General features: G+C 48.5%; 4 protein-coding genes and 1 long non-coding RNA gene across 8 annotated transcripts; 3 read left to right on the top strand and 2 right to left on the bottom strand.

Annotated features, from left to right (window-relative positions):
* Positions 1-39065: 39065 nt before the first annotated feature.
* On the top strand, positions 39066-48554 carry CFAP161 (cilia and flagella associated protein 161). Its single transcript, XM_004594583.4, has 7 exons — positions 39066-39138; positions 39678-39767; positions 40674-40906; positions 42049-42139; positions 45496-45654; positions 46719-46792; positions 47793-48554. Exons 1-7 carry the CDS (start codon positions 39070-39072, stop codon positions 47986-47988), a joined length of 912 nt encoding a protein of 303 aa, XP_004594640.2. The 5' UTR covers positions 39066-39069; the 3' UTR covers positions 47989-48554.
* Positions 48555-103418: 54864 nt separating this feature from the next.
* Positions 103419-184439, top strand: IL16 (interleukin 16). 3 transcript variants are annotated; one of them, XM_004594666.3, is made up of 18 exons: positions 103419-103831; positions 144725-144833; positions 151346-151491; positions 153676-153786; positions 156021-156135; positions 158252-158325; positions 159344-159563; positions 160535-160652; positions 161910-162042; positions 164311-164398; positions 166647-167146; positions 171685-171856; positions 174582-175698; positions 177093-177258; positions 179322-179423; positions 181756-181999; positions 182146-182268; positions 183981-184439. In XM_004594666.3, the coding sequence occupies exons 1-18, from the start codon at positions 103520-103522 to the stop codon at positions 184166-184168; spliced, it is 4038 nt and encodes a 1345-aa protein (XP_004594723.2). In that variant the 5' UTR covers positions 103419-103519; the 3' UTR covers positions 184169-184439. The 3 variants fall into 3 exon arrangements, with proteins under 3 accessions (XP_004594723.2, XP_058521527.1, XP_058521528.1); XM_058665544.1 differs by having other exon boundaries at positions 182143-182268; XM_058665545.1 differs by lacking the exons at positions 103419-103831; positions 144725-144833 and adding an exon at positions 144968-145101 and having other exon boundaries at positions 182143-182268.
* Positions 184440-187285: 2846 nt separating this feature from the next.
* STARD5 (StAR related lipid transfer domain containing 5) lies at positions 187286-197368 on the bottom strand. The gene is made up of 6 exons (XM_004594667.2): positions 197195-197368; positions 196545-196594; positions 195888-196020; positions 192742-192859; positions 192020-192113; positions 187286-187564 (listed from the first exon to the last, which is right to left on the bottom strand). Exons 1-6 carry the CDS (start codon positions 197291-197293, stop codon positions 187417-187419), a joined length of 642 nt encoding a protein of 213 aa, XP_004594724.1. The 5' UTR covers positions 197294-197368; the 3' UTR covers positions 187286-187416.
* Positions 197369-199046: 1678 nt separating this feature from the next.
* On the top strand, positions 199047-212592 carry LOC131480447 (uncharacterized). Its single transcript, XR_009245534.1, has 3 exons — positions 199047-199238; positions 200364-200514; positions 212163-212592. It is a non-coding gene; the product is annotated as an uncharacterized LOC131480447 (long non-coding RNA).
* Positions 205340-239574, bottom strand: TMC3 (transmembrane channel like 3). 2 transcript variants are annotated; one of them, XM_058665314.1, is made up of 23 exons: positions 239486-239574; positions 238136-238282; positions 234077-234152; positions 229656-229737; positions 227388-227494; positions 226644-226742; positions 226409-226551; positions 224871-225018; positions 224076-224119; positions 221829-221976; positions 219682-219791; positions 217180-217258; positions 215255-215500; positions 214470-214598; positions 213583-213650; positions 212907-213035; positions 211891-212001; positions 210798-210923; positions 210036-210114; positions 209391-209433; positions 207787-207803; positions 206960-207270; positions 205340-206249 (listed from the first exon to the last, which is right to left on the bottom strand). In XM_058665314.1, the coding sequence occupies exons 1-23, from the start codon at positions 239572-239574 to the stop codon at positions 205430-205432; spliced, it is 3351 nt and encodes a 1116-aa protein (XP_058521297.1). In that variant the 3' UTR covers positions 205340-205429. The 2 variants fall into 2 exon arrangements, with proteins under 2 accessions (XP_058521297.1, XP_058521298.1); XM_058665315.1 differs by lacking the exon at positions 207787-207803 and having other exon boundaries at positions 206960-207197.
* Positions 239575-285715: the final 46141 nt, after the last annotated feature.

The raw sequence follows: 285715 nt of genomic DNA, 5'->3' as shown, positions 1-285715 counted from the left end.
CTGTTTCCCTTTCTTTATCTCTCAGCCTTTCAAATAAATTAGAAGACAATTCTAACACAAGCAAGTCCCACGCTGTCTCTGCCTGGAGCCTCTGCTGCAGGCAGTCATTCAGGGACCCGGGCACCTTGCAGGGGAAAAATGACTGAGCCTGGCGGGGAGCAAAGTGCTTTCTCAGGCTCCAGGGCTCACACGGTCGCAGTGCCCACCCCGACCTGAGAGCAGGCCGAACACGAATGGGGGAGCCCCGGGAGCCCCTGCCTCCAGCCCCGTTAGAGCATGGCACCACAAAGCTGTGATGCTCAGAGGTAGCAGGTGATTCTCCGGGGTCAGGTCCAGCAGATGCCGGCAGGAACCCAGGGAGGACAGGACAGCAAGGTAGGGACAATGAGGAGACCTCCGGGAGAGATGGGGGCCACGTTAAAAGTTTGCAGGAAGACAGAAGACCCTTCCTATGTGTCAGGGGACACTCCTCTCTCACACTGGGGCTTCTCAAAGAGGCAGGTGCGCCCTCTCTCAGGAAGCCCTCTGCCACCAGCTGCAGCTGAGCTTGCCTTCCTCATTCCCCCTTGCTTGCTGCATGTCTCCTCCCCCTTTCCTGCAGTCTGGCTTCAGCCCTGCCTCCCCTTTTTGCAGCTGCTGGGCTATTCCGTGGGGGTACTGATTTGAGTCCTGGTTGCTCCACTTCTGATTCAGCTCCTGCTGGTTGCCTGGGAAAAGCAGCAGAGGACGGCCCAAGTGCTGGGGCTCTGCCATCCATGTGGGAGACCTAGCTGAAGCTCTCAACAGCAATGGTGGCTCAGCAGGTTGAGTGGTTACTTGGGGCACCCACATGTCATAACCATAGTGACACTTTTGAGTCCTGGCTCATTTGTACTTCCTGTCCAGCTTCCTGCCAATGTGCCTGGGAGGCAGTGGAGGATGGCCCAAGTGCTTGGATTCTTGCTCCCCATGTGGGAGATCTGGGTGGAGTGTGACTTGGCACCAGCTCTTGAGAGGTACATTTGGGGACAGAGCCAGAAGATAGAAGATCTCTCTCTCCTTCGTTTTCTCTTTCCCTCACTCTGCTATTCAAATAAAAGACATCTTAAAGAAGAGAAACAAATTCTCTTTGCAGACAAAGTAGTTGAGAAGCCGCAGGCTTTGGAGTTGGCACAGGTTCAGTGGCAGCGGCTGCTGTGGCAATGCTGCGTCTGTCTGTCCTTCAGTTCTGAGTCCACCTGGGGTTGACCAGAAGGCCTGTGCGAGAGAGGCCTCTGCCAGCTGGGTTTCTTTTCTGCAGAAATGAAAAGAGAAGGGAGTGTCCTTGCACTACTGATGGTCAGTAAGGAAGGCAAGCTGTTCAGACAATGACTATCTAACATCGTGTCCAAACTCATGCAAGGCCGAGCAAGCCACAGGAATGCTAGAATTGTTGTTTGCTCTGGGGTTTCTTGCAACATCTCTTGGTTGTAGTTTTGAAGTTAAAGTACACAGTAAGGAAGTGATGACAGAGGAGTTCTGCACCAGCACACAGAGGAATAAACCATGAAGACCTCCAAGCAGATAGGACAGCATGTGCAAGGGTCCTGGGGTGAAAGTAGCATTGTGAACATGAGGGAGTGGAATTGAGGCTGGGGTCTGAACCAAAACAAGACTACAGATGAGGCGCACCTTGTGGGTCACGGTGAGAAGTTTGGGTTTTACTTGGACCAATGAAAGAATCTGAAGGCATAGGAAGCAGGGTGTGTGTGTGTGCTGCATTTTGAACAGGTGTGCTGGCTGCAGCATGAGGCGTGGACTTGGGTGAGAAGAGGAGGACAGGAGAGTACCGGCCCACGCAGAGCCCCTCGCAAGCACTTGCTTAGATCTAGTTTTTTGGCTGTTAGGTAATAACTCAATGAGTGAATAACCCAATGAATGAGACCACGTGGTCTGTTTCCTAGCAGGGGCACTTGGAAACAGGCTTGACCCCTAACCTTCACCTGTGTCCTCCTCTACCCTACATGCAGAACAACCTCTCCTCCTAGGGAGCTGCAAGTCCAGTCTTGCAGGGTGGTCTCTGAGTTGGAGGCCAGCAGGCAGCAAGTTCATTGTGGGCTACACTCTTGGGATTGGGGAACCAGGGAAGGAAGGTGCACTTTGGGGTCTCCTGAGGTAACCCTCACAGGAGGTGTGATTAATTCTTTTTTTTTTTTTTAAAGATTTATTCATTTCATTACAGCCTGATATACACAGAGGAGGAGAGACAGAGAGGAAGATCTTCCATCCGATGTTTCACTCCCCAAGTGAGCCGCAAAGGGCCGATGCGCGCCGATCCGAAGCCGGGAACCTGGAACCTCTTCCGGGTCTCCCACGCGGGTGCAGGGTCCCAATGCATTGGGCCGTCCTCAACTGCTTTCCCAGGCCACAAGCAGGGAGCTGGATGGGAAGTGGAGCTGCAGGGATTAGAACCGGAGCCCATATGGGATCCCAGGGCTTTCAAGGCGAGGACTTTAGCCGCTAGGCCACGCCGCTGGGCCCAGAGGTGTGATTAATTCTGACCAAGAAGGTGCTTAGAGTGAGTGAGTGAGTGAGGCTCTGGGAGGAGTACCCCAGCTGCTGAGAGGAGGGGGGTGTGGCAGAGGAGAGGGGGGTGTGGCAGAGGAGGGGGTGGGGCGGAGGAGGGGGGTGTGGCAGGAGTGGAGGGTGGGCTCTGAGGTGGGACACGCCTTGGGCCCAGCCCAGGTGGGTGCTGGTGCTGGCTGGTAGGGATTCAGGTACCTGGGGCCTAGGACTGGCATAGCCCAGCTGGGGAGGGTTGTGGTGGGGAAGAGGCCTGGGAGACCACCTGCTGTGGAGATGCCTGGAGGGAAGGCCCCCCCATAGGTAGTTGTGGGGGTACCGGGAGCTCCCTCCTCCTCCCTCCTCCCACTTGGTTTTGCCCTGGTCAATGTGGGGAGCCGGGATGGGGTGGGGTGGGGGGCCGGGGTGGGAGGGCACGGGGTGGGGGGCGACGGTGTCGGTGCTCCCGCCCCGCCCTGGTTTGTGCACTCGGAGGACCCTCGGCCTACAGCCTATGTTTCCTGCTGTTTCGCTCAGAAGCCTCCCTCTGTTCAATCGCTTTGCCTCCATCATCCTCACGTCCCCGTGGTGGCTGGAAGCCCCCTTTGCCTCTTTTTAGCAGACTCTCATTTTATGTGAGATGCGGAATTTCCTTTGCTTGAGCACAGACTGCTCTTCACACTCTTCTCCCTTTATTGATATTTTGGCAGAGCCCACCCCGGGGCTGTGTGTATTGGCCTTGATATTATCCCTTGAGAAACCAGCGTTAGCTAATGAGCTCCAAAGCCTGGGCGGCCCTGGGAGGCCCACTCACCCTGGGCTGGAGTGTGTTTGTTTTGGGGGGAGCTCTTTCTGTCTTTTTGAATCACAATACAAGCTGGGGATCCTGGCAAAGTGAACCCCTGGGTGTGAAGTAGTGGTCCCCCTTCCTTCCTGCCTCTTCTGGGCTCTGCCCAACCTATCTCAGGCAGGAGTAGGAAGCATCGTGTGCCCTGTGGAACGCCTGTGTCCTGGTCGAACAGTGCTGATCCTATGGAGTGGAGCGGCTTCAGGAAGTCCCCAGTCAGGATGGACATGTCCTTAGCCTTTTGAAAACTGGTCTTCAGATGACCCAACCATCCCATTCCTGGAAATGGACTCCAAGGATGTGGGATGGGACTACAGGATTACTGCCACTCAGCTCACAATGGTTAAGATGTAGGATTAACCCAGATGCCCGCCAGGGATGACCAGATAGAGAAAACATTGTTGGTATCTATACTGCAGAGTGCTACTCAGCTGGAACTGGGAATGCAGCCAGGACTTCAGCCCAGGTCCTCAGAAACAGGATGGGGGCATCCCCATTGGGGCCAACTCCGTGTCCCAGATGTCTGCAAAATCTGTGTGCCCGATGTCTGCCTAGCACATCATTTGCCTTTGTCTGGGCTCAGCATCCATGTCTGCAAGATGAGTAGATACCCCAATGTTCTCATTCCAATTTCCCTGCGTGCTTTCTTCTTCTGATCTTCGGGCTCAGTGGCTTAAACTCCCAGAGAGTACACTGTGAGAAAGCAAGAAGTTCCTCATAGTTTTTCTCTCTGTTGATTCAAAAAACTTTTTAGCGATCACCTACTTTGTGCCAGGAATTCCTCGGAAAGTCAACAAGGCAGCCAAAGGTATCTGGTAGGAATTCACAAACCCTCGCCCCCATCTCTTGTTCTAGATCACCCTTCCAGCAGACCCAGACTTCTCTGGTTGGATGCTGCCAGCTGATCAGCTTCATACTTGCTAGGACTAGCTCCCGTTGGCTCAGCTCGGAAGCCTCTATCCTGTCAGGCTCCTCTCTGCAAGGCATGCCCTCCGCAAAGAGCCATCACTTCTCAGGAAACCCACAACTCTTCTGGAAGGCCAAAGTGAACGCAAACACTTCATCTTCAATGGAAATAGAGTTTCCTAGGGATGCCAGCAGCTCACCTGAGCTAATGAGAGGGTATGAAGGCAGGGGTAAGCTTGACAACACACCTTCCATCTCTTTTCCAGAGTTTGATGTTTGTGAATCAGTTTTCCACATCCTGAGGCTGTGTCTCACCCTCCATTAACACTAAGCCAGGACACTGAGTGTGCCAGCGTCAATGGAACCACAGGGTACAAACCTAGCCAAAAGGAAGCTTGAAGGAGTGGGTGGTGTGGGAGAGCTTAACCTCTAGCCCCAGAGGGATGTTTAGTCAAGCTACTTCTTATGTCTCCCAAACAAAAAGAAACAGACTGTTCTAAATATTAGGGGACCTGGAAGAGTTCACAAGCAGCATTGCCACTGTGGTGCAAGGGGCTGGGTGAGCTGATGCACTTGCTACACTGGGATCCTGTCTGAGTGTGCCGAATCCCGGATTAAAGTCCTGACGGCTCCACTCCTGAGCCGTCTGCCTGTTCACGCACCTGGGAAAGCAGCAGCCCCTCCCCGACACAAGAGCCCTGAAGGGAGATCCCAGCTCCTGGCTTTGGGCCAATAGATTTGGGCTGTTCCAGCCATTTGGGGAGTGAACCAGATGATGGAAGAGTTCCCGCTGCCTTTCAAAGAAGTAACTAAAAGGAAAATTAAGTTCACAAGAAAACAGAATCTGGCACACCTGCTTCATTTTTGCACAATAAAGTGTCCAGGAATTTTCTTCTTTTTTTATGCAAAAAGGGAGTGAATTTTATGTATTACATATGTACAGTTTTCTTTTTTCCTCCGTTATAATAGCCATCTTTATTTGTAAAAATCCAGATATAAAATGTATTCTTTCAGTCTTTCCAGGTTCTCCTTTTTTACAAAAACAAGCAGGCACATGAAAACCTTCCCCGCTGCCATCATTCCCTACACGGCGTTTTTCAGACAGCCCTTCCCCCTCCCCCTACAGCTACATGCTTTATCCAGGACTTCTGCTTCCCGACATGCTCTGGGGCTCTCCTGCCCGGGTGGGGTTCCGAATCCCAAGGCCGAAGTACGCAAAGGGGGTGGGTGACGGATGCAGAGGCTGTGACGTGCTCCACGGCGTGCGGGACAGGGCCACTAGTAGTAGGTTTCCTTCTCCACCCAGCCACCAGGACATCGCCTGATGATGAGTTTTCTGATTTCATCGTACATGAAGATGAGAAGAGAGTAGGGGAAGGCACATGACTGGTTGTACCTTCCATCTGTATTGAGCTAGTCTCTCTCTCTCTCTCTCTTCCCCATAAGTAGCTGTTGTGTTGGAGCTGCCCTATGCAGAGGCCCCTGTGATGAGGAGCTGAAATCAATCAGAAAGCAACTGAGGCCTGTTGATGGCCATAAAGACAAACTTGGAAACGGATCCCTCAGCTCCAGTATCTTCCTAGCATGGCTTTGGACTCCCTGGGCAATTTAAGTGGCAACACTTCCAGGCTAGGCCTTGCTCAGACCTCTAAAACTCAGAAATCATGAGCTTCTGCTATTTTAATCTGCTAACTGGTGGGGGTAGTTGAGTGGATGATAGAGACAACCAACAACCTTCTCTGACAGATTTCTCGGGAAAACAAAACTCCAACAGCCTTGAGTGGAAGGAATGAGGACTCATTCCTCTGGCTGAAATGATTGGTTTTGTGGTAGCTATGTGACCTAGGGCGGGTCCCATCAGAGCGAGCTCGGAGATGTTGGTAATGCAATTCTCTTTTCTGATAGAAATTTGGTGTAAGATTGTGAGTCCTAAGACTCGAGCTCAGGGCGAGGTTTGGAGGTGAGAGGGAAGAAGGGAAGAAAAAGAGAACATGTGAAGACTGTGAAAGCAGACCTGACATGAATTCTGAGCATGCGTGTGTCCCAGGTCCAACTGCACCTGAACTTGACGCTTAGCTGTATAACCAGGCAACTCCCATTTTGTTTGCTTAACATTTTGAGCTTCATTTTTTTTCCCGCTTGTGTCCTAAAGATCTCTATCTGGTTTAGTGGCTCTTATTTTAGAAGTGAGGAGATGGAAGCTCAGAGGGTTAGGTTATTAGCCCAAGGCTGCCAGCTAATGAGTGGCAGTCAGAATCCATGCATGCTTAGGTCATTATGGCGGTAGAGTGTCGCCAAAGCAATGGACTTCTGGGGATGCTGGCTTCCAGATTCCTGGAAAGGAACGAGGCAGGTGAGGTTCTTCCAAAATGAATGGGTGGTTCTGTCTGTGCTCTGCATGCTGTGCTCTGCTGAAGGAAGGCCAAGGGCCCAGAGAGCCTGTGAGTTCGTATCAAACCCATAGCCTTTCCTGCAGGTTCTTGGCTGGTACTGGGTGCAAGAGAGGGAAGGAGTACATAACAGCTAGGTGAGTTTCTTTCTTTTTTTTTTTTTTTTAATTTTTATTTATTTATTTATTTATTTTTTTAAAAGATTTTATTCATTTTATTACAGCCAGATATACAGAGAGGAGGAGAGACAGAGAGGAAGATCTTCCGTCCGATGATTCACTCCCCAAGTGAGCCGCAATGGGCCGGTGCGCGCCGATCCGATGCCGGGAACCAGGAACCTCTTCCGGGTCTCCCACGCGGGTGCAGGGTCCCAATGCATTGGGCCGTCCTCAACTGCTTTCCCAGGCCACAAGCAGGGAGCTGGATGGGAAGTGGAGCTGCCGGGATTAGAACCGGCGCCCATATGGGATCCCGGGGCGTTCAAGGCGAGGAGTTTAGCCGCTAGGCCACGCCGCCGGGCCCAGCTAGGTGAGTTTCTAAAGCTGCTTATGGGCCCGGCGTGGTGGCTTAGCGGCTAAGGCGCCTGGCATTAGGCAGTGAAAGACGGCCAACTACTTGGCCAGGCAAAGCTTTTCTTTGTGGATTTATTTGGTCTTCATTTGGCACGCACCACCCTTTCCTCTGAAGCTCTCTAACATGGAGCATGGCCCTGCTGTACCTGTAAGAGTGGTGGTGATGAAAACAACAAACAAACAAAAACAACACACCAAAAACCTGTTGACTCTCAAAGGCAGAACTAGCTGGAATCAGGGATCCCCTTCCTCACCCAGACTGCTTCTTTGCTTTTGATAAATCATCTCAATAGAGTGTGTGAGAAGTTAGCATTTGACTGATTTTCAAAGTTGAGAGGTTTAGCTGTGAGTTGACCACTAGCTAGTAAAGCAGCAAGGTTACATGCACTTAAAAGTTCTGCGCAAGCAGGGTGTTGGTGACCAAAAGAGAGGAAGCAAATTCTGGGAGGATTGTAATCCCAGGGTGCTCAGCCAGCGAGGATCTGGGGAAAGGGTCTGCAGGCAAAGAAACAAAGAGCTTGCTGTAGACCATCCTAGGTGAGCTGGTCCACCAGGCACCCAGTCCTGATCCTGCAAGATGGTTAGTAAAGTCTCATGTTCGCTGCGCTTCCTGAATCTGAGTCTATCCTTTGAGTGGACAGGTGAGGCTGTTTCTCACAGGTGTGGTGGAAGTCAAAGGCGAGGCCAGTTATGAGTCTGACTTGTACTCTGCCTGCACTGCCTGAATTTTTTTTTAAAGATTTATTTTATTTTTATTGGAAAGGCAGATTTACAGAGAGGAGGAGAGACAGAGAGGAAGATCTTCTGTCCGTTGATTCACTCTCCAAGCGGCTGCAATGGCTAGAGCTGAGTCAGTCCAAAACCAGGAGCCCAGAGCCTCTTCCAGGTCTCCCATGCGGGTGCAGGGTCCAAAGGCTTTGGGCCATCCTCGACTGCTTTCCCAGGCCACAAGCAGGGAGCTGGATGGGAAGCGGGGTTGCTTAGCCACCAGGCTACTGCGCTGGGCCCTGCCTGAATTGTTACAGCATGCCTCGTGGTGCTTTTTCTGCGTTAAGCAGTTGACATAAATACAATGAAAGAAACCGATTTCCACCCCATCATTTAGGAAACCAAGTGTGTTCGGAAGGAATCTAGTGTGAGTGGATTGATCAGTGGTTTCTTTTAGATGTGGGATATGGATCCAGCAGCTCCTCTGATGGCTCGGCTGTTGCCTGACCATCTCTAGGGCTCTGCAGTAACTGGGAGCTAGCAGCAGGTGTTATCTTCATGTCTGGTAAGAGATTCCACCAGGTATTAGGAGCATGCTCTGCCAGGAGAAAAGAAGCAGTAGGTTCCTTGTAAAGAACCCATTCATGCGAGATCAGAAGAAGAAGTGAAAGGAGTGAAAGTTTGACAACGATTAGGATGTTAGTTTGATTGTTAGGTGATATGAAGGGGCCTTCCAAGTTCATACTATGGAGAGGCTCTGTATGATCTGCAAAGTTTTGGCATCAAAATAAATGTGAGTTGCTACCATGCGGCTGGGTCTGTTTGTAGGAGGTATGTCTCCTTCTATGCTCTTCTTCAGGGTTGGGGACCCCACAGCCAGCCTTTTCTCTCCATCCCCGAGGGAGTGATTCCCAAAGTTCCATTAGTCTGCCCTGCAGCTCATTTTCTATTTGGATTCACCACCCAGAGCTGAAGAAAGCTCAGCAGTGTTTCCAGAAACACCCAAAATCACTTCTCCTTCCATGAATGGAGGGGACTCAAATGGTAGCCAGCTTGTAACAAGCGACAAGTGGCTTGCCCTATGACAAGTGGCTACAAAGGGGCTTTGATGAGTGCATTTTGTCAGTGGTTCCTTTTTTTTTTTTTATAAAAAAAGATTTATTTTATTTATTTTTTTTTTAAATTAGAAAGTCAGATAAACATAGAGGAGGAGAGACAGAGAGGAAAATCTTGTCTGATGATTTCACTCCTCAAGTATTCACAACTGCTGGAGTAGAGCCAATCCAAAGCCAGGAGCCAGGAGCTTCTTCTGGGTCTCCCATATGGGTGCAAGGTCCCAAGGCTTCAGGGCCATCCTCGATTGCTTTCCCAGGCCACAAGCAGGGAGCTGGATGGGAAGCGGGGCTGTCGGAATTAGAACCAGTGCCTATATGGGATCCTGGCATGTGCAAGGTGAGAACTTTAGCTTTAAGGCCACCACGCCGGGTCTTTATCAGTGGTTCTAAAGCTGCTCCTGGTCCCACCACAAGAGACATCCTGCTTTACTAGTTACTTTCCATTTTCAAGGTTCAATTTCTGTTCTGAAGGCCAAGTGGGGTTCGTTCATACATGAAATAATACAGAGAAATTTTTGATTACACAGTACACATCTTTTATTCACATTCATTTGATATTTTTCTGGGCTTCCACTCATGGCAGGGATAGTAACAGGTGTTGGCAAGGCAGTCATAAAAAGTTGATGTTGTCTGTCAGAGCTACTGAATGGAAAAAGGGAGACACGCGACGTCATGGTGACCGCTAAAACATTTGTACAAAATTCATTTGGAAACGAAGACCTGGGTTTGAAAGCTCGGTCTGCCTCTCGCTGATCTAGAAACCCTACAAGTGAATTAAATGTGTTTGCAATCAGCATCATGTCCTCTGGCTTTGCTTTTGTCAACACATCACATTCTTTAAGACTCAGGAAGGCGTGACTCAGAAAGGTGACCATCATAGGGTAGGACCTAGAATCCCTGTGTGCCCGTGGGGCCATCCATGTCTCTCTCACTGGACTGTATGGCTTCTCACCTGTTGGATGACCAAGAGAATGCAAAAAGTGGAAGAGTTACAGGAAACTTGACCTTGCCCTTGGAATCCGAAGGCTTATATGTCATCAAAGTTAAACACACCTACTTTCTTCAGTGTTATTTTGCACGACTATCCCTCTGATGAATAAAACAGAGAGTTCAAGATGAATAGTTTTCCACTAGCTGGGGAAATCATTAGCTTCGGGGTGGGAGTGGCCGCTTCTTGCCAGTGCCACTGTGGGTTGGGCAAGACAGCTGACAAACCATGGGAGGAAGGATCCTTGCTGCATTGTCAATTTTTCAATTCTTCTCTTATGTTTTCCGGTTCTCCAGGCTTATCGATAATTTAGTGGTCAGTCTAAACTTATATTTGGGACAACTTTCTAAAAGTTCTATTATTTGCTTGCAGCTGTGCATAGCAGATCTCTCTGTGCTTGTCCTTAGCCATGGCTTAAAACGTGAGTATCTGGTCCACTTGGACATTTCGCTTCCTCCTTGCCCAGCCTGACTGTAGCCTGAGACACCTGAAACGGCCAGGCATGGATTTCTCGTTGGCATTTCTTTCCGCTTAGTCGCTTCCTCCTCTGTTATGCTGGGGGTGAGTGGTGGGTGCTACAGTCCCATCTCTGCTGCTGTCTGCATCTCCCATGCTGTGGCCACCTGGGGAGCAGCTCCTCTGGGGACCCGCATGAGAGTCCTGTGGAAGGCCATGGCAAGTGACTTCTTATCTGCCCCCTCTCTTGCGGTGGACGGTCCCCTGTGGTCCCACCAGACCTCTCCTGAGTGCCATCAACTTCCCTGTTGACAGTTGTTCTGGAGCTACCTGTTACTGAGGTTTCCTCTCCTGTGGGCGGAGCTTCATAGTGGCAATTCAGCAAGAAGGCTTTAGTTCTACCCCTGGATACTTTTGTGTCCATTACTCCTTGGGAAGACCATGTGGTCTTGACCCAACTGGTAGTGAGAAGTCAGACTTCCACTGACTACTCTACTTTCCTACTCTCGTTTTTCTTCCTCTCTGCTCTGGGAGGCATGAAAGCAGGTCACTGCTTATGATCCTGAAGAACTAGCTTCCCCTTCTGTCTGTCTGTCTGTCTGTCTCTCTCTCTGTGTTTTAAGTAATTTATTTATTTGAAATGGAGAGGGTAAGATTGAGATATCTTTCATCTGTTGGGCCCCAAATGGCCAGAAAATCCAGGGCTGGGCTGGGCCAAAGCCAGGAGCTTCTTTTGGGAATTCCAGTGTCCCAGGAGGTAGTCTTATCTGCTATGCCACAGCGCCAGCTCCAGTTTCCCCTTCCTTAATGTCACCCAGTTACTTGATATCAGGAGTGTAAGCTCCCAGAACTTCCTAAAAGGTTCAATATCTTTTGATTACAATAAGTAAAATTTCCTCCCCTGTTCCTCAACTTATGGATGAGGTTATGTGCTAATAAATTCATCCTAAGTTGAAAATGTCATAGAAAAAAAAAAAAAGAAGAAAGAAAAAAAAGACATGCATTTATGAGTGCTCATTGCGACCTAGTGAATTAAGCCTGGGATCCAGCCTCACCCCCACCTTCTGAACCATCTAGTGTTAATGTCCAATCTGGGAGGCAGCAGATGATGGTCAAGTACTTGAGACCCTGCCACCCACGTGGAAGACTCAGACAGAACTCCAGGCTCCTGCCTTTGGCTCGGTCCGGCACCAACTGTCGCACTCTACTAGTTTGGAAAATCGCTCTCTGTTGGTCTGCCTCTCAGTCACTCTGCTTTAAAAATAACTTTTTTTTTTTTTAAAGAAATGCATTTTACACAGTCAACCCATCCAGCCTCGTAGATGAGCAGTGCAGTAGTCTGTGTAAAATGTCTTTTGTTTGCACTGTGATCTCTAGGCTGGCCAGGAGCTGCAGCTGCAGCTCAGTAAACACACATGCTGTCCTGGGAAGAGGTGAAGTGTATCTACTGAGTGCACGCTGTTTTCACATCCTTGTGTTGTTGGTAACATGGGCGCCATTGGTATAGACCAGAGTTGGGGGGGAAGACTGGGAGTGGTTGGAGCTCAGCTTTTCCCGAGCATCTTAGGGGGGAAATGATAATGACTTGGGCTGCAACAATCTGTTATTCCTTGGTGTTATTTCTCCAGTTGGAATCAAAGGAAGTCCACACAACACCCTTTTGTAATTGGGGTAATTAGAAATTCTCACTGCGTTGGGGCAAGGGCTCAGCCTAGTGATTGCTGTTGCAGTTAACATTGCCCTTGTTTCTTATTGGAAGTGTCTGGGTTCCGTACCTCGCTCTGGCTTTGGGCTCCAGCTTCCTGCTGATGGACATCCTGGGAGGCTCAAGTGGTTACAGGCTCAAGTCGTTGGATTCTGCCTCACAGATTTGATTTTTGTCTCAGTTCTGGCCCTTTTGGGACAGTGGGAAGCGAATCAGTAGAGGAACTCTCACCAGCTTGCTTGCTCTATCTCTGCTTCTGCAATAAATAAATAAACAAGAATAGAAAAACATATGAAACCAGTGTATGAATTCACTCAAGGCCTGGTGCGATGGTTCAGTGACTAAATCCTCGCCCTACATCTGCCAGGATCCCATGTGGGCACCAGTTTCTGTCCCAGCTACCCCACTTCCCATCCGGCTCCCTGCTTGTGGCCTGGGAAAGTGTTAGAGGATGGCCCAAAGCCTTGGGACCCTGCACTTGCATGGGAGATCTGGAGCAGGCTCTGGGCTCCTGACTTCGGATCAGCTCAGCTTTAGCCATTGCAACCATTTGGGGAGTGCACCAGTGGATGGAAGATCTTTCTGTCTTTCTCTCCTCTGTAAAAAAAAAAAATCTGATGCTGGACTCTATGTTTGGTATACGCTTGCAATGGGGAAATCTCAACTGAACTTGAGCTGTGGTTATGCAATAAGGTGGAGGAATCCACCATGGTGGGAGGGTTTGGGGAGGGGTGGGGAGAACCCAAGTATGTAACTGTGTCACATAATACAATGTAATTACTGAAGTTAAATAATAAATAATTAAAAAAAAATCTGATCTGTCTTTCCAACAATTTTTTTTTAAGTTTATTTTTAAAAAGGTGATGCAAAGATGAGGAGAATGAAGCTTAGGTCTCAACTGGCTTGTGCCACAGACACCAGGGAGTCTACCCAGGTTAGGAAAATAAACCCTGGTTTCAGTGCTGACTTAACACGGATGAACCTCTCTCATCTGCTAAAGACAAGTGACCGAGCTTTCCCCACATTTGACAATTCGCACACTTAGTGTGGTGTTAATTATGATGCACTGCGAACCCAGAAATAAACACTTAGATTCTGTTAATAATAACAAAACTTGATCAACCTCGCCAGGGGAAAGCCTGAATGCACTTTCTAGTCTTTCTGTGAGGATGGGTAGTGGACGTTGTGATCGTATGAAACAGCGGCCCACGAGTCAGCAGCTGAAACGCAGAAGCGCATGCTCCAGGACTGCCAGGTAGGTAATCACTGGAAGTGGTGGTTCTTGTCCCATTCTGTGAATTCAGGGCTTTTGAAACATTCATGATCCACCAAAGTGGCGTTCCTATCTGCTTTTATGTTGGTGTTTTTGTATTCTTGCTCTGGAGGACATTTCTTCTTGAGGGTTTGATAGCATCAGCTTGGATCAGCCCTGGGTTACCTGCTATGTATTCTGAATGCACAAGTCGTCATGGGAAACATCGGACTTGGTGACAAAGGGAAAAATTTGTGTTTTTTGGTGCCAGTGTGGTGGCATATGAGGCTAATCCCATGTAGCAGCTGGTTTGAGTCCTGGCTGCTTCCCATCCAGCTCCCTGCTGATGGCCTGGGAAGGCAGCAGAGCATGGCCCAAGGCCTTAGGCAACTACACCCACATGGGAGACCTGGAGGAAGCAAGCTGCTGGCGCCTGGCTTCGGATCAGCCCAGCTCTCGCCATTGTGGCCATTTGGGGAGTGGACCAGCAGATGGGAGATCTCCCTCTCTGCCTCTGTCTCTCTGTAGCTCTGATTTTTAGATAAACATAAATAAATCTTTAAAAACACAGAAAGCCAGAGAGAGGAGACAGAGTGATCTCCTGGCTGGTCTGCTCCTTGAATGGTTGCAACAACTGGAGCTGGACAAGGCCAAAGCCTTGAACTCCATCCAGGTCTGTTTTCCACTGCTTTCCCAGTGCGTTAACAGGGAGCCGGATCGGATATGGAGCATCCTGCACTTGAAGTGTTGCTCATACAGGATGCCTGCATTGCAGGTGGTTTAATCTCTGTGCCACAATGCTAACCCCTTGCATGTACATTTTACAGCCTCCTGGAAATGATAGCTTTCACCATGGAAGACAGTCCTAATGAAGTTGGCTCTGTCCCAGGCTTTTCCACACTTTGTTGCTGGCTTCCTATGTGGCTCAGGGAGTGTCAGTGGCTGGAATCCTTTTGTACTGGACTGCACTCTTGAGGATCTAGCCTAAGCAACCACTTCCTCAAAAAACGTTCCATCCCTCACTGTGTGAAATCAGCGAGGCTGCTGAGATGCCCAGTCCCCCAGGGCACCATTTGTTAGGGCAGACTGCCTCCATCCCATCCCCACCAACGTGAAAACTCACCTGTGAGATCTTATGGTGCATGGAGATCATTTGGCAGATGGCAGGGCAATCCGCGCCCTGTCCCAGCAGCCTGCCAACAGTGCCTGCCCTTGAGCAGTGCCTGTGAGAAATCCTGAGAACCAGGCTGTGCAGCTCACTCTGTTTCTGTCTGTGCTGCCTCTGGGTTGCCAGCCTGTGTGTACAACCCCTCCTCTTCCCCAAAGGAAACAGAATCCAAATGCATGTGGAGCCTGCTGCCTGGGTTCTTCCTACTCCACTCTTGGTCTTCTCTACATTCTGGTATTCTGGTGCACACGCACAATGGCTTGCTTGCACACACACACACACACACACACACACACACACACACACACACACGTACGTTCCTACCTTCAGTACCTCACATGTGCATGCTTTCAGAAGTATGTGTTCACACCTGTAGACACTCTTGTGCCTCTTCCTGCATCTTCACCCTCCCCAGTCTCTGACGGCTTCAGAGTTTGCTCCAGTAACAGGTCTGGGGAGCTTTGCGCCTTTGCACCCAGCCCTGCAAGGACCGAATTTTCTGTCTTGAGCTGGACTTTGTCTGCTTAGGTATTTTTAGCTAATAGACCTCTGGGTATCCAGCAGCCCTTGCAGGAGCCACTCTGGGTTCCATCATTGGTCTGCTGGGAACCTCTGATTGATTCCCTCATGGCCCCTTCCCACCCATGCATACATAAACCTGCTTTTCTGTGTCCATAAGTCTCCAGAATATTCCATCCCCCTTTCCAGGCTGTCAAAATCCACAGAGTGTGTCTGGGACTGCATGCTACTTAAAGTGATGGCTTCATTAGGTGAGGGTCAATCAGACAAGTGCACGCTTTACTCCGTGACCCGGGCCAGTCATCCGCCCTCAGGATCTTCCACAAAAGCATGTAAGAGCTGGTTTCAAGTGTTTCGACTAGCCTTCTGGCTCTGAATCAATGAATGAGAACCTCTTGCCAGTGCTGTGCAGTCTGTTGCTGCATGCCATGGGCTGGCTGGGGTGTTGTGAAAGGTTTACCATGTGTTTGGTCAGGGCGACAGCCTGCGAGCTGAGGGGGAGAAGGTGTGAATGCCTATTGCATGAGGTGTGGAGCTTCAGGTCAGCTGTGTTTAATACAAAGGGCACTTGTTCAGTCTCTTGACTTTTGAGCGCACAGTAGACGCACAAGGCAGGAAATCTGTTCACGGGAACAAATCCACCTGCTTCATGAAACTCAGGAGCACTTGTGAGGAGAGGCGCCAGGATGGGGCCGCAGCCATGAGGCAAGCAGAGGAGATTTCATTTACCCACTGAAGATGCTGAGAACTGAAAGTCGAGGTTCTAGGAGCCCAAAGGGAAACTGAGCAACACAAGGAGGAAGAACGAGGGCTCAGTAACGTGTATTTCGCATTACAGATCATCATTAGGATGATGGCTGAAGAACACAGTGTGAGGAGCATGGGAGGCCTGGGGAACTCAGGATTGATTTGCTTCCTGAGAAGTCCAGCCCAATGAACTGGGCATGCAAAGTAATCCTAGGGCAGAGATGGACAAGAAGGTGTTGGAAGGGGACTCAGAAAACACTGTCATGACAACCCAGGGCTGGCAGGTGAGAAGTGAGGGTGGAGGGGGAGTCTGAGACAGTCAGCAGCTAAAGGTGTTGGAACAACCAAGTAGGTGACATTTTCCTATGGTTCTCTCTGCCTCGCATTGGCACCAAGATCTACCAAGAAGGGGAAGGGGCTTGGTCCCGGAGCCTTCAGATAGTTTGCTAAGGCCTGAGACCCAGGAAGAGAGCATCCTTGTTCCTGGGGGAGCAGGGAGCTGATGCTTCAGGGGGATCTGTGTTTCATTGGCCGCTAGGTTGAATAAATGCATTATATTGGTTCATTAATTAATTAATGATTTTATGGGAGAAGTTTTGAAAAAAAGGTTTGTTTATTTGAAAGGCAGAGTTAGAGGGATAGAGATGGGGCTGGGGGGCAGGGATTGGGGGAGAGAATCTTTTGTCCTCTGGTTTGCTTTTCAAATGGCCGGAATGGCTTGGGATGGGACCAGCCAAAATTGGGAGCATAGAACTCTGGGTTTTTCATGTGAGTATAGGAACTTAAGCACTTGGGCCATCCTCCACTACTTGCCCAGGTGTATTAGCATGGAGTTGGATTGGAAGTGGAACAGCTTGTGTCACAGATGACTGCTTAACTGGCTGTGTCATAATGCTGGCCCCTTTGAAATAGAGAGAGAGAGAGAGAGAGAGAGAGAGAGAGAGAGAGAAGAGAGAGAGAGAGCCCTTTTTCCACTGGTTTATTCTTCACATGCCCACAATGTCCAAAGCCAACCTGGGATAGTTCAAGAACCCAGAACTAGGTTCAAGATTTCTGTGTGGATACTAGGGACCCAATCATTGAGCTATCACATACTTGCATCAGCAGTTAAGATGGGACGGGAACTCAGGTACCTAGATGACTTAACACTAGGTCAAAAGCTCACTTTTAGTATTTTAATTTTTTATTGAGCTGGGCATTATATCATGCTAGGGACATAGCAGTGCTGTGTGTTTTAAGTGGCTCTTGAGCTGTTCTGAAGTTTACAAAATCATAATATCAAGGACATGGAAGCCAGATAGAGGCAAGGTTCACTGGTCTGTTATGGGAGCTCCGCGTGCAGGCTACCCCAAGTGAGACCACCCCTAAGGGGGCTCAGCTGGCCAACACACTTGTGTGGTGACTAATAAAGCTTCCAAGGACACACAATGACAAGACTCAAAAACTCAAGTTCAAAGGTGACAGAACACAAACTTACATTTAATCCCAACACTTTCAGAATGGGTAAGGACAACTCCTGCCTGGTGGGTTCACACAGTGAAACACAGAGCTGTGCTCTCCTTCAGTTCACTGCACCACTGATGGACTGCCCACAACCTCACTGAGGGGCAAGGCGGGATGTGAAGACATGAGCTTGCATTGTGACGCGGGAGAAACCAGGTTCCCTGTAGCATAACGAGTCCTTCTGTTGTCGCTGAGAGGTCTGCAGACTGCTCCAGAAGTGGGGGCAGGATGCAGCCAGAGTGCTCAGGTGTGTATACCTCCCTCCTGGCCGGAAGCTGGGTTGAGTCACTTCATTTTGACAGCATCTCAGGTTTCACCGTGGCCTTGCTTGTAATCTTCAATGCCATGGGCTTAGGGGACAGAGACCCAGAGTTGAGGATTCGTCCCACTCAATTTAGCTGGAAGGGTCTTGGACAAGGGAAATATACCTGGGATCACCTGGAGAAAGTCCTGAGGACTGGAGTCTTGTCCACTTTCTGGACGCTGTGAGCCCATTGATCTGACGTTCAGAACTAACTAAATGAATCTATTTATTTGAAAGAGAGAGAAAGTGATATCTTCCACTTGTTGGTCTACTCCCTCATTTCCCAAGTGGTCACAACTGAAGCCAGGAGCTTGGCACTCCGTCCAGGTCCTCCACACGAGTGTCAGAGGTCAAAGTACTTGGGCCATCTTCTGATGTTCTCCCGGGTGCATTAGCAGGGAGCTGTAACAGGAATGGACAGATAGCACTTGATCCAGTAACCATATGGGATGCTGGGTTTACAGGCAGTAAGTAGCTTAGCCCATTGCACCATAATGCTGGTCCATAGAATGAAGCTCTGATGATGAAATTTAGGATTAAGTTTGCTCTACAGAGCAGGTTGGGAGACTACAGGCAGAAGTGCTCTTTAACCTGGCTTATAGAGCTCTACAATTAGATACACAAGAGCTGTGCACCTCACTGTACACAGGTTGAACTCACTAAGATAGAGAAGAGGAAATGTTGAAAGCATTCCAACTGACCCATGCTTCAACAGAGAAATTGTATAGCTGTATTAGCTTTCCGTTACTACACTTAAATACTGGGAGTAAGTAACTTTGTAAAGAGAAAAGGTTTTGAGGTTCAAGTCCAAGACCCAGAGTTCCCATTGGTCTGACATTGGTGGTGGTGGTGGGGCACTGGTGGGGGCTAGTGGGGGAAGGACCACAAGTGAGCCAGGATGCAGAGAAAGAGGCTCGACCCCAGTCCTGGCTTTCTATCCAGTCCTAGCATGAGGGACACCTTCCAACATCAGTGTCCCCAGGACCCTACAGATCCCCCGACTTGGCTCATCTCAACACTATGATTGCATTGTCTCCCTCTTCCACTCTAGTACCATTAACTTATGAGCTTGGGGCCTGAATTATATTCATTCACGTCTTTGTCTAAAGATTTATGAGCTTATTTTGAAAAGCAGAGTTAGAGAGAAAGATAGAAACAGTGATAGTTATCTTCTGCTCGCCTCCCAAATGGCCACCACAGCTCAGGGTGGGCCAGGTCAAAGCCAGGAACCAGGATCTTCATCTGTGTTTCTCATATGGGTGCAGGGGTCTCAGCACTGGGACCATCCTCTGCTGCTTTCTCAGGCACATTATCAGGGAGCGAGGTTGGAAGTGGAGCAGCCTGGACACTAAGCGGTGCTCAGGTGTGATACCAGCATTGACTGTTACCATGCTGGGCTCCCAAACTACATTCATGCTGTACAAGATCCTCAGGCTACTGAACCAAACTTTGATGGTGACATCACAGAGAACAGGCAGGATGGGATGTGAGAGGACCTGACCTTGCATGTGGAATTGTTTGCTTCCTTTATGTCTGGCTCTGTTTGGTCTGTAAGCTAAGGGAAACTTCCAAGGACACTGCTCAACTCGGGAAGGCGTGTCCCCACCTCCCCAGATGGAGACTGCACTAGATGACCCAGAGGTGTGACCTGACTTAACGATTCTTGTGATCTGAATCTCCTCCACATGTCTGGTGTCAGCCCGATGCAGGCAGCAGTGGATGGGGAAGGGGGAGCACTGGCAATCTGATACCTCCAGGAAGTCTGCTCGCTCTGTTTTTGCTAAAATTAGAACCAGCTTGAAGCTGAGATCAAGGCCCTGGCTTCCCCCTGGCTCTCCGTGAGCTAACTCTTCTCCCCCACCCTGCACTGTGCAAATGTGCTGGTAATTATAGCAACGTGAGTGCCAGATGATCCCGGAGCCTTGAGATATAGAGCAGAAACTGAGGCAGAGGCTCCCAGAGACCTTTGGACAAAGGGCGCAGAGAACGGAGGAGAAAAGAAAAGAGGGAAGGAAGAAAAAAAAAATGCAAGGATCAGGGAAGAGAATTCACTCCCCAGTCTGCAAGGGGATGCCAAGTGGGTCATCAGTCAGGACTTGGATTTCGCTGTAAGCTCACAAAGAGAGCAACCAGAAAACCACCAGCATCACAACCACCACCACCACTAAAAGCTCAAGTCTCCTTGCGAGGAAGCTGTGATCTTCCCCGGGAATGTGTTTCAGTAGCTGGGATCTGCCTGCCAGCCAGCCGGTCCTGGCTTTGTAACAGATTAGCCACGCTCTGCAGCCAGTGTCTCTAACACTCCGCACCACATTGTTTTCGATGAGCTCACCAGAGAGAGCTTCCCCCCCACACCCACCCCGCCAGCCAGCCAGCCCAGCACAGTGTGCAGAGGAAGCGGGGTGAAAGGTGTGAGAGCACCCTGAAGGCAGATTGGCTCATGCTGGGCTTCAGCTGCGAGTGTTTACCCAAGACTTTCTAGTCTGGGTGGTCGCTGGGTCTGCCTCCAGCCTCCCTTTCTGAGTTGGTGCTGCAGGTTGCCTGCGGCGGGGCGAGTCTCTAGGTGCGTCTGGTACCGCCCCTGCCTTTCTGATTGACAGGGGAGCCTGGGCTGTGCTGCCCAGCTGTTTTTGCCCACTGGGAGAGGGGACCTTGGGGTTGTTTGCCCAGCCCAAATGAAATATCAGCCGTGAAGTGCCTGTTACTGAGACATGCAGAGGAAGTGTTACTCAGAGGGAGAACAAACGAACATCTCTGTCTCTCACACACGTGAACCTCACACTGAGAGATGTCTGTTATGGCTGGGCAGTGGACTCAAAGGGAGAAAAGCACACATGGAGAGTGGCCCCCAGCTCTTTCTCCTTTGGCAGAAAAGAGAGCAAGCTGCTGCCCCAGATGTTGGCCTCCTTGGTGAGGACGCAGAGGGCTACCTCTACAGACACAAAGCCACCTGAAGGTTGTGTGATACCTCCATAAAATTCCCCTTGGATTCTTAAAACACATGTTTCAGTGGTGCTGTCCCCCATGTCCTGGATGACTGGAGCACATGCATTCTGGGAAAGGAGGTGTTTCTGATGGACAAGAAGGTTGAGGACTACAGGGTGAGGACTGGGGTGAGGGTTGGAGGCTTGAAGGTACTCCCAGCTCAACAGAGCCTCCCTAGCTGCCTGCACTTCCCGTATCAAGCTCATGACCCAACAAAGTCCTTGCACGCATTCAGGGAGCGTCTGCTCCCTGAAGAATTCTATCAAGGCTCCAAGGAAAACTTTCATTTCCAACGTGTAGACCCTTGGAAGGTGAACAGGATGCATGAGTTGAGCTCTGGGGGCTAGAAGTTGATGCATTGGGAAGAAGGCAGGGCTGACGATGTAGGAAACTGGATGCCAGGGGCTCGGGGACAGGCTAAGTTCAGTTTGATGTGGGTGGAGTGGAGGGCGATGCAGACATGACATCCCATGCTACATGGCGTGAACTCTAGTGAGATACACGTGCTGATGCCCTGTGGAGGGGCAGGTGGCCAAGGCCTGGAGGAGGCCGCAGTAGCCAACCTAGGAGGAAATACAGCCGCTTTTAGGACCTGCGTGGAGGCCTCACTGGCCTGGATGGTTATTTGGTCAGCTGAAGGCATCCTACTGAACTGTAGTGTTCATCAGTTGGAGAAGGGCTAGCGTGCAATGTTGCTTTCAGGAGGGTCCACGAACAGAACCCACAGAAAGACACCCTGCCACTGAGAAATGTCCCCATGGAACACCCGTCACAGAGAAGAATAATTGATTCGGCACTGGGTGCCGATATTGATGTACTGAGAAATTTGAATGATATCTATGGGGCGAATACAAGTCATGGTTTTCTAACTGATTGCCAAGTCATTCACACAACATATCATTCTCTCTCTCTCTCTTTTTAAAGATTTATTTATTTTTATTAGAAAGTCAGAACTACAGAGAGAAAGAGAGACAGAGAGAAAGATCATCTGTCTGCTGGTTCACTCCCTAAGTGGCCACAATGGCCGGAGCTGAGCAAATCCGAAGCCAGCAGCCAAGAGCCAGGAGCTTCTTCCAGGTCTCCCAGGCTGGTGCAGGATCCCAAGTCCTTGGACCGTCCTTTACTGCTTTCCCTGGGCACAAGCAGGGAGCTGGATGCAAAGTGGAGTGGCTGGGACACAAACCAGCACCTATATGGGATCCCAGGGCTTGCAAAGGATTTAGCCACTAGGCTACCGCACCGGAACTGTATACACTATTCTTACCATTGTTGTTAAAGGGAGTAACAGCCATAGTGACAAATGACGGGTGGAGGTTTGCCCTGGAGTATTGGGTCACTTCCAATGGGACAGGGCCGAATTGGCATCTTCCAGTGACTGAGACACAGCAGGCCTAAGGGCCCGCCCTCCTGTCTGGGGCTGCCATTTGCAGGGGGTCTTCAGTCATTTTGCGTGGATCCCCTGCTGGACAAATGTCAACAACTGCGCTTCCCTGAGGGACCCTGCAGGGCTAGGAAATCCTGCATAGAGTTACCCTAGAAGAGGGGAAGGGACACAAGTACCCTCCTTCAACCCTGACACCTCGAAAGGCCGAATTACAGGACGAAAGGGAGGTATAGAGAGAGAGCTCCCACCTGCTGATTCACCCTTGCAAATGCTTGCAACGATAGAGCTGTGCCAGGCTGAAGCCAGTCCGCCCAGGTGGGTGCAGAGAACCAGGGACTTGGGCCAGCTTCTTCTGCTTTCCCAGGTGCCTTCCCAGGGCACAAGCAGGGAGCTGGATGGGAAGTGGAGCAGCCGGGACTCAATCCAGTGCCTACACAGGATGCTGGCACCACTGGCGGCAGTGACTTGACCCGCCATGCCATAGCACTGGGCCCCTGAGTTGATGTTGCAGTAGCAGCAAAAACAAGGAAGAAAGACTGTCAGGAAAGAGACAGCTTCTTGCGAAGATCAGTCTCATGCTGAAAGCCAGGGACACTTAAGCAGCTGGTTCTTGGTCCTGGAGGGCCAACAGGGACCCCTGATGTAGACACAGGCAGTCAACTCTGAGCTACAAATGCCTCCTTGGAGCAGCTTCGGAGGTGGGTGCCTGGGTGTAACTCTCTCTCTCTCTCTCCTTCCACTTCTGCCACTACACAGTAGGCCAGACCCTACCGTTTTTTGCTGCCTCTGCATCTCGCAGGTAGACAGACACCGTAAGGTCCCTACATTTAGGTTGAGCCTCACGGGAAATAGGAAGGTCTCTGTCCTTGTCTTCCATCTTGGTTGCCTGGAAGCTCGCGCATTCCCTGCTGGCTTGGTGATTTCATTGGGAACTGTGTCACTCCTCCCTCATCCATCCCCCAAGATCTTCCACTGCCGGCCGTGTCACCTACGAGGCGTCGATGTGCCCTTCTGATGGGCAGCAGGCCCCCGGATGTCACCTGGAGCTGGCTCTGTGGAGGGACAGATGCCAGCTACTGTGGACACAGAGCCCTGCCTGCCTCACTGGACATCAACCCCTCTGGAGCCTGCTGTTTGAGGAGCTGGTCCTTGTTCCTCTCCCTGCTTGCTGGCTGGCCACCAGGATCCTTAGGGGGAAATCTAGAGGTGGACATTGAGGATGGATATTAAACAGACTCATGCCTGCTTTTCGTTTTCTTCTGGGCTCTGCCGGCGCCTGCTGTACTTGGAGGGAAAGCCCTGGATGGGAGCCACGTGGGCCCCTGTGCCTGCGGAAGCCCCCACCCTCTGGGCCGCGGGGAAGGCGGGGATCACCCGTGTGCATTGTCTGTACCTTTCTCCAAACCCCCCACCGGAGACCGACGCTCCTTGTGTTACCTCATGTGCGTTATGTAAGGACACGCTTGATAAATTTCTCCTTGAACACACTGCCAGGAAAAATTTCACTTTCCAATCTGATTCCAACATGATTGTACAACGAGAAGGCCGGGAGCCAGCGCGTTTGCCTTTGATCCAGGACACTCGGAGATAAATCCAGCATCAGCTGCACTCAGCATCGCATCCCAGGTGCCTGAAACAGCCCTTGTTGTTTTACCCGAGCGTGCTCTGCTCAGAGCTGTCTTCTGCGTTGAATGCTTCCTTGGGGGAAAGGTGTGACATTTTCTCCAAAGCAGTGCATGCATGTAAACACATACACCCCTCAGTTCCTTTATTTATTTATTTATTGAGTTTGTAGATTTTTTTTCTAAATTTGAAAGGCAGATTTATGGAGCGGAGAGTCTCTCTCTTCTCTCTCTCTCTCTCTCTCTCTCTCTCTCTCTCTCACACACACACACACACACACAGACGGAGATCTTTCATCCACTGGTTCACTCCCCAAGTGACCGCAATGGCCAGAGCTGAGGTGATCCGAAGCCAGGAGCCAGGAGCCAGGAGCTTCTTTTGGGTCTCCCACATGGGGACAGGGGCCCAAGGACTTGAGCCATCCTCTGCTGCTTTCCCAGGCCATGCGTAATGAGCTGGATTAGAAATAGAGCATACAGGACACAAACCGGTGTCTATAGGGGAGGCCAGAGCTGCGGGTGGAGGCTTAGCTTACTATGTCACGGTGCTGGCACCTGCAGTTCCCCTGTTTACTATCACCACTGCCATGTCCTCCCTGGTGCAGCGAAGTGCCGGGAGTGTTGTGAGGCGCTGGCCTTGCGTCATTTACTGGGTTGGGGGACAGACTGGTGAAGAAAGAACCTGACAGTCAGACAGAATCGGTTCAGCGCCGAACTCAGGGAACACAGAAAAGGCAAGAGAGTTCTGGAGAGACTGATCCTGGAGAGAGCTCTTAGAGTGTAGCTTTCTTAGAAGGAGGGGACTTTCACCTGGACCTGGAGGAAAGAAGCCGGCTCTGAAGGGCAGTCCAGCGCCTCTAATTGTGACAGGGCACATCGGTGGGGCTCCGCATTTAGGCAAAAAGACAAAAACAAAACTATTGGGAACGGAGTGTAGCTGGCACGTAGGAGTGCTTGGGAGCTCAGGAGAACACACTTTGCAGTTCAGAAACCAAATCTGGGTTTGTTCCATCTTCTTGCCCTCCAACGCTGTGCAGCAGGCAGAAGAGCTATTTCCTTGAATGGGTCACATCACCAAGCGCCTGAGCAGGTAAGGGGCGGCTCCTTAGTTACAGAATCTCCAAGAGAAACAGTTCTGTGCTATAAGACACTCGATCCCGGGGCGTGTAGGACGGGTCTACAGAGCCACCCAGCTGAAGCTGATCGGATAACTGAGTGGTTTTCTCCCCCTAACGAGTGGGTGTGGTGGTGTGTGGTGGTGTGTGGTGGTGCTGGGGAGGAAGGGGAGGAGACACAGGAGTACCAGCTCAGCACCAGTTCCCTAGAAACACCCATAGAGGGCTGATTTCTGAAAGGTCTGGCTCCCTGCACCTTCTCTATCCTCTTCTGAACAAGGAGGGAGCCAGGGATTTGCCGGCGATGTTTGTGTTTCCAGCTCTGCACTTGCAAACCCTGGAATCTCCCCTGGCTGGGGAAGGGTGGGAAGAGGCACTTCCCACCGCCAAGGGATGGGAGAGGCCGCAACTCCCATTCGGGTGTGGGCTGTGTGTGTGTGGTGGGCGGGGAGGGGTAACTTCCTCCCAAAGAGGAAATCTCTCTTCTGAGTGGTAGGCCACAGAGGGTCGTCAGGGACTTATCTCTTGCAGCAGGCAGCAGTCAGGGGCCCCGCCCCAGCGTTGACTCCAAAGGGGGATGTTGCAAGCTAGAGGGGAATGAAGAGGGTCATAAGCTGGGAGCCAGCCACAGGGGCAGCCTCCATCCTTGAGGAATGAAGATATACATCTTCCTCAACTTGGACACAATGCTCTAGGATTCCGGGAGCCCCTCTTTCCCAAACTCCCTGGGGACCCAAGGGACGTCTTTCTGGTGATGGAGTGCCAAGGGGAATTTTGGTCCAGACTTGGATGGGGTCCAGGATTCTGGAACAAACATCTCAACTCTTGTACAAGATGCCGAAGAGCTGCCTCCAAACTCCACAGACGGCCCCTCCCTGCACAGCTCTTGGTTCTACAGCCCGATAACTGTTCCACAAGAAGCACGGCCCATCTCCTTTTCTTTTTTTTTTTAAGATTTTATTATTACTGAAAAGCCGGATATACAGAGAGGAGGAGAGACAGAGAGGAAGATCTTCCATCCGATGTTTCACTCCCCAAGTGAGCCGCAACGGGCCGGTACGCGCCAAACTGATGCCGGGACCAGGAACCTCTTCCAGGTCTCCCACGCGGGTGCAGTGTCCCAAAGCTTTGGGCCGTCCTCTCCTGCTTTCCCAGGCCACAAGCAGGGAGCTGGATGGGAAGTGGAGCTGCCGGGATTAGAACCGGCGCCCATATGGGATCCCGGGGCTTTCAAGGCGAGGACTTTAGCCGCTAGGCCACGCCGCCGGGCCCTGCCCATCTCCTTTTCACAGGTGAGGAAACTTCAGGCCAGAGAGGCCAAAGACACATCAGGGAACTTCAAAATGTTTCGTGAAAAAAAAAAAAGGAATTAAGTGATGTGTTCATTTTGGTGTGAAAAATTCAGAAATTCGTGCAGGTCAAAGAGCTTCCAAAAGTTCATGGAATATCCATGCTGAGAAAATAGACATCAAATGTTCACTAAAATGAGCTCATCTTTTAATTCCATTTTCCAGGAACATTTTGAGGTGAGCTCATGTCACAGGGCGCCTTTCTGGCACTCTCAGTCGTAAACAGTGAGTGGCTTCTTGCATTTTGAAGTCTTGTTTGGCCAGAATTTTATTGATCTGCTAGAGGAGTGGTTTGTGGCCAACTGAATTTTTCTTCTTTTGCCTGCAGTGATATTATATGCCTAGGTGATTATAACCATCTGCCTTCGTCATGAGATTAAAATAATTCAAATGTATACCCACGTATTTTTCACAAGGCGGGGGGGAGGGGAGCTTCATGGTGGAGCAGAGGGTAAAATGACTACCTTAAGATCAGCACCCCGTAACGATGTGTGCTCACATCCAGCGGTTCCGTTTCCAATGTGGCTCCCTGCTAATGCACCTGGGAAAGCAGTGGCAGATGGTCCGAGGGCTTGGACTGCTGCAGACATGTGGGAGACCCAGAAGAAACTCCTGGCCCTAGCCTGGCCTAGCCCTGGTCATTGTAACCATTTGCAAAGTGAACAAACAGATGGAAAATTTCTGTCTCTTCTCTTCTAACTGGCTCAAGTAAAGAAACATTTTAAGACCAATTGATAAAGTTACCTATTCTCTCCTGTTCTCATTCTTCACAGAAAGAAGTCAGATGTGGCCAGTTGCTCCCATACCTGCCTTAGCAATTCACCTTGGTCCCCCAGTGGATTTATTTCCTGTCAACAGTGTTGGCTCCATGCTTTCTTTCCCCAAGGAAGAGGATTGAGTGGCCAAGTCTGTGTTCCTGCCTTTGATGATTTGTTCTGGGTTGTCTTGAAGAAGAGAAAATCCCCAAATCTGTACATCTTGTGTTGCTTTGGATGCTGCTGCTGCTCCGACTGGGGCAAACGTTCCTCTCTGTGGTTTCTGATCAGTCCAGTCTTCCTTCTGCAAAGGGATGTGGAAGGGGCTGGGAGCTGAAGTCCTTAGCAACCTGCCCTGACTGATGGGGAAGACGGCACCCCTGTGACACACACTGAACATTTTTTGTTGTTAAATAATGCTGGTGGTGGATGGGGGTGACGACTGGAGAGGCTGGGTGGGGGGTGAGTGTCAAGGCATGCGTAGCTGAAGGTCGGTCCATGCCAGTGCGTCTTGTGTACATCAGCCTTATCAGTCTCTAGGGGGTTCCCCTGGAGTTGACCACCCCCTGGCTCTCTGACTGTTTGTGTTTGCTCTTGATCTTTTAAGCAGGGACGCCTTGCAACCAACACAGCTTGATTAACAGTGGCATCCTGCATGGCTCACGATGACAATGAGTGCACATTGTCCAGGACGCTAAGCTTGTGTCCGACCATGTTGCTGCAGATCGTGCCTGGGCTGCTTTGTGTGACAGAAGGTGCTGCCGGGAGGGTGCACTTGTGGATGTCAAGTGCCATTGGTGGCAGTACCGAAGCAGGTTTGGCACTGATCGCTGCTGTTTCTCATCATACCCTAGAACAGAGCCAAAGAACGGCTCCTGCACGTGGCAGCCAAACTGTTGGGAGATCGGTGCCAGGAAACACAGATTGGTTCAGCTCGGAGTATTCTCACACAGGGAGAGGACCAGGGAAACGGACGGGGAAACAGTGTACCTGAGCTGCTGGGTGACTGCTGGGTCTGTGAAGGTGTTGGGACTAGGCCAAGTTTGAGTTTTTTAGGTCAGTCCCTCCACAATCTCTCTTGTAGGATATTCAAGGGGAGGTCACAGAGACCTATTCATGGAATTGGGTCATAGGAATTTTGTAGATAGTGCAATTGCTGCTGGAAAGAGCAGATTGGTGTCCTTGACACACTAACCCAAAAGGACATTGACATAGTTCACCAACACCTCAAGACCAAAGGCCCACAGGCTAGGGTCGGTGATGGGGCAAGAGACGCAGTTGGATGTTGAAGGTGCACGTTAGCTTGTAAGGGACAAGTCTGATTCTTGGCGTTGAATTAGGTGAAGTGTTGCTCTAGGGGTGGAGCTTCCTGGAAGGAGAGAATGCAGGAGGGTTCCTGAGAGTTTGCCACATGAGCCCTTAGGGAGGTGCCAGGTTGAAAGGTAAATACCCTGGCCTTGGCAATAGGAAGTGGGGGCTGAGGAAGTGTGCGGTGATGCTGATGATGGCAGTAACTCTGACTGAGCACCCTTCCTGGGACTCTGCTACTGCTCGAAGACATTATTCCTTCACTAGTTGCCACTAGTAAACAAAGTGCCTAGTGTCTCTGTCTCCCCTTTAAGGATGAAGAAAGCAGAACCATGGAGAGAAGGAGAAGAAAAATCCACTCAAAGTCACAAGGCTAGCAAGCGATCCAGCTGGTTGTCAAGTTCCTTCTCACTGGCACAGAATGGACAGGCCAACCAAATGGCAGTAGAATTCAGCATGAAAAGCAGGGGCTGGCTCTGTTAAGTGTGGCCAGGAGGCATGCACAGATTGGAGCTATTAACCACCTCCCATGCATTTGGTGAAGCTGGTGGCGGCCAGAAGGCCACAGCAGCATGCATGGGGCTGTGGAGATGGCTCCTTCAATCTTACCCAGACTTGGGTGGACGCAGGAGCTGTGAAATGGAGACCAGAGGGAATGCTGCAGGTGCTTTCAAGTCAAAGGGACCCAGGACCCCCTTCTTGAAGAATATTACTCCCACCATCATGAGAGGGCAAACTGAGGCCTCGAGGTATAGATAAGGCATGTCTTTTCAGAAAAAGGCTTTGAGTCAGGGACTCAGCCCAGGGTCACCCCATGGTAGGTCGGGCTGTGCTCATTTGCTCTAGGAATTCCTGCCTCCCCAAAGCATCTGCTCCAAAGACCTATGCGTGTCCCTCTGGAGTTGGCGAGGTTGAGGGCAAAGACCCAAGAACGGAACAGGCAGGGAGACGCAGCCTGTGGGGCTGGAAGGTGAGTATGCCCACTTCTTTCTGGAGACAGAGACTGGACCATTTTTCCCTACAAGAAGTTGGTGAGCCTAGAATTTCTGGGAAAGTGGTCGGAGGGAGAGGAAGGGTGGGTGCCACGTGCCAGGGGTCTGATAGGAGCAGCTGAGTCCAAGTTTTTGTGAACAGTTTGCTGCACCCTCAGGCTGGGGAGTGGGGGCAGCCTTGCTGCCAATTTGTGTATGACGGGGCAGTGAGAGCATGGGGTCGAATGGGAGGGGAGGGACTGGGTCTCTGTGTGTGGACTGGGTCTCTGTGTGTGTGGACTGGGTCTCTGTGTGTGTGGACTGGGCCTTCTTGGAGCAGCAGCAGGAGGAGATAAATGAGAAAATGCGCAGAGCCACAAACGAAGGAGTTTTCTCTCCTGGCTGGGGCATGTCGCACAGGCATGCGACATCCATTGACTTACATGGCACCCTTCCAATCTTAAATGGAACATTCTGGGGTGACTGTTTGTGGCTCTCACACCACAAAAAAAACACACACACAGGAGTTATTTTAAAACACCATACGTCTAAGGCTCATGACTAATGTTTTCATGGTAAGGACTGGGTATGAACAGTTGTGGGATTCCACAGGGACCTGGGAATGTAGAACGGCCAGGCAGGCTGCTCACCGCGGATGAAGCGAGGGAGCAGGGTAGCCCAGCAGCCCCTGTGAGGACCGGGAAGGGGCTGACTATTGAGACAGTGACCTTGGAGTATGGAAGTGTGTAAGGAGTGCAGGAGGGTGACAGCCAGCCATGCCAGTGTGACCCGCTTCTACCCTTCTTAGCCAGACACCTGCAGTGGAGTCACTATATCCATGAGACGGAGTTGGTAGAATTATTATATATTTTTTTCCGATCAGAGCAAAGCTGATCGGGTAGGTTGTTGGAGCAGGTGGTTCCATTACCCTAAGGGAAGCTGTGGCTTAACTTACCATGCCGCAACACTGGCCTCTTTATCCCAGTTTTGTAAGCAGAGACTCCTGAGGCTTAGAGATCCCAGGACTTCAACTCAGAATGAACATGGACTTAAACCCGGCTCTGTCTAACTTTAACCAACGCTGCTCTGTTGTTTCAGAAGCTTTTCATGTCAATTTACTCTACACGCAGACAGCATCACACACGATAAGATTTCTTTCCTGGATGGAGGATGGCCAGGTGGTCTTCATGCCTTAATGTTGATGTGCACCCCCATTCCACCATTCATGGAGTCAAGTCCCAGTCCCCACTGTGAGAGTATTTGGAACGGGGGCCGTTGGGAGGTGATTAAGCTTAGGCAAGGTCACATAGGTGGAGCGCCGATGGTGGCACCAGAGGCTTCCTAAGAGGAACAACAGAGAAGATGGCAGCCTGCAAGTCGCAAGGAGAACCCTCACTCAAACCTGCACACTTTGGTCCCAGGCTCCGGAAAGGCCTGTAATACATTTCTGTGGTTCCAGTCACTCAGCCATATAGTGTTTCATTGTAACAGTCTGAGAAAGAAGGGAAAATGGGCCCCGAACCCCATGGCTTGGAGGTGCTCTCCAGTGTCAGTGAGGCTAATATTGTTACAGGCATCCCTTCAGGCTTCCATACCTGATGCCAATTCATATAAAATCTTACCTCAAAAGCTTCCTCCCCTTGTATGGTCTTCTGCTGATATGGGATGTTGGTTTTGTTTTTAGATGTATTGATTTTTATTGGAAAGGCAGATCTACAGAGAGGAGAGACAGAGATCTTCCATTCGCTGGTTCATTCCCCAAATGGCCACAACAGCTGGAGCTGAGCCGATCCGAAACCAGGAGCTTCTTCCAGGTCTCCTATCGGGTGCAGGGTTCCAAAGCTTTGGGTCATTCTCTACAGGCCACAAGCAGCGACCTGGATGAGAAGTGGAGCAGCCGGGATACGAACTAGTGCCCCTATGGGATCCCGGTGCTTGAAGAGGGAGGATTAGCCAATCAGGTATTGCACTGGGCCTGGGGTGTTAGATTTGCACAAGGCAGCCTCAATGAGTTGCCACAGAGGGTGGATTAGAAGAACTGAAATTTCTTGTCTCAGCTAAATGGAGTCAAGGTGTCTGAGGGGGGCCACTTCCAAAGGCTCTTAGGAGAGTCTATTGCGGCTTCATGTGGCCGCTGGCCATGCTGAGTGCCCTTGGTTGGCAGCTGTGGGCCCCCTCTCTCAGCCCTCACACATGGTCTACTCAGTGTGTCTCTCTCCTCATTTCTCTATTCCCAGGACACCTTCATGGCGTCAGGATGTTCCAGTCTGACCTCATAAACAGGTCTGAGAAAAGCATGGGGTTTGGGGCTCAACCCCATACAAATGGACACATCTTGGCATAGATAAGCAAGTAATAAGTCATTGAAAACATGTAAAGGTTTTTCAGAATGCATGTGGAAAATGGGAATAAAAGATGACCTCTTTTTGGTGTGCAAAACTGAGATCGATGCATGCAAGCAGCCTTCAAAAATGTGTGTGAAATGCTTATCATAAAAAGGATGAACAGATTAAAAAGAAAAATATTTTTGCACCAAAATTTAACGTGTCTGTAATTTTTTGTATTAGAAATTTTGTTGATTTATGTATTTGAAAGGCAGAGATGAGAGAGAGAGAGAGAGAGAATTTCTCATCTGCTGCTTCATTCCCCAGAAGCTTGCTATCGCCGCGGTAGGGCCAGGTCAAAGTTAAGAGCCAAGAACTCAATCCAGGTTCCACATGGGTCGCAGGGATTCTATCTGAGCCATCGCCATCACCTGCTGTCTCCCACTGTGCACGCTTGCAAGGTGCTGCCAATCAGCAGTGGAGCCAGGACTGCAATCCAGGCACTGTTAGACATGCGTGTTGTAAACACGCTTTAGACCTACCTACCCCAAAGTGATTATCTTCATTTCATTTTCCCACAAACTTTGTAATGTATTCTTGTATAACAAGGGTTTATTTCAGACAATCTTCTGTGGTTTGACATTTTTTTTTAGCACCTACTGAGAGCGTACCTTTTGTCCCTGTGTTCTTATGAAATACTGTGAATAGGGCTGGCAACCCCAAGGGTGTGCACCTGGGTCGTTCTGACATCCTAGCAATGGACAGAGGACCTGGAGCTGGAGGCTGTCCTGGAACGAACAGAGAACAGCAGTCCCCAGGAGGCTCCTCAACCCTAACCGAAGGCCGTAGAGTCGTATGTCTGCCACCCCGCAGGCATTCAGCAGGTTTCTATCCTGAAACCACAGGTGTTCGCAAAGAACCTCTCCCCTAGGAAATCATGGCGGGTCTTCTCGAGAGAGTCAGTGGCTTGTGTGCAGGTTCCATTGGGTTTTCCTTTGCTTGGGATCCATGTGCGTGGGAATGGCAGGGGCAACGCATGTTTCAGGTCCCATGTGTGCTGGTGCTGCCATCACAGTGGGCCTGCAGCCAGCATGCATGAATGGCCAGTAAATGCAGCTTCCCCAGGGCTGGCATTATGCTGCAGCACGTTAAGCTGCTGCCAGTAATGCTCGCTTCTCAGACGGGAGCACAGGTCTGAGTTCCTGCTCTAGTTCCTTACAAATGCACCTGTAGAGACAGCGGAAGACAGTCCTAGTGCTTGGGCCTCTGCCGTCCACATGGGAGACCAAGAGGAAGTTCCAGACTCCTGACTTCGGCTTGGACTAGCCTGGGATGTTGCAGCCACTTGGGGACTGAGCCAACAGGTCTTTCTCTCTCCTTTCCTACTGTGCATTTCAGATAAATACATCATTAAAAACATTTTGATCCTCTTAGATCTTAAGGTAAGGGCCTAGCGCAATAGCCTAGTGGCTAAATCTTCACCTTGCATCCACCGGGGATCCCATATGGGTGCTGGTTCATGCCCTGGCTGCTCCACTTTTCATCCAACTCCTTGCTTGTGACCCGGGAAAGCAGTGGAAGATGGTTCAAAGCCTTGGGATCCTGCACCCACATGGGAGACCCAGAAGAGGCTCCTGGCTCCTGGCTTTGGATTGGCTCAGCCCCAGCTCTTGGGGCGGCTTGGGGAGTGAGCCAGCAGATCTTCCTCTCTGTCTCTCCTTCTCTCTGTATATCTGCCTTTCAAAAAAAAAAAAAAGGTAAGGTGAAACCTTTAGTATTAAAAGGAATAAACCTAAATATTACTAAATATTATCACAGACTTTTGCCATTTGACCAGCTACAAAACTTAGCATTGATTGTGGCATGGGGAGGGCTACAGGAAGTTCTAGAAGCAGAAACTCCCAGACTGATTCCAGAGACCTCCAGCTGTTACTGCGAGGCTTTTCCTGTTATAGCTAAAATGCTGTGCCCCAGACCGGCCACACGAGGGCAGAATTGTCCAATTAAGGAATTCTTTCTAGAGAAGGTCACCATAGCCCTCACACTGCTAACCTCTTTTGGCCGTCTGGACCGGACCACAATGTGTGGGGGGACAGTCCCATGGGGGTCTATGAGGGCTGCAGACACCTGCCAGCCCAGGGGCTGGTGTCAGAGCCTCTCAGATGAAGCTGCTGCCTGTGACCTGGCATTCCATATGGGCAAAGGTCCTGGCTGCTCCACCTTTGACTAGGCTCTCTGCTAATGTACCTGGGAAAGCAGTGGAAGATGGCTCAAGTGCTTGGGCCCCTGCACTTGAAGTTCCTTACGAATGCACCTGCATTTGGATAGTGAACCAGCAGATGGATGATCTCTGTAAGTCTGCCTCTTAAATACGTCTTTAAAAAAACGAAAAAAGCAAGAAAGAAAGAAAGAAAGAAAGCAAGAAAGAAAGAAAGAAAGAAAGAAAGAAAAAGAAAGAAAAAAGGAAATCAAGCAGAATGCTGGCTCCTGGTCGTAGGCTGATAATTCATCGCTGGGTTCAGCAGCTCCTGAAGTGTTGCAGCAGTAGCCACATGGTCAAACCAGGAAGCGAGCCTCCTGGTCTCTTTGGCTTATGGTTGGGGAGCCTGAGTCTCACAGGGGCTGTGACTCCACCCGGGGATCGCCCAGCAGGCTGCTCCGTGACTTCTGCTGTTGGGAGTGAGGAGGTCTGACTCCAGCACCTGTGACTGTAGTCGCAACAATGGTTTCCTGATCTCTCGGGGGCGTGGCAAGACTGGAGGGCAGCGAGGCACAAAGGCTGGGAAAGGGCAAGGCCGTGGTTTGTGACGTCTTGGGCTGTGGCTCTCACACTAACTTGGACATTTCCCATCCTCTCCCCGGGCTTCCGTTTCATCTGTGCAATGAAGATACATCCAGTCTCTTCCCAGCAGCTCCAGGGGAACTGGAAAAGCTGCTGTTTAGGGGGAAATGTGCCTTTGTGCCGATAACCTCGTGTGTGTGTGTCCATATCTTCAAGTTCCCGGAACCCTGCCATGTCTTTGCGTTGATGTGCGATAAACATTGCTGCGATGATATTGTGAGCAGAAGCCTTGAATCACTGGCTCTCACGCTGCAACAAAACAAAACAAACAAACATGCAAAAAGAAACAGGCATGAACTCAGGCTGGTTCATCTGCACTGCAACCTGAATCCCTTAAGACAAAATCTTCCCCATAGCTGAGAATCCATAAAGACCTTTTCAGCATATTTTAATTCACTAATTTGCATATTGGCCACGGAGACAAGAATGCATGGGTGGCAGGTAAAGGAGGTGCTGCAGCCAGGGGCCGGGTGAGGACTGAGAAGGAATGACGGCTGAGCACCCCGCAACATGGATCCAGACTCCAGACAGGCTGGGGACCCCTTGTTTTTCATGCCCTCACTGCCTTTTGCCTCCCAGGGTCCAGGTGGGTGATGGGGGGCTCACTATTGAAGTTCATCTTAAGAGCGGTCGCTTTTTTATCTTTGTGTTTTATGTAGTCGAGTGCTGTCCTCCTTTGTTTGAGAGGGGACCCCCTTGCTTTCAAGAGAGAAACCAATGTTCCATGCTTTGAGAGATTTTTTTTCTGGTCATTTAAAGAGAGAATATTTGGGGTCCAGGATTGTGTGGCATTGGGCTTGCACCACTTGCTGTGTTGGGATCCCACATCAGAACACGTGTTGGGCCCTGGCTGCTTTACTTCTGATCCAGCGCCCTTCTACGGCACCTGGGAAAGGCAGCGGAGGATGGCTCAGGTGCTTGGGCCCTTGCACTCACGTGGGAGACCCTGATGAAGCTCCAGGCTTTTGATTCTGGGGTGGTCCAGCCCTGGTGGTTGTGGCCATCTGGGGAGTGAACGGGTGGATGGAAGATATATTCCTATCTCCCGTGCTAGCTTTAAATACAATAAATGCTGTTTTTTAAATAGTCTGTTTAAAATACAGGAACAATTGTGTTCACATGAAAAAAGACCCAAGAGTCAAGGTCATCACGCAGATAATTACAGGAGAATACAATCGTGTCTCTTCTGACTGCATAAAGCCATGCATGTCATGCTGTGTCTATACCATACAGAAATGTCATATTCATGTCAATAGGAGCCCCAAGGCAGAAGGAGAGCCAGCTGTCACATGGCAACGAATCCCCGAGGAACTGAATACAGAGAACCGTTACTGTGGAGAGGTGTGAGGTTTTGGGTAAGATTTACTTATTTATTTTTTATTTGAAAAGTATGTTTACAAAGAGAAGAAGAAGGAGAGAGAGAGAGAGAGAGAGAGAGAGAGAGAGAGAGAGAGAGAGAGAGAGAAAGAGAAAGAGAGAGAGAGAGATATTTTCTATTTGCTGCTTTATTCCCCCAAAGCTGGGAATGGCCAGAGCTGGGCCGGTCCAAAGCCAGGAGCCAGGAGCTTCCTTCAGGTCTCCCACATGGTGCAGGGACCCAATGTCTTGGATCATTCTCCGTTGCTTTCTCAATTGCATTAGCAGGGAGCTGGATGGGAGGTGAAGCAGCCAGGACTTGAACTGGTGCCCATGTGGGATGCTGGCATCGCAGGCAGAGGCTTAATGTGCTATACAACAGTGCCGGCTCCAGGGTGTAAATTTTGTGGCCTGGCAGCTGGGATGCCCGCATCCCCCACCCGAGTGCGTGGGTCTGAGTCCCAGCTGTGTTCGTGACTCCAGTTCCCTGTTCATGGAGACCCCGCGAGGCAGCAGGTGATGGCTCCGACACATGGAAGACCTGCATGGAGGCCCCAGCTCTTGATTTTGAGCTGGACTTTTTAGTGTTGGACATTTGAGGCATTTGGGAAGTGAACCAGCAGATGAGAGCAGTGCTGGCTTTAGCAACGAATGGACACACAAAGCTTCAAGAGAGGTAAGCCACGTGGAGACTACGGCCGCTTTGTGCTATTCTCTAACTTTACAGGAATTATGAAAACATTTACTTAAACAGGGAACCTTGAAGTCAGCAGGTCTAAGCTGAGGCCCGGCTCTGAGATGCAGCCTCACACGGTTTAGCTGCAGGACTGCGCTCTGAGAAACGTATCTTTAAGTGATTCCATCACTGGGCACGTTTCAGAGAGCGCGTCTGGTCTTCAGGTTGGGTCACTGTGAACCAGGCCCCTCTTAGGGTTTTGCGTCATGGCTTTTTGGGAAACAGGGCCTTGAATGGCATCTGTCACTTTGTCCTTGTCCTTCAAGTTCACGCCATAACTGCCACGAGAGACCAGGACAGGCTTGTCCATCAAGCAAGAACCAATGAGGTTCCTGCTTGTAATGTCATACAAATAGAGTGAATCCATAAGCTGGTAACACAGTTATTCAATCCTCCTCAAATATTTATTAAGCACAGAAAATGAAGTACAGATAATTGTGCCCGCTGTGCTTTGAAATCACTCCTGCCACATTCGGTTTGTTTTGAAAAAGTGGGAACCTTTTTTTTTTTCTGCCAAGGGTCATATGCACCGTCATTTGAAGACCATGCAAATGTACTGAGTTTAAAAATCAGCCTGCTGCAGACGTATTGGATTTCAAGTTCCACTTGTAGTTGCCTTGGCAGTGCCAGGTCACATGATTCTGCCAGCCTTCCCGGGCAGCAAGGGCCAGCTGTTCCCTCCCTCCCTGGAACAGTCATGTGCTTTGTGATGACATCAGTAGGTGATGGGAATCTTCCAGTCTGTCCTGGTCTGCAGGAGTACTGTCACAGATGCCACCCACTGTCAACGGAAATGTCTCCAAAACGTCCGCACCTGGGGATGCTGCTGGTTTCTCTGAGCCTCACGCTCTTTTTTTTTTTTTTTTTTTTTTTTTTGTTTGTTTTTTTTTTTCTTTTTTTTTTTTATTTATTTTTTTTATTTTATTTTTTTTTATTGTTAATTATTTTGCATTATGTGAGTTTCATAGGCTCTGGGAATCACCCCCTCCCTCCCCCTCCCCTCCCCCCGGTGGATTCCTCCACCTTGATGCAGTATTACAGTTCAAATTCAATCAAGATTCTTTCATTGCAAACATATACCAAGCATAGAGTCCAGCTACTTATTGTCCAGATTGGTTGAACAGTTTCTTGGGGAGACCTTTTCTGGTCTGAAGTTTGAGCTGGCAGAATATCATCACAGTCAATTAAGAGTCCCAATATAACATCAACAGCAATTTGCAATGTTATGGAATTGACATGGTTTTGAGTACTCAGAGCCTCACGCTCTTGATCAGAGGCAGTGAGTGGTGTAGCAGCCGACCTTGCTCTCTGCTCTCTGCCTCACCCTCGTGGTGCAGCCTTGCATGTGGGAATGCATCCGCAATTTACTGAGTCACAAGTAGGTGAGAATGTCTGTCCATCTCCCCCCTGCAGCCTGTCAGCTCCGATCCATCCCAGGTCAGCTCTGAAACTGCTGCCCCTCCACCTCCCATCTCCAGCATGAGGTTTTACCGGTCATCCGTGAAAGAAAAATACAGGCCTCTATTCAGCAACAAGTCCGTTCCCAGGCCTTTCCCCACGCAGTGGAGAGGAGGGGACCGTAAGTGGGAAAGATAAGCTGGGTAGTAGCCACAAAGGTTTTATACTCCTTCTGACGTGAGTGCTGGCATCGGCCCTGCTTGGGCCCTGATAGGGCAAGGGATGCTGGCCTTTGTCCACCACTGGCCTGTATGTGGCCTCGCCTGCCTTCGGGGCATGCCAGGTCGCTGGCTGAGGTCACTGTGGTGTCCACCCACTTCCTGTAACCGTGGTAACCATCACTCACCTGCCTGCCACTCTCTCTGGCTTATCTGTCTGCCAGCTGCCCAGTTTTCATGGCACTTGGGATGCTTTTCCTGAATTATCATCTCTCTTCTATTCTGGAAGCTTTTGAGCTTGCCTGATCCATCTCCGGACTCTCCTTAAGAGGCACCAAATCAGGTGAGTTTCCCAAAGGCATCAACCCCACAGCCCCACAGCGTGCTCATCCTTCTTGCTCCATAACTTCTCCTAAGGTTTAACCCATGCCGGCTGTAGTGCATTCCAGCATTGTCAAGAATTCTTGGGAATCACCAGCTAGCTCATGAAACGTTTGGGGGTTGGTGGAGAGAATGCTACATAGCCCATTATAAAGGCAGGCAAGTTTGGAAACAAAAGTAAGAAGCAACAACAACAGCAACAAAGTAACAAAAGCCCCTGAAGTTCTAAATAACTCCCCTCCTCTTCCTGCCGTGTCGTTTTGGTTTTCAGATTTCTACACGGAGCCCCCGCTGTTGGGATTACAAAAAACAGGCCACAGGCAAACAGTGCTTTCATGTAAAATCTCTCTACTGCCTCCATAAAAAAATCGCTACTTTCGTGTCAGTTATGATTCTCCTCATAAATAGTCCTTGTTTTCTCTCTGGCGAGCACTTGGGACCATGTTTGCCCTTCTGTTGAGTTTTTCTCTGCTTGCTTTGCAACGGAGGGAGGCCGGTTGACCGCGGACCGCCCACCGGCCAGCGGAACTGACCAATCGCCCCCGGACGGCGTCGCCATGGCGACGGGGCAAGCTAACGCCAGGGCGGTACGCGGCAGACTCGTTGAGAAGTGCAGGGACGGACCATGGCGCAGAATCTGTACGGCCCACGAGTGCGGATGGGCAACTGGAACGAGGACGTGTACCTGGAGGAGGTACCGGGGACTGAGGGGTGAACGGGAGGCCTCCCGGCTGTGAAGGGTTCTCAACACTGCCTGTTCTGCCCCCAGAACCCACAGCCCCACGCTCATCCAGCCCACACACCTGCATCCCTGCTTTTGTATGTGCCCCTGTCATGCCCCAGACACAGGTGCCTTGGCTCTGGAGCCCCTGGTATGAGCTTCCCCCTTGGGGTCCCGAGTCTGAAGAGGAGGCAGGCTCTGCTCCCTTCACCCCCACCCCCCGCAGCCCACCCCGGGGTCACGCATGCACTCCTTCAGTGTCCCCTTTGCTGGGGTATCAGACCACCTTACAGTGGTGTCCTGTGGGCCCTGAGCCCCGCGTACACAGGTGGGGCAGGCAGGGGGGAGCTCCCCAGATCGCTACCTGAGACCCAACCCTTAAAGCAGTTCCCCAGAAACGCCGGCCTTTCCCATGTGCCTCAACTTTTTCCTTCTGCTCTCAAATCGTACTTTTTCAACTTCTGGCCGCAAAGCTCGATGCTCTAGGGGTCCTGTGCTTTCTCTTGCACCAGGAGCGCATGAAGGATTTCCTGGACAAGCGAGCCAGGGGTCAGCTTCTCATCCAGCGAAACAGAAGACTCAAAAGTGCTCTTCTGAGACCGGTAATTCTCAATCCCGACCTGCTTTTCATGGTTCTGTCGAATGAACCACGCACGAGTAGATACAAAACAGGAAGAAAAAAGTCCGTAAGTTGCCATTGAGAAAATAAGAAATGGCGTTCTCTTTTAAAAACGAAAGCCACAGTTTTTAGGATTCTTTAAGAATCAGACAAGAAACTAGCTCTTAACCATCGAGTCCCACGTCTTCAACTGCAAATAGTCTCATAGTGTGTACTACAAAGTTATCACAAGGGGCATGTTTGTTCCTCAGTGTAAGTACTAAAAAAATATTTATTTGAAAGAGAGAGCACCAGAGAGAGTGGGGTGGAGACAGCGAAAGTGAAAGAAATTTCTGTCTGCCAGTTTACTCCTCAAATGGCTACAACCAGGACCAGGCCAAGCCAAAGGAAGGAGCCAGGACTCCATGTGGGTCCCCCACATCAGAGGCAGGGACCCAAGTACATGGGGCATTATCTGCTGCTGGATCTGGAAGTGGAGCAGTCAGGACTTGAACCAGTGATATCTTGATCTACTGTTCCACAATGTCTGGGTATGGGATGATGGAACATAATGAGCTAATTGTGTTTAACTGCATTTTCCAAATAGAGATGTGGGTGGATTAATACATGAGTAAGTAGGATAAGTGGGTAAGAATTTTTAAAATGGATATTGAAGAAATTAACGATGGAGTCTCCTGGTGAGATTTCTACCCACTTCATGGGATGTTGTTTGGGATACTTGGGAACTTGCTTTGGCAAAGTGGAAGCAAAAGCCGGGGGGGGGGGGCGGTAGGTGAACGGAAGGGACTTTGAGGGACTCCCAGTGCAATCCTTACTGTGCTGGGATTGCATTAGAGGATGCGACCTGGGACACCAGGGCTGATTTGAAAACTTCCTGTGAAAAATGCAGACACAGCTGTCCGTGCCAGAGGACGGCTACATCCATTTTGGAGACCACGTGATGCTGGTGAATCCGGACTACCCCGAGACGGAGGCGGAGCTGGTGCTGGCCGGCGACCTGAGCCTGTGTATGACCCCGGATGAGATCAAAGTCTGTCTGAGCGATGAGTTAGAGGTGCCTTGTGGCTTGAGCGCAGCTCAAGTGAAGACGCCGGTGAGCAGAAACACCTTCGTTGTTTTAAGGTAGAGTGACCTTGGCATTCGGATCGTTTGCATCTGAAATATCTGATTACACATGCCTTGTAAGAGTGCCCAGGGCTTGGGGGTGGGCCCTGGGATGGAAGCCAAGCTGGTAGGATTCATGCCACAAGATACTCTCTGCTTACTTGGGAAGCGCTGTCAATCTTTTCACTTTAGAGGGCGGGGTCACTGGCATTTGCATACAACTCAGAATGCTGAACTCCTAGATAATAGATGCAGGGAATTCGATGAATATTGTGCCTGGAAGCAAAATGAGTTTTCCAGAAACATCTTGGGAGCTCATTTGAATGCTTTTTGTTGATTTTTCTGTTGCCATGCATTTTTTTTAACATTAGAAACAAGCAGTTTAATGCAAGGTGGATCTGCTTCGAAATGAAATGTTCATTTAAAAATACAGTTGAGGACGTTCTGGAAATGAGTCATGAACTCGTTAGATACAAATAGACACCTTGCTTTTAAAAGAAAAGTTGTTTTCACTTTTTAGTTTATGACAGTAGCGATTAAAGGAAGGGAGTCCAGGGTGTGAGTCCTTCTCCCAGCTTCCTTTAGAATTTCAGTCATTTGTCTGGTGACTAAAGATAACTACACATTGGTCACAGTGTCTGTTTCCTGAAGGCTTAAAAGAAAGAAGGTGTGCAAGCAAGGTCTGCAGTTGCGTTTCCCTGTCTCAGAAGAGGGAAGTTGCTTCCTGGCCATCGGCCACAAGAATATACCTTTCATGTAGCCATATTTTGAAGATTTATTTATTTTTTTATTTGAATGGCAAATCTTACACACACAGAGAGATAGAGAAGTTTCTTTGTTCATTGAGTCTTCCACGCCGGTTCAGGGTCCCAAGGACTTGGGCCACCTTCCACTGCTTTCCAAGGTCATAAGCAGAGAGCTGGAGCAGAAGTGTAACAGCCGGGACACAAACCCGCACCCATGTGGGATGCCAGTGCCACAGAGTGGAGGATTAGCCTGTGTACCACTGCGCTGACCTCTGTGTAGTCATTTAAGGCAGTGACGATATGTGAATGTTCATTATGGAGGAGACAGATAATAAATAGAATTGCATGTTAGCAAAAACAGAGCTGCATGATGAGTCTCCCACGGGGGCTCATGTGTCTGCTCTCCTCTCACAGTGCCGGAGGAGACGCCACGGCCACTGGTGAAGTCCTTCGCTATGGGCAGAACTTCTGCCTTGGGATAGCAGGAGGCGTTGAGAACATGATGGTGAGTGGTTGCTCGGCAGGGCCACAGTGGACTGGTCACTTTGCTTTCAAGAAATGGGATGACAGCTATCAGCTGCGGTGGTCAGGGGCCCTGCGGCCATGGGCCCCCTCCCTGGCTGTGTTCTGGTTTGAGCCATGGCTTTTTCAATGCAGGTGTGGGTCTCTTATGGTCTCCCCACTTTGACAATCGTAAAACATTGTCCCTGGAAAATACAAGACTAAGGGACGGGCAACTTTTCTATAAAGCAGTTGGCAAAAGGCAAAACTTGGCACCACCTCCACCTATAAATTAAATGCCTAGATCAATGAATGATTATAACACCTTCAGAGGTCACCAAGGCTAGCTAGAAAAGGTGTATGAACTAGATGAGCTTTTTCCTTAAATATTTGAACAGTCTTCCATGCATTTTTTTTAAAGATTTATTCATTTTATTACAGCCAGATATACACAGAGGAGGAGAGACAGAGAGGAAGATCTTCCGTCCGATGATTCACTCCCCAAGTGAGCCGCAACAGGCCGATGCGCGCCGATCCGATGCTGGGAACCTGGAACCTCTTCCAGGTCTCCCACGCGGGTGCAGGGTCCCAATGCATTGGGCCGTCCTCAACTGCTTTCCCAGGTCACAGGCAGGGAGCTGGATGGGAAGTGGAGTTGCCAGGATTAGAACCGGCGCCCATATGGGATCCCGGGGCTTTCAAGGTGAGGACTTTAGCCGCTAGGCCACACCACCGGGCCCCATGCAATTTTTTTTTAAAAGATTTACTTGACAGACAGAACAATAGGGAGGGAAAGACAAAGATGAAAATCTTCTATGTGCTAGTTTCCGCCCCCCCCGACCCCCGACCAATGACTGCAGTGTTTGGGCTGAGCCAGGCTGAAGTCAGGAACCGGAAGTTGCATCTAGGTCTCCTGCATGGCTGCAGGGGCCCAGGAATTTGAGCTTTCTTCTTCTGTTTTGTCAGGTGCATTAGTGGGACCTGGATCAGGAGTGGAGCAGTTGGGACTCAAACTGGTCCTCCTATATGTGGTGGGGCATCACAGGCAGTGGCTTAACCCACACCGCCCCATCATGCCAGCCCGTGACTGTGGGAGAAGGACAGCATGAAATGGTGAGGTTTTCCCAGGTCAGGAAGTAAGGGTCTTTGAGGTTCGCTTTTGCCTTGTGGACAAGGAAGTATTGTTGAGTCAACGAAGTTGGGGTTTGAGCCATAGGTGCATCCCTATGGGATGGAAATTTGAGGAAGTTTCTGAACCTTTTTGGGTCTGTTTCTCATCTATAATACAGAGAAGTCTCTTACCTCCTTCTTTTGAGCATGCTTAAAAACTGAGGGAAAGGGTCCGACACAGTGGCCTAGCAGCCGAAGTCCTCACCTTGAATGCATTGGGATCCCATGTAGGCACCGGTTCTAATCCTGGCAGCCCCACTTCCCATCCAGTTCCTCATTTGTAGTCTGGGAAAGCAGTCAAGGATGGCCCAAGGCTTTGGGACCCTGCACCCTTGCGGGAGACCTGGAAGAAGCTCCTGGCTTTGGATTGGCTCAGCTCCAGCCATTGCAGTTACTTGGGTAGTGAACAGGAGATCTTCCTTTCTGTCTCTCCTCCTCTCTGTGTATCTGCCTTTCCAATGAAGGTAAATAAATCTTAAAAAATGGATAAGCAAACAACAACAACAAAAAAAAACTGGGGTAAATGCAATGAATAGACTGATCATTTTCTACGAATGTATAGAAGACCCCTTTTACAAGGCTGGGTAGTGTTGTAAATGCTTCCCGTGTGTTGCCTCATTTAGTCCTCCAACCAGTTCCATCAGGGAGGGTAGTTTTGCCCCTTTTCTCCTGATGGGGAAACTGAGGCACAAGGCAGTTGAGTGATTCAGCCTCAGGTCCCTCAACCAGTAAGTGCACTGTGTGATATATTCCACTGAATTTAAGATTTCATGATTGCATAATGTAACGTTATTATCATGATTCTTTTGACTTGGTACTATAAGGGAAAAAAAAGGTGCTGCTGGCTTAACCTATGGCATACCACAGGTGGCAAGCGACAGAGCGATGGTCAATGCAGAAATGTAAAATGGGAGGGCCACCACTGGGGCGCAGCAGGATCAGCTGAGCCTCGTGACACCAGCACCCACTCGTTCAAGTTCTACCTACTCTGCTTCCAATCCGAGCTTCCTGTCAGTGCACCTGGGAGGGAAGAGGGAGACGGCCCAAGTACCTGGACTCTGCCACCCATGTGGGAGACCTGTGTGGACTTCTTCGTTCCTGGCTTCTGCCCGGATCAGCCATTGTGGCCATGGGGAGTGAACTAGTCGATAAAAAACAAAACAAAACAAAACAAAACAAAACAAAACAAAACAAAACAAGAAAACCAGCCAACCAACCAATCAAACAAAACTCTTCCTCACTCTTTCTTTCTGCTTTCAAATAAATACCATCCATCTTAAAAAGAAAAGGGAAATGCAATGTTGAATCCTGGAAGGAAGGGAGTACCCAGAGGTAGATGCGTTGACTTAACATTTTGGCTACCTGTATTTTTGTTTTCCTCTATGTGTTTTTTTCCGGCACAAAATTACTGAACCAAGAGACTTTACAAATGAGAACATGTTGAAAGCCGTGGGCAAGAGAGCAATTTTTTTTTTTTGGTAAAAGATTTTACCAATCTCTTATGCAAGCTAAGTAAGAATAACCACCTAATACTTCATGAATCAAATTAAATATCACAATTGAAAACATTGCAAATTTGACAAAGATAATAAAAAATACACGAGTTTGCTTCAAAAGTTTGTAGGAAATGGAATTAAAAGATGTTTATTTTGTTATAAATTTGATGAAATCTATGTGTAGTTCTTCCTAGTACATAATTTCCACAAACTTTTTATGTATTTCAGATTTCTTTTTTTGTTGGTAAAGTGAACTTAGTTTATTTTTTGTTGAATTTGTATTTATTTGAAAAGTAAAGTTACACATAGAGAAAAAGGATAGAGATTTTTCCATCTGCTGGCTCACTTCCCCAAAGGCTACAACGGTGGTGTAGGGTCCGACTGCAGCCAGCGGTCAGGAACTTCAACCAGGCCTCCCACATGGGTGCAGGGGTCCTAGCCCTCGGGCCAGCTGTGGCTGCTTTCTCAGGGAACATCAGCAGGAAGCTGGACTGGAAGTGGAGTAGCTGGAACTCAAACATGTGCTTATATGGGATGTGAGTGTTGCAGACTGTGGTGTAACTTGCTGCACCAAGACACTAGCCTCTAAGCTTAGTTTCTCATGTCCTTATCCACATGTTTCTGGAAGTACTGTGTATTTTCCAAGACCTTGGGGTGACTGGATCTCGGTTTACCTGAGCACTGTCGTTTCCAGTTATATTTATCAAGTGATCACAGGACCCTTTTGAAGTCATCCAAGAGGTCGTGGCTGCAGGAAGTGACCCTGACTGATGAGGTCTCCCACCTGAACTGTTGGCAGGCTGCTTTCCTCGACCCCCAGCTACGGCTAGAATATGAAGGCTTCCCCATCCCGGTGAGTACGACCAGGGAGGATGGGGGTGCTGGAATTGTGGGCAGGGAGTGAGAGGATGTTCTCATGGCTGCAGTGCCCTGGGCTGCTTGGAGCTGACCTACCAGGCAGGCACAGGGCACGACCCATCTTGTCCTGAGCCAAGGACTTAGCAGTTCAAGCAGGTAGAGAATGGGGGCTTGTTGGAAGAGCTCACTGGGCCAGTGTGGGATTGGAGGAGTCCCAGAGCCGGCCTACTGAGCCGGCCTTCCGTGGCCACAGCTCCCTGTCCAGGAAGTGACCACAGTCATGGGCCACCCTGAATCTACCTGGTTCACCAGTTCTGCCAGGACTGATTTTTGGGTTCTTTCTCTGAGCTTGGCAGCTTTGTATAAATGTGCATGTATACACACAGATATGCACACAGTGCACCCACACACAGAAACACACACACGTACATGCAATGCAATATAATACATACACACATACACCCTACACACATCTATTACAATACACAAAACACATACACACATGCCCAATATCACAACACACATAAACATGTAACACAGCACAACACACGTGTGCACACATGCAATATATACATGTACATAGGCACGTAAACCCTACGCACCTATCACACGACACACAAAACACATACACATACAACACACACATATACAATATCACAACACACACATAAACACGTTGCACAACACATGTGTACACACATGGATACATACAATAAAATGCATGCATACACAATATACATAAATACGCACTTTCACACATATAATACATACACACACTCAGGAAGAAGTTCCTGGCAAGTGAAATTAAAAATGTACAACAGTGCAAAAAATTTCTGCACATTCAGGTTTTCCAAAAATTCACAGAAAATGTGCCTCAGCAATAGCATATTTTTTCTGCACCAAAGTCCATATCCCACGAATTTTTAAAGTGTCCTTGCGAACATCCCCCCGCCCCAGATCTTTTTAAGCTGACATGACTATAGAGGGTGTGTTTGCCAGTTCTGACTTTGAGAACGCTGGAGGCTGCATTCAGATAACACGTCTCCTTTCCCGGAAAAGGCCAACACGAAGCTCCTCATCAGCCACTGCTACACGAACCGGGCACTGGCGGCCCACCGGCATCTGTTTGTAAGGTACTGTCTTCCTGGGCATGCAGAAGACTGGCATTGGTCTCCTGGCTGTGCATATAAGTAATGGAATTTAATGAATCATTTTTTAACAGTTTTATTTATTTGAAAGGCAAAGAGAGAGAGGGAGAGAAGAGAGAGAGAATATCTTGCATCTGCTGGGTCACTCCCTCACTCCTCCAATGCCCGTAACAGCTGGGCCGGGCCAGGTTAAATGCAGGAGCCTGGAACTCCATCCAGGTCTCCCACATGGGTGGCAGGAACCCAAGGACCTGGACCATCTCCCATGGCCTTTTCAGGTGCATTAGCAGGGAGCTGAGTGAGAAATGGAGGGGCTGGGACTCGAACTAGCACTCTGATATGGAATGGAGGTGCTCCAAACGCTGGCTTGACTTGCTTTCCCATAACCTGCCCCAGGACTTCAATTTAAGGGATATGACCACACACACACACACACACATAAATGTCCTTGAATGATGAGCTGTTGTTATATAGAATGTTTATAATGAGAAAAATCCTATGGGAGTCCCCCTTTTCATTGATTGATGTATTGATTTGAGGGACAGAGAAAGATGAATAGGCAGAGAGAGACAGCACTTCCATCTTTTGATTCCTCCAGTGCCTGCAACATCTATGATTCATCTGGGCCAAAGCTGAGTGTCAGAAGCACCCTCCAGGTCTCTGGCAGCAATGCAGTGACCTGAGGTGTAGCTGCTGCCTCCCGGGGCCTGCATTGGCAGGATCTGGAGCCAGGGGCTCTGATGTGGGCCTTGGCATCCTAGCTGGTGTCCTAGCTGCCAGGCCAGGCGCCTGTTCCTGGACAGCCTGTTTTCCGCAAGTCCTTCCCAAGATCACCCTCCTGTCCTGATGTCTGTCCAAAGCACGTGAAATTCCCTGCAGTTTGTAGCCAGCTTCAGGCCTCCCTGGAACTTCCAGGATGAAACCCATAGCTTTCTGAGTGCTGTGAACTCCATGTCCAACTAGAATTCATTCTCTCTTGCTCCAGCACCTACTTCGGGAAGGAAGCTGAGGTTGTGGCTCACACCTACCTGGATTCGCACAGGGTGGAAAAACCTAAGAACCACTGGATGCTGGTGACCGGGAATCCCAGGAATGATGCGTTCACCATGCTGGATCTGCCCAAGCCACCAGCCGAGGACACCCGAGCCGTGGAGCAGGCCATGGACCTCAACACGCAGTAACACACCAGGCACACACATGTTCGCTGGGGGCCATGCTGTCATCACACATAGCTTACATGGGAAAGAAACCACCTTGGTCACATCTCAAGGTATCTTTAAGTGAGATAGAGAACTCTCTGGATGTTCTGTTTAAGTGAAGGCTGTATGAAGATCGTGGAGTTAGTAGCTCTAGGAAACACACAATATTTGAAAATGGCTTGATGGACTGTCCGAAGAACTCGACTGCTTATCCTTCAGCCTTCCAGCTTTGGTAAAAGAGATAGATTTTGGGTGCCACCCTGGAGGTCGGGTACCACCAGTTCCCCCTGCACCCTGCACAATCCACTGGAGAGTCCATGGCGTGTGGCTGTGAGCTGTGGCCTTGTGAGACGGCCCGGGTGTGTTGCTCCCATCTGGCTTAGGGTCAGGTTCCTCCCTGTCCCCCACCCCCAGCCTGGAACCTGCCATTGTGTGATGATTGGCAAGCTGCAGAATCCTCGTGTCTCTAGCTCATCCTTGAAACTCAGCACCCGTGTGATTAGAGTGCTCCTAGCAGAATAAATGTATGTTCCCCCACTTGCTGCATCTGCGCTGTGTTTTCTATTGGAGGTGAGGCATCCCCTGGCCCATAGCACATGCTGGCCGGAAGGCTGATTCATAGACAAATAGGTGAGAGGCAGGAAGTGGGCCTCGATGTCCTCCAGCGAGTGCTGCAGGACCATGCGAGGGCGGCCCTGCCCTTGGCAGTACCCGAATGGGCTCCATCTTAGGTGAACTTGAACAATTGCTGATATCTGAGCCCCAGTCTGGAGAGGTTCTGCCTGGGCACTAGGCTTGGACAGATGCTTCTAGCATGCAGTCAGGGTAGAGGCCTATAGCTTGGGCAGGGGGAAGGAGCTGGTCCCTGGGGGCTGTCGGAGATGGCTTTTCTGGCCGGGTAGCAGAGACGCGTGGCGAACAGTGGAGGAGCCCAGAGCCCAGCCTGCCCTCCAGGCCATTCATGAGTGGGTCTGTGCCTCACACCAGGGCCCTGCTTCCGATTTGGAGTTCAGTCTAGGCATCGGCATTTTACTATTTTAAAACTCATTCACCTATTTATTTATTTTAAATTGACTTAAGAGAAAGAGCTAGTTCGGGCCCTGAACCAGCAATGGCCTGGATTGGGCCTGACTGATGCCAGGAGCCAGGGACCCAACCCAGGTCTCCCAAGGAGGTGGTGGGAACCCGTCTAGCTACTCAAATCATCATGTGCTGACTAACAGGAAACTGGAATTGGGAGTGTAGCTAGGACTCGAACACAGACCTTCCAATATGAGATAGTGGCATTCCAAACAGGGTTTTAGCTGCTGTGCCAAACACCTGCCACCTTATTGTGAGGTGCAGCTGGGTTGAGAGCCTCGGGGAGGACAGTTAGGGGTGTCTCCAGAGCTCTGGACTGGGGCCAGAGGTAAGTTGGGGTTCTCCCTGGAGAAAGCCTTCTTTACAAGGCTAACCTCTCCGGCTTGCCTCTCAACAGCCTTCAGTGCTTCAGCTCTCACAAGCCTGCCTCGCCTGATCCTTTGGGGACTTGCGACTCAATGAGCGGCTTTCAATCTGCCAGACATGAGGGTCACCGACCACTTGGGGCACAGGTGCAGTCAGTGACTGACAGCGAGGCCACCACCTGGCTGACCTTGACTGTGAAGGGTGTCACTTGAAGGCATACACCTTGTCCAGGGAGGGTAATAGAACAGGGAAGCTCAGTGCGGCCTGGATTAGATGTAATGCAGCCAATCACCGAGCACTGAGAAAAGCACCTTACATAGTCATCAAAAAGTTTTTACGCTTATTTAAATAAAGTTGTACATGTCTGTACAGTGCAGGAGAGGATTTTCTGTCCACTGTTTTGCCAGGGATGGGTCAGGGACTCCCAAGTGGGTGGCAGGGACCCAACACACATGAACCATCATCTGCTGCCTTCCAGGCACATTAGCTAGGACTTGAGATGGGAGCTGAGGAGTGGGAAAGGGTCGGAGCCTACCTGAGCACAGGGGTCTGTGCTTGCAGGGCGCTGTAGGTAGGTGCCCCCCTCCTCGCCCTGCCCCAGCATTCCACCGTTTGCAGCAGCTGCAGGGATAGCTGGGGCCTGGTGGAGGGTGAGTTCAGAAAGGGCTGATTGCAGAGACCTTGGGCCTTGGGCATCAGCTTCCCCTGACAAGGCTGTGCTGTAGCAGCAGTCCTGCCGTGCCCCTCCCTGGTTGGCCGATCCAGTACCCAAGGTGCCCACTGCAGCTTCTCCCAGCTCGCCCCATACAGTCCAGCAAATGAAGAGTTAGTGTCTGGCCCTCCAGCGGGCCTGCGGGACCTGCCCCATGGTGAGGTCCAGGGGGAGGACTCAGAGTGTTGAGTTTCAATGTCGTGTTGAATGGGACGGGCAGCCTTGCCGAGACTCTCAGGAGCCAAGTGGCCTGATTCCCCCGTAGGAAGATGCGTTAGAGAGGCTCTGGCTGGAGGCAGAGAAGGGAGGCAAGGGGAGGAGGACGTGAGCTGACCCCAGGTGAGGCCCTGGGGCAGACACTCGGATCATAGGAAGGCGTGTTTCTCACTGAGAGCAGGTGGGTGCTGACTGACCACCCCAACCTTCAACAAGGACCTGGGAGTGCAACTGGTCTCACGCACTTCCTGCAAGTTTTCTTTTTTTTCTTGAATGTGACAAAGTGTGAGCCTTGGGAAACTGTGACTTCTGTTTTGAGAAATTCTAATTTTCATTTCAAAGTTTGAATTTCAAACTGAAGAAGTGTTTCTCACCTGCTGATAGGACGTTGCAATGCTCCCAGACGGCCACACGGTGCCAGTGTTGCTAAGGCCAGCCAACCTGCGTTGGCACTCAACGGTGGAACTAAACGGCTTTTGCCATGTCGTGGTTAGTGGTGCCTTCCGCCTGTGATTGTACTGTGGCCTGAAATTATATCTTTGCAAAAATTAATGAAAGGAAGGAAGGAAGAAGAAGTAAATGAAGGATACATAGGGAGGAAAATATGAATATTTTATACTTGTGCCTATGAAATACATTGAAATCAGTTCTCTTTATGTTCTTAAGACTTTAAAGAGATGCAGTCTACAAAAATAAGATAGGAGCTTCCACTTTTCAAAATGTGCATTTTAGGAGGAGAAAAACTGTACAGGCACCGTGGTCAGGGTATATTGATCAAAGAGTGATGGGTCAGGCAGGCATACGACCACTTTCAGCAGAGCTCCAGGGAGGGCTGTCAGGTTAGAATGTGGCACCTTTGGGAGTTGCACGGACCTCCCACTGGAGGTCTGGAGTTGCCCCCCTGGGGATGTGGTCCCCTGAACCCCGGGGCTAAAGCGTTCTCTTGGGGTTGATGAGGAAAATAAGCCAAAGGGGTAGGAGGAGGGTGGACACACATCTCCTGTCCTTGCACGCATTAGGGCCTCTTTCGCTCATAGGTTAAAGAAAACACGACCCGTCTCGTAAGTGAAGTGATGCCTACTTACCTCTAGCGCACATTCTTTTTTTTTTTTTTTTAAGATTTATTTATTTTTATTGGAAAGGCAGATATACTGAGAGGAGGAGAAACAGAATTCCTTCTGTCCGAATGTTCACTCCCCAAGCGGCCGCAATGGCTGGTGCTGCGCCAATCTGAAGCTGGGAGCCAGGAGCTTCCTCCGGGTCTCCCATGTGGGTGCAGGGTCCCAAGGCTTTGGACCGTCATCGACTGCTTTCCCAGGTCACAGGCAAGGAGCTGGATGGGAACCGGGGCCACCTGAATTAGAACCGGTGCCCATATGGTATCCCGGAGTGTTCAAGGAGAGGATCTCAGCTGCTGCGCTATCGCACCAGGCCCTGTCATGCACATTCTAATTGGCCAACCTTTCCACTCTACATCACCATGAGCGCCGAGAGGGAAGAAGCAGCCACCCGCGTCCGTGCACGAGTGTGACTGCTGCAGCTCATGCGTCTGTCAAGGACGTGGCTCCCAGTAACGAGCATCGCATCGGCGCTTGCACAGGTGAAGTCAGTGGTTAGTGTGGAAGGGAGACCCGAGCCAGCAGGGCGGGGCTGCGTGAAGCAGCGAGCAGGGGCGTGCAAGGGCACCGACCCTCTTGGCTCTGTTCTGGGGTGGCAGGGAGCAGCGGTGGGAGCCATGGAAGAGGACGGAAAGCCAGCCTTGCTGTAAATGCGTGCGGAGGGACACGGCAGTCACACTCTGTGAAATAATCCAGGCGCCGTGGGACCGCGCTGACGTGTGCAGCCTGAGCAAGCTGAACTTGTAGAAGCAGAGATTGAGTTGGGGCTTAGCAGGGGCAGGGAGGATGGGAACTGGGGAGGCATTGGGACCCAGACTACTCCTTTTTTGGTGCCAAAAGGAGCCGGAGTAGGGGCTGTGACAATCACCATCCAGTGTTTATGCACACCGGATCCATTGCCTCATTTACCTTGTCAGCTGCATATTTAGCAAATACACACCAAGGAGAAGGCGGCGCCTGCTGCTCTGCGGACCCCAGAGAACCGGGTTTGCGGGGTTACCTCTGTTCATCCCAGACTCCAGGTGCTTCAGGCACAAGAACTTGGTCATACCCAACAGCTCTGACCACAAGCTGGGCGGGTTCCAGGGCAAGATGCCCAGTGCATATGCAGCTGTATGTCAACCAACTTTGCCCATGCCCTCCTTCTTGGATGGATCTTGATTCTCGCAGCTTCTCCAGGTTTCCATAGGCAGCCAGGCTGCACGACACTGGCAGTTGTAGGCTGTGCCCTGAAAGCTAGGCTGCCCGGTCCATTAGACTGCTCTTCCACATCCTGGCACCCTTCATCCATCCCCTGCATTTGAGTCATAAACACCCCGTCCTCCACCAGCCTATCCCCCTCCTGGCCCCAGAGTTCTCGCCTCCCATCTCTCAGGGGCCAGGGCCTGTGTCCTTCATGCCTGGCTGTCCCAGGCTGCTGGGCAAACCTCCTCCCTGTTTTGTCTCTGTTGTTGTTGGCTGCTGGGAACAGCACTGAACCCGTGCCAAACATCTGGTCACATCTCCCGAGAACAGCCAGGCCGGAAACAGCACCGCCCTTGGGCTGCACTGCCAGGGCCCCAGGCCTGCCACGCCAGGACACCACTGGCCCAGCCTGGCCTGGGGACTGATGATTTCCCTCCTTCTCCCTACCCACCGCTATCCTGTAGGGGAGAGCTGGCCCCTTGCTTTGGAGGGAGGGAGCCACGGAGGTGGGGAGGCTTGGTTCTGTCTTTCTGCAGAGGTTGGTGCTGTGCAATAGGGAAATGCCATAGGACTAGGAAGAGGGGGAAGTTGGAGTTTCCCCTGGAGACCAGGAAGGCAGGAAGTGATGGCCTTGACCCTTGGGTAGACACAGGGAGGAGTTCAGTGTGTGAGCATGGGCAACTCTGAAGACCAGTGGCGAGATAGTGAGGGTCGTGGGTTCATAGGTGCTTCATCATGCTACCTTGACTCCACTCCTTAGGGAGGTGGATATGCCCCCCGCCACGGGCCAGTGCCCTGGTACCTCCAATGCCTCAGCTTGACTGACTGAGTGCTGACTGGGGCTGCCAGCTCCCTGGCATTCCTGGCCTGCCGGGTGGAATGAGGCGCATAGGATGCACCGCCCCAGGTACAGGTAGGTGGACCTTAAGGTCAAGTCCAAGGACAGCAGGTGGCATAGGCCTAGCACTATGGCCTGCTCCCTGTCTTTCTGGTTTGCTTTTCCTCTCCCTCTCCCCTCTGCTCCCAGCACCCTCGCTCCTGGCACTACTTGCCTTCTGGCAGCCCCTCTGCCTCTCGCTTTCTTGGCTTCTACTTGTCCAAGCACAGACTAAATCCCCAAACTTTGCCCTCCCATCTTTGGAGGAGGCCCCTCCTCCTGCCCCCTGGATGACCACTGCTCACCTTAAGAACACAGACTGAGCAGGGTGTAACCCAAGTGCTGTTTTCCAGGCAACAGCCAACTTCTGAGTTGGCTGACAGGAGAGTCTTTCCATCCCTCCAGGCTGCCTGGCAGGAGGCCCTGCTATACCCTGTGCCTGTCTCATAGCTCCAGCCTTGGGCATTTTGGGGGCTGCAGCTCCCAGGAAAGAGGCCACCAGGAAGGCTTTGCACTTCAGGGAGATCCAACTTCTGACAAAGTGAAGGTCCAGCCTGAGTGTTGGGGGGACTTCCTCAGGGACGGTCAGGGTTCCTTTGGAAATCAGATGGGTCTCCCATCCTGCCCGATGCTCGCTCTCAGCTCCAGGTGTCCCTTGTCCATTTGCCTTCTTCTTGCTCTCTGCCTGCTCCTCCCAGGACACCACATCAACCAGATCTAAGGTAACACCTCCTCACCTGACCACAGCAGACACCTCCCCACCCCTAGAGTCTGGGAGCAGACATTACTCCAGTGCAGCTTGACCTCCTTCTTCCCAGGCTCCTCCTTTCCTCCTCCTCCTCCTCTTCTCCTCCTCTTTCACTTTACAGTCAATGCCCAACTCTGTATTGATTCTTCCTGGCTCCCTATCCCCCTCCATGCTCTCATCCCTCCTTTAATCTCTCCATCCTACCCAGGTAATGTCAGTAGTAGCACTAGTCTCCCCTCAACCCCAAGGGTTGCTGAACCCTAGCCCCCTCATATCTTGAATTTGAAGAGCTCCCTCCCTGCCGGGGATGCAGGACACCTGCACTTTTCTGTAGATGACCTATCTCATCCTCTGACTCTTGAAAAGCCTGCTAGCAGCAGCAGGAGTTAGCTATTGGTAAATATTTCCAATAGAGGATTATAGAGTACCGAGCTACCCAGAGGTCAGTGCCACAACAGCATCAGCACTAGCATCTTATGGACACTGGCTCAATCCAGCTGCTTCACTTCCTATCCAGCTCCTTGTTAATGGCTCTTGGGAGAGCAGCAGAGGATGGCTCAAGTCCTTGGGCCCCTTCATCCATGTTGGAGATCTGGAAGAAGATCCTAGCTCCTGGCTTTAGATCAGCCCAGTTCTGGTTATTGAGGTTGAGTTCATGGAAGATCTATCTCTCTGCTCTTCTCTCTCTCTGTCTCTTTCTCTCTGTCACTCTGCCTTTTGAATAAAAATAAGCTACATCTTTAAAAAGGGGATTTATTTATTTAGTTGACAACATGCCAGAGAGATGAGAGAAAAACACAGCGAAAGTGAAAGAGATTGTCCACTCATTGTTTCACTCCTCAAATACCTGCAAGAGCCAGGCCCAGGTCAGTCTGAATAGAGGCCAGTAACTCCATCTGGGTCTTCCACGTGGGTAGCAGAAATTCAAGCACTTGAGCTGTCATCTTCATTACCCCCAGTGCTGCGGGCACATTAGCAGGAAGCGGGATCAAAAGCAGAGCAGCCAGGTCCTTAATTGGCACTCCTGTGGGTTGCTGGTGTTACAAGCACAAGCCTTCTTTGTGCTGAGGCTGCCTCTATCCAAACCTGGCGAATCACTGGGATCTTGCAACATCTGGAACATGAGAGGTGTATGCATGGTTCTGGGGGCTGCTGTTGCTCCCCTTGCCCTCCCGGGCATTCGTTCAAGGTCAGGCGAGTTAGCCCATCCTCCAGGGAGCAATTGTGACTTTCCTCAGGACAAGGCACTGCCTCATCAACATCCCTGTTGTGCCCAGACATTGCATGGCATGAGCTCCCCACTTCTTCTGCCCAGTGTTGGATGGGTCAGAGTGAGTTGCTGGACCAGGGCTGTGCACCTAGGTCTGGGGCCTGTGCAACCAGTAACTCAGTTGCCCTTCATTTTGTTGCTTCCCATTGGGAGAACTGGAAGAGCTGGTCTGAAGCATGAAAGCTCAGCACACTTCTGGTGCACTGGTTTGAACTCTGTTGGGCTGACTGGTTTTCCTTCACCCTTCACTTGGTGCAAGTGTTTCTTTAAAGCGCATTTTTACAACTTTGTTTTTCAGAACACCGAGATGTCTTCCAAGAGTGTTCTCTTTGCCAAGTCTTCCCTCAGTTCCTCTTAAGCTTTCTGGTTCCTGTTCTAAGATCTTGTCAAGTAGATCCATTTTAAGGAAAAGCCTCATGCCTGAAGGAGTACTGATCTGATGGAGCAGCTGTGTCCCTGACCTTGACTGTGACTTGTGTGGCCTCTGATGATGCTGGAAGCAGGGTGGTCCAAGGGAGGGTGCAGGAAGCAGAGCACAGTGGGAACCTGCCTGACGTCCATGTCGTTGGAAAGCCGATGGCAGAGCCAAAGCTTCCCCAGTGTCAAAAGCTGAACAATTTGCTTCCCTATTTTACCCATCTCTCTGGTCTAGCCCCTTCTCTCCCCTCAGACTGCCTAAGATTGGAAAAAGGAATGCCACAGAGGAAGGCACGTTGACATGTTTTAAAACATTCCAAATGCGAATCTTGCCCAGTAGTGAGTTGGTTGTGGGGGGCTCTGACTCTGCTGCTGGCTGCTCCACTCCCCATCTGGTTCCTTGTTCATGTTCCTGAGAAAGCAGTAGAGGATGGCTCCAGCAAGAGGGCCCCTGCCACCCACGAGGGAGGAGTGGATACAGTCCCAATCCCTGGGCTTCTGCTGGGACCAACTCAGTCGATTGTAGCCTTTTGCAGGGTGTGGATCAGGGAATAGAGGATCTCTCTCTCTCTCTGCCTTCAAAATAAAAGAAAAAAACAATACTTTCTTTTCTCTTGTCGAATCATTGCTGGCTCATGGATTACACGGTGGCATCATTTTTCCCAAGAGACTTTCGTGTTTCCTTTTTGTCACCCGTGTGTTGGTTACTCAGTGGCACATTTTTTCATGGAGCTGTAATTTGTTGTTGTTGTGGCTGTTTTCTAATTCATACCAGTTGCTGACCTTATATCATGGCTTCTCATTTATGGAAATGTTTAGTGCTGGAGTACTGGGGACGACCATATCCAGATGAGGGGGTATAATGCAACATGCATTCCTGCTTCCAAACAAAAGATGGACTCCCAATGAAACTGTTGGAAATGTGTACACAATGGGATGCTGGACTGTCTGACACTGTCTGTACCAGCAATGTCAGGGCACACTTAAATAAGAGACTGGTGGAATTATGACTCCTTATGAAGGACTAGACTATTGTAGCAACATGGGGAAAATCTGTCGGGGGTGTGAGGTTGTGGGGGAAGCCCAGTGTATGCAAACGTGTACCACAAAATTAAAAAATTCAAAATAAAAATAAAACAACAATAACAACAACAACAAAGAAATGTGACACTGGAGATGAAAGTCTAAAATTTAAAAAAAAAAACAAGAAAATCAAAAATAATTATCTAATAGCACTGTGGGAGACTATAACAAAGAGAGACCTTTAGATGTTTGGGAACTGAGAACATTTCAGAGAGAGCTCTGTGAAGGCCAGCCCAACAGGGAGAGGAGTCTACATTAGCATAGTAGTCACAGTCAAATTTTTCATTTATTTGGCAGGCAGAGAGAGAGAGAGAGAGAGAGAGAGAGAGAGAGAGAGAGAGAGACACGAGAGGTACACAGAGATGGACAGAGATCTCCCATCTTCTGGTTTAGGCCTCAAGTTGCTTGCAGTGACCAAGGTCGGGGCCAGGCCAAAGATAGACGCTGAGAACTCAAGTCAAGTCTGTCATGTGGGTGCTGGGGGCTCAACTATTTGAGCCACTACCTGTTGCCTGCCAGGGTGCACATTAGCAGGAACCTGGATCAGAAGCAGAGTCGGGACTCAAACTTGGGCACATCCTCCAATATGAGATGAGAGTGTCTCATGTAGTGTCTTAACAAGCATCCCTGTCATAGTGTCGTAATGCTTTTTTTCCTTTAAAGATTTATTTATTATTTTTAGTGGAAAGTCAGAACTACAGAGAGAAGCAGAGACACAGAGAAAAATCTTTTGTCTCCTGGCTCTCTCCCCAAGAGGCCACAATGACCAGAGCTGATCTGATCTGAAGCCAGGAGCCAGGAGCTTCTTCCTGGTCTTTCACACATGGGTGCAGGGTCCCAAGGTTTTGGGCCGTCCTCTGTTGCCTTCTCAGGCCACAAGCAGGGAGCCCGAAGGGAAGTGGAGCAGTCAGGACATGAACTGGTGCCCATATGGGATCCCAGTGCATGCAAGGCAAGGATTTTAGTTGCTAGACTATCACGATGAACCCCATAATCTTTTTAAAAAAAGATTTATTTATTTTGAAAGAGTTACAGAGCAAGAAATGGACAGATGTAGAGAGAGGGATCTTATGTCCACCAATTCATTCCCCAAATGGCCACAAAAGCCAGGGTTGAGTTAAATTGAGATCTGGAACAGGAAGCTTCTCCCAGGTCTCTCAGGTGGTGCAAGGCTTTGGGCCATCCTCTGCTGCTTTCCCAGGTCACAAACAGGGAGATGGATGGGAAGTGGAGGAGACAGACACAAGCTGCCACAGGATGGAGGATTAGTATGCTGTGCCCCTAAATAATTGAGTTTTCAGTGAGAGAATTTTCATCTGTTGATTCATTTTTCAAATGCCTGCAACATAAGCCTGGGCCCAGCTGGAACCAGGAGTGTTGAAATCAATCCAAGTCTAGCATGAGACTGGCAGTGGTCCAAGTACTTGAGCCCTCCTTGTTGCCTTTTAGAGGCTGCAGCACCAGGAAACCAAAGTTAGGAGCTAAAGCCGGAAACCAAACCCGCAACATGGGGGCAAGGAAATCCCAATTGCCAGGCTGGTGAAATATTTATCAGAGTAGCCTGCAATGACGTTGGGAGTTCATTTGCTTCTTGACAACCAGGCTAAGTGTTAGGAAAAGATCACTGGTCATTTGGGCTGGTTGTTGATGGCTATGTTGAACAAGATGTTGCAAGGAGGAAGTGAACAGAGAGCATCATTGGCTCACCTTGAAGAATATTGAAAGGGAGAATAACTAGAAACAGCAGGCGAAAAGCAACTTGCCTCTAAATGATACACAGTGTGAGAGATAAGACGAGGCAAGACGTTGAGTGTCCATGGAAAAGTCTTAGCTGTGCTGTCCAGGTAGGCTCAGGCCAACAATCAAGCCGAGAGTGTGGATCTTTCACTCAATGCTAGCATTTTCCTCTGGCTGTGAACCCATGGAGCAAGCATCAGATGGAAGCTGGCTCATCTGTGCCTAACTGTTCCAGGCTGTCCCAAGGGGGCCGCCATCCCACCAAGCAAAGGAGGAGTGGGAACACAGAATGGGAAATTAAGGTCCATCTGGGAAGCAAACATGGAAAGAACAATGGGTGTGGTTTCTACAAGAGGAACTAACAAATGGTGAGAGCCATGGCCAGCTGAGCCCCACAGTGTTCCCACTGCTCCTGTGGTTCTGACCTTGGAAAGCCAGTGGTTACTTGGAACTTACAACCACTCTTGAGACTCTTAACAATCCATGTGCAACAAACAGCCTGGGAGAGCTCAGGCAGCTCCCAAGCCAGACAAGATTTTATTCCAAAGCCCACTTTAGTTGTGGCCAAAGAGGAAATGGAAAAGGAAGACACTTTTACAGTGTGTCCTCAAAGAGCAGCAAGCAAGGCAGGGCTGTCAGCCAGCAGGATGAAGGAGCAGAGAGGGAACGCTCTCCACACCGACAGTGGGGTGTCACATGCATGATGGGTCTGCCATCATTCCTTTCTTTGAATGGGAATGTTTGTGGCTACTGCCCTGTCCCTGTTTCACCACCGAGTCCCAGGTGTACAGGAAGCAGGCAACTTGAACTTGTCAACTAGCAGCCTGCCCACAGTTCTAGAGCCTGCTGTCAGCTTTGTGAAGAAAGATTGACTGGGACATGGCTGACTTTATCACTTGTATGTTGTCTGAATTGTTTGTAGGTTTCTATGCTTCAGCAGCGAAACCAAATGTCTGTGTCAGCAGAATGTCTGTGTTGGCTTCCTGGTCCTTTAAGATAAAGTTGCTGGAAGGGCACTGGGGGTACAACCAGGATTAAGTCACATGCTTGGAATGCCCACATCTAAATTGGAATATGGATTCAAGTCTTGTCTCCTCTGCATCCGATCCGGTTTCCTGCTACTGTGCCTGGGAAACAGCAGACGATGTCGTCCAGGCACTTGGGATCCCAATGGTCCATGTAGGAGATAGGGATGGATGTTTCTGGTTTTTGACTTCGGCTGGGCTCAGTCTGACTTTTATAGATGGAAGATAAGTCTGTGTGTGTTGCTCTGTCAGACAAGTATCAGACAAATAAATATAGATATATTTTTAAGTTTTCTGGTCCTTGCCATCCTGCTGTGCCCAAAGGAGCCATGGTTGATCACACGGTGGATTCTGCTCTTTACAGCTGGGCACTTTGATTGGATGAGACTTTACCTTGCCTTCAATGGAGCAAAATTGAGATTTTTGTTTGTTTCTGCCTGCTCCCCCACTCCTGCAATGACGGGCCAGACAGTGGCTGAGATGTTCAGTGTTTTTTGACTACTCATGTGCTCTTGTAATTGGCCGTAGTCAGAGGATACATTTTTAAAAAGATTTATTTATTTTTATTGGAAAGTCAGATTTGCAGAGAGAAGGAGAGACAAAAAGAAAGATCTTCCATCCACTGGTTCACTCTCCAAGTGGCAGCAATGGCCAGAGCTGAGCAAACCTGAAGCTAGCAGCCAGAAGCTTCTTCTGGGTCTCCCATGCAGATGCAGGGTCCCAAGCCTTTGGGCCGTCCTCAGCTACTTTCCCAGGTCACAAGCAGGGAGCTGGATGGGAAGCGGGGCCACCGGGGTTGGAACCAGCACCCATATGGGATGGGTGCATGCAGGACGAGGACTTTAGCCATTAGGCTACTGTGCCAGGCCCAGAGGATAAGTTATCTTACACAAATTATAAAATTTACTCATTCTATTTGTTTGAAAGGCACAGAGATAGCGAAAGAGTGAGAAAGAGTGAGCCAGGAGCTGATCTTCCAGGTGAATGGCAGGGACTCAGGTGTACGAGCCATCATCTGCTGCCACCTTGGATACCAGAACTGAGATTAGAGCTGGGGCTGAAACCCAGGCACCCAGACAAGGAATCTAGGCTCCCTCAGGGGTGTCTTAAATGCTGTGCTAAACACTGTCTCTTCCTTCCTTTCAAAAAAAAAAAAAAAGATGTTCTAGGCAATAGATCAGAGTAAATATGGCACAAGTCACTTATGACCCGAGATGTTGAAAAGCCCCATGTTCTCTTCTGTTGTTTCAGGCTGTGGCGGCATGAGATGTGGAAGCTTGCATTCCTGATCAGCACTTAGCAGGCTGCACAGACGCAGTAGGCATCACACTTAGGTTGCCGCTCAACGAAGATTTAACTTAGGCTTGTGTTCAGTTTCTATTCAACAGTACAATTTTTAGTATTGATTATATAGCTGAAGGGTTGCAGACTCATATGGGCCTCCAACTAGGGTGGACTAGGGTGGAGAGCTTCAGAATGTTTGGGGAAGGTGGGTGAGATGAATGTTTCAGTTCTTTCTCAGATGTTTCTGGCAACAGTGTGGGGGGGGGGCGGGAGGAGGGAGCGTGCTTCTCCTTTCTGTCAAAACTGCATTAATTCTCTGGGGACGAACATGGTAGTTTCATGTTGCTTTGGAGACCCTGACGGAGGAAAGAATGTTCCAAGGGTGTTACTGGAATGGTCTTTATTGCTCTGAGAAGTTGTCAGTTTTATTGCTCCAGAGGTACAAAATTCTAAGGCCTGTTGGCTGTCCTGTCTTTCAGTGTGCCCACAGACCTGGCTGCCTGTTGTAGAACCTGTCGTAGTGTTCAACTTGTCCTTTCCATCTTCTGAGGAGCTACTCGAAGTCTTCTGTTAACTTAGATGAGTTGGCTATTTTTTCTTCAGCATGAATCTGGGTTTGCACTCTTTGCACGTGAGTCAGCAATGGAAGTGGCTCAGTTTTATCTGGCCCAGTCTTATGTCAATATGTGCTCCAGGATCAGACCACATATCTGTGTGAGTTTCCCTGAGTTTGGGGATTGAGTGCAGCAGTCTAGTTGGGGAGCTCGCTAAGAAACCCCCCTGGAAGGTTCTAAGATCTTGGTCTTGTGTGCACCAGTTAGTGCAGAGTCAGGTTCAGTCCATCCCCTTCATTAACCAACGCATGTACCAGTGGGTGCAGCTGCCTGGTCCATCTTGCCTCTAGCCCTGGCTTTCCTGCGAGCTGGTAGGTGCTGTGGCATAGCTCAGCCAGACCAGTCTGCTCCCAGACCCTACTCTGATACATACCAGTAGATGCTGTGGCATAGGCAGGGAACCCAAAATAGCCCCTCCTATGCCTACCCATAGCTCCAGCTCTCACTCCTGTCAGCATGTGCTGCAACATAGCAGAGACATCTTGAAAGATGCCCTGTCAGGCCTGCCCCCAGTGGCAGTTCTCATGTGCTGGCAGGTGCTGTGGCCCAGCACAGCATGGCTAACCATCCAGCCCTGACACTTGCCAGTGGATGCTATGGCCTAGCCCAGCTTGGTCCATGGCCCCAGACCTGGCTCTTGCATACACCAGAAGGTGCTGCAGTCTAGAGAGATGACCCTAAAGAACCCTTGCCAACCAAACCCCCAAGCATGACTTTTACGATAAGCAAGTGGTACAACCTAGCCTGGGCTGGGCTGCCACCAGACCTGGCTCTTTTGTACACAGGTGGGTTCCTTGGTCTAACCTAGGTAGGCCCTCTGGATTCCCTCTTCTGATCTACTCTATTTCAGAAACCTCAGTTACCTGTGGGTGCAGTGGCCTGTCTCTATGGATGCCTCTAGAAGTCATTCCGTACATGTCAAATAGACCCTCAAAGGCCTCTGTTCCAGTTAGTCCCCAGACTCTCTTTCTCGAGGCAAAACGTCTCTCACCTCCCACCCTGCCAACAATCCTACCTCAGTGGGGTCAGTGGTGTGGCTGGCATGTCTAACCATACAGTACTATATTTGTATTATGAACACTTTATCATACTGTACAAACTAGTCCTTGAAAAACATGACTTTCAATAACCTTATAGCATTTCATTCGATTATATCCCTGACAATGTTCTCTGCTTGGCCAGACGTGGTGAGAAAAACACAGTTCATCCACATCTTGTGGGAGGGCCACTGAGTGCAATTTTTCTGAAATGCAAGTTAGTAACATGTTTATCCTCTCACATTCAGTCTTTGTATTTCTGGGAATTGATTCTCAGAAAGCAGTAAGAGATCTGGGCAAACATTGCTATTTCAGCTTCATTTGAATTTCAGAATTGGAAATAACCTACATGTAGGACAATGACCAATCAGCGAATGACAGGACACTTCCAGGCATCGGGTCTTTGTTGATGTGGCTTGCTTGGCACCGAGTGCCTGGAAGTTGAGACGGAGAACATGGGCCTTATCCAGCAGCTGGCAGCTGGCCTCCTCCATCTGCCCTGCACCTCTTGGATCCCTGCTGATGACCTTGGAGGGTGGATGCAGCTGGCGGGGGATTTTCCTTTTCTGAATTTCTTTGGCAGCTCCCGACTGCTGGCTGCGAAGACTCTTCAGATGATCTCTTGGACATCAAACAGCCACAGCCGAGCATTTGGTTACATAAAGTGCAAATGAATCACAAACATGAGGGTTGCGTTTCCGTTCAAACACACTGGGATTCACATTATGGGAAGTAGATGATGGGCGGTACAAATTGGCAGTGGATTTGAGGCATTGGTGGAACTGCTCAATGGTCTTCTGTTCCTCCCCACTCCTCAAGCACCCCAATCTAGAAAGAACAGGGACTGTCAAGAGCCAGTCCTTCCTTTGAGGGGTGGGGGTGAGGAGGTGAATTTGCCGCAGGATGCTGTGACACTCACGCTCTGTCTCAGAGCCAGCAAAGTCCAAACAACACACACACTGGATCCTCCAACTCCCTTGGCCTTTGTGTTGGAACTTCCTTCATTTTTATCTTCTTTAGTTTGTTCTGTCTTGAAGGTGCCATGTTTCTTCAATTGCTACACTGGGCTGAAGGACTGGGCTTTTCTAAGGCACAAAGTTAGTTTGTATTGAATATTTCACCTCTGTTGCTTTCTGCATGTTGATGAAGTTCAGGTCTCTGTTCCCACCCCAGATCCCTCTCCTGACCTCCAGTTCCCACCTCTGTCTACCCACTGGGAACCGCTACCCTTCGAAGCCCTTTAGGTCCAAACAGAATTCATTACCTTCTCATTCATGCCCAGCTGTTCTCCCTCCACCACTATTTTAGTAGCTGAAAGTATAAATGATTCAATCAATGCCATGCTTTGGATGTGCTTTGTTCCCCCAAGGCTTTCTGTCACTGGGAGTTGGGTCTCCAGAGTGGCAGTACTGGGACGTAATGGAAGTTTTGAAAGATTTATTTATTTGTATTGGAAAGGCATAGTTACAGAAAGGAGAGACACAGAGAAATATTTTCAGTCTGCTGATTCACTCTCCACATGGCTGCAATGTCTGGAGCTGAGCTAATCTAAATTCAGAAGCCGGGAGCGTCTTCCGGATCTTCCACATGAAGCAGGGTCCTAAGACTTTGGGCTGTCTTCTGCTGCATTCTGTTGGATGGGAAGTGGAGAAGCCAGGACTTGGAGAGATGCCCATATGGGAGAATTAACCAGTTGAGCCATTGTATGGGCCCCAAAAGTGATTACATTTCTAAGAGGAGTGGTCTAATAGGAGGTTCTGTGTTGGTTGCCAACATTCTCTTGGCTGTATGTTTCTTCTAGGACCCTTGTTAGTTCTTTCTAAAGGCTTTGTGCAGAATCCTGAACCTGGCTTTCTGTCAAAGCTGGGGTAATTTTCTTCAACATGCACTGCCACCTTGGGCAGTGTAGTCCAGTGGGTGCCCACACCATGACCATCACCAGGCTATTTTGAATTTCAGCCTCTAAAGCTGTGAGCTCAGTAGACCCCTTTTCTTCAGAATTAACCTGCCTCAGGTATTCTGTTATAGCAAGAAGAAAAAGAAAGTTGACCATCATCAGTACCATTTCGTTCAGAGAATTCTGCATTTCTCATAAGAGGCTAGAGACTGAATTAAACAGGGTGATAATATAATATGAATAATAATATGAACAAGACCTGGAGCAAGGGAACCTGGTGGGGAAGAGGGACATGGAAATGAACATGTACAGGAGAAGCAGGGCACTAGAATGATACAATGTGCACCACATTGGCAGTGGGGGCATTTAGAGCGGAGTGTGGTAGAGTCATACCTGAGCTGGAAGTCCAAAGGTAAATAAAGCAGAAAAGGAAGGGGCGGACAGTGGGTACAGAAGCATGAAAATGAGAAGCAACATGCTTGACCTGACTTCAGAATTGTCGATCAGTGGGGGTCGACTCCATGATGCAGCACCGGCATCCTATATCAGAGATGGTTTAAGTCCTGCCTGCTCCACTTCTGACGCAGCTCCCTGCTTATGGCCTGGGAAAGCAGTGGAGAAGATGGTACAAGTTCTTGGGCTCCTGCACTCATGGGGGTGACCCAGAAACTCCAGGCTCCTGATTTTGGACAGGCCCAGCCCTGGAAATTGTGATCATTTGAGGAGTGAACCAGTGGATGCAAGACCTTTCTCTCCGTTTCTCCTTCCACTGTAACTCTGCCTTTGCAATAAAAGTGAATAATCTATATTTTAATGATTTATTTATTTTTCATTGGAAAGGCAGATATACAGACAGAAGAAGAGGCAGAGAGAATGATCTTCCATCTGTTGGTTCACTCCCCAAGTGACTGCAATGGCTGGAGCCAGGAACCAGGAGATTATTCTGGGTCTCCCATGCAGGTGCAGGATTCCAAGGCTTTGAACCTTCCTTGACTGCTTTCTCAGGCCACAAGCAGGGAGCAGGGTTGAAATGAAACAGCCAGGACATGAACCAGTGTCCACACAGGATGCCAGTGCATGCAAGGCGAGGACTTTAGCCACTGGGCTACAGTACTGAATTGCTGATTGCTGCATTTGAGGAGGATGAGCAATGAGATGTGGCTGTAGGAGTGGACTGGGCCAGTTGATGAGGGCCTGAAATTCCTTGTGTAACAGGTACCTATTTTACTGTGGAATTAAAGGTGGGAACTCAGAGGAGCGAGGAGTAGGAAAGAGAAAAATAAGATTAGCCTAGATTGGGGAGAGAATGAACTTGGGAAGAATAAGACTTGGGCAAAGTAGAAACATGAGGAGGCTCTAGGAATTGTCCTGACTGCCTCACATGCGTACATAAACTAGGAAGTGGTGGGGGAGAAGATCCAGCATTGGAGGGGTGTCCAGGACATGCAACCACCAAGGCTTGAGTTGAGAGCTGAGCTAAGCAAGGGAGTGGGGAGGAGCCCTTGCATTATGATGCACCCTCATTTTTGTGCCTCTAGCCTGCTCACCCTCCTTCCCTTCTGGCAAACTGATCTGACCTTCTCCCTCATCTCCTACCCAGAACTGCTAGGATTGCACTCCCTGCTGACCCAGTGGTAGGCTTTATCTCTGAAACTACCCTATCACGGGTTGCCTACTTCTACCTTTCTCTGCCACTCTGAGATCTGTGCAGGTGCTGTTTGCACCCCAGGAAGAGATGCAGTCTGTTCTTTCTGTTTACAGCATTGAAGTCTAATGCATCCAAGAAATAAGAACAATTTAGAGAGCACCTAAACTTGGAGCTTGGGATAGCTGTTACCATTGTGGTGTCAGGGGAAGGGGCAGGGTAAGGGAGGTGAACAGTGTGGTCTGATAGATACTTCTGCACTTACCTGGCAAATGGCAGCTTCACTTGAGTGAGTGAATGGCCAGTACCCAGAAAGTGAAGTCCAGGCACCACAGGGTGTACCCTCAGCTGAGAGGAGAGTGGCAGTGGTAGAAAACGTAAGATGGCAACAGGAGATCACCATGACAGGAGCTCAGTGGCAGGTTCTTGGGCAGCTCTTTCCCACAGCTTCTTGGCAGTACAGGAGGAAGGCTAGAAGCCAATGAGGTCATTGGCACAGAGTCAAAGTTCAGAGGGAGGGAGTGGACTGGAGCAGGGGAAGGAGCAAGGGAAGGGAGTAAAGCTTCTGTGTCCACTACATGTGCAACCCACTGGAGCTCCACGTCCACTGGGAAGGGGTGATGGTGGGGAGCCTCCCAGGTGACTCCTGCTGACCTGACAACCAGTGTAAGGAACGGAAGTGTGACGTGGCCCTGGGAAGAGCTGGGAAGTGTCCTTGGGTGCCTTTAAGGCTTGGCTTCAGGTACTGGTTTCTGAGGGTTGGGTTTCATCTCTCTTGTGGAGCTCACACCTGCCTCTGAGGTCGTTCAATTCACACCCACGCTGTGTTCTTGGCTCTCCAGTATTCTCTCTGCCTTCCCTCTTGACATGGAGCTGAGGTAAGGTTTTATCACTTGATTCTTGGACCTCCCTTGGGAAGGAAGTGCTGGCCTTTGGTGCCAAGGCTCTGTTCATCATCAATTGCTCATGGAAGAAACCTGACCTTGGGTGGACAACTGACCTTTTTTTGGGTAGGTATCCATCCCAGAACAGCCAGTTCTCCCTAGAGAGATGGGATTTAGATAATGGTCCTTTGTCCTCTTGCTGAGCATTCTGGGTCAATGTTCCTCTCAGGATTGCTGCAAACCTCTGCCTTTTCCAGCTTTCCTTTAATGGATCCACTGAGAAATCCCGAGACCAAACTGGCTTAAGTCAAGGAGAGCAGAACTCACTCCACTCTCTGGCTTAAGTCAAGGAGAGCAGAACTCACTCCACTCTCTGAATGGTACACCCATTGTTTACCCACCCACTTCAGGGGAGAGCAAAGACAAAGTGCCGTAGGAATTTTCCCTGGATATTTGTGTCGGTTCTGGCTCCCCAGGCATTCCAGAGGCCCAACTGCCACTCTCTAAACCCCAGGCTGCATCTCATGCCACAGACTGGTTTGAATACAGATTCATTTTACTTCTTGTTCTTGTTACTATGGTAATTGACCATTTGGTTGCATTTCCTGTGATCTCTTGGTCAGTTAGAGGGTGACAATTGGATGGCCTGTGGGTTCTTTCTCTACCCTCTTGTTTAGATTGGAGGAGACACCCAAGCTTTAATGACATTTTGGAATGTGCTGGTGACCACATCTTGTCTTAATTAAGAGGGATAATATACATGAAGCAATTAATCAGTTGCTGGCTCTGAAAGTGCAGTTGGGAAAAGATTCTTGTCGTTACTATTACCACTACCATAATCATCAAAATTACCATCACCTCCATCATCATCACCACTACCTCCAGCACCATCATGATCTCACTACCACCACCACCATCATCATCATCACCACCACCATCAACAACACTGTCACCATCACCACAACCATCACTACCACATCAACACCACCATCATCATCAACACCACTATCATCACCACTGTCATCACTGTCATCACAGCCACCACTACCATCACCATCACTATTGCTACTGTTGTCACAGTCATTTGTAGATGGTCCCTCCATCTTTTGCTGTCCAGGTCCCATGTTGAGCATCACATCCTCTTAGAAACCTCAGTCAGGGCAGATGGTAACTTTAACTGGAGAGTTAAAGGCAGGCTTCATCCCTAAAGAGAGACAAGCTGGAGTCCAGGAATGAAAGTCCTGAAGTTCAGAGGGTCACTGGGTCAGGCCCATCTCAATGGCTGCTCTTGAAAAGGGCAAAAGATGGAGAGGAAGAGTAATGATGGACTTATAAGGACAGAGCTGAAGAGGAGTGACTTGGAGCAGGATGAGGAATGGCTGGGAGCAGGAGTGGACAGAATAGGGCTGGCCTGGGAGTAATCCTACAAACGCCGTTGCTCATTGTCATGGTCTACATGTGGCTGGGAGCAGGAGCGGACAGAAGAGGGCTGACCTGGGAGGGCAGGTGTAGGGCTTATCCACACTGGTAGCCCCATAGCATGGTTCCCAGCCCACCGCAGTTACCCAGGTTGTCTCTGCTGTATTGGACTTGTTCCAGTTGATGAACACTACAGGATGTTTCTCCTCTGTGGCCTGTGCTTGCTCCATGGGATACATATGTAGTCACTTCAGCATTGTGGAATTTTCTCTATTGGCCCTAGAGAAATAATAATGATATCTATGTATATACCTTAGAACAATAAAAGGCTTCCAGAATAAAAAGTGACCTATTTATGCCTGGAGGTCTGCAGAAAATATTGATGATAAATTAAAAGCACAAGATGAGATAAAGTATTCATGAAAACGTTTCCAAGCATGCAAAGTGCACAAGAGATCAACAAAGTGAGTTGCCTTCCTGCTTGGAGACCCCTGAGGGCGGAGGAGACCCTGCCCAGGGTGCCTCTAGGCTCAGCAGAAGGATCACACAGGGAGGATGAAGTGTACTCTCTACTTGTCAGCCATCAGTTTGGGTGCCGTGCTGGAATCTGGTGGTGGAGGCATGGTTGGTGTGGGCCATCTTCCAAATCCTCAATAGTTTCATAACTGTTGTCTAGAGTGACTCAGTTTCCCTACTAGGCCCCTTGCTTTCTCATGTGTGTTGTGGTAGGGCTGACTGGGGAAAAGGATTTCCACTACAATGTGCTCAGCTGAACTCCAGGGGCCGGGGATGGAGAGGGATGGGAGGACAGTTAATGCCTACCTTCAGCAAGGATAGTTTCTCATTGGTTCATGTAGCTCTTGGGTTCCATGTCAGATATTGGCTGGAAGACCATACAGATTAGCTCATTCTGAAGTCCTTCCAGCTCTGAATTTCACAGTTCCAAGACTACACTCGTAGAAAGTTTGGATGGATACCCAGGGTCATTGCCTTCCCGTTCCATGGATGCAGCAATGCAGTCCTTGGTTGAGCAGGTGTAACTGGCACTTTTCCGTTCTTTACACAAAAGCCTGGGGTGTCAAGCCCACCTCTGTCAGGTCTCACTTCTGCAACACCAGGCAAGTTCTTCCCCAACACATACGCCTGTGAGCCTCTGCTTCCAAAGGGTGAGGAATGGGAATTCAGTGGTCATGTGCCTTTTGGGCAGTCCTAGGCATAGTAGAACATAATAGTCCCACACAGTATTAATAGTGTGTATTGATAGTGTGTATTGATAGTATTGATTAGTGTGTTTGCTAAGCAGGTTTGCTGCTTTCCAGCACCAGCCCAAGACATCCCAATGAAATTTCAGGACTTTTCCCTAAGATCTGGGGTTGCTCCATCCCATGTATGGAGCAACGGCGGGGGGGCTTACCCTGCCCCCGTTTCTTCAGAGGAATCAAGAGGCTCACTTGGTCTTTAACATGAATGCTGAAAAGCCTCTGAAATATTTTCAATGCCACACATTGGCATGGCATCCTGAGTTGTCTCTGTAATCTTCCAAATGCAACAATAAATGATGGAGGCAGTGAAGATTGGAAAATGAATAGGTTGGCTGAATAAGAGCATTGTTTTTTTTTTTCTTTTGGTGCATTCACCATCCGTAGAGTTGAAGGTGTGTCTGAGTTAATGATTACATGTTAGACTGAAAAAAATAGCTCATGGCTGTCATTGAGTTACCCCACAGAGGGTCATGGTCACATAAGCCATCATGTGTCATACCACATGGTTTGGCCTGTCTCCAAGAAGGTGTGGGCTTGAGGGACAATATTGACGTCTTCTGTCTACAGAACTTGGAGGGTCCTGGGGCCTGGAGGATAAGGAAGAAGGTCTTAGAGGTTAGTGGCCTTGGGTACATAGCATCTTCCCTCCCTCTGATGTTTCAGCTGTGATATTACATAGGCCGTGACCTCAGAGACCTAGCCATGGGAAACAGGAGGAAGTGGGCTGTGGGAATAGTCTCTGAGGCTGCTGTGTCCTGGCCCCTCGAGAACACCATGGAATCTGATGGGCATGCTGTGGCTGGATTCCATCTGGGCTTTCTGCCGTTGGGGAAGTAGTGAGGCTGGAGTCAGTGAGACAGTAGCGGGTGGATTTGGGAGAATGGTACACAGTTCTGTCTAGTAGAGGCCATCAACAAGACAGAATGTGCTGCCAAGGGATAAGGATGGGGATCAGGGCAGGCCCAGGTCCTCAGGGTATGATCAAATCAAGTGAGAGGCAGATGTGGATCGCACAGGGGAGTTGGGTAGACACAGGGCTCCAAGCATTGTAGCCCTTATGCCCCATGGCAGTGAGGGTCCCCAGCCCAGCTGTCTGAACACCTCATCTCTGCAACCTCCTGACTGCTGCTCAGGATGGACATAGGGCTGGGGAGGAACCCATGTGCAGCCAGAAATATCTATAAGCCTATAGGAAGGCAGACAGTGTGGCAAGGTGCGTGGCTGAGATTACATCTCTTCCCAAGTGGCTTCACCTATCAGAGATGGGACCTCTCATTTTTTCCATGTGGTCTCTTGGGTGTGACAGGGAGAGGCTGGCTCCACCTCCTGGATACAGAGGAGGGACAGTAAGGATTTAATTTGGGGATGGTAAGAGGTCTCAGAGAAAGAATGGAGGAAACAGAGAAGACCATCCCTCCTCAGAACAGAAAGAAGACCTCCACATTCTAGCTCATCTAGAATCTGTGATCCTAATCCTGAGGGTGCTGTGTGACTCCTTCCCCTTCTCCCAGGTTGGGCCACATTTCAAGAGCAAGAGGCTGTGCAAGAAAAGCATGAGGTGAGCGTGACATAGCAGGTGAAAGTCAAAACATGCAGCACCAGCATCCCATATGGACACTGGTTCATTCATACCCCAGCTGCTCCACTTCCAATCCAGCTCCCTGCTTATATGCCTGGGAAAGCAGTGGAAGATAGCTAAATGCTTGGGGTCCCTGTGCCCACACAGGAGACCCAGAGGAGATCCCCCAACTCCTAGCTTTTGCCAGTGTGGTCATTTGGGGGAGTGAATCAGTAGATGGAAGATTTTTCTCTGTTTCTCCTCCTTCCTCTGTAAATTCTACCTTTCAAGCAAAAATAGATACTTAAAAAAATCTATCTATTTTATTGGAAACTCAAATATACAGAGAGAAGGAGAGACAAAAAAGAAGATCTTTCAACCAATGATTCACTCCCCAAGTGGCCGCATTGGCTGGGGCTGAGCCAATCTGAAGCCCAGAGCTTCTTCCAGGCTTTGGGCCCTCCTTGACTGCTTTCCCAGTCCACAAGCAGGGAACTAGGTGAAAAGTGGGGTCGTCAGGATTAGAACAGGTGCCTATATGGGATCGCGGCACATTCAAGGTGAGGACTTTAGGTGCTAGGCCACCACACCGTGCCCAATAACTAGATACTTTTAAAAAACCGTGGCGTGAGGCAGCTCTCCTCCTTTCCCACCCAAGCCCCGAGCTTACAGGGCCAAAGACTTGAACAAGGCTGAAACCTGTGCTCTTCCATTGTCTTGAAGGTGTGTGGGCTGAGGAAACCCTTCAGCAAGTGTTGCTTAAGCACCCTTTAGAACCAGGCACTGTTCTAGGCATGTGGGAGTTCTAGGGGGCACAGTAAAGGTCTCCTGTCCATTAGGAAATCAGTGGAGATGGAAGTCTGCATGGCAGGAAAAGGGCAAGGTCCAAAGGCTACAGGTTGGGGCTGAGGAGGGACTCTGCCCCGTGCTGAGGCTGCCTCCAGGACCCTCCACCCCTACTGCCGATCGTACAGGCGGGAGCTCTGTCCCACTGCCTCCCTAAAGTCCTGAGCGAGAAGAGCCTCATTTGAAGAACACAGATGTTCATGTAGGATATTTGCATAAACATTTGGGGTGTTGTGCAGCTGAGAGCTGAGATGCTCAGGGCCTCCTGGTGGACTGGGAACCACACGGAGCTCTGGGTGAGAATGAATCCTACCAGGACACAGGAGAGGCTGGGCGTCCAGCCCATTTGCCGTGAGTTCCCGTGGAGAAGCCCCTGAGGATTGCATGCGCCTGCCCAACATCACCATCTCACAGCACAAGGAGGTGGGACAAATCCTGAGCTGCTTGTGAGGTGCTCCAGAGGAGTGTGAGTCTAGAGTCAGGGGTGACTGAATTTGGCTTTGGATGGGCAAAGGGACTTTTCCATCGTCTTTGGAAATTGGCACCTAGAGGTTAAGTTCAATGATAGAGAAATAAAACAGCTCCACCTGCACCTGTGTCTTCTTCCGAAGTGTCTACCGAGCACATAGGTGCTGTGGTGTCTTCTTTGTTTTCCCTGAACTGGGTGTTCTGGAAGGAATAGGTTTCACTTGGGGAGGTTGGGGTGAAAGGAGAAAATATTTGGATAAATGGGATGTCCTAATCCTTGGAAGTTTACCCCTGAGTAACATCCTGAGCTCCATCTATAGCCTTCACATCCCCTGGCATGTGATGGAGCCTTAGCACCCTGAGCTCAGGATGTGCACATGTTTGGAGAGATGATGACTCTGCCCATCACTCCAGACAAGCACTCCCTTATTCACGTGATCAAAGCCACAGCTTTAAAGATTTCAGTTTTCACCCATCACGGAGTTTTAAAAGGCAGCTTCAGAATTTGCAGTTAATAATTTGACTATTTTTTGAAACCTCCAGCCGATTTATTTTTTTTTTTGAAAGATCGTTTATTTTAAAGACAGAGTGAGAGTAAGAGCTGGAGTCTCCACTCACTGGTTTACTCCCCAAAGGCCCACAAAGAGCCAGGACTAAGCCAGGCTGAAGCTGAGAGTCAGGAATTTCATCGGGACCCCCCAGATGGGTGACTGGGGCCCAAGTCTGGGTTCCTGGGTCATCTGCTGTCTTCCCAGGAATATCAGCAGGGAGCTGGATCAGAAGCAGAGTAGTTAGAACTCAAACAGAAATTATGATATGGAACTCTGCTGGCAGCCTAATCTGCTATACCACAATGACAGCTCCAACTGTTTTTTTTGAATTTAAAAATCTTTCGGCATAATAGCACAGCAAGTTAAGCTGCTGCTTTCAAAGCCAGCATCCCTTCTGATCCAGGTCCCTGCTAATGTGCTTGGGAAAGCGGTGGAAGATGACCCAAATACTTGGGTCCCTTGGACCCACATGGGAGACCTGGATGAAGCTTCTGGCTCCCGACTCTGATTCGTCCCAGCCAGGCCATTGTGGTCATTTGGGGAGAGAACCAGCAGATGGAAGACTCTCTCCCTCTCTGTGAACTCTGCCTATCAAGTAAATGAATATATCTTTTAAAAAAATTTACATTATTTTAAAGATGACATGAGTAGGAAGCAACTGCTGATCTCCGAATGGTGGTGGTAAGCAGAATGATGGTGGGAACCCCAAAGGGAAGATAGGAAGTTAGTGATGCAAATAAAAAAGGAAAAAACGGGCCCCAGCGTGGTAGCCTAGTGGCTGCAGTCCTTGCCTTGCAAGCGCTGGGATCCCATATAGGTGCCGGTTCTAATCCCAGCATCCCTGCTTCCCATCTACCTCCCTGCTTGTGGCCTGGGAAAGCAGTCGAGGATGGCCCAAGGCCTTGAGACCCTGCAGCCACATGGGAGACCCAGAAGAAGCTTCTGGCTCCTGTTTTTAGATTGGCTCAGCCCCAGTAGTTGCAGCTACTTGAGGAGTGAATCATTGGATGGAAGATATTTCTCTCTGTTTCTCCTTTTTTCTGTATATCTGACTTTCCAACAAATATAAATAATAAATCTTAAAGAGAAAAGAGAAAATGACTTTATAGTTACTTCTCCAGATCTAATCTCTCCCCTTTGAGGATCACACTATACACCTGCTTTTATAAACAATGCTATTCATCTGCAAGATATTTTTTAAAAAATATGTTTTGAGAGGCAAATTTACAGAGAGAGGAGTAGGGGAACGAGACTGAGAGAGAGAAATCGAGAGAGGAGCTCTTCCATCTGCTGGTTCACTCCTCAGATGGTCACAGCTGGCAGAGCAGATACGAAGCCAGGAGTCAGGAGCTTCTTCCGGGTCTCACACATGGGCTCAGGGGACATGGATGCTGGGGGCCCAAGGACCTGAACTATCTTCTGCTGTTTTCCTGGGCCATATGCAGGGAACCAAACTCAAATCAGCCCTCTGTGATGCCAGCGTTGCAGGTGGAGGCGCAGGCTCCTCACCTGCAAGGTAACACAGCTCACCTGCACGGCTATTCATTGCACTGTGTCATGCCATCATAGATTCTGCTCCTCTCTGCCTGCTTTGCAAGAAGAATGGATGAGACCCTAAGTGGTTTTCACCTCTTTGCTCATCCTGTTGTCACATGGCTTGGGCTGTTCAGGAGCTAACTATGATGACAGCAGGGCTGGTGGCCAGAAACACCTGCTGCATATCCTGTAGCTCCCCTGATGTGAGGGTGATGGGTGTTCTGGTATTCTCACTACTTCTCTCAGGTGTGTTTGGGGACAATGGTGGGTAGGGACCACTACTGTGACTGTGGGACCTGGAGTGGGAGGAGTGACATCAGTCCAGGGGTGGCCACCCAAGATGACCCTGGGGCCCTTGGCAGGGAACAGGTGATGCCAGAACAAGATCAAGGTCATTGGCATTCCTTGCTGTCTCTGCCTGAAGAGAGGTTTTCTCTGCCAGTCCATGTCCTGAAAACCTTGGCAGTCTTTAGGGCAGGGTCAGAATCATTCTCACCTACCATCCAGCACTAGCTGCCCACTCACTCTGTCTCTTCTCTGGCTTTTCAGTCTGATCTAAGCCAGCAGCCAAATCGGCTGTTTAAAGTAATAGCATGTCTTGTTCAGATCTGAAAAATCAAGTCTGCTGGGAGGAGAAGGCAGGCGGAGAGCAGGGGAAGTGGGCTGAATAGGGCAGTGGCCATTCCCCGCCTCGGGGTGTGGGTTCTCCAGCTCCTGGCCGCCATGGGAGCTCTTGGCAGAGCTGGGAGTCAGGGCGTCTGGACCGGAGTCGGCCTCCCACCTTCCACTGCCCTTCTCCGGACACAGGCTGCATTCACCAGCCGGCGCCCGGTCCACGCCCCACGGACAGTTTATGAAAAAGCGTTTTCACTGGAACTCTGCAGGGGCTGGGTTTGTGTGTGTGCTTGTGGTGTGCGAGGGAGAGAATGAATCACTTGGACTCTGGGCAGGCAGTGGAGGTGTTGTGTTTGTCCCCTGTCATTGCCGAAACACCCGAGGACTCATTAAAGAAAGAAGTAGGGGTTGGGGTGGTGAGCTCGGCCTGAGTGGCACCCGAGGACGAAAAGGCTTCCCATACCTCGGGTCTCAGACGGAGCTCCCGGCTGCGCTGTCAGCCGGCTCCCAGGCAGAGCCTGAAGCTTAGCATTTCTGTTTGTGGCGCAGAAGGCTAGATCCAGGGAAATAACATCGCCTTTCTACATATTGGCTTCCCAGCCAGGGCAGGAGTTGGAACCGGCCGTTGTGAAACGTTAAAGATTTTCTGGCAGACAGAGAAGATTTTTTTTCCTCCCTCCCTGCTGAGGAAAAAAAACCCCAGCTCTAACCAAGAGTTACTTTGTAGTTTTAACTCATATTCAAATACTCCCCACGCTTAGAGTCAGGACACCACCGCAGCAACCGCTGGATCCTGGGGCGCAGGGACCTTACTGGCTGTCCTGCCCGGATCCCACCCCAGATCATGAGTCTGCAGAAGAGGGTCTTCCCGAGAAGGGATCACGGTAAGTGGCGCTGCCCACCGCTCCTTCCCTCCCCCTGCCCGTGCCCTGACCAATAGGGGAATTCGGAGGAGGTGGGATACAGAGACTTGCTCTTTCTTCCCAAGGGGAGGGAGCCTGGTTGTGGTTGTATGGTGGTGTGTGAGTGTGTGCACACACGTGTGAGTAAGGGTATGCACACGTGTGAGCCTGGGTGTGTACACACGTGGGTGGTGCAGCAGAACATGAGTGGCGCTGTCTGCCCTTTGGAGACCAGCGGGGTGCTTGCTATGTGTGCTTGGCAGAAGGGCGAAGAGCAGACTGCAGCATCTGGCAGGGAGATGAGATGGACCCTGAGGCCAGAGGGCAAGCGCTAAGCGCCCTCACTTCCTCCTTGAGGGTGGCTGGGGGTCTTCATGGTGCAGCTCTCAGGAGGGAGCAGAGTTGGGGAGTAGAGCTGGGAGGGGACACCGCCCACTCCTCTTCCCCAACCGCGGGCACCCTGGTTTCCGGAAGGTACAGACCAAAAGATGAGTTGGTTTCTTAGAAAAGCCCCTTTCTCTCTCCCTCCTACACTGCTCCCCTCCCCTTTAATTTTTGTTCAGGGAAATGTAAGCAGACATCAGGGCAAAGGATTTTAACCCTTTTGTGCAAGCTTTCAAGTCCCCCCTGGCGAGATGTCAGTGCTGTTGTAACTTTGGCAACCGAGAATAAACACATGGTTTTCTTTAACTGGGAGAGTGAGGCAAGTTGAAGGCACAGCCTGGCTTTCCCAGCTCCAGGAAGATAGGGCTTGAGCCAGGGGCGATTTGAGGAGCGTCCAATGGAGCCTCCTGTATCCTCGGAAGGCAGGCCAGCGAGAGGAGGGGTGGGAATCAGGGCAGTGAGGGTGGTGGTTGGAGAGGGTTCTGGCTCTGGAAACGCCCACTGCCAGAGTCTTCATCCTGGCAGTCGCCCCCTTACATTTTCTCTGCGGCCCCTTTCATTTGCACCTGCCAGGAGATGAAGCTGGAAAGCCATACCCTGAGCTGTCCCCTCCTCCATGCAGCAGGTGGTGTAAGCACCAGGACTTGGGGGCCAACAGTGGTTGTGGCAGCAAGTGAGGTCAACATCCAGAAGGTCTCTACAGATGACATGTGTGGATGCACTTACTGACCCCAGGCAATCTTTGAGGACTGGCTGGAGTTGGTATTCAGGAGGTACTCAGTGTTTGATGGGAAGCAGAAAGATAGAGAAGGAGACAGAGATCTGTCCTCTGGCTCACTCCCTAAATGTCCTTAACAGCCAGGAGCTCCCATGTGGATGGCAGGGACCCAAGTGCTGGAGCCAGCTCCTGCTGCCTCCCAGGGTGCACATGCACAGGAAGCTGATTCAGAAGCAGAACCGGCACTTGAATGCAGGTACTCCGAGGTGGGATGCAGACACCTCAAGCAGCAGTTTAGCCCTGTGGTGGAAGCTTGGTGTCCTCATATCCACAGGGAGGTTGTCCCACTTCCTGCCCTCTGTAGTGTCAGCCCTGGACAAAGTTCCCCAGGCAGCAGATGGGTGCATGTGTAGGGGTTTCCCCAGAGGGTGCCATGGGGCCAAGGGCACGGGAGATGACTCAGGCAGCACTGGACAGGGCAGTGGGCCCAGTTGTCCCACAGGGCTGTGTGGCTCTGCAGCAGGCAGTCATGGCACATGGGGCTGAGGTTCTTGCCCTCAGTTGAGGATGGTTCCTGGAGAAGCACTCGTTAGGAGCTATGCAGGCAAACTCATGTCAGCTGTGAGAATGAATGCATCAGTTGTAGCTGGGGTGGCACAGTGCATTAAGGCACCGCATCCTGTATCAACCCTGGTTTGAGTCCCAGATACTCCACTTTATGACACAGCTCCCTTCTAATGCACAGGAGAAGGTAGCAGATAAGGGTTAAAGTCTTTGGGTCCCTGCCCACCCACGTGGGAGACCCAGATGGAGTTTCAGGCTCTCTTATCTTCAGGTTGGCCATTGTGGCCATTTGGGGAGAGGACTTGCCGATGGCGTTCTCTCTCTCTCTCCCTCCCTCCCTCTCTTTCTCACTCTGTAAATGCCTTGCAAATAAATTGTTTAAAAGGCAGAATTGATCAAATGCCTTCTTTTCTCTGAATTCAGAGAGCCAGGAGATTGGATATTCCATGCTAGGACAGACACCTGACTTACCCAACAGTTTTGCTGTAGGGAGGCCCCCCTTCCTGGGTGCACCATCTGTGCTCAACGATACCCTAAAGACCCTGCCAGCTCTGCCCTTGCACAAGTGCAGGTTCTGAACATGTCACCACGGGGCTGGGTGTGTCCCCAAGGGTCACAGAACCACTGGTGCCCCTAGCCCCCTCCACTGGAAAACCCTTTGGGGACCTGTGACTGGGTCACCTGTCAGCAGGGAAGGGCTGCTGCTCATTTCTCTCTGGGTCTTGACATTCTCTGTGGGGAAAAGATAGCACCCCCTAGACATTGCAATGGGGGCCTGATGCTTAAGCCTACATAGTGTTGCTATGGGACAACCACCAATGCAGCTGGCTTCATTTTACTCCCTTGCCCTCTGCTCCCCCACTACGGTCTTCTCTTTATTGTTCAGTACGCGAAGGATGAAATCACTTTCTCACACACTTGGAATTCATTTTCCGCAAATTAGTTATTTAGAGCATTCCATGCTGCAGGCACTGGGCTGGGCGCTGGGGATCTAACGGGACACATTCAACCAACAACGGCACACATGTGGATGTAGTGACTGAGAGGGTTTGGTGCTATGGGTGGCTCTAAGGGGGTCGACGACAGGGGGACATAGGGGGTCAGAACTGAGCTGGTGTGGTGGACCAGGGTGGGCTTCCTGAGGAGGAAGCGCTGTTGGAAATGGGTGTGAAGGCCTAGTGGGGGTTGGGTCAGGGCAGGGTTGGAGAATCAAGCTATGGGATGAGGGGCAGAGCAAGTTATTGGAAGGGGCTTATTTTGTGCGTTCTGTCAGTTCTCTTCCAGCTGGTCTGCTGCTTCTGGCCACATCTTTTCCCATAATGATCACAGTGGTGTCTTAACCCAGCAGGCAATGCTTCAGGCTGGTTGGACAGAGTTTGCCTAATGACTCAGCAGCTGCCTTAACACCTGCTGGCATGCCAGCATGTCCCTGGCTGGGATACTCCCGGGGAAGCCACCCCTGGCTTCCCAAGGGCTGGGACTACCAGGGGCTCATCCAATGTCCCTGGAAGGCCAGTGCCATCATCTTTGTTTTATAACTGAGCTGAAGTAGACAGTGACAGGCAGGGTGGAGAGTTAGCATGGAGTGCCAGTGTGACCCTGATGTGCACACGGCTGTCCCAACCCAAGGTTGGGTCAAGATAATGTCTCAATTGCTGCCACCATGCTCCTTGGCTCAGAGAGGCACATCAGGTGCCTGGACCCTAACTGGTTGAACCATTGCCTGCAGCAGAGCCTCCTTAGCTTTCCCTTGAAGTGATCGTGTTCCAAATATAGATTTCCAAGCAGAAATGCAGGAAACAAGGTAGCCAGCATGCATGTTTGTGCTCTGTGGATTTTCTCAGGTGATGTTTACTGTATACCCCCACAACTCCACCTCTTCCCCATCTGTGTAGCCACTTAGTTTTTTCCTGATGCATTTCCAGATAAGTCTCAGGCTGCAGCATAGGATGAACTCATGTGTGATCTTGGTTTACTGTTGTTCTTTTAGGTAGGATTTGCCTACAGTGAAATGTGCCTGTCTCACACGCATTGATTGGTTGAAGTTTATACTCCTGTGCAAGGCAAACCTCTAAAACATTGCCATCACCCCCAGAAAGTTGTCCCAGGGTCCTTCTCGGTCAAATTCAGTGCTTACGATGGCACATAATGTGTTGCTGGATGGAAAGGCATCCTGCATTAAAGCCTAGTGCATGTTTTGTCATCTTGTGGCTGTGAGGGTCCCAGTTATGGCGCACAGACCTAGAAATGGGTTCAAGTACAGACATCACCTCGGGTCTAGGCCAAGGGGGCAGCACCAGGCAGTGGAAGCAGGAGGGCTGGGTACACCAGGTTAAGCTGCAGTAGTGCCTGCGATGGAGTCCCATCCCCATCTCCAACCCAGCTCCGTGCTAACGCACTTGAGAGGTAGCAGATGATGGACTGAGTGCTTGGCCACCTGTGTGGGAGACCTGGATGGAGTTCTTAGCTCCTATTAAGGGCATTTGAGAAGTAAACCAGTGGGTAGAAGATTCTCTGTCTGTCTCTCTTTCATGCAAAATACAGAGAAGGGTCTAGATTGTCACTGGCATGGAGTCAGGGGTACAGCTCTGGGTTCCGACTGAGGGGTCAGGGTCAGGCTGAGTCGGGAAAGGAAGCAGGTGCCTCTTCGTAAGAATCAGATGTCTGGGCAATGAGGGAAATGGTCTCAGGCTCTGGATACACTCAGGTGTCCCGGCCTTCCAGGGGCCCCGTGGATTCCCAGGCAGGTTATGGTTGCCAAGCTGCTCATTCTAGGGCTGCCCTGCATTTCCTGCCATGACTCAGGTTGGCCAGGCTTTGGAGATGGTGAGTGCATCTCTCCCTGGCCAGAAGAACTTAGAGGCAGCCAAAAGTGGGTTGTGGGTATATGTTGGATGACTTTGGTGATATGCATGCAGATGGAGGGGTTTCTGGCTCCCTGCCCCACATTTCTTCACTTGCCAATGTAGAGAGCTTACATGAAGAGACTGTAGGGGGTGGACCGGCAAGGGAGAACTGGTATTTGCTGAACCACCGTTGTGTCAGGCTGCTAGAGTGTTTTTATTTAAGTCTTGTAATGACCCATCTGAGAGACCTGATGCTTTTCCCAGGCCACACCGCCTGGGAGTTAAGAGTTCAGGCCACCGGACTCTTGGACCTGTGCTCTGTCCAAAGTATGCTTTGCTCCTGTGCTGGAGTATGCTTATTCAACCCATTGAGCTGTGTCCCTATCTACCACAGTGCTTCAACACGTTCATGGAAAATGGAATTAAGCACTAAGTGTATCTGGGTACAAATTATTTTGTAAAGATTATTTATTCTAAAGACAAAGTTAAAGAGAAGGAGGGAGAGAGATACAGATAGAGAGAGAGAGAGAGAGAAAGAGAGAGAGATCCATTCACTGGTTCTAAACCCAGGAGCCTGGATCTCTCTACAGGTCTCCTACATGGGGAGCAGGGTCCAAGCACATAGACCATCTTCTGCTGCCTTTCCTGGTGCATTAGTAGGGAGCTGGGTCAGCAGTAGAGTAGCTGGGACTTGATCCAATGCCTATATGGGATGCTGGCACTGTAGGCACTAAACTGCTATGCTATGATGCCGGCCCTCTGGGGGCAAATCATTTTTAAAATCTATTTACGAGAGGATACTTCTAAAAAGTTTGTGAAAAGTATGGAGTATGAAAAAAAAATCCCAATATGTGAATTTCAGCATTTTTGCACTGTCAGTTTAACTTGATTGAAATGTAACTGCTTTCTACCCATTTTTGGAAGACCTGACCAATGTGTGCATCTTGTTGCTGAGTTTATGCCTCTGGCCACACAGATCTCTCCCTCCTGCCCTGCTAGGTCCACCTACCTCATTACTTTTGTGTTCCTGCTCCTCCTCTTCTCGCCCCTTCCACGGGTGGCTATTAGCATCCACAGGTCTCAGCTAACCAAGAGACTCAAGGCACAGTTCCAGGTTTCCGGGAGCTTCCAGTTGCAAGGAGCAGCAGACTCACCAGTGAGATAGCCCTGCTCCAAGTGCTTTGAAAATCCAGAAATTCAATGTCCACTTGAATGGGTGTGAATTGAAGGGGATGAGGTAGGGATCTTGGAGAGCTTTCTGGAGGAGGTGGTTCTGGGGACACCCTTGAAGCAGGTGACCGTCAACCAGGAAGCTGGGGCAGAGTACCCTGAAGCTGTGGGGAGGGAGGAAGTGCAGGCCTGTGGATTTCAGCTGGGTTTGGGCATTTCTGTCTATTTTGAGTCGGCCCTGTCACGAGAGTATCAAATTCAGGAAAGAAGAGGAATTTCTTCATCTTTAAAAATGTGGCTTCTCCAAGCAAGACAGGAAGTGGCATTGCCCGCATGCTTGTGTGGGCAGCAAGACACCAGGCACAGAGAGCTGCCTGGTACGGCCTGGGAGGGGCTGAGCCCCGGCCTGAGGCATCCCCGGCATCCTGGTAAAGATGAGGGACTCAGCTGCCTCCACCCCTTTGTAAAAGGCAGGACTCCAAGCGGAGCCCTGGGTTCCCACCACTGTCCTGCAGGGTGGAGACCAGGGACCGTCCTGCACCCCGAGCCAGGTGTATCCTTCATCAGTAGCTGCCCATTCCCTGTTGGATGGCAGCTGGTGCCCTGTGAACCAACTGAACCTTGGACTTGAAGTAGCACAAGGCAAGCACAGGTCACTCCCTGTAGCTCAGATGTTTAATCCTTGCTGAGTCCATGTGTGTGATGGGCTGGGGAAGCCCTCAGGCTCCCCAACACCCACTCCTTCCCTACCCCCGTGCTCAGCGTGGCCATGTTTATAAGGAACCTATATAGCCCTCATGGAAGATGTATGTGTTGCAGAAAATGTTCTAGACTTCCAAATATTTTTGAAAGATTTATTTTATTTAATGGAAAAGCAGATTTAGAGAAGGAGATCCATCTATTGGTTTACTCTCCAAATGGTTGGTAATAACCTGGACTGAGCCAAGCTGAAGCCAGGAGCCCAGAACTTCATCCAGATATCCCGCATGGGTGCAGGTGCCCAAGCACTTCTGACATCTTCCACTGCCTTCCTAGGTGCCTTAGCGGGGAGCTGCACTAGAAGTGGAGCAGCTGGAACTTGATTCAGCACTCGTATGGCATACCTGCATCTCAGGCAGTGACTAAACCTGCTGTGCCCTGAGTCCAGCCCCTGAGTTTCAAAATTTTTGGCACTAAAATAAACCTACCTTTTTGTCTGTTTCCCGTGGACTTTGTAAGCAAATGATTTATTTTGCAAGGCAGGCAGACAGAGAAAGTGACCTCTTGTTTGCTGACTTGCTCCTCTTATGATTGCAACAGCCCCAAGCTGGAGTGCAAGTGGAGGCCAGGGACTCCATGCTGGTTTCCCAGGCTTTTGATGGAGTCTTAGTACTGGAGGCATCATGGTTGCCTCCCAGGGCGTGCACTAGCAGGAAGCTGGAGGAAGATGCAAATGAGAGCCTTGAACATAGGCACTCTGATAAAGGATGCAAGACTACTGGGAAGTTGTCCAAGGTCCCTGGACAAAGAGGGGGAGAATCCTGCAGGTTAGCTGTGGGGGCATCGTATCTGATCCCTAGCAGGACCTATGCACGTGGCCCTTGCTGCTACGGGTCATCTAAGGCCATGTGTCTCCAGCTTCATTCCTTTGGCCCTAGAGCTGTGAATGAACCATGTGGCCCTGCTGTCTCCTTCGTAAGGTCATTGACGCTCTTGGAACCTAACCCCCTTCCCTTGGAGAGAACATTCTGGTTGTGTGCTTGCTCATTGATGGCCTTGAGGAGAGCTGGGATGGAAAGTGCAGATGTGTTTTTAAGGCACCATTTAATCTTGAGCCTAATCACATAAATTAGACAAAGGCAATGTGTACAAGAGCTCTTTGCAAACGCTTAAACACAAACAAATGTAGCCAGCCACTGCAGGGCATTAGTCATTTATTTATCCACTCAGTTATGTGTTGATTCACTCACTTCATGTTTGTCGAACACTTCTGGGCCAGGAACTGCTGGGGACACTGCTGTGAACATGACTCAGAAGTCCCTCATGGCGGAGTTCATATTGATGCTGCGAAAGCACCCTTGCTTTCTGGGCGTGGCTTGTTCAAGAATGAGCTAGGAGTGGTCGGTGTGGGACATAGCAGAGGAACTGCTGCTAGCAAACATCCAAGTGCCAGTTTGAGACCAGCTGCTCTGCTTTCCATCTCTTCCTGCTGGTGCACCTGGGAAGGCAGATGATGGCTGAAGTCTCTGGACCCCTGTCAATCATAAGAAAGATCTAGATGGAGGGAGTTCCTGGCTGTTGGTTATATCCTGGTCCAATCTTGGCCATTGCGGCCATTTGGAAAGTGAAACAGCAGTTAGAAGATCTTTATATCTCTGCTTCTACCTCCCCTTCTCTGTAACTCTGCCTTTCAAATAGGAAGTGATTTTTAAAAAGATTTATTTTAATTTTATTGAAAAGGTACATCAGATTTATGGATAGAAGGAGAGACAAAGAGAAAGGTCTTCCATCTGCTTGTTTACTCCTCAAACGTCTGCAATATGTGGAGCTGAGTCACTCTGAAGCCAGGAGCCAGGAGCTTCTTCTGGGTCTCCTCTGCAGGTGCAGGGTTCCCAGGCTTTGAGACGGCCTCTGTTGCTTTCCTGGGCCACAAGCAGGGAGCTGGATGGGAAATGGAGCAACTGGGACAGGAACCAGCGTCCATATGGGATCCCAGCACATGCAAGGTGAGGGTTTGGCCATGGAGACATCATTCCAGATCCTAAAAAGCTATTTTCGAAAAGAAAGAAGAAAGAAAGGAAAGAAGGAAGGAAGGAAAAAGAGAAGGAAGAAAAACATCCACAGGATAGACCCCTGGGAAGATCAGCTTGGCTAATTCTAATTCTGCTTGGTCCCTGCCTCTGTTCCCATCACTTCTGGTTTTCCACATCTAACAAGAGATTTTTCAAATCTACCTGCTACTACTTGCTGCATTTCCATTTTACTCACCTTTTCGCTTGTGCTCCTGGTCCCTAGGAGGGCTTCCATGACACATTCCCCACAAGAGACCAGTTGGGTTTGAGATGGCAGCTTAGCTCAGGATGTTTTCCTCTGTATGACTTTCAAAGGCCTCTGCAAGTGCTGTTGAAGATTTCTTCCTAAATGTTCAGCAGACCTGCTTTGTTCATGGCAGATTCAGGCTTGCAGAAAAGTGGCCCAGAAAGCACCCTGATTCCAGAGAGTCAGCCCTCCCCTCCCCGCCATCCAGCTATATACCATGTTTCATCTTCAGCGTCCTTTGCTGTTAGCGGGGTGGTCTTACACCCTGTGCATGAACCGCTGAGAGGCCTGTTCTCGTCTATGGGCTTTGAGCAGTGCTCTGCACAGTGTGTCTGCTGCAGGCACAGAACCCTGCAATGCCCCAGGCTCTGCCTCCACGTCTCTCCTTCAGGCTGTGTGTTGCTTTTTCAAGTAACATTCATTTTCCTTGCCGGCTCCTTTCTCTCTTCTTTCTTTCTTGCTCCCTGCAATCCACAGTTATCCTGGCCCTCCAGTTATTTTTTTCTTTTTAATATTTATTTGCTGGCTCACTCCCCAAATAGCCACAACACCCAACTTTGGTTCAGGTTGAAACCAGGAGCCAGGCACTCTATCTGGATGTGCCATATGAGTGGTGGGGACATAAGCACTTGGGCCATCCTCGGCTGCGTTAGCAGGGAAGTGGGTGCTCATGTTCTGCTGAGCCTGGGGGAGATCCATTTCGTTTTTTACAGGGAGTCCAGAAAGGCAGAGGTGCAATTGGTTTCTGCCTTCAGGTGCAAATCACACAGTTCCCTGGAAGGTCAGGGTAGTCGCAGCTGCACTTTGGAGCAAAGTGAGAAACGACACAGGCATCACAGGGCTAGGTGAGGGGGAGAGACATGCCTTGGATTCAGGTGCAGGCAGTAAGAGGGCTCAGGGCTGGCAGAGGCGGGAGGGTGTACGGCCTGTCCAGACCCCAGGGTCCAGGCAGGCCGGGACTGGCCTCCCAGGGCCATCACCCCCCTCTGCCAGAGTGAGACGGCTAGGGGGTGAGATGTCTGCACAACAGCCAGGGAATGGTGAAAGGCACAAGGTGTGGGCAGGCATGATCATCCATACATGCCATGCATATAAGGAATTCCTGGCCTACAGGCCAAACGCCCACCCTGTCATGGGGCACTGTCCCCAAGTCCTACGGACACAAGTGGCTTTGTCCTCCTTTCCGCCCCAGGCCTTGCTTGTGACCTTGGCCTGGGATCCCACAGAGGCTGGCTCTAGTGGCCTGACCTGGCATTACAGGGCATCCTACGGGTTGTACCTACACCCTCATTAAGCTCCACCCACTGCTGCCACCCCCAGGAAGGCCCTGAGAAGAAAGGGCAGCAAGAAGGTTGCCCCCATGGGGATGTGTGGTGGGTCCCTGGAGGGAGCGGGGCTACAGACACCCAAGGGACCTGGATGAAAAGGCTTTCTGGGTCCGGGATGGTACTCCCAGCTTGATGGATGTAAGTGTCCCCTCTCTTGATGCTGCCCTTGTCAGAGCATTTGGGAAGAGTCAGCTCATGCCCGGGTTCTCGGCCTTGCATGTGAACCATAGTCCCCAGGAGGGCTTGAGCCAAGATTCTGCATTTTCAGTAAATTCTGCTGCTGTTGTGGGCTTGAGATCCAGGCTTGAGAACTGCTGGGCTCCTCACGCTTGCAAAAGCCAACCTGGTGGTGCAAGTCATGTTGCCCCAGGAGACCAGGGTCATGGAGACCGGTGGACCTGGTTGGCTGTGTCACCTTGGGGGTGTTGCTTGACTGTGCTTGAGCTGGCCAGTGGCTGGCAGCCACCAACATCACTTGCTCCCTTCCTGCTCTTCCAGTGGCTTCCAGCATGACCAAGCAAGGCCATACAGCCTGGAGCTCTGTCGCTCAGGGCTGGGGCTGCCTTCCGGGTGCGTTCTGCAACCTAGCAGATGGTGGCTGCATCCTGAGGCCCAGCATGCCAGCACTGGCAGCTCCCCCCTTTCTGGACAGAGCCTTCTCACGTGATGATGGTGGAGGGAGTCAGATGGTCTCAGCAGGGAGTCCCTGAACAAGCCCATGCCAGCTTAGATGCATTTGCTCAGCGTCACCTGTCCAGAGCAGGTGGTGAAAGGCAGCGAGTGGTGCAGAGTCCGAGGCTGGCCTCTGAGCACAGGCGTTGCTTCTTGGGCCTCAGGCTGTGGGAACGATGGTGCTGCGCTCCTTGCTGGGCCACTGGCGAGAGAAGAGAGGCAAGAGGCAGCCCCAGGGGGCTGTGCATGGGGAGGTAGGTGGGCAGCGGGTGAGTGAATGTCTCCCTGCCCCAGGTGGCTGTTATTTGAGGCAGCAGGGTCTCAGGGTCGCCAGACTTGCTTTCATATTGGGGAGCTGGGCTGGGTTGGTTGGCACAGGAGCAGAAGTGGCAAGTAGGGGTTGGGGGGCTGTGGTGCTAGGACAGGGCTCACCCTCTGGAGGTTGGGGCTGGCAGGAGGTGCCATCTGCCTTGCACTTGAAATTGCGGTGGCATGTGGTCCTGGGGTTTCTGACTTCCAAATAACTATAAACAATTTTTTGTTCTAATCTTCCATGGAAACTCATATAGAAACAGTTGAGGCAGAGTTGCTCATGTAGAAGACTTCCAGCAGTGAGCCGTCCTGCCCCTTGCCAGGCCTCCAGGCCTCCTGGGGTCTCAGCACAGCCCAGGGGGTGAGCAGCAGAGAGGTGCACCTGGAGCTGAAGCCCACTCCCTGGCAGGAAACAGGGCTTGCTCTGGGAGCCAGGGCAGGCAGTTTCTCCCTGGCTGTTTGTTAGCCTGTCTTGCTCCTCTCTCCCCCTCCTCTCTGTGCTCACCCCCAGTCTCCATGGCCTCAGGAGATGGGCTCTGAGCTGAGATTCCCTTTTCTTCCAGACCTCAATCCAGCTCTCAGGGACTTGGGTCCTAGGCAAGGCTGCCTATAACGCCACTTCAGTCTGTGGTGCATGACTCAAACTTCTCTTTATTGATGTGTTTCAAAGATTTACTTATTTGAGAAGCAGAAAGACAGCTGAAAAGAGATCTTCCAGCTATTGGTTCACTTCTCAAATAACCACAATGGCTGAGGCTGGGCCAGGCTGAAGCCGGAAGCCTGGAACTCCACCCAGGTCTCCCACGTGGGTACAGAGGCTCAAGTACTCAGGTCATCCTCTGCTGTTTTGTCAGGACATTAATAGAGAGCTGGATCAGAAGTGGAGTAGCCAGGACTGGAACTGGTGCTCATACAGGATGCTGGCCTTTCAAACTTTTATTTATTCAACACTTCAAAAAATATATTTCCTCGAGAGAAGCAACAGGAAGGAGGAGAAACTGTCTTATCTTCTGGTTTACTCCCCAAACATTCTCAACTGGCTAGGGGGCTGGGCTGGGTTAAAACTGAGATTCTGAGAACTCAATCCAGGGGTGCCATTGGGGAGCTTCTGGCTTCAGATCTGCTCCCTTTTGGCCTTTGTGGCCATCTGGGGGATGAGCCAGTGAATGGAAGATCTCTCTGTCTTTCCTCTCTATAAGCCTGCTTCTCAGTCAAAAATAAAATATTTTTTTGAAAGAAATGAATGTCAGTAACCCCAGCTCCCACACAGCGTGAACACCTGTGTTTGCCTTGTCCATTGGGGTGACAATCCGTTTTTATAGATGCTATCTTTATTGAAATGTAAAATTTACATTGACCTATGCTAATTGCACAGACTTATAGGTGACAAATTGATATATGTGTATGAGGTATAATGATGACATGTTATCACTGATGATAATGATGATGATGATGATATATTATATTATCAAATCCAGGGTATTGAGCAGATCTATCTCCTTAGACATTTATTTCTTCGTGTTAGAAAGATTTGAACACCTGTTACATAAAGAGAGTCTTTGAAAAGTTCACAGAAAATGTCTTCTAAAGGCTCTGCATGGATTTCAAAAGAGGTTGGCATCAAAATAAATTTACTTTTTTTCTCCTCCAAGGGTTTTTTCCATGAACTTTCTCAACTACCTTCCTATAGTAAAGTGCTGTGTCTAAAGCACTCTATGGTAGAACTCATAGTGCTTAAGTTTTTTTCCTTTTTTCTGACAACACCATTTGCTGTGAAAGGCAACACACTCTTCTATAGCAGAAAAAAATGTACCTGTGGCTGTAAAATCAATACAGGATTCCATGTTTGAGGGGGCGTTTGAGTGAGAGAAGCAGCTTGAAATCAAGCTGCTCCGCCTTCTGAATCCAGGGCAATTCCACGTCAACCTCGTGAGCCAGGCGCGGCTGCCTGGTGATGCCAGAACCATGATCGCTGCATGAGAGCTCACCGAGCAGATGGATGAACTGAGCACACAGCTTGTGTTGGAGCCCACCGCCTGCGCGGAAGGGCAGAGCCCGTGGGAACCACGGTGCTCGCTGGCTTGCCACTCTTGCAGAGGTTGGATGAACAGCTCCAAGGGCCGGGATGGCCTCCGAAGCTGGGGACTACTCAGAGGGGAGATGGTCCATAGGTTCGGCCTCTGAGCTTAGCTTTGGCACGGGTCGTGGGGCCAGAAATATTTCCGTGGTGACAGGGCCAGATGCTAGGATGTGGCGGCTACCCCTGACATGCTCTGCAGCCCACTGCAGCTCTGCTGGGATGCTAGCTCCAGGCAGCTCGTGCTGGCTGAGTAAAGCTGGATTCTGTCTGAACCCTGCCCTCCATCTTGTCTGTGCACCTGAAGGATTCCAGCAGGTTTCTGCGGCCATGACTTCCCCCAAACCTGGGGAAAGCATAGGCCACTCGAGTAAGGATGTGCCTGACAGCAAAATCCTGGGATACACCGTCAGGTTCAGCGGCTCTGAACGAGGTGACTGGATGAGGAATCAAAGAAAATATCTCATATGAAATTACTGCCGGAAGTTGGGGAAGTCCTTAAAAGGGTAGTTTTTCAAACACGACCTGCCAGAGGGCTGAAAACCAACTTAGTGGACTGAGATCGACAATTTTCAAATCAAGGCAAATGGAGTATGCCAGAGCACATCAGATCTTTACAAGAGTCCTATTTTATATGATCTTTTTCCTATTCTAGCATAATAAGCATATTTTTTATGAAGTTTTTGTTTTAGTCTCATTTATGCACATACATATATACTTTATATGTAGCATAATATATAGCATAAGTGCATATTTTATATACAGCACACACATATATAGTATGTATTTTCCTTCATATTTTTAAAATTGCATAAATGTGTTGTATAAATATATTTACACAAGGGTACTACAAAATGTTTGTGGAGACTGGAAATCAAAGATAGGTTTATTTTGGTAAAAAATAGTTTGAAATCCATGCATGAGAGGTCCCAAAACAATCTGTGGAAAATGCACAATATGAAACAGTTGCTTTTTAGAGCATGGCTTTAAAATTTTTCTGCACCAAAAAAAAAAAAAAAACCTGATGATAAACTTTTCATTCCGTGTTTCCATGAACTCTTTGAAGGGCATGGATTTATTTGCCAACGTTCATGTGCATGTATGCCTTCTGTGAATTTGTGTGGTGTGCAAAATGAAAATTCTCACTATTAGGATTTTAAAAGCTTCAAAAGCAGGTCTGTGGGACATGGGGAGGGTTTGGCATGGAGATGTAAGAAGAGCGTTTCCAGTTGAAATACCTCCAGTGTTCTCTTCAGACGCTATGGTCTCCTTCCCCTTGTCGGAGGCAGGTGCACTCCACTGAGTCAGCCATGAGCTGATGACTTCTCTCTTGGCGTTCTTGTCTCTTCACAAGTGGATAGTGAAGCCACGAGCCATGGTAAAGGTTGCAGGAGGTGGACAAACGGTGCAGCCTCCTGTGCCCGCTCTCTTTTTCTTCCTTCTGCCGTGGCTAACCCCAGCCAATCCTCAGTGGCCTTGGTGCACCAGCAGCGGGTGCTGCAGGGGAGTTATACACCTGCTGAACTGGTAGACTAAACTGCTGTTCTCACGTGAGATCTTCAAGCAGCTCACCGGGAATGGATATTATGAAAAAGCAACACATGACGAAAAAAATTTTTTGGCAAAAGTAACTTTTGCTTTAATTCCATTTTTCATGTGCTTTTGGAAGCACCCTTGCTTAGGACAAGTAAGGACCCACGTTTGAGAGATGCGATTTCTAAGTAAGCCATCTGTTTCCCTATCAAGGTGAGGCCTACCATAGGAATTGAAAGGATGTAGCTTGAACTTTGATACTTTCTGTCTGGGTGGAAAACACCTTTAACCACTGAATGGCACCAGTTATTCAACAGGTATTTTGTCGAGCAATTGATAAGAGGCATTTGTGGAGCTGGATGAGGAGGGTCAGGTCTCAGCTAGCTTTGAGTCTGGTAGAGTGATCTTTGATGACATGGGCATGGCGTAGAGGAATGTTCTGCTGGCAGAAAATGATGAAGCAGCACTCAGGGTCTGGACAGTACTGTTAAGTGCTATGTAAAGATAGGATCTAGAGAGTGATGGCAATTGGGCCTGGAGGGTTACAGAGGAGGTACGAGGCTGTGGGACTGTCCGTGTCCACACATGGAGGTAGTGATCAATGGGACACTCAGGAGGGTTTCCAAAGTGCTGTGCAGTGGTCAGGTGCAGGTGGAGTTCACAGCAGGGGGAGAGCTGGAGACTTGAGGTGCTGATAAGGCTGAGAGAAGTGACATTCTGGTCATGAAGGGCTACCTTGAAGTTAAAAAGTCTTCATCATGGTTGCTAAGGTTTTATTTATTTCGAAAGATTTATTCATTTTGGACTTGATGTGATGGATCAATAACTAAATCCTCACATTGCACACACAGGGATTCCCAAATGGGCACTAGTTTGTGTCCCAGTTGCTTTACTTCCCATCCATCTCCCTCCTTGTGGCCTGGGAAAGCAGTAGAGGACAGCCCAAAGCCTTGGGACCCTACACCCATGTGGCTCCTGGCTCCTGGCTTTGGATCAGCTCAGCTCCTTCCCTCTGTAAATCTACCTTTCTAATGAAAAATAAAAAAAGATCTATTTATTTTTATTGGAAAGGCAGATCAGATTTGGAGAGACACAGAGAAAGATCTTCCATCTGCTAGTTCACTCCTCAAAAGATTGCAATGGCCAGAGCTGATTCTATCCAAAGCAAGGAGCCAGGAGCTTCTTCCAGGTCTCTCGCATGGGTATATCCTCTACTTCTTTTCCAGGTCACAAGCAAGGAGCTGGACAGGAAATGAAGCAGCCAGAACATGGTCTCATACCCATATGGAAAGTTGGTGCTTGTAGGTAGAGGATTAGCCAATTGAGCTGTCACTTTGACTCCAGTCACTAGGGTTTTAAATAAAGCAAATGAATGAAAATGAGCTTGGGGCCCAGCATGATAGCGTAGCAGTTAAAGTTCTGGCCTTAAATGCATTGGGATCCCATATGAGCGCTGGTTCTAATCCCGGCAGCTCCACTTCCCATCCTGCTCCTTGCTCGTAGCCTGGGAAAGCAGTAGAGGATGGCCCAAAGCTTTGGGTCCCTGCACCCACATGGGAGACCTGGAAGAAGTTCCTGGCTCCTGGCTACGGATTGGCTCAGTTCCAGCCGTTGCAGCTGCTTGGGGAGTGAACCATCGGGTGGAAGATCTTACTTTCTGTCTCTCCTCCTCTCAGTATATCTGCCTTTCCAATGAAAATAAATAAAATCTTTAAAAAAAAAGAAAGAAAATGAGCTTGAAAGAAAGGATATTTAATGTGCTCCCTACCCAAACAATGATTTCATCTGAGAGTTCCTACCGTTTCTTGCATGGGTAGAAAGCAGTGAGTGCAGTCTTTCTTGGAGTAGGTGGAAAGGGAAAATTGAGGGGTCTTCAAAAACTTCATTGGATAAGATTATCAGAAAAAGTCATTTACGCATGGATTTCCAAGAAAGTATTTTTTCTTGCATCCCAAAAATCTTATATTTTAATTCCATTTTTCATGAATTGTGAAAGTCCCCTCTATAGACACAAACATCGCTTGAAGATGCTTGGTAAATAACTACCAGGATTACAAAATAGAATCTATAGAATCAGGGTCATTAAGATGGAAAAGAAAGCACCACTTGCTAGTCTGGAGAGCAGGAAAGCAAAGAGCCAGGGTCAGGTAGAAAAGCAAGTGACATGTCCACAGACACACGCCAGGCTATACATTCAAAAGAAGACTTTACCATTTAGCTTCAACTAGGAAGACAACAACAAAAAAATGGTAAATTCTCCCTCCCGATCCAGTGATATCCCACTCCCAAAAGACATGCTCAGAACTACACCATACATGAAAAGCCAGGGCTAACCCTGTGCACACACAAGGCGGGCAATGATCACCATGTTGATGTTGTCAGACGAAAAGTGAATAGACTAAGAAGTGCCCTTTTTTTAAATACAAAATGAGAAGACAAAAACACAGTGAGATATGAATATCAGAAAGCCATACATACTGAGTAAGCACTTTGATATGTATAAAACAAGACCATTCTGGACCTCTGCTACAATATGGGGTTGGATTCCAATGTGCAAGCTATGTTTTAGATGACTTAAAATAGACATAGTTTAAGAATTTCAACTTTGTGCCTCATAGAGTAGAATATGTAGCTCCCAGATGTATTCTGATAACGTGTTTGAATCCATGCACATTGCAAACAGGGAACTCTTTCCTAACAGTCACTCTCTTTTACAAATGCTCAGGGCACTTAAATATTTAGTCACGTCATTGGTGTGCAAAGTAAATTTCCATAAATTCCAGCAAGCAACAAGTGTCTGAGACACATCCTGTGGCCATAAGGCAATTCAACTGGAATTTTTCTAATAAAAAGTTGCGAGAGCAACAAGACACAATCTTGTAACCGTCACCAAATGAAAGGAGCAACAGCAACAGCAGTGTCGTGAAGAACCGAGTTTAAACTGAAATCAAAACTGCAATTACAGCCTGTTTTTAAAATAACAACTGTCAGGACCTCATATTTCAGAATCCATGGGCTGTGATCAAACGGACGCTTAGAGAAGAATGCTGCCTTCAAACCACAATGACAATGATGACCATAATGCCCTGCGACAAATTGTGCTAAGAGCTTGACATTCATACTTGCAATTTATGATCACAAAATTGCTGTGAGACCGTGTCTGCAGTCGCTTCATTTGATGGATGACAGAACCGAGTCATGAAAAGCTCAGGGTCGGGGCAGTAAGGACTGCAGCAGCAAAGATCTGGGTTCTTGTTTGTTTTTCTTGGAAAGGCAGATTTGCAGAGAAGGAGAGACAGAGAAAGATTTTCTGTCTCCTGGTTCACTTCCCGAGTGGTTACAATGGCTAGAGCTAAGCTGACCTGAAGCCAGGAGCTTCTTCTGGGTCTGCAATGTGGGCGCAGGTCCATGGACCGTCCTCCACTGCTTTCCTAGGATACAAGCAGGGAGCTGGATGGAAGTGGAGCAGCAGGACATGAACCAGTGCCCATATGGGATCCTTGGGTGTGAAAGGTGAGGATTTAGCCACTGCGCCATTGTGTCGGACCCGTATCTGTACCCTTAATGTGACCCACACTTGGTGTACTGTTGTTTTTAGAATAGAAAGACTAAACTCAAGGGAAGCAGATACTAAACTTTAGAAGACAGAAAAATGAGCAAAACAAATATGAGAAACATATGAAAAAAGAGAGGAACTAATGTAGAAATATGTATGTTGGAAAGCACACTAGGAGATTAGAAGATAGTTCCATTACTTCTGAGAAAAGATATGCAGGAATATCTCAAGAATTTTTGTGGAAACTGGGATTAGCAGATCAGTTTGTTTGGGTCCAAAAACCTCGCATATCTGCACACATTTTCAGCATGAGCTTTTTGAAGACCCTTTCACAGGCATTGATTTCAGAATGTTTTGTATTCTGAAATACTGACCTTTTTACTCCACATATTAGGGAATAGAAATGCAGAGACACTAAATAGTCCACGTTGGCATGCTGAGCCCGGTTCCCTAGTCAAAGAAGCTCACATTGCAGTGTTTTGGAATTTAATAATGAAATGTAGGTGGCTCAGTTTCTATAAAGCCATTCACGTGTTCCTTCCAGTCCATACAGGGAAAGCACTTACTGAACAATAGTCTGCTCTTGGTGAAGATGCTTCCAAGCCACAATTTAGAAAAGGTTTCCTTAATCAGATAAAGAGTAAGGTTACCTCTGCATCGCAGCTCACATCCTACTCACTAGAAAATGCTGCAGGAATTTCAATCGATGTCTGGAAAAAGATGGAAAACCTTTATTGCTTTCATCACTTAATAATGTTCTGGAATATCAAGTATGATGAAGTTAGGTGTACAAATGCTTTTATAAATGAAGCAAGTTCATTAATATTCAAAGGCATGTGCTTGAAAATTCAAGATTGCTGTGGAATAGTTTTTGGAACTGCTAGCAGGCATCTTTGGTGTTGTCAATTAGGGAATACTCATTCAACATAAGATATAGAAGCAGCAAGCAATTAGAAAATACACATGGAAAATGACTTGGTTCAAATTGTGGATACAAATATTCAGGAATAGATGTAACTGGGGAAATGGAGAACCCACGCAAATATGAACATGGCCTTTGCTTTAGAAGCAAATGTGAACAAACACAAGCATTTTCTCTCCAAATCTGTTAGCAATCCAAGGTGATCTCAATAAAAATCTCAACTGTGTTAGAATCTAAAAAACTTCAGAACTATCAGTTGACAAAAATTGGTCATATGTTTCTATTTTATTCTGCCAAATGCAAAATCTTTCTCTTTTTTCTGATTAGGATTATGATCCATGATTATTGTGGTAGAAATCAGGTGTGGGAATTTATGAAGTATGCAGGAAAGACCCCTTGTAAACATCATTCTCCCAGAAACTTGTATCTTCCACAAAATGACTTGTGGTTTAGCTCTTATGTGTGCAAGCCAATTTTTTTTTTCTTTTAGGAAATCAGACTAGTCTATTCAACTGTTTAATTTTCTTCAGCTATACAATATGTGCCGCTCTCATCCCATGATAATCCACAGACATGTAATTCACTTTTGCTGATGGCAGCATAGTAAGCCATTGCATAACTGTCTCATATTCTGGTGAATGGAATCTCCCATGAATGTACACACAGCAGGCTGTCGCCCCACACTTATTTCTGTCTATTCCAGGCAATACATGAAACGTTTCTCAAGATTCCTTTCACTAGTCCTCACAAGTGGCGGCCATGGTTATGTCCATTTCATAGATGATTAACTCAGCCACAAGCATGATACACGCTTTGCTTGAGACTGCCCAGGTGGTGAATGGCAGATCTGGCAAACAGATCAAGGTCATGTCCTTAACTGTGTTATGTGAGCTGCTTCCAGATTCATGCAATGCCGTGTGGACATCCGTGGGGGGCGGCTGTGTGTGCTTTTCTTCCTTCTGCTGTGGTGGTTGCTGAGGGTCTGGGATGTGCGAAGCCCTGCTCTGGGCCCTGCCACGACCTAAGGACTGATCTTTAGTTCCTGCAGGACAGGAAGAGCGGTGCTCAGGCCCATCCTGGTTGGACCTGGACCCTTCTTAGAAGTTAAGTGTGGATCCAGTCCCCACCCTACTGCCTTTGTTGCGCACCTGCGCACTGGTGGATCAGCACTGTGGTCAGGCTCGCCTATGGTCATCAGTCCCCAGTGGTCTTGTGATCTCAAGGGCTCTTCCAAGGAACAGCTTCTGAGCTGTTTCTCCTGGTGGCCCTGTCCGGTCTTAGCTGGGAGGTCAGCCTACCTGGCTCTGTCCTGGGCACTCAGATGTCAGTTGTTTACCTGAAGTCCTCTGTCCCATGGTCTCGGGTGGGGTGGCTTCTCTGGCAAACAACAGGTGGAAGGGGATGCTGAGGGGGCTCTTTCAATGTTCATTTGTTGAACACAGGCCCTTGCTTTGTGCTGAGGCCCCTGCAAACTTTTGGGGCACAAAATGAGTGAGACACAGTTTCTCCCCTCCAGCCATAAAAATGAACTTCCACAGAGTCTGCTCTGGCTGGGAAAATGAGGTCCAGGGGTGCTGTGGACAAGCACACAGCCAATCCCAGTTGTGGTTCCCAGGGGTCTCTTCTCAAGGGATTCTTTTAGAAGGAACGAGAAGGAGCCATCATTTCTCCTTTTCATTGTGTATCACTGAATCAGCTTGCTGGGCTTCAGGGACCAAAGTTGCAAGCCTGTCTTTGCTGTAGGACACTACTGGAGGAGGCAGAAATGTAAAGAACAGTCTATCAGCGTAGTCCCCCTCTCTTCTCAATGCTCCCAGGAAAATTAATTGTGTTTCCTCCAGATGGAAGCACTGTGGCCTCACCTCCGGCAGGACAGCCTTCACCAGCAGGACTGTAACAGAGCAGCTTCCCAACAAGTGTTAGTGGAATGAAAAAGCTCAGAGGAAGGACGAGGAAGAGGGAGGGCACTTGACTTGCTGTGCCTATCTTTGTGCAGGTCACAACTACCCTGCAGGAATGGAAGGGACAAGAAGGCAGGGGAAGGGAGGGGAGGAGAGGGAAGGGATGGAAAGGGGAACATGTTCCCTGTGCTCCCCAGCACACAGCGTGAAAGGTTTGCAGATTCCACTAAGCAGAAAATACTACTCATTACATTGCAGTTCAGCTCCAGCCTTTTGGCCCTGCATTCCTAGCTAAGCTGAGAGCCCTGCAGCCATCAGAATGCACTGAGTGACTGTCCCTGAGCTGGTCCTCATCCCATCTGGCCCTGGAGTCAGTCCAGTAAGATGAGGTGGGGAGGTTCCTCCCTGTCCCAGCCTCCTAAGGAAGATGCAACCAGAAGGCAAATGCTGTCTGGGGTTGGGGTAGGAGTGCAGGTTCCTGGGGGGAGAAAACAGATCCTTTGGGTTTTTATGTGGGGAAGTAGAAACAGGGAGTTGGTGCTGGGAAGCTTCTAGTTGTTCCAGGTAGCCCCAGGAGCAGGTTCCCCAAGTTTTGAGCAGGAACCACCAAAATACAATAGACATTTGGTATTGTTCCCTGGGCCTGGGGAAAGAGCAGGGGAAGTTTCCAGCCCCACCCCCTGGTGGACAGCTGTAATGGAGGGGCAAGGTGCCAGCATGCCCCCCAGCCCTGTGGACCAACAGACCCGACCCTGAGCTCCTTCAGGGAGGCACAGTTATGTTCGATCCAGAGCACATCACCCAGGTTCAGCTGAGCTGGCGGACCATGGCTGTCTTCCACAGAAGTCCAATGCAGGATTTGCTACAGCTCTTTTGTGATTGCTTTATTCTGCTTGCACATTTTCTGCAATGACAAGGCTCTTAAGAATGATGTATTTATTTATTTGAAAGTCAGAATGACAGGGAGAGAGAGGTCTTCCATCCACTGGTTCACTCCCAAATGGCTATAACAGGCCGTGGCTGGGTCAGGCTGAAACTCCATCTAGTTCTCCCACATGAATGCAGGGGCCCAAGCCCTCAGAACATCTGCTGCTGCTTTCCCAGGTGCATTAGCAGGGAGCTGCACAGGAGGTGGTGTGGCCAGATGCTGGCCCCAACAAGGCTTGTTTTGCAAACTGTTTTGGCTCTCAATCAAAGGCTTAACAACTCCTTGGAGACTGTGCCTGCCTAGGTTCTTCCCAGCATGTGAGAGTCCAGGCTGCAGAGTGGATGTTCCATGTGGAAATGCTTGCTTTCAAAGCTGTTTGGATCCCAACAGAGCCTCCTACAAGTGGTGGACTGCCAGCACCACAGATTCCGCTGGGGAATTCCATCCTCCTGTTCCCCAGGCGTAACATGCGGGCGACTTTCCCCACCAAGTGGATCTCACAGACTACACCTGGTCCCAGAGGTCCCCAAATGTGATTTGTCCTACAAAATGCCTGGGAAGTGACAATGCTGTTACATTTATGGCTGAGCCTCAAACATTTTTGACCCCAAAGAAGCTTTTAAAAAATGATTTCTTTATTTATCTGAAGGGCATAGCTATAGAGGACACACAGAGAGAGGTACAGAGACAAGAAGAGATCTTCCTTTCTGTGGTTCAGTTGCCAATTGCTGACAACAGTTGGGGCTTGGTCGGGTCAAAGTCTAGAGCCTGTAACTCCACCCAGATCCCACACATGAATGGCAGGAGCCTTAGTACTTGGGCCATCTTCCACAGCTTTTCCAGATGATCAAAAGGATTAGATACTGAGCAGTGGGACTCCGATAGGTACTCATATTGGATGCCTGTGTCAGAGGTGGTGGCTTAACTTGCTGAGCCACAAAACCAGTTCCAAGAAACCTATGCTGTAATTTCATCTTTTTGTGAACTTCTTAGAAGTCTGATGAACTCCTTATTGGCTAGGAAATGGCTCAGAGGAGAAAGAGAATTAAGTTATGTCACAGGGATCCATGAAGATTGTAGCAGTACTTGGTGGATCAAGAATGGCAGAGCCTGTCAAGGGGAGCTTATTTTTTAATTAATTAACTAATTAACTAATTAATCAATCTTCAGGTTGACATAAAGTAAGATCTTCTGTCTGTTGATTTCTTCCCCAAATGTCTGCAGAGACTGGGGCTTGATTGGGATAGATTTCAGGAACCAGGAACTCAACATAGGTCTCTCACATGGGTGACAGGGATCCAGTCCCTGAGTCATCACTTGCTGCATTAGCAGGAAGTTAGAGACTGAAGTCAGGTCCAGCACTCAAGCTAAGGAGCTAGGCTGTGGGGATGTAGTCATCTTGACTTCTAGGATGTACCAATCCTCCTTCCCTCTCTTCCTTTCTTCCATCTTCTCTTCTTTTTAGTCAACACAAGAATTTCTTGGTTTCCACACATGAATAGAAAGATGAAACTGGATGACTCCTGGCCCCAATCCCTTCCATGTTTATTTTGGTGTTCCTCCCTTCTTTCTATCCCTACCTTTACAAATTTTGTGTCTTCTGTGAACCCAATACTCTCAGCCTCTTTGCTTCCCCTTTTAGCACTGATGAAAGTCTAGGAGGATCTTAACACAAAACTGATCATTTTTCAAGTGTCTGAATGCTCACTGGGCTATTGCTAGCTGTGACCAAAACACACACACACACACACACACACACACACACACACACACCCCTAAAAACACATGTCTTCATCTATGATTTCCAGGTGGACTGCAGGGTGGGTAAAGATGCTTGGGGGTGTTCATATCTGAGTTCATATCTGACCTTGAACTGCTGGTCCTAAGAAATTGAACTTGGCAGAATGCAAAGGAACTCCCCTACTGGGAACTTGTGGCAGAGGAGCATTCATGATTTGCATTTGCAAAATGACGTTGGAGGTAAAGATGGGTAACAAGAGAAACAAACTGCTCCAAAATTTGAACGCTATGTATTCTTCAATCAAGACATTCTCAACTGAGATACTGGCAACAAATATCAAAATGCATCAGGTTGAGCTTCTGCCTGTGACTCTTGTCTCTCCCATCAAAGTATTCTTTTTAGGTCCCAACTATTCCACTTCCGATCCAGTCTCCTGCTAATACACCTGTGGAGTTGCAAAGGATGGCTCAAGTGCCCCATGTGGGAGACCAGGGTGGAGCTGTAGGCTTTCTGGCTCTGAACTAGCTCAGCTCCGGATGTTGTGGGCATTTGAGGAGTAAGCTAGAGAATGGAAGATCTTTCTGTCTCTCTTTCAAGCCAGTGAAAATAAGAAAACGTCTTAACAAAATGCAGCAGGTTTTAATCAAACAGATTGTTCCCCCTAGACTTGAGTTTCAAAACAGAGATCAAATAGAACTGGCTGTAGGGGAAGGAAGCTGACTGGACTGTAGATGAAAGAGAAGGGAAAGAAGAGAGTACAGAATGTTCAAGAAGATCTGAAGGACATGAAAGGAAGGCTGGTCACAAGGGGAGGGCATAGAGCCAACATGCTGCTTTTATTTATTTATTTTTAAAGATTTATTTTTTTATTTGGAAGGCATGGTTGCAGAGAGGAAGGAGAGACAGAAAGAGAGAGATCTTCCATCTGCTGGATCACTCCCTCAAATGTCTGCAAGGATTGGGGTTGGATCAGGCTGAAGCCAGGAGACTGGAACTCCCTCTGGGTCTCCAACAGAGGTCCCAGGGGCCCAAGCATATGAGTCATCTTCTGCTGGTTTCCCAGGTGCATTAGCAGGGAGCTGGACTAGAAGCAGAAGCAGAGAAACTAAGACTCAAACTGGAGCTTGTATGGCTTGTTGACATCACAGGCAGTGGCTTAACCTAATCTTCACAGTGTTGACTTCAATATGTAGTTTTTTTTTTTTTTTAGGGCAAAAACATTTGAGTGTCCTCACATGCCAGTGCACAGAAGGCCAGACTGGGACTAGTGGTGAGATGATGCTTAGTGGCCATGTAGAGTCAGGGTGAAGGGTCCAGTGTCCAACTGTGTGGCTCAAGTCCTAGTTTCATCAAGTCCCAGCTGGGCTGTGTGAGCCAGGCAGTGTTTCTACCTCTCTATGCCTCCACCAACTCTCCTGTAAGACAGGGTAGCCTTCTTACAGCCTTGATAGCCTTCAACAGACTGCATGAGAATTCAATGGCAATGCCACTGGAGCAAGGTCTTTCACTCTAAAGTGAAGGTTTTTGCTTGATTTGTTTTAATTTTTAGTTAGTTAAAAAAAACAATTAGTTTTTAAAAAACAGATTTAATGCGATTCCATTGTAGATACAATTGTAAGAACATAATGATATCTGCTTACTCCCTCCCTTCTCTGTCTGCATTTGACTTTTTTTTCACTGAGAATGGCATCCTCCCGTTGGGCCCATTTTGCTGCAAATGATGGGATTTCATTCATGTTTTTTTTAATACCCGAATAATAGTTCATTGTGCATAAATGCACCATGTTTTCTCTACCCATTTATCTCATAGTGGACACCCTGATTCATTCCAAATTTTGGCTCCTGTCAACAGTGCTGCTAGAAACATGAAGATGCAGGTAATCGCTTCCATGGAATGTGCTCAAGTCTTTGGGATATATGCCCAGTAAGGGGATTGCTGGATCACATTGCAACTCTGCTCCTCATTGTTCCCTCTGGTGGCCTACAGAGAAGTTTTGAAATAGTTGTGGTTCACAATTTGGGCTTGAGCTACTCAGGGAAGATGCCTCTTGGTGGGACACTGGTGGAAGCCCAGGTGGAGTCTGGGGGTGTTTCTAGAGGTGCAGATCTGCTCAGGAGCCAGAGTGTCTCTAGCAGCTCCCGGAAACCTGCCATCAAGCATGGATGTCAGGAGTGAGTTGGATCCATCTGTGGTTAGACATAGAGACTAAGAGTGCAGGAGAGAGGGTGCTGAGTTGATCTATGCTAAAGCATCCAGCAACTTGTCGGGCAGTTCTGATGTTCACTCATTCACAGTTGCTCTCCAGTTCTAGAGACGGTTGGTAGACACTCTGAAAACATTGTTGGACTAATAGGGAGAGCAATGTCTTTGGTATAACTTGTGGAAGACACAGTCTCCTTTCAAGAAGACCTTCTTTACATGGGGGCTGCATGAAAGGTTTTCCCTCGCGTGAACCCTTGTATGGTTTCTGCTGTACAAGCAGAGAGATCAGTGAGCTAAGAGCGGCCCATGGATGGTTGCTGTAGCAACAGATGGTGCCTTGTGGCTTGGGTCTGAGTCACAACTTCATTGTATACAGCCTTGGAGCCTCTTAGGCCACCTGACTCAGGGAAGCTCAACCCAAGGAGGAGGTACCTCTTGGCTCACCCATGGCTACAGTGGAGTAGGTGGCAGTGAGAGCGATGCTGGTGCCTTGAAATGGGAAGCCAGGCTTTGAGCCATCAGAAGCAAAGTTTGGGCCAAGGGGATATGCAATGGAGCGCAGGTTCTTAGACCTGGCTGGGGTGCCACGAGCATGGTGGGTGCTGAGTTTAATGGTATCTTCTCTTCTACTCACATCAATCCTGGCAGGTTGGTGTTGGGGAAAAATCTCCCACAAAGCCCTTCCCCCAGGCTTCCTGGGCTGTGAATGAAGCATATGGGACATCATGGGATTTCTGGTAGGGCTTCCTGGGTTCTGGGGTTTTTTGGGAGCTGCTATGAGAATTCCCAAAGGCAGTAACTAGGTGCCTGGCAGGCAGGTTTCAGTCCTTTACCCTCTCCTGGGGGAGGTGGAGCTTCATGTAAACTTCTGTTTGATTAGTTCCCAAGTTGAAGAACCTCTATAGCACTAGACTCTGTGTGGTTGGTCCCTGAGTTCCCTTTCACATGACTCTGACTGCTGGCTCTTCTGCTGGCACCAGGTTAGTTGACACATCCTAGGACTAGGTCTCCATAAGGCTAGTAGTTGCAGGGGAAGCATGAACCGTTGGGACTAACCAAGTCCCTTTGACTGGCTAGCTGGAAGGGCCAAAGATTCTACCGGACCACTTGCCCTTTGGCGGCTCAGTTCCAGTGCCCCGTGTTAGCAACCAGTCACATTGCTTCTTCACGTTTCCTCTTTTCTCCAGGGACTCACGAAGTGGCAGCTAAGCCCAGTGCAATCACCACCCGTCAGCCACGGGCCCGAGAGCAGGAAAGGAAGAAAGGCAGCTTGACTTCCTCTCTGAGGATGGAGCCACACAGCCGTGCCGGGAAGAGCAAAAAGTCCGCCAAATTCCGGTCCATTTCCCGCTCCCTGATCCTCTGTAATGCTAAGACCAGTGACGATGGCTCTAGCCCTGATGAGAGATACCCTGATCCCTTAGAGATTTCGCTGGGACAGGGCAAAGAGGGAATTTTCCACTCATCTGTGCAGCTGGCAGACACGTCGGAGGCTGGGCCCAGCAGCATTCCTGATCTAGCACTGGCCTCAGAGGCTGCTCCACTGCCAGCAGCTGGGAGCGATCAAGGCAAGAAGGGTAGGAGGATGTTCTTCATGAAGGTATGCCCAGCCTTGGAGAGGGCCTGGGGTTGGTTTCTGGTGCTATGAACTGAAGTCTTGGATCCATTTGGTCTTTAACATGCAGGGAGCCAAGGAGTTATGATTCTCAACAGTAAATAGCAAGGGAAGAGTTGAGGCAGATCCAGCTGGAACTGGAGCAGTGAGCGTGGGAGGGAGTGATTCAGGCCCAGCAGACACTTTTGCTTGTAGGACTCAGGCACTATATCAAAGGTATACTGAGTCTAGATCCCTAAGGGGAAATATTGAGTGTAGAAGTCAGTACCCCAAGAAGTTCTCATCATGAGATAGGCAATCTTGAGAACACCATGGGCTGGTCAAGTTACACATACCTGAGACTTAGAGGAATGAGTGTACAGGGGTCTGGCACTGATCAGGTAACAGGTAGAGCCACCCCTGCAATGCCAGCATCCTATGTGGATGCTGGTTCGTGCCCTGGATGCTCTACTTCCAATCAAGTTCCCTGCTAACGGCCTGAATAATAGCAATGGAAGACGACCTTGGCGTTTGGTCCCCATGACACCCACATGGAAAACCTGGTTAAAACTCTTGCCTACCTGCCCCAGCACTGGCCATTTGGAGAGTAAAATAGCAAATGAAAGATCTGCCCTCTGTCTCTGTAACTCTGTCAACATTCTTAAAGAAGTCCTTTGAAAAAAAGAAATTAGAAATGAGTGTATAGGGCCCAGGTTGGGAGGAAGCCTAGTAGCAAGCAGGGTCAGAAGTCAAGGTTATGTGCGCCTGCTCTCTGAGTGCTGACTGTGACCCTGGCGGGATGCCCTCTGCCAGTTTCAACACAGGTTTGGGTGGTGCGGTTAACAACCTAAAGCCAGAAGTAATAGTTGTGACCTGCCAAGATACATAATGCTTCCTTTCTGTTAGACTCCCTAATGCTGTAGTTGTCCTGATGACATGGAGGTGACTGGGTACCCGTGAGATGCAGGTGGACATGAAGGCTTGACTCAGCTGAGCCCCTCTGGTGTCTTCTACCGAGAAGTGATCTCTCAAGGAGCTTTGGCTCATGACTGTTCTCTCCGTGATCTCCCAAGTGGCTGTGCCCTGCAAAGAGGGGAGCAGCTCCAGGGACTTCGGATGGAGTCAGAACCTTTGTCCCTCTCTCGTCCTGTAATGCTGCCAACACATGGAGACAGCTCCAGTGACCTCCAGACAGCATCCTCACATCCCCTGCCCAACAGCCCCTCTGCCACCATCCTGGCAGCTCTCCTGGGACATGGCACCTCCTGACCTGGGCTACTACAGGAGAAGGAGAATGTAGTCACCCGATGGGTTTAGGGAAGCCAGGCACCCTAGGAACCACGAGTGCAGGGAAAAGCACATAGCATTTCAATCCAAAAGTCAGATTGATTTCCTACACTCCAACTTTCGCCAGATTAGAACTCAACCACACAGAACTCAGTCATCACTTCAGGATCCTGGCAGATTCCTATGAGGCATGATGATGCCAGGTCATTGCATCGTTGCCTTCTGAGCCTCTCTGTAGGAGTCCAGGTCCTGCCCTCAGAAAATGTGTTTAGAGTCAATACTATACTCCCAGAGGGAGGGAAGGCCAGGAGGGCTGTAGGGGCCTGCAGAGGGTATGTTCAGAGGAAGATGGAAACATGTCTGTGCTGTGGGGAGAGGTGTCCTTTCCTTCTCTCAGGAAACAGCCTTGGAGCACCTGCAGGTGCCAGGTGCTGCTGCAGGGAGGAAGCAAAACAGGGACTCTGCCCTTGTCTAACTTGTATTCTGGTGGCGGCTCACAACTCAGTGTGACAACTCAGCCCATGAAAGGTCATACATTGAGTAGGGAAGCCTCTTAAGAAGCCATAAGCAGGATAAGGGAAGAGAGAAAGCATGAAGAGATTGCCAAGGTTATTACAGAGACTTTTCCAAACAAGAGGCTGCTGGAGGTAGATGAGTGAACTATGGTACCCACAGCCAGGAGGCCGCCGCAACAGAGGGAACAGCACAGGCAAAGGTGGGATAAAGGTGTGTGCATAAGGAACAACAGGAAGGCAGAATGCATGGGCAATAGCAAGGGGGAAGGCCGGAAACAAAGCCAAGGCGGCAGCCAGGAGCTGGGGAGAGGACTGTGGCAAGCACTTGACGATTTATTTTAAGAAGGCTGGGAGACAGAGGAGGGAGAGGAAGGTCAGGTTTATGGCTGGAAGGGGCACTCTGGCAGGTGGACCAGGAACCAGGCATGCAGAGAAGCTGTCTTGGAGTGCTGGCATAACCCAGGCCAACAAGGGTGTAGCTTGGACCCGGGAAGGAAGTACAAGGGCAGGAGAGGTTGGAGAACCAGAGAGGCACTGGGGTGGGGCATATTTTCTGGGCAAAGCTGACATGGCCTATTGCTGGAAGGAAGTTGTGTCCTGAGTACCCCAGAAGGAAGGGAGGGAGAGAGGAAGGGGGTGCCCATGTCCTAACCAGGGGCACAGAAGGGACATGGGAAAGGCAGACAATGTGGGCTGGTTCATGAAAGAGCAAGGTTTTTCCTGCAGGAGCGAGTCTGCAGCTTGGACTCTCTGCAGGTGCAGGAGAAACTGGGTCCCTGGGGGAAGACAGAGGGCCAGGGGTCAATGTGGGCATGACAGGAGGTGAATGGGAAAGCCCAGGACAAGCTTTCTCATCTCTGTCCTTTGGTCAGTTTGCAAAGTGCTTCTGGTCATTACTCTCTTCCCGCCAACCCTTGGGAGGACTGTAGTCACAGCAGAAGATGGAGTGTCCTCTGAGTGGGTGGACAGGCGGGCGGGCTCTCATCCTGACTCCTCCTGGGTGGACCCCACCTTTAAGGTTTCTTGCGGGTGAGGTCCCTGACAATCCAGTTTGAATCTGAATGCCACCATTGTTTCACCCGTTAAAGGGAGAAGGTTCACAAGGCTGTGTACACGCTCCTGGGATTTGGGAAAGTCGCATTATTAAGCATTGGTATGAAAACATCCAGTTGCAACAGTACCAGGCATATGGTAATTGCTTGATGAATATCATTATCTTCCTGTTGTAGTGTGAGGGCACGGTTTTTGAGCACAGAAGTTAACAAGTCCAGCAGCCTTCTAGGTGTGGTCCTCAGGGTGCCAGTTGGTGGGTAAGAGTCCACAAGGAGATGCTATTTGTTGATCCCGATTTGATGAACACAAACTGTTGGGGCAGCACCAGTGTCCCGTAGCCAGGCACCATTATTTCATGTCAATCAAAAACTCAATAAAATGGTGGACTAGTAAGAAGTAAAACTGAGTTGTAGCTGTAACATGGCTCAGAGGTCTTGCTAGAAACAGGCAGAAGCCAGGTCAGGAATTTCTCAGAGGTAGTCAGAGCAGGCCTGCACATGTGCCAGGGAGTGAGCAGGTGCCCGGGGAGAGGAGCGGGTCACTCGATTAGAGGAGGGGTGACCTGGGAGAGGGAGCTATGGAAAGCAGGGCATCCAGGACATTAGTAAATTCAGATCTTAGATAAGAGGTGAGAATGGGCACAGGGGCATGACCAGGGGCTCCAGGGTTGGAAAGGATCTTCTGGGAGTGGAGGAAAGCATGGTGTGGTGTCCTGGGGTGGGAGGGGAGGTAGAGGAAGGCATGGCAGGGCATCCCAGGGGAGGGGTATGGAGGAAAGCATGGTGTGGTGTCCTGGGGTGGGAGGGGAGGTAGAGGAAGGCATGGCAGGGCATCCCAGGGGAGGGGTATGGAGGAAAGCATGGTGTGGTGTCCCAGGGGAAGCAAGTCCCAGGCAAGGATAAACTGAGCTTCTCAACTTCTGGTCCAGTTCTCTGCTAGTGTGCCTGGGAAAGAGTGGAGGATGTACAGGTCCTTGGTCCCTGTACCCACATGGGAAACCGAGAAAAAGCTTCTGGTTCCCGGCTTCTGCTTGGTCCAGCCCTCGCCATTTTGACCTTATTGGGAGTGAACCAGCAGATGGAAGATTTTTCTGTTTCTCTGTAACTATGCCACTCAACTAAAAAAGATCTTTTCTTAAATGAAATTTTTTGTTATCTAAGATAATGTTTACGTAGTTGATCAGGGTAGAAGGATCCAGGGTTAGGGAGAAGTGGGTGTGATCATTGTTTCCAAACTTTGTATTTCTGCTTCCCATTTCTGGGGGGGGAGGAGGAGATAACAGGAAAAGCCATACCTAGCCTGCCAATCATCCCAGTACCTAAGGATGGGGAGTGGCCACGTGATATTAACCCAGGGTCACAATGTTGCACATGATCTGAGGGTTCTGCCCATGTGGATGAGATAGTTCTGAAATGCTGTTGATCTCACCAATCTATGGATGAGGAAACCCTTCCAATGTCCATTGGCTGACACAGTCGACCTTAGAGTCTCCTTTTGCTCAGATATTTGCTGTCATTGTTTGACTGGGGTAGTTGTCCATATGTTTTGTTCTCCATTCTCTGCTATGGCACCAGATGTCCTCTGCAGGCTTGAATGGGCTACCATATCCTCTATGTTCACTATGATCTGTCATCCAGCACTCCATCCATTACACTGAGGAGGACCAGCTCTCACAGGTGTGGGCCCATGGATCCTGGGCCAGGCAACCCAGGCCCTGCTAGACCCTCAACCCTGGGGCTCATAGACTCGGTGCCCACCATGAAGGTAGGCCCAAGAACCCAGGCCAGGTGTCCCAAGCCCCTCTGGACCTCCCCATCTCTGGGGTTCATAGATTCAGCCCCCAAGTGTGCAGGTGAGCCCAAGGACCCAGGCTAGGTGACCCCTACCCCATGCCTACCCTCCACTCCCGTCCTGAGGACTCATGGACCCAACATCTACCATACAGGTGGGCGCAAAGGCTTGGGCCAGAAGACCCAGACCCTACCAGATCTCCCACTCCTGGGGCTCTCAGACCCAGCACCTACCATGCAGGCAGGCCCCAAGATCTGGACAATGCAAACCGGAACCTGCCAAACTCACCTCACCAACCTCTCCTGGGACTCGTAGACCCAGCATCTACTATGCAGGTGGGCCCAGGGACTTGGGCCAGGAGACCCAAGCCCTCCAAACCCCTACCCCTGGGGCTCATGGATCCAGTACCCACTTCACAGGTGGGCTGGAAGTCCTGGAACAGATGACCCAGGCACCTCTGGACTCCCAGGCCTCAGGACTCATAGATCTGACACTCACCACGCAAGTGGGTGGCCCTAGGACTTGGGCCAGGTGATCCAGGCTCAGCCAACACCCGCCCCCCCCCCCCCGCCCCTGGGGCTCACAGATTCAGCACTGACTGCACAGGTAGGCCCAAGGACCCAGGCTAGATGGCCTGGACCCCACCAGCTCCCCACCAGCTCCCCACCCTTCTGTGGGACTCTTGGACCCAACCTCCACCCCTTGGTGCAGGTGGGTCCATGGACCTGGACCAGGAGAGTCTATTAAAGACTCCAGTGTTGTAGTGCACTGGGTGAAGCCACCTGTTGTGACGCAGGATCCCATATTTGAGCTCTTACTGGAATCCTAGCTGCTCTGCTTCCAATCCAGCTTCCTGCCATTACACCTGGGAAAGCAGCAGAAGACGGCCTAAGTCTAAGGGCCTGTGCACTCATGGGGGAGACTCCTGGCTTCAGCTTGGCACAGCCCTGGCTATTGTTGAATTAGAAGTTGGAAGCTTTCTCTGTCCCTCTCTTTCACTCTTTGTTGCTCTGCCTTTCAAATAAATTAATTAAAAAAAAATCCACTAGTGAGTTTAGAGCAAGTGTGGGTTTTAGTTGTCTGAGCAGGGCTCACCAAGGATGTGAGGAAAGAAAGGTCACAGGTGAGAGCTGGTGCCAATATTCTTACCACTCAGGGGCACACCCACCTCTGTCTCATCGGGACACTCTTGTGCCTGCCCTGGGCTGCTTTCTTCCCTGCCATTTTCTTTCTGCCCTGGAGCTGTCCCTGTAGGACATGACTCAGTTGGCCTGGATGGACTCCTCAGCCCCCCGCAATGCCATGGTTACTCGGAGTTCAACACAAACTCTGGAATGAAGTCCCCGTGACCTCAGCCTTTCCTCTGACATGCCTCATGAAAAGCAAAAAAGAGGAAGTCTTAAGACAGCTTTTTAAAAAAGCCTGATGTGAGGAATTGTGTTTGGCACAAACTGGGGCTGAGTAAAAGTGCCCAAGGACACACACATGTGGGTGTCACCAGAGCTGGATGGACACACCCGTGGGTGGGGTCCCCAGGAAGTGTTTGCATCTGTGCTGTGCGGGAAGGCACTGGCTGGGCTCTGTCTGCCTCACGCTGGAGTGCACTCAGCAGGAGGAGTTTGCAGACCAGGTCTTCTATACCAGCAAACAGAGAGAAGGCCAGATGGATCAGACCTAGTGCGTTGAAAGGCAGAAAATGATTTCCCGCCATCCCTCCAGTGCCCAGGACACCCAGGGCTGTACCAGGCTGAATCCAGAAGCCAGAAACTTGACCTTAGGTCTCCCAGGTGGGTGGCAGGGGTCCAAGTGTGTGGGCCATCATGCTGCTGCCCGGGGTACACATGGGGAGGAAGCTGGAGTCAGACAGCAAGCCTGGGACTGGAATCCAGGTGCCCAGTAGGATGCGGGCACCCGGTTGGCATCTGGCCGTGTGCCCTAACACTCACACTGAAGCATGCTGTTTAAATGCCCTTTAAGCAGGATAGCCAGGGCCAAGGGAGGAAGCTCAGCCAGGCACGGCTGCTTGCTCCAACTTCCCCCTCTGCGTCCAACCTCTTCTCTTTTCCCCTTCAGGCTTTTCTTGCTATTGTTCCAACTGTTGCCAGGTGCCTGTGAGGAACTATCCTCTGGAAATGAAGAAACACATTTGATTCCATCCCCCAGGGAGCTTGCCAACGCCAGAAAGAAACGTGGCAGGTGGGCATTGTGGTGCTGCTTGGGACATGTATTAGAGTGCCTGGTTCAAGTCGCGGCTCCTCCTCTGTCAATCAAGCTTCTTGCTAATGTGTGTCCTGTAAGGCAATAGACAATGACTCAAGGACTTGGGTCTTGCTGCCAGTTTCCACTGGCTGTTGTAGCTCCGGGGGGAATAAACAGAAGAGTGAGAGATCTCTCTCTCTCCTCACCTCTCTGCTGCTCTGCCTTTTAAATAAATGAAAATAAAAGTTAAAAAAAGAAAAATACAGATGTAAGCATAGTTAATCCTGTCCTTTGTCCCCACAAGCTATTGCTTTGTTTAGATTCTTCTTTTATAAAGACTTGCTTTATTTCAAAGACAGAGAGAGAAAGTAGAGAGATATCATCTTCCATCTACTGATTCACTCTCCCAAACGGCTGTGATGGCCAGGACTGGGCCAGGTTGACGCCAGGAGCCAGGAACTCCATCTACGAATCCCGTGTGGGTGGCAGGGACCCAAGCACTTGAGCTGTCTTCTGTTCCTTTCCCAGGCATATTATCAAGAGGCTGGATCAGAAGCTGTACAGCAAACAGGCAGTGGCGTAACGCGCTCTGCTGCAATGCTGGCCCCTTTTCAGTTTCTTAAGGAAAGATCCCAGCAGGGGATGGATGAGCAGCATGTGAAGAGTCTTCCAGCCTGTTTTTCTGTTGCTGAAGCAGGATACCACAGGCTGGGTAGTTTAGACCAAGAGGTTTCCTTGTGACTCTGAAAGCTGGGAGTCGTAGGGCATCACACCTGCACTAGAGAATGACCTTCATGCTGCTCCACAGTAAAGCGGAGGTGAAGGGCCACTGAGCACCTGCAAAGGGAACAAAGCTTGGGGCTCAACTCGCTTTGTCACAGTGGCAAGGACTTCAGCTGCTAGGCCACCATGCCGGGCCCAGTTCCTTCTTTCTTTCTTTCTTTCTTTCTTTCTTTCTTTCTTTCTTTCTTTCTTTCTTTCTTTCTTTCTTTCTTTCTTTCTTTCTTTCTTTCTTTCTTTCTTTCTTTCTTTCTTTCTTTCTTTCTTTCCTTCCTCCTTCCTTCCTTCCTTCCTTCCTTCCTTCCTTCCTTCCTTCCTTCCTTCCTTTCTAAAAAGATCTGATTTTTATTACAGAGGTCAATTTAGAGAGGAGAGTCAGAGGAGCTGGAAGTGAAGTGCAGCAGCTGGGAAATGAACTGGAACCCATGCGGGATGCTGGCACTTAGAGGTGGAGCATTAGCCAGTTGAGCCAATACACTGAATCCCAGGACAATACATTCCTATAGGCCTGTTTCCAGCTTCGCCCTTTGAATCCATTAGCTGTTTATCTTTTTAATCCTTACACTAATATCACATGGTTTTAATTGCTGTAGCTTTCTACTAAGTTTTCCAAAACCTGGCCAACTCTGTCCTCCAGCCTTATTCCTTGAACTAGACCTGGTTATTCTGCTGGGATTTTTTTTTCTCTGATATTGAATACACTCTACAGATCCACTTGAAGAGAATGAGCATCTTTATAAAATTCAGTCTGGAACTCAGTTCACGTGATGCATTTCTCCAAAGTTTGTTGATCATTTCAGTTTATTTCATACCATGCCCAATCTACTCTTTTTTGAATAATCTAGTGCTCTTCCTCTTTTGCAGTTTTTGTGTTCTTTCATCCTCTGTTTCAAGGAGTGGTCTACCATACAATATTGAACACAGATGGTGATAACAGGTGTCATGCTGAAGTTTGTTTCTTTCTACTCACAGTTGGTCATTTTTGTTTATTTTTGAGAGAAGGCAGCAGGAGGGAGGGTGAGAGCTCCCTCATCTGCCAGTTCACTCCCCGAAGGCCTGGCAGGCCTGAACTGGGGCTGGGAGCAGAAATACAATGCAGATCCCTGGTGTGGGCAGCTTGAGTAGGAATTTGGAATCAGAGCCAAAGCTAGGCTTCAAATCCAGATAGATATGGGATCAGAGTGTTTTTGTCACTAAGCTTAAATGCTTATTATCTGGCACAGAATTTTTATATCCTCCTCCTCCTCCTCATGAATTACTATTGAATTTTTTTTTTACCGTTTTGCTGTTTGCTTTATTGAGAGTAATATACGCAAAGTAAACAATGTCAAATAAAGGTGTTTTCTGATTAGAATCACGTCATTAATATACATATATCTTTCTAGACCTTTAAAATAGAGTAATCCGCAAACAAGACAAAAACAAACAAGAAAACCAAAATGCCTTAGAGAAAGGGACAGGGCTGAGGGTGTTACGGTCTGTATTAAAATGACCACAGAGATTTTTCTACTTTTTTGAGTTAATTACATTGATTGATTTTGGAACATATTTATGCAATCTTGTATATATTTATTCAACTTAGTTATATTATACTTTTAACATGAATATGAATTTGGCGTGCTAATATTTCCTCTTTTCCATTCTATGGAATAGCTTGACAAATACTGGTACTAAACTAATGAACAATCCATTCCTAAAATGACAGGACCAAAGTAACACCCATGTATATTAAACTCTGAATGTAAATGGCTTAAGCTCAAACGTCATAGATTAGTAGAATGGATTAAAAAACAAAACCCATCTGCTTATTGTCTGGAGGAGACACACTTCAACAAAGATCAGCGGAAACTATATCGCATGGGTTTTGTTGTTTTCTGTTGTTTTCATCTCTTCAAAACACTTCCTTCTGATTAAATCATTCAATGACTCATAGATCATGAAGTGGCATCATTTTCTTCAAGAAGGTTCTTGATTTTCATTTCTTCAGCTACACATTAGTCATTTAATAGCATGTTATTCAACTTCTTCATGTTGTTAATTTCTTTTTTCTTCCAGATGTTGATTTTGTTTTGTGGCTCTTCATTTAGGGGGATGTATAGTAGCTGTGTAATGGAGACTGTCATATCTAGTAACATGTCATTTAACTTCAGGCATTATAAATTTCTATTTTTCTTTTTATTGTTGATTTTGTATCACGACTTTTCATTTAAGGGGATGTTTAGTAGCTGTGTAATGGAAACTGTCATATCTAGTAACATGTCATTTAACTTCATGGCATTGTAAATTTCTTCTTTCTATTGTTGATTTTGAATCATGACTTTTCATTTAAGGAGATGTACAGTAGCTGCGAAATTGAGACTAACAGTCAGATGTGAGGATATAGTGTGGTATGCGTTTCTACTTCCACACAAAGATGGACTTACAATGAAACTGTTTACTATATCTTAACAATAGGATTCTGGACTCTCTGCCAGTGTCTATGCCCGCAATGATGGACATATGACTGAGTATGAAGAACTATATGTTAGTAATGATATAGAGGAACTGGGGGGGGGAGGGAACTGGGGAGGGGATAAGGGAATATGAAACTGTATTATAAAATAACAACAACAATAATAAAATGTATTAAAAAATGGTTGGAAAAGTTCACTAACTAGCCATCAGGCCCAGAGATTTCCTTGGGGAAAGATCTTAAATTACCATTGAGATGATTTGGCAGATACAGGGCTATTCAGATTTTTAATTTCTCCCAGCATCAGTTTTGGAGAGATGGTTTTTCATTCTGGGAATTTGTTTCTTCTGCATGTCCAAAATAATTAGCACAATAATTAATTAGTTTAATCTCTTAGGATAAATAGAACCCAAATAATATGGACCTGGTGCGGTGGCTCAATTGGCTAATCCGCCCCCTCAAGAACCAGGATCCCATATGGACACTGGTTTGTGTCCCAGCTGCCCGGCTGGTGCTCTTCCCATCCAGTGCCCTGCTTGTGGCATTTTTATTGAAATTTTATTCATGTCATTTAGATATTCATGAACCTATAAAGAAGGATAGAAATATTGTGTACTCTTTTTCAGTTTCCCCCAAAGGTAGTAATTTACAAAACTCTAGTATAACATCACAATCAGAATATTGTTATTGATATAAACCACTAATGTTAATCTGACTTTCTCTGACATGTTTGTATATTCCCATTTGTGAATATGTGCATCTCCTTCTCCCCAACTCGTTCCTAGACTGATTATTTCATAGAGAACCTATTATGACTCGTTCCAGTCACTGGCAATGTGCAGAGACAGAACACACACGCATATACACACTCATACACACGTGTGGTTGTTGATGCAGTGTTTGTAGATTAAGTCAAGTTTGAATAGCATATTTTCCAGATTTTTTCTGTATCAGTTCCAGCTAATAGTTACTGACATTTGTATGTTTCTTCTCTTGGTTCCATTAGCTTTCACTTTACAATGTAATTTGGGATCTAATGATAAACTTGGTTTATTATTATTGGTTATAATTATTATTATTATTATTGGTTATTATTATTATCTATTATTTGGTTTCTTTCTTTTTTTTTTTTTTTACAAGGATGCCTAGATATGAACCAGGAATCTTGTTTTAAATTTAATATTTATTTATTTTTATTGGAAAGGCAAATTCACAGAGAGAAGGAGATACAGAGAGAAAGATCTACCACCTGCTGGTTCACTACCTAAGTGGTTATAATGGCTAGAGCTGAGTTGATTTGAAGCCAGGAGCTTCTTCCAGGTCTCCCATGTGGGTGCAGGGTCCCAAGGCTTTGGGCCATCCCCTACTGCTTTCCCAGACCACAAGCAGGGAGCTGGATGGGAAGTGAAACAGCTAGGACACAAACTAGTGCCCGTATGGGATCCCAGTTCTTGATGGCAGAGGGTTAGCTAATTGAGACACTGCCCCAGGCCCATATTATTTGGTTTCTATTTATCCCAAGTGCTTTATATTTTGTCTTCTCTCTTCTTGCCTTATTTTGTATTAATACATTTTAACTCCATTTTCCTTTTGTTTCTTAGTTAAAATTTAAACGTATTAATCATTAAAACATAAACACACACTCTTAATACATTATTCTCCTATAAAATAGTATCATGAACCAATGCTAGGACCTTGGAATGCACTAGCGTATTTACATCTGCCCACATTTTTTATATAACTTACGCATTTTAATTGTGCATGCACTTAAAACTCCAAAGCCTTTCATTATTGTTAACCATGCACAGTTAAAATTCATTTGCCTTAATTTGCGTGCCTGCCATGGTCATAATTCTTTATTCCTTCCTGCATCTGTGTGTCTCGCTGACATCAAGTGTCTTTAACCTTAAGCAGGCATACCAGGGGCGAGAGATCAATAGATCTACAGGCCAACTGTCTAAATACTTAGAAGGTATAAATCAAAGAAACAAATAGGGCAAAAAATGATGAGTTTTGCCCACTACCTTGACAAATATGCATTTCCCCAATCCGGGATGGCCAAGTTCAATCAATCCCCTAGATTTGTCCCACTCTTGCCTTGGAGGGTGATCTTGACCACAGGCCACGATCCTCTCTCTCTCGTAGCTCTCAGCACTATCTGGCTTGTATGCAAGCATGTAAACATCAGGGATGTTCTTTTCTTAAAATCATTTGTTGTAGAGGCAGAAAGAGAGAAAAAACGCTTCCGTTGGCTGGTTCACTCTCTAAAGGTCCACAGCTGGGTTGGGTTGCACCAGGCTGAAGATGAGAGCCAGGAACTCGATTTACGGCTTGCACCAGGGTGACAAGAGCCCAACTACTTCAACCATTGCCACTGTTCCCCAGGGTCTGTATCAGCAGGAAACAAGTCAGGAGACAGACCCAAGAATCGAACCCAAGACGAGGTCTCCTAATTGCTAAAATAAATGCTTGCCCTACCTGCAATTTTATTGATTTATATTTAGCATGTATTTATTTAGTGGACAATAGGAAAAAGAGAGAGAGAGAGCGAGCATATCTTTCATCTGCTGGTTCACTTCCCAAAGGGGTGCAACAGCCAGAACTGGACCAGGCTTCATCTAGGAGCCAAGAAACTCTGTGTTCTCCCGCAGATGATGGCAGATACCATGTTCTTTTGTTTCCGTAGGAACATTTGCTTGGAACTGGATCAGCAGTAGAGAGTAGCTGGTCCTCGCACTAGCACTCCCATGTGGGATGCTGGTGTTGCAAGTGTCGGCTTAACACTCAGCCGCACGATGCCAGTCTCCTGCCTGAAGTTTTCTAACTGCCACCCCCAAGCCCTTGCAAGCAACCACCCTGGCATTCTCTCCACCAGAACTGTGAATACCAGTGGTTTGATGTGCTCTTGATATGGTAGACCCAGGGGAGAGATGAGGTTGGGGAAGTAAACTCCGCTGATAGAATCTGATGCTTCCCACCATGCTGGTGGCTCAGTTTCTCTTGAGCTAATGATAGACCTGCAGCCCTGTGTTTACGCATACTGGAGCTGAAGCTGGTGCTTTGTTCATGGCACTGTGGGACACAGAACTCGATGAGACTGGGAACTGGCACGCCGTAAAGACTGTAAATATTTGTGGGAAGAATGGTTGCATACAGCAACATAATGAGTCCCCCTTAAGACAGCAAGTCTATTGGCATGGCTTGAATTTGCATTGATTTTTTTTTTCCAGCTGGTACATGGATTTACACTGGACCTTGCTTTGGGTAATCTCTCTGGCTGAGGTTTGGAACCCCTGGGCAGCAGAGAAGAACAGACATGTGGCAGAATACCCCCTCCTGGAGTTGCCTTCCCAAAAGGTTATGAAACACTTCCATGCACATGGCAATGTCTTCTGGCATGTGGAAAATGCCACTTTCTTTTATAAATTCAAAAGCACGGTTAGGAGAAGTCACTACCCCTATTAGCATGACTCAGGATGCGATGAGGTCAGCCCAACCGTCTGCATCCCTGGCATGTCTGCAGGGGTGGAGGGAGGGTGGTCAAGGTCACCCTGGAGCCTGCAAGCTGCTCAGCCTGTGGCTTTGAGGTCCAGGCTTCCTTGGCAAGTGGGAAACCCGATCCTTTGGCCGCTTGCCTCTTCCTGCCACAGAAGGAGCAGCCTGGGGGAGGGAGGCTTGGCACTGCAGGACTCCCACGAAGCCAACTGCATGCCCTGAGCCTGGGGTGTGTGTGTGTGGGGGGAAGGTATGGGTGGTCCGGGTGCAGGAAGTGGGGAAGGACTGGCCCACAGGTATGATCCCTGTTCTCTGGCTGACTGTCCCCAGGCCTGCGTGGTGTGTGGTTGCTGTTTCTCCCTGGCCAGAAGCTGTTTTCTTAGAAGCTGGTTTTGAATCTCCCCGGTTCTGGCGAGACATGGTTCGGTGAGTGTAGACGCGTGTGCTGGAAGGAAGCAGAATGAAGGACTTTGGGAAGAATTAGGAAGTCATCTGGCTTTCCAGCTCTGTCCACGGACCTCTCCATGTGTGCCCAACAACCCACCTCTGCTTCGTGGGTCACTGCCTCCACACCTGTGACATCACTGCTCCCTGGTCTGGATTATCTTCCCCACCTCATCTTCTTGAACCCAAATCTTAGTCATCCTCTGGGGTTCTGCTCCGATTGAACGTTTGCCCTGTGAGTCTTTCTTCATTTCCCTTTAGTTTCTCCCCTCTCCCCAATTTCCACCATTCCTACTTGGAACAGCAGACAATAATAGGAAAAATGCTCCCATTCAAGAGTGATTCTGGGTGTTAGCTATAGATAAAAATTCGCTGTATCTACCTTTTTGTTTTTTTTTTTTTGCTTCTACCCCCGGATTAGGAAGATATCTCAAACAAATAAAAAATATTCAACACGTGAACCCATGCAGGTATCATAATGTACTATCTAAAGATCTTTTAATTTCATTTTAAATATTGAATATAGAAAAGTGAGTGTTTAGAGGCTGCCTTGTGACTTAGGGGTTAGGCTGCTGCCTACAGTGCTGATAGCCCATAGCAAAGTACCAGTACAAGCCCCAGGTGCTCTCTTCCCATCCGGCTCCCTGTTAATGCACCCAGGAAGGCAGCAGAAGATGACTCCATTGCTTGGGTCCTACCATCCACAAGAGAGACCAGGATGCAGTTCCTGGCTGCTGGCCTCAGCTTGGCGCACACCTGGCACTACACCATTTGAAAGTGAGCAAGTAGATAGAAGATCACTCTCATTCTGAGTGTCTTTCTTTTTGGTCATGCCCTCTCTCTGTTGAGTTGCCTTCCAAATAAATAAATTTAGAAAAACCTAATTTATAGCTGCTGGTGTGGTAGCATAGCAAACTTAATCTTCCGCCTGCAGCACAGGCATCCCTTTTGGTAGTCAGTTTGAGTTCCGGCTGCTCCACTTCCAATTGAGTTGCCTGCTGATGACTTGGAAAAGCAGTGGAGAATAACCTAAGACCTTGGATCCCTGCACTCACATGAAAGACCTGAAAGAAGCTCCCTCCCTGCTCCCAGCTTCAAATTAGCCTAGCTCTGGCCATTGCATTCATTTGGGGAATGAACCAATGGATGAAGGTCTCGCTCCATTTCCCTCTCTCCCTCTCTCTCTCTGTAACTCTGACTTTCATGCTGACTGTATCCAATGCTATCGTGCTTCTGCTCCTAGCAGAGGATTCCACTATCCTTAATCTCTTGTGTCCCATCAGTCTATAGGTAAACCACCTATTTAATTCAAATTGAGAAATAAACATACCACTTGCAATAACTGAAATAATTGTCATGTGGTTGAAATATTCATGGGGTCTATTCTTTGTCTCATGTCCCTGGTCCTCTTTATAGTTTACCACATCTGTTCCCAAGCCTGCAGGATGTATGGTTTCGTTCCATTTCTTTCCAAATTACATTTGCATAATTTCTTTTTTTAAAAAAAATCGTTTGATTTTCAGCCTACTCATGTTATCTTTCCAGAGAGTTTATTGTAAGAAGCACATAGTTAGTTCATTTGCAGTTTTTTTCTGTTCTGACAGTCTATGTATTTCAACTAATGCGTTTGGACTATTTGCATGTTAATGAATGTTAGGGCTTCTGCATGTTTGTCATTTTGTCATTTTTTTTGTTTGTTCTTTTGTTTCTTACTCTCCCATTCCCTTTCTTTCACTATCCTGTGTATCATTGAACAGTTTTTGGAGTTGCACTTTGATGTTTAATGCTTTTGACTAACTTCAGAGTTTTTATGGTGCTTGCTCCATGTACTACCAGGCACACACCTCATAAATAACTTACCACTCAGTCTTATTGGTGCTAACATTTTATTGTGTCTTTTAAAAATTATGTATCATTTTCTTAAGTATTTACTCTGACTCCATTGAACACCATACCAGCTGCAGTGTAGCTCTGACTACAATTTTAAAATAGAATTAAAGATCCTCCTAAGGGGGAAGGTGCTCCACTATGCGGCCATCTGTTCTTTCTTTTCCAGAAAGTTCTGCTATTTATTTCTTATTTGGAGAACATTCTTTAAGCCATTTTAAAATGATTTTTTTTTGTTAAAGATTTGTGTATTTTTATTTGAAAGGCAAAGTTACAGGGACAAAAGGAGAGACAAAGAGATCTTTCATCTGCTGGCTTGTTTCCCAAATGGCTACAAAAGTTAGAGCTGAGTTAGTCCAAAGGTCGGAGCCAGGAGCTTCTTCCAGATCTCCTACAAACAGGCAGGATCCCAGGACCTGGGCCATCTTCTGTTGCTTTCCCAGGTTATAAGCAGGGAGCTGTATCAGAAGTGGAGCAGCTTGGCTATGAATTAGCACCCATATGGAACGCTGGCACTCCAGGCAGAGGTTTAGTGTGCTATGCCTTGGCCCTTGCCCCTAAAAGATTTTCAAATGTTGTTGTTGTTGTTATGTTTTTATTTTGAATTTTTGAATTTTGTGGTACAAGTTCGTATAGACTGGGCTTCCCCCACAACCTCACACCTCCGACAGATTTTCCCCATGTTGCTACAATAGTCTAGTCCTTCATAAGGAGTCGTAATTTCACCAGTCTCTTATTTGTGACCTGACATTGCTGGTACAGACAGTGTCAGACAGTCCAGCATCCCATTGAGTACACATTTCCAACAGTTTCATTGGGAGTCCATCTTTTGTTTGGAAGCAGGGATGCATATTGCATTATACCCCCTCATCTGGATATGGTAGTCCCCAGAACTCCAGCACTAAACATTTCCATAAATGAGAAGCCATGAAACAAGGTCAACAACTGGTATGAATTAAAACAACAGCTACAACAACAACAACAACAAATGTTTTGAAAACATTATATTTTAACTTATTAGCAATAGTACTTATTTACGGGGTGCAATGTGACATTTCATCACACGTACACAATGTGTCCTGACCCAATCAGGGTAGTTGACATTGTCCTCTTTGCCATCAATTAGTTATGAGAGCCTTGGCATTCTCTTCTGTTTGCTCAGGTACTCAGGAGTAAGTTGTTATTGGTGGACCTTGTAATGCCAGGGCATCTTCCTGCTAGCTGTGATCTGGTACCTGTTATCCAGCATCCCTCCAGCTCCCACTCCATGAATCCCTGCTAGCCTCTAGTTGTCGCTGTTCTATGTTCACATTAATACTTTTGGTTTCCGTTTAGAAGAGAGAACATTGTGGTACTCGTCTTTCTGTGTCCTGCTTATTTCACTTCACATGATTTCCTCTTGTTCTATCCATTTTTTGCTGCAAAGAACTTGATTTCATGACTTTTAAAAGGCTGAAGAATATTCCATTGTGTACATAGAGCTTTTTAATTCATTCATCTGATGAGGGACACCCCGGTTGGCGCTGTATGTTGCTTATTTTAAACAGTGGAGAAACGTAACTGTGGGGTGCAGGTGTTTCTCGGATGTAATGATTTAGTTTATTTTTGGTATATACCCAGGAGTAAGATTGCTGGGATACGTGGAAGTTCTATTTTTTTCAAAGCAAATCTCTGTATTGTTTTCCATAGTGGCTAACTGACATTCCCTCTCACAGTGGCTTCTTGTTTTTCTATAGCCTCACCAGCTTTCATGACTTTTTGCCTTTGGGATTGTAGCCATCCTGACAGGGGCAGACAATATCGCATCGCAGTCTTGCTTTACATTTTTCTGATAGATGATGATGTTGAGCACTTTTTTTTCATGTATTTGTTGGATGTTTGTATTTCTTCTTTTGAGAAATGTGTATTCAGATCCTTTGCCCACTTCTTAACTGGATTGGTTGGATTTTGTGGCTGACTAAGGTGTTTTTTTTTTCTACTTTCTTACGTAGTCTGTATTTTAATCATTTATCAGAAAAGTACTTGCAAATATTTCCTCCTATTCTGCTTGTGGGCTCTCCACTCTATTGATTGTTTACTTTGCTATGCAAAAGTTTCAATGAGCTTCTGTATTTATTTTAGCTTTAAAAATTTATTTATTTATTTTTAATTGGAAAGCCAGAATTACAGAGAGAAGGAAAGTCAGAGAGAAAGATCTCTGTCTACCGATTCACTCCCCGAGTGGCTGCAACAGTTGAAGCCAGGAGCCAGGAACCTCTTCCTGGTCTCCCACTTGGGTGCAGCATCCCAAGGCTTTGGGCTATCCTTCACTGATTTCTCAGGCCACAGGTAGGGAGCTGGATGGGAAATTGAGCAGCCGGGATACGAACTGGCACCCATATGGGATCCCTGCATGTGTTAGGCAAGAACTATAGCCATTTTATATCCACTTGTACATGCCTGGTCCTTATTACAGCTTTGATTTCTTTTATTTCTGCTCTGATCTTTGTTGTTTCTTGCTTCCTACTAATTCTGAGTTTTGTTTGTCTTTGTTTTTCCAGGTCCTTTGAATGTAACATTAGATTGTTTATTTGAAATATTTCTCATTTTTATATAAGCATCTGTACACTTCCTTTTAAATACTGTTTTTACTGTATTCCACAGATGTTTATATGCTATGCTTTCGTTTTCATTGGCTTCAATCATTTTATTTCCTTGTTAGTTTCTTAAGTAATCCACTAGTCATTTAAGAGCATGTTGTTCAATTTTCATGATTTTGTACATTTTCATGATTCTGGTTAATTTCTAGCTTTGTTCTATCATCAACTGAAATGATACAATACGGTTTAAATGGAAAAAAAAACAAGGATACTTGAATTGTTGTTTCTTTATAGGTGACATTTCACTCACTGGCTGTTTTGGAGACTTTTTTTTCCTGTTTCAGTTTTTAAGAGTTAAATTATAATGTATCTGGGTGCTGATTTTCTCAGTTAGATTCAATTCAGTCATGTATTTTTTTTTTTTTCAAAAACTTCTGTTTCTTTGTTCAGATCTTCTAATTCATCATTTGGATCAAGGGAATTTTTATGTGATCTCTTTCCATTCGAATCTTGCATTTTCAGTGTTCTATGTTACAAGTGGCTTCCATTGTATCTTGAACATTTGATGATCTGATGGAGACTGTCTGCTTTATCAGACAACCACTCTGTTCAGGTCTAGCCTGTAGTTCTGCACCTGCGGGCTTTGGCTGCAATGACAGTCTGGATTTCAGAGCCCTGATCCAATTGCAGCACTACTGAAATGTTGGTTCAATTCCTGAGTTATGCTTCCTACAGTGGAACGACATTCCCTGGACTGCCTGGTGTCTCTGGGTAGCTAGCTGCTTGGAGTACAGGTGGGTATTTTAAAGGCAGAGAGAGAGAGAGAGAGAAAGAGAGAGAGGGAGAGAGAAAGAAAGAGAGAGAATCTTCCATCCACGGGTTCATTCTCCAAGTGGCTACAACCAGGAGCTAGGGAGCTCTTTTGGGTCTCATGTAAGGTGCAAGCGCCCAACGTTCTTGGGCATTTTCTGCTACCTTCCCAGGTGCACTAGCTGGGAGGTGGATGGGATGTGGAGCAGCTGGGACTCGAATTGTTGCAAATATGTGGTTCTAGTGTCACTGGCAGTAACTTTACCCACTCAGACACAGCACTGACCCCTGCCTGGTTTCTTTTGCCATTAGATAGAGGGCTAGAGAGTAAAGCAGTTGGTGCTGCCCTGTAGGTGGGTGGAACTCTTTACTGTAACTGTAAATGAAAGTATCAAATTCCTTTCTTGGGACTGATGCAATGGCCTAGCAAATTGAACCTCTGCCTGAGGCACTGTCATCCCATATGGGTGCTGGTTCAAATCTTGGCTGCTCCACTTCTGATCCTGCTCCCTGCCTGTGTGTCTTTGAAAGCAGTGGAGGATGGGTTAAGTATTTGGGCCTCTGTACACACATAACAGATTTGGAATAAGCTCCATGCTCCCATCTTCAGACCAACCCGGCTCGAATTGCTGTGGTCATTTGGGGAGTGAACCAGCAGATGGAGTATCTTTCTGTAACTTTGCCTTTCACATAAAAATACATCTTTGAAAATATCTCCATGTGGAACAGGGGTGCCATAGACTGTGGGCATCTTTTTTTTTGTTCCAAGTAACAACACATCGTTTTCTGCAGTGGCTGTGCCAGTGTACCCTCCATCAGCAGGTGTAATTTGGTTGCTCCACATACCCTCCTTCTTGACATCATCAGGATTAAACTTTGCCTAGACTGGGGGCTATTTTGATTCACTTCTCCTTTTTGTTGTTATTTGTATTTCCTTGATTGCTAATAATGTTGCACATGTTTTCACATGTTATGGAACTTTTGAGTTTCCTCCTGTGTCCAATATCCATGCAAACCTTTTCCTGTGTGTTTTTTGGATTGCTGATCCTTTCATGTTACCAGCTTCCCCCATCTCCTCTCAGCATTTAACTTGTCATTTTAGTCTTTCAATTAATGAGCAACTCTCATTCACTTCAATGTGGGATTTAGCAATGTGGGTATTTGGTGTGGTGATTAAGTGACTGTTCTGGTTCTCACTTCCTATATTAGAATGCCTGTCTAGAATTCCAGCTTCCGATTAACCTCCATCATTGTAATGGCAAATTTTGAGATTGTGATGAAGTCATGTAAAGTGGCAAAAGGTCTTAGTCCAATTTCTGCCATGGGAAATTTCTTGAGAAGCTGCAGTGTGATGCCACAAGGAGGTCATGGCATTGATGTAACCAAGACAGAATATTCCCATCAGCAGTATTCCTCACCTTGCCCTTCAGTGATCACACCGGCTTCCCCCTGTTTCTCCAATAGTTTCATAGTTCTATATTTTGTATGGAAGGCCATTTTGAGCTGATTTTTGTACAAGATGTGAAACTTGGGCCAATATTCTGTTTATTCCCTTGGGTAGGACCAATTACAACAGTGCCAGTGGCCGAAAGGGCTATCTTTCTTCCATTCAATTGCATTTACATCTTTGTCATAAGTCAGTTAGGCATGTTCATGTAGATCCATTTCTTGGTTCTCCATTCTATGTGTATAGCACTCCTCCACTGACACACAATATTGATTAGTGTGGCTATGTAAGTCTTGAAGTCGTTTGGATTGATTTTTCCAATTTTATTATTTTTCAAAGTCAATTTTAAACTATTTTAATTCCTTCCTGTTTCCATATAAATTAAAAAATAATGTTGTCTATAGCCATATCTGTAAAGCCTTGCTGGAATTTTAATGGGAATTACAGTTTGAGGAGAATTGATTTTTATTATGGTAAATTTTCCATTGACTTGCATCATCTTTATTCACCTTTATTATGTTTTGAGCTTTGGTGTGTGCAAGTGCTATATATGTTTTTACTAGATTTATCTCTAAGCATTTTTTTTTTGGTGGAGGCAGTGACTGTAAATTGAATTTATCTTATATATATATGTATTTATTTATATTAGAAAATCAGATATACAGAGAGGAGAGACAGAGAGGAAGGTCTTCCGTCTGCTGGTTCACTCCTCAAGTGACTACAATGGCCAGAGCTTCACCAATCTGAAGCCAGGAGCCTGGAGCCTCTTCCGGGTCTCCCATGCAGGTGCAGGTCCCAAGGTTTGGGCTATCCTCGGACTGCTTTCCCAGGTCACAAGCAGGGAGCTGGATGGGGAAAAGGGCCTCCAGGATTAGAACCGGAGCCCACATAAGTACCCAGCACATACAAGGTGAGGACTTTAGCCACCAGGCTACTGTGCTGGGTCCTGGAATTTATCTTCGCTTGAATGTCGACCTATCCACTGCCAGAAGATAGAAGTGTGCCTTATGACTGTTTATTCTGTATCCTTGTTAAAACTCATCCATTTGGGGAGCTGGGATTTTCTATGTAGACAACCACTTCAGCAATAAACAAAGATAACTTAGTTTCTTCCTGTCTGATCCACGTGTCTTTTAACTCCCGATTGTCTGGGTGGAACTCCTAGGACTTGGCTGAGGTTGAAGCACCTTGCCCTGTTCCTACTCTTAGAGGGAACACACTCAAGTTTCATCCTTAATGACGTTGTTAACTGCTGATGTTTTCACTGATGTCCTTTGAGTTTGTTCTGTAGTCCTAGCAGAGAGGCTTTTTTTTATGTTTCGCTATCCAGGAATTCCCAGAGTAACTACATTGGACCATCATATATTAATCTTTTTATGTTGCTGAATTCTATTTGTTAATATTTTAAGGACTTTAGTGCGTATATGCATAAGGGATATTGGTCTCTTGTTATCTTCTTTGTGCTGTTTTTGCATGCTTTTGGTTACAGGGCAATGCTAGCTTTATATAATGAATTCAAATGTCTTCTCCCACTTTCTGATAATGATTATACACAATTAATGTTAGTTCTTCTTTAAATACTTGGTGGAATTTTCCAGTAAAACCACCTGGCACTAGTGAATTCTTGCTTGGAAACATTCAATGTACAAATGTAATGTCCTCAACATTCAAAGAATGATTCTGGATTATTTTTTTCTGTTTCTAATCTTATTCATTTCCACCCTCATTCTTATTACATATTTCTTTTTCATTTTGGTTTATTTCATGCCTCTTTTTCTGCGTAACTGGAGTAGGAGTTTAACTGATTTATAGAATGCTTGTATTTAATGTGATTAAATGTCCTCTTGCCACTGCTTTCTCTGTGTGCCACAAATTTAGATATTTCTTTAAGTTTGGTGTATTTTAAAAATTTCCCTCAAGACTTGCTTTTTGATTGTTTAGGGGGAAGCATGGTATTTAGTTTCTCAGTGTTTGGAGTTTTTCCGTCACTGATTTCTAGCTTTGTTCCATGGTGGTGGAACCCATTAGGAATGATTTCAATTCTTGTGAATCTGTTGAGGTTTGTATTGTGGTCCAGGATGCAGATTACCTGGGCACATGGTCTGTGGGTCCTTGGCAAGAATGTGCATGCTGCGTTGGTTCTGTAAATGCTGATTGGATTTTGTTGGTGATTTCCTCTCTGCCTGTGTTGGTTTTCTTGCTGGTTTTTCTCTGGAGCTGAGGCAGGAGCCTTGAAGCGTGCACTTATACTAGTGGGCTTATTTGTTCTTCCTTTCCATTCTATCAGCTTTACTTTGTGCATTTTGCTACTCTATTGCTGGGCGCCTACACATGTAAGATTGCTTCTTGCTGACCCTCCATTTCTGTATATTTTCTTGGTGCAGAAGCCTACTTCATCTGATGCTAACACATCACTCCTACCTCTTTTTGATGAAGATTTCCATCACACATATTTATCTTGTTATAATGCACTTATTTTATGACATTCAAAGTGAATTTCTTTTTGATAGAAATATGGCTGGATTATGTGTTTTTTCATCTTTAATTATTATTGTTTTATGATACAATTCCATAGGTCCTGGGATTTCTTCCAGTCTTTCCCCCAACACTGAGTTCTCCCATATCATTACAACAGCATAGTTCCTCAATAAACAGGCATAAGTCCATCTCTGTGGGCCTTGACAATGGCAAATTGTCCAGCATCCTGTTGTCAAGACACATCCAACAGTTTCACTGGGAGTCCATCCTCAATCTGGAAGTAGAGATGCACACTGCACCGTATCCTCACACCTGGACATGATAGTCTCCACTACACAGTCACTATACATCCCCCAAATGAAAAGCCACAACAAAATCAACAACAGGAAGAAAAAGAGAACTTTACAACGCCATGAATTTAAACAACATGGCACTGGATATGATAGTCTCCATTACACAGTTACTATACATCCCCTTAAATAAAAAACCACAAAACAAAATCAACAGCAGGAAGGAAAATTAGAAATGTACAACGCAATGAAGTTAAATGACATGGTATTGAATGACTAATGTGTAGTCTCCAGTGTACTGCCATATCCTCCATTTGCATCTGGATATGCTGTCCACTGCTCTGTCTGAACCACTAAGGAGGCCCAGCTCTGACATATGCATTCCACAGTCAGACCATGGAACCTGCAATTCTTTACATGTCAGAACTGGTTGGAGTTCTGAGTCCAGTGATTCAGTTGGGGGGATTCCCAAAGAAACATCATTTGTCCTAATTAATATACCATTTTATGTATGTTTTCTATTTGTTCATTTCTTTTTCCTTGCATTCCATTTGGTTACTGGACATGCTTTAGTATCCCATTTTGATCTGCTTACCGTGTTTTTTGAGTATCTGTATAAAAATTTTAAGTTTATAGGTGTTACATTGTGTATGCATAAGCTACTATAGTCTTCCAGTGATCTTGTCACCAGTTCACTGAAGTGTAGGAAATTTACCTGCTTTTACAGCATTTGACCTCACTCGTTGGTTACAGAATTGCCTTCAACATTTTCTGTATATTCTATATGGTTAAAATTATCCCAGTCTCAGGATTTTTTCTTTAGCCATCAAGTATAATTTACAACACTTTAGAGGGAACAACTTCTAGCATCTTTCAGATCAGAAGTATATTGTCATCTGAACTGATTTTCATTATACTAACTTGGCTATTTCTTCTTGATTGTTTTTATGATTATTTTCTTTATCTTTAGATTTTAGAAATTTAAATGTAATGTATCTTCAGGTAGCTTTGTTTGAGTTTATCCAATTTTTTTTTTAACTTTCCGGTTCTGGGGTTTTTGTTTTTGCCAAATCTGGTGTGAATTCAAACATTTCTTTAGTTAATTTTTCATCCCCATCCTCTTTCTCTCCATTTCCAACACCTGTGACACAAACATGAAGTCTTCTGTTACAATCCCTTCAGGACCTTGAGACTTTGTTCATTCTTTGCCCAGTTACTTTCACCCCTTCCCCCGCCCGCCTTTTGTTCAGAGTATGTCACTTCTGTTGCTTCATCTTCTTTTTTGAGATTTATATATTTGAAACAGTTTTAGAAAGAGGGAGAGGCAGACAGAAAGAGATAGGTTTTTCCATTTACTGGTTCATTTCCCAGACAAAGTCAGGAATGGGAGCTTCGTTGGAGTCTCTCATATGGGTAAGCAACAGGAACCCAAACACCTGAGCCGTCATCCCCCTTTGCTTTTCCCAGGTCATTAGCTGCAAACTGGAACAGAAGTGGAGCAGCCAAGACATGAAACAGTGCCCATGTAGGATGCTGGCATCACAGGCTGTGGCTTGACTTGTTATGCTACCACTCTGAATGCTGTTGCTTCATGTTCTCTTCACGAATCTCCTGTCTTCTGTGTATAGCTCTTGAGGGTTTCCCTCTCCTTTAAAACAAATTATATTCTTCAGTTTTACCATTTTCTCTTGATTGTTTCTATCTTCCAATATTTTCTATTTTCCTTTTTTTCAAATATATTTTTCTTGGAAAATCAGATATACAGAGAGGAGTAGAGACTGAGAGGAAGATCTTCTATCCGTTGATTCACTCCCCAAGTGGTCCAACAGCCAGAGCTGAACTGATTTGAGGCCAGGAACCCAGAGCTTCCTCGAGGTCTCCAACATGAGTGCAGGGTCCCAAGGCTTTGGGCCATCCTTGATTGCGCTCCCAGGCAATAAACAGCGAGCTGGATGGGAAGTAGAACAGCTGGGACACAAACCGGCACCCTATGGGATCCCAGCATGTGCAAGGTGAGAACTTGAGCCACTTAGCCACTGTGCTGGGCTCTTTTCCTTATTATTTTTTAAAGCATGTTCACAATAGGTCATCGGAATGTATCATGATGATTGCCCTCCAATCTCTGATTATTTACCCGGCGTTTCAGGGTCTATATCCACTGGAGTTTCTTGACACTGTTTGGAATATCTTTCTGGTTTAGGATTGGCTGAGTGACCTTCACTGGCATGGAACTGCAGTTTATTCCGAACTTTGGTACTATGCTTGCCACATCTAAAACTTTTATTCAAACAATCTTTAACCTATAGATTTTGTTTCCTGCAATACAAAACCATAATGTCTAAGGTATAATGACTTAGTTTTTTCTTTACTACTTCTTTTGCCTTCACTATTTTTAGGTTCGTTCTATTTAAAAAATCTTCTTTGTTTCCATGGGTAAGGTTCTGCATGTTTTAGTCCGTGGGCAAGGCGTCTGAGACCATAATCACAATCAGGATACAGGAGGAGACAGTTGCCTCCCATCATGCTTTGTAGTCTAAACTGACCGCCTCCTCATCCCTGACCATCACTGACCATCTCCAAAATGGAGTGCAAAGTGAATTCATAGGAAGAGACACCAGAAAGACAATGCAAGGGGTGGGGTTAGACTAAGTCCCAAGTCCCAGGCCAGAATACATGGTTTCAACAAATGCCTCTGGCTTCTGACTCTGATTTCCTGTTAAGAAGGACTCTGGGAGACCAAGGTAATAACCCAGGGCGTTGGGATCCTGCACCTGCATGGGAGATCCTAATCGAGCGGCCAGCTCCCAGGTTTAGCCTGGGCCCTGTGCTGACTATTCTGGGCCCTGAAGGGGCAGAGGTGGGCAGTGATCCAGTAGATGGAGCCATGCATGCTTTCTCTGTTTTTTCTCCCTCTGAAATAATTTTTTTTTAAAGTTCATGGAAAATGCAGATTAAAAAAACCTCTGTATTAATGTCAAGATTTTGGCAACAAAATAAATTTATCTTTTAATTCCAGCTTCTGTGAAATTTTCAAGGTCCCCTGATACTGTCATCTTTCAGATTTTTGCTTTTGTTTAGCCTCAGGGGGCAGACTGTTCCACTGGTTTTCCAAGGTTAGGCAATCCTTTGGCTCTTTGGGCTGCGGCTCATGGATGGGATGGCTCTGGGATTTCCTTTGCTGAGCTGACTCCAAGGTTGCGCTCACCTCTTGCTGACACCCTATGTCTCAGCTCTTCCCTTCCCTGGTAGCCAGGTTCTCTCTATGTGTCAGGTGACTCGAGGTTCTAGCCTTACCACATGGGAGGTGTGATCTTTCTGGAACATTTGGTCTGTGTCTGGAATTGTTTATTGAGTGATTTGTGGAACTGCGGTCTGAAAATAATCAACTCACATCATATTGTCCATGTGCAAAATCTGAAATCGCTCAGTTTCTTTGATTTTTCATGGGTTTTTGAAGGTTTCCAAGTTTTTTCTTGAGTTTGTTTTGATAAAGTTTATTTTTCTCAGAATTTCTTCTAATTTTTCAAATTTATTCACCAAACTTGTTTGCCATATCTGGTCTTTTAAATCTTAACTGTATGTGTAATTAAGTCCCTTTTTATATCCCTCATCTTATTTATTTTTTCTTGAAAAATCTTACTGAGGTCTCATTAATATTTTAATACCTTTTCACAAAACCAGCTTTTAGTTTTTATTTATCATTTTAATTTGAGAGGCACAGAGAGAAATAGAGACACAGAGAGAACTCTATTTGCCAGTTCACTTCTCAAAAGCCTGTATCACCCGGGGCTGGACTAGGCCAAAGCCAGGAGACAAGGATTCACTCCGGTTCTTCCAATCGAGTGGCAGGGGCCTGAGGACGTCAGCCATCCCCTCCTGCCTCCCTGGGCGTGCATTAGTGGGAAGCTGGAATCAGGAACAGAACTGGTATTTGAACTCAGACACTCCGATATGGGATGCTGGTATCCCAACTGATATCTTAGCTGCTAGGTCAAATACCTGCTCCTTCCTCCAACTTACAATTTTTTCTTAACACCCCTGTTACATGCTTGCTTTTATTTCACACATTTAGTTCTTTATTATTTGCTTGGTTCCACTTTCTTTAATGACTGGGTCATTATGGTCTCTCAGTGTCTTCTGGTTAAAGATAAGTGTTAAGACTACAGCTTTTCCTGTAAGTATGGGCTTTACCTGCACTCCACAGGCTCGATATACAGACATGTATTCTCACTCAGTTCTAAATGCTCTTCATTTTCCAGTTCAATTTCTTCTTTGATCTTTGAGTTATTTAGGGCTGGGATTCCTAATTTTCAAATCTGCGAACATTTTATATTTATCTTAACAGCAACAACAGAACCTTTTCTTTGGGGATGATCATAGATTCCCAGAGATTTCCTTTCTATTCCTCACTGGTTTCTGGTGATGACCACATCTTATGTAATTATCATACAACGCCACACATGTATGATATCACCCACACACATGGAGTCTACTCTCTTATAACTAGTGTAGTAACCATAATTAAGGGTCCAATGTGCTCCTGCTGGACACAGAGCTCCCCAGGGCTGTCCCCTTGTGGTCGTGTCCAACCCTTCTTATCCCTCCATCCATCACCTCTGTCAACAATGGATCTATTTTTATCTCTCCAGAGAACCTTCTAAATGACTTTTCATTAATTGTTCCATTGTCATCAGAAGAAGACATCTGTTATCCCACTTCTTTGGCATTGTTGGGGGTTTTATTTGGTGGCCTTGTGTGTATATGGTTACTTTGGGTAAGCATTTTGTTTGAGGGGGTATTGTGACCAACCATGGTCCTTGCTTGTTATCCCCATGAACCATCAATAGCTTACAAGATCAGTTAAAAATTCCATGTGTGCAACTCTTCTTAGTTGTGTCAATATTTTGAGGCATAGAGTGGAAACAAATTAGGATTTGTTTTATCTTCTTTTTGATGTAAAACATTTATCATTATATGGTAATTTTATTTCTAGTAATCCTTCTTTTTAGATTTACATTGTCTGTAAATGCTACCAATGTTATTTTGGTTAGTATGTGTCCAGTTAATCTTTAAATTTCTGTTTAATTTCATCCCACGATTCTCAACTACACATACACATGTACACATGTGCCTTTTATGGATTATTACTGTGTTATTTGGATTGTACAGTGGCTGTTGAGTCATGAGATTGAAGTCTGTTCCCAATATGAAGCTTGACTGTCAGTACTCTCTGGATATTCTCTTTGTGAATTCAAGTCAGGGTGCTTTAAAAGTTTGCAGGGAAATGGAATGAAAGGTAGATTAGTTTTAGTGCAAAGGTTTTTTTTTTTTTTTTAAGATTGATTTTATTTTTATTGCAAAGTCAGAAGAGAGGAGAGACAAAGAGAAAGATCTCTCCATTGATTCACTTTCCAAGTGACCACAATGGCTGGAGTGGACCTGATCTGGAACCAGGAGCCAGGGGCTCTTCTAGGTCTCCCATGTGGTTGCAGGGTCCCAGGGCTTTGGGCCGTCCCTTACTGCTTTCCCAGGCTACAAGCAGGGAGCTGGATGGGAAGTGGGGCCGCCGGGATTAGAACCAGCACCAATATGGTATCCCAGCATGTGCAAGGCAAGGACTTTAGCTGCTAGGCCACCATGCCGGGCCCAGTTCGTTCGTTCTTTCTTTCTTTCTTTCTTTCTTTCTTTCTTTCTTTCTTTCTTTCTTTCTTTCTTTCTTTCTTTCTTTCTTTCTCTCTCTCTCTCTCTCTTTTTCTTTCTCCTTCCTTCCTTCCTTCCTTCCTTCTTCTTCATTTTTTTTTAGCATCCATAGTCTTTAACATGTATAGTTTTTCACAATAGGTGCTTCCCATGAACTTTTTGAACATTCCTCATCTGTACTTTGATGTTTGGTGGCTCTATCAGGAGCTGGCTAGGTATGTCTTTTCATTTGTCTGATTAGGAATTTCTCTTGGGTTTAATGAGTTTGTAGATTGATGCCTTTGATTAGAAAGACATCACATGAAGGATGTCTCCTCCTCATTCTGGTTGGTCCCCTTTCTGGAGCTCCCTTTAGTTGTTGGGCTTTGCCATTTCATCTTAACCTATTTCTCAACCTCTTTATGTTGCCATGTAGGCAGGTTCCACTTCTGTTAGCCTCTCTTCAGTGCTGTCTAATACCCTATTCAAGTGCTTTTCTTTTTCACACTAATTTTGAAGCTCTTTTTTCAGAGATGCTGAGGGACTTCTCTATTTCTTTAAAAGGTCAGATTTATTTATTTTGTATTCTGGGTCTGCTCACTCTGCAGGAGCATTGTTGGTACCTGTTTATCCTTGTGGTCCTTGCTTATGGTGTCTTGTTTCAATATGTGCTCCTTTTTTTTCTTTTATGCTGCTTTTGTTTTACTTTCTTCTTTGAGGGTTCTGATGGCCTCTGTCTTTTTTGGGATTATTGTGACCTGTGTGGAATCTGATTGCCCCAGAAAAAAAATTGAGATTTGCTTCTTGCCAGATTGTTGGGACATAACCAGCCTGGAATCACTTTAACAGAATTCTTGTCTGGAGGACTTTCAAGACACCCATGTGGTATGAATTAGAGTTGCCAACGCGGTGAGGACCAGCTGGTAATTGTTCATTTTGTGGGGATTCCCCTCTTCCACCCAGGCCCATTTCCAGGCTACCATGCTCATACAGATGCTGAGGAATGGAATAAGATCATACTCAGTTCACATTCAGAGTGAGAATATGATCGTTTGGGACTCCCTCAATGTCCTATAAAACTATCCATCTTGAGAAGCAGTTAGAGCTTTTCTCCTCTGCTCCTAGTCGTGATGCTACAGGTTGAGGAAGGTGGGCATCCCAATAGCCAGTTTTTCTATTAGGCCAAACACACACCAGATGAAACTCATGTTTTAATAGCATTTACCCCCAAATCTGCTGAAGCACTGTTTGATTTTTAGTCAGTGATTTTAAAGATTTTTGTCTCTCTCTTTGATTTTCAACAATTGCATCCCAATATGACTAGGTAAGATTTTGCTTGTATTTATGCTAGTTAGAGATGAGTTCTATGGGTTCATGTCTGGGGAAGCTACCTATCTTGGGATGGCATGGGAACATGTCTTCTGCTCCTTGTGGGTTGTGAAATGCAGGCATTCCAACTGGCAGTTCACCTGCTAGACGAAACACCCAACCCAGGAACTCACCAAGTTCATCATGTCATCCTAGAGCAGCAGCAAGTCAGGGAAGCTGGGGAATAGCTTCCATTTGCTTTTTGGTTTCTGAGTGTTCCTGGCTCGCTTGCTGTCTCATGGGCACATTTCCATCCCATCCACCACTTCTACTTGTTTTTAGCAGATGGTGCAATGGACCAAGTGCACTGCTTGACCAGAAAAGGAGTTCTGACACAACTACTTGGATGGATCCCTGTGATGGGAAGCCGCCCTTCATGTCCTGTATTTCAGACGAGGAGATGATGAACGCATGCTTGTGAACATCTTTGTGCATCTTGGCCAATGGTTTTGGATGACAGAGTTCTAGAGTAACAGAAGGGTTGGAGCTGAGCAACGCTTGGGAGACACTTGGCACTCCTTGTAGACGGATGGCATTTTCTGGGCTCTCGCTGGTCACTGCGAAGATCTAATTTACTTCTTGCCAAAGTCCCTCTGGCTCTAACATGATTATAAATTCAATTGAAAGGCATTTCTATTCAAGGAATAGAAATATAGACACTGTTTGGAGGGAAAAAAGACCTTATACACATTTTTAAATAGTATTTTCTGGCGCTGATTTCAAATTTAGGGAAGCTCCTTTGACATTACTATTGCTAAAATAATATATTTATTTGCATGACAGGCAGAGTTACAGAGAGAGGGGAATACTCACACACAAATATGAAATTACTTCCACCTATAGGTTCACTCCCCAAATGGCTGCAGTGGCCAAGTCAGGGCCAAACTAAAGTCAGGACTCAGGAGTTCCATCTAAGTCTTCCACATGGGCAGCAGGGACCCAAGTGTGTGGGTAATCTTCTGCTGTTTTCCTGGGTAAGTTAGCAGGGAGCTGAATTGAAAGCGGCATAGTTGGGTGCCCATATGGGATGCAAGCATATAAGCTAACAGCTTATCATACTGTGTCACAATACCAGCCTCTCAAAATTATGGAAAAGCAGTTTTAAGCTAGGACATGTACTTCTGTACTGTGCTCAGAAAAACAAATACGGTGTGATGCAGAGGGTTAAGCACCATTTGCGATGTCAGCATCCCACATCAGAGTCAATGTTTGATTCCTGGATGCTTTATGTCCAATTCAGCTTCCTGCTAATAGCCCTGGGAAGGCAAGGGAAGATGACCCAAATAGTGACCCGCTGCCAACTCTGGGGGAGTTTAAGACAGAGTTCTAGGCTCCTGGCTTCAATCTATCCTAGCCTAAGCTGTTGCAGTCATACGGGCAATGAACCTGCAGGTGGAAGTTTCTCTTTTTCTCACTTTCCCTCTCTGTCATTCTATCTTTCAGCCAACTGAGGTATCTTTCTTAAAAAAAAAAAAGCATGTAAGAACAGTATGGAACAAAAGCAACAAAGGGTTAACCCCAAGAGGTATGTTTTTTAAAGTTAGATATACAGAGAGGAAGAGAGACAGAGATGAAGGTCTTCCATCTGTTGATTCACTCCCCAAGCAGCTGCAATGGCCAGTGCTGTGCTGAAACAAAGCCAGGAGCCAAGAGCTTCTTCCGGGTCTCCCATGCGGATGCAGGGTCCCAAGGTTCTGGGCTATCCTTGACTGCTTTCCCAAAGCACAAGCAGGGAGCTGGATTGGAAGTGGGACTGCCAGGATTAAAATCAGTCTATATATAGGATCCTGGCACATGCAAGACAAGGACTTTTGCCACTAGGCTACCACACTGGGCCCACTCTAGGAGGTTTTTAAACAACTCTATTGAGCCACTGAAACTTTGAGCCTTCCCTGGATGGGAAGGACAGAGGGAGTCCCTGGTATTCTGGACAAGCTTACTGACTCATAAAGGGATCTGTAAGGATAAGTGGGAACACAGAGGGTAACCATACAATGTGCACATGACGCATGGGATGACAGGTCAGAACCTGCAGGCGAGCAGGTGCCAAGCAGGCTTGGGTGGGTCAGAGGAAGCAGGACCTTGTCTGGCATGCCAGGAAGTGCAGTTTAGGTACTGAAACCATTTCTGAGACTTTCATAGTCTGTCTCGTGGGTGACATTTGCATTTTCTCAAAGTCCTGTTGGTATTAGGGTGCAGAGGGATTGAAAGGAGTGAAGAGGGGAGGCAGGGAAATTGGGAATAGATGAGTGCTATTCCATCTTCAAGAGCTTTATTAAGATTTAACTCAGACGTACAATTCAGGCATACACAGTATAAAGGTATTGCATTGTTTGTAGACTGATTACAGGATCATACAACCACTGTTGGTATCTGATGTTGGAACATCCTCGTCGATGCTACGGGAAACCTTCAACCCCCTCCTGCGCTGCATCCGTAACTCTTCACTGATCCACTCTGGCTGTAGAGATTTTTCCTGTTCTTGATATTTAATATCTATCGACTCATATGGTACGTGGTTGTTTGTAACTAACTTCTCTCACTTAGCTTAATACCTTCCAGGGTAGCATGCATTAGAACTGACTGCACTCTATGAATTCTAAATTTTAATCTCTAAGTAATATTCCATTGTATGGATGTGCCATCTGTACTTTTATTGTCATATCTAAGAAGGCTTTCTCTAACCCAGGGTCATAAAGATTATTCCCACATTTTCTAAGGGCTATATCATTTCAGCTGTTTTCCATAGACTTGAGATTTATTTTGATGATTTTTTTTCTGTGAAAAAAATATGTGAATCTAATGCAGTCCTTTGCTGGTAGATATCCAGTCATCCAATCATCATTTATGAAAAATACTCTCCCCGACAGCGCTGGCCATTGTAACAGTCCAGCAGAGACACTGAAAATGGATATGTTAGGGATTTTGGAGCAGGTGGGGGAGAAGGGCTTGGTGCCTGAGTAGGCAGGGGTCAGGAGAACTTAATAGGATTTGCTTCTTCCTCATCCTCCACAACAGTGGGTGCCCAGCCCCACCACTCCACATGACCTGTGGTCATCCCAGAGCTCTTCAGCTGGTTTATCCCCATGACTTGAAGATCAAAGTAGATTGCATGACTCAACCACAGGAAGCAAGCCTCAGGGAGGCTGGTTGCATTATGTTTTGTGGTTCCCCTTCAGTGCAACATCTCAGTTCAAAGACGAGTGCGATCCACAAACTCCAGAATCTTTGGGCTTCTGTCGCTAACTCCAGGCATGCCAGCCAGGGGGCTGCATGCACAGTGAGCTCCCCACAACTCCCCTATCAGAGCAATGGGATGTCTATTCTTTTCTTTTTTTTTTAAGATTTATTTTATTTTTATTGGAAAGTCAGATACACAGAGAGGAGGAGAGAGAGAGAGGAAGATCTTCCATCTGGTGATTCACTCCCCAAGTGAGTCCAACGGCCGGTGCAATGCCGATCCAAAATCGGGTACCTGGAACCTCTTCCAGGTCTCCCACACAGGTGCAGAGTCCCAAGGCTTTGGGCTGTCCTCGACTGCTTTCCCAGGCCACAAACAGGGAGCTGGATGGGAAGTGGAGCTGCTGGGATTAGAACTGGCGCCCACATGGGATCCCGGCGTGTTCAAGGCGAGGGCTTTAGCCACTAAGCCACCACGCCACTGGGCCCGGGATGTCTATTCTGAAGGAGAATTTTAGGCCCCAGAACCACCTTGCTTGTACTCCCAGGCCCAGCGTTGCTGCATCTTCATTCTGGGCTTGGTCACTTGGGAATTTTGGAGTTCTGTTTCTTGGGGCAAGCTGTATTAGCCCAGCAACCGTGTGACTGAACTTCACTAGGGAAAGAGTACATGAAAAGAGCTCCTGCTGACCCGACTCCTGGCCTCTGTCAATCCTAAGGCAGGACAGAGCAGAGAAGGCAGCCCAGGCTGCATGGTCAGAGATGTCATAGCCTCAGTGTCACCCCGGCTGTTTTGAAGGCAACTCTTCATGTTTCTATCTCCATGTGCAGGGGGAGGGGTGCCACTATGCAGATGTCCCAGGGGCTCCCCTAGAGGCTCCTCTGATGAGAAAACAGGCCCTCTTCACCGGAGTCACTAGTCTCCCCATATGAGGGATAATAGGACATGTGGTCATTTCAGAGAGGGCAGTGTCCCATAGCCATTTACTCCAAAGTACAGTGCTGAAAGCAGTTATAGAGGTGGTTTTATCCACATCGAAGAAGCAGCCAGGTTGGGGGAAAGGGCAGGCCATGCTGTGACATAGAGGGGGTAAGTTGACACCTGTGGCATCAGCATTCTGTTTGGATATTGGTTGGAGTCCCTGTTGCTCCACTTCTGGTCTGACTCCCTGCTAGTGCACCTGGGAAAGCAGCAGTGCTTGGGCTCATGCGCTCAAACAGCAGATCTGGCAGAAGGAACAGAGCAGACAAATGACAGGTTGCAGGGCTTATGGCTTTCCCTCTGCTTAATCTCACTGCTAGTGAAGAAGTCAGCAGAATTTTTTTTAATCTTGACTTTTTTTCAGAAGAGATATTATATATTTGAAAGGCAGACTAGAACAGAGAAAGACTCGCACACACACACATACACACACTGATGAGAGATTTCCACTTGTTGGTTTACCCTTCAAATGTCGGACGGAAATAGCCAGGGCTGAGCTAGACCAAAGTTAGGATGCAGACATGCCATTTGGGTCTTCTGTGTAGGTGGCAGCCTTCTGTGTACACTTCCCGTGTAGTTGGACCATCACCTGCTGAGGCTCATGATCAGGGAGATGGATTAGAAACAGAGGAATGTGTCAGTCAGGCTTGCTGTATGAGATGTGGCCATCTCCAACAGCGGCTTCACCCACTGTACCGCAATGCCAGAGCCTAAGGGCAAGGGAAGGGTAAGGAGTTCCTTGAAATGGCCTTGGAGTATGTGTAGATGCTAGGTCTAGTTGGTTTCAGATACCATCTGGCCAGTGGACTTCATAGCTGTGCCAGAATGCAGCACACCAACCCACACAATCCCCTGAGAGTTTGGCTTTAGTCAATAACTTGGAGCCAGCTGACCGCATGCCCCAGCCAGCTCAGGGATCAGATGTGTGGCAGCAGGAAGGGGCCTGTCACCTTGCTGGCTGCATTGGGGACAGTTCAGCTTAGAGGCCATGGAGCTGTGGAGGACAGAAGCCTCACTTGCATACCTTGTGCATTCTCAGGAGGTCCCTGTGCACATGTGTGGGGAGCCAGACCTGCTCCCCTCACCCAGTGTCAGGGGAAGCAGAGGCTCAAGTGGAGAAGGTTGAGGGCCCAAGGGAAAGGTTTTATGGGTTGGACTTCATTGGGTAAGGCTTTCTGTAGCCAATACCAAAACCCTCAAAAGAAACAGAAGGAAATTCCCTTTGAACATGGCCATCAATTAACTCCCCATCCTGGGAGGCTCCTGGCACCCATGGGCTTTACTAGCCAATTTCTAAATCATATTTTGAGTGTGGTATTCATGTTGAACTTGAAAAAGAGAAAGGGGGCTGGTGAGGTGGCATAGTAGGGTAAGCACATACCTGCAGGATCGGCATCCGACGTGGGTACTGGTTTATGCTCTCGCTGCTCCACTTCCAATCCAGCTCCCTACCTGTGGCCTGAGAGAGTAGAAGAGAATGGTCCAAGGCCTTAGAACCCTGTACCCGTGTGGGAGACCTGAAGAGGCTCCTGATCCGGGGTTCAGATCAGCCCAGCTCTGGCTATTGTAACCATTTGGGGAGTGACCCAGCAAATGAAAGACCACTCTTTCTCTGTGTGTGTGTGTCTCCTACCCTCTGTAAATTTGCCCTTCAAACAAAAATAAGATAAAATTTTTTTTAAAGAAAATGAAGAAGCAATTCAATAATAAATGCACTTGACAGAAATGTACAACCATTTGCTTTTGGTCTAATTGTAGAAGCGATGCATGTTCATTGTTGAAACTATGGAAATCACAGCAACATATTAAAAAAATCCCTCACATCCATAATTCCCTCCCTCCCATGCACCCTTTTTCATGGGTGGCAGCAGGATTTGGAATTGCGCATCTACCACCCCTCCTCAGTCTCCTGATGGTGTCTCATAGACTGTGCTCTGTTGAGCGAATGAATGCTAGCACTTGGGTGTATTCATTTCCTGTCCTTTTCCTTCATGTATTTTACATGACTGTAGTCACACTCCATTTATAACTTGATACGAGGATACTTTACAAACTTAATTCCCAAGGGCCTGGCACAGATGCCAAGTGGCTAAAGTCCTTGCCTTGCATGCTCCAGGATCCCATATGGGCACTGGTTCTAATCCCGGAGACCCCGCTTCCCATCCAGCTCCCTGTTTGTAGTCTGGTAAAGTGGAAGAGGACGGCCCAAAACCTTGGAATCCTGCACCCATGCAGGAGATCCGGAGGAAGTTCCTGGCTCCTGTCTCCTGGCTTCGGATTAGCTCAGCTCCCGCCATTGTGGCTGCTTGGGGAGTGAGCCAGTGGATGGAGGATCTTTCTGTCTCTCCTTCTTTCTGTAAATCTAACTTTCCAATGGCAATAAATACATCTTTAAAAAAACCTTAATACTCCAAATTAAAATTTGATGATAGTTTTTTTATAATTTGCATTTTTCATGAAGTTCTGGAAGTATCCTCACACAGCATAATATCTTCTTTCACTCTGCCATACAATGTATGTGCCTATGCCACAAAATCCTTCGATAAGCACCACTTTTTAAAAACATTTATTTATTTTTATTGCAAAGTCAGATTTACAGAGAGGAGAGACAGAGAAATATCTTCCATCTGCTGGTTCACTCCCCAAGTGGCTGCAATGGTTGGAGCTGAGCTGTTCTGAAGCCAGGAGCCAGGAGTTTCCTCTGGGAGTGCCACATGGGTACAGGGTCCCAAGGCTTTGGGCCGTCCTCTACTCTTTTCCAGACCACAGGCAGGGAGCTGCAAGCGAAGTGGAGTAGCCAGAATACAAACTGGCACCCATAGGGATTCCAGTACATGCAAGGCGAGGATTTTAGCCACTAGGCTATTGCGCCAGGCCGAATGATCACCACTTTTGAAGACGGCTAGCATTGTCTACAGCCACGCCACCCTAAACACATTCATCTTGTTTGATATCATAAAGATGCTGGGCATTCCATGCCTGTGAATTCCTCACTTGTCCACTTACTCCCAGGTCAACACATACTTGGGGGAGATGTATGTGTCAAAGGCACTTTGTAAGTAAGACTTGCCCTTGGGTGGGTAGACCAGCTGGCTGTTTTACCAACTCTCTCTGGGTTCTGTGGTCTCTGATGAGTTACTGAGACCACAGTTTAGGGTTTCCCTCCCTGATCTGTATGCAAGAGGAGACGGTGCAGGAGGGGAGCCTTGAAACTAGCATCAGCACATGGTCTGGTCGGACAGTTGCTGTGGGGAAGTATCTTTTGGATATCGTTGCACAACGCAATGATTTCAAGGAACCAGTCATGACGTGAAATCCTGGAAACAGGGAGTCTCAAGGATTCAACATTAGGGTAATTCACCCTGGTTTTGTCATCTTTGGGCTCCCCTGCTAGTCTGTTGGAGCTCATTTTTGTTCAGTTCTACACAGCGCCATCTGCTGCTTAGAAGAAAAATGAGTGCCTCGTTCTCTGAACGCAGATTTGTTTTGTGGTTCCTTGCAGGATTCCTGTGTCTAAACCAGCTTATGTTCTGCCTCCATAGGCGCTACACTTGGTTAACTCCTCCAACTCTTAGAACCGTTGTCGAAACCAAAAGGAGTATACAGTTAGAGAGAAATGAATGCCAGGACAGGAAACCACGGAAAAGGGCCAGTTACATTCTAGAACCCATGAGAACTTTATGTCTGACATAGTGCAGGTGAGACTGGATTAAGAGCAGGTCCCTTAGCCCGTCATCAACTACACAAGAGAAACACTGGGGGAGTACCTGCAGCAGGTGCCAGTAGGAGCCAGCCCTGCAGCTCCCAGTGGTCAAAGCTGGAGGGCAGATGGGTGACAGGAACGGAATGTGAGCCTGTGTGTTCTGAGAAGGGTACGGAAGCTGGAAACTGCACACACTTGGCTCTTGGACTTAACTGGGCCCTGCCAACCTGGCTTCTGGGAAAGGCAGTCCTTTCCCAGAAAGGATGAGAAACAGTGTCAGGTGCGTCCCCACCCCCAAACTCTACCCTGGAGTTCTAAGTCCCAGAAGGCATTCGGGCCACCTCTGGTCTCCATGCTGGGTAACCAGTATTTGGAAACTTGGTACCCAGCAAGTCCTGCAAAGGTGACGACTGCAGAAAGGCATTCTCAATCTTGTGGTTATTCGGAGATCCTTCCATTGACACAGCTTTCCTGAGAGAAATACACATGATTACAAGAATGAGCAACAGAGCCCTGTGAGGTGGCCCCAGTGGCTAAATCATCACCTTGCTTTAGCCAGGATCTCATTTGTGTGCCAGTTTATGCCCCAGCCGCTCCACTTCCCATCCAGCTCCCTGCTTGTGGCCTGGGAAAGCGGTGGAGGACAGCTCAAAGCCTTCGGACCCTTGTACATGCATGGGCCCGGGAGAGGCTGCCGGCTCCTAGCTTCGAATTGGCTCAGCTCAGCCATTGTGGCCACTTGGGAGGAGAAGCAATTGATGAAACTTTCTCTCTGTATCTGTAAATCTGATCTTCCTTTTATATATATATACACACATATATACATACACACACATATATGTTTATATATCCTAAAAAAAATCAGAAAGAAGGTGAGCAATTGAACCAATATAACTCCAAAATCACAGTCAAAATAATAACAGCTAGTAATGTTGTTATTGTGTTAAAATTAGAATGACAATATTTTTTAAAACCAGGAAGAGCAGCCAAACGATTAATATCATCATTCTTATTATCAACCTCTACTGCTTTCTCCCAGCAATCCCTAAAATCCTAGGGCCGGGAGAAGAGAGTAAAAGTGATCTCAATTCCTATCTTTTTTTGTTTTTAAGATTTATTTATTTTTATTAGAAAGGCAGATTTACAAAGAGGAGAGACAGAGAGAAAGATCTTTCACTCATCTGTTCACTCCCCAAGTGGTCACAAAGGCCAGAGCTGAGCTAATCTGAAGCCAGGAGCCAGGAGCTTCCTCTGGGTCTCCCACGTGGATGCAGGGTCCCAAGGTTTTGAACCATCCTCCACTGCTTTCCCAGGGCACAAGCAGGGAGCTGGATGAGAAACGGAGCTGCTGGGACTAGAACTGGCGCCTCTATGGGATCCCAGAGCTTGCAAGGGGAGGATTAGCTAATTGAGCTATCATGCTGGGCGCCCCTTAGTTCCCCATTTAACACAAGGAAGAGTCAAGTGTTGTTCCTGCTTGGGGATGAACCCAAGCGTGTTCTTTAATACACCACAACTACACCCAGTTTCCAAATTACTAGTCTAAAAAAGTTGGCTAAGATGGCAGAAAAGAAGAAGAATGGAGAAACCTAAGTTAATACGCCTTGACAATATTGATTTTTTGAAGGCCTAAATTAAATCTTGGCAGACAGAAATCAGCAGTGTAATAAAATCACAGCATTCTCAAGGATATGTGGATGATTTAAAAATTGGCTTACCCAGCGGTCATTCAACAAACGCTCTTGAGATGCGTGTGATGTGTGGGAGTGATTCCCTTACCCCTTCCTGGTTCCCCGCTCATGTCTCTCTCCAGGTCTCTTCGTTGTCATTACCTTGCATCTTGACTGGTTTGCGTGTTGGTGGTTGGTCATCCAAGGTCAATATCCTCATCCACCTCGTTCATATCTGTAGCCACAACATCTAGCAAAGAACCTGTGATCCAACAGCCAGCATCCTCATCCACTATTTGTTACATTGGTTAAAAATGTATGTAACATCGATTCATTCCATGTACTCACTCAGTAAATATGGGTCAGGTGCTTGCTGTGGCGGCAGACGTCACTGAAGAGACACACATCCCTTGCTGCTCAGAGTGACTGGGTTCAAGTGTGTGCTCCATTCCCAACTGCAGCTTCCTGCTCATGTGCGCCCAGCGGGTGATGACTCCAGTAACTGGGTGCCTGCCACCCACATAGGAGACTGAATTGCTAGCTCCCATGCATTTGAAGAATGAACCAACAGCTGGGAGAGCTCACTCTCCCTCTCTTTCAGATAAATAACATCAATAAGGATTGCCTTAGGAATGTATGTCTATGAATGAAACGGTGCTAGGGACTCCCGGTCTCTGAGGGCAACGGTAGTTTAGAGGGAGGCAGACAATTCCACGAGACTTTCACGGACGGTGTCACAGCCCTGCTAGACTGCACATGTGCATCTGCCCTCACGAACGTGCTCAGTGAAGGACGGGCATTGTTTTACAGGAATCCTCCGCAACTTCGTCTCGTGACAAGCCTGGAAAACCAGAAGCGTCCAGTAGTAACTTCGTGTTTCCCAAGGTCTGCCACCAAAGGACACGCAGCAACTCAACCAGTAAGTGTCTTGTCCGAACGCTGCAGGAAGGGGCCGCGGCTGCTTCTGATCTCAGGAGGCTCTGGGGAGGGCCTGTCTTCTGCACCTGCTGGGTTAACCCACACCGGTGGCCTACATGTCCTGGCCAGCCCAGGCTCTCCATTGGCCTTCTGCACTCTCTTGGTGAACTCCTCTGACTGAACCCTGAATTCCAAGCTTGAAGGTCTGGGCAGGGAGGAGGAGAACCGAGGCTTATTCCTCTCGAGTCTTCGGCTGGCTTTGTGCCTGAGTAAGTTTCTCTCTCTGTCTCTTCCCCCGCCCCTCCCCGGGGCCTCTGCTACTCACACTCCCATCCGTAACTTAAGAGACTTGGTTATGGAAAATCCAATAGCACAAGGTCAGGAAAATGTGAAAAATGCTGGTTCACTCCGCAAATGACTACAATGGCCAGAGCTGGGTCGGCATAAAGACGGAAGCCAGGAGGTTCCTCTGGGTCTCCCATGGAGGTACAGGGCCCCAAGGACTGGGGCCATCCGCTGCTGCTTTGCAGGTTATGAGCAGTGGACTGGATTGAAAGTGGAGCAGCCAGAACTAGAACCAGTGCCCATATGGGATGCTGGTGCTGCTGGTGGAAGATTAGCTCGCTATGTCACCACACCAGCGGCAGCCGGGTCCCTCTTATTAGATATTTATGATCTTTTCCATTTTCCACAAACATAATCAGTACTACTAAATTTGTACATGTACTTCAGCGTGTGCCTGAGATGATTCCTTTGGAGGAGTGTAATCAGCTTGTATAGCCACAGACTGCACCATCTGCAGATAGACAACATTGCATCAGAGAGGAGCACAAACCTTTTATTGTCACTTTATTATCATTTATGATATTAAAATCTTGATATTATCGTTTCCCCAAGCAGTGCAATCCAACAATGACATACACAGCATTTATACTGTCCTGGGTGTGAGAAACAACCCAGACATTATATATCAGATATATGAAGATGCTCTTGTGTATTGCTAACCTGAGACTTTGACACCCGGGGACACTCAGGTTGATTACAAAGGGCCGTGGGCTGCTGCGTGGTAGAGTTCACAGTCAGGAGCCAAGACACTTCGATTTGGAGCCTGAATCCAGAACTGTGGACTTTGAGCTCGTTCCTGAAATATCTCTAAGTCTCCTATGACTTTGTTGGAGGGTGTGCCATTCTTAAGTAAATAATTTCAGGGACTGGCATTGTGGTACAGTGGGTTAATCTGACTCTCTCAGTACCCCAAATGGGCTCTTGTTAGAGACCATCTGCTCCACTTCCAATCCAGCTCCCTGCTAACGCAGCTGGGAAAAAAGTGGAAGACAGTCAAAGTGCTTAGGTCTCTTCTGCCCCCGGGAGACCCGGATGGAGTTCTTGACTCCAGATCCCAGACTTGACTTCAACCTGAGCCATTCCTGGCCAGTGCAGAGTGAATTCAGGGAGCGAACCAGTGGATGGAAGTTCTCGCTATCTTCCTCCTTCTCTGTAACTCCAACCTTTCAACTAAATGACTAAATCTTTTTTTAAAAGATATTAATAATTTTCCAGCTTGGGAGAGCTACTTGTTGTTTTCACTCATGAACTTCACTGTCTTGTAGCATAATTTCATAGAAATGAGATGTGGGCTGACAAGGTAGTTAAGGTTTAGGGTTTTTCATCTGCGTTGCAAAGCTCTGGCAGTTGCTTTTCCTTCGATGAGGGATAAGAAGGTCTATTTCTTCCATCAGAGCCTACATTGGATTAGCATTTCTGAAAATCTTTGTTAGGATATTCCCGGGTGCCAATCTCTACCAGTCTTTTTTTCTACCCTGATTTGCACTCCAAGGACATGATCTCTGGGGCTTAGTGCAAAATGCCCAGGTGGGATGCTTTTCAGAAATTGAGCATTTCACAAAGAATGGCAACAGGATGGCCTGAAACTGGGCTGGGCTGCTTCTGATCAGAGGCCCTGGCTAAGTCCAGTCCCAGAGAGTTAGAGGAGGAAATTGGCAGGAGGAAAGAACACTGAAGGATTTCCTTCTCTGTTCCCAGGCCCAGTCCTGCAGCTCAGACCATGGCTGGGTCCCTCCAGGCCTGGGCCAGGGACAGCTTCCAGTACCACGGTAGCCTTGTTAGTTTTCTAAACCTGCCAACGGCTCTGTACACAGCTTCTTTATTCAGCCCTTCCTGAAATCCCAGATGAGGGCATCTATTTTTTCTTCTGGCCCCAACCATGAATGACACTCAGTCTATAAAATAGATAGAAAAAAAAAAAAAAAGAACACTTCTCTATATAGCTGAGGTTAAATATTCCATCATTTATTTTGTGGAATTTTTGGGAACTAATTTTTCTATTTTTTTCCAGTGGGATGATCCTTGTTTTATCATTAATTTACCAAAAAACAAACAAATGAACAAACAAAAAACAACTCCTTGTAAAATTAAGATTTAAGAATCATATTAGAAATACCTTGTTTGGTTTCTTTTGCTGCTTATTTTTTTAAAAACATGATGGAGACTTCTGTCTAATCAAACAGGTTGATGTTTTCCTTTCCATCTCTTTTTAAAGATTTATCTATTTTTTGATTGAAAGATTTGCAGAGAGAAGGGGTTGGGGGGAGAGAGATTGAGAGTGAGAGAGAGAGGTCTTCCATCTGCTGGTTCGCGCTGCAAATGGCCAAAGTGGCCAGAGCTGAGCTGATCTGAAGCCAGGAGCCAGGAGCCAGGAGCTTCTTCTGACTCTTCCATCTGGGTGCAGGGGACCAAGGACTTGAACTATCTTCTACTGTTTTCCTAGTTCATAAGCAGGGAGCTAGACAGGAAGTAGAGCAGCCTGCACATGAACCAGTGCTGGCACGGCAGGTGGAGGATTAGCCTGAGACACTGCGCCATCCCCGATCTTACTGCTTTTCAATGTGACTGTTTACTCCACTGGTAAGCAACAATGAAGTATGAGCTATAATTTCTTTTTATTTTCACATGATGTGTCATGGGAAAATGGAATTTATAAAGCCAGGGCAGTCATTTAGTCTAGCAATTAAGACACCTGTTACGGGGCTGGCATGGTGGTGCAGCATCCCATAGGAGCATTGGTTCAAAGTCAGAGATGCTTCGCTTCCAATCTGGCTTCCTGCCAAAGCACCTAGGAAAGCAGTGGAAGATGGCCCAAGCGCTTGCGCCTCTGCCACCCACATGGGAGACCTGGGTTGAGTTCCTGGCTTGGGCCCAGATCAGTCCCTGACAGTTGCAGCCATTTGGGAAATGAGTCAGTGGATAGAAGATATTCTCTCTCTCTCTCACCCTTTCAGATAAGTAAAATAAGTCTCTTTTTAAAAAGATACTGATTGGAACCCTTTCATCCTGTATTGGAGTGCCTGGGTACAATCTTGGCTCTGCTGTCTGCTCATGCCAGGAGGGAACAGCTTTGGCTCAAGTACTTGGGACTCAGATCGAGTCCCTCCTGCCAGCTTTGGATTGGCCCAAGGCTAATCATTGTGACTACCAGACAGCACACAAGCAGAGCGGGGATGCTTATTTTCTTCTTTTTCTACCCCCATATAAAGAAATGGACCAGTTTTTAAAAGTGAAAGAAGACAATTCGTATTTTTCATGGAAGAAATTTTTGAAGTGTCTTGGTATCTATAATTGACATTTGTTTGCTTTTCTGCCTCTTGTTAAAAACGGCACATGCGTGTGTGTGTGTGTGTGTGCGTGTGTGTGTGTGTGTGTGTAATTTTTGCAGTGATTTGAAAGTTTTATTCAATTTTTATTTCCACTCTGGTTTCCTTTAAGTTTAATTCGATTAACTAATCAGGTTTAGTCAATTAACGAATACATTACTTTTTCCAAATTGTCCCCCCACCTTAGGAAAGACGAGACGCTTAGGGGGATATTACTCAACTTGAGTCCCTCTTCTTATGTTTCTTCCAGCTCGTAATTCAATTTAATCTCGCTATTACCTAATCATCACAAATGATTCTGTTCTTTTAAGACTCGGTTTGGCCTTCGCCTGGGATCATATAACCGAATTCTCAGTTAACTCACTCCATGCTGGCAGGCTCACTGGCTTCCACAGCCTCCCTTCCCCAGGCAGGGCCGGGCATGCTGACGCAGGAGGAGGATCCCCGAGTGGTTTCCAGGCAGAGCAAGTGAGGAATGCTAGGTCCGGCTGGAACCAGCTCCATTTGGATGCTGGCACCTGTCCTGGGCCTGTGTAGCCTGGAATCCATTGTGGGAAACAGGAGTTGCCGATGGCATATGGGTGATGGAGTCGGGGGAGCAGAGAGGGGGAGCTGCCTGGGGCCGAGCTCTTTACGCCGAACTTGCTCTATGAACCACTGCTAGCTGGCAGCCTCTTAGTTTTTAATTTTCTTGGGACTCAAACTGAACCCCTATGCCCTCCTTCTCAGCGCACTACAACCCCCAACTCTCTTGTTTTCTGTTTGCAATAATTCCCAGCCCCCACCAGGCCTCTGGGTCCTCTCTGATAAAATGTGTGTGTGTGGGGGGGGTGTGAACCCCAGCAGGGCTTCCCAACCCGGAGGATCCAGGAGGGGCTGGCTGTCTGTTGGGTGAGCACCACATCTGACCTATTCTGACACACCCCAGAACACAAGGAGGCACTGGCAGGTTTAGGGCCACTCTGCAACTTCTCCCAACCCCACTCCATGATTCTGTGCACGCCTTCTCTTCTCGCTTGTTTGTTTGGGAACAGGTGATCCCTGTAAGCCATGCATGTAAGAGCCCACCCCTCTCTTTCGCATCTCTGTCCCTCTCCTCCACCCCCTGCAGGATCTCATGTCCTCACGACCTATTCTGGTGTCCTCTCCTCTCTTCATCCTCTGCGCACATCTTTCCCACGCTGAAAACCCAAACGGTCCCCATTGTGGTATAGTGAGTTAAAGCACTGTCTGTGATACCAGCAATCCCATGCGGTACTGGTTTGAATCCTGCTTGCTGTACTTCTGATCCAGATTCCTGCTCGTGTACCTGGGGAAACAGTGGAAGATGGCCCAAGTGCTTGGATCCCTGCCAGTCATATGGGAGACATGGATGGAGTTCCTGGCTGCTGGCTTTGACCTGGCCCTCCTCTGGCTGTTACAGCCATTTGGAGAGTGAACCAGCAATGGGAAGACTCTCTGCCATCTCTATCTCTCTTTCTGTCTCTCTCTCCCCCTCTTTGCCTTTCAGATAATTGAGAAGTTTTTACAAACAAACGAACCAAAAGAAAACCAAAAAACCTTGCTGCATTTCATGTTCCTTCTGAACTCCCACCAATCTCATTTTTCCCCTGGAAGAGACCTGTCCCCGCCCTGAGCGGTGCTGGGAGGCTCCGGCCACCTGCCACAGGTGGCTTTGGAACCCTTGAAAAGCAGCTCAGCTAAAGGGACAGCATCACCAGTAGGCAGAAGATACACGAAGGAATAAAGTCGGTCCAGAAACAGGACGCAAAATATCCTAAAGAATGATAGTTCAGACATACAAGGGGCTGAAGTATTCTTACACTCAAACTTTAAGATTTTTTAAGTTGAAAGGCAGAATGACAGAGAGCCAGAGAGAGAGAGAGAGAGAGAGAGATCGATCTTCTATCCACTGGTTCACTCCCCAAATGGACCAGGCCAGAACCAGAAACCAGTAACTCTATCGGGATCTCCCAGGTGGGTGGCAAGGACCAAGCCTTTGGACCAACTTGTTCTGCTTTCCCAGGAGTTTACTCAGAAGAGGGGCAGCAGGGATTTGATCCAGCACTCCAGAAGGGGATGCTACTGTCCAAATGGCAGCTTAACCCACTCTGCCACAGTGCTGACTGCCAAATAATCTTTACTTCAACTTCTCCATTTTGTTTTAAAAATACTCTTGTGTCAGATTGCAGGGGAAAAAAAAATCATCTCACCCGTTTTTCTCTGTTCTTTAAAAACATCAGCCACTAGGACATTGTCGAGGACGCCTGGGACTTGTGTGTGTCATTCAGGGAGGGCTGCCCTCGGTGGCTCTGAAGGTACCTGCAGCTTGTATGACAGTGGAACTGAGACCCTGCTTGGTTGGGTGGAAGAATACTGGATACCCAGAGATTACAAAAAGTGAAAAGCCCATTTCTTTGCATTTTCTCCAAGGTTGTTGCTTTGTGTGTGCGTGATCATACTTGCTGTGTACATGAGGCAGACGCAGAGAGAGCCATGCCTCCTCTTGCATGACCTCTGCTTGGCACCTCTCCTGAGAGTCCTTTGCGCTGGCTTTGCCTTCATGAGATTGAAACCCCTAGGGAGCAGCAGGCATGGCGGCGTGAGACCAAGGCAGCCTGCTCGGCCTGTTGGAGATGCGGCCGCTGGTTCCTGAGTTGGCGGTACAGCGGGCACGGATGGAGAACGGGTAAAGTCTGCCCATGTGTCCCTCTCCTGTTCCCCGTGCACCCGGCGTGGGCACCAGGGGCTCGTACCAGGCTCAGGAAGCGGCAGTCAGCCAAGGCTGATTTCCATCTCTTTCAGCCGGTGACTTCTCCCTACTCTTCCTCTCTCCGTGCAGGTGTTAATCCCTACTGCGCAGGCGACACTGATTTTCCCATGACCAAGAAATCCGCTGCGTCAGCCGACCGGCAGCAACCTTATTCGTTGTGTAGTAGCAGAAAGTCGCTCTCGCAGCAACTGGACTGTCCAGCAGCAAAGCCCGCGGTAAGCAGAAAGGGAGGGGAAGCCGGGGGAGAGGCAGGAAAGGGTGGTTCTAATCCACCGGACTGTGGGGCTAGGAAACTGGCTAGGGTGGAGCTGGCATCCAGGAGGAGCGTGGTCAGCTCTTGATCGCCCCCTGGTGCCGGACACTCGCAGCTATGGCCGCTTCCAGGCTGTGGTGGCTAGTAAGAGAAAACTTGGAAAACTTCATGGCAAATTGAAATCAAAGGTGAAGTTTACTTTATTGGGAACACACACACACACGCAAGGAATCCATACATATTTATTTTTTCCTAATACACATTTGCCGTGAACTTGTTGAAGACTCCTGGCGTGGAGAGAATACGCTGCAAACAAATATCATAAATGCAAATTGCACCTGCACAATGACCTTGGAGGTACATGAGGCCAGTGGTGCTGGGACAAGTCAAAGGATTCAGGCATGCTCATATTGCTGCCAGGGAACGGGGCTGGAAGCAAGTCTGTTTGTGATTCCAGAGCTTGTGGTCTCACCCCTGTGACTCTCAGACTGTACTAAGCTTAAAATGTTGCCAACCCCGTTCCATGGGATTGAAGACTTGGCAAGGTGAGTGGCTGTCTGAGCTCGTTCACTTAAATTCCAAGGGACCGGGACCGTTATTATGCCCCAGTAGATTAAGCCGCTGCCAGCCGTGCTGGCTTGCCATAGGGGTTCATGTCCTGGTTGCTCCACTTTTGACCCAGCTTCCTGCTAATGTACTTAGGAGAAGAGCAGACGATGACCCAAGTGTCTGAGCCCCTGTATCCACATGGGCAACCTAGATGAAACTCCTGGATTCTGGCTTCAGCCTGGTCCAGACCAGGATGTTGCAGCCATTTGTGGAGTGAACCAGCGAGTACCAGATCTCTCTCTTCTCTCCCTTTCTATCTGTAATTTTGCTTTTCAGACACACAAATAAATATTTAAAAACAGAAGCCTAAGGTGCTAGGAGTTGAATCAAACTCTCTGGGGCTTCCTGCTCATGGTTCATGTTCTGTCCCCTAAAGGGCTTCATTCTGCAGGCTGGGAACTACGCCTGCAGACAAAGCCCGGAGTCCCTGCCTTGTTTCCTTCCAAAGGTCTCATGCTGTCATTTATGGCCGCACAGCGCCCTCTGTCCCTACTTCCCTTCCAGTTACAAACCCTGCCAGCCTGCAAAGGCCTTTCTGCCCAGCATCATGGGTGTCCTGTCATGGTGGCCACAGTTCTAACCCCTCCCTCTCCCACTCCCCTGCCCTGGACCTGGCAGCCCAGCCCCCTGACTCCGGATGTCAGCCCAGCAAGGATCACGCATGCGGCTGCCCCAGTCCATTCCCGGCTGCCCTGGGTGGGGTACAGAAGCCCCAGGTGGAAGCTTTCTGAGTCGTAAGACATTGGAAGCAGCAGACACCTGCGAGTTTCTAGCAGCACTGAGAAACAACTGGCAAGACCGTCCCGTGCGTCAGGCGCGATTCTTAGAGTTTGGTCTTCAGAACAACACTATGAAGTAGGCTCTGTCTGTACCATGGGTTTACTGAGGGGGAACTGAGGCATTGGGGGAGAGGCTAGGTCACTTCCCCCAGGGTCTGAAAATGTGGCAGAGAGAGGAGGATCCAAGCCCTACAGCTCCAACCACTAAGCTGTACCATCCCTCACTGGGGTGGCTTCCCGTGGCACGGCTTTTACTGGGTACAGTAAAAGCCTCCTATGCTGGTAGTTAACCACCTGTCTTCCCTCCCTCTCCACCCTGGAATTTACGCTTGAGGTTTTCAGTCTCTGGATCCCTGCTCTGCTGCCCACCACCCTGTAATCTGGCACCAGCCAGACACTTCGGTGAATGCATTTCGAATTGAGCAGTTTGCTGAGGTTACGCTTGGCCGAGGACTTCCTCACGTTGGCTTTCGCCTTTGGCTGTGAGCGGCTCATCCTGGGGGCTTCATAGTCTGTGACATCACACTCCACCTTCTTCCTTTGACAAGCTCTTGTAAGCTTTTTGCTGCTCTCTGAGATGGAGTTCAGCCAAGCTCACTCCATCTCTAGCGACTCCAGCCCCTCCTCTACCACATGGTGTCCTGGAGAGAATGACCTCTGGTTGTCTGCATGGCTGGGCCTCCCTCCTCCCCGGGGGAGGCATGTGCTGCCGTCCTGTGTCCTTCTGATCCCCTGTTACCCCTGGCTCCTCATTGCAGGGCACGTCGCGGCCAACACGGTCCCTGAGCACAGCTCAACTCGTGCAACCATCAGGGGGCCTCCAGGCTTCGGTCATCTCCAACATCGTGCTGATGAAGGGCCAGGCAAAGGTAAGAAAGCCCCACACTACAGCAAGTCCTGGAAATGACATGATTGTGTCAGGGAGGGGCAGAGCACCACAGTACATGGGTGGAGACAAGGTGAGCAAGCCTCATCCTGCAATTTAGGGCCAGGTGAGTTTTAAGCGACACCTGCTCCCCTGTGTGGACCAAGTGACCGTTTTCTTAGAGAGGATTCCAGTCCGCACTGACTGCCTTAGTGATTTCAAAGCCCATTCCTTAATGTCTTCTTGGCACGATGCATTCCAGGATTTACTTTCAGCTGATCCACACTTCAAAATCATTGACACCAGTTTCAGCTAACCCAAATCTAAATTTTTTAAAATATGTGCTCCTCACTATCTCTGGGCCATTCTAGGGTCTATCTGTGCACCACACGCTTTGCCATTGTATGGAGCTTCCTGTAGAATTCACACTAACTCCAGCTCTCTCTAGATGATGAGCTTTGAGAAAGATTCAGAGGTGCAACAAAAGCAATGGTGGTGATTCCTTTAGAATGGTGGAGTCAGAGTTGCACAGTTTGCCCCTGCTGGCTCGTGCCCCAGATGCCGACAACAGCTGACTCTGGACCAGGTTGCCACCAGCTCTCCATCCAGCTCTCCTACAACACTGGCAGGGCTCCAAGCACCTGGGCCATCTTCTGCTGCTTTCCTGGGCACGTTAATAGGGAGCTGTTCTGGAAGTGGAGCAGTCGGGACTCGACTCAGTGCTTCCATACGGGGGTGTTGGCATTGTGTGTGTCATCTGAACTCACTGCACTACAACCCAGTGCTGCATCCCACCCGCTGAATGTTTCTTTGCATGGCTCCCCAAACATGCTGCCTCACATGTGGGGTTCTCACTCAAATGAAAATAACTGGGATAGGTATAGGTTGATTAGCCCAATGGTCTGGGGGTTGAAATCAGGAAAGAGTGGGGGTCACCTTGGGTGTGTGAGGGATGGCTGTTGTTGCAGCCTACAACCTCTTTCGGCCACATACCCAGAGTCCTCTATCTCCCTGTGTCCAGTTCCTGCTCTCTCTCCTGAGAGCTCAGCAGGGAGAGGAACAGAGAAGCCGGATGTTGGCTTGCTGGGATGCAGGTGTTTCTGAGCACCAGGAAGTAGTGACTGACTTTCTGATTGGTGAATCACCATGCTTTTGCCCTGGAATTTAGAAAGAAGCAATTTTTCTTCTCTCTCTTTCTTTTTTTTTTCTAAACTGGCTTTTAAATTTTTTTGGCAATGCTTAAGAGACATGGGAAAGGTGTCAAGATGATCCAGTGTGGTTTACATTCTCTTGGTTGTGTAGAAGGTACGTTCAATAAATACTCGTGGATGGTGGAAAATGAAGAACGGAAATCTGGTGTCTGGAGCAGGGGCACTGAGTCGAGAATTACCTGCACATCCAAGACCTGGTCACTTACAGGGGCATCTGGTGGGAGCGAGGCTCAGGTTGAGTTCAGAAGGAGGACTCAGAACTAGAAGGATCAGCAGGTGCTTGAGGTCAGGCCACAGTCAAACAGTGCAACTGGCTACCAAGACCCAGGCACTATGCAAAGGGATTTGCATGGGGAACAGAAACCCGATTGTGATTCCCTTTTTCCTAGACATGGAGTCTGGAGTCTCAGGGGCAGGGTTACAGGACTTACTCTTGGTCACTTGGTTAGCAAACAACTGACCTAAGATGATAGTCCCAGACTTGCTGGCCGCTAGGCCCTGTTGCTAACCACCGGGCTATCTTGCCTCACCAGGCAGGGTAAGACTGGGAGTCTCCAGTGATTATTTCAGGAAAGAACTGGTAGCCCATAGAGGAGCCCTGAGGCTACTCCTCGCTCATGCTCTTCCTGGACTGGTATTACTCCTGGCTATCATTTTTCTCTCCCGTCCTGGGACACAGGTCATGATCACGGCTCTCCTGGCTGTGGTGTGGGTACAGTGGCAGCCCTCATTTGAATGGTTCTGTCTAGAGCCAAGCTGCTGCTACTGGTTCCTACCTGGCACACATGCAAAGTGGAACCTGCCCAAAGGCAGGAGGCAAGTCATCCAGAACTGCCAACCGGAGGCATAGACCCAAGGTGCTTTGTCTCCTCTGAGCTTGCTCCGAACCTCCAGACTGCACAGCCCAGTTTGGACTTGGTGCTGATGCCCTGAGACCCAAGCGACAAGGATCCCTCCTTTCCTACTCTCCTTCCTTCGTGCAGGATGGAGACAGTCCTAACTCTCACCCGCTCCTCTTCCTTCCCAGGGCCTGGGCTTCAGCATCGTTGGGGGGAAGGACAGCATTTATGGCCCCATTGGGATTTATGTCAAAACCATCTTCGCTGGAGGAGCAGCTGCTGCTGACGGAAGGTTACAAGAAGGTTGGTGTCTCACCCCGTTTCCAACCAGACTGTGTGGTTGGACCAGCGCTGAGGACCACAGGATGCTTTGCGTGGACCTGGGGCTTGGAAGGAGACAGGGAGAGGAGGGTCCAGCCATGTTGCTGTGGAGCAGCAATAGCCAGAGGCAGGAGGAGCAGGGCAGCTGAAGACAGAAGCGGAGAACTGTGGGGTCAAAATCCAGAGTGCACCTTCTGTTATCACCCCAGCTTTAGGATTTGAATGTGAACAGGGTAGGAGTTAGGCCCACAAGAATGGAGGGCAGTGTGTCTTATTTTATTTCCTCAAATGCCAAATTGCCCAAGTCAGGCTTCATTTCTTCTCCCTCAGGAATTTGTCCCTTATTTGATTGTATTGTAAGCACAGGACTCCAGTGATCCAACACTCAGCTTGTTCGGAATCCTAGCCTCCAATCACCGACCTAGCTGCATCCTGTAACTTACAAAGTCCCACTTTCTATTCTCCGTTCTTGGGGAATTGGTTGCCTGCAGCAGCGGCTTGGTGTATGGATGGAGGCCATTCATGTCTCATTTCTATCTTCCTTCCAAAAAGAATTGTGAATGATTTCTTTAGCAAAATTTAAGTCAGTCAACTTCCACCAGATACGGCCACATAAGGGACACAAGGAATCTCCAAGAAGTAAATGGAAAATGCATAGTATGTCCGCCATCTACTCTGAAGAGCTTGAGGTCAGGCTGCTTGGCCTTGTAGGGGCAGATGTTCTAATGAGTCCAAGTTCATCTCTCTGTGCAATTAAGAATGGAACATTCTGTTGTCTTGTCTCTGGCCTTTCTTCAGCACACATTCAGTCACAGTTTGATTGCTTTCTGAATGTGTCTGTTTTTACCCTGTAGACCTCTGGTCTCATAAAATCAGGACCCTTTCCACCCTGCCCCCTGCTACTGCTTCCAGCACATACATAGTTGGATAAAATAGGGCATTAGAACCCCTAAAGAAATGTAAACTCCCAAATGCCAGAAAACATAGTTACAAAATTGATATGTGGCAAACTCAGGAGATGAAGGGCAAAACCCGGAGGGCTGTTCAGTGTTTGTATACCTGGGGGCAGGGACTAGGATTCCAGGGACCAGGAGTTTAGGGACTAGGCTCCAGGGACTAGGAGTTCAGGGACCAGGATTCCAGGGATCAGGCTCCAGAGACTAGGAGTTCAGGGATGAGGCTCCAGGGACTAGGAGTTCAGGGACCAGGATTCCAGGGACTAGGCTCCAGAGACTAGGAGTTCAGGGACTAGGAGTCCAGGGACTAGGCTCCAGAGACTAGTAGTCCAGAAACTGGGAGTCCAGGAACCAGGATTTCAGGGACCAGGATTCCAGGGCTAGGGTCCAGAGACTAGGAGTCCAGGGTCTAGGATTCCAGAGACTAGGAATGTAGTTCCCGTAGAACACATGGATTCCCAAATTTAGAACTGCTGAAGCTAGTTCTGACTCAGGAAACCCTCAGGGTGCCTCAGGGTGGAAATAGAAAAAAAGAAAAGCTGGTAGTGATGTAAGGCCTCAGGGAATCCCATAGAAAAATAGAATATTCTGGAAAAATAGGTTCACAGTAAAAGTCAAATACAACATTAGGACATGTCCACTATTAACATGGTTCAGCAGGAAGGGATGTTAGCCCTAAAATACCTAAGGCAAGGGAGCAAGTAGGAAAAACTGTAAAACTTCCCTGTTTAAATGTATTTTCAAATAGAGAAAAATAAAGAACATAAGTGATAAGGAAAGACCAGAACACGATAGAAACAGCGGATTTGTAAACAAAATAACTCATGAATTTAAAAAAATCGTATTTTTTGAAATTTGAAAAAGTTCAACTTGACTGAGCTTTTGTCACATTAGATACAGCTGTAAGGAGAATTAGTGACATAGAAATTAAGCAACACTGGGGGTTGGTACTGTGGCATAGGTTAAATCACCACACGTGATGCCAATATATCCAATGGGTGCTGTTTTGTATCTCAGTTCTTCCGCTTCTAATCTCACTCCCTGCTAATACCAACTGTGAAAACAAGGGCAGATGGTCCCTGTACCCATATGGGAGATGTAGATGAGCCTCCTGGCTTAGTCATGACTTTCTCTCTTAACAGGTGATGAAATCCTGGAACTCAACGGGGAGTCAATGGCTGGACTGACACACCAGGATGCCCTGCAGAAGTTCAAGGTGGGTGGTTCTTGTTAAACACAGTGCAGTCCCTGGGATCTTCAGGCTTAGGAACCGTGCCCTCCGCATCACCTTCCTGTGTCCAAATCTATGAATTCAGCAACATTAAACTCTTCATGGGACACCTAGTTGATGCCCACCTTGGAACTGTGTTAAACTCAGAAAGTAATAGTGTAGGGGCCAGTGTCAAGGAGCAATGGGTTAAGGCTTCCAGTATGAGGCTCCCTTTAAGTCCTGGCCACTCCAGTTCCCTGCGCATGCACCTGGGAAGGCAGCAGAAGATGGCCCAAGTGCTTGAGCCCCTGCGATGCATGTGGGAGACCCAGATGAAATTCCTGGCTCCTGGCTACAGCCTGGCCCAGGTTTGGCTGTTGTGGTCATTTGGGGAGTAAACCAGCAGATAGAAGCACTCTTTCCTTCTCTGTATCTTCCTTCATCCTCCTTCTCTAACTTTACCTTTCACATAAATAAATCTGAAAAAAAAAGAAAAAATAATATTATAATCTGCCTTGTTGCAGGGGGACAGTTTGTAGAGATGCTTTGAAACGCTCTGTATTTCTATCAATATATTTACAAATCTGTTTTAAGTTTTTAAGTTGATCACTGAAAGATATTTTTGAGTCTACCTAATTCAAAACAAAACTGAACATATATACATGTGTATGTGTGCATATACATGAATTCACATGTATATATCATGGGAAGTAAATTAAAAGATGTTATTTTGGTGCAAAAATTGTAAAGTCAGTATAGAGTATTCATGAACTTTCTATAAAAACACTTTACTGATTTGAAACTTTACTGATTTTCTACAAAGCTGTCACTCTTGTATATGGGATAGATACAAAGTATGTTATCTGTAGGAATATGCAGACATCTACGTCTTAACCCTGCGCGCACACACACACCTGCATTTCCTTTCAAAAGTACTCTATTCCTGCTTCCCGGAGAAGTCACTGGTGTCCACCTGCCCCTCGGCGTCACCCAAGGCTGCCACCCACACTCCCTTTCCTTCCAGCAAGCCAAAAAGGGGCTGCTCACCCTCACGGTGAGGACTCGCCTGTCGGCGCCGCCCAGTCTGTACAACCAGCTGTCCCCACCACTGAGCCGGTCGCTGAGCTCCGGGACCTGTGGGGCCAGGGACAGCAGCTGCTTCACCCTGGACAGCCCTGTGTGCCCCGGCAGCAGTGCCAGCAAGCCCAGCTACAGGATCATGGTGGAGGTGTCTTTGAAGAAAGGTAGGAGAGAAGGGGTCTCTGCACTGCGGGCTGAGTCTCCCTGGGGCGGGGTGGGGCCTCTCTGTTTTGCTGCTTTTGGTGATTGCTGGGCTGGGCTGGGTAGCTCACATCTGTTGGTTGATAGGAGCCTAAGACATCCCCATCCAGATGCAGTCCATGGGTTCAGGTGCAGTGGGTTAGAATGAAACAAAAGAAAGCAAATGTTCATCCAATATACCACCACCACCTCACACACACACACACACACACACACACACACACACACGACACATTCATAGACATTCAGGCAACACAGAGATACACATGGACACACAAACAGACACACACACACACACACACACACACACACACACATAGGCACTCAGATGTGTCGCCTCCTGTTCATAGTTCCCCTTGGGCATTCCCCCATGAGTATAATGATACCCCGTCACTGTGCACGTGTCTACTGCATGCTGGGAATCAAGCCCTCAATCCTTCTCATTGCTCCTCCCACTCCTCTCTCCCCTGATATCTGGGTTCTGGTCATGTTGGCTGCTTTCCTCCTGCACCACGGCAGCCTCCTCTCCCCCACTCCTCTCCCAGCATGGGCCGTTTCCAGGCCTGGAAATGTTCTGCCCAGCCCCCAACTCCTCCTTCCCTGCTCCTTCTTGTTATTCATGCTTTAAATGTTGTCTCCTCTGATTGTGCAAAGGAGTGCAAAATCCTGTTGCTTTCTGGCACATTCTCCATCAGTTCTCTGTGACGCTTCTCTCCTTCCCCTCCTCTTTCCTAATCTTTGCCCCTTGAACCAATGGCCCTTTGCATCCCATCTAACACTGTTTCAAGCCTTGCAATGCCTGCATGATGTGGCTTCTTGGGAATGTGGATAGAGAGGCCTAAAGGGATTGGGGACACTGGCCCCTTCCAGGGTCCGAGGCACTAGCAGGCACCTAGCATAGCTCGATCACTAGTCTCCACATTCTGCCTTGCAGAGGCTGGCGTTGGCCTGGGCATTGGCTTGTGCAGCGTGCCCTACTTCCAGTGCATCTCAGGCATCTTCGTGCACACGCTCTCCCCAGGCTCTGTGGCACATCTGGATGGACGGCTGCGGTAAGTTCTCATTGCTGCCTCCACGAAGAGCCTGGTCTTTGGTGCAGGATGTCAGCAGAGGCTGACAGTGATCCTGGCTTGGCCCACAGCCTTGATTCTCAGTGTGGGCCCTGAACCAGGACATGGAGGGAGGGCACCATCTGGAAGCAGGTGGGAAATGCAGGTTCTCAGATGCTATGCTCCGGGCTGGCTGCTTCTATACAGGATCTCAGAGTTTGAATGCTCAGGAGAGATGGAGATGTGTGGCCTCAGGGAATCCCATTGGAAGCAATCACCATGTCATCACCATGGCTTAGCATAAGTTTGACTAACACACAGTTTAGAGTGACTTATGCGTAGGAGATCTGGTGAGATCATGTGGACTCAATATAGAAAAAGCAGATTTTCTAAAAACAAAGATTTCATTTTTTTCATACAAGGGAGAGAGAGAATCCTTCTGCAGCATTCAGGCTGTTTCTTTCTTTTTCTTTTTCTGTTCAGGTTGCTAGTAACTTGCTTCCCAACTTGCAAATGAAATGCGTTCTATCACCCGTTGGTCCTTCCTTGTCTTTTTTTCTGTCCTTTATTTGAAAGGCATAGAGACAGAAATCTCTCATCCATTGGTTCATTTCTACAAATGCCCACAAAAGCTGAAGTTGGGCCAGGCAAATCCTGGAACCTGGAATTCAACACAGGTCTCCCATGTGGGTGCCAGTAACCCTGGTACTTGAGCCTCCCAGGCTGCCCAGCAGCAGGAAACCAGGATTAGAAGCAGAGCCGGGACTAAAACTCAAGGACCCCAAAATGGGTTGTGGGTGTCCCAAACAGCCTCTCTAAGCTGCGTCCAACCCTCTCCTTTCTCCGTATTTGCTTTTAAGACCATTTCAATCATTCTGCTGTCCAGTCATTCTTTGCTTTCTTTGCAGCATATCCTAACTCATCTGTCCTAACTATTTCGGTTATAAGGACACCCAGCCTCAAAGAGAGGGTAAACATGAATCATACACTCAGGGCTGATCAGTGAAGTTGCCTCGGTCACATCCTCCATGTCGACTGAGTGTAGCTGAGTGGGAGGAAGAGGAGAGTCACAAACAAACTTGGGTTCCCTTAACCAATCGTAGGTCTGATATACCTGCCACTTTGTGGTTAAGCAGTGGGTGATGCCCTCCTTTGGTCCTCCCTGTTCAGGAAGACAAGGAACTCCCCTTGCTGCTGGAGTGGCCCCGAGATCCTCTGTGGGAATGCACTCTCTAACAGCTTCCTATTGGTACCTGGCAGGTGTGGCGATGAGATTGTGGAGGTCAACGAGTCCCCCGTGCACTGCATGACACTCAATGAAGTCTATGCCATCCTGAGCCACTGTGATCCCGGGCCGGTCCCCATCATTGTCAGCCGGCATCCAGACCCACAGGTGACACCTGCTGGCTTCTCTTCTTTCAGGATCACCTTACCAGTGCCAAAATCAGAACCAGAAATGGATGAAAGCAGGGGCATTCCTGGGTTGGGGCCTGAAGCCCCAAGAACTTGTTCCAAGTTCTTATGGCAATCAGTGTCTGCAGCAGGAATCTATAACGTCATAGGCAGCTGGCACTGGCTTAAGGGAACTCTTGCAGCCCGATGCTGAGACCAGAGTAGTAAAGTAGCAATGCAGGGTTCTGGCTGGTAGTAGCAGTTTGTAGATACGTGAGAATCCAGAGACTGGCAAATTCATGGTACCCAGGAACTTTAGTCATACCTTCCACATGCTTTTCATTTCCATAGAGTCTGGCATAGAAGTGAATTGCAATGCAGAGAGGTGGGTATGAAGGTTCCCAGGTGGATGCAGGCAGGGACTTGTCATGCAAGGAGTATAGTAGGTTGTATTTGGTTCGGTGTTGGATCCTGAATTAGGATGAACAGGAGAGGCTGACGAGAAAGCAAGGGAGTCCCAGAGGCTCAGATGGGGGAGTCAGGCCTGACAACACAAGTAGGGTCTGGGGCAGCAGGAAGGCAACAGCACTGTAAATGTGGGAGACTCCTGTGGGCAGAGAGAGGAGAGTCCCAGACTTACCATCAGAAAGACCAGCCCCTTCTTGTCTGGTCTGTTGCTTGTTTTTGATCCCACTGAGCAATTTGTGTAACCTCACAGACCCTCTGATTCCTCAACTCTGAAATGGGGGTGTATTCTTCCCCTTACAGCACTGCTGCTGACGGTGCCTATGATGTCATCAAGTTCATGCATGGAGTGGCATGTTGCAGCCTTCCCATTCAAGGCTAACATGCCATTGAAGACAAACACCACATTGGGTTTATCCTTGATTTCTCAGAGTTGCTTCTGACTTTGGGATGTTGTTGTGATAATGTTGCAATGAACATGAATGCAAATGCCTCTTTGAGATATTGATCATAATTCTTTTGGGTTTAAACCCAGACATGGGCAATATGGTAATTCTACTTTTAGTATTTTTGGGGACTCCCATGCTGGTTTCCAAGAGAGTTGCACCATTTCCTATTCCCATCAGCAGTGCACAAGAGTTCCAAGTTTTCCGTAATTGTCCATAATTTTTTCTGTTTTATTTTACACACTATAGTAACCATCCTAGTAGGAATGAAGTAATGTCTCATTGTCTCATGGTTCCTGTGATTTGCCTTTCCTTAATGAATAACAGTATTATGTTTATTTTTCATGAGTGTAGCTTCTTGAGGAAAACATCTGTTGAAGTCAATTGCCCGTTTTTTTTTTTAAAGCTAGGAGCCAGGAGTTTTTTCTGGACCTCTGATGTGAGTGCAGGGACCCAAATTGTTGGGACAGCCTTTGTGACTTTCTCAGGCCATCAGCAGGGAGCTGGAACAGAAGTGCATCAGTGAGGACTTGAAATGGTGCCCATATGAGGTACTGATACCACAGGCAGAAGATTGGCATGTTATACCATTAGGCCATCTTGTTGTTTGCCCATTTTAAAATGGAGTTGTTTATTTTTGGTTGTTAAATTGTAGTTCCTTACATACTAGGAATTTGAGCCATTTACCTTATTGCAAGTATTTTCTCCCTCTCCTTGAGTAGCATGTATACTTTGTTGATTAGGCAGTAAGATGTAGTTTTTAATTTTGATATAGACCAATTTCTTCATTCTGTTATCAAACAGTTTATTTTCAAAAATATCATTTCTTATGCAAAGAAATGGGTTCTGCCATTGCCATGATTTCACAGAGCAAGACATTTAGGTTTAGAAAGTTACATAGCTTGTCTGTAGATATCCAAGTTGAAAGTGGAGGAATGGGGACTTGAACATCAGTTGGACTCTACAACTCGTAGCATTAACAAGTGCTCAAACCAGATACTGACCTGTCAGGCACAACCCAGAAGGTGTAATGATATAGACTGTTGTGATATGGTTGATGCTTTGTCAGAGATGATGGTCATGGCTATGACAGCCTTGCCAAGCATGGAGTGGTTCAGAGAGGTGAGCCAGGAAGTGCCAACGTTGCTTTGAGTTTTTACAATAAGTTGGGAGAGTTGGGAACCTACTTACCGACTGACTATGAACTTGGTCTAGAAGACACTTGGAACTCTTGATGCCAGGCTGTTTCTAGAAGTGGAAAAGAAGCTGGAATCCAGGAGTACAGCTGGCTGCAAAGGACTGGGGCAGGGCATGGGAGTTTCCACCCTTTGTTTGAGGTGGGGATTGATGTCTTCCAGGTTTCTGAGCAACAACTCAAGGAAGCTGTGGCACAGGCTGCGGAGAACATCAAGTTTGGAAAGGAGAGGCATCAATGGAGTCTGGAAGGTAAGGGGAACAGCGGGTATTGTCTTGAGGGACCTCAGCCCTCTAGAAAGCTCAGAGACTGCCAGTGAAATCACAAACAGTGAGAACAGCCATCATGGCCAAGCCTGGTGCATGGCCAAGGGTCTAGAGTTAACAGCAGTCCACTCACCAAACTTGGCTCACATCTTTGCTTGGTTGGGAAGGCACAAGATTATAACAGTACCTCAGTGTGACTTATTTTAACTGTCATAGGCACTCTGACTCCCTAGATTCCATTATTTCCCCTTACGTTAGCACAGGTGGCCAAACTATCATTCCAGTGTACAGTGGAATTTATAACCCCTGTCTACAGTGTTAGAATCCTGAGAACTATCAACATTCATTCATGCATCCTTTGACTCATCACATCTAATATTTAGGCACATGATATGAGAAAAATGCTCCATAAGGCTCCTTTATCCAAAGCCACAGCCCCACTAGAGAGAGGATCTGAGAGGCAGACCCTGCTGGAGTTGGCCAAGTCATCACAGGACATACACATGATGGAACAACACTAGGCCATTAGCCCTGACATTAACAAGGAGGTCAGATGGCCTGGGAAAGCATTCAGTGCAATGGACAAACCACGTAATTATATCTCAATTGTGTTTTTACTATGTCCACTTTCCACACATGTAGATACACTCAGGCAAAGTTGCAGAGAAACCCATCAAAGGTTGCTGGTAGTTACCTCTGGCTCATAGAACCACAGATGAATTTTCACTTTCATTTCCCTTCCGTGTGTGTGTGTGTGTCTGAGTTTTCTCTAAGGAGGATACATTTATTCTATGAGCAAAACCGAACAACCAAAGGAACAGTGTTTTTCTTTAAAGAGGATTTGGGTTATGAAGTTAGCTAGCCTTGAGTGTCTCCTGTAGCCTGCAGTGTTCTTACATGAGGTTCTCCTGGTTCTCCAAGTCCTGCAGAATGAGCTGGAATTTGAGTAGCAGACCAGGCCTGAACTATTGACCTGTAATTATAGAAGAGGTGCACTATGATGGTTTACCACTACAAAGAGGGGTCTCACAAGGACGGCCCTAAAGCAGGAAACTGCAGGAGTAGGAGCTTGGCTAGGATGCGGAGGGGAGAAGTCATGTTCCTGGGCTGGCTTGGTTATCAGCTGGAAAGAAAACCTAAACTACTAGGGATGAGCCTCAACGTGCCTGCCCTGTTGCTCTCACTCCTCACCGTTAACCCTCAAGCCTGCTGGAGCTTGTAGCTTCATTTTATGGCCATGGAAATGGAGTGTGGAGGATTGGGTTTTCCAGGCACAGTTCACTGACATGGGGCTTCTCAGGAGGGATGTTTTCACCTGTGGCATGGCTGGGCTGAGGGAGGAGTGGGAGCTGAGATGGTCAAGAGGCCACTTCGGCCAGATGCTGAGGGGTTGCATGTAGCAGGCACCTTCAGAGCTGATCCCTGTTGGCACAGCTGACTGAGGCTTTGGGGCACTCCAGTAATCTATGGGCACATGAAATTTAAACATAAGTTTATATGGGTGCATTTTAAAAAATCCATGCCTAGGTATTTTCACAATATACATTTTTTGGTGAACTTTCTAAAGCAATCCAATTTCAAAATTTTTGCACCAGGATAATTTATCTCTTAATTCCAATTTCTGTGAACTGTTTGATTTCCCCTGTAGCCCCTCTCCCTTACTCACTGGATGACGTGGCTCTCTGTAGCTGAGGATGCCCCTGAAGGAGCTGATGGCGGAGGACATCTGCCAGCTGTCTCCCCCTCGCTGAAACCTGGCCCTGCCCTGATGGCTGCCATCTCCTCGTGCACCACCCACAGCTCAGAAAGGCTGGGTGTGTTCAGTTGTGGTGCAGGGGGTTGCATCATCATTTGGAATACCATCACGCCATAGCAGAGTGCTGGTTCAGGTCCCAGCTCCCTGCTAATGTATTTAGGAGAGCAATAGATGATTGTGGCCCAAGTGCTTGGGTCCCTGTGGAAGATTTCTTTCACTCTCTGGGCTGTACCTTTTAGCTAAATAAACAAGCAATGAAAAGTTGCACAATTTTCCTGTCCAAAGTTGTCCAGCTCCTCAGGGTTCAAACCCGAGTCTGTTGACCTCCAAACTTCAAGAGGTCTCTGATAGTGGGGTGCAGTGTGGGGACCTACAGCTGCCCTGAGGAAAGTCAGGATGGTGGCGGGGTGGAGGAGGGAAGGGAGCTCCCACCGCCTCCCAGGGCTCAGCTGTGCATATCTCTGCGCTCCCGTGCAGGTGTGAAGAGGCTGGAGAGCAGCTGGCACGGGCGGCCCACCCTGGAGAAGGAGCGAGAGAAGAACTCAGCACCCCCACATCGCAGGGCCCAGAAGGTCATGATCCGCTCCAGCAGCGACAGCAGCTACATGTCCGGGTCCCCAGGAGGCAGCCCCAGCAGTGCTGATGGAGGTGGAGGCACAGAGAATCAACCCTCTAATCGGAAAGCCAGCAGGCACAGCCCCAGCCTGCGCCTGGGCCAGGAGCCCGAGGTGCCTCCCTCAACTCCCTCATCCAGACCACCCCAGGACAGACCACCCCAGCAGCCGGAGATCCCAGATACCCACCCACCAGTGCGGCTGAAGAAATCCTTTGAGATTTTTGTGAGAAAGCCCACATCCTGCAAGCCCAAACCCCCACCCAGAAAATACTTCAAAAGTGATAGTGACCCCCAGAAGGGTCTAGGAGAGATGGAGAATTCTTCAAGCCCTTCTGGGCACACCTTGTCCACCTGCTGCCAGGTAAGATGATGTGTCTGCGTCACACATGGTCACGGCTGCTTAGCATAGAAGTTGCATCTCAGGGAAGCAGAGCCTGGGTCCCTGCTGCTGCAGCTGAAAGCAACTAAAACTTAGGACTCAGGGTAAGCCTGGTGGTGGTAAGACAGGGCTGAAGCATGGCAGATCCTAGACTGGACTTCCATGCCCCTCGCTGGTTTCTGGGTTCCCCATAACACCTGGGGGCACACAGTTCTTCATGAGGCTCCTTTGCGTACTTTACACCTTGGGGAAGCGACTACATACCTGGAAACCTACTCCATGGTAAAGGGAGAGCCCGATGTCTCTGCCCAGGGATCATTTGGGGCCAGCTAGAGTGGGGGGACATTTGTTACCCGAGGGTAATCACGCTTGTCACCCTCTGCTGGATGTGACTGGGTGAAGCCGGCTGGTGTTTCTTCCCAGCCCCTTTGGGGAAGTCCGAAGCCTCCACGTTGGGGTTTTCCAAGCTGGGGATTGAGGTTCTGTCTGGCGATCCCCACAAAGGGCTGGTGATGGCTCAGGCGCGGTTGTGTTCACCCTAGTGACATCTGCACCTGCTGCTTTTCAGCAGGTGGCTCTGTCTTGATCCATTTCTCTCTGCGTATTGAAATCTTCTTGGTCCTAACAGAAGGTGTGTGGGCTGGGCCCGAGGTAGGCAAAGCAGGAAGCTTGCTCAAGGTCACAGGGCTTGCCAAGGCTGCCTGTGAGCCCCCATGCTCATTGCCTCTCCCATCCTTCCGGGCGACTGCCGAGGCTAGCCGTGTAGGATGGGCTCTGCAAGTGTCTTGAACCCTTTGCTTAGGAGGGCTGACATCATTCAGGAGGCTAAGTAACTGAGCCCTGAGGAGGAGGTGAAGGGGCAGGAAGGGAGGCAGGAAGCCAGTTCATAAGAGGAAGTGGAGAGCTGAGAAAGTGGCTGTCTAGCGGCAGCACGCAGGCTTGCTCAGTGGGGTCTGCGCCCCCACCTCCTCCTGGAAGCAGATGTTGGATTTTCCTCTGGACTCCACCTCTTAAGTGGAGAGGACAGACCTACAGCAGGCATGTCTGCTGTCTTCTTTGGAGAAGGAAGCATGCAGAGCAGGTGCACTCTGGAAATGCCCTTGTGCCCCCTGCCCGTGCAGGACCATATAAGGGCAAGCAGATTCTGCGAGCAAGGCCAAGGCAGGCAGCTGCCTGAGCAGGAGGAGGCGGGGCTTGGGCATGGATGGCTGGGTCAGGAGCTTCCACAGAGCAGCTTCTCTTGTCATTGGCTCCCTGTCCTGCCCATCAGAATCTACCACTCCTCTTCCCACCAGCAGCGCTGTCCTACCCACGTGGCAGCAGGCACTCATCCTATTACCCTTGCCCCACAAAACACAATGTACAGAGGCTAGTGTCACAGCAAAGGAATCGCAGCACGACAGAGGACAGGAAGCAGTTGTGACCGGTGCTGGGGGTGTGTGTTCCTCCATGAGCCCTGAGGAACAAGCTCTCTCCCACCCTGCTCTCTGCCTGCAGTCTTCTTTCTCCAGGGTTCTTAGGCCAACAACTGGCCGCAGATCTTCCCTACCTCCTGTAACTCATCGGCTTAGGCCTCCACATTTAAGATGACCTCAGTTCTCTTCTTTTGACTTTGCTGGCTCACTATAACCCTGTGAGTGCAGCTTGGTGGGTTCCAATGTGTTGTTTCTATCTGTGGGTACATTGTGTGAGATTCACATAGACTCATGGTGCCATGATCAAGTGGGAGGAGCTAGGAGAGCCAGCACCTCAGACTTCCATCCTTGCTGTGTTCCGAGAACCTTGGAAGTCCTCTCTTCTTGCTGCTCGTGTTGCACGAGGAATGGCTGTTAGCTGCAGAAAGTCTACCGGGCACCAGAACACCACGACTTTCTCCTCTTGCTAAACTGCAATGTACACCCTCTGACAGAGCTCTCCTTCACTTCTTCCTACCCCTTCCTGGCCTCTGACCATCACTGTTCTAATTGCAACATTGGCAAGATCTTTCCTTCCTTCTTTCCTTCCTTAATTGCTTCCTTTCTTCCTTTCCCATTCTTCTTCTTTTTATTCCACATGTAATGAGATGATTCAGTATTTGCCTTTCTGTGCTCAGTCATTCTCCCTCAATGTAACACCTTTCAGGTCCATTCTTGTCGCAAAACACAGGATCGTATCCTTTTCTTGCATTCTTAAACAAAACTCACTACTTTATCCCCTCCCTTCTAAGTCCACTTCTCAGTTTCCCCTTCCCCTCTCTCTTCACCTTTTTGGCTTATCCACCAAGTTGCCAGGCAAGAATCATGATTCAGGGACATTTGTGCAAAACCAAATTTATTTCCAGGGCTAATTGAAAAAGCCTCCCATGGAAAGGATGCAATATCAGATGTGCAGAGGAAAGTGTGTGTGTGTGTGTGTGTGTGTTTCGAGATGCATGGCTACTTAAACAGCTGCCTTAAACAGTCAGAGCTCTCTCAGCCGGGGAGATCTAACCCCAGCCACCTGTCGTTTTCCTTGTGCCGTGACCGTCCTGAAGCGTCAGATGCATCATCGGGTGGTGCCTTCTTGAAGGATGCATGCAAGGAGCCCAGTGATTCCTCTGTTCTTATCTTTCTACATTACTCCAACACCCCTTCCACCTCAGCTTTGCAGTGGGGAACCTGGCCAGAGGCCATGCCGTGTGAACACACTTCTATCCCCTCTAGAACTTTCCTTCACAGAGAATGTGCATCCCCATTGTAGATCTTAGGCATTTGGATCTTTTTATAGATCCAAATGATGCATTTTCCTCCCATCTTTCCTTCCTCCCTGGAGGGTAGCCTATAGCTTTGTACCTTAGTCCATTGCTGCTTGACTCTGGGAGGAGCAGCATGTGGATGGAGACCATTGCAGCACAGCCAAACATTTCCCTTGCAGAAGAACAAACCCGGGAGGCATCATGGGGCTGAATGCTTGCCATTTTGCTGGGTGTGTGTCACCCATGATGAGTCCTTCTCTCTCTCTCTCTTTTTTTAAAGATTTATTCATTTTTATTGGAAAGCTGGATATACAGAGAGGAGGAGAGACAGAGAGGAAGCTCTTCCATCCGATGATTCACTCCAAAAGTGAGCTGCAACGGGCTGGTGTGCGATCCGAAGCCGGGAACCTGGAACCTCTTCCGGGTCTCCCACACGGGTGCAGTGTCCCAAAGTTTTGGGCCGTCCTCGACTGCTTTTCCAGGCCACAAGCAGGGAGCTGGATGGGAAGTGGAGCTGCCGGGATTAGAACCGGCGCCCATATGGGATCCCGGCACGTTCAAGGCAAGGACTTTAGCCACTAGGCCACACCACTGGGCCCAAGTCCTTCTCTCTTGGAACAAGCCTTCTATTGCCTCCCTGTCTTAAACATTCTTACTCTGTCATCAAGGTCCAATCCTGTTGACAAACAGCATCTCATTAATTCAGCCTTCTCCACCTGCAGGGTGGGACTGGGGTTCTATGCCTCCTCTGGGCCTGGAGAGCATCTTTCTCATATTTAGGGGATAATTCTAACTCTGTTTAGGCCTCAGTGGGGCAGGCCTTATGGCACAGCTGGCTAAGTATTGCCTGTGATGTCAGTCACTCCCACTGGAGTGCTGCTTCAAGTCCTGCTTGCTCTGCTCCCACTCTAGCTCCCTGCTAATACACCTGAGAAGGCAGGAGAAGATGGCACGAGTGCTTGGGTCCTGTCCTGCCTGGACGGAGCTCCTGATTCTTGGATTTGGTCTGATGCAGCCTCAGCCACCATAGTCACGTGGGCAGTGAAGCAGCAGATGGGAAGATCTCTTTTTCTCTCGCTATTTCCTTCTCTATGACTCTGTCTTTCCAATAAGTAAAGTAAATCTTTAAAAAAGAAATGTGTAGCAGGTGGCTTTGGGGTGGACTCTGAGACTGCAGCCAGGCTCATGGGACGAAGGGAACAGCTCCATGGTAGACCAATGATCAGTAGACCGATGATGTCACCCTGGGTGCTGAGGAGGTGGGGGGCACTGGCACAGGTCACCCTGGGTGCTGAGAAGCTTTTGAATCTGTGCCATCCTTTGTGGCATATTCATTAAATCTGTGATGATGGAGTAACAATGAAATATGGGATGGACAAGCGTTTTCCCAAGTGTGTTGTAACCTTGACTTAGGGGTTACCAGATGGCTGTGTCTCTGCCCCATTTATCTGTACACCGTGGAGCATCCTGATGCTGAGATCATGGCAGGATGCAGTTGTAAATGAAGCAGAAGCCTCCAGATCCACATCCCAGGTCTCCTGTCCCTTGTCCCAGGGAGCCAGGGTCTCCCCATGTGTGCAGGGCATGTGCTCATGGTCTGGACTACACTGCACACTCTGGGGTTGCAGGAGGCGCTGACTCTGCCCTGGGTCAGCCAATGGAGGACAGATCCCCTTATCCAAGGCAATAGATTATCTCTCTCCTAGCAGGCAGCTCTGTGTGGGCTCTCTGGTACCCAAGGGCGCCGTTCTTCTCACGGCTGGAGGCTACCGTTTTGACATGCTCTTGCTTCCTGTTTACACCACAGGAAGCCAGAGAGTTGCTGCCGCTACTGTCGCCTCCGCTGTCTACAACACAGGCAGACACAGCAGGGAGAACACTCCACGCGGTGGCTGTTGGCTGCCCAGGACCCGGAGCTGAAAATCAGGCTCCGTCTTCTGCAGAAGCTGAGCCAGGGAGGAGGAGAGGAGCCAGTCCAGGTGAGCTTTGCATGGAGATCTTGCAGGAAGAAGAGCCTCCTGGAGACAGATTGGGGGTGGGGGGTGGGGAGGTACCTGAGTTTGGCCTGAGAGTCAGAGGGTTACACATTGACTTGGTGGCTGGACAGAGGCTAAGGGGCAGAATGCAAGCCAGGGAGCTGGTGTGGTTGGGCAGGAGAGGGGCCTGTCCAGGGTGGATAGGCTGCTGGTTGGCCACGGGATGGAGTGGGGAACGTAGACAGTCAGTGGGAGAAGGTAGCTCTCGGGAAGCCATCCCAAGACACACCCAGCGGGCCCTCCTGGGTGGCTGGCTCTAGGGTACCAATATGTCAGCCTTCAGTTCTCCTGGGTGTGAGAACACAGCTTCCCAGAGCCATCTGTGTCTCCCTGGGGGTGAGGACCATCTCCCTGGGGTGGACAGCAGGGCTGATGTCCCAGTGGAACCCCTGGCCATGCCAAAAGGTGATTTGCATATTGAATGGTTTTGTAGAATGTGTGTAAGATTCAGATAAGGAATCCTGGACAAGCCCTACATGGATCGGGCTTCTGGGCAGCTTGCTCTGTCTTCCTGAGCAACAACATGTGCAAACCGGTATCTTACTCCAACATCCAGCCCTAGCAGCAGGTGCGCTTTGAGTGCTGGCTCTGAGAGGACTTGTGGACAGAAAGGCAGAGAGGGGTCAAGCAAACAAGCCCTTGCTACTCTCAGGAGCTCACAACTGTGGTTATACACACACACACACACACACACACAGTTGATGAATCATACCAAGACACTGAAAAGAGCTGGAGGAAAATTAAATCAAATGCTAGGTACCTTTTGGCACACAATCTTTTTTGAAATTTGCACATATGAGGGGGTCTTCATGGAAATGCATATTGTACAAAAATCAAACATGAATTTCATTTTTTTAAACACCAAAAGGATGTTAGGCTTTAACTTTTTTGTCCACAAAATTGCTTAAGTACGCTCATGTACTTATCTGAGAAGTGCTGCAGGAGAGAGTGTGAAAAGTTCCTGGAGCTGTAAGGGATGCCAGGAGTAGAAAGTTCTGGTGCTCTGCACTTGCTCTGCAAATGGAGGCTAACCCACCACTGCCACGCCTGTCCCTCAGTCATCCTAATTGAGGAACTGGCCTGGGGAAGGCCTTGCTGCTCCGTTTGTAATCGCTCCCAGGCTCAGCGTGCAGGGTTTTGCTGTAGAGGTGCTGCCTCTCTGATTCCCACCACCATAGCTCCTGGCAGCCAAGGGCTTCATGAATATTAAACCAGCTGAGAGGGGCGGGACTCATGCGTCATAGCCTCTGTGTCAGTGCAGTGGTGCCCACCCATGCCCCTGGATGGGTCAGAGGTTCTCTCTCTCTCTGTTCTCTTTTTATTTACTTACATTGAAATGGAGAAAGAGATCTTCCATCCCCTGGTTTACTTCCGAGGTGATCTCACATTTCAGCAACTGGGGCTGGGCCAGGCTGAAGTCAGGAGCCTGGAACTCCACCCAGGACTGCTTTGTGGGTGGCAGTGGCCCAAGCACCTGGGGCATCTTTTCTCACCTTCTTAGGTGCATTAGCAGGAAGCTGGGTCAGAAGCAGAGCAACTGAGACTTCGTTTGGTGCTCTGATGTGAAATGCAGTGTTGCAGATAGTAGCTGAACAACACTTTGACTTCAAGGTTTGATGCTGTGTCCAGATGGGATCCCTTAGAGGCTGCGGTCGAGATGGGGTCCAGAGGGCTGCATTCTCCCCAGGTATCAAGCATTCCTTCAAAGCACAAGGCCTGGCTTCCCTCTGTCCATGGAAAAAGAAGTGGGGTGGAGTATCCCAGGTTCCATCTGGCTTTTGGGAAACAGCAGTATGCTGCTCCCTGTGTCAAAGGGCTGAACTCACTGTGCATGTCTGGCAGGCACAGAGCAGGCTGCCCATGGCATCAGCTGTAGGGATGCTGGCATTCTCAAGGCCCAGGCTGCATCCTAGCCAGAAACTGGGGTCGGACATCGATATTTTCAAGGCCTTCCAGATTCTTCCAGAAGGTGTAGCCATGGCTGAGAATCATTGCCAGGGTACTTCTTCCTGCCTGGAGCTCATCAGCTTCTCAGGCGGGTGGACACACACCTTTGTCATGCTTGCTGATTAGTGGTACGCATATAGGGAAAGCTGCAAGGGCATCTGTTTTCCCTTGGCTGGCAGGTGCAGGGAAGTGTGAGATGCTGACCCACTGGGAGAGAGAACAGATGGGGCGAATCCAAGCAGGGTTGCCCTCTTTCTGCACCCTCCATGTTGGTGCTGCTTGGGATGATGTGGGTGGTCCCAGCCAAGCATGGCAGCCCAGTGTGCTGCCTTGGCCTTCAACATGAGAGAATAGCTTTGTTTTTCACCTTTGTTTTGGTAAGCCTCCTGGGGTGGGGGCACTGCTTAGTGCAGTGGAAAAGACCTGGCGTAAGTTGGTAGTTGGGTGTCATGCCATGTCTCTGCCATGCCAGAGCCTTTTCCTGTTCCTATATTCTGGAATGACGAAGTGGCCGAGACTGTACCCATCTGAGACCATAGGTACTACAAGCTGAACTCCCACTCCTGCGTATCTGGGTCAGGTCGTGGCACCTGGTGTCCACCTGTCTCCCGCTCACCCTTCCTCTAGTCCCCCTTGCTGTTTGGCTTTGACATTGGACTTGAGGGAGGAAGATGCTGATCAGAGGCAATGCTGGGCTTGGGCCCTTCTTTCTGTTCTTCAGCATCCCAAACGTCCCCGCTGAGGCACCCCCTGCTGAAGCGGCAGGCGCGGATGGACTGCAGTCTTGAGACCACTGCCGAAGACCCCTGGGTGAGAATTTCTGACTGCATCAAAAGCCTTTTTAGCCCCATCATGAGTGAGAACCACGGCCACCTGCCACTGCAGCCCAACGCTAGCCTGCATGAGGAGGACGGGCAGCAGGGTCACCTTGAGGGGACCGGTACCCCAAAGCCAGATCCTGTTCATGGTGTCCCCAAAGTTTGCCAGACAGCAGAAGTCAGTGGTGGTGTTAAGAAGGGGCCCCCAGTGGCCCCCAAGCCAGCTTGGTTCCGCCAAAGTTTGAAAGGATTGAGGAGTCGTGCTCCAGAGTCCAGGAGGGTGCTGGACGCCATGTCTCCTGAACTGCCAACAGTTGCCTCCAGGGAGCCGCCTGGGCTGAATGCACGGGGACCCTCTTCCTCCTCTTCCTCCATCAAACAGAGAATCAGCTCTTTTGAAAACTTCGGTTCCTCTCAACCGCCTGACAGGAGAGTTCAGAGAGTGAGCTTGCAGCCCTGCCCCGGGGAGCTGGGGAAGTCTCCTGGAAGGCCAGAGAGAGGCCGGTTTTCTGGCCTCTTGGGGCAAGGGGTTCTGCAATCCGCTGAGCCTCAGAAGCAAGAGCCACATCAGCTGTCTCGGGGCTCCCCTGCTGCCTCAGAGGCCAGCGACTCCGACCCCGGGGTATCTGAGTTTCCTCCCCCAGCACAGCATTCCGGTCCACAAACTCTGCCTTCAGACCTGGACCCGTTGCAGAGACTGCTCCCATCCCGGCCCGAGGCATCTCCAGGACCCGTTCTGAAGGTGCCGGGCCAACGGGCTCGGAGTTTCCCCCTCACCAGGACCCAGTCCTGTGAGACGAAGCCACTGGACGAAAAGAACAGCAAACTCTACTCCATCAGCAGCCAATTGTCATCAGCGGTCATGAAGTCCTTGCTGTGCCTCCCTTCGGCTGTGTCCTGGGGCCAGGCTCCTGGCAGCCCTAGGGAAGGGGCCTCACCCAAGCCATCCTCTCACGAGGACCCTGCTGCCCCCGACAGCCCTGCAGAAGCCCCTGCCTCGGACACAGGGTTCTCCCTCAAGTGAGTGCTGACACCCTGTGTTTCTCTGTATCTCACTCCTTTTTCTTCCTTTCTGATCCTGGGTATCATTTAAGAAACTGCTCAGATGTGCTGGTTACAGGGTTGTGCCCACTTACTCAAGGGTGGAGAGAGAGAGAGAGAGGGAGAGAGAGAGGGAGAGAGAGAGACAGAGAAAGGACACATATTGCACCTTTCTAAAATTCCTGTTAAGGGGACAGGCCTTTGGCCCTGCATTTAGGATGCTAACTGAAGTGCCACAGGCCCATACCCAGTGTAGGCTGGTTCCTGCCTCCATTCCCTGCCTCAGTGCTTCCCACAGGGGAGAAATTAGCAGGAATAAGCAGAAATTAGCAGAAATTAGCAGAAATACCTCCTGTATTGGGTGTTGGTTTCCAGCTTACAGCCCAGCCCAGTCGCTGTGGGCATTTGGGGACCCTGTGACTTGGGAAGAACAGAGGAGGCCAGGGGAACACTCTTTAGGAGTCTTGTTGGCCCTAAAAGAAGGGTCAGCCCCTGCCCAGGGAGTTTCAGGGCATGTGGGGGCCCATCCCAGGAGCTAACCCTCCAACTGTTCACGGGTTCCTTTCACACCCACCCTCAGTTTCACGCGGGAGGTAGACTGCTCCACATTCTTCCCTCTTTCGTCAGAGTGGCCCTATGTTTACTTGCTTGATTTACTGAGATTTCAATTTTTTCGATAGGCAGAGAGATGGGGATGAGGCAGGCAGAGAGAGATCTTCCATCTACCGATTCATTTTCCGGGAGCTGCAATAACTGGGATTGGGTGGACCAGGAGCTTAGAACTCAGTGCGGGTCTCCCACATGGGCGGCAGTGTCCCAAGGACTTCAGCCATCATCTGCTAGAGTGCACAATTAATAAGAAACAGGAATCAGGCATGGAGCTGGAACTCCACAGCCCAGACACTCCAGTGTCCCAAAGGGCATTTTGACATTTAGGCCAAATGCCCAGTGCATTTAAACTATTGGTGGTGGCAGGTGGCAAGGGTTGGGAAGGTTGAGTTCTGGGTTCCTGGCTTTGGCCTGAGCCAACTCCGGCTGCTGTACAGCCTTTGGTGTGTGAAGCAACATATAGGAGCACTTTGTCTCTCTTTAAAACAAATCCAGTAACTAAGTACATTAGTTCGCTGGGCAGCAAACATGGGCACTGGAATCAGAAACAGCGTAAGCTGTTTCTGGTACACTGGCAGCTGTGTTAACTTTGGATAAGCCACTTGGCCTCCTCCTGCCTGTAGTGGAGGGGAGATGGTCTCCGCTCACAGACTGGCTGACTGGAGTGCTGGCTGCCTTCCTTGCCTGCAGGGAAGTCATCCATGCAATCAGCATGCCTCTTATTAACATGTCCTTCACTCCATCTGTGGCTTCTCTCCATGAAGTCTTGCAGAGCTGCGAGAATACACAGAGGGCCTCGTGGAGACCCCCACAGCTGAGGACGGGCCCCCCTGCTCTCAGCCCGGCCAGTCGGTTATCTCCCTACTGAGCTCCGAAGAACTGAAAAAGCTCATTGAGGAAGTGAGAGTTCTGGATGAAGCCACTCTCAAGGTGGGTTTCCTTTGCATGCAATGGCAATGCCAAGGGCATTGAGTGGGCTCTGTGGTTGGTCACTCAGCTGGGCCAGAGAGCAAGCAGCTCCTGCAACTCTCTGCTCTTTTGGGGCTGACAGCATCAGATCCCGTCTCCACCCTACCCATGGCAAAGATCATGGTAAGTCCCTGACCCCTGAAGGACCTTCTACTCAGAGGCAGCCTTTATGAAGTGCTTTCAGTGTATCAACTCTTACACCTTTTGGATGATTTTAGACATCATGAGGTTCAAGATTGTAGGGCCCAGGCCTCCATGTTCAAGGTTAGAGCTGCAGGGAGTGGCAGCACAGGGGTGTGTGGTCTCTGGACCACTGTGTGGGGTGTGACAGCTCTGGCCCCAGAACTTTCCTTACTTCCGCTGCCCACAGAAAGGCCTCTCACCCCAGGCCTGGCCACGTCATTCTGAAAGTCCCACTTCCTATATGCATTCTAAGCAGGGCCCAGAGGTTTGCTGAGACACAGTGGCCTGGCAGAGCTGGGGCTGGCTTCAGAGGTGTGTAGGCTCCTGGGCCTTGCACATTCCAGGGATGTTGAGGGTACACATGGGATTCTTGCCCTTGGACCATTCAGACTGGGGCAAGAGGACAAGGAGACCCTCCTGATCTATACAAGCAGGCATCTTTGCTACAACTCTGAGGTCAAGTCTGTGGGCAGCCCTATGGAACAAAGAGGCCCTGGCTGTGGCCCCTCCTCTGTGGTTCTCACCGCCTCTAGTTGGGCCATGATCCTCCAGACCTCAAAGCCAAGGCAGAAGTGAGTAAATTGGGAAGAGTCATCCAACCGAGGGTGGGGTTGGGACTGGGCTCATGCCCATCCTGACAAGGGTCCACTGGGGCCCAGTGGCTGACAGCTGGGAGGTCTAGGCCAGTCAGACACACCTGTTCCTTCTTCCTCTTTGGATCCTGGGGACTCCAAGTTGAAGTATCACAGAGCCAGCTGCCAGTCAGGAGCTCTAGTGGGTGCCAGAGCACCTGGGCTCTTGTATGTGTCCTTCCTCCTTGGTGCCAAAGTTCAAGCTTGCCCCTGCAGGTGCAGTCTGTTGTTCTGCTTGATGATTTTTTAAATTTGCTGAATTCCAGATCCTACATGGCCTGAATCAAAATCTGCATGGCTGATACACTTTTCTCTTTCTTCTTTTTAAAGAGGTTTGCACTGGTAGCCCTGGGTTTGCACTCACGTGTATCAACTGACCCATCTTGGGCTCTCTGTGGCTCCTGTCACTCAGATGGGTTGCTTCTGCTAACTGCAGTAGGCTGCCTGGCACCTGTAGAGACCCCAGATCTAGTTCTACATGGGACTCTCTGACTTGGCCCAATGCAAGGAGGTCATCCTGACTCCATGCCAGCCTCTGCCCAGGCTGGGGAGGGCTGTGTGTGCCTGCATCTGTGACTGTATGCTGAGTGTGAGCCCATGTGTGTGCCTGTGTGTCTAACTGTGCCTGCATGCCTCTGTGTGTGCCTGTGTGTGTAACTGAATGTGTCTCTATGTTACTATGTGTAATTTTGTGTATGACTGTTTGTGCCTGTGTGTATGACTGTATAATTGTGTGTCTGTGTGTGTGTGCATGTACACATGAGCACATCTCCCTTGCCTGCCATGTGTCCCATGGGAAACCAGAGAGGAAGAAGGGATCACAAACATCTGCTAAGCAGCAGTGACTTCTTGGGCGCTGTGACCCAAAGCCCTCCAACCTGACTGTGTTCAGGTCTGAGTCTTGTCACCCAGTGCTCTGGGATTTCCATCAGACTGCACATTCGCGCAGCTGAGTGCGTGCAGGCGTGGGCGGGCAAGTCAGATAAAGCAGTTGTGCTTGCTGTTTTGCATATCTGTCTTCCCCCCAAGCCTCCCAAGTCACTCCTGGAGGTGCCGTCCCCCTCCTGACAGAGGCAGAAACTGAAACCAGCTGGGAGGGGGCGAGAGAGCTGGGAGTTACTGAGGCCGTCTGAAAAAGCCTGTATGTGTGTCTAGATACCTTGAGCCATTGCAGGGCTACCTTTTCATCAGGGGTCTTCTCTCCTACAGCAACTGGACAGCATCCATGTCACCATCCTGCACAAAGAGGAGGGGGCTGGTCTGGGCTTCAGCTTGGCAGGAGGGGCCGATCTGGAAAACAAGGTGATTACGGTAAGTGGCAGGGTGATGCGGCATGCAGGAGGAAGAGCTGACAGCTTCAGAAGGGGCGAACGAGGGGGCACACACAGACACATGACACTGCTACCGCCTTGGCAAGCTGTTGGGACACATCTCCAGGGGCAGCCCTGACCATCCGCCCTGGCTGGGCGGCACTGTTAGGTTACTTATGTGACACACAGTCCACCCTTAGTTGAACAAAGACTATCATTGAACATCCCAAACAGCTTGACCGCACCGCCACAGAGCACTCCAGCTTCACACCAGAACACGTAAATCTGAGTTTTTCAGAGTTGGAGAACTTGGATTTTTGAAAGTACCAGGGGCAGTATTCTAAAATTTTCAAACCAAACTTTATTCCCAAGGCTGTTTCTTGCTTGGCAACTGGCGGCGTGCCAGTGACTGAGGTTTAGGCAAGGATGACTCGTGATCACTGGGGTGTTTTGAGGGAAGGCTGTGCCATCAGGATTGAAGACCCTATGTGATACAGCACACCTGGGTAGAAAAGGACCTTAGGGAGGCTGGTTGCTCTCCTGGCTTTGTTCATGCACGATGGGTAAGACTGTTCAGCCAGAGAGCTGCCATGCTGGCCCTGATGGTAGGTTGAGGGCACATGGCCAGGCTGCAGCGAGGAGGCACTAACTGCCCCTGCTCACAGATCACGACCCATGGTGAACACCTTTGGGTGTCAGGAATCTGGGTCCAGCCCCTGTTCACCCAGACATGCAACAGCCTAGGGGAGCATGACGGGGGGAGAGGACAACACAGGTGCTCCTGTATTGTTTTCTTGGAGACTCTGCTGCTGTGACCCAGCGCTGGTTGCTGGCACCCACCCAGGAGCTCCCTGTTCCTCCCATCCTGATGTCACCCCACAGCTGTGTTGTCTTGGTAACCTCTCAGTGAGGCCTGCGCAGTGCTCATGTCACATTAGAAGAAGAAAGCTCCCCTATCCCCTTGCAGTGGTAACACGGCGTATCCCTCAGTCGCTTAGCAGTCAACCGTGCATGAACAGTGACTCTTATTTTTCTGCAAGGTTCTCTGTCACAGAAGGGCACAAGTCCGCACTTGTGTAGTTGAGTGCACAGCTGGGTGTTACAGAAAAGGCGCCCGCTGTGAGGCTCACCTTCTGCTTCCAGAGAGGAAGGAAGTGTGTGGGTGGGGCCAGTGCTCTGGGCTAGCTCCCTTTGTGTTGGGTGGCGGTGTCTCCATCACCCTGTGGGGCCGGCTTCCCCTGAGACACTGCACCTGCTCAGCTGCTCTAGGACAAGGAGGAAGTGACACCTGTGGGCCGAGCCTGTGCACAGGGACTTCCTCTTTCCTTAAAGGAGACATGCCTACCCGCTGCCACGCTGACCTTGACCACGCTGGGCCCTCGCCTGCAGGCCTGCAGGGGGCGGCATGGGTAGTGCAGGCTTGGGGTTTCCCGCCCAGCATCCCAGCCACAGCACAGAGCTTTACTGACAAAGCGATTCCGAGGGACAGAGGGCCTCCTTTGTTTCCTTTCTGGAAAGAAGCAAAATGGCCCAGAGCATAGTCAGTCATTCAGTTCTCTTGATTAACAGCTTATCTTGCTCAGAGAGGCAAAAGCAGCAAAAGTTTAATTTTTTACTTGAAAGGTAGAAAGAGAGAGTGAGGGAGAGAGATCTTCCATCTGCTGTTTTACTCTCCAAATGGTTGTAACAGCCAGGGCTGGGCCAGGCTGAAGCCAGAAGCCAGAACCCAGCCTGGGGCTCCCATGTGGATGCAGGGGAACCACCTTAACAGTGTCTGGACCATCTAGGATGAGGTCTGTCCAAATGCAGTCTTCAGAATCGGAGACACCAGCGTCTCCAGATAAAACAGCGATGCTTGCTTGAAGTGCTTGTTGAGAGCGGCTGAACTGTATAGCCTGTTCTTAGATACCTGCCATGGCAATTTGCATGGTCCAGTTAGACATTCTCAGAGTATCCCCAGAATTCTGATTTTAGAAACCATCACTTACACAATTTCCAGGATGTCACTGAATCCGTATTTCAAGAAAACTGCCTTGGAAATGGCTGCTCCAGGGCACAGAAGGCCAAGGGTGCCCACTGAGGTGACAGCTGGAACCATGGTGATTTCATCCAGGATGGTGTGTTGGAGAGGATGCTGCATGGACATCTCTGGTCACAGTGGAGGGGCAGGAGGGCATGCCGGCCCCTGTGTCTGCAGCACTGACCCTGACCACCACTAGGCTCCCCTCTCTGCACACTCAGACTCCTGTAGGGCTGCGCACTTGGCTCAGGTTGCACGGGCATGGGTCTGGGTTGGGTAATGGCTCTATCCTGACCACTCCTGGTATATGTAGGTTCATCGTGTGTTTCCCAATGGGCTGGCCTCCCAGGAAGGGACCATTCAGAAGGGCAACGAAGTTCTTTCCATCAATGGCAAGTCCCTCAAGGGCACCACACACAATGATGCCCTGGCCATCCTCCGCCAAGCACGGGACCCAAGGCAAGCGGTGATTGTCACCAGGAGGCCGGCTCCGGAGGCCACACCTGACCTCAACTCCTCCAACGGCTCTGCAAGCAGCCATGTCTCCACAGATGCAGGTAAGTTCTCCCAGCGTGGCAGACCATGTGGCCTTGGGGTCCCAGGGCCTGCTCCATCATCATCTACGGAACCACAGTGGCCGCTGCTCGGGGCGCCTGGGCAGACAGGAAAGTGTTTCTAGCAAAGCCCTTTGATTTCCCAGCAGCCGAGGCCCCAGTCTGCACAGTGACATTGGAGAAGACGTCCGCAGGACTGGGCTTCAGCCTGGAGGGAGGCCGGGGCTCGCTGCACGGAGACAAGCCCATCACAGTCAACCGGATCTTCAGAGGTATGCTGCATGTCCGTCTCAAGCTGTGGCCACGGGGCCAGGTCCCCCAAGGGGCCTCAAAGGCACTCTGAGGCCGCAGTGCTCTCTGCCAACCCCATGTCCACTTGAGAGGCCAATAGACCTATGGAGGGTCAGTTCTTTCCTCTTTCACTCAGACACTCCCTTAACCCCTCTGCTTTGCTGGGTCCTACTAGGGGACAAGCCCTGGGCTTGGTTTAGCTTGTCTGGGCCAGGACTCAAGTGAGGGAGCTAAGAAGCAAAACGGAAGGAGCACCAAATGTACAGAAGCCAGGATCAGAGCAATTTCAAAGACAACTTTCTTTTTAAGTATTTTTATTTGAAAGGCCAAGAGAGAGAGAATTTCACCTATTAGTTTATTCCTTAAAATGGCTGAAGCCAGGAACCAGAAACTGTATATGGGTGGCAAGGACTCAAGGACTTGGGCCATTTTCGACTGTTTTCACAAGTGCCTTAGTAGGGATGGGTTGGAAGCAAAGCATGTAGGACTCGCCCTAGGATGCTAGCATGGCAGGCAGCAGCTTAACGCACTGTGCCACCACTCCAGTCCTCAAGGTGGTATTTCAAAATCTCACAAAGTTAATTTGAAAAATCCTTAGAGACCAGAATACTGAAGTTTTAAATAAAGACAGGCTCTGACCTTCCACTGCAGAACTCAACCCCGCCCTCTTACTCTTAATCCTGGCCCTGCTTTTACTCACACTGCTGGCATTCTGTTCCCCAGCACTGGGGTGCCAACCAATGTGACATGAGGGTCAGCTGGAGTTGGCCTTCCTTGAAGTCATCCCAGACTCCTAGTTTCTTCTCAAGCTGGAAGACCCAGGGCCACAGTGCAAAGGGTTTTAGTGGGAGGAGCGCTGTATGGGGAGTTCAGAGGTCAGGGGCCAAGCCTCAGCTGTGACTTAAGTGACGTTGGCCTACCAGGGTCTGTGACCAATACAAGAGGCTGAGGGGGACAAGGGTACATCTGAGAGCTCTTAAAACTGGTCCCAAAGGGTCTCCCAGCTCTGCTCTCTGTACCCCACAAGCTCTTGCAGCTGCCTGTGGGTGATTTTTTTTTAGAGGAAGCTTTGTTTTGGCCAGAGCAGCCCAGAGGGCAGACTGGGGTGGAGGTGGTAGTGTCCCTACATCAATCCATGTCACCCCTAACTCAGAAAAGCTATTTTTAATTTTGAAGTAGTTTCTGGAATGAGCTTGGGATTTCAAAGACAAAGACTTGGATTCTAGCTGGCTCTGCTGTTCCTAGCACCATGACCCTGGGCAAGACCTGGGTCCATCGACCCACCCACTGCAGGTGATGGGTGCCAAGAGATGAGCTCAGCAGTTGGAAAGTTTGAGTTCAAGCCCAGATCCTGCCACCCAGCATGCTTGCAGCTGGGGTGAGCTACTGAGGATTTTTGTTGTCGTCACCCATAGATACGGGCACATGAGCAGTCACATGGCCCTGGGGGTCTTTGCCATCAAGGCAGAACACAGCGCAGGGCCTGTGATCAGAGCTGCCCAAGGTGTTTGAGCTGTACCTTCCGCTCTTGTTCAGTTAGGGGAAGATGCTGGTGTCAGGCACACCACCAGTCTTCAATCCCAAAACGGGAGTGCCTCCCTGCGCCGCCCCTCTTAGAAACTAGGAACAGCAAGTTGCTTTCCTTCTCTGAGCAACAGTGGAGCCAGTGTCACTGCTTTCTCCTTCCTTGCAGGGACAGCACCAGAACACAGTGAGACGGTCCAGCCAGGGGATGAAATCTTGCACGTGGCCGGCACCACCCTGCAGGGTCTCACCCGCTTCGAGGCCTGGAACATCATCAAGGGGTTGCCTGATGGGCCTGTCACCGTGGTCCTTAGAAGGAGAGGGCCACCGGGGACTGCGGCCGCGGGGGACCCCTAGTGGAGAGCACAAGTACTGAAGGCAAAGTCAGCAGCATGCAGCTCCCATAACCCACAAGCTGATTCTCAGGGTCTTTCTGCTTACCCCATCCAGAGGGTCGGAAGCTTCCCGCTGGCTGCTGCCTGGTGTGGGGGCACCCAGATCTTTTGGGATATACCAGCCAGCCAGAGAGTTGCCCCGGAAGGGTGGCAGATACAGACTGTGTACAGAGAGCTTAAGGCTAATATTGATGTCAGAATAAAAGAAATCTATTATAATTTGATATTAAATACATGCCCTGCTTTTCAAAGTCTCTCAGGGACTCTAAACCCCACCTATGCCCAAATGGCCTCACATTGATTTTTTCTCATGAATCTGCACCATGAGCAGTGCTCGGAGGACATCTCATCTACTTGGCCCCCAGCTGGGACAACTCCCAGGACTCTGAGCTTGCAGCACCCTGACCTTGGCTGCTGGCAGCTAACAGCTGGAGTTGCGGCCGCCTTGTACTTGCATGTGGCCTCTCCCTGGGGCTGTGGCTCCCTCCGTCATGGTGTCTGAGTGGCTTTAGGGTCATGAGCATACCTGGGGTGTGAGGACCAGGCAGGTAAAAGCCACACCTTTTTCTTTAGTGCTCTTGTTTGGAAGCCACTTCCTCTGGACTCAACAGTCACAGTTGGTGTGAATGTACCTGCCTGGGTTTAAGGGGAGGGACACTGTGGGTAAAGGGGGTGAACTTTTGGAAAATGCTGTGCCTCCCTCAGAATATTTGCAAAACTGTTGGGCTGGAGTGGAGAAGCGTTCCTAGGCAAGGGTAGTAGCAAGTGGTAGGACCAGCAGGAAGGGAGTCCAGGGGTAGGTCAAGGTCTTGACAGGTGGGCTGAGACCAGGAAGAAGAGAGGAGCCAGGCACAGATCAGGCATGGTGCTGCAATGGGTACCATCATCAGGATTCAAGGTGGTTTCCATAGCACTGGCTGATGGACCAGAGCACTGATTCAACGTAGAGCTGTCCAGCAGGAAGGAAGCAGCCAGCCAGTTTTCTACCGGGACTTGGTGGAGGTGAGTGGAGTGCGCTGCATGGAAAGCGTATCCACGGGGCACCAGTTTGTGTGTGCTTGATAACCACACTCAGGACCAGCGCTGCGTGACGCTGACCTAGCCACAGCCTCCCCAGGCCCTGCTCCTGGGGAGTAAGCAGGCAGCAAAGACGCAGGCAGAAATGCTCAAGTCTTTATTCCCAGGCCTCTGTTAATGGCATCTGATGGCTCCTGGCAGGGCTGGCGGGCAAAACGATCCTGTCCTCAGGCAGGGAGATAGGGACTCACTTAGTGATCTTGGGACAGGGGACATCTGCTCTCTGCTGGGTTCATCCTGAGAAAGAACCGGTGTGGAAGTTTGCAGCCCGCATCCTTCCCATTCTGAAGTGTTTTTTACCTAAACCAGCCAAATGATGACATCTGGGCCAGCCCAGGGGAAGAAGGAAGAGAAGGTGCTGACGGGGGACAGATGTGGATGCTAAGGGAGAACAAGATCAAGGCACAAGGCCCTCCTAGTGGTCCGTGGCCCTGCTCACTCGGGCTTAACGGCACCTGTGCTGAACCCCATGAACCGGGCAGTGCTGGGACCAGTATCCATGGCTTCTCTATCTCCTGTTTGTCTAAGAAGATGCTAAGGGCCACTGGCCCAGATCACAGTGTCTGAGCTGCACAGCTCAGAGCAGACATATGCCCTGGTAACGGGTCTCTAACGCGTCTAAGGTGGCTGGTATATCCCAGCTTGAATCCAGATGCGTGTGCGGGCAGGGTGTCAGGGTCTGCAGGAGTGTTGCTGGGATGTGTTCCTCATCTACCTGGCTAGATGGGGCTGCACAGGGAGAACCTGGGTCTGGGTCTCAAAGGGGTAGGCATGAAATCTTCACCTGGCAGGCACACCCAGCCCTGGCGAGAACCAGGCAATCCACTCACTAGGAGCGGATACAGCACAGTGCCCAGCAGAATCGGCACCCAGTTAAGTACTCACTGAGTGACTGAATGAGCTCTAAGTAAATCCAAGAGTCCTGTGAAGAGGTAATCCCTGGGGCAAGCCGAATGTGGGATTGTGTTCCGGAGCCTCTCCTGCCCCTAGTCCAAGTTTTCATCTTTGGACGCTTGCTCACAAAGCAGTACATGTGGAACCCCCAGCTGGGGGCGGTCAGCAGCACACGAGGGAGAGGAGTTGCATCTGTAGGACCTCAGGCGTGGACTCCAGGGAAACGGACTGCACAGGCAGGGCCTGCAGACACTGGAGGCCACTTCCCAGGGAGGGTGTGGCAGGGTTCCTGAACTGTTCCCAGTCCATGGGCAAAGGTCCCCGGCCCTGTGTGGCTCCACGCTGACTTCCTGCAGATGCCTCTTCCAGCTGACAAAGCTGTGCAGCCTCTGGTCCCGAGAACAGAGTGGAGCTGGGCAACCGTGAGGGGTGAGTGGGGCTTGCAGCCAGGCAGAGCTGCAGAGCCCCAGGCCTGGTGTCTGAACAGAGGATGAGGAACAGGGAATGCCTTCCAGAAAGCAGATTTTCTCCCAGAGCTCAGTGTGCATGCAGTGCTGCTCAACTTCAAATCCTGTTATAAGAGAACTCAGTTGCTGAGGTGGCCGGTTGGGCCTGGGGCTGACTCAGCAAACTGCCGGTTCAGTGCAAGTGAACTCACAAGAGCAGATGGAACACTCTGGTGCAAAGTATGCGAGGAAAAGGGGCGAGTGTTTCCCCTTAACGCTCATCTCATTGTTTTTCCCAAGCTGGTGTTTTTTTCCCAAGCTGGGGAAGAGAGTCTTTCATGGTATTAAAAACATATTTGAGGGCATATGTTAAAAAAACATCCCTGGGCATTGGGAGCACAGGTCGGTGAGACCATCAGGTGCAACAAAAGCAACAGGCCTCTCCTTCCAGGATCGAAGACTGAGACAAACATGGTGACATGGCTTGGACAGCGACCAGTCTGTAAAGCCTAGGACCCCAATGCATCCCACGGGAGGCCCCAGGGCAGAGTCCCTCACAGGAGCCTTGGGGCCCCTACCGGAGGAGAGATGTGTTTGCTGCTCACAGATGTCTCCTTTCCCATCTGCCTGGAGGAAGGAAGAGCAAGGGAGGGTGGGCTGCTGGTCTTACTATCCGTCAGCAGATTCTAAAATACAAACTCGGGCCTTGGGTGCCTCGGGGCTTCCTGGAACCCAGCACCCGGAGTGCCTTGAGGAATGGTGGGAGTTCTTGGCCATGAAGCGACGGACAGCGTCAGGCGTGGAACTTCTTCACGGCCTTCTGGAGGTTGGCATAAAAGCCGGCCATGCTGCGGGGAAAGAAAGAGTCCACCACACTCTGGGGGAGGAGGCCGCTGAGCTCGGTCTGGAAGAACGTGACCACGTTGGTCTTCAGAGGCTCCCTGGGAAGACAACAGAAGCACATCATGCAGCTGGCCGTGGCACAGCGTGACCACCAAGCCCCAGGGACAGGCAGAGGAGGCCCAGGGGAAACAGATGCAGCCATGACCACACCTGCTCCCTGCCTGATGTCACTGCCCAGGGGCTCAATGGCTGCAGTCCCCAGCCCTTCTAAGCAGGGGAGAAGTCCCTCCTTAGGGCAACAACGTGGTTCCCTGCCACCTGACACACGCAGCAAACATGATCAAGAATGTGCTGCTGTGTGGCATACCTGTGACGCTGGCATTCCAGATCAGACTGCCAATTCAAGTCCCAACTGCTCTACTTCCCGTCCAGCTCCCTGCTAACAAGCCTGGGCAAGCAGCAGAAGTTAGAAGCTGGCCCAAGTATTTGAGCGCCTGCACCCACATGGGAGACCTGAATGTGGATTCCAGGCTCTTACCTTTGCACCGTGGCCCTGGCTGTTACAGCATTTGGGGAATGAACTGGAAATGAAGGTTCTCTCTCTCTCTTTTAACTCTGTCGTTCAAATCAGACCCAAGCGTCAGTGCAGCCCGATCTGGCAGGGATTTGCAAACATGTACAATGACAGCCTTTTCACCATGTTTGCTCACAGCAAGTTACTGTGTTCATAAAATAGGCAATTTATGGCACAGAAATACATGTTCTTGAAGAGTTTTCCAGTTGCCCAGTTCTGACTTCAAAGATAACACCTAACGATGGAGCTGGCCCGTGCAGACAGAAGCTCTTTCAAGTTCGCAGAGATTGAAGGACACCAGGAAACCTTGGACCAACAACTGTGGCTTGAGACTCAGGGACTGATAAATGGCTTGTGCTCCTGGGAAGGGATGTGAGCCAAGGGATGGCAGGAGCTCCCGAGGAAAGAGAGAGGTGGGCATGGGACCTGGCACACAGCCTGGCCTGGAAGTCGAGGTGTCAGCATCCTGTCACCAGCTTGCACATGATGACCCAGAGCTCAGGTGCACTGTTGCCAGCAGCCTCCATCAGACCAGACTCAACAAGGGACACAGAGGAGGAACCGGTGGGGACTTGGCAGAGCCTCCCTGTTACACACATCTCAATGGCCAGGGTAACAGAGACCCAGCATCTGGGGGGATCCCGTGGCGCTTTGGGAATGGAGCTGCCGACAGCCTCAGGGTCTCCCCAGGTGACACTACACCTGCCCGCTGGACCCAGAAGGCCAAGGGCTTGGGACCAGAGCCTCCTTGGAACCGCATCCCCCTTTCACAGACAGAGACCAGGGGAGAATCAGGGACCAGCCGAGGAGTGACACAGGATAGTGGGTGTTGCTCTAGGCTGTGGCTTTTCTTCTCTGCTTGCACCGCCCTGCTTTTCCAAGGAGGCCGGGTGCTGGGGTGCAGGGTCTTCCCCCATCCCTTGCTTGGCAGCCTCCTTTGGGCTAACTTGTGCTCCTGTCACTTCTTAGCAGCAAACCCTTTTGGTTAGGAAACATGGGCAGGTCATTGATCCTGTTCCCTTCTGGGTGAGCCCTGGCTTGGTGGGTGGGTGGGAATGGATGTGCGGCATTACACGGTTAAGGTGAGGCCATGGAAAGAGGTGACTCCTGCAGGAAGGAGCCATGTGGCGTAACAGGATGGGGGCTTGGAGGTCGGGAAGGGGGCTGCACTTAGCTGTCCCCTAGTGGTGAACACTGGGATGACAGCACCCACGTGGTCTCAGGACACGATGAACTGGTGTGTGCTTTGGGGCACACAGTAGCCCACTATAAAAGCCATCAGGATGCTTCACAGGCCCAGACACATGCTCCTCCACCTGTGTACACCTCTGCCTGCTCCAACTGCAGCCCCCTGGAGCTGTCCTCATCATCTCTGGCCTCCTATCCAGTGAGCCCCCCACTAGTTTGCCTGCCCTCTCCTCGCCCCTTCCCCTCCAGAAGCAACACAGCTGTGAATACCAAAACTACAGCACGGCCTATCCACAACTCTCCAAAGTTTTCCTACTTACTCATAGAAAAGTGTCCCCTTGGGATGTGTCCCTTGCTGCCTCCTTGTCCCATCTTTAACTTCTCCCTCTTGCTCTGTGCTGTTCCCACCCTTGAGGCTCTGCGCCTGCTCACCTCTCTGCCAGGAGTTTTCCCTGGGATTCACAAGCCTGGGGTCCCCTGTGTCCATGATTGGTTCAACGGCTCACTGAAGGGGGCTCTGCAGACCGCAGATGACCCACACCCACCCTTCCCTGCACCGCCTTCTGCCTGTCCGCTTTGTTCCCAAGCACCTGACACCTGACAGTTACAGGCATCCACATGTGACAGAGTCACTGACCCCGGCTTGTTCTGCTTCCTTCTGCTCTCCTTAGAGCCTCATCTTCAAGAGGGCAAACCCATCACGTGTGCTGGGAGACCAACAGCAAGGATTCTGGAGTCCAATGGCTGGGTTTCCGTCGTGGCACTGTCTCAATCTCTCTCTCTCTCTCTCTCTCTTCTTGGCAGTGTGGTCTTAGGTTAAGTGTCTCAACTGTTTGAACATGATTTGGCCCCTGAACTCAAACCGGACTTTAAACTCTACACAACTCTTCGGAACTAAGGATGGAAACTTCATCCAGTTATGGTGATTGGTGGGAGGTCCTGGCTCTCTGTGGGCATTCCCTTGCAGGGCAGCACATGTGAGACGGTCAACCACAAAACCAAGTCAGGTCCAGCCCTCTCTCTGTTTCCCAGCTGCCAGGTCAGCATTCCTCTGCACCTGCATCACCAATGCCAGCTGAGGCCCTCGCCTCAGAAGCTCAACCAATGGAGACGTCCAACTTTGAACAGCCAGGACCATGCTCCCAAAGAAACCTTTCATTTGCAAATAGCCTGTCCCAGGGACCTTCCTGGCCCCATCGGTCCCATGTGCAAAACCAAACAAACTCCACCTTGTATGAGGTTCAGGAGGTCGTGTGCCCAGTCCCCTGCCCAAAGAAGGAAGCGCACTGGTGGACAAAGGGTTCAGAGGACAGTCACTGGCAACATCCTTTCACCAGCCCTACACTGTGGAGAGCTCAGAGATAAGGTAGAGGTCAGCGCCCTTGGCGCAAGCCAGGGGGTCTGAGGCATCCCTGCACTGGGAATGTTAAAGCTGTGTGTGTTCATGCATGCATGCAATGAACATACGTGTACACATATGTGAACACAAGTGTTTGTGTTATATGTATGTATATATATACCTATGGGTATGTGGGAGCAGTCATGGAATTTTCATATAAAACTATGTTCCACTTGGAAAAAGTTTCTCACAATATGTTTGAAAAGCCAGTCTAGGGTCCAGTGCTCAATTGGCGTATCCTTCCCTGCAAGCACTGGGATTCCATACGGGTATTGGTTTCTGTCCTGGCAGCTCCACTTCCCATCCAGCTCCCTGCTTGTAGCCTGGGAAAGCAGTCGAGGACGGCCCAAAGCCTTGGGACCTTGCACCTGCGTAGGAGACCTGGAAGAGGCTCCTGACTCTTGGCTTTGGATCAGCTCAGCTCCAGCTGTTGTAGCCATTTGGGGAGTGAATCAGCAGATATAAGGTCTTTCTGTCTCTCCTTCTCTCTGTGAAATCTGCCTTTCCAATAAGAATAACTAAAAAAAAAAAAAAAGAAAGAAAAAATAAAGAAAAGAAAAGCCAGCTTAGCAGAGTGAGCCCTAGAAGTGTCTGCTCTGGGCTGTTAGGAGTATCCAACAGCACCCAGGAACACCACCTGGGACTGTGGGGTGAGAGCCCAGGCCCTTGCTGGTGTCTGTGAGGGGTGGTGGACTACCTACCACACAGCCAGTACACATAGCAGGTGCACACATGGCAGGAGTACACATAGCAGGTGCAGCCTGTCTGATCTCCAGGATAGGCCGTGACCTGCAGGTGATTCATTACACAGAAAACTCTTGGACACCTGGCTACGACATGGGGACACACAGGCGTCATGAATTAGTGCTGAGGTGGGCTCGATGTGGTCCCAAATCTGCCTTCCAGCCTGGGCCTGGGCCAGCCCTTGGGTAGCAGAGGCGATTGCTGCCTGGACCTCCATCCTCACAGTTGCCCCAGCCTGGAGGCCGGTCCTGGGTGACCCATGGAGAGAAGACTTGGAGTTCTGGTCTTGTAGTGCTCACCGCCTGACCTTGACCCTGGCCACCTCACCTCAGTGTCCCCATTCGCTAAATGGGACGACGGCATGTGCCTCACCTGCCTTATAGAGCTCAGGAGGGGGAAGATTCTTGCATGAGAAGCAGCTAGAACAGTCATCCCACCCTCCCCCTCCCAGCACTTTCCCAGCTGCCCAGTACTTCTAAGCAATCTGTGGTGGATGTGTGTGTGATGGTGGCCTTTCCTAACACCCTAGAGCAGCTCAGGGCATTCTTACTCAGACACTCGCTGGGCCAAGTGCCCCATTTGCCAGATGTTCAAAGTGGAGTGCCTTAGGTTTGAGCCATGCAGCTCCAGCCAGGAGGTCCCCCTTACCCTGGCACTGGTTCGCAGAAGCAGCCACACGGATGGTTGAATCCTCGCACGAAGCCTGGCTTCGGGGGACATGCAGGGTGGTCCACGTGGATGGCTGGGAGACAGGGCAGAGGGGATGTGAGCAGATACTCAGGAAGTCACCACCGCTGATGACCACACACATGCCCAGCCCCAGCTTCCCCAAGCCTTCTGGAGTATTACAAAACAAAACAAAACAAAACAAAAAAACAAAAAACCTTCCAGAATGCACAACTCAGGGACAAGAGGCACGAAGGTGTCCCCACATAGGTTTGGATGTGCCGTCATCTGCTCCAGGAGGGAGACTTGGAGGAGCAGGGGTCAGGCAGAGAGGAGTGGCCTGCGCCCCCTGCACCCTTCCTGTAAGACACGGAGCTGGGTTTAGTAGGTGGTTGTATGGATGCCTGGTGCTGTTCCATGGTTGTCTGCACGTGGAGGACACCAACCATGAGCCTCTGCAACAAAGATGCTGATGCAATCTGCAACTTTTATTTATATATATAAAAAACATATTTTATATATATATAAAACATAGCTGGTCTGCTGGGTCTCCCACCTCAGATGTCCCCAATATAGAATCCCCCCCCCCAACCCAACAGGGCTCTGAGCAAGGGTCGCAGGATCCAGCCTGAGAGGCTGAGGATCACAGAGAGCCCAGCATTTGGGGGAGGGTGGAGTCCAGCTCCCCGCCAGCCATCACTCACCGTTGGAACTGATGGTCCCATCCTCGTATGTTTTGATCAGCACCACATCCACAAAGTCCCTGGGGGAGATGAGCTTCATGGCAGCTGAGGGGGTGGAGGTCCTGCTCACGTACAGGGTCTGCCAATCACAGGGGCACCTGCTGCACTAGTTGTCCAGGCATCTACTCCCCACCCCACAGCCCAGGGTCTGGGACACACAACAGGCAGTGACAATAGAGTGGCAATGAACCCAGAGCCCAGGGCAGGTGCTACCTGTGACAACCGCCTCACCAGGGGATGGGGGAAGCTCCTGCTGGCACCAACTCCTCCGCCAGCTGATTCAGCAGGCAGGAGGAGAGGTGCTTGAAAGCAGAAGGGGACACCCCAGGGTGTGTGGTTGTGGCAACGTGGGGAGCATGAGCCGTTAGGAGAAAAATACATCCTAAGGGAATACTGGTGGCACCCAGAACAGGAATTGGTCTGTAGGTGTGCATGTGTGTGTGGGTGTATTTGTACATGTGTGTGTGAATATGTGTCCCAGAGCTTACAAAGAGGCTCTTGGGAGGCTCAGGGAGGTGGCACTCCCACTGGTCAATGCCTTAGCAGCTCAGAAGTCTGTACTATACCCATTCCTGCTTCAAGACCCTGAAAGCTCCCGGAGTTCTCCAAAGCCAGTTTGCAGGTTTGGGGGCTAATTCCAGGAGAAATGCAATCCCCAAGCAGCCCTGTGCAGCAGCACCAGCAGGAGCAGCTGCTGAACACACAGGTCAGGAAGCATGCAAGGATCACCGCGGGCTTCATGGGAACACCAAGAACTCCATCCCCGGAGCAGTGGAGGGCTTGTTACCTGCACAGGAGTCTGTACTCAGCTGCACCTGCACCCTAACCAGTGACGACAAGAGCCTCTCCTCCTACACACATTTCACTTCCAATGAAAACAAAACACACCCAATTTCCCCAGCTTGCGGAGTCATGGCTTTGGAAATTACTGTCCCAGCCCTTTTTATCTGCTGCCGATAAATCACTGGAAGTGACAACTCCTGCAGTGTGTTTCTTGGATCTCGCCGAGAGGTGGTTCCCCGATGTGGGATGTGTGAAGGCACCCATGGCAGCTGGGACCTGGAGCTGTGGCATCGTCACCTGTAGGCTCTGTGATTGCCACTCGTGGGAACCTGAGTCCACTCTCAGCGTTGCAGGTGGAGTGTTCAGGCCAGGAGAAGGAGATGCTCAGGGACCAGAGAGAGCTGGAGGTAACAGGTGAGCACAGGCAGAATTCCTACAGCTGGGACCCAAGCTGGGTAAACACACTCGACGGGGCCCTCAGCCATGATCCGTGCTGGACTCCAGCCGATCACAACATCCTTAGACTGGAATTGCCATGGCTGACAATCCCCCTCCTGTCATGCACCTGTTGTCATGATACTTTTCAGACTTCTAAATGCAGACTAGAAAATGGGCCTGTATTTGGAAGTCCAAAGTCATGGATGTTTTCACTCCTTCCTGGACAGCTGTGCCCAGAGCACCGTTCCTCAGGCCACCAGATCGCAGAGATGATCTCAGGGCCTGTGGATTGCAGCTCACTCTAGTGCATGCTTGCTCTGAGCCTTAAGTGTGTACTTTCATTTTGCTAATAACCCTGATTACTTGGCTAACCTTATCTACCTCTCGTCCTGGAGACGAGAACCTGGTCCCTCAGCACACCCCACCCCCAGCAAGGAGACTCCCCGAATAACAGCACATCCCATGCAACCATTTTTATGGCAGCTTTGGCACCAGTCTATAGTTTTCTAGGCCTTTCATTCTTTCTCATCCACTAAGTCTCTATAAGAGGTAAGTGGTTAAAACAGGCAGCCACTTTTACCCTCAAGAAAATTCTAGGCGTGCACACAATGGCTCTTGCTGCTACATTTGTGTTATGCCTTAAAGGGCACAAATCCTTGTATCCTCAACTCCAGCCATTTGTGTGGAATCATTTGCATATGATTTTGGCTATCTCTGGTATCACTCTTCCTGTTATTTATTATTCCTTTCCGTTTTCTCTAATTGTGCTCTAGTTTTTAAAACTTAAGATACACAGAAAGGAGGCCTGTGCACTTTCAGAAATAGGGGTGGGGTTGAGGGGGACATGTAACTTGCCACAAAAAGAAGGTGGTTGCAAAATATACATGCAAGAGATTATTTGAATCTACTTTTCGGTGAGACGGAGGACTTACAAGTGTTAAACAGCTGTCAAAAGCGCCTAACTGCAACCCTAAAGTTACTAGGAAACTGAGTCATTCCTGGCTTTGAGTGTTAAGTACCTAAAGCCATTTTTGGTGCCCCAGCATTTGCGCGCCATCTTTTAAGAAATACTGACACAGCGCCGTTGGCAACAGAAATCAAAGGTAAAATGTAAATTCTTAGTGAAGGCTATAACAGCTGGCCCACTGTCTGGAGTTTCAAGATACCATCTGGGCAAACACCCGCAGTGATCCAGGGCACAGATGTCAAAACCAAGACTGCATTCAAATGCAGCAGTCAGCAACCCTCCCTCCCTTCCCCGGGCTCGTGGCTTTAGTTTTGACCATGACATCTATTTTTCCCTCCCTGAAAATCTAGAATGGAAATGAGGGAGGATCTTCAAGCCACAGACAATCCCAGAGCGGTCTCCCTGTTCGTCTATGCCAGGGGGACACTTGCATTGACACCGAGCTTGGATGAAAGTAAAGGCAATTGGTAACTCAAAATTGTAGCCACCTCCCTGGACGGGCATCTGCAGCAGACTTCCAAGCTGCCAGGAAATTTCTACCGGACAGGGCTAGCCAGCACGACACGCTTCACCAGCAGAGAATGTCCACACCGAAGGTGTTACCTGGAGCAGCCCTGCAGCTGGCAGGGAACCTTGGCGCCATACCCAGCGTTCTTGCAATTTGTTATCATGGCCCAATCAAATGATGTTACACTTGAGTTAACGAGCCAAGTCCTGGCCCCGCCTTGGCGTCCTCTGAACTTTCGATCAGCCACCATGACCCAGCTTCTCCCAGCTCTGCTTGGGGTTTCTGGGTCTCTCCGAGGCACACGGGGCACAGCTGGCCCCGAGGCCTGGTCCATGGCATGACTCCCAAGGCCCTGTGTGCAGGGCGCACTCCTAGCCAAAGGGTGCGGAGGCCACACTGGGAAAAACTTACATCAGTAATTTTCTCAATCACTTCAAAACCGGTCACATTTTCGTCCCACTTCACTCGCAGGCCCCCTTCAGCTGGCCTGACACAGTCCCACACGTCCTCCAGGGTCCCGCACACAACGCCTTCCCCCCGGTACCTGTGGCGGCACAAAGGAAGTGACCAAATCACTGTATTGTTCAGCCCCGCGGTGGCTCTTTCAGACAAGCTTCCAGAAGGGGCTGACTTGCAGTCCCACCAGCCTGCAGAAACAGGGCGGCAAGCTTTCTCGGGAATATGGCTTATGCTGGAAAAGATTTTGCTAAAAACAGGAGTTGAATGGTGTTCCGGTGGATGAATCACGAGTCAACCATAGGGTTGATTTATTTACTTGAAAGATTTAATTATTTGAAAAGCAGAGAGCTTCCAAACACTGCTTCACTCCTCAATGGCCTAGGGCTGGGTCAGATTCAAGCCAGAGTTGGCAGGGAACCAAGCACTTGGGCCATCCTTTTGCTGTCTTCCCAAGTGCATCAGAATGGTGCACGGCTAGAAGAGCAGCCAGGATGCCAACAGGCGGCTGAACGGGGTCCTAGAAGCAAGTCTTCGAAGGAAGCAAGCCCTCAGAGAAAGCAGCAAGGGTGCAGACGGCAGCCCTAAGCTCTGCACAAAGCACGCACTTACAGGTTCCCTGCAAACTCCACAGATGGTCTCCAGGACACTGACACTCCATTCTGTCAAAAGGCACAGAATCGCACACATTTAGAGCTTCGAAGGGCTCCCGGCTCATCTGAGCCTGCGCCCTCCACCTGTTCTATACAAGCGGGCTCCGAGCTCAGAGGCCTCCACGAGCACAGTTCTCCAAGGTCACCCGAGCCACAGATGGCGGGCGTGGGGCTTGTGAAGGACACAGCTGCCCCCACAAGGCACACATGGACAGAGGGAGCGGACTCCTGGAGCCACGGGGCATCGCCTTCCCACTGGTACTCTAGGGAGTGAGGATGAAAACTCACAGGCAGGGAGGAGACCAGACTCCTCCCACGCCCTCCCTCTGGGCCTGAGACGCACCGGGCCTGCGAGGGGCAGCAGTGGGGGTCCTGTCCTCAGCCAGGGGACCCCGTGCCCCAGGACGCGGTGGACGGGGTGGACACACAGCCCGGTGGTCTTCCTGGACACACAGCCAGCGAGGAAAGGCAGCCCCTCGGCGGTTGGGGATGAGAACTCGGGGCTGAGAACAGGTACAAGTGCAGGTGGGACTGGGGGCTTCCGGGGACCCGCCCCCCACTCAGGCAGCAAAAAGGCAGCCACCCCTTCCCGCCCAGCTCCTCACTCACGCCTTCCCGGCAAATTTTCCAGCCCGACGCGTCTCGCCGGTATTGGAACATCTTGTCGGCCACCTCCTGGCCGATCCTGGCGGCCAGCGCCGGGTCCATGGCGCGGAGCAGCCGAGCCCGAGGCCACAACAGCTTCGCGGTGTGTGGGAGGCCGGAAAGCCCGGGCCGCGGGCGGAGCTTGGAAGTCCGGCCCCCTCCGCCCGTTAACTCTGCCTCCGCCCCGAATTGGTCCGGGCCCGCAGAGCGATCCCGCCTCGCCCGAGGGTTGATTGGCAAAGCCCGAGAAGGCGGACCCTGGCGCTGCAGGTGGCCTCCTTGCCCGGACTGGACCCTGGGGCGCTGCGGGCAGCTGGGCCTCTGGGAAACAGCGTCAGCTTCCGTCCTGCGTGCACAAGGGGTGGCCAGCTCAGTCTCCAGAAAGTTTTTGTTTTTGTTTTGTAAATGGTGGTATCAGCACAGTGACGTGAGAGTTCTTTCTGGGAGATATGGGGGGCTGCCACACCAGGTGTACATGCAAGCCACGCATCAGGAGGCTCTGCAGTGGTAACTGACAGCGAAGGGCAGCTGGACCAGATGTTAGAAGTCAGATCTCCATGTGAGCCGTAACTGGGACACATTTTTTTCCCGTGTACTCACTCCAGGGCTGGGGGAAGGTGACTGCCAAGCACCCTGGGCACTCTGGATCCTGCCCTCCCACAAGCTCACATCTGCTGTCCGTTCAAATCTGCCAGCTTTAAGTCTTAGTGTGGTGGGAAAAACGGTTAAGGACCTCAAGCTGTTGCCTGTGTGGGGGTAGCAAGTCTGGGAAGGGAGTGTGCAACCAGCGGTCCCTACAACCTACTGGGTTATTAATGTGATTGACAAGTACACACCCACCTGTCCTGTGTAAACTTCTGTCCATAAGCACACCCGCGGTGGAAGTATAAAACCTGTGCACAAACACAGGCTTACAAAGCAGCCAGTACAGTTTTCACCAGTCCATTAAAATTTAAGTTTGATTTTCCAGGCAGATTTCTGGCCAAGTCCTTAGAAATCTAGGTTTTCTTATTGTACACAGCGCTCTTACACATCAGGAAATTGGCAGACGTTCTTACAAGCACGAAGAAAACATCATGTGCTTTGTGGGGGAAAGCATGGCACAGTTCATACAGATACGGGAAGGTACAGGACCTCACATTGAAACAGAGGTTCTATTCACCTGAGAAGCACGAAAGGGTTTGTGAACACCCTGTGTTGGTCAGAGTATAGAGAAATGGTTCTTTGTAGTGTGAGGATAGAGTATGAATACGTGCTTCTGAGAGCAAGCTAAGAAGAGAAACAAAGAAAATGTGACCTGACATGGATAAGCTTGATCCTGCAGTTGCAAGCAATTGAAACCAGCAGTCAATCATTTAGGGAAGTTACAGAGTGTCCAGCAGGTGGAATATGAAGTAGCCAGCAAAGAACAGGCAAGCAAAAGGAATCTGGAGCACACAGGACTTTGCTCAACAGAGCTAGGGAGGTGCTAGGAGACTGTTGTCACTGTGACTAAGTGACGGCCTGTGCAGGAAGTGAGCTGTGTTCGAACCTAATTAAATGGTCAACCTGAGTTCTTACTTCAGCCCAAGCTGTTTTCTTATGAGAAGATGCTTTACAACAGTCATTAAAAAAAAAAAAAGAACTAAAAATAAAAGTTTTAGTGTAAAAAATGTGCTTAAATAAACTTACCTTTTAATTGTATTTTGTCACTAACGTGCAGCAGTCCCCTGGGATGTGTGCTTGTGTGTGTGTGTGTCTCAGAGTGTCTCAGAGTGTGTGTGTGTGTGTGTCTGTCACAGCCGATCAGAGGGTGTAGACCACCTCGCAGCATCACTGGACAGGAGAGCTGTTACTTTCTCTGACTTGCCTGCTTTCTAATCCCAGAGGCCTCAGTTGTGACCTTGGCAAGCCATTGGCCAGTTAAGCCATTAACATCCTGATTTGGAAAGTGGGAAATGCAGTAATATTGACCCCTGGAGGTGACATGTGGACTGGGTGACTTCATAAAGCAGTGACAAACAGACTGGTATGTGGCATTCGGTAAACACTGACAGAGGAGGGAGCTACTTAAAGGTTGTGGGAAGTGAAATGAAAAAATAAGTATTGTGGTGTAGAAAATTTTGAAATTACTGAGTGGATTGGGTGGGGCCTTCAAAAGTTCATGAGAAATGCACATATTGAAAATTCTCTGCATAGATTTCAAAATTTTGAATCCAATAAACTTATTTGTAATTCCATTTTCATGAACACTTTGAAATACCCTGTATACATATATGCACTTATTATGAGTATATTATATATATGCATATGTATGTTGATTGGGAAAGAATTAGATGTACGCTTATATGCCTTTATATATGTACATGTATGTATATTGTATGTGTTTATGTCTGTCTATGCCTAGAAGAGAATGTAAGTTCTATGTGTTCAGTCTATATGTGTGTCTATATATATATATATATAAAACGTATATTTCTAGTGAAGTATAGAATAAACTGTCAAGAATGGAAAGCAACCCCAAGGACATTTTCTTTTCATGTTATATTAACATATACTATTTATTTTAGCTGGTGATATATATGACTTCTTAAAGGAGCAAAGAAGCCTTGTTGGAAAAAAAAAATTCAAAGGTGGGCATTCGGCCTCGCACAGCAAGGTGCCTGTGTGGCCCAGGTTCACTCACGGTTCTAGATTTGAGAAGCGGTGCTGATGGCTCAAGTATGTGCATCGCTTGGCTTTGGGAGTTCCAGCTTTGGTGCAGTCCAGCTCTGATGACTGTAGGCAGAGTTACACAGAACAAATTTCTTCCACCTGCTGGTTCACTCCCCAGCTCTGCCATGGCCAGCAATGAGCTGATCCAAAGCCAGGAGTCTGGAGTTTCTTCCAGGAACACAAGGCTTTGAGCCATCCTCTGCTGCTTTCCCAGATGTAATAGCAGGGAACTGGGTTGAAAGTGGAGCAGCCATAACTCCAACAAGCACCCACATGGCATGCTGGCACCAAAGGTGGAGGCTTAGTTTTCTACATTCCAGTGCCAACTCCCTCTCAAATATATATATGTATATATATATATATATATATATATATATATATACACACATATATTATATATGTATATATAATTTTTTTAATTCAGATTTTTTCTATAAAGTTTTAGTTTGAGACCCATTTGTGCTGGAGTTTACTAGAATTTTCGCTAGACACAAAGCCCTAAGAAGACAAAGACGAGTGAACTTTTCAATTTCAAACATTCAGGAGACTGTCACTAGCTACTCAGAAGTCTTCACCATGATTCCTCTCTGGTAAGACCCCAAGACTTTCAAAGCTCCCCCTGTATTCTCTGCAGTAATGTTTTTTCTGTGACCTGGAAATGCGAGAAATCCATGGAAATGAAGAAATGTTTATTGCGTGTCATCCCCAGCCGCCCTAGGCTGACACACCCTTGCTGTGAGGGCCACACCTGTGCAATTGGGTCAAAAGGCAGCCAAAGGTCTCCCCATTCTGCGTTGTCATGCTAAGAGTTCCCCAGCCCTGACCGGGGAGCCTAATCCTTATTACTGATGTGAACACATGGGTGTGTTAATTTCTTTCACATTCTTGTCTCACCCAAGGACAAACATATCAAGTGCCTATTTTGAAAAAAAAAAAAAAAGGCAGGGTGCCTAAAGTGATAACGAAATGTACTGACAAGATGAGAAAGTGAGCACACATATGCATGTGAGCATGAGCCGTGATGAGTGGGCTGGAGGATAGCCCAAGGGAGCAGGTGTAGCGGGGAAGGGAGAGAAAGGGCGTTTGGGTGTTACCTCTAGCCGTGGTCTCTGCAAGACAGTGTGAGCCTCCCTGGATGTTGGCCCTGCCTGCCCGTGACGTGCCGTGTGGTGCCTTTACAGGCAGGAAGCTCCCTGGGAATTCTGTGATACCTCCACAAGTTCCACATGGACTTCAACTTTCAGATTTTCATGGCATGTCATGCCCGCCCCCAACTTAGATGAAGCAGGTGCATCCTGGGAAAAGGGGTGTATTGACGGACAAATAGGACAAGATGCCACTCACGGGCTTGCAGTGGCTTTCAGCTCACACAGTCATCCAGCTGAATGGTTGCGACACATCATCACCATGTGTGTCATACACGTCAAGATGTGTTTCTGAACCGAGCCTGGGTGAGTTGTACCCACCCCTGCATGAGATAAGAACTCTTGTCCCTATCTGTTTGCTCCTAAACTAAAATATATCTGTTTTCCTTGCCCAGGCAGATACCATTGTGGAACTCATTCCCTGTGGTCTCCTTGTTTGCTGTAATTATACTTCCTGTGAAAATTCCTTCTGGGTTGTTCCTTTCTCTCTCCCCCTCTCTCTTTGTCTCTCTCATACTGGCAGCTCAGGAAGATGCTGTCTATGCAAGGGAACATGTGCATTTGGGTTCACTCTGCAACAGCTACTTGCTGTTCTGCTTGCCAGTTGTTATCCTAAGCACTTACCTATATTGTGCCATTTAACCCGTGCAGTCTGCACCATTCTCCTCATTTTGTGGATTAATAGCCTGATGATTTCAGAGAGTACGCAAAGCCATAGGCGTAGCTAGAATTGTGAGCAAGCACCCAAATTCACTCACTCCTCCTACCTATAAACACGTGTGGTGTTGACTGTGGACTACATAGAGATAAACCAAAACAAACCACTTGGAAAAACACAGGCATACCCCACACGCATGCACACACACACACATGTACAAGCACACGCATACACTTGGAGCACCCAGAAAGCACTCCCACAGTCAAGAACAGCTAGTCTGTCCAAGATGTGCACAAAGTTTTCACGAACTCTGAAACACAAGCAATGACGAAAAGATGCCTCCTTGGGTTACCAAGATCCTCTCATTAAGAGATACTGACTCTTCACGTTTTAATGGACGTAATGTTGCTGCTGCTGACACTTGAGTCTGCTATGCAGGTATTTACTGGGGAGAATGTTTTAACATAGTGCATCATGTCTTCAACGCTAGTTTGCCCACACACCCTTGGCTGCCAGGGACCATGACTAACACCCACAGGAACGTGGTCAGTGCCCATTTGCGCAAAAACTTCCTGATCTTGCACGTCTGGAGCTTTCTGCTGCCACCTCTTATATAAAAAGTTAGCATTTGAGAACACAAGGGATGATGGACACACATGTAGTGCCTTAATCAGGAGCCCTTAAAGCTTAGGAAGATGAGCTGAGGGAGTGGGCATTGTGGTATAACCGTTAAGTCATCTCTTGAAAGTTCACAGCCCACATCAGAGTGTCTGGGCTCCAGCCCAGTCCCACTCTGACTTGGCTCCCTACTAATGGGCTTGGCTGACAGCTGATGCTGGCCCAAGCACTCGAATCCCTGCCACCCACTCCTTGTACAAGACCTGGCTGGGTGGAGTTCCTGGCCCTGGCTTTGGCCTGCTGACGTGGGGAGTGAACAAATGCATGGAAGATCTTATACACATTTTAAAAGCTTATTTTAAAAAAAGGGAGGGATGACAGTCATCAAAAAAGGCAACAATTCACAATGGAAAATATAAAGAAGAGGCCAATTAACAACAAAAAAGTCACTCGCTAAAGCTACTCAGCATGATAGTATAAAGTTTTCTTGGTGAACATATTTAAAAAAAAAAAAAGCCCTTCTTGCAAGGCACAACAGAGACGGGTGCAGGAGGGTCAGGCCTCCTGAGGACAAGGAAAGTGGCTGGCAGGAAGGTTGAGCATGTTCCTGTAGCATTTCCCTTCTGGAAAGAGCCAGCATCCACATCTCAGTCATCTATAGAGGTTTAGCAATGTGTCATTTCTGGTAGCAAAGAGGTGCAAATGACTCTAGCATCCACCAAGAAGATAATGGGAGAAACACACATCATTTCCTCCTACCAGGAGATGCTGTGCAGCCAGCGAGGAAACAGTGGGCTGGATGTGTCCATGTCCTGATAGACCTTAGCAAATCCCCAGGTTCACTCTGCCCATCTGATTCTGTGCCCCCAGGTCTCTGTATGCTCCCGCCACCAGCATCATCCCCCTAGGCCTGTAAGTGGACACTCCCAGGCCCCCGTGAGCCCTCCCACTCCAGTAGAAGCCAGGTGCCCATGCCCACGATTGAATTTCACTCCTTATGATTAGGTTATCTTGTATGGTACAGCTGGGATGATGTTTTACCCCATTTTAAGAACATTATATTTTTAATTATTGCATAATAATTGCACATATTTATGAGCTACCATATGACATTTCAATCCATGCACAGAGTATGTAATGATCAGAACTGCTTTATATTGAGAATGTTTAAAACCTTCTCTACTGCTGTTTTGAAATGTGCAGTGGTCAACCATACTTATCCCACTCTGCCCCTGGACCCACTCACCAACCTCCCTACAGCCCCTCACCCCCGACATCCGTTCTAGGCTTTGGTAACCCCTCTACTTCTTTGCGACCGATGTATTGGCTTCCACACCCAAAGGAGAACATGAAGAGTTTGTCTTTCTGTAGCAGGGCTGATTTCAAATAACATCATGTCCTCCAGCTCTATCTGAGCTGCTGCCGAGGACAGATGGCACTCTTTTTTTTTTTTTTTTTGGCTGAAGAATAGTCCATTGTGTGTAAACACACTTTCCTTGAGTGTTCTTCCACAGCGGACACCCAGGTTGATTCCACACCCTCACTGCAGGTGTCTCTTCCATGTCCTCTGTAAAGGAGGGTCTCAGAAGAGAGAGGCAAAGCTGGAAAAGATACTCCAAATGGCCTTGAAGGAGCAGGTGGCTATGCTGCGTGGCCGGGAAGTAGAGCAGAGTCTGTGAGCTGGGGAGCCCTCAGGCAGTGAACTCTGCTCCACCATCACAGGCGCCTGGGACAGAAGACGTGCTGGCTGTGGCTGATGGCCTGAGTCCAGCCTGCTGAGCTCCAGCACAGGGGACCCCACCTGGAGTCACTCGGGTCAAGTCCGGCTAAAGACAAGCAGAGCTGGCAGGTTTGGACTGTGGGAGATTCTGACAGAGGGGCCTAATAACAAGGATCGTGAAAGGCTTTACCAGAACTACGAGCGAGCACAGAAGCCGCTGCAACTCACACAGAAGTGCTTGCCCACTAATGGCCTCCTCCAACTCTTCTATAGAGATCCTATTAGCCGAGGGCAATCAATTCACGACGAAGCATGGAATACTTCTTTCGCTGTTAAAAACATCTGTATGCATCAGAGGTTTTGAATATCCTCCAGCTGACAAGGTTTGAACATGTTTGAACATGTCAATGTTGGGGGAATCTCTCTTGTCAACCAGGTCATCTCCCTTAGGTGTGTGATATTGGGGATGCAGGAATGATAAAAACAGCGTTCTTGCTCCAGACATGCTCACAGTGTGGAGGAGGAGATGGAAAGGTTCCAATGACCCAAATCAGAGTTGCTATGGATCAGAATACTGACCTGGCTCACTGTGGCAGACCGGACTGGACTACCACCGATTTGTGTCGCCCACAGAAAGGCTCCAAAGGGCGTCAATCATGAGGGTGGGGTGTGAGAAAGTAGGGTGGGCAGCTTGTTGGGGGCAAACTTGCAGTCTCCAGAGGCTAGCAGTTCCTTATTCACTGCCATGCAAAAGAGGCGGGTTACCAGCAAGACAGCACAAGGCCAACAAAGGGGTGAGCAGAGAGGCGCAAAGACAGGTGTTTCCTGCTCTGAGTGAAACCTAAACAATCCAGGGATAAATGTGGATTACTTCCAGTCCAGGAAACAGACTGAAGGAGTAAATTCTAGTTTCTCTTGTCCTTGTGGGACTGAAGCAAGCCTTGTGGAATTTTGAAGGACAGTCATCTAACTGCACTAGTTAGGGAGGGTTAGTATTTGTGTTGGCAGATAATGTTGCAAAACAAACAGTTCACCCTCATTGTTCAGGACAAACTTTGAAATCTCAGGCCTGGGATGACTTTTCTGGTCTGGGTTGCCTGGGATTTTGTGGTCACCCCAAACAGAGGGAAAAGACTGGATGGCCTTGTCTGCCACGCCGCATGCTGGGTACGAGGAGTCCCTGGAGAGGACTCCAGTGTTTACTCTGAGTCTCAGGGCCTGGGGCAGCAGCTGGTGGGCGTGTCTAGGCATGCACCACAGGTCTCTAACTCTCACCTGACCCAACTTTCTCTTTTTGGAAAGGAAGAGAGGCCTGGATCTCCAATAGGAACCACCTGAGCTCTAGAAATAGGAACTCAGAAGTCTCAGACATTGGAACAAATCAGGTCTGTGGTCAGCTCTTGCCTGGACTTGGCCTTCCTCCTGCCTGGGGGGCCTGGAGACCGGGGAAACTTGGCCTGGCTGTGGAAGATCTGCAGGTACTGGTCAGTGCCGCTGTTCTGCTGGTCACTACTGGACGCGGCAGACATGGAGTCGGACTCCGTCAAGGATGGCTCCGTTCTGGGCTTGCCTCTGTGTTTCGGAGGCTGCGGAGGGTGTGGGAGGTTTCGGGATTGAGACTTTTTGTGCACATACAGGTGCCTGTCCGGTTCAATCTCAAAGCTATTGTGCCAAGACTTGTGGAGCCCGGGAGCCAGTGTCTGGCTCCGTGACCTTTCTCCGATGTAAAAGTGGGGAACTCGGTGGAGGTCAGTCAGAGAGCGAGGAGGAAATGACCGTTCGATCAGATCTCTCCTCTGTATCTCGTCCTCTTCTTCACTCAGGGGTGGGGAGTGGGGCTGGTGGAGGACCCGGGACACGTACTGCCGTGCGCTTCTGGGGTACACCTCCACTAGGTCACCGGAGGCGCTCATCTTGAAATGTCTTTCTGGCCAGAAAGCGGAAGGAGTCTTCTTGTGAGAGTCACGCCCGTGGATGATGTAGTATTTTGGGGTGTGGGGCCGGGGGTCACCTGCTCCCCAGGCCGGGATTCCTGGGCCACGTGTGGGAGGGCTGGTGGGCTGGAAGTCTTTTCGGGAAAGCGGTGCTGAGCGAATATCTTCGATGTGCTTTGTCAGCGTCCTGGGTGTGTAGGACCCGCCCCTGTACAGGTCGCCTGTGCTTGCAGTTGGGCTGTGTGCGTACCTGTAAGACAGACGCGGGCAGGTAGCTAGCGTCTTCCTGGTCTATGAGCTAGAGCAGTGGCTCAGCTTTTTCACTGCTCAAGGTTAATATGCACTGTGCAAACAGAAGCTTTGGGGGGCGGGTGTAGCTGTTAGCCCGCTCCTGGGTCGTCTGTGTCCCATGTTGGCGTGCCCCATCTCTATTTTGTAGAAAGGCCGGGGGATTGTGCAACACCTTTGCTAGGCAGCAATCCAGCCTCCCGGGAACTTCTTGGAGTGCCCACTAGGGGGAGGTAGACCCACTTGAAATTCTTCCCCATACAGGCTTGAATCTGCCCAGGGGCTGAGTGTACCCCTCCTGGCCTCCCCAGCAGCACCCCTTTCCCCACCTCACCCTCCCCTTTTAAAAATGTATTTGAGAGGCAGACAGAGAGCAAGCTCCCATTTGCGGGTTTACTCCTCAAATGCCAACAGCAGGCCAGCAGTGGGTAGGGGCTATGGATGGCAGGGACTGTCTTCCGTTGGCTTCCCAGTGGCATTGGCAGGCTGCTGGATTGAAAGTGCAGCAGCTGCGACTGTGGTTTAACGTGTTGCACCACAACGCAGGCCCCTTCTCATGCCCTCCCCGCTCGTTGCCCCCACCGCACCTCCCTGCTCCCCATCACCTGCCCCGCTCATCCTCGGTGTCATATTCTAAGAAGCCAGGTTTCTCTGTGTCACCATTAGCCTCACCTGTTGGTATCCAGCTCTGGCCTGGACTTGGCAACTCCAGGAGGAGGTGAGTAGGGACCCCTCTGCCTTAACCTGGGGCTCTGGGGCAGGACTTGGGTGACTGTCTCTATTCGGCTACTCTTACTGCTCAGGGAATCAAAATTGAGCACAGTGCCGTTATTTTGGGGTGTTGCAGGGCTGACAAGGTCGTTTTCCTTGGGAAGCCTCTTGGTGCTTTCCTCCTGGGTCTGGATTCGGGCTGTGGGCAGAGGGAGAGGACCTGTGAAAACAGATATATGAGCCTGAAGGCGGCTGTGGCTTTCAGCAGACAGCTGAGTGCCCCTAACCCCAAGGGCAGCAAAAGCCAGTGTTTCATCCCAAAATGGCGAGTGTTTCATCTCAGAAGCTGCCAGTCTAGGAGGAATCCCGTGAGAGCTGAGAGGTTCAGCTGCATGCCACCTGATGCCCCTCAGCAGGGGTGGGACTCTACTTCTTTCGAGAAGAGTAGGTCTTCAGAAAGTCCCTGAGACAAAGCACTACTGAACAAACCATGCATTCATTTCAAAACACCAAAATGAACTTACCTTTGAATTCTACTTTCTGTGAAATTTTGGAAGTCTCCTTGTGTGCAGTGGGGAGTATAAAGCTTGCACTATGGTTATTATCATTATTAATGATTACTGTTGTTTGGTAACCGGTTCACGTGGCATTGAGCAAAGAGATGCCTGTGGCCTTGAACTGGCAGATGAGACAGAAACATTGTTGTCCCCAGAAAGCCTGCAGAGAGCCTAGCTTTGAAAGACTAGACCATGCTCAGCTGGCAAGGAATCCTTGGCAGTCACGGGGACAGACTTCACAGCAGGAGCTGCCATCTGGTCTCCCTGCCTACCTCCTAGCAGTTACAGGCTTCCATCTAAAAGGCAGAGTGGAGTCAGTGCAATCCTTAGGCTTTCTGATTCCTATGCAGACTTTATTCCCACAGGGCTAGAGGTTGCTTTCAGTGAGTTCACAGTCCAAACAGCTTTAAAGAGCAGACTTGGGGGGCTTTTGCAAGCCTCATTCCCCCTTATTTTCTAATGTAGGGTGTGGCCTGTGCTTTTTAAAACTAAAAAAAAAAAAACAGCAAAAAACCTGCTGTATAGGGGGTTAATGCTATGACATAGTTAGCTAAGCCTCTGTCTGTGGTGCTGGCATCCCTTGTGTGTCCCAATTCAAGTTCCGGATCCTCCATTTCTAATCTGGCTCCCTGCTTATGGCCTGGGAAAGCAGTGGGGGTTGGCTCAAATCCTTTGATCCCTGTATCCACATGGGAGATGCATAAGAAGTTCCTGCATCCCGGCTTTGAATTGGCTCAGCTCCCGCCATAGCAACCGTTTGGAGAATGAACCAACAGATGGAAAATTTCTGTCTCCCTGCCTCTCCTTCTCTTTGTGTTAGCCAGGATTGCGACCGGGTCACATATGGGACACAGAGGTCCTAACTTCCATCCCCAACCTCCACCCCAGGCTGTGTCTTCTGGCTCAGCGGGTGCTATCTGCAAGTCCCACGAGGCCTCCCTGTTTTCTCATGTGCCTGCCTTCCAGTTCATGGTCCTGCCATCCTTCCTCTGGGGCAGCCCTCTGCCTCAGTGGGTGCTAAGGAACACGTGGAGAGCAGGACAAGTGCCCAGCAAGGCCCAGCTGTGACTCCTTCCCCAGGAATCTGTTTTGGGGGTGGAGCCTGTGCAGCTGGTATTGGTCTCCAGGAATGGGACAAAGAGGGAGCTGGGCCCTGGGGCAGAGGCCCAACAAGCACGGGAAGGGCCAGGGAGAGGCAGGACACAGTGGGGAAGAGACCAAGGCTGCTCCAAGGGTTTTTATAGACCTTTAAGGGGACCTTTCTCTTTCTTAGTCCAGGGCTTTCTCCTGCTGCCAGACACGTTTGGGGATCACCCACAGGCATGGGCATGGTGCAAACACGGGACACATTGGCAGTGTTTTATTGTGCCTTGTTAATTTCAAAATTTGGGGTATTTTAGGAGAGAGAACCATCAACTACTCCCCATTGGTCACTCATCAATGGTCACCAGCTGCGGGAGGAGGACTCTGTATTTTTAAACTGTTTTATGTCTACGAGCGAACCCATTTCATGTGTTTCATATTTGGAGTTTTTGGCGCATAACGCTACATTCCTCCCTTCTATCCCCTCCCCTTTCACTGCCACCCTCCTTCCTTTCTTGGTTTTCTCATCATTTTTACAGCAATAGGCTTTCAATGTCCTTCATAATCCCAAGCGTAACCTTCCACTAAACAAAGACTTCCATGAGGAGTGAGCGGAAAACCAGTGTTGCTCAGGAGTACAGGTGAGGGTTGTAAACAAGAAGTCAGTTTCATCATATACATTTCATCTTCTGGTACTCCTCAGTTTAGTTACCAGAAAGAGGACTCTGCAGTTTCAAAAACCATGAACGTACCTTCTACCATTTGGGCAACCTTTTTCTTATCTTCAGATCTCGCCTGCAATACAAATGACAATCATCATACTTAGTTTTGGGCTGGCGGCAAACAAGAGGCAGCAATGTTCTTGAGGGGGAGACCTGATTTACGTCATGGGACAGTCTTTGGGTCCAGACTCAGCGACTAGCGGCACCTTGGGACAGGGTGCTGTGGACCCAGGCCTGTTCCTTGAGTGAATAAATGCAGACAGCTGTGAGTTGATTTGATGCCTCGCCAGCTGTTGGCAGGGCCAGCTCATTCACAGGCCTTTCACAGAACAAGCCATGCATCTGCAAAGGCCCCTTGTGGAGGACAAGAATCTCAAGGTGGCTTGCTCCTGGCAGCCCTGGGCTGGGACTGGGCAGTCATGGTGGTGCCCTTGTGCCTTAGGGAGTGATCAAGAGTCCCCGGAATGCCAAGACGGGACCTCACTCAGCAGGCTGATTCAGGGCAGTCGCAGTGAACTATCTAAAGACCCCTTGTATGCAGGATTTTGCACCCAAACATTATCTGTTAATTCAATCTTTCCATGGACTTTTGATCTGTTCTGCTCCCCTGCTGATGAGAGCCCAGCCCTGTGGTTGACATGCCTTGGCCATGGCCAAGTGCCCAGGGATACTTGCGTTTTGGATCTGCATTCTGAGCTGCTGGTTGCTGAGCCGAAGTGACCGTGCGATGCTCTGAAGGTAGTAGATGAGCATGCTAGGACAGAAGGACAGGGGGTGGTGAGGACACAGTTCCCACCAGGCTCCCCACGCCTGGGGTTTGCCAGGAATGGGGAGTCCTTGGGGCCAGATGTGGGCTACCCCTGGTACCTGCATGTCGGGACCAAATCTATTGGCAAGTTCTCAAGCCCCTGGCAGGGAGTCACTTCCTGTTTCCTTCTGATACTTCTCATGGCAGTTCCAATGAACTTGGACTTCTGCCCTGGTGATCATCAGAAGGAAGGAGTGACGGTGGGAGAGCCATTTTCCAGCATTTTAAACCATGGGGACTGGGCTCCTGGCTTTTTTGTTTTTCTCTGTTAGCCAAGACAAACTACAGTGACTTTGCTGAAAGGTTAAAAATCTTCTCAGGATGATTTAAATTCATGGGTAATGACATAGTGACAATGAGTGCTTGGCTGTGGCCACAGTCATTGACCTAAATCTGTTGGTCAATCGATCATGAGTCAGTGGAGGCCTAGGGTACTCTCTCTTTCTCCCTGGCTGGGACATGGAGTCTGTGACACAGTGGTGCCAGATCAGAGTCCCTGCTTAGAGTGGCAGGCTTTGCAAGGGATCTCCACAGGCACGAATGAATCGGGTGGCATTATGGCAAAGTGGCACTGTCTTGTTGGCCCACAGCAGAGGGGTCCCCGTAAGACTGGGAGCCGTGGTACTCACACGAGAAGCAACACAGCAGGCAGGATGACCACAGGGCTGCTGATGTAGCCAAACACAGAGCCAAACCATGCAGGAAAGTCGTTCTCAATAGTTTCTGAGACAATGTCGTAAATTTTCTCTTGCCCGCTGCGAGAGACACACAGAGAAATGCAGCTCCAGATGCCACTGCTTTTGGCAGAGGATGCTGCAGGACTTCAAAAAGTGGCTGAGTGCTTTGAGGTTGATCGTCAACGTCATTCACAAATCCAGAAGCAGTTATCCATGTACACAAGACACATGGCACTCCTACGGCAACTTCATTCAAAATAGGCATTTCAGCACCTAATAGCTCAGAGGGAGAGTGGCTTCCATAATAATATCATGTGTGTTTTAACAGTGTAAGCAAAGGTTGACTGTAAAGAGTACAGATGTGTTTCATTCACATCGACTTAAGACTGATGTTAGGAGCACATGGCTTTAGGGTTTCTGGGCACAGCTAGAGAGTGTAGAAGAAATGGTGTGGACTCTCACTTTATTAATACAAACTTCCTGGGTTTTGATCAGATGGGATTTCTCTCTAGCCCAGGACCTATGCTCTTGCTTTTTTTTTATTCTTGGAAGGGCTATGTCTTTTTTTTTTTTTTGTAATATTTAAGAGGCAGAGATGAGACAGAGAGAGAGAGAGAGAGAGAGAGAGAGAGAGAGAGAGAGAGAGACCTGTTTGCTGGCTCTCTCCCCAAATGCTAGGCAGCTGGGAACTCAATGTAGGTCCCCATCGGGATTTGACTGTATGAGTCATCTCCTGATGCCTTCCAGGTCCACATTAGCACTAAACTGGAGTCAGGAGCCAGAGCTAGAGCTTGCATCCAGGAAGTTGAATATGGGAAGTGGGTGTCTTAACCATTGGGCCAACACCTGCAGAACGGGTTGTATCTTGTTAACACAAGCAGAAATGATTGCACTGGAGAGCAGCTTGCTAAGGGCCCTGGTCTTGTATTCAGCAGAGCTTTGTCTGTAACTGTGAGTCATGAGGAATGTGCAGTTGCATGCAAATCAGTTTTCCTACGGCTCACGGCATCTCCAGGGGGAGCTGGCAGCACCACAGTGACTTTACCTGAAGGGCCCACAGTTCAGAGAGGGTTTGTACCGGACAATGGCAAAAATGGTGGGCAGCATGCACAGGAACAGCATGAATAAAAGCATGGCCAGGTAGAAGTTGTTGGACCTGCAAAACAAACAAAAAAACCAAGCCAATGCCCTTCATGGAGTGCCACCCCTCCCTGGGGCTCCTGTAGAAGATGCATTTGACCAAAGGAATGCCAACAAAACTGTCACCCCAAGTCTTTGCAAACACACAAACTCAACTCGCTGTGTCATTAATCATAGGAAGCTTGAAGTCCCAACAATCGGTGCTCCAAGGATGTCACAGGCCTCTCAGCCAGCCTATTCGTCTGATAAATGTTTGATAAGCACCTCTCCATCCCCAATCAAGAGAGTTGTGATGCCATCCTGCACCCATGGCTCCTTGCTAAATAAACTCGATCCAATGGAAAAATCTTAGACTGGCTGCCTGTCCATCTGCATCCCTCCCAAGTGGATCCCTCTGCTGCTAGCCTTGAGCAGCAGCAGCAGCAACATGGGAACAGAAGTTTCAGCAAATGGGATCTCATCAACACTGTGTAGAAGGAACGGAATTGAGCGCAGAGTCCATGCTGCCTGCCACACCACTGACATGCAGCTGAATGCTGGGTGAACCAGATGATGCCACTGGGAGCCAGGCCTGGACTCCAGCATGTAGGCAGTGGCTCGAGTGTCATCTGTGCCCTACTTCTGATCTGGGTGTTGATTACATACCTGTGTTCAGCTTGTACAAATCCCTCAAGCTCAATATTGATGCTTTCCATCTGATTTTTCTATATGATGGCTAAAGATCAGCAAAAAGTTTTATAAAACAAATAACAAATGGAAGAAGAGTAATGATGAATATCAATGGCTTCCTGGGCAAAAAAATACAATGGGAGGTCAAGCCAGAGTTTGGCCAGGGAGTGAACTGGGGGGCATGCCGTGGCTGCAGGATCCTCCTGGAGAAGGCACGTGCTTTCTGCATGAAGCTGACCTTATGTCACTCACCTGGATGCCCGGAAGACTTGCTGGTGGGGCACGTTGCAGGTCAGCACGGCCCAGCTCCGCAGATACATGAGCCCAATGAGCTTCAGAACATTGAAGGCCGGGAGACAAGGCGAGAAAAAGGCGCCCATCCTGGAATCACAAAGGAGTTCTCTCTGCACATGGTCTCCTCCCAGGGCTGTTGTCCAGAAGCTCCAGGGTGCAGAAACCCCCATGGAAAAATGGGACCCTGAGACACTGGGGGTTTACAGTGTGTGTTTGAAGAGCTACAGGTACCCTCAGCAAAAGGTCTATGACCCTTTGGGAGTAACAGAAGTCATGAGAGCTGGAGTTGTGCCCCTGTTTTGATAGATCCTCTTTGGAAAACAAATAGTACACATTCATCTCTCTCTTTGTAATTGGGCGGAGTGATTCTACTGCTTCCTGGGCAGGTGTTTCAATAATGACTTAAAAACGGATTGGTCCTGTTGTCATTTCTGTCTAAATGTGCCATCACCCCCCACCCCCCAATTCCCAGAAAGCATTCATAAAATGACCACACATGTGATATGGTTCATTCAGAAAGCCCTGTTCTGAATGCTTATGGTTGTGGTGATCACAACCCTGCCCTATCTGGACTCCTTCATGTGTGAGGCCAGGTGGTTTTGAAGCTTTGATGAAGAGCAGTGTTGGTACCTACCAAATCATTCCCTGGTTGTAAACTAGGTGCAGCACATTCTCTGCTATCTTGAATTCCCCATACTCAGGCTACAAAAGAACAAGAGCTTCTCATTAAGGGGAAAAACAGATACTAAAGTTCTTTGCATAAACCAGTTCATATAGTCCCATGCAAAAGTATCTCAAACAGTTCATGGAATTCAAAGGCATGTTTATTGTGCCATATCAAGTTTTTGAAATCTATGCATCAATTTCTGTTAATACACCATTTCAGGGACTTTTTGAAGATCCTTTCATGGTCATGGATTGAAAATTTTTTTTCACTAAAATAAACTTAATTTTCTAGGGACCAGTGTTGAGTTGCATTGGGTGAAGCTCCCACTTGCAATGTCAGCATTGCATATTGGAGTGCTAGTTCCAGTCCTGGCTTCTCTGCTTCTGATTCAGTTCCCTGTTACTGGGCACGCAGTATTTGATGGCTCAGGTGCTGGAGTCTCTGCCACTCACATGGGAGGCCAGGATGGAATTTTTGGCTCCTGGTTGCAGCCTGGCCCAATTCTGGGAGAAATAGCAAATAGAAGCTTCTCTCTCTCTCTCCTCTCTCTTTTTATCTCTCTTTCTCATTCTCTCTCAGTTGCTTTACCTTTCAAATAAATAAATAATGTAAAGTCAACTCAGTCTTTTAATTCTGGTTTCCAGGGATCTTATGAAGCACATTTGCACGTAGAGTTCTTTGCTCTTACAGATAATGGGAGAACATTGCCTGTGTGTCCAGCCCAGCAGATGGCCACTGTAAGTAAGCAATGGACATTCAGCTATTTGCACCCCTCCCTTCTCCTTCACCCATCTTCTCTGCACATGTCCCCTCAGTCAGGCTTCCCTGACAGATACAGATAGGGTTTTACTTACGAACTTGCTCTCCAGATCCCAGCACCAGTAGTCACTTAGATACCGAACAAAAAGTCCCCGGAAGAAGTCTATGAGCAGGATGCTGGCCACGGTGAAGAGCATGTCAATGATGGACAGTTTCAGCATCTCCTGCAACACAGGGTATCTTCCCCTGCCACCAGCCCCTGTCAGACCCCTCCTGTTCCCGTCCATGCCCAGGGGCCCAGCCCTGCCGTGGTCCTGGCACAGAATGGGCGCTCAAAAAACAGTTGTCAATTTGCAGTTGCATTTTGGTACCTAAGGCAGCATCATACAAAACAAGGGAAGACCCTGTGGTCCTGAGCCTTAGAAAATTCTGGATGCCCATGACTCATATCTAGCTGACAGTGTCTCCCAGTTGAGGTCAACTATGCAAGATTATGTTTCAAGGGCAAAAACAAACAAACAAACAAACAAACAACAAGCAAGCAAAAAAACAATGTGGGAGCAGGCGGTTGGTTTGGGTGCTCATTCTTGACTATTGGTGTCATTGGGCAAGTTATTTGGCCACTTGTGAGTCACTTCCCTCACTTGTGGCATTTAGGATGATTGTAATGATACACATGGGAAGACTAAGCTTCTAGGAGTGGGCACAGCACGCAGCCAGTGCATCTGTGTGCTGGATGCTGGAATGGATTTGAGGCCTTGAAATCACCATCTTCACCAAGCCTTCCTTTTCTTTACAACAGGGACCATGGCATCTCTGATTGCTTGGGGGTAAGTGATGGAATGAACGCGGAGGGCTTTGTAAGGGCAAGGGGAAGTACCTGACCCACATATGTTTCCCAGCACTGGCCTTGCAGACTCTGGGGAGGCAGAGTGGTCTTGTTGGCCTTGGTGAGTGGTGTGGTGGAGGTAAGCATGCTGGTGTCTTCTAAGGCCCAGGTACTATTTCTCCCAGGTGCTATTCCAGGCTGAAGTGTGGCCCAGCTCCCTTCTTCGGGACCTGTCCTGGTGGCAAAGAAGGTGGCAGGATCTGTCCAATAGCTTGTGTTATTTTTGGTAGCCGTTTCCTATGAGAGAAGAAGGGAATAAGAGAAGGAGGATGGAGAAGGTATCCATGCGTTCATAAATAATAATAATAAAGACAGATGTTTGCCATAGTGGTTGGGACACGCACATCTCATATAGGGGTGCCTGTGTCCAACTTCCTACTGAGGCAGCAGATGGTAACTCAGCCATGTGGATTCCCGCCACCCAAATGGGGAATCCGGATTCAGTTTCTGGCTCCTGGTTCCCTGTTCTAGCCCTTGTCCAACCAATCTTTCCTCCTCACCCCAACATTCTGAGCACTTGAGGAATCAGCCAATGGACAGGAACTCTCTCTCTCTCTCTCTCTCTCTCTCTGTACACACCAAATTAATAAAAAATTAAATTAAATTAAAGTGTGGAAACGTCTATCGTGGGCACCAAGGCTATTGTTGCATTGCTGGGATGTATTCTCTCTCTCCCTTTCCGATTACCATTGCCCCCACAGTCCCATAATGGAACACAGTACAGCAGTAGCATCCACTGGTCCCCAAAAATCGTCAGACGCTCTTCCAGGTGCCATATGTTATCTTTTCTTATGTTCCTAAGAGTTTCAGATACGGACCGTTACCCCAAGTGCAGATGGGAGTTTGGAACCTCTTGAACCCTATTCTAAGCTCCAAGGTCAGACTTCTGGTCAGGGATAACAAAGGGGCCAGATCTCTGTAACCTCCAGGCCTCCAGGACAAGGGAGAGGGCAGAGAGGGGCTGGCTCCTAAGGGCTCCTTTTTCTTACGACCAAGCCTTGGCATGATCATACAACATTCCCTAGGCACGCAGGCCTGGAAAAGCTTGTCTTTTCATCGTTCAGGATAGTATGGCAGGTAAACCAGGTTGGACACAAACACCTAGGCTGGGAATGGAGGCTCCTGCCGGGCTGGAATGATGGGGACCAGGCTCATCGATTTCTCAGGGGATGTTTATTCTCTCCTGGTTTTACGAGGGAGTGCCATGGCCTGTCACTCTTCCCAGGGTCCTTGCAGTAGCTGTTGATGACTTTTCCTGGTGGAGAATGAAGCACAGTAGTGCAGAACAAAGACACTTGGACCTAGCAGCCTCGAGTTCTCCAAGCACCATCACTCACTAATTATGAGTCATGTGTCCTTCTTTAGTTGAGGAATGGGGCTATTCTTGCTATTACTGTAAGAAGACCACAGCCAGGCCCGGAGCAGTAACCTAGCAGCTAAAGTCCTCGCCTTGCACGCTCCAGGATCCCATATGGGTGCCAGTTCTAATCCCAGCAGCCCCACTTCCCAGCCAGCTCCCTGCTTGTGGCCTGGGAAAGCAGTCAAGGATGGTGCAAAGTCTTGGGACCCTGAACCTCCGTGGGGGACTCAGAAGAGGCTCCTGGCTTCGTATGGCCTCAGCTCCAGCCATTGCGGCCAATTAAGGAGTGAATCATGAGACAGAAGATCTTCCTCTCTGTCTCTGCTCCTCTCTATATATTTGGCTTTCCAGTCAAAATAAATACATCTTAAAAAAAAGAAAGACCACAGCCTAGAGGAGTTTTTTGTTTGTTTGTTTTATGGAGCTTGTCTGTTTATTGTAAAGTAAGCACACACCCTAGTGGAGTTTAAACAGAGCACTGACTATGAGCCAGGTGTGCGGGGAATGGGGAGGCTGGGAGGAGGCAGGCCGGGATGGGGGTGCAGAGTTCACTCACCTCAATGCTCATGCTGTTCACTTTGTCCAGGAGGGCGATGATGAGACTGTAGAGATTCCCCAGATACAGCACAAGGACCCTGAAAGTCACAAGGGGCACCATGCACAAGGTCATGGGTCTAGCCTACTGTGGCCGCACGATGACAATGGCTGCCAACCTTGGCTCCCTTGGGGGATCGCCTTGAGGGCATTTGAAACACGCACAGACTCCCAGAATCTACCCAGCTACCCTAAGTCTGAAAATCTTTCCATACACTTCCCTTGGGAGTTCTAGCCTTGGCTCAGTGTTTTAGAAATACAAGAATAGAAGAAAAAAAGTGTGTGGCTTTAGAAAGTAGAACTCTAGTGTACCCGATGAAGCATGTGTCATTGTGTTACGCCCTGGCTTAGCGAGGAACTCTCCAGGCACTGCCTCCTTTGTAACCCACTGTGGCTCTGTGAGGTATGTCTTCTTATAGTCTCCACTGAATGGGACATGCGCATAAGGACAGGGAGCTAAGTGACATGCTCAGGTCCACAGTGCTAGACAGAATCAGGGTGCAACTATGGAAGCTCAGTGCTCTGTCTCAGAACTACAGGACCTCACCATCCCCGCCCCAAGGTGTGGGCAGTAGTCAGTGAGTGGAAGCTGCTAGAGACAGCCTGCACCAATGACTCATGACTTGATGTCAATTTCTCTACACTTGGAAGGTGCTGGAAAACCCTTTGCCCAAGATGAAGCCCTAATCTTATGGAAAACCATCTGGAGAACAGAGAAGAGAATGGAGAAAGGCAGTTTCTCAAAGTTCAGTGGGGCAATTAGCAGCACTTAGGGAATTGTGGAATTGTCATTGTCAGTTGACGGGGAAGCAGCTTCCTATTGAGGAGATGATGAGTTGGTGACTCGGGAAAGACTCTCCTTGGACAAAGTTCCTGGAGCTTCTAGCTGTGCATCTACAGTGGCCGGCACAGGACACAACCCTCAGTACACGGCGGGGGTGTGCAGTGTGGTGGAACTGAAAGAAAGATTGAATCTGTTTCACCTCTTTCCTCTTGGTATCACCATTGTGCCTTGGATAAAAGGTGCCGTGATGTGCTGCTGGCTTCACAGGACTGGAACAGCGCATCTTGCTCTTATTTCCAGACGCGGGGCTAATTTGTCAGAGGCCAGCTTTTGGACGTCTCTGTTTTCCCTGTTTTGAACGTGAAGAACGAGGCCAATCTGTATAATAGGATTGCTGTTCGGCCAAATGCAATCATGGAATTGATTCTCTCCAGTGCTTGCTGGTGAGGAAGGAGCAGAGGAAGATACTTCTCTCGTGCAGGGCGGCAGCGCAGCCAAGGATGCAGGGTTAGGAGCCAGAAGCTGCAAGCCTCACCCCGGTCTCCTCTTGATGGTGAAGCTTCATCTAACTACTAGTTCTTTCTCATCACTATAATGATGGTTGGATTGTGGGGTGTTGGAAAATGACAGCCTTCCAGTCAAACGTTCCCCTCCCTGCTTTGTAAACAAGGCTGTGTTCGAGCATACGTGCAGCCTCTCGTGATTGTATCTTGTCATGTGAGCATCAAGTATTTTGCACAGACTGCACAACACCCACACACTAAAACCTTTATGACTGAGTCCTTGTCACCAGATGTCTGACAACTCCTGAATGAGGACAAGTCTCCCCAGCAGAGCTGTAGAATATTCTCAGGTGTTCTTTGAGAAAAGATGGAGAAATCAGACTAAGTGTAGACTAAGGGGGGAGGTAGGATCAAGGAACCAAGGCTCTAACACTCCTCCTTGGCTCCAACTGTGTGAATAACTCACTGAAACCCACGGGCTAAGGTACAGATGACAGCTCAGTTTTGGCAGCAGGTGGTGGAGTGCTCAGGAAGACAGCGCCGAAGGCAGCACTAAGTGATGCATGTGTTTGACACCTGCAGAATGTTCCAGGTTGCTCCCTCAGGTGCACTGGTCTGCGGCTGCTCAGGTTTGCCCCTGACTGACTCGGATGACTCCAGAAGCTTCCAGGGAGATCCAGGAGAGCTCTTTGAGTCTGTGCTTCAAGAATTTGTTATCAAAGCACGAACCGCTCTGCTCTTGTCTGGAAAATGGTTTGGTTTCCTTTCCTTGGTCATGGCAAGCCGTGGAGAAAACACCGTGGGGAGAACCAGACGTGTCCCATTGTCTTCTTTACCCTTTTGGTGTTTGCTTTATCTACCTACCTCTCTCTTCTTCCTTCCCCTCTTCCCCCTTTTCTTTCACCTCCTCCTCTTTTTCCATCTCTGCCTTCTCCTCTTCTCTAGGACTGCTTAACCTGTTCCTTTTCTCTTTGTCATCCTGGTCCTCCCCTTCCCTCGCCTTTCCCCACTTGTTTTCTGTTGCTTCCTGCTTTTCTCGAGTTGCATCTACTGGTTGAGTCCTCGCTTAGCATCAGGGCATGAGAAGCAAGCCCTGGCTTGAAAGAACTTCCATGCCTACTGTGTCTGGGCAGGTGAATGGGCTGTGGCATGGCACTCACCACCCCAGCTCCCTCACCTTGCCAGCTGGAAGCGCAACGTTGTCCGGGGGTGGTACATCTCAAGGGCGGCGATGAGGTCAAAGGCTGATGGTGCTAACATGGTGACCAAGGAGACTACCACACTCACCTGCCGAGAGAGCACACGGCACACACTGCACTCCAGGATTCCCCTTGCCCAGCCTTAAGTCCCTGCATTGGTCTCTTTGTGTAATACTAGGCCAGGATCAGGCAGTCCCACAATGGAAAATCTTCCTCAGTTGCAGCTGTTATTCCCTCCCTCGGCCAAAGCCAGTCCCACTTGGTTACAGGTGGAATCCGCCAAGGAGCTTTCGCAAAAGGTTCTGCAGGCCCTCACATGTGTCACCAGGGACTCACTTGCACTGAAACCACATTTTCCAATTACAACCTCCCTCTATTTATATTTTGCTGACCTTGGGTGGAAGATGAAAACAACTGCAACCATTATGAATAGAAAAAGGAAAGCAGAGAGGTAATTTAATCTTCTTTCCATACATGGAGGATTAATTACCCAGAGCATGATGCCTGGCTCTTGTTTCTTGTAGTTGGGGCAAAGTGAAGAGGAGTTTTAACTCGTACAATGAGATGTTTCAGCTAAAATAGGAAATGATTTCAGGACATATCTGTTAAAACAACAACAGCTATCTATCTATCTTTAAATAAATAAGCCAACACTAATATAAAGTTATTTAACTGTCAGGAAGTAGAAGTATGGGAAAAGTTGACTCAATTCAGTGTCAGTTTTTAATAAATCATTCTTTGCAGGTAAACATGTATAGGGCGAGCTTAAACCTTACTGCTGCCTAGGCTCTCGGCCTTTCAAATCTCTGAAGATCATTATCATTTATATAGTGGAAATATGACGGGTGGTTTCTGTGCTATTTCCACCTTTACATATTTACAGATTAGTTGGGTCAAAACTGCAGCCTGATAGCAAATATTGGGAATTCTAAAATTTTCCTTAGTCTCCAAATTGGCAATCTCCTTAAGGGAATATCCAGACCAGGAAGGAGGGAAGACTATTTCTAGAACAAGCCCTTTGGAGTGTGGGGTTGCTTGTGAAAGTCTCCCTTGTGATTTAGAAATAGAGAAAAAATGGGCCCAGCATGGTAGCCTAGTGGCTATCGTCCTCTCCTTGAATGTGCCGGGATTCCATATGGGCACCAGTTTTAACCCCAGCTGCTCCACTTCCCATCCAGCGCCCCACTTGTGGCCTGGGAAAGCAGTGGAGGATGCCTCAAAGCCTTGAGACCCTGCACCTGCGTGGAAGGCCTGGAAGAAGCTCCTGGCTTTGGCTTGATTCAGCACTGCCTGTTGTGTCCACTTGGGGAATGAATCAGTAGATGAAAGATCTTCCTCTCTCTCCACCTCTCTGAATATCTGACTTTCCAATATAAATAAATAAATCTTTGAAAAAAGAACTACAGAAAAGCCAGTCATGGGCATTTTGTTTGGTGATCATCTTGTCCAATCGGAGTCCCTGTGCCTGAGCTCTGGCTTCAGCTACTCCCCACTGAAGACACTGGGAGGCAGCAGTGATGGCTCAAGGAGTTGGGCTCCTGACCCCTATGGGAGAACTGGATTAAGTTCTTAGTTTCAGCTTTGGCCTTGGCCCAGATCTAGGAGTTGTGGACATCTTTGGAGTGAATCAGCAGATTAGATCTATCTATCTATCTATCTATCTATCTATCTATCTATCTATCTGATTGATCTCTATATCTTTCCTTGAATCGCACAAATTAGAAAAGCAAAAGGGAAAACTATGATAACCCCAAGTGCTTAGCAGCCAGTTCCAATCAGCCATGGAATAGGGTAGGTGTCACTGCAAGTATGCAGGTGGAATCCACTTCAAGAAACCAGGACGTGAAGGAAGAGATGTGTGGACAGCAAAGCACAGATGGCATCAATTAAGAACAATGTGAGTTAAAATCCTTTCCCACGATACCAACAAACTCATTCAGTCAAGCGTTGCCATTGCCACTCCAGTCTAAACCCTTACAGTAGTCCAAGTTCAATGACAAGATGGCTCAGTGTTCCCTTGGAGATGTTCCCATCCAGCCCACCTGAGAGCCAGAGGTGTGCACCCCATCCAGGTCCCTCTTGGCGGGCACATGCAGGCTGTGAGGGGATGGGATGGGAGGGGTACCTCATTCTTCTCCCAGAGCGTCAGCTCCTTCTTGGATTGTTCTAGTTTCTGCGAGCGGTCCACCACGAAGTAGATGAGGTAGATGCTCCCAGCCAGTGAGAGAAGCACCAGGACGTTGGCCACAATCCGCAGACAGATGGTCACTGCCCTGGAGGGGAAGGAGGTAAGCATTAAGGATGGATATGTGGGGCAGCAGCATACTCACACCCCAGGGCACCTCTGCATAGTCATCCTCTCTCAGCCCAAATCCCTCAGTCTCTAGGAGACGGACAATGAATGGTAATCTCAACCAACAGGCACCAGTGCTGATTTAAGTAAACACATGAGCAACCCTGATTATTAGTGGCTGAGTACTCAGAAGGCTTCAAGTTCAGGCTTGGCCCAATATGGTGGCAGCCCTATGGTGTATATGTTGAACTTGTAAGGTTCCAAGGAAATGCATTCAACAGTGGGGAAAACGGAGCAGGGAGAAATAGAAGGAGAGGAAAGGAAGGAGGGAAACCCCAGAGTTTGCTCGTTGTTCTGTGGAAAGCACCTGGCATAGCACAGCCCAGGCACCACTGCTGGTAGCTTTTCTGCCATCTCTGCCCGGATAGCTATGAGCTCTCACACACGAGTGGCTTTTGCTGCCATGTCCTCAGCTGCTACAGTAATGTGGCACACAGAGGTATTCGTGACCTCAGCAGGGCAGCTAAGCAACTGTGAGACAGGCTGTGGGCTCTTTACATGCGCGCCTCTTGGGGTGTGGGCGGCTCTCAGAATGAGCAGTGATCCAGGTCTCATTGCCCTCCTCGACTCCAGCTTCCTGCTGATGTATATTCCAGGAAGCAGTGGTGCTGGCTCAAGTACCTGGGTCTCTGCCACACATGAAGCAGTTCCAACTTTATGGCTTCAATCTGACCCAGCCCCAACTATATTGGGCAACTGGGGGAGTGAGTCAGCAAGATGAGAGCTTAGTCAGTCTGCCTGCATGTCTCTGTGTCTCTTCCTTTTGTATAAAAATAAGCAAACACCTGGGGCCCTGTGTGATAGCCTGATGGCTAAATCCTTGCCTTACACCCACTGGGATCCTATATGGATGCCAGTTCGAGTCCCAGCTGCTCCACTTCTCATCCAGCTCCCTGCTTGTGGTGTGGGAAAGCAGTGGAGGATGCCCCAAAGCTTTGGGACCCTGCACTTGCATGGAAGACCTGGAAGAAGCTCCTGGCTCCTGGCTTCGGATCGGCTCAGCTCTGGCCTTTGTGGCTACTTGCAGAGGGAATCAATGGACAGAAGATCTTCCTCTGTATATCTCCTTCTCTCTGTCAATTTGCCTTTCCAATAAAAAAGTAAATAAAAATGAATCTTTAAAAAAGATAAACAAACCCATCACCCACCTAGTAGGTGGTCCCTGAGACCCAGGCCGGGTTTTGTGCTCCCAGGGTGGGGGATTCGGTGATGTTTGGGATGCCTGGCCCAGGTACTTGGACCTGCCTGCAAGAACACATCCTACTTAATAAAAAAGGTGGAGCAGAGGACACAGGCCCTGTTGTAAAAGGAGAATATGGCAGCACATTTGGTGCTGTAACAGAAGAAGAACAGAACTAGGTGGACAACTACTCTAAACAAACAATGACAGCAAAAACCTTGGTGACTGGAGCCAATGGACATTGGGAGGGTGACATCATCCTTGGATCAGTGAAATCGGCAGCATTTCCAGAACTATCCAAACCACTTCGATAGAACCCTCGGGATATGTATACATTGAGACTCTGGGTTGATATGAGGTGGTGGTTCCTCATTCGTGGGTACTGGGACATGTGGCAAATCATGAGTGGCTTCCCCCTTTGTCTCTCCCCTTCTCCCAGGAACAACAAGAAGAAATAGCGAATTTGGAAGCAATGAGCTCACCCAATTTTCCTTAAACCTTGATCCTCCCCACCCCGATAACCAAGTAATCATTATTAAAAAATAAAATTTATATAAAAAAAAGGCAAACACCTGCTTTGGTATCTAAAATAAGAAAGCAGGAAACTGGGCAACTTGAGACCTGTTGAGGGATCTCTGGAGAGAGAAAGACCCCTAAACACTGTCAGAGGAAAAAATAGCCCTGTGCCCTCAGACCACACGCCTGGATAAGTGGATCTTACAGAGAAAGAAGAGCAGCTGGCAGCTGTAAAAATAAAACACAGACACCTGTGTTATTTGTCCCAAAGTGAAATAAAATCCCCCTGAATGCAGCCCGGGCGGGGGAGCACCAGCACTTACAGGCTTTTGTTCTTCTTTTTCTCCTGTTCTTCCAGTATCGCCTCCTTGCAGGAGAAGCAGACCCAGCATGAAAAGTGCAGTATTGCCATAAATTTGAAACCCCTTACAACGGCTTCCCAGGCCCTCAGACCCTTGTCTCTTCTGCCTAAAACTTCATTCTGGAAGATTCTGTGGCTACCAACCCCTTACATGCCAATGAGCTGATAATCAATAGGAGAAAAGGACAACTGAAGGCTGTACAAAGGGAATGGCTAGAATCATTTAAATCGCCCGAATTCTTTGGTCTCAAGTGGGCATCAGTTAGCTGCCCAAGTCCCTGAGAGCTTTGGAATGCATGAGCTTCTCAGGGTTAATTAAAAGCCCATGTCCACCTTTTGTATGTATTTATTGCTTATGGATTACATAAGGGATTTTGAAAAAAATAATGAAAAATGCACATCACAGAAAGTTTATGCATGTGCTTCAAAAATATTTTTGCACCAAAATAAAATTTCCCTTTGAATTCCATCTTTCCAAGTTGTTGAAATATCCTCCTAGACATGTAACAGATTGAGATTCTGTGATCTTATTGATCAAGAATACACAGGTTGAAATGTTATAAGAAAGATGTTTTTAAAGGACTGTAAAGGATTACAGCTCTGTTACTTCCTTCCCACAATCCACCGGGCCACGGGTGTATTCCCTGGGCCCGCACGTGGGCGGCAGGTACTTTGGGGGACCCAGGAGGTTCAGGTCCTCTGAGCCCACCCTCCTCAGGGCCTTCTCTCTGCAACCTGATCCAGCTCATCCACTCACCCTGATGCTGTTCACAATGGCAGCTGTTTTGCTCTCTGCAGCCTCGGGGTTCCCAATGAGGTAATCCCAGGCACAAAACACTCGCCAGCAGAAAGCGTAGTTTTCATGGGAGGCGCTGGCAAGGCTGGTGCGAGAGTTCTTGGCCATCCTGCAAAAGAGGGCTCAGGACAAGGTGACAGGAAGAGTTTCAGATGCAGGTTCATCCCTGGGGGCTTGGGTAGGCTCACACCGAGCCTTGGTGGCCATGTGACAAAGCTGCCCCCTGTGGTGGCCATAGAGCCATGGCTGGCCTTCAGCCCACACTTTTGACTAGCTCTTTTGCATAGTGTTAGCACTGGAGTGGCCACTGAGGGGCAGCTGGTCACACTGCATGTGTGTGTACACTGAGGAAATGGCCATCCCCCTCCTGTGTACAAACTACAGAAGCTGCCTTCTTGGAGGGTCTGCCTGCAGTCACTCTTGCCCTTGGGGACTTGGTGAAGCTGTGGACCCTCCCACTCACCCACCTTTAGATACTGGGAATCAAGGGCTGGGACCCTCTATCTCTTGGAACCCTGCTTGTCCCCTAGGCTGGCCCTCCTGTGTTCAGGTTTTAATACTCCTCTCTGTTCTGCTCTACATTTAGCTAAATGATACAACCACAACAGGCAGGGTGATACAGGGAGGTGGCTCAGATCAGAAAGGTGTAGCAAGGTGAGCCAAGGGGCTGGGGAGAGAGAATAAAAAGGGACAATAGGGGTGGAAATGGGAAGGAAACGCTGGTCTGCACCTCTATTGCTAGAGACAGTCCATGCTGGAAGGGTGCCTGTCCGTGTTACAGATGAGGGCCAGCAAGTTCCTGCAGGTGCCACAGAGAAGTGACATAGCAACTCTTTAACCTTGCTTCCCCTCAGGGATTCACAAGGTGTGCCAGGTACTTCACAGCCCAGGCAAAGGGGGCAAACATTGTGGCATAGTGGGCTAGGCTGCCATTTGGGCTGCCAGCAGCCCAGCCCAAACAACTCTGCTTTTGATCCAGCGTCCTGCAAATGTGCATCCTGGGAGGTGTGACTTGAGTCCCTGTATCCCTGCCACCCCATGTGGGAGACCTGAACGGAGTTCCCAGCATTAGACTGCAGCCTCGCCCAGTGCTGACTGCTATGGGCATGTAGGAAGATCTCTCTCTCTCTCTGCCTTTCAAATGAATAGACGAATAAATACATAATTAATACATCTTTTCTAGAAAAGAGTCTGGCAGGCCACAAGGTCACACTTAGCCTTTAGCTCTCCACTAGCTCAGCTAGACCATTACCTAAAATGGGATCAGCTGTTATGTCTTCCTGATTCTTGTCTTTTCTAGAACCCACCACAGATCCTAGCACCCAGTTCTAAGTGTTCCATCAGTGCTGGTTAGAAAGGAAGACAAAATCTTGTAGCCTTCCTCATCTGTGACATGAACACAGTGATCCCTTTCCTTGGCAGCGTTATTGACAGGATTCAGTGAGACCACATGGCCCACGGCTCCCCAAATGGCCTTGGGAGAAGCTGAGCACTCGTACTTTTTCAAGAGGATGATGAAGCTGTAGGCGAACACTGCCATGCCCACCAGGAAGTAGGCCAAGGGCAGCCGGTAGCCTGCTCTCCCGATCCGCCTCTCCCTGCCGTAGTAGCCGTAGAAGAGGACTGAATATTGCAGATAGCCCTGGGAAGAGAAAACACCTGGGTCCTTCCCGATTCTGAGAACACATGAAGTTGCTCCCACCTGGCAGGGGCAGGGTCAAGCACCGGCCTCACCCCCAGGGACCAGACGGTGTCCAGGTCTTGGGCCGATGCCAGGAGCTCTCCCGGGATGCTCTTGCTGGCCGTGCTTCCGAATGGCTGGCCCGCTATCAGCTGGGGAGAGAATAAAGGGTCTCCTGGGAGGTCCTCCTGGGAGGTAGAGAGGCCACCCCTGGGGGGATGCAGAGCTGGGCCTCTGCTTAATTCTCATCCCTGGGAAACTGAATTTTTCTCTTGTTTGATGGGACCTCGTCTGGGTGAGACATTGCGTCTATGGGGGTATTAGTAAAGGCACCGCCAATGGCTCTATTACTTTAATGAAGTTCGGTGGAGAAGTGAGTTGGCAAACTAGATGTTAGACTTAGTCTGGGCCCTTGTCCCTTTTCTTATGGTCTGGGAGCTGAGATTGGTTTTTGCATCTTGAAATGGTCCCCTCCCCCCCAAAAAAATCCGAAGAAGAATCATATTTTGTGATTGCATGAAAATGACGTGGAATCCAAGCTGCAGGATCCACATAGAAAATTGAAATGGTGCATAGCCAGGACTGCTTGCAGATTGTGGCAGCTGTGGTGGAGATTGGGGGGTCCACGGAGCCTCAGATACTTACCATTGGCCCTTTATGGGGAATGCTGGTGACCCCTGTTTGCCTTTGACCGTATGCACCTCACTGGGATAACGAGAGTGCTCACTCTAAACCATGGCTCTCTCACTTCTCCTCCCAACACAGGGTGCATTTTTCTTTGCCGGCACAGGTCTTACCTCGGGGATGACAATAAAAGCCCCTGTCATGATTGTGAGCACGATATTAATCCCAAATAGCCATCTCAGGAATATGAAATAGGAGGCCACGCCTGAACCAAAATGACCTGAAGAAAAGAAGAGATCATGAGAACGAACGGCTTATATAAAATCCTGTGGTTCAAGTTCTCTGCCAAGCCACGTGGCAAGTTCTCCTGGATCAGCAGCATACAGAGTGCCAAGTAGCATGCTGCCCACCAAAGGCTTATTGTGGTGCATTAAGACACCCCAGAAGGGAGAGGGAAAGAGGATGGGAGATGGAGAAATATTATTACATTCTTAAAACTCTATCTCAGAACTACAGGAAACCTGGTTGCTTTATAGGAATACATTTTTTAAAAAATTCAAAAAAGGGGGCCAGTGTGGTGGCTGTGGTGGCTATGGTGCTGGCACCCCATATGAGTCCTGGCTGCTTGACCCTCAGTCCAGGGACCTTCCTAATGTGCCTAAATAAACAGCAGAGGATAGCCCAACACCTTGGGTTCCTGCACCCATGTGGGAGATCTGGAGTAGGCGCTTGGCTCCAGGCTTTGGACCAGCTCAGCTCTGGCATGGCCATTTCAGGAGTGAACCAGCGGTAGAAGATCTCTCCCTCTCTCTACCTGTGCACCCCTCTCACTGCCATAACATGGACAAGAGAATTTGCAGTTTTGTTTTCCTGTTTTGTATTCTTTTAAGGATTCACCAATTTGGGTCCAACGTGACTGAAGTCCTCGACTTGCATATTCAGGGATCCCCTTTGGATGCCAGCTCATATTCCAGCTGCTCCACTTCCCATCCAGCTCCCTGCTTGTGGCCTGGGAAAGCAGTCGAGGACGGCCCAAAGCCTTGGGACCCTGCACGCATGTGGGGGACCCAGAAGAGCTCCTGGATTCTGGCTTCAGGTCAGCTCGGCTCCAGCTGGTGTGGTGCCACTTGGGGAGTGAACTAGTGGGTGGAAGATCTTTCTCTCTGTCTCTCCTTCTCTCTGTAGTTCTAACTTTACAGTACAAATAAATACATCTTAAAAAGGGAATTCATGACATTTTTAAGGGTCCTTTTTCAGTTAATTTTAAGATAACAAGACAGTTTGGCCAATGAGTAATGAGGTTAATCTGGGACCTCTCTTTGTCACTTGTCATAACTCTGTACATATTCTAACAAGAGGAACACTTTTTTATTTTGATCTATAGAGAAGATCCAGGAGCGTAGAAAAGTTAGAGTGTAAGAGATAATCGGACCATCTCCTGTTGCAGGTGGAATTATGCTCCCTTTTAAAATTTTGAAGTTTTTATGACAAGCTATATTTGTCATGATAAGTAGGCAAATGAAAAAACATCACAAACAAAACAAGCAACAACAACAACAACGAAAAAACCCACTGCTCACACCAGGACCTCTATTGCAGTTAGCGTCTGTGAAGTTTTTAGCTTACTCTTCATTATTCTGCCTCCCTAAACATTGGGATAAAATGGACATCTCTCTTTGTGCTTCCTCGGTTGCTACTCGAAGATGAATTTTAGTGTTTCATTCAGAGAATTTTTTTATTATTAAACCTCTCTTCGGGAGAAAATTTCTTTTTTTAATGGGATAAAAAGACCATGCTCAGTGATCTTGTTCTATCAAGTCACTTTTTTTTTTTTAATTGGAAGGCAGAGATACCCAGAGAGTGAGGGAGAAAGAGAGAGGTAAAAACAGACAGAGAGCTGCTGTTTCTGATTGATTCCCTCCGTGTCCAGAACCCCTGGGGCTGGGCTGGGGCCAAAGCCAGAAGCCAAGGTCAAGGTCTGGTCTCCCCTCTGGAGGACAGGACCTCCATTGTAACAAATACAGAATCTTTCCATGTCTGTATAGCCTGTGGTCCAATTTGGGGTATTTTTAATTTTGGATTTTTCAGTTTGTTTGTGGTATTGTGTGCTGCATGTGTCGTATGTGTGATTGTGGATATGATTCTCGGAAAATGGAGTTTATGTTTGTTCATTGGGTTCATGGTGAATGAACTGGAGGGTGAATGTACCAGGAGAGACCAGCAAAGCTACTTTGGGAACGTGCATGGAGCGAGGAGATGGGACGGGCCCTTGCTCCTGTCCCATGTCCCATATCCTACGTTCCGCATTGGTGCAACACCATCCATGCCAGAATCCCTGGCACATGGCACGAGGACCAGGGCCCACCAGGTCCATCCTGGGCTGTGAGTTGGCCTCAGGTGCTACTTGCCTGCCTGCCATACCCTCGGGTGCAATGACTTACTTTCGATTTTCTTTATCCTCATTTCCCAGGGAATGAAGATGACCATGAAGTTGCAGGCAAGGCGGGCAAATTTCCTCCAGAGCTGGGAAGGAAGGAGATGGATTAGATTTCCCTGGGGTAGGGGTCTGGCAGTCACCCTACTGGTACCATTGATGATGGAAGCACTGACTAGGGCCTCAGTGCCCCTTTGTCCTCTGTGCTACTGACCAGGGGAGTAGACACTTGCCTTGGGCTCCAGCCCATGATGTCTGTATTGAAGGCCATGTTCCATAGGGGGATGGTTTACCATGTTGTACCATTCATGACACAGGGTCCAAGGACACTGGAAATGACCTCAGGAATGAAGTCAAGATTCACACCCATGTGGCTCTACCATAGTCTTAAGGTAGCTAGGAGATGACCCAACCCTCAAGGTGATTGTAGCTCATCCCTCACCAAAGACCAAGAGTCTCCCCTAACACAAGCCCATGCACCTTGCAGTCTGCAGCTCGCTGGTGGTTCCTCAGCCTTACTCAGGACCAAAGTTGCCGGGAACAAGGCCTGGAAATGCAGCCTGTCTTGTGTATTTCAGATGTAATTGCCAAAAAGTCAAAAACATTTTTTTTTCCCTCCAAGGATAATACAACCTGATAGTGGTCCTGCTTTCCAATAAATTAACAAATGAATGAATAAATACATACATAAATAAATGAACATGGGCAAGTCATGCATTTTAACACGCAAACAATCTGGGTTTGTGTTGGAGGCAAATGATATCATAGCAGAAAAAAGGGGGACAAATGCAATTACCACGTTGTGAACTGTAAGGCAGCACCCGGGCCTGCCACAGTCGCGGATGTTAATGTCGTTCTGGCTGTGTCTGCTCAGGCCAGATGGCTGCTTGTAAATGCAAGTCAAAATTTTATCAGAAGTCGGAAGTGTTCCTCTGTGCTTGTGGATCAAGCTTCTGACACAATCTCTCCCATTTCCCACAGGGTCTCGGTAACCAGAAACATGTTCTTCTCCTGTTAACTCCTCTGGGGATCATCTCTGGTCTCTCTTGTTCTGTGTCTTGTATCCTACCTGGCATTACCTTCATTTTGTTCACCTGGCTTCTCCCCTAGCCATTGAGGGGAAGATTAAGGCTGCAGGGACTTTTGCTGCGTGCTCACATATCCCTTGGCAAGGGTTTGGGGTTAGAAAATGTCAGAGCTCCTGCGCCTGTTTTTTCAAGTTCCATGGTCTAAGAAGAATGGATGGCGGAGCAGATAGGAGTTCGGTTTTAGCTCTGCACCTGTCTTACTATGCCCCTTGACAAGTGATTTTCTCTCCTTAGGGTCCCATGTCCTCATTTGCATGAAAGTAGTAAGATTCAATCCATGCAACCCAGCATGCTTCTGACATTTCTAATTGCATAGCATCACAATACACAATACAGGTGAAAACAGTGCAGGATCTATAGATAGGAAATGTACAGTCCCTTCTGCGGCCGTGAACTTGGAGAGCCAGAAGCCCCAGACTCAGTCTAGAGTGCCCAGAAGCTCTCACCAGCAACGACAGTCAACTCTAGCTGCCCCAGAAGGAGCTTCCTAGAGGTGAGCATGATTTGAAAAGGTGACTTATCAATAGCCAATGTTTGATAAACCCCGGGGAAACTGTCAGGCTTCTAGGATGATTGGCATCAAACATTCATGGAAAACGCCTTGAGACTTTGGAGTGATCCAAGATATTAACAGCAAAGCTAAGGCAGAGAAAAGGGAAACCAAACTTGAAAGACAGTGTTTTCTTCTTTTTGTTGTTTTTGTGGGCTTGGTTTCCTAAGTTTGGGGAAGAACTGTTGTGTTTGGGGCACTGTTAAATGTTGGGAAATGATTTCAATCGGAACTTGTTGAGTTTTAATACCTTAATTTTGAAAGCTTCGTTTGGGAAAAATCGGCTCCTTCTTTCTTCTTTGCAACGGTTCCTAATGTCAACCAGACATACCAGAGTTTATGAAAGGTGTAATTCTTCACAGTGAGCATCAGGCTATCTAGGTAGTGGTTTCTCAGGCATACAGGCGGTGCAGAAGGCATACGTAAGCTCAGCTGGGGTGGTTTGCTTTTGAGTAGAGGGGAGATGGGGCTACACAATCAAGGCCACCATGTGTAACTGTCCTTTAGTTCTGGGGAGAACAATCTTACACAAGGTCAAGGGCCGTGTAGCTGGGGAGGTCATTATTGAGTCACTGAAATCCAATAGGTAGACAATGGTCAGATCACGTGGGCCAAGGGAAGGAGCCTGGATTTAGTGCTGCTATTATTATTGTTGTTGTTATTATTACTATTATAAGAAAGGGGAGAATGGGCTATTTCCTGTTTCAAAGGTTGCCCTGGTTCCTGAGCAGAGGTGAGGGGTCTGTAGGGGACTCCTTTAGGGAGCCCCCAATGACTATCCCATCAAAAGCAGATGTTCCCTGAAGAGAGGGTGTCCTTAACCAATCATGCCATGCTCGCTCTCAGAAGCCTGCAGTCTCTTGTTGGTATCATGGGGGAAACAAAAGACATGGAATGTTAGAACTAGGAAAAAGTTCAAGAGTCAGACACAGGGGCTGGTGTGGCACACAACATGACCAACTATCATGTTGAATGTGTAATTTGCATTGAATTTACTGTTACTAATAGACCTAGTACCTTGTATTGCTTTATGTGTTTTTTTTTTTCATGAGGATCTTTTTATTCGTTTGAAGGCAAAGTTAGAGAAAGGTGGGGCACAGGGGGAGAGAGAGAGAGAGAGAGAAAGAGAGAGAGAGAGAGAAAGAGAGAGAGATTGTTCATCTGCTGGGCCACTCCCCAGATATCCTCAAAAGCCAGGCTAGGCCAAGCTGCCGCCAGGAGTCAAAAGATTAGCAAAGAGCTGGATTGGAGCAGCCAACCCCAGCTTCATCTGAACCCAAGGGAATAGCCTTGTACTACTTGGGGCTATTTCTTGGGGCTGGTGTTGTGGTGTAGTAGGTAGAGCTGCACTTGTGATGCAGGCATCATGTCTGGGCATGAATTTGGCTGGTCCACTAATGGTCCAGCTTCCCGAGAATGTGCCTGGGAAAGCATCAGAGGATGGTCCAAGGGCTAGGACCTTTGTGACAAAGGGAAAGAACAAGATGAAGTTCCTGCTTTCTGGCTTTAGCCTGACTTAACCACGGTGGTTGTGGGAATCTGAGGGAGTGAACCAGCAAGTGGAAGGTCTGTTTCTTCTCTCTACTTTTTCTGCTATGGTCATTTTACATTTCAGACAAGCAAATAAATTTTTAAAACCCCCTCAAAACTAAATATATATAGAATTTTCAACCTTGGGGCAGCTATCAGGAGACTAATAAGCTCTTTAATTGTTGCTGATATCATTATTAAGGTTCTTGAGAAATAATTGTTAAAATATTAAGACTCAGGAAAGAAATAGGTCATAGTGTTTTCTGCAGTGATCATAGCTCTGTCATTTATCCTGCAAGGAATGAGAAAAGACAGGGAAAGTCACATGTGTACATATGTTCTCAATAGGGTTTCTGCTGATAATAACAAAATCCTGCAAATAATTTACTGAATCCAGCAGACAGATGAAGAATTAAATTGATGTTTGCTTATCTGATGGACTGTTACCTAGTCATTAAAAGCATAGCATGCGTGAGTGAAAAAAGAAGAGCTTGGTTTTTTTTTTTTTTTTTTTTTTTTGGTACACTATCATCTGGTGTGAGAAGTAGGTATTTATGCAATTACTGATATATGAGAGTTTTGGAAGGACATCATATTGAGGACAGGAAGCACAGAGAGAAAAGTGATTTTTTAAAATTTTGGCTTTCTAAATACTTACGACGTGTTTTTATAAATAGATAGTGTCAGTGTCAAGTTTTGCCCTTAGCACCTGAACGGGAAACCAAGCAAACTTAAATCTTGGCATTATGCTCTGAAGTGGACATCTGAACATGCCTACAACCATATACAGAAAGTGCAAAAAAAAAAATGCAGCTTACACTTGGGAAGGCACTTCAAAGCATTAATGAAAAATGAAATTAAAACATGCATATATTTTGTTGCCAAATTTTTAAAATCTGTGCATATGAGAAGCCTTCCAAAAGCTCATTTAAAACTGCATGGATTTTTTTTTTCACCCAAACACACTTATCCCTGACTGCTGTTTCCATGAACAATCTGAAACACCCTGGTAAAAGTGGGATGGAGTAAGAGAAGATCCTACAGGGAAGACATCCCTTTCCGAGTGCATGACGCTTGCTCAGGTCACACAGTGTGAAGCACAGGCTGGAATCCAAGTTTGGGGAAATTCCTGCTCTCTAGCTCATTATCTTGCCCTGCAGCTGCCAGCAGCCAAAGTACCACGGCAAGGGCAGTGAAAAGCACAACTTCCTGGCGACCACAGCTGGGGGTGCGTGGGCAGGGCTTCCGTGTGTTCTTTACCTCTGCACCTGCTGCTTGGTAGCCTCGGGTTCTGGTCAGCCTCCCTTCAAACTTCAGCACAATCTGCTTGGCTCGTCTGAAAGAGGAAAAGCAGGGGGCGAACACGATGCCACCACACTGACGGTTGTGTGGACGACGTGAAGCGGCAGAAGGAGGAAGTGATGCAGCAATGTAGGCAGACCTTGTGTTTCAATTCCAACTTTGGATAACCAGAACACTCCTTAAATTTTCTTCTTTAATATTTCTTTTTTTTTAAATTATTTATTATTTAACTTCAGTAATTACATTGTATTATGTGACACAGTTACATAGATACTTGGGTTTTCCCCACCCCTCCCCAAACCCTCCCACCATGGTGGATTCCTCCACCTTGTTGCATAACCACAGCTCAAGTTCAGTTGAGATTTCCCCATTGCAAGCGTATACCAAACATAGAGTCCAGCATCTTATTGTCCCGTCAAGTTCAACGGCTTCTTAGGTATACCCTCTCTGGTCTGATGACAGAGCCAGCAGAGCATCATCCCAGTCAATTGAAAGCTCCAACATACCATCAGCAAAAAATTTACATCATTATGGAATTAATTGACATAGTAATGAGTAACCAATATGTTATTTCAAGGGATGAATTGTCCAAAAATAATGAAGTCAAGAGATGTCTATATGTTGGTTCACTCCCCAAATGGCTGCAACAACAGGGCTGGGCCAGGCCTAAGCTAGGCCTAGAACTCCATCTTCCATTCCTATGTGGGTGGCAGGGGCCTAAGTACTTGGGCCACCATTTGTTGTTCTCTCTTGCTTGTTAGCAGGGAGCTGAATTGGAAGCTGAGCATCCGAAACAGAAGGCTGGTATTGCAAGCAACGGCTTCATTGTGCCTCAATGCCCACCCCACAGTCAATCTGCTTAAATCCCCTCCATGATTCTGGCGTTTCCTTGGGAACCACTGGCTTTGAAAAGCCAGGGATCAGGGGCTGGGGCTACCGCTGCTTCACTTAGCAGCCCTCATATTGTAGTCAGTTCTTTCGCAGTAGAATCAGACCTAGTTTCAGACAATGCACTTTGAGAAATGGGGGACATGTGGTACATACGAACAAGAAAGATGCATCTGTGCGTTCATGAGCAACCTGATTAAGCCCCCCAAATTCTGACACCACAGTCAATCACTTCCTTGTGTCAATTCACCTAATATTCCTCCTTGAATGTTCAAGGGATATAAATGGACTGGAACCACTGGAATGGATGGTTAAATCCACACTCAAGTGAGCAGCAGAAATAGAAAATAAATGTTGGTGACAATTGTCACCTTCAGGCTCACCTAATCATACTCTGCTCCAGTGTACAGATCCTCCTCATTCATGTGATGATCAGTTGCCCTCTGTCAGTTGTCATCAGTGTTTGGAGAGCTTACTTCTGTATCAGCTAATTGGCAGGCTCAACACATTTCCTTGTTAGGATGCACTTTCAAGTGCATCCCAAGCAAGCTCCCAGGTATACCCATTGGGTCTGCGTGCTCCCTTGGAAGACACGAGGAACAAGCTGACTCCCTTTGCGCCAGGCACAGTGAGTTCTTCATAATTAGACCCACCCGAGTGCCTGGCATTGACACCCCTCTCTGCAGCCCAGCCTTTGCACTGGCTTTACACGGGTCAGAACCAGAAGTGCAGGTAAGGGTGTGAGTTGGCATTTTACCCTGAGCCATGGCTACCACCTTAAGGTGCATTTTCAGAAGTGCTGTCTGCTACAAGCATCTAGAAAATAAAGGTCTCTCAAAGCTGAACAAGATCTCATCTAATTTATCTAAACCTTTTATTTTTCTTCTTGCAGGTATTTCCCAAATACCTGCTTTGAGTCAAGCATGGCAGAACTCAAAGGAAAGTAGAACAAGTACCTTACGAGAACCCATTGCCTAAGCCGGAATGGAAGAAATTTCATAACTGAGATAATGGGAAGGGCAAGTGCTAGGACGGGAGTGTGGTCAGGCAAGGCGGCAGGGAGAGGTGGACCTGACCTGGATCTGCATTGGTTCTGCCAGGACTGTCCACAGGGAAACAGGTTGTGCCACACTTTTCCAGAGAAGTGGCATTTCTCTGTAGCGGGCAGTCAGGATCCCTCAGTGGTCACGTTCCAGTGCTTTCTGCACTCTTCCTGGGATGAGCCTCAGAAGGTCTAGTTAGTGCAGCCTTGCTCCAGTAGGTTCTCAAGGTGACAGGGAGGTGATGTGTGTGACAGGGATGACAAATGAGAGGTGAGCTGTGTGAGAAGAGTGCCCTGGCCAGCGGTGTTGGCCCTGCAAAGAGGCAGAAGTCTTGGATCGCTTCCTGGGGCCGAAGTGCTTTGGCAGATAAAGTAGCATTCCAGGTTCAGGATGGTCCAAGATCCTTCAACTCAGATAGCAACTAACCAGAGTCATTTCAGAAGAATTTCTGAACTTTCTCCTGGAACACATGCCCTTCTGGGTTTTTTGGATGAACTGCTCTGATGATCAATTTGGTTTTAAATATCTATATATAATATAGCTATGTCTATCTATCTATCCATGTCTCTATCTCTCTATCTAAATCTGTTCTACAAGACAACACTGGGATGTGGAGGTCTGAGAACTTGGGTTTCAAGTCCAGCACTCAGAAGCTCTGGGCAGCCTGGGTTACTCTCTTTGTGTCTCTGGGTATCAACCTTTCCAACTAACAAAGGGACTCAATGCTCTCCTGACTCATGCAACTCCACATGAGGGGTGCTGATGACAAATGGAAGCAGGGGCTAGGAGGCCGAGTAGAAACTTCTGAAGGTAAAGACTGCAGCTAACTTCAACTACCTGCTGCAGCTGGCTGAGGGCCAGGTGCTTGGATGGGAAGAAAAGGGTCTGGTTGGAAGACTGAGGAGGAAAGAAGTGCCAGACCAACAGATAGCAGATACAGAGAAGGATTTCTCCTGGGCACCCAGGAGCGGGGACAAGCAAGCAAGCTGTGGGCACTGCTCTGTTCACCTGTGAGTGCCCTATGACCAGTTACCTCCTCCCCTAGGCTCCAGGAGCTCAGTAGCACAGGCCAGAAACATCCTGTGACTGAGGCATCAGGATCAACCTTCCTCAGCACCTGCCATGCTTAGTAATACTCTGTGCCAGACACGATGATAAGCACACACATGGTTTGTCCCGATAAATCCTTCCATGGCTGCTGGTGGGTCTCACATGCAGGCAGAAAGAATCTGTCTGAATGGGGAATGACAGATGCTGGGCTGTCTCCCGGAGTTTGACTCCATAATTGTGAGGGCTTCCAGGGTTTCTGAGTTTTCCAAACACCCGGGGAACTTATCTGCTGATGGTTTTGGCAACCTAGTGTGGAAGATAAGGGTTGCGCCTTACCATCTCTTTAGCATAATATAGAAAAGAACCAGTACTAGGGGAAGTGAAGAACATGACCCACAAACGCCATGGCTAGAAGGTGAGAAAGGTAGTGTTCGATTCAGGTGAGCAGCTTTCAGCACTAAGCTCTGCTCTAGGCAGATTCTCTTCTAAGCTAAGCAACCCCAGAATCTGGCTTTTCATGGAGATGGTACTCCCCCAGAGGGATAGAACAGTCACATGGTTAAAATGAACAATTATTTTTATTTGGCCTTTTATCCTTATTTGTAGAAGACTGGTGCCAACATCTAGTGTTCAGGAGGCTGATTTTTTGGTACAACCATGAAGACACTACATGGGGCACACCTGTATCTCATATCACATTGCCTGGGTTTGAGTCCCAGCCCTGCTTCTAATTCCATGCAGAGGATGGCCCAAGTATGTGGCTCCCTGACACCCCATGGGAGACCCAGATGGCTTTCTTGGCTCTGGGTTTTGATCTGGCCCTACCTCAGCTGTTGAAGGCACATAGGGAGTGAACTGGTGAGGTGGAAGCTTTCTGTCTCTCTCTGTGTTTCCAATCAATACACCTACTCTTTGGAAAGGAAGCAGACCAGAAGGTGTCTGCAAACACACACCTCCCACCCAGCACAGACTCATGGATAAGGCATGTGGGTTACTGGAAAGCGTATCTGCAAGTATGAGCTCCTGAGGTCCTTACCTCAGTGCCTTCAGCTTCTGTCCCATGGTCCAGGGTCGACAGCGAATGTTTGCCACGAGATCCTTCTGGAACTGTATATTCTGGAAAATTTGTTCCGGGTCACTGCTGTCCCCTGTTTCAGCAGCATTGAAGCTGTCTTCCAAGTTGCTGAGTGGGCAAAGGCATGAGGCAGAAAACATGATTAATAGAATTGCTTCCAGCCAAGACTGTCTTTCTTTGGGCAAGTTCAGCAGCTTGCTGCCCCAGGGTTGGTTGTGTGAGATATGTGTGTGTGTGTGTGTGTGTGTGTAGGGATTCATGGAGGTAGGGAGAGCATTTGGCCATGTGAGCAGCTGATTGGAACATATTTGTTGGTTTCTATGACTTTATCAGGCCAGCAGAAGACAGTGATTTCTTGGGGTGCAAGGTGATCAGGAGACAAGAGGGTTCTTACATACAATCCCCTACTGGCAGCATCTTCAGTGAGCAAAGTGACTGCTTTTTCAGGTTCATTCCGATTATCAGCTAATTTTAGCAGCAGTCCCCTTTGTTCTCTCCTTCTTCATGCAAAATCAGTAATAATAAATACAATAATTTAATAATAAATGTAAACAAAAGCAATAAATGGAACAACTTAACTATAAATGCAAATAACAAGTGTGAAATAGATTATAAAAAAACCATATCTTTTTCAGACCTCCCGCTCCGATTCATCTTCAGCCCAAAATGAAGAAGGCAAAAACAGACAGCAATTTCTGTGAACAAGAAACTGGAGAAGCGAAGTTCCACCAGTGCAATGTTTCGGGGAAATCATTACTCTCTGTAGGAACACATTTTTCAAGACACAGCAACCTTCATTCTCCCTTACCAGGCTGCTTCTGACACAACCTTCCAAGAGGTGGTGAGAGTATTTTTTCTAGGGCAATTTGTTGCTCTCTAATTGGGGCTTGTTGTTTATATCTCCAGGGAAATGTCTCCACCTTTCCCTAGGTTTTCCTAGATCTTTACAGACACTTCACAAATTTTGCCTCCGCACTCTGATCCACTTGCAACTGGGCTGAAGTCTTCCAGTGAATGCCTTACTGATGGTGGCAGAGGAGTGATCCTCTTGATACTGTGGGTGTGGACAGCAACCAACCAGGTTGACAAGCAGGTTTGAAGAATCTGGTTCCTGGGTCAACAAGCAGCTCCCTGCGCTGCTGAGCCCATCACTTTGGGGATGCAAGAACCTGGAGAAGTGACTGAGTTTCTGAGTCTATTCAAAAGCAGAATGGAACAGGACAGGGACCTTGCTCCTTGCTTCAGAGGCCCACGCATCCCTCCCTGGTGCACCTGCCTCATCTCCCCAGCTGATCTTTGGGACCCACTCACCTGAGTAGCAGGGACTCCTGGTAGAGATAGCATTGGCTGGCATTGCGTCGGATGCTTCTGTAGTGCTGGGATGCCTTGGAGGGTTTCATGGTGTCCACCTGCTGCCAAGGATCCCTGGGGCTGGGCAGAGAGCTGGCAGGCAAGGGTTCTGCTCCAGCGGAGGGCTCTGCAGAGCTGCTCTGCACTCCAGCTCTCAGGAGCAGGACCACGCCTGCAGCCGGTGCTGGGAGCAGGGGGAAGAAGCAGGAGGCCGAGCGTGCATATGTAATGCTAGGGGGGCCGGGAGGCACTGATTGGCTGGAGGCTGCAGAGCCCAAGGTGGGGGGGGGGGGTTGGCCAGGTGAGCTAGCGCTGAGCTGGCGCTGCCCGGATAATTCCATCTTCTGCTCAGCCCTTGGTTTGCAGAGCTCTTTGCATGTATTGCTGTGGACAGTGTTTGCAAAACACCAGGGCAGCAAGAAAGGCAGGGCTTGGTGGGTCCATGTCTACCCCCCTAAGAACGAGGTTTGAAGAGAGTCTTACCCATGCCCACCTGTCATAGTCAAGGGTGGCACGCTTACACTGAATTGTTTCTGCTTATTTTTTTCTTCATCCTTTTCTGTTCTGTTTTGAAAAAACGATCAAGCTACAGCAATTTCAACAGGACAGTGCCACGCACATCTGTCTGCTCTCTACCCACATTTGCCTATTGCTGCATTTTCCTGTAATTAATTTCTTCTTCTATCATCTTCCCACCAACGGCATTTGAAAGTACGTCGTACGCAAAATGACACACTCAATATTTTCGTATGATATTACCAATCATTACATGGGCATTTTGATCATTTTGCTCTATTTAACATTTGCCTAAAGCATGGTGATGGAAATGAAGAGGTTTTGTAGGACTTCATGGTTAGAAGATACGAATTGGATGCAGACTAGACTCTAAGAGGTTCAGAAACTTGATTGCTTCCTGTGGGATGGGGTGCCCAGCCTATCCTTGGCTTTTAAGGTAACACGAATAGCTCCTGGCCACAGGCAGGGACTCGGTTTGCTTGTCAACTGCAGAGTCCTTGTTGTCAGCTGTGTGCTGAGATTCCTGGTCAAAATCCTCCTCTGCAGGTCTAAGACTGGCCTTCTCTGCTGGTCAAACAGACTCTATTTGAGGCTGACCATGACCAACTGCTTGCTCACAGCCCTGAGGTTAATAGCTGCTTTGTAGCAACCAACCAGGGAGGTGCGGGACTCAAACAGAAAGGACCCATTCAGTTGAGCCTTTACATAGTACCTTCCCAAAGAGACTTAACAGGTGGGTGAATAAATGACTGAAATTGGCACTACATGACCGAATAAGAAAGAGAATCCACTCTCAACTTCTGGTGTGGAATGAGCTCATTGACAAACACGGAGTTCCCACTAAAAGACAAAGGCAAGCCAGAGACCCAGTCTAGGATGCTGGGGTTTAGGGACTCCTGGGCAGGTGTTCAGAGCTCGGGCTCAGCTGTGGTAAGGGAGCGTAGAACTGTATGAGTGCCAGAGCTGGCAGTGGGTCAGAAACGGACCCGGGGGCCTCTGAGACCAGGTCATTTGTTTGCCAATTTGTCTGAGGCCAATTTGGCTTGATGGTTTTTCTAGTACATTAGATAAAATGTGTGCTTATCAAATGGACAAATGGCATTTTCAATAGCATCATGTTTAGCCTTGCTGGATTTTTTTTCTTAATATTGTTTCAGAGATCTGCACACATTTACATGGTCTATTTACAATCATTTCAATGTATTTGTCACCCTGCAGTTTGGAAGCCCCATTGTCTGATTTTGAAACAAGACTGGACATTTGAAAACATTTTATTTTGGGGCCTGCACTGTGTTACTGAGTGAAGCAACTGCTAACGACACGGGCACTTAGGGGACCTGTTGGAGTGCTGGGTCAAGCCTTAGTGGCTCTGTTTCAGATCCAGCTGCTTGCTAATATGTCTGGGAAAAGTACTTGGGTCCCTACCACCCACGCGGGAGATCCAGACAGAGTTTCGGATTCCTGACTTCAATCTGGCTCAGCATTGGCTGTTGTGCTATTTGGGAAGCAAGCTAGCAGATGGAAGAGCACTCATTGCCCCCTCACTCTTGTCCCTCACCCTTTCAAATCAATCAACCAATACACGTTTAGTGTGTTTGTATTCATCCTGTGCAATTGAACTTTCAGTTTCTTGCTTGGAGTTTCACCCTGAAAGCTCATTCCAAATCGGGTTTTTGTTTCGGTGACCATGCTCTGCCCGTAGAACATTAAGGGCAATGTTCTGAAGCACTCAACTCTATCCCACGTTGTCCTCCCACGTGCCGGCTTTGCCAGGGATTTCCTGCTGCTTTTAGCATCATTTCTGTAAAATTACTTCTCCAAAAGTGCAATTACCAGAGTCAAGGGAGCTTCGTTTTGGGGGAAATTCAGTATGTTGTCAAAGGAATGCTACTAGCTTTACATTTGCACTGACTTAACGTTTTTGATTATTCTTCGTGTAGTGAATGACTATTGCTTTTTTCATGATCATACTAGCCACGGAGTGATGGTGAGCTGTGAGACACCAGGCTGATACATGTGGACTGCTGTGGTGTGTGATGATGGAATTAGGGTAGTTAGCATAATTTGCATGCACATCATCTCAAATATTTACCAATTAAAAAAAGATTTATTTATTTATTTATTTATTTATTTATTTATTTATGCATTTATATTGGAAAGTCAGATTTACAGAGGGAAGGAGAGATAGACAGATCTTCCATCCGCTGGCTCATTTCCCCAAGTGGTTGTAACAGCTGGAGTTAAGCTGATCTGAAGCCAGGAGCTAGGAGCTTCTTCTGAGTCTCCCACATGTGTGCAGGGTCCCAGGCCACAAACAGGGAGCTGGATGGGAAGTGGAGCAGCCGGGATATGAACTGACGCCCATATGGGATTCTGGTGCATGCAAGGCGAGGACTTTAGTCACTAGCCTATCACTGTGCTGGGCCCAAATATTTACCACATTTGCAGGAGGGTTTTGGGAACCTTCAAAAATCCTCTTTCCTGGCTGTTCCTGAAGCCCACCATAAATTACAATGAGCTTCTAATGTGGCGAAGTTTGCCTGTGGTTTGTCTCTTGACAGTTTTCTTTGAGTACCCCCATGGCTGACCTCCTTGTTGTCAGTTCAGGGGAGGTCCGGAGTGTCTGTCTTTAACCGGCCCATGCTCCCCCTCCTCCACACCCTTCCTGTCTGCTCCTGTGCACTGCAAAGGACCAGGCAGAAGACGGAAGTTGGGAGGATGTTGCTTTCTGAAGCAAGGGGCTTAATTACTGTGCATGCATTTGGCTTCCTCTGATAATTTAATTAGAGGCCTTAGATGTACTGGATAATTTTAAGTTAAGCAGAATTTGACTATAGATAAAATGACTAAAAATTGGATTCCTTAAATGCTCATAAGTGGAACACACCCCCTCTTCGCTCCCCCCACTTCCCCCTCCTCACACAGGATAGACCAGATTCAGATAATGCTAAAATGAGCTGAAGTGACTGTCGCACACTAAATGCTTCCAGAACCTGTGATGGGAGAAGGAAGGTAGTATAGGGAGAGAGAGAAATGGTAGGAGCACCCAGCTGTGCAACATGAATCCCTTTCAGATTAAAAAAATAAAATAGTAAAACTTAGTTATAAGTCCCAGTAGGCTTTAACAGAAATCATCAGATGGCTTAGCTTGCAGGAACAAAAACATTCATTTCCTACGTCATCAATTAAAGACTATTTTTCCTGCTAAGTGAATTCTGTTCTGAGACATTAATATCCCTGGGCACATCTTAAATGACTGTGAGTCCTGTATCTCCTACTGTCCATAATATCAAACTCCCTCTTGTTGCCAAGCTACACACCCCCACAAACTATCTGAAGTTGTTGCTGTAAGAATCCCCACACCTGGTTCTGCTCTCCCAATGCACAAAAAGTCAATCACTGACATTGGGGTGTTGGAAGAAAGGTGGTGTTAAATGAGAAGCCAAGAAAAATGAACTTAGCAGCTATGGCTTAATTCCCAGGCTCCCCAAGGGGTCAGCTGTGAAGGTTCTTGTGGACTGAAATTGGGACTGAGCGGTGCATGGTCAGTTTATGTCCACGTTCCTGGTTGGTCCTAGCGCCCTTCCTTTGGGAATTTGTGATGTCCAGGCGGGCTTCATTTGGTCTGAGGGATGGTGGTATTGTCTCTGGTCATCACTGGAGACAGATGCACTCTCCTACCATCGAATCCTTTAAAAGAACTGTTGAGGAAGACACGTTTGCAATTGGGGCACAGATGATAGAGCTGCCTCATCCTACATGCTGCAAAGCTGTCTCAGGAATGAATTTTTTCTCTTGAACAATTCTTTCCAAACATACAAACTGTCCTCCAAAAGAACAAAACACCTGAATGTCTTCACAAGCTGGAGTGAAGGACAATGGTTCAATTCTTTGTTGAACAACCATGTAGTAGCTGACAGTTGTTTTTCCTCTGTAATTTTTAAGTCTGTGTTTTCCCTTATGTGTTGGGGAATATTAGGAAACCCAGGCTAATGTCATTTTACGATCCTTCCAAGTCTTTACAGAGACACTCCACCCCCATCTCCAGGCAAAGCATCCTTATGGGGAGAGAGTTCTTGGTAAGTTGGCTCCCTATTACTGCTTGGGACGCCCCCATTCCAATAGGAGTGTGTGATTCTAGCCTCAGCTGCCCCACCCTGCCTCCTAATCGGCCACTGTGGCGGGTAGCAGATGGTGCTTCAGGCACTTGGGTCCTTGCTACCCACGTGGGAGATCCAGGTTGAGTTTCAGGCTTCTGACTTCAGCCTAGCCCGACCAAGCCTGACCGTCATGGTCATTTGAGGAATGGACCAACACACAGATGATAGACAATCTCTCTCTCTTCCCTCCTCCTCTGTGACTCACTGACCTATTACCAAGAAATGAAATGTACCATGTTTTTGTCTTGGTCTTGGTGTGATATCTTAAAATTCTTTCTTTCAGGAAAATCATCTTTATCATTCCCTTCAATATTTGCTGTCTTATCTTTGTATATTATACGTTGATGCCTTAAAACATTTAATTGTATAATAAAGATTGATAACAGGGCATATAAGTGATTATTTGATGTGTGAGAAAGCTTCAAGAAGCTTATGGAATTGAAACATAAATTTACTTTGGTATGAAACTATGGGGCGGGCACCATGGTTTCAGCTTCTTCTTGCGAAGCTGGCATCCCATATCTGGGTGCAGTGAGAGTCCTGGCTGCTCCACTTTCAATCTAGGTTCCTGATAATATACCTGGGAGACAGAGGAAAATAGTTTAAATAGTTGGACCCCTAGCACTCATCTGGGAGACCTGAATGAAGTTCTGGGCTCCTGGCTTCAGTCTGACCAAGTCCTGACTATTGTAGCCATTTGCTCTGCCTTTCAAATACATAGATCTTTATTTTTAAGAAACTATGAAGGAAATGTGTCTCTACTCTCCCCTCTGCATTTCTCAGCAGTGCCCTGGGACAGATGTGTGCGGAGCTCTGCGACTTAAGCTGCCAACTTTTCCTGAGGATGGCCTATGTTTTTGATGCAGTCAGTGATGAGAGCGGGAGAGAGGCCACAGCTTGTTCTCTGGAGCTCTGGCTACCCCGGAAGCTAGAAGTGGACTCTCTTCTGTCCCCTTCCTCCCTTGGGAGATCCACTTTCCTGAGCACAGGTGAACTGTGGCAACAAATCAGCCTGAGGTCTGGGGTACAGACACTGCCTCCTCAGGAATGTCACAAGTCCCCACAACTGCCAACTCAGATCACTGGAGAAATCCTGCTGAGATATGTCGGCTCTACTTTTCCACTTGAACCACGACTGAAATGCTCTAGGTGCCACTCGTGGCTCTGGATCGTATCTGTTGAATTAGGAGAGGTGATCACTATTCCCTGGGATTGTCCCACTTGCTGTCCACCCACCATCCTCTGTCCTCAGTGTGATGAGCTCATTGTTAACTCGCCTCTTTGGTCTATCTAAGCCCTAAATGGGTACATTCCAGAGTGAATAAAAAAATGAAACTGATAAGTTGATCTGGGTGAAAAAAAAAACAGTCAGGACTCCTTTTGAAAGTTTTGTTTTCTGTCATCCATCTTTTTCTTTTCCTCTTGTTGTCTACATTGATCTTCTCTTTGAGGTGGCAGACTCTTTAATTAGGTGCCAGGCTGATTCCTTTCTGATTTAGGTTCCTTCCATGAGCAGGGGTCTGTCCCAGTCTGGTGTCGAGTGCCAGCGATGTCCTGAGGTGGTGTTTGGCTTGTCTTGCTGGGCCTGTGGAGGACTAGGGTTGCCGTATCTTGGGTCTTTCCTGGGAGACACTGCTGTGTGAGTGGAGGGAGAAGGGAGGGCAGTGAGACTGAGCTCTCACTACAAAGAAGGAACAGGTGTCAGCTCTACTTGGTCCTTTTCTTATGCTTCTCCCTCTTTCTCTTTCAGATTTATTTATTTTTATTGTAAAGTCAGATATACAAAGTAGAGACAGAGAGGAAGATCTTCTGTCCGTTGATTCACTCCCCAAGTGACCGCAATGGCAAGAGCTGCTCCAATCTGGGACCAGGAACCAGGAGCCTCTTCCAGGTCTCCCACGTGAGTGCAGGGTCCCAAAGCTCCGGGCCATTCTTGACTGCTTTCCCAGGCCACAAGCAAGGAGCTGGATAGGAATCAGGGCTGCCAGGATTGGAACCTGTTCCCATATGGGATCCCAGTGCGTGCAAGGCAAGGACTTTAGCCCCTAGGCTACCACGCTGGGCCCTTCTTTTGCTGTTCTATAAAAATTTGTCCAGCATGGCCTCCTCTTCTGTCATTGCTGAGACTTTGTCTACCATGCCCCTGACTTTCTCAACTTGCTCTTGAACCAGAGCTCTGAAATGGTATGTTGGCATTGCAGGTGGCAGCTTAACTCTATGTGCTACATCACCAACCCCTGCATGTGGAATGGCCTTATTCATTCAGAGAAAAAAAATATTGCAAATGTATTAATGGGTATAGTCCCTATATGTGCTCTTATTTTAAAAAGTTTATTTTATTTTTTTATTGGAAAGGTTGATTTACAGAGAGAAGGAGAGACAGAGAGAAAGATCTTCCATCCCCTGGTTCTCGCCCCAAGTGGCTGCAATTGGTGAGAGCTGAGCTGCTCTGAAGCCAGGAGATGGGAGCTTTTTGTAGGTTTCCCACATGGGTACAGAGTCATCCTGAACTTATCCAAGTCATAAGCAGGAAGCTGGATCAGAAGTGGAGCAGCCAAGACATGAACGTGCACCCATATGAGATGTCGGCACAGCGGGTGGAGGCTTATGTGCTGTGCCATGCACTGACCCTTCTGTGTGTGTGCTCTTTTGTCCAGCTACACGTACAAAGGAAATCCCCCAAATACCTCCATGTCCTACTACAGTGGTCAGGTCTGAACAAAAGTCGAGTACGTTGGAAGAGTCTTCAAGAAGTTCCTGGATCCATGCGCATTGTGAGGAAACGGTGTGGCTTTCCCGAACTGGGGCACCAAGATGAAGGTATCTTTCCATTCGACTTCCCGTAAATGTTTCGGAGGGCCCTAATACATGAATTCTGACTCAGGGTGTCTGAATTCTCTGCAGTTGGCCATGGAAGGAGGAAGCAGCCTGCTAAGGCCCAGAGATGCAGGGCTGAATTCCCAGAGCTCTCGGAAAAGCCAATTGGTTGGTGCGTGAGAGCGAGCCTTCTAATTGAACCCATGCTCCCAGCGCCAAGGCAGGCAGATGAAATTTGTTAAGTGGTGTCTTTCACGAGATTGACAAGGGAAGACAAACTCTCTTTGATTAAGACAGGCTTTTATTAAGTTTCTTCCTTCCTAATTTGGAAACTGTGATAATTTGGGCTCAGCATATGTGTACTACTATATGAAAACTTACAATTAAATGTTACTGCTTGGAGACTTTATATTATGGTGCCCTGCTGGATGACACAACCTTCTTGTTAAACTGATTTGATTCTTTGCTGTGTACCTGATTTTCACCCCCAAGTGCCACCTGCTTGAGTGTGTTACTCTGGCTCACTGCTAAGCCACATCCAGAGTACAGGAGTAAAACAGTCCAGTCAACCATGGCTAAGGATACTACATGGGCAGAAAAGCTTAAACAGGGCTGTTTTACCTGGTGAAGGATGAGGGATTAGGCAGCAGAGGTGAACTGCAAAGAATATTCAGTTTATGTTGTACCCAGCAACCCCACAAAGAAAATCCCAGGGCAGAGATCTGGGTTATTGTAAAGGAGAGTGGGGACAACTTGAGAGCCACCCCCCAAAATGGCTTTGTTGGCCACAGTTTCAGGCACGTTGAGAGCCCTAAAATGGCTTTCTTGGCCCTGTTGGAGTAGGTGGGGATCCGCCAACCTCACCTGCCCGGTGACCTCACCCACTGGGGTAAACCTCCGTGGAGCAAGAGAACCATCTGTTTTTCTTTGCTGGTTTAACCATATGATACACAATCCTATAAACAAATTAATTTCCCTCAGGACTTTTGAAAGCATCCTAACTGCATTATCATTTTTCTGCATAAAGGAAGCTTAGCAAGAAAGCAATTACGGAATAGATTTCAAATGTTCTCCAAATGGCTGTAAAAGAGAGATGGTGGTGACTAGAGAGAGAAGAGGGAAAAAAACAGCCCAATATCAGTGTTTCTTTGGTAGCATCTAAGATTCCCTTATTTTGAAAGCTGTGTTGACTCCTTCTATCCTTGCTCCTTTCTGGCATGTTCCTGCAGAACTATTTTGCATTCTTGTATGCAAAAAATCTCAACTCCTTGCCTCCAGTTCAATCCAACATGAAAGACCAAAACAGAATTCTTCCACTTTGCCTATTTGGGGATAAGCATATATGGCCAAGATGGGGTTAGTATCTGGTGAGGGATAAGTCAGCACGTTCATTCAGTTATTCTCTCACCAATCATTTTACTAACTGCATGGTTTGAACCTGGTCCTGTATACTTCCGGAGGGAATGAAATCAACAAAAACCACACACATACAGAGTAACTTAAAAGCCTTGTTTAGTGTGGGTCTTGGAAGATAAATGACTGCTCTACAAGTACAGTGGTGAGTGATGGAGAGTCCAGTTGCTGAGGTTCTGGCCCCCAGACTTGGCATTCTGTATACCTGTCTTCCAGCCTCACCAGAGGACATCAAAGCTGCATCCAGCAGTCCTGAGAGTGCGGATGTTAGAACGCCAGACACAAGAATGGAGACATCCGAGGGACCAGCAGCTGTGGCTTGGCTTATGGCGATGCAGAGAACCTGGGTTCCGAGTGTCCCATAGACCTAGGAGAATCGCTACCTCAATGATCCAGTGAAGACTGCTGCCTGCATGAGTGCCTGGCTTCCACTGGTGTGGGCAAGCTCATGGGGGCCTGAGGGTGGGTGATTGGCAGGGGTTTGGCAGGATAGTACCTGTGGGGGTGTGTGGGAAGAATGAGCCTGGGGATTTCTTCATATGCTTGCTCCTGGGTAGGGTGATGGGGCAGGGGAGAGCACTAGATTAGCTTGCTGGCATGGTGTGCTGGTGGACCAGGCTTGGAGAACAATGAATGTGTTTAGGTCCCTGGTGGGCAGAGGGGTGGGGTTCCAGGCCAGCACATGTGCCAGAGGACTGAGTCTGCCAACCATTCCATGAACTTGGGTCTCTGGTGGGTAGGCAGATCTCCAGGCCAGCACCCCACCCTACCTGAAGACTGGGTTTGGGAAGACCGGGCTGGGGAACTCATGCACTCCTGGGCACAGAGATTATATATTGTTCAGAGAAAGGGCTGTGGTGATGTGTGGGAGGAAGGATCATGAAGGTGAAGAATGACTTCTGGGGGACTTCCACCAACAAGGTCACTGTACTTGCTAGTAAGCGAGTGGGCTGAGACTGGGCAGTTTGGAGGAGGGAAGTTGGAAGCCTTTCTGGGTCAAACCGATGCACCTACCCTCATGGGGTACCTAAGCTGAGCTAGTTAGTATTAATCACTGCCAACCACTACCCACAGGGACACATTAATGCTAGGTCTGAGGCCTATCCGACAGGGCTAGATCACAGTACCTGACAGTGAATGTCATAACAGGGGATTAGCAATGTTAGAATGGGCCATGACAAATCAGCATGTGAGAGAACCAGGTCTGGGGGCAGATCCCGTGAGGGGTATGTGGATTCACCCCTATGGAATTAGAATATTCATTGGTTTGCTCAAGGGCTGGGGCTAGTGACTGGCTGAGCTAGGTATGATCATGGAACCCAAGACACTCATGTGTACTGGGGTTATGAGCAGGCCTGGCTGGTCTAGACTACAGCACCTGTAAGTGCACCCACGAATAGGGTATGGGGCAGGCTGGACCACAACATGTGTTAGCACACACAAAAGGCCAAGATGAGATAGAGGGGGCAGACTATGTAGGGTAAGGGCCTAGTACCCAGTGGCACATGTGAGATCTAGGTCTGGTGGGAGAACTTGGGAAACTCCCCCAATGGGCCATTGTTCCCACTGGTGAGTATATGATTCTGGTCTGGGTGTTGGTCAGGCCAGGCAAGGCAGCTCCACTTGTCAGCAAACCTGTGAGTTGGTTCGGGGGTAGCGGCAAGAGGGTAGAGCTAGGTCAAACCTTAGCACATTGGTATGTGCAGGAGCCAGGCTATCATACCTACCAGTTTGCATGAAAGCCAGGGATGGGGCAGTCTGGGCAAGGCTAGGCTATAGTACCAAACAGCCCAGTTGGGACTAAGAGTGGGCTGAGCCAGGCCAGACTGCAGCAGCCAACAGCAAAGGCCAAGACAGGGCATGGGCTATACCAGGCTGGGTCAGAGCAACCGCTGACATGCTCAAGATCTATGGTTGAGAGCAGAGCCGGTTGGGGAGCTAAGGGGATGCCCTGGTTGGGTTGTGATTCCCAAGAGTGAATGTGAGGGCCAGAATGGGGACAGCAAACTGGGCTGAACATGACTGCAGTATACCTTGGCATGGGTGTGGACTGGGTCTGGGATGTGCCAGACTGGGCTAGACTCCAACATCCATTGGTGCCCACAAGAGCCAGAGTGGGTACACAACAGACTGGGCTAGGTCTCAGCACCCACTGAACCACAGCTGGGTCTGGATGTGGATCAGGTGTGGCTGTCTGCAGTACCTAACAGTAAGTCCAGAATGGGTGTAGGCTGGTTAGGAAAGGCCGCTGTTCTTGCCAGGACAGGAAGTGGGCCAAATCAGGCCGGGCTGAGGACCCACTGGTGTGCGTGAGATCTGCAGTTGGGAGGCAGCGTGACAGAGGAGCTTGGGGAACTCCTCTGTGAGGATGCAATTCTTGGAGGTGAGTGCATGAATCATGGCTGGGAGCAGCCTAGACCAAGCCAGGTTACAATACCCACAGGCATATGTTTGGATCAGGTCTAGGGGCAGGCTTGGCTGAGCTAGTTCATAGCACCCACTGGCAGATCTGAAAACCAGAACAGGAATGCAGGACAAGCTGCGGTGGGCAGCAACACCAGCCAGTTCACATTAGGGCTGGGACTGGGGGTAGTCCAAGCTGGTCTAGGCTGCAGCACCCTCCAGCATGAGCTGGAACTAAGAACAGGCTTGGCTGGGACAGGTTAGGCTGTAGCATCCACTTGTAAATGCCAAGGTGAGATGAACCATGCCAGACTGGGCCATAGTACCCACCAGCATATGTTACACTTAGAGGGTGTGAGCCCAGTAAGGGAGGGGGTGGTGGGGGTTCCCATGCTGGGCCATTGTTCCTGCTGATGAGCCTGAGAATGGGAACTGGGGCAGACCAGGACAGGCAGGGTTACAGTACTTGTTGGTCTGCATGTGAGCTGGATTAGGGGAGAGCAAGGGTGGGCTAAACGATCATATCCATTGGTGCATATTTGAGCCAGAGTTAAGTGCAGGCTGATTGGGCTTTGCCGCAGCATAAGAAGGCAAGTACTGGGAACAGGGGTAAGTCCTGTCAAGCTAGACTGTAGAACCACCTGGAAAGTACAAGATCCAGGGCTAGGGGTGAGCCTAGTAGGAAAACTGTGGGCGCCCCTCTGATTGACTGCAGCTCCCACTGGTAAGCAAGAAAACCAGGCTGGTGGTGGATATGGCTGGACATATGGTAGCACACACCGGCATAAGTGAGGGCTGGATAGTGGGATTGATTAGGCTGAGCTAGGCTGCAGTGCCCAATGATGTATACAAAAGTCGAATGGGATGCGGAACAGAACGGACCAGACTGCTGCACATACCAGCATGTGCAGGAATCATGTCTAGGGATAGGCCTAGTGGGACTTAAGGGAGGTTGCTCTGACTGGGTTACATTTCCTGCTGATGTATGTGAGGGTTGAGTGTGTGGTGAGCAGGATTAGGCTGGGCCGTGGCATGCATCGGTTTTATGTAAGAGATGGAGCTGGGGATAGAACTGACCCAACAATTGCAACCACCAATGTGTGTATAGGCTGAAGTGCATGATGGACTGAGCCGGACCCTGTACTGGCTGGCACACACAGAAGTCATTTCTGGTGTCATCTCTGGTGAGGTTTCTTTGGGGACTCCCCCACCAACTGGACCACTGGACTCAGAACACTAATCACAAGGAGAATCACATGATCTGTTGTCTGATTGTGGAGTGCAGTATCAGAATTGCATCCTCAGTAGCTAAAGATGGTGCAGTGGATGTCATGCCTAGACGGACATGGAGAATATGGCAGTGCATTGGGGCCTGCAAAGGACATCTAGTACCATAGCAAAGTATCGCATATTTTTAAGAATACCTCAGTGATATCCTCATGTGTTGGTCTCTGGGAACACCAACCCAGGCGTTTGATATTGGGGTTATCTGCCCGTTTAGGGACCGTGACTGGGTTTTAGCCTATTGCATATTTTTAAGAATAGCTCAGTGAATTCTCATGTTCACTATAAAAGGCAGGTCCTTCTATTTTTCCAGTCTGCCATTCAGAAGCTTCCAACATCTGTCCCAAGTCTCCAGACCCACCTCTTGCATTCCACCCATGAGGATCTTCGTTCCGAACAAGCTGAGCTCTTCACTGCAGTCTCCCTCTTCAGAATATGCTTATCTTTGTCCACTTAGGTGGCAGCATTCTCTCTTGGGTCATCCACAGCCACTAAGGGACTCCTGGACCAGCCTTGGCTGCATTTATCAATCTCAGTTGGTTACAAAATGGGCTTTTCTTCTCCTTCCTGTTGCTCTTCAAGTTGCTGTGCCTCTGACTTCTCTGTTTCGTTGGCTCCACTGGCTTCCCTTAGCCAGGCTTAGAACTCAAGCTCACTAGTCAACCCCTTTCCTAGCCTTTCTGTTGGAAAATTTCTGGAGCCACAAGGAGATTGCAGCAGCCACAGGGTCTCCTGGATGAGATGTCTCCTGGGACACTGTAATAACTGGTAGAGCAGAGACAGCACAGGGTTTTTGGGTTTCCAGAGGTTGACTTTGTTGTAGCAGGGGATAACCGAGCTAGAAAAGGTTGAGCATCCTTGATGCTGTTGAACATGTGAACAGCTCTTCCTTGATTGTCAACGGCGTTCCTCTGAATGCAGACATCTGAAAGTGGTCTTGTATTTGCAACAGGCATACTCCCTCTCTCCCTAAGCATCCTTGGCTCATCCTAACAGGTTCAAAGAATCCTTTGGCTACAGGCAATCTTAGAGCCCTTATCAATGATTCTTCATTGATAAGTGACAAAAGTTAGCCTTAAAAAAGCTGCATACCTGGCCTGGTGCGGTAGCCTAGCAGCTAAAGTCCTCACTTTGAACACACCGGGATCCCATATGGGTGCCCACTTCCCATCCAGCTCTCTGCTGTGGCCTGGGAAAGCAGTCAAGGATGGCCCAAAGCCTTGGGACCCTGCACCCGTGTATGAGACCTGGAAAGGGTTCCTGGCTCCTGGCTTCATATTGGCTTAGTTCAAGCCATTGTGGCCGCTTAGGGAGTGAATCAATGGATGGAAGATTTTCTTCTCTGTCTCTCCTCCTCTCTGTATATATTACTTGACAAAAGTTGGATATGACATGCTGGAAAAGGCAAACAATATAATGATGGGAAACAGATTAGCAATTGCCAAATGCTTGGGTGTAGGGTAGGGAGTGAGGAACCGAGGCTGAGAAGATGTAGAACAGGGCATATGTTTGGGGGTAATGAAACTGTCTGGTAGGGTATTGTCCTGGTGGGTACATGACTATTTGCATTTGCCAAAACCCATAGAATACAAGGAGGAAGCCTTCATTATGAAAACAAACAAACAAACAAACAAACAAAAAACCAACCAGCCAACTAACCAACCAAACAAAAAGCTCCTTTGGGAGGTCAGGGCTTTCCAGGATAGAAAGCAGAATGTAACACAAGACTCAAAATGTGTTGTACTGTGTGAGGGAGACCTCGTGGAAGCATGGGGGCAATGATGGCTTTTTTAACTTTGCAGTTGGGTAGATTCTTCTGTATGACTAGAAGGTAGAATGACAACGGAAACTCAGGAATATCTTCTAGTTGACAAGATTGTTTCCCATAGGATTATTGTTACAGAATACCCCTAAAACTCATTTGGAGAAATTTCTATAGAAATCCTAAAACTACTTACCCAATAGGTAGCAAGATCATTGGTGATACCAAAGTGGTGGAAGAAAGTAAGAGTTTACTGCAATGTGCAGAGAAAGGAGTGATCCCTAGGGGTTAATATCATAGGGTAAAGTCAGGGTTGAGTAGTACATGACCGACTTCGGGGTAGCCTCTGGTGGATTACAGTGCTTGTGGGGGTTCTAGATTGGGCAGTTACAAGGATTGGCATGCTCTGCTGGTGATGATGTGATGGGCAAGTGAGCTTGGATCCACCTCAGGATTACAGGAGCACAGTTTTTCACTTTGATCAGGGCTTGGAGTTCCTGCAAAACATCTCAGAACAGAGTCTAGTGGGAGAAGGTTAGCCACAGAGATGCTAATTGAATTCTGAGCCTGGCAGTCTGGAGTTCTGCAATGAGGCCTGACTCTGTGTCACTCCCTTAATTGAGTCAGTTAATCTTTAGTGAGGAGTTGATTTGCAAACACCATAGTGAAGACAGAGCAAGAGCAAGCTCAGGGAGAGACTGCAGCTCATCGAGTCTGCAGCAAAGGCATTGGGATGGGGTTTGGAATGCGCTATCAATGCTGAAACCAGCATACGTGCTGGAATCGAACAACCAAACAAAGGGATAGCAAATGGAATGTGGGAGTAGAAGTTACAGCGAAGCAAGGGCAGAGGCTAGAATAATGCATGAGTAATGGATTGGAGTTGAAGACATCAGTATGAACTCACACAGTGTTTAGTAAAGATATACCCTATATACAGCATCTGTGAATATTCCATGTGGATATGCATACATGTACTTTTGTGTGCATAGCTCAGTCATACATGCATTCACTCAGTCACTTGAGAGGGCCCAGGGGCAGTAAGCATACCTAGCTCTCAGATCTTGGTGTCTAACACCATTCTCCAGCAAAGGAACCAAGGGTTTGGAGAAGGAGATGATTCTAGCGCTAGAGCAGGAAACATGGAAAACAAGGCCGAGAAAGCAAAGGGGTGACCCAAAAGTGTTGATATGAATAGCGTAAGCCAGACAGATACACAAATCAACTGAAAGAACTTTCAATGGCAAAGCAAGACTAACATAAGCAAAGAAACAAAGTAATGTTGCAATAAAACCCCAAATATTAAATATTTAGCTTTAAATCCATGGTGACAACATCAATGGCCTAACAGATAAAGAGGTTGGGGGTTGGGAGGAAGCAGATCTCTGTTGAAGAAGCATTCCAATAATTTATGTAATCACTCTGTCCCCAAAGAGGGGGGGAGAAAACTTCCCCATTCCTTAAGTGCGTGGAGTACAAGTCACATCTTTCAAAGAATATAGACTTGAAAAGAAGTGAGGAAGAAATTTATTAAAATAATCTATAATAATCATTGAAGAATTAATACCCACAGTGATAAGCCACGGTGGTTCCACATGCTGCTGATAATGACACCCGGCCTTTACCGTCTTACAATGCAAATTCATAAACCAGGGGCTGGGGTTATGGTGCAGTGAGTTAAGCGTCGGCCCCCCCTTCTGATCCAGCTCGCTGCTAATGCAGCGGGAAAAGCTACAGAAGGTGAGCCCGACTGCATGGACCCCTGCACCCATGTGAGAGGCTCAGATGGGGCTCCTGACTCCGGACTTGGGCTTGGCTCAGATATGACTATTGTGGTCATTTTGGGAGTGAAACCCCAGATGAATAATCCTTCGCTCTGACAGATTCTACAATTTGCTAATTCTTCCCCAAACTGTCAAGGTTATTGAAGACAGGGAAATCCTGACACATTGTCATAGCTAGTAGGGGTTTGCAAAGAAATGATGAAATGATGACTGAATATCATGTGGGCTTCCAGATGGGGTAACAGCTAAGGAAATCTAAACAGAGCATAGAATTCAGTTAATAGTAATGTAGCAGTATTAAACCTCATTAATTGCAGCAGGTGCGTCATACTAAGCTAAGATACTAACAGCAGAAAAATATAGGTATGGTGCCTATATTCTAGTTCATTTTTACAACTTTACATACACAGAAAACAATTATATAATAAGAGATTATTTTTAAAATACAGTGAAGTCAGGCTCGGTGGCGTGGCCTAGTGGTAAGGTCCTCGCCTTGATCCCATATGGCCGCTGGTTCTAATCCCGGCAGCTGCACTTCCTCTCTCTATCTCTCCTCCTCTCAGTATATCTGACTTTGTAATAAAAATAAAATAAATCTTTAAAAAAAAGAGATTTATTCATTTAAAAAAAATACAGTGAAGTCAAGTGTAACCAAAACTGAAAAGCTGAACAAAATGCTCCAACTTGCTTTTCCAAATGTCATATTTCCCTCTTCATATTTCTGACATTTGCTTTGTACACACTCCACATTTACTCTGATTGACTTGAAACACTAAATCGTGACAGCAAAGGTCAGCTTTCACTGAGTAACTCTTGTCTGTTATTCACATCTGTTAACCATGGTAGTAGACCTCTGATATGACCCTCATCACAGCAACAGATTTGAGGCAGTAGAAAGAGCCAAAATCACCTGCAGCTGGGTCTTCTCTCTCTTCTGCATATTTGGGGGCCAACTACACAACTCTTTGCCAACGGGCTCTGTGCTGAGTTCCAACAACGGGAAAACCAAAATGCAATGAGTCATTTCCAGACTCAAAAAACTCATCCACTTGTCTTGCTCTGTTTTGCAGTGACCATGGAGGCTCTGGGCTGGTTACGGCAGAGCCAAAGGCAGGAGCATGCCGGACCGTTGACTGAGCTCTGAGTCAGCACCTGAAGGACAGCTGCCTGGGAACGCCACTAGCATCTGATGTGAGCCAGATGCGGGTGTTAACCTTAATCATGTTGAACTTAACCCAATTCAGCACTGCTGCCTACAAGGCTGAGACACAATGCATAATAAATACTGCATGATGATAATGCAATTACGAGGTCTGCTTTGATTTGATGATGGTCTATCTCAGTTTTGGAATGAAAATCTCTTGAGGAACATCGGCCCTGAGCAACAACAACACTGAGAAGATGGTAGCCTCGCTCCACGTTTTTTAAATGTACTTGAAGTAGACCTTTCCGGTTCTCTACAATCCCATGGCCAACCTAAATCTCCCAAGGTAATCCCATGTATTCCGATCTCTGTTCTTGCCTACTGCTTAATGATCTTCTTATACGTTGTATAGGAAATGAAGCCAATGTAATTACGGTGTCTGCCAGCTGTGCTGCAGATGAATAGATGGGAGTCTGGCCAAGTAGCCCTTGGCATCTGTGAGAGCAGAGGCAAACAGACCCTCAGTCATACCACTGATGTGCCCCCATTGGCTCCTGAAGATCAGGCAATGCAAGAAATCCAGTTCAAAGGCACCTTCCCAGTGGGAGAGGAGGCCTTCCACCTCTTCTTTCCTGCAGCCACTCACTACTCAGCAGGCTCCCATAGGCTTTTGCCATCCCAGCTAACCTGTTGAATATGGTTCCATACAAAATAACTTTGAAAATGATTCATAAAACAATCAGAGGAATCACATTGTCTGGTAAGATTTCCTGTGAAGCCTCACTACCTTAGTCTGTGCACTATTAGAGAGATAAGAGACTGAGAGAAATAGAACACATAGGACAATGGAGCTAAAAAAATACATAAAATACATATTTTCATAATTCATAGAAAAATTTCCCTTTTTTATCACATCCTCACCAATGCTTGTTATCTCCTGTCTTTTTGGCAATAGTCAGTCATACTGAAGTAAGATGACAGACCACTGTGGTTTGGAATTTTGTGTTATAATGCTTAATAATGCTGAACATTTTTCAGGCACCTGTAGGCTACTTGTATGTCCAACTTAGAGAAATTTTAATTTTGTAGCATTGTAGTGTATTTTTCAAGGTTTATTAATTTATTTGAAAGCTGGAGTTAGACCTTTTATCCACTGGGTCACTTTCCAAATGGCCACATGGACCAGTGTTGAACAAAGCAGAAGCCAGGAGCCAGGAGCTTCACTTGGGATCTCCCGTGTGGATATAGTGGCCCACTCAGGCCGTCTTCTGCTGCTTTCCCCAGGCCATTAGCAGGGAGCTCAATTGGAGGTGGAGCAGCTGGGACACAAACTGAGCTGGCAACTATATGGGATGTTGGCGTTGCTGACTGCAGCTTTGGTCATTATGCCATAATGATGGCCCCAATTTTGTAATGCATGCGAAAGTCAGATGGTAAAATGTCTTTCAGTTGTTTTTTTTCCTCTCAAGATTGCTTTGGCTATTTGAGGTGCTTTGTGGTTCTACACAAGTTTTTAGTTTTTTTTTTTTCAAATCCTGTAACAAAAAATCTCATTGGGAGTTTGATAGGGATTGTATTGAGTGTGTGAATCGTTGTAAGTAGGGTGCACATTTTAAGGATACTGATGCTTTCAATCTGTGAGCACGGGGTGTCTTTCCAATTCTTTGTATTCTTTTTTTTTTATTATTATTACTGAAAAGCCGGATATACAGAGAGGAGGAGAGACAGAGAGGAAGATCTTCCATCCGATGTTTCACTCCCCAAGTGAGCCGCAATGGGCCGGTACGCGCCAAACCGATGCCGGGACCAGGAACCTCTTCCAGGTCTCCCACGCGGGTGCAGGGTCCCAAAGCATTGGGCCGTCCTCTCCTGCTTTCCCAGGCCACAAGCAGGGAGCTGGATGGGAAGTGGAGCTGCCGGGATTAGAACCGGCGCCCATATGGGATCCCGGGGCTTTCAAGGCGAGGACTTTAGCCGCTAGACCACGCCGCCGGGCCCAATTCTTTGTATTCTTATTTCTGTCATGATTTATAGGGCTCATAGACACCTTTCATCTCCAGTTCTTTTGTATTTTCATTTTTGCAGCTCTTGCACATTGGATTGCTTTTCCAGATCAGTTGCTGCTGGTGCGAACATCTATAGCACTACAGATTTTTGTACACTGACTTTGCAGCCTGCAAAGTTACCGAATTTGCTTGTTGGTTCCAATAACTTTTTGGTGGAATCTTGGGGGTTTCCTATAAATTAGATTATGTCATAATCTAATAGTGACAATTTGATTTCCTAGCTCCAATTTGGATACTCTTTCTTTCTCCTGCTTAACTGCTCTAACCATACCTTCTGATATTATGTGAATTAAAGTGGGGGAAATCTGACAGAATGTCTTGATCTTCTTCCTATTCTATAACATGTTAGCTGTTGGCTTATTTACATCATGGCATTTTCCTTCTATTCTTAATTCGCCCCGAGATGTTAACATAAAGGAATGCTGAATTTGGGGAAATGTCTTTTCTGTAATGATTTTTGTCCTTTATTCTGTTCATGTGGTGTGTCATGTCCGCTGATTTACATGGGTGGAGCTGTTCTTACATCACCAGGATGACCACAGTGAATGACATCTTCATGAACTCTTGGACTTGATTTGCTAGATTGTGTTGAAGATTTTTGCATCCATGTTTCTCAAGCACATTGGGCTACAGGCTTCTTTTTATGTTGCATCCTCATTTTTTAAAATCAAGGTAATGTTGGCCTAATTGAATGAATTTGGAAGAATTACCTCCTTTAATATTTTTTAAAAAGGATTTGGTTATTTAAGAAGGATTTGTGTTAATTCTTTCAAAATTGGTGGAATTCAGCAATGAAGACTTACAGTCCTGGGATTTCCTTTGATGGGATGTTTTCCAATATTTATTCAATCTCACTATTCATTATTGCTCTATTTAGCTAGCCAATTTCCTTTTAAGTCAATCTTAGTTAAGAACACATGTCCATGGATTTGCGCCTTTCTTTTCTTTTTTAAAGATTTATTTACTTTTATTGGAAAGGGAGATTTACAGACAGAAGGGGAGATAGAGAAAGAAATATCTGCTATGCCACTGGTTCACTGCCCTAGTGGCCACAGAGGCCAGAGCTGAGCTTATCTGAAGCCAGGAACCAGGAGCTTCTTCTGGATTTCCCATTTGGGTACAAAAGCCCAACACTTTGAGCCATCCTCCTCTGTTTTCTCAGGCCATAAGCAAAGAACTGGATAGGAAGCGGAGCTGTTAGGCATGAAATGGTGCCCATATAGGACGCTGGCTTGGAGGTGGAGGATTAGCCAGTTGAGCCATTGCACTGGCCCCGAATTTGTGCTTTTCTTTTAGTTTGCCTAATTGGTTAGCATATAGCTGTTCATAATAATGCTTAACAATGCTTTGTTTTCCCTTGATGTGAGTCATATTGTCTCCATTTTCATCTCTATCTCTATGTTTTTAATGCCCCCCTTTTATTAATCACTTCCTTCTTTTCTTGCCCCATTCTCTTGCTGTGTAAAGGCAGGAAATTTCAGCTCTTTCTATTTTAGACAGGTTGCTTTTCCATCTTGATGTCACTCAGCTATTGACTGCAATGGATGAGTAATAGCAATGCCTGTTTTCTGCTCTTTTAGTGGATGCCTGGGGTCTCACTGTGTGAACTTCTGGAAGAAGTGGGGTACAGGTAGGCAGGCAACAAAGACTGCAAGTGACTAGAGAAGGCGTTATGCATTGTGTGGTCATTGAGAGGGAGTTTAGGAGGGAACAGAGGTGAGAAAAAGAGGCAGGATAGGGAGGTTGTGTGTGTGCAAAGAATCAAAGAATGGGTACTGCGAGATTTGACATTTGAGATGCAATGATGACGAGTGACTTGAGCAAGACAATACTGCGAAGATAACACCTGTCATCTTGGATTGAAAATATCTGTTTTGGGACACTGAGACGAGTTGTCCCTCTCTCTGGCTGGCCCCTGTGACCGTCACCTGATCCCACAGCTTGCCCTGCTCAGTAGAAGCAGCTGTGTGGGAAGCAGATCGGGGCGTTCAGGAGACTCCTTCATGAAGATGTTACTTTTGCAACCAGAAAGAGAGGATGCCTTGCCAGCCTTTGCATCATGCCGTTACTGCTTCTCAACCCTGTTCCTGTCTCATCCAGTGAGATGTTCAGGTTGGATGTGGCTCCCTAGTTAAAGCAATGAATGATGTTCCACCAGTTTGGTTTGGGTTTCTAAATCTAAATCCCTGGATGATTCCGGCTCTACCTTCAGGTTGTATTACTCAATCGGCTCTGCTCTATCCAGGTGATCGGGGCTCTTGTTTGTTCAATGAACATGGTTGTTCTTCTTCATTGTCTCAGCAAAAACTGGACACCTGAAATGCACTTGAACTTATATTTTGCCACCAGCAAAATAATTCCAGTTACTTGATTTCCTTAGTTCAATATAATCTGAATTTGCATTGTTTTACGTTCCCCTGACAATCTGACATTCTTAGCTGCGATTTGATGAATGTCTTGAAAGGAACAGAAAGACTTCTCCAGAACCATCTCACACTGTGATACTTTTCAAAGATGTCTAAGAATTTGGCCTGCAGGCAATTTTACTGACTTCAGTACAAAGCAGCCAGGAGAGGGCCAGGTGCAGTAGCCTAGCAGCTAAAATCCTCACCTTGAACACACCGGGATACCATTTGGACGCCAATTCTAATCCTGGCAGCCCCACTTCCCATCCAGCTCCCTGCTTGTGGCCTGGGAAAGCAGTAGAGAGCAAATCAAAGACTTGGACCCCTGCACCTGCATGGGAGACCTGCAGGAAGCTCCTTGCTCCTGGCTTCGGATTGGCTCAGCTCCAGCTATTACAGCTTCTTTGGGGGGGGCGGGAGGTGAATCCTAGGACAGATCTTTCTCTCTGTCTCACCTCCTCCCTGTGTATCTGCCTTTCAATAAAAATAAATAAATCTTAAAAAAACCAAAGTAGCCAGGAGTTCTGTCCTTGTTTCATCTGGTGAAGTCCCTGGCCATTGTCTGTTTTCTGTTATGTGACAGGGAAGAGTCAGGTTGGTCGGGCTAGCCCACGGCTCGGGCTGAAGCAAGCTGACTGCCAGTGCTGCTCTTTGCATCCCGTGGGTCACAGGAATCAAGGGCAACTCTGAGTCGTGCTGGACCTCTGCTCTGTCGCTTACACACCAACGTCAGAGGACAGCTTCCTCGAGGGCGCATGAGAAGGAAGTACCAACTGCTACCTGTGTGTCTTCCTTTGGCTCGGTATTGTCACACCCAGGAATTTATTTCCTTCATTTAACTCTGATGCTGGCAACTCCCAGATCTGAGTGATGTGATGTGGCCAGGAGCTATGGTAGATTCACGGGAGACAATCCCGCTGCTCCGCGTTTGATCCAGCTCCCTGCTCATGCTCCTGGGAAGGCAATGGAAGACGGCCCATGTGATAGGGACCCTGAAGCCATGTGGCCAACCCAGATGGATGCCCTGGCTCCTGGCTGTAGTCTGGCCCAGCTCTGGGCGTTACAGTCATTTGGAGAATAAATCAATGGATCAAAGATCTGTCCCTCCCTCTGCTTGTCTCTCTCTGTTACTCTTTTATATAAACAAATACATAATTTAAAAATTCAGAGCAAATAATTTGTCTCTTACCCAAACTTGCCGGACTTTCTTTATAAATAACCAAAATTCCTCCCTGTAAGTGGCTGAATTATAATCAGTTTTGGAATTACTTTTGTATCGGGAAAAATATTGTGTGCTCAGGCATCCAGGTGCCCCCTGTGACATACTGTGATCGCCTGGACCATGGCTCCAGTTCCAGTGTGAGCTGATGTGGGCATGTCCTTTCTGGGAAACCCACCAGTGGGAAACCCACCAGACACAGCGGGTACGGCGGCACCTGTTCTCTATATGACACGTCAGGCAGTGAGACTCAGTGCGACTGCAGCTGCCTCCCGCAGCCTGGGGGCCGGAGTGACCGTGTGGAGGCAGGCTCTGCCGACACCTGTTGCACATGGCCATGAGTGAGAGAGATGCTTCCTCCGTTGGGAAGCCTTGAGCTTCTGGAGTAGCCGACACCCTCTGCATCACTACTGAGCATGTCCCCACCGGATGTGCAGTCCCCCAATTCCTGCTTGCTTTTCTGGATGCTCTAATTCTCTCAAGGCTTCCTCTTACTTCTGGGTAATAACATCTGGCCCCCATAGTCTGTTCTTCTTCCTGAGGGCCAGAAGAGACTCCATTCTGCTGATAGATCAAGGAACTTGTCAGAGCGATCACTGCCACTTGCCTTGCCACTTATTCTGTTTTTTTGTTCTCCCAATGATGCGTTTATTTTTTATTGGAAAAGCGGAACAGATTTTAGGGAGAGAAAACGAAACAGAGAAAGATCTCCAACTGCTTCATTCGGCCGGAGCTGCGTTGACCTGAAGCCGGGACCCAGGAGCCTCTTCCGGGTCTCCCATGTGGGTGCAGGGGCCCAAGGATTTGAGCCGGCCCTCTACTACTTTCCCAGGCCACAGGCAGGGAGCTGGATGGGAAGTGGGGCTTCCAGGACTCGATCCCTTGTGGGAACCCAGTGCTTGCAAGGCGAAGGTTTAGCCGTTGAGCCATCGTGCTGGCCCTGCTTCTCTGCCTCCCCTTATGCAAGAGGTTCTTGAAGCTGCAGCCTACCTTAACCTCGTCCACATTGCTTGCACACCCAGGAGCAACCACAAGCAGATGCTAGTTTTTTTGCATAAATTTTCTACTTTCTTTTTGAGCTTAGCCAACCCCAGTAGTCCTGTGCAATTACTCAAATGCATTCCCTGACTCAAGAAACGACTGTGGAAGGAGACGGAAACAACTTTACCTGAAGAAATACGCTCCTTAGATACAAGGGAAAAAAAAAAACCTTACCAGGGAAGACAGCAGAGGCAAAAATGGTGCTTTTTGGAAGAGCGGAAGAGCAGCGGCCTAGAAATTAGGTAAGGGGGTTCCAGGTGGGACCCCTTTCAGGAGGGAACTGTGAGGCCTCTGAGATTCAGTTGATCCGACTTAAACGTGGGGTCAGAGCGGACCAAAAGTCAATGAAGGAAGTTTTTCATTCTTACATCCTTATCTCCCAGGAGCCTAGCTGTTTTCCAGGAGAAAGTCTCCACCTTGTGGCTAAACCTGGTTCTGCAGGCACTCAACTGCTGATTGAGTTCTGGGATCCAACGGGGCAGCAGAGTGGGCGTAGAGAAGCAGTTGGTGGGTCAGGGACTTCCGTGAGAATCGATACTAAACTTAACAGGGTCCATCTCAGAACCTGTAGGGGACGGGATCTCAACCTGCACCAACAGCTGTGCAAAGGCAGTTCAGACTTTCATTGGATGGGGAACCATCTGCTACTTTTTTTTTTTTTTCTCTCCCACTTGAACCATCTTCTACTACCTTCCCAAGCACATTAGCAGGAAGCTGCACTAAAAGCGGAGCAGCTGGGAACAGACCAGTACCCCATAGGGACATTGACGTGGCAGGGGGCAGCCCCACCCACCATGCCAGTCCCCCCACCCCCGCGCCGCTATACGCTTGTGTTTTCCAACTTCCTTGGTTGAGTTCCTGGTAACCCTCGACTTGCAACCCGTTCCTCCATTTCCAAAATTGGTTCAGTCTTTCACGGGCCGAGAAAATGTTTCCAGGCATACGATGGTCTCCTCCACGGCCATCACGCCTTCCTCCACTCTCAGGTCAGGACTCTGAGGGGACCAAGTCCTGGACTTTGGTGGTCTGCTCCGCACTTGCATTAATGTGGACCAGCTCAGCAGCCTCCGCCCCCATGGCTGTGTGTCCTTCGTGTCAGTCACCTTGTGGGAAGCGGGTAATGAAAACAGAAACAGCCGATTACAGCCACTAGGCGTGGAGCACTATTTGACTTTTAAAATTATGCACATAAATTAGACATATTTTTTTGAAGCTGAAGTTGGAAAGAACTAATTTGATTTAAATGAGTCAACTAACAGCAATAATATAATTTCAGGGTATTGATGAGTATTTTCCAGAATATCTTTGTTTTGTTATGTTTTAAATTTAAATTCAATGTGCATCACCCAAGAGACATGTGGGCTCCAGGGATATTTTTGAAGTGATCTTAGGGCACCGCGGTGAGGAGGCAGCTGGTCGTCTTCGGTCTTTTGTGGTCATGTAGATGTTTCTAAAAGGGAGTTCATCTTAGTTTCAGAATTTCAATGAAGCAAACGGTAAACCTTTCATAACACTATTTCATAATCCCTATTCCCTCATTTTTACTTACTTTAAAAAGTATTTGTTTTATTGAAAAGACAGATTTACAGAGAGAAGAAGAGACACAGAAAGATCTTCCATCCAGTGGTTCACTCCCCAAGTGGTGGCGCTGGCTGGAGCTGAGTCCATCTGAAGCCAGGAGGAGCCAGGAGTTTTTTATGGATCTCCCAATGCAGTTGTAGGATTGGGCCATCTCTACTGCTTTCTCAGGCCACAAGCAGGGAGCTAGATGGGAAGTGGAGCAGCTGGAACACAAACTGGTGCCCATATGGGATCCCAGCTCATGACAGGCGAGGATTTAGCCACTAGGCTATCACACAGGGCCCCTCATTTTTCTTTTCTTCAGCATCTATTTATTTTAGCCTTATTTTAAAGGCAGAGAGACACACACAGAGAAATCTATTCTGCATAGACATGTATGCAACAGCCAGGCCTGGGCGATGCTGAAGTCAGGGGCATGGAGTCTGGGTCTCACACATGGGTGGCAGGGACCCTGGTGCTTGGGCCAACACTGCTGCTGCCTGGGATACACGTGAGCATGGAGCTGGGACAGACACAGAGGAGCTGGAACTGGAAGCAAAATTTTAATATGGGAATGTAGGCGTCAAGCTTGGAGGCCGACTCTTGTTGGAGAGTTGCTGTCTTCCTTTGTGAAATACTCTTTGTTGGCTGTTTCTCAGCCCAGAACGGGGCCTGAGTGGCTTCTGGCTGGTAAAGCCTTCTCCTTAAAGAATGGCTCCTTTCCAAACTTGGGCTTTTGGAAGGTGCTGGAGTTTCATGGGCTCAAAGTCAGATTCTCTTGGGGCGTCCTACTTCCAGCCAAGAACAGTTAGCACATCACCTGCCATCGATGCGGGGAGAAAGACAGCTGGAGGGAGGAGCTGCAGTTCAACAGCCCCAGCCAACCTGCTGCTTGGCCACAATTTGACAACTCTAGCTGATCTCTGGGGTGGTTTTGGCATGCTAATCCACCATGGGGCAGTTGTAGCTGGCCTGTGCAGAAGCCCTGGCCAGCTGGGACAGTAGTGGTGGCCATGGCAGCCAAGCCCCGCCTGTGTCAGCTCAGTTGGCACCATCTGCACCTCTGTTCTGTGCATCATTCAAGCTCTCTTTACTTTCTGTGTGCCACGATAACTTGCCCTGATGAGCACCATCCCAACCTATGTTTTTGTGCACCGTCAAGTTCCCCTACTCCGCATCTTCCGTGTAGTACACCACAGCTTTGACAATGGTGCATTCTTAGAACCAGGGACGGCTATAAATATCCAGTATGTCAGCAGGTTATGTCCTCACAATGACCTTAGGTCATTATAACAAAATTGCCAATGGTCAGAACTTCCACTCATCACGCACCTAATTCCATAAAACTTTTGATAATTCCAATACAAGGGAATGGAAATGGACACGATACAAGCCCTTCGCCAAGTTCCACATCCTTTGAATATTAAATTAAGCTCTACCCAAGACTGCATTCCCACAACTCCCAATTATCAAATGGAAAACTTCGTTGAGGTTTTCTTAACTCTTTCTCTCTCTCATGAGTCTGGCTTAAAGAAATCCTTCCGTCCTGCGCAACTTTGTCTACCCCCGAGATAGTTTACATACAGAGGGAAATGCCAGGTTCAAGTCCAGGCGGGGACCACACTGCTTACCACATGGATGGTACACCAGCCAGGAGATTGGAGCAGGAGTTCAAAGTCCATTCGAGAGCCTGGTATGGTAGCCTATTGGCTAAGGTCCTTGCCTGTGTGAGCCCAGTATGCCTTAGGGGTGCCAGTTCTAAACCTGGCTGTTCCACTTCCCATGCAGTTCCTTGCTTGTGGCCTGGGAAAGCAGTTGAGGATGGCCCAAAGCCTTGGGACACTGCACCCACATGGGAGACCTGGCAGAGACTCCTGGCTCTTGGCTTTAGATTGGCTCAGCTCTGGCCATTGTGGCCACTTGGGGAGTGAAACGGCAGACAGAAGATTTTTTTCTCTACATCTGCTTCTCTCTGTATGTTGGCATTTCCAATCAATCAATCAATCAATCAATCAAATCAACAACCACAGAAGAAAGTCCATTCAAACATCAATTGTTGACAGTTCTGCTTAAGTCTGGCTCCCTTGTGCTTGAGGGTCTTGGATTCTTTTGTTCTTTTTCTAACTTGCTCCACTGTGGACTATCTCCTATGCTGTCCCAACTGTGTCTGTCCCTTCCTCTGACTGTTGCAGATGCCAAGACCAAGAGTCACCACCAAGCAGATCAGATACCATTGGGTCCTTTGGGAAGAATTACGAGTCTGGAAATTGCTTCTAAGCCTGCAGCATCTGGAGAGGTCTTTAGTTTTCTATTGCTGTTTGATCATCAACTTTCTGTTTTACCTCATCTCTTTTTGGCTTGTGTGTCCTGAACCTCCAGGTTTTTAATTCCTTTCAAGATGAGTGTCCTGTTGAACATTTTGTAAATTTTAAGATTGAGATGCTCAGTCCCCATGCAATTAGTTTCTACTTATGTATGTCAAACAGATTCTGTCACCTGTAACTCTTGAATACCCTTGCTGTCACTGCAGAAAACCCCCTGGTAGTTGGCCATCTTCATGATCCTGGTTTCAACATCAACATAAACCCTCTACAATGCATCCTGTCCCCCTCTATCAGAGGACAGCATGATGGGAGTCACTTGCAGCAGGCCTCACCACCATCTGGAACCATGTAAGATTTGTCCTCAGATAGAGGAGGCAAATGGAGATGCCGGAACAAATACACTATGTGTCCCTTTGTCCATAGCTGACTGTGGCCAATGTAAAGAGAAGTTAAGGAGGTTCTTGGGAGGTCTTACCAAACTTCAGAAGAATCTTAAGCCTTAACTCTTCAGCCTTACCTGGAGTGACATTGTTTTAGTGAGTTGCTGCATGCCAGACAGCCTGAATGGGTTGAGACCCAAGCTTACACTAACTGCCTGGAAGCAAAGCCATCCAACTTGGTGGGATCTACACCACCAAGTAGAATTATGAAAAAAGTCATATGAATTAAAGCACCGGGACCATATGGTCTACTGGCTGGGATGAAGCATTGATAGAAAAGTATGTAAAATATGACCAAGCTGGAAAGGTAACACAGCATAAGGAAGAGAATAGAGTTGTATTCACGGAAAGGCTGGTAGAGGTCGACAGAGAATACATTGACAAGGGATCTAGCATCCAGAAGGCCAGATCTCACTTGTCTGCCTCATCAGTCAGTCAGCCTCAGATACTCGAGAAACTGACCAGGAACCCCTAAAGTCTCCTGAACCAGCTGCTAGACTTCACACTCCAGGTGTTTAGCAACAGAGATGAAGCTGAAGAGACAGGCAAGATGACTGGCTCAGAATCGACAGCTGGGTACATGCCTGCCTCGAGTCTTCACCGCTGTGCTCAGATGGTAATTCCGTCTGTGTTGGCAAGCCTGTGGAGAATCTCAACTTTAGATTCCCAAGGCAAAAAGATGAGCAGAATTTGCTTTCCCATAAACTTCTTCCCAGAGAGGGAGCTACAGATGTTGTCACACTGCTAGTTGAGATGCTTTTCTGACTTTTCTTATTTTTTTTTTCTTGGAAAACAACTACTTGCAGGAAAAACCTGATAGGTTTTCTTCACCCTAATTGGAAAAAATCTTATTACATTGTATGAAACTGCTGTAAGGAACCGGTCTGCTGCCTTCAGCGGCTCAGCCCAAGCCACTGGCCAGACTCTACGACAACCATGTAATTCTGAGGATTCCTTGACTTGATCCTGGACTACCTGCTGACCCTAGAACACCAACTTATAGCACAAGGTAGAGTAAGTGGAGTGATAATGAGACCTACACATTTACATTGCATCAACCACCGTGACGGTCAGGGAGAAAGATAGCAAATTCATTTTCATGTGAACCAAATGGTTGTATGATTTTGGCAGTGCATGAGCTCCCATCACCTATGAGGCACAAAGAAGTACTCCTCCTCTTCTGACATGGTTCTTACCCATTGTCTTCTTCCTGTTAAATGTGTCTTGCCAGAATCCAGTGTCTCCATGCCAGAATGGCGGTCATCAGGGAGTGCAGTCCTCGCCAACCGCTGGGGGCAGACTTGCGGCTCCTGGGAGTGCAGGCCTCGCCAACCACTGGGGGCAGACTTGCAGCCCCTCAAGCAACATCTGCAGCCGGAGATTTTCTTTCCCTGCATTGCAGGGATGATGCCTGGACACAGCAGGAAGAAGTCACAGAAGATGGACCTCAATCTCCCGTGAAGGGTAAGGGATGAAAACCTCTCAGTAGGCAAATCACATGGGATGAATTCTGTCTTGCACAACCTCAGCCAATACATGGAGCAGTACAATTTGACAGCTCCAGGTAACCTACACACAGCATGCTACCTGCATGCGATGGCTCCTGCAGTTCAGCCTGCCATGCAACAGTCCCAGGCAACCTGCACACCATGCTACCCACATGCAACGGCTCCTGCGGTCCAACCTGCCATGTGACAGTCCCAGGCAACCTGCACACCATGCTACCTGCATGCAATGACTTTTGTGGTCTAACCTGCCGTGTGACAGCTCCATCTGGCCTATGTAGGAGCCCTGGCCAGCTGGAACAGAAGTTACAGCTGATCCCAATGTGACAGCCTGGCACAGCTATGTGGCAACCAAGTCTGCACCATATAAACCTTTTTTCGGTATAAATCCCAACTCTCCTTCCTGTATGCGCATTGCCCACGCCTGTACTGCCAAGCCCCATCTTGCTTTCCATGAACCACAAGTTCCACAATGTTTCAAAAATTGTACCAGCTCTACTTGTAAACAATATCCAATATGGCTGCAGAATGTGTCCCTACCATAACCTTTAGGTCTTCATTATATGATGATCATAAAATTGTAATGATTGGACCAGTGTAATGGACGGATTGGCTAATTCTCCCCTTGCAAGTGTCAGGATTCTGCATGGCTGCTCCTCCTCCCGTTCGGTTCCCTGCTTGTGATCTGGGAAAGCAGCAGAGGATGGTCTAGGTCATTGGGACTCTGCATCTGTGTGGGAGACTCCTGGCTTCTGGTTTCAGATCAGCTCAGCTCTGACCATTGTGGCAACTTGGGGAATGAACAGCAGATAGGCTTTTTCCCTGTCTCCTTCTCTCTGTAAATCTCATCTGCCTTTCCAATAAAAGTAAATAAATCTTAAAAACTGTTAGCTATCAAAATCGTACCATATCAGTATAAGACATTCCAGGTTATTTTATAAGATTTATTTATTTTAACTGGCTGGGTACTTCTCCCTGTCTCTCAGGTGGCTGCCAAGGGTGGCCCCTGCACAGGGCTGAGCCAGGGACCTCTTCCCACCCCTCAAGCAGGTGGTTCAGGTATCAACAGCACCGGGAGAAGCCCTTGGGCCTCCTGGCAGTATGCTCTGGGGACTTGGAAGTGTGGGCTCATAGGAAACCTGGGGGATGGCACAGCAAAAAGCGAGTAGAGACCTGAGGGGTTCATGTGCAGGTGAGTAATTACTACAGAGGGACTTCTATGAACAAATCCACTGTGTGTGCAGGTAAGCAAGGGGGTTGAGACTCTGCTGTTTGGAGGGAGAAACAGGGGGAACCTTTAAGGGTCAAACTGAAGTACCAGTACATGAGGGAGATCTGAGCTAGAGTAGTTAGCATTGACCATCACTGAAAACCACTCACTGATGCACACTAAAACTGGGCTGAGCGTACCTGGCAGGGCTAGATCACAGTACTCACCGGTGTGAGTTGGAACAGGGGATAGGTGATATTCGGCTGGGTCATGACACTAACCAGTATGTGGGAGAATCAGGTCTGGAGGCAGAATCAGTAGCGGTTTGTGGGCTCACCCCTGTGGAACTGTAATCACTGGCATGTGCAAGAGCTGTGGCTGGGGACAGGTTTAGCTGGGGAGCTAAGAGGATGCCCCAGCTGGGTTGGAGTTTCTACTGGTGAGTGCGAGAGCCAGAATGGTGGCAGCGGACTGGGCTGGACCTGGCTACAGCCTCCCTTAGCACGAGTGTGGACTGGGTCTGGGAAGTGCTAGACTGGGCTAGACTCCAACACCTACTGGTACTCGTGAAAGACAGGGTGGAGGTAGAGTGGGCTGGGTTAGGTCTTGGCTCTCGCTGAACCATGTGAGCTGTGTCAGCTGGACCACATGTGAGCTGGACCATGTGTGGCTGGGCTGCAATACCCAAATAGGAAGAATCAGAATGGGTGTGGGCTGGTTGAGTAAGGGCACTGTTCCTGCCAGGACAGGGAGTGAACAAAGACAGCCTGGGCCAAGGACCCACAGGTGTGCATGAGATCTGCCACTGGGAAGAGGTCCGATAGAGGATATGGGGAAACTCCTTGGTCAAGACCCAGTTCCTGCATGTGAACACAAAACCAAGGCAAGGAGCAGCCCAGACCAGGCCTATTTATACTACCCACCGGCATACATGTAGGTCAGTTCTAGGAGCAGACCAGGCTGGACCAGTTAATAGCACCCACTGGAAGATCTGATAAGCAGGACGGGGTGCAGGAGGGACCAGGTTGGTCCACAACACCAACCGGTTCACATTAGGGCCAGGACAGGAGGCAGGCTGGGCCAGGCTAAGCTGTAGCACCCACCAGCAGGATCTGGAATTGGGGGCGGGCTGGAATGAGCCAGGCTGTACAATGCTCTGATGAGCCATGCCAGTCTGGGGGGCAATGGGTGCTGAATCCATGAGCCCCAGGGGTGGGGGGTGTAGTGAGGCCCAGGTCACCTGGCCCGGGGCCTTGAGCCTGCCTGTGAGAACAGTCCTCCTCATTGGAAAATATGGAGCAGTGGATGGCAGGTGCTAACGTACACGCAGAAGACATCTGGTACAACAGAGAGGAAGGGGAACGCACCAAGTCGGCAACTACTCTAGTCAAGCGGTGACAGCAAAATTCTGGGTGAATGGAGACTATAAGGTCAGCCAATGGACCTTGAGAGGGTTTCCTCCCCCTTGGATCAGTGAGATCAAGAGCATTTCAGAACTACCAAAACCCCCTGGGCAGAACCCTTAGAGCATGTACCACGTCGGGACCCTGGGTTGATACTGGGTGGCCGTTTCCCATCCCTGGGTACTGGGGTGGTTGGGCGGCTGGGTATGGCTTCTCCCCTTGCCTCCCCTCTTTCCCCAGAAACAGAAAGAGAAAGAAATTTTGGAAACAATGATCATATCCCCTAACCTTTGGTCCTTCCCATCCTGATCAACTATATAAACATACATTTGTTTTTAAACCCAGTAAAACAATATAGGCATCACAATAAGAAAAAAGGTGATTGAAAAAGGAGATTTACAAAGAGATTGTGGTCCTCCCCTCACTGCTTTCCCAGGCCACAAGCAGAGAGCCCAATGGGAAGCGGAGCAGCCAGGATACAGCTGGTGCCCATAGGGATCTCCGTGCATGCGAGGCAAGGATGACGCCAGCTCATCAGGCTAAGTTTAAGATATTCTGAAGAGGGGAAGGTGTGTGGTGTACACAGGAACTCTACTATCTGCTCAATTTTTCTGTAAATTCTAGTCTACACAAAATAAAAAGTTGATTCAAAAACCAAGAGGAGAACAAACCAGGGAGGTACATGGGAAGCAGCTGCTCACAGGAAACAGAACTACAAGTTGGGCCGTTACCAAGGAGCTTGTAGGGTTAGCCACAAGGCCAAGGGTAAAGACTGTAACATAGTCAGTCATTGCTATGTTCAGTCAGGCTACCCTGTTGGATGCCACCTAATATTTATGGCACAAAATGCAAGACAACAAATATTGTTCTTTTCAAATCATCCGACATTGAGGTGCAGCGGGTTAAGACGCTGCCTACACTAACAAGTGTCCCACAGCAGAGCACTGATTTGAGTCCTTGCTGATCCAGCTTCTTGCTAATTGCCTTGGGAAAGTAACAGAAGATGGCCCAAGTGCTTGGTGCTTTCTAGCTGTGTGGGAGTTACCTGGATGGAGTTGTGGGTTCCTGGCTTAGGCTACGCTCAGTCCCGGCCATGTGGACATTTAGGGGGTGAACTCGTGGAAGGAAGATCTTTCTTTCTCCCTGCATCTCTCTCTCTCTCTCTCTCTCTCTCTCTCTCTTTCTTTCTCTCTTTCTTTCTCTCTCTCAATCTGCCTTTCAAATAAACAAATTTATAAAAAATTTTCTGCAACGTGAAAATAGAATAGTAGGGGAACTCCTCATCCTTTCTATGTCCCATACTGGTGTGTTGTCTAACTGGCCCACCCAGGAGGGTATTTCATTTTCTAGAACATGGGCACTTGCTTACTGACTATTTTCTGTTGGTGTGGGGCAAGACTCAAACAGCATCAATTTGCCAAAATCAGAGAACCTCATCTTGAGTTAGCATTCACAAAAATGTAAGAAATTTAGCACAAATGTTGCCTATAGAAGAAAAAGTGTGGCAAAAAAATCATGCAAAATGCGTAGTAGAAAACAAACCAATGCATGGATTGTAAGAACTTTTTACATCAAAATAAATTTACTCTTGGGTTCAATTTTCTTACCAACTTTCGAAATACCCTCTAACTTTACCAAGAAATCAGCAACAAGGCTAAGATTGTGCCTTTTCCCTGCATCTCTCTCTCTGCCAAGGGAAAAGGGTTTTGAAACAAAAGAAGAACTGAAAAAGGTTTTAGGACACAAGTGGCAGCAGTGTGACCGAGTAGGCATGGCATGTTTCCCCACCTCTGCTAACTTTACAAGGAAGCCTCTGGGAATTCCCTGAGTATCAGGCAAGTGTGCCCAAGCATGGGAGTTCGAGAGCAGGATTCCGGGGAGCTGAAGTGCAGAGCTCTGCCTCCTTATTCTTTGTGGGTGGCTAGGTGAAATGGGACGCTCTCCAGGCATGACTTGCAGAGATGTGGATATTCAATACTGCCCTTGCAAGTGGGGAGCGGTGAGCATCTGTGCTCCGGCTAGACAGTGAGCTCGTTGCATGCTTCTCTATGCCCGCTGTGTGTAACAGAAAGATTCCTGGTATAGAGGGGGTGCCATGCAGGGCAACACTCACTGTCTCTCAAGTGCACAGGGCTGGGAGGGCCTAGGCTCAACTTGCCTTGATGGAGCTTCACAGGAGCCATGGGCTGATGAGGAAATTCAAGGATGAGGGAGCCGGAGAGATTTCTGGAGGAGGAAGATGGAGGAGAGATGCTGCCAATGTAGCCCCCTTAAGGACACACATGTCCCCCCTTCCCCTGACACCAGAATAGTCAACCTTCTACATTGGGCACGTGTGGTGTGAGCCCTGTAATAACTCTAGTTAACCAACCACTTCTCTGCCTCTTCTGGAATGCACTGGTCCCTGGCCAAGGGGAGAAGTGTGAGAGTGCCCACACCCTCCACACTCAGTTCTCGGTCCTGGAGCCCGGCACGGCTGGTGGAGGGAGCAGGAGAGGTGACATGGGATAGTGACAGACTGGAGTTCACCACTGCTTCCCCGAACTTGACCAAAATTCGATGGGGTTTACAGTACACATGTGTAAGTGATGGAAAAGAAAGATGTGATGAATCGTGTCTGAGAGCAAAGAGAAACCCTGAAATGCATTTGTGTTCTATCTGCTGTTTTCATCTTACACAGGTCAATAAATCCAGCAAAATGGCCGATGGCTGACAGTTTTATGTTACAAATGCTAATGAGAATTCAATTTCAGGTGACTGGTGTGGTGGCACAGTGAACAAAGCCACCACCTGCACACCCAGTGAGTGTGGGTTCAAATCCCAGCATCCCACTTTCTGATCCAGCTCCCAGCTAACACAGCCGGGAAAAGCAGTGTAAGATGGTGGAACTGGAACTTGAACTTAAGCAAGCTTCTCTTTGGAATGCACATCCTTATTTTAAAAATCTTCCAATATTTTCCTGTTGTCTCGTTTGCACTTGAGTGTAGGCTAATGCGAGGGAAGCTTGCATCTCCTCATGGCATTGAAACGAAACTCTGGACAATTGTTTGCTGAATCTTTCACAGTTCATTCTTTCACATCCTTTCCGCACAGGCAAGGCAGGGCTATTTGCTCTTATATGTGGTCTTATTCTTTTTTTGGATTTATTTTATTTTTATTGGAGAATCAGATCTACAAGGAGGAGGAGACACAGAGAGGAAGATCTTCTGTCCGATGATTCACTCCCCAAGTGGCCGCAATGGCTGGAGCTGAGCCAATCTGAAGCCAGGAGCTTGGAGCCTCTTCCAGGTCTCCCATGCAGGTGCAGCGTCCCAAGGCTTTGGGCCGTCCTTAACTGCTTTCCCAGGTCACATGGAGGGAGTTGGATAGGAAACAGGACCTCTGGGATTAGAACCGGCTCCCATATGGATTCCCAGGTATGCAAATCGAGGACTTTAACCACTAGGCTGTTGCACCAGGCCCCTCAGGATTTCATTTGTAAGAATGCAAACCAAGAGTCTTCCTGAGTGGATTCTGTACTCCATCTTCCTGGCCTCACTCCTTTTGCATTATTAGCTTACTGGATGTAAATCTCACGTGCAGCCTCCAGAGGGCACCAGAGAACCGAGAAAAGCGAAAGTCCACTCCCGAAGAGCCTTTGTGTTTTTGACGGCTAAGCGAAACTGCACTGTCCCTCCTGAGTCCCAGGCTCCTTACCCTTCATGGAAAGGCTGTGTCTCTGTGCCCTACAGACACGCGAGTGTAGAGCTCTATGGTGTAAACACACACACCTTGGGATTCTTGCTGGGAGGGGAGGGTGGTTCTCTGGGCTTCTCTGGAAAGAATGTGGGAAAACATTCTAAAATGTATTCCTGCTCAACTTGCTAAAAACCCTCCCTCCAATGTAGCCAGACAAGCAAAACTATCTGCTGGAAAGACAGGAAAAGGAAGTGATCCCCCAACCTTAGGCTGTGAAGTGCGTTTTCCTCTTACCGCTACAAGTCCTGTGGCCTCATAAAAACCACAGCAAAGACCATAGCGGAAAATGAAACATTAGTTGTTTAAATGCATGGTAAAACATTTGAGACAGGATTCGCTAACAGCTGAACACAGGGTACTGTACCTGTATGCAATGGGAGACGTGCCAAGACTTGGAACAAGAAGATCCCATTGGCCGAATGAGATTCCTACACGAAGCAGCAATCCCCTATCTTCCTTAGCTTCTTAGCAGTGTCCCTGTAACATATAGACTTGCCTTTCCTTCTCTTCCCTGGCCACATGCAGGAACAGAAGGAAACCAGCCCCAGAGGGAGAAACGTAGTGAGCCTCCCTCCATGCTCTGGAGACGTCCAGGACACTGCCCAGCACTCCCTGGCACCAGCAAGACTTCCATTCTTGGGGCCAGCACTGTGGTGCCATGGAGAAGGTACCACCTGCCGTGCCAACAGCCCACTTGGAAGCCAGTTTGCATCTTGGCTGCTCCGCTACCGACCCAGTTTCTTGCTAATGCACCCGAGAAAGCAATGGAAGGTGGCCCAAGTACTTGGGTCCATGCCACCCATGTGGGAGAGTAGGGGGCAGTTTTGGCTCCTGTCTGACTCTCACAGTCAGCATTTGGAGAATGAGCCAGGCTATGGTAGATCTCTCGTCTCGTCTCTCTCTCTCTCTCTCTGCTCCAACTCTGCCTTTTAAAAACAAAGATCTTTACTCCTGTAACCCATGGTTTAATTTGTGATATGGAGAAGCTGCAGATGCTGGTGGGCTCCTCCAATGCCCTTTTCCTGGCTGGTTGCACTGCCTTTTGTCTTGTCTCTGATGGGTGACACTTCTTCAAACTGCGTGTACTAAGGAGTGTGGTGGCCTCCCTTCTGCCGATATGAGACCGCTGGTGAGTAATGCAGAATTGACACTTTGCTCAAACACAAATAACGTGTGTGTGTTGTCTGTGCTGAACTTGGGGCAACTGGGAGGTTTCTGTCTTCCTTTCCTCCCACACTAGCTTCAACCCCGTCTATCATTGTGCCCCGTCTAGCTTTCCATGGAACCTTGGGCAGAACTCCCAGTTCACCCACTCACTCCTAACCCTAAGAGCAGCCTCATTTTGATGTATCAAAAAGTCAACCGCACACTCTGTATGTTGTTGCATGTATTGATGGCACTGTGAGTATATTCAAAAGCCGTCTCAATGCCTGTTTGTGGAGCCTAGGAAAGTGATATGGCCTTTGAAGTTGGCTTTGAAATAACCCAGAAAGAAAAGAAGAAAAAGAACACAACCAGCACGGCGTTGGTCACCGTGGAAGCTGGGGGATGGATGTGTGGGAGACGGTTATACTCTCTGCTTTCCACTTTGAATGTGTTTGAAAATCTTCACACCACAAGGTTTTGTGCATGTTCAGCCTGGGTGGAAATAAACTGCAGATACTATCCTGACCAAAGCGTGTGTTTGATCCTCTCCTGTCCTTCCGTGTCCCCCAGCTCATGCTGACCCCTGGCTCCTGCACCTGCTCAGCAGAGCCTGGAGTGTGTGTGTATGTGTGTATGTGTGTATGTGTATGTATGTGTGTGTGGGGGGGTGCCTGGTTATCTGTCTTCACTGTTCTTGGGCCTGACTCTTCTATAACTCCTTGTTCTCATCTCTCTCTCTTTCCTGATAATTTTACTGTATCTTCCTCTTCTCAGGTTATGAGAACTGGAGAAGGAGGCAAGGCAGAGGGGAAGGTTCCTGTCTTAATGTGATTCGTTGCTGTCTCTAATGGCCAATGTCCTTTAGTAGAGCAGGCCAACGTCCTCTTATGGGGCCTCCTCCAAAGATACATCACAGATGCCCAAAGTCGTTACCATGGAAACCCTGACTGGTAACAAATGGTGACTTCCTGGTTATCCCTCCTCCCCAACTTTGCATGTTGAAATCCTCTCACACAAGGTAATCATATTATGAAATGGAAAGTTGGGGTGATTGTGTCATGATGGGATGAGTCCAGGGGAGCAACTTGACTGCTTTCACCTGCTGAGCACACAGCAAGAAGGTGGGGAGAGGTATTCTTGCGCCAGGTGTCCCACAGCAGGGTACCTCGGTGGGCAATTTCCCAGCTGCAGGACTGGAGGAACCAGTGTTTGCTGTTCAAAGTCTTCCCGGTTGTGGGGCTTTTGTGAGGGTTGAGTGAGCAGAGTAAGGCTCTGCCTGGCTCCCCCCAGCTCCCTGTGGCTCCTAGCCGAGGCTCCCTGGACTGCAGGAACGTGGCAGGTCAGGGCCTTCCATGGTGGCCATTCTTCTGGTCCTTTCTGTATTTTCCCTGAGGTCTAGGGGCGCTCAGGCACATTTGCTGTGTAAAAGGTGAGAGCTCAGCTTGGCATTCTGGCTTCTCTCTGCTTCTCCAGCCAGGGGGTATTCAGCAGGGGATGGATGCTGATTGCCCCCATTTTCCAGCTATTGTTCTCAGCTTTAGACACCGCTGAAATTGTGGAGCACTAAATGACCCTGCTCAGAATCCAGTTGCGCCCTCCAAGGGTGGCTTTGAAATAGGCTAGAGCACAGGAACCCCTTAGAACCATGTATTGGACATTGCATTCTTTTTCTGTAAATGCTATTTATATTAGTAAATGAAGAGGGAGTAAACACCTCTCAGAATGCAACGTGTTTGATCAAGTTCAGTATTCAATTTTATGCAAACTGCTAATACTTCTATCCATATGGCAGGCTAGATATTATGGAAATTCTTTCCACTGCAAAATGACCAATTCCTGATTAAATTAGGCCAGGTGTATTTTCCATGAAATCACTAAGCTGGCCAAAAAGTGAAAGGGTACAATATAAAATTGTATAGAACATAGACTTGAATCTTCCCCCAGATAGCTGATTTCAGAAAGCTAGGGCTGGTTACCAGATGGAAAAATAGAAGATCAGGCTCTTCCATGATGAGATGGGAGATACTACACAGGGCACAGTAAAACAATTAGAAACCATGAAGACATAAAACGGTTGGAAGACAGAATAAGAAAGTTTACCACACTACATATTAATTTGCAATTCTGAGATGAGCAGTTCTGGCCAGGTCACTTGGCCTGCTGACCCACTGCACATCTGAGTGGACAATGTGTCCTATCTACAAGAGTATAGCAGAGATAGTTTGGTGTCATGATCCTCAAATGGGCACTATGTACCCATAGGAGACCCTTTAAGTTGAGGTAGTGCTTACTGCATGACAAACCCGAACACTGTCAGACAACCAATAGCACTCAGCAGCCTTGTTCCCCTTGTTAATATGCAAACCGGAAGGTCACTTTTCAAAGACCTATTCCATATAACTCATCCTATTTATCTAGGTATCTATTTGCTCAAGCAGCACAGAGTGCTCAAGAGAAAGATCTTTTATCTACTGGATTACTTCCTAAATGCACACGGTGACTAAGGGGACCAGCCCAGGGCAAAACCAGTGGCCTACAACTCAGTCTGGGTCTCCTGCTTGGATGACAAGTACTCACCCACTGCAGCGATCACCAACTATCTCCTGGGATACACAATAGCAGGAAGATGGATTGGGAACAGAACCAGAATCTGAACACGGAAGCTGGACATGAACAACAACCAGGGTTCGGATGGGTTGAAACCAGGAGCTGGACATTCAAACCAGTTCTCTCATGTGTGTGTTGGGAACCTGGGAACCCGAACCATCATCTTTGTGGCCTAGGGTATGACTACCAGGAAACTGGAATCAATAGCAAAGCCAGAGCACAAGGCCAGGTCCTTTGAAAGGGGGTGTGGGTGTCCCTAGTGGCCCCTTTACTGCCACGCCAGGCACCTGCCCCATACTTCCATCCTTGAAAGTCTGTGTGGACTCTGTTGGATCCAGTTCTTGGATGGACAGTGCAGCATATTGCCTGGAGCATTTCATCTTTGTCTCTATGAGTCCTCATTTTCTCCCGTGCGAGGTAACTTGAGAATGTTTGGGAATGAAAAAAAAATGGCAAACACATCTAAGAGAATAAAAATAGTCTCTGTATCTCCCAATAGTAGACAAAAGATAAAAGATTGAGCGTGTGTTTGTATAAGCAATCTACAAGTAAGAAAGTAATGAGCCATCACAAAGCAGGGAGAGTATTCAACCCTGGCGATGGGGTTAAGATGCCTGTATCCCTGTCGGAGTGCTGATGGTTAAGCCCCAGCTCCAGCTTCCTGCCAGTGCAGAGCTTGGGAGGGAGCAGTGATGGTTCAAAAGTGGTTGGATTCCTGGCATGTATATAAGAGAGCTGGATTGCATTCCCAGTTCCTACCGTCAGGCTCAGCCCAACCCAGCCACTGGAATTTGGGGCACTGAACCTGTAGGTGGAAATGTTCTCTCTTTCCTCTCTTTTTCCTGTTTGTCAAATAAATACATACATTGAAAACAGTAGTAGAGACCAATTCAGGATAAATTCAATACTTGGCAGTAGGAAAAGGGTAGAGTCACATTTATGAAAAGACACAAATGTACTCGAAGATGATACAGAAATTGGACCTAGCTGTGTGTTGACTAGAAGACATGGACAGCAAGTGTCAAAAGAAAAAGGTGAAAAAAAGATACAGCAGGGAAATCATAAATGAGCAAAAGCCGATTATTCTGTATTAATATAAAGCAAAATGATTTTTAGGCCAAAATGTCAGTGAGTGTAGAAAATTACTGAGTAACAGTAACAGCTCCATTAGGAAGGACAGACTTCTAAACATAAGCACTGGATGCTGTGTCAAGATTCATGCAGCAGAGCTTCCAAGGGCAAGGTGAGAAATTCATCTTTGAATCATGCAATAACCCTTTCTTCGTATGTGCAGGCTAAGCAGACAGACACCCTCGTCCCTGCCCCAGCACACACTAGGTAAGAACTAGATTTAGTAGCCAGATAAGAAACCAGCACCAATCAAAGCTCTTGGAACACTTACGGTATTTGGATAAGTTTTCTATGCTCTAGAGTAAACTTCAAAGCATTAAAAAAAAATCATTGTTTTCATATAATACATGTTCACATGGCACAATGTTATTAAGTGAGAAGCAACAACTGTTGATATTGATAACTAAACCACATGTTTAAGGCATTGAAAAAACTCCTGAATCATATACCCCCAACAAAACCCCCCAGAAATGTATAAATCCTCTAGTATTTGATGCTAATGCAAATGCTACATATTACAGTGCAATCTTATAATTTACTGAACTCACGAGGCTGTGAAGGAAGCAAACAGACATCCCTGTGGATAATGTGGACAACTGGGACAGTGTTCCTTACAACCTTGAGGGCTGCCAGCCAGCCATTTTATAAAGATTTATTTATTATTGGAAAGCCAGATTTACAGAGAGGAGGAGAGACAGAGAGGAAGATCTTCCATCCACTAATTCACTCTCCAAGTGACCGCAATGGGTGGAGCTATGCTGATCTGAAGCCAGGAGCTAGGAGCTTCTTCCAGGTCTCCCACTCAGCTGCAAGGTCTTAAAACCTTGGACCACCCTTGGCTGCTTTCCCAGGACACAAGCAGGGAGCCAAGTGGGAAGCAGAGCCACCAGGACATGAACTGGCATCCATATGGGATCCCGGCACATGCAAGGTGAGGACTTTAGTCACTTGGCTACCATGCCGGGCCTGCCAATATGTTTAATTGTGAATTGATGCACATCATGATATAACTTTTATTTCACTTTTGCATCTCATTTCAGAATCTCAATCCTCATTATGTCCCACAGTGTAACGTGTCACAGTTTAACCCACAGCTGCCCTACTGGGGGCAAAGGTTTCCAGTGGATTACACTCAACTAAAAACGTGGGTGCTGCTGTGGAGCTTGCTCTTATCTTGTAAGAAGAGGGGCCCAGGAGTACACAACGCACAGACCCAGAATGGCCAGGTGAGGAGCCATCATCTCCAAGTCAAGAAAATTAACATCACCAACCCCACCTAGAACCTCTAGAACCGTCATGTCATAATTCCATGTTGTTGAAGCCACCCGGTTCATCGTGGCTGTCATACAGGTGAACGTTCGTGATAGTCAAACATTTTGGGAAACTCCCATGTGCTTACTGCATTGATTCTACAAATGGTGCCTTCTCCCACCAAAGCCATATATTAAAGTCCTACCTCCCCTCTGCCTCCTAACCATGTGATGGAATCTGGAGACAGGTCCTTTTGGGGGAGGGGACCTTTAACGCTCTGTGAAATCATAGGGATGAAGCTTTGATCTAGTAGGACTGGTGGCATGATGGGGTGAGAGACTAGAGGTCTTTCTCCATGTGTGCAGAGGAAGTCTCATGTGAGAACACAGGGAAGGAGACCAACTACAAACCAGGAAGAACAGTGAGAAACCAAGCTGGCAAGTGCCTTGATTGGGAGCTTCCAGCCACCATTGCAATATATTTCTGTGGTTGGCGGCGGCCATTCTGTGGTATGACAGCCAGATGACAGCCAGATGCCAAGCAACATACTAAAGACGCATTCGAGATATCCAGATGGTCTTCTAATTGAAAAATTGAAAAATTATCTCATCGAAAAAATTATTTAATAGAGTTGGATTGGTATTGGGAGTGGACATGGACCCCAGGGAGCCCTGAGCAGCTCCAGCATTGCTGACGGCATAGTTACCATTGCACCCTGGAAGACACCATCACCACGATCACTAGCAGCGAGGCCAGGACACAGCAGGTGCTCATGCCCTCTATGCCAACACCACGCGAAGGCCAGCACCATGGGCAGTGGTGGCCAGGGCCGTCTCTCATCTGTGGCATCTGCAGACAGGAACAAGAGAGTCATCACAGAGATGATGGGGGCAAGTGTAGACTGACTCAATATAAGAAATGCAAGGAGAAGCAAGAGGGAGTGCTGAAAACCTGGTACAGGAGGAAAAGGTGGGACCAGTTAGACGGAGCACATGTTGGCATCACAGACTGTGCGATTCTGAAGGGGCTCTCCTTGCCAAACCCAGCCCAAGGGGAGCTGCAGTGAAGAGGTAAATCAGAGATGAGATTCTCATTCAACAGTCACCTTCACGTCAGTGCCACTGCCCTTCACTTACAGTTACCGACACCCAGAAAACTTAAAACGATGCATCTGTCCCTATTGCAAATTGGTCTGCTCCCTAGGCTGAGCAGGACGGGGCCGAGTAAGGCCGGTTGAACATCCTTCCTGCCATCAGGTTTGCTCATCCATCAAGAAGAAACGCATGAAAAGGTTGCAGCTGAAGAGCCTAAGTGCTTGCTTTTGCTATCAACCAGCATATTAGTGCTACTTGCATTCTCTAGGGAGCCTGAGATTTTACAACTTTTATCCAAAGAAGTCTCTTTTTGGTAATGGCAAACCACTCTCAAAATGCCTGATTTTGCTAAATAAACCTTTGAAAGGTTTTAAGATTGTTTCATATCTTGTCAATTTGAGGTTTTTATAAACTTTATTTTTAACTTGTAATAAACTTTCCAAGCTGATGTTTCCAAAAAAAAAAAAAAACCAATACACTTTCAGCACGTGTTCATAGAAGTCTTATAATTTGTGTAAAGAAAGAATGAAACAGTAAGAAGTTTGATGTTTGCATGCTAAATTAGAAAGGCAGTCATCAAATACATTAATGGACTCCATGTAATCCTTATATCCTGACTGTTTTGGATGATATTTCAGAGTGACCCTACACCCTCCTGCTAAGGCAGAATCTGGAAAAGGCAAGAAAAGCTAGGCTCTGCTAATCTGCCTCTTTGTACCCAGCATCTGGGTTCACACTGTAACCGAAAACTCTGGCACTGCCAAGGTCCTTGACCTCGCCTTATGCTTTTGACTCTCAGGGTAATCTCAGCAGGGCAGGTCCTGGTGTTTCCTTTCATGTTTCAGAATTCAACCCCAAGAAAACACCGTGTTGCTTCCTGGGGCCGTGGGTCCCTGGGTCCAGACACTTCACCCTGGTCATAGAAAATTGAGACCGTGTCTGTCTGCATCTGCTGCGTCCCGTCACCTTCTGTGACACGGGTGCCTCTGTAACGAATCTAACCCGCTGGAAGTAGAAACAGAGGGGGAACCACGTGGGCTGAGGTTCGCATTGCTGGAACCAGGATGACTGGAATGAAAGAAAAGTTGGGATTTTTCAGCAGTCATTGGGGCCTTCCGACCGCTCCTGTGGGGAGAAAAGGTCTTGCCTCTTCGACAGTGTATTAGAAAGCTAAAATGGAAAAACTGAATCAAACCCTCAGGAAAAGAAAAGACTTTCAGCCTGGGCTGATTCTGCTCAGACATTCATTAAATTCGATGACCTCTTACAGGAGGATTAAAATAGGGGCGCTAAGTTAAGGTGATCAAGACCAGGGAGTAAGCTCAAAGCAAAAGTGCTGCTTGTCTACTCATTCACAAATGACGCATCGAGCTCCTGACTTTTATAAGGAACAGTTCTAGGCTTTGAAGCAATGAAATAGTGTGTCAACCCAATATGTTGCTAAAGACGAAGTGGTTTTTAAAGTTTTGCTGGCATGAGAATGTAGCATTGTTGCCATGAATAGTAGTCGACATCTACACATTTTCTACACGTTTATTTCTTTTAATTTTAGGAAGGAACAGCTTTTGAATGTTAAAATTTGGTAGCAACTAATATGTCTAATTATTGTATAAACCTGTATTTTGTCATGATAATACATTATATCATAATGTCATCACTAAAGGTGAAGTACGGCTGGGCCCCTAGATTCGTGCCGATGTTTAAACCCAGAGGTGCCGGGTTAATGTCATAAGGGGGGGCAGATATATTCCAGTTAGGGTGTTTGTGGGATGGGTCTGGTCTGAGTTTGACCCACCTGCTCTCTCTGCTCACTGGTCGATCCTGTTCCGCTCTTGTCATCTCAGAGGTCAAATCAGTGGAACCACCTGATCCCGGACCTTATACAGTTAGTTATCTTGGATATTTGGACTTGAACTTCCAAACTCGTGAGGTAAAATAGACCTGTTTCCTTCATAAGTAGTATATGTCAGTATGTCACTGTTAAAAGCTGGTTAATGCCCATGCCTTATCTTTGAGTACAAGCCCTTTGTGGCTGTCCCTCTAACTCAGTGACCTGCTAACTGAACTCAGCTTAGCTAAGTCCTTTCTTGCTCTCAGAGTTCTGTATTGTTTAGGTTCCTTCTTTCCCTTCATGAGACTAGGAAATTGTACCTCAGTTTCCATCTCCTGATGATATTCCTGACAGAGCCAAACCAGTGATAGGGAAATGGGCCCTCTCTTGACCCAGAACGGGGAGTCAGGAGGGACAGAGCACAGCTAAGCCCAACTTGGCTTTTATAACCAAACCTCTTATGAGAATTACATTTTGAGGGTAGTCCCAGTGACCCCTTCCAGTGGGGCCTAACTTTCTGTTAGTTCCACTACCCCCGGATGACGTCACCCTGGAGGCCAAGCCTTTGCAACCTGGGCCTTTGGGAGCACCCGGACTGATACCCAGATCCCAGCAGCACGAGGGACAGGGAAAGAGCTAAATCAGAACATTAACTACATAGCTAGGGACATTTGAAACACATAAACAGAATACCAAAATATAAATCATAACACAGACTATCAATATGAGATCATGAATCTAGCATAGGATCAGAGGAGTAATAGTTTCTCGGCAGTGAGCCCAGAGGCAATTTTATGAATTGAGTGGTCCTTGAAGAGTTTGTTGCAGATGATTGTGAAATAAGAACCACCATTACTTCTCTACTTTTTTTTTTCTCCTGGAGTATTTGAGTCTGTTTGTCCGGTATTTCCCCGATGGGATAGAATCAGATCTGTTT

Source organism: Ochotona princeps, chromosome 6 (genome assembly GCF_030435755.1).
Source record: "Ochotona princeps isolate mOchPri1 chromosome 6, mOchPri1.hap1, whole genome shotgun sequence".
Lineage (NCBI taxonomy): Eukaryota > Metazoa > Chordata > Mammalia > Lagomorpha > Ochotonidae > Ochotona > Ochotona princeps.
Note: the sequence above shows the minus strand (reverse complement) of the source record. Positions and strands in the feature narration are given on the sequence as shown.

Coding starts and splice junctions, on each gene's coding strand:
- STARD5 (XM_004594667.2), bottom strand. CDS start 197,293: ATGGACCCGGCGCTGGCCGCCAGGATCGGCCAGGAGGTGGCCGACAAG. Junction 196,021..196,544: donor GTGGAGTTTGCAGGGAACCT/GTAAGTGCGTGC, acceptor GTGCCGCCACAG/GTACCGGGGGGAAGGCGTTG. Junction 192,114..192,741: donor TGGGACCATCAGTTCCAACG/GTGAGTGATGGC, acceptor CCTGTCTCCCAG/CCATCCACGTGGACCACCCT.
- CFAP161 (XM_004594583.4), top strand. CDS start 39,070: ATGGCGCAGAATCTGTACGGCCCACGAGTGCGGATGGGCAACTGGAAC. Junction 45,655..46,718: donor ATGAAGGCTTCCCCATCCCG/GTGAGTACGACC, acceptor TTCCCGGAAAAG/GCCAACACGAAGCTCCTCAT. Junction 46,793..47,792: donor CACCGGCATCTGTTTGTAAG/GTACTGTCTTCC, acceptor CTCTTGCTCCAG/CACCTACTTCGGGAAGGAAG.
- IL16 (XM_058665544.1), top strand. CDS start 103,520: ATGGAGCCACACAGCCGTGCCGGGAAGAGCAAAAAGTCCGCCAAATTC. Junction 159,564..160,534: donor GGAGGTGTCTTTGAAGAAAG/GTAGGAGAGAAG, acceptor TCTGCCTTGCAG/AGGCTGGCGTTGGCCTGGGC. Junction 171,857..174,581: donor GAGGAGAGGAGCCAGTCCAG/GTGAGCTTTGCA, acceptor TCTGTTCTTCAG/CATCCCAAACGTCCCCGCTG.
- TMC3 (XM_058665314.1), bottom strand. CDS start 239,574: ATGAAACCCTCCAAGGCATCCCAGCACTACAGAAGCATCCGACGCAAT. Junction 210,924..211,890: donor CTGAACTGTGGGCCCTTCAG/GTAAAGTCACTG, acceptor TGTCTCTCGCAG/CGGGCAAGAGAAAATTTACG. Junction 206,250..206,959: donor CCAGAGCTGGATACCAACAG/GTGAGGCTAATG, acceptor TCTGTCTTACAG/GTACGCACACAGCCCAACTG.